At 38.4% G+C, this 268,421-nt stretch overlaps 10 protein-coding genes and 1 long non-coding RNA gene across 17 annotated transcripts; 8 read left to right on the top strand and 3 right to left on the bottom strand.

Moving 5' to 3' along the window:
• The first annotated feature begins 8,863 nt into the window (after positions 1-8,863).
• On the top strand, positions 8,864-51,164 carry ssh1a (slingshot protein phosphatase 1a). Of its 3 annotated transcripts, none has more exons than XM_067439277.1 (15): positions 8,864-9,210; positions 13,669-13,706; positions 29,753-29,853; positions 39,472-39,536; positions 40,631-40,752; positions 40,858-40,926; positions 41,167-41,232; positions 42,513-42,707; positions 43,207-43,300; positions 43,539-43,667; positions 43,970-44,016; positions 44,349-44,495; positions 44,602-44,802; positions 45,874-46,564; positions 46,665-51,164. In XM_067439277.1, the coding sequence occupies exons 1-15, from the start codon at positions 9,130-9,132 to the stop codon at positions 47,745-47,747; spliced, it is 3,129 nt and encodes a 1,042-aa protein (XP_067295378.1). In that variant the 5' UTR covers positions 8,864-9,129; the 3' UTR covers positions 47,748-51,164. The 3 variants fall into 3 exon arrangements, with proteins under 3 accessions (XP_067295378.1, XP_067295379.1, XP_067295380.1); XM_067439279.1 differs by lacking the exons at positions 8,864-9,210; positions 13,669-13,706 and adding exons at positions 23,886-24,032; positions 24,302-24,418; XM_067439278.1 differs by lacking the exons at positions 8,864-9,210; positions 13,669-13,706 and adding an exon at positions 23,796-24,032.
• Positions 51,165-61,849: 10,685 nt separating this feature from the next.
• On the top strand, positions 61,850-64,456 carry si:ch211-108c6.2 (uncharacterized protein LOC559375 homolog). The gene has a single exon (XM_067439833.1). It carries the CDS (start codon positions 61,850-61,852, stop codon positions 64,454-64,456), a length of 2,607 nt encoding a protein of 868 aa, XP_067295934.1.
• A 762-nt stretch (positions 64,457-65,218) lies between these two features.
• Positions 65,219-131,823, top strand: coro1ca (coronin, actin binding protein, 1Ca). Of its 3 annotated transcripts, XM_067439273.1 has the most exons (12): positions 65,244-65,354; positions 66,473-66,509; positions 98,230-98,429; positions 111,763-111,885; positions 115,020-115,149; positions 115,319-115,500; positions 115,717-115,836; positions 116,434-116,538; positions 117,031-117,176; positions 119,936-119,993; positions 125,008-125,250; positions 129,509-131,823. In XM_067439273.1, the coding sequence occupies exons 2-12, from the start codon at positions 66,473-66,475 to the stop codon at positions 129,626-129,628; spliced, it is 1,464 nt and encodes a 487-aa protein (XP_067295374.1). In that variant the 5' UTR covers positions 65,244-65,354; the 3' UTR covers positions 129,629-131,823. The 3 variants fall into 3 exon arrangements, with proteins under 3 accessions (XP_067295377.1, XP_067295374.1, XP_067295375.1); XM_067439276.1 differs by lacking the exon at positions 66,473-66,509 and having other exon boundaries at positions 65,219-65,354; XM_067439274.1 differs by lacking the exons at positions 65,244-65,354; positions 66,473-66,509 and adding an exon at positions 67,927-68,072.
• Positions 131,824-131,993: 170 nt separating this feature from the next.
• selplg (selectin P ligand) lies at positions 131,994-135,185 on the top strand. Its single transcript, XM_067440252.1, has 2 exons — positions 131,994-132,127; positions 132,696-135,185. Exons 1-2 carry the CDS (start codon positions 132,125-132,127, stop codon positions 133,566-133,568), a joined length of 876 nt encoding a protein of 291 aa, XP_067296353.1. The 5' UTR covers positions 131,994-132,124; the 3' UTR covers positions 133,569-135,185.
• Positions 135,186-135,466: 281 nt separating this feature from the next.
• tmem119a (transmembrane protein 119a) lies at positions 135,467-138,890 on the top strand. The gene is made up of 2 exons (XM_067440251.1): positions 135,467-135,749; positions 138,166-138,890. Exon 2 carries the CDS (start codon positions 138,181-138,183, stop codon positions 138,853-138,855), a length of 675 nt encoding a protein of 224 aa, XP_067296352.1. The 5' UTR covers positions 135,467-135,749; positions 138,166-138,180; the 3' UTR covers positions 138,856-138,890.
• Positions 138,891-144,027: 5,137 nt separating this feature from the next.
• iscua (iron-sulfur cluster assembly enzyme a) lies at positions 144,028-149,298 on the bottom strand. Its single transcript, XM_067440250.1, has 5 exons — positions 149,159-149,298; positions 148,476-148,589; positions 147,957-148,067; positions 147,765-147,843; positions 144,028-144,601 (listed from the first exon to the last, which is right to left on the bottom strand). The coding sequence occupies exons 1-5, from the start codon at positions 149,258-149,260 to the stop codon at positions 144,510-144,512; spliced, it is 498 nt and encodes a 165-aa protein (XP_067296351.1). The 5' UTR covers positions 149,261-149,298; the 3' UTR covers positions 144,028-144,509.
• Positions 149,299-153,399: 4,101 nt separating this feature from the next.
• On the top strand, positions 153,400-181,732 carry sart3 (spliceosome associated factor 3, U4/U6 recycling protein). Its single transcript, XM_067439280.1, has 19 exons — positions 153,400-153,665; positions 158,630-158,756; positions 159,255-159,359; positions 159,610-159,794; positions 159,931-160,036; positions 160,785-160,909; positions 161,932-162,087; positions 164,388-164,526; positions 174,072-174,179; positions 174,326-174,403; positions 174,479-174,537; positions 174,654-174,763; positions 175,552-175,664; positions 175,750-175,826; positions 176,039-176,207; positions 176,361-176,821; positions 176,941-177,093; positions 177,285-177,472; positions 178,952-181,732. The coding sequence occupies exons 1-19, from the start codon at positions 153,468-153,470 to the stop codon at positions 179,160-179,162; spliced, it is 2,868 nt and encodes a 955-aa protein (XP_067295381.1). The 5' UTR covers positions 153,400-153,467; the 3' UTR covers positions 179,163-181,732.
• A 139-nt stretch (positions 181,733-181,871) lies between these two features.
• Positions 181,872-186,873, bottom strand: ficd (FIC domain protein adenylyltransferase). Its single transcript, XM_067439285.1, has 3 exons — positions 186,734-186,873; positions 185,631-185,956; positions 181,872-183,944 (listed from the first exon to the last, which is right to left on the bottom strand). The coding sequence occupies exons 2-3, from the start codon at positions 185,899-185,901 to the stop codon at positions 182,866-182,868; spliced, it is 1,350 nt and encodes a 449-aa protein (XP_067295386.1). The 5' UTR covers positions 185,902-185,956; positions 186,734-186,873; the 3' UTR covers positions 181,872-182,865.
• A 10,365-nt stretch (positions 186,874-197,238) lies between these two features.
• On the top strand, positions 197,239-211,727 carry LOC137071361 (chemerin-like receptor 1). 3 transcript variants are annotated; one of them, XM_067439289.1, is made up of 2 exons: positions 197,239-197,639; positions 209,097-211,727. In XM_067439289.1, the coding sequence occupies exon 2, from the start codon at positions 209,107-209,109 to the stop codon at positions 210,067-210,069; it is 963 nt and encodes a 320-aa protein (XP_067295390.1). In that variant the 5' UTR covers positions 197,239-197,639; positions 209,097-209,106; the 3' UTR covers positions 210,070-211,727. The 3 variants fall into 3 exon arrangements, with proteins under 3 accessions (XP_067295390.1, XP_067295391.1, XP_067295389.1); XM_067439290.1 differs by lacking the exon at positions 197,239-197,639 and adding an exon at positions 202,938-203,029; XM_067439288.1 differs by lacking the exon at positions 197,239-197,639 and adding an exon at positions 205,079-205,150.
• Positions 199,259-243,322, bottom strand: LOC137071366 (uncharacterized). Its single transcript, XR_010904416.1, has 3 exons — positions 243,163-243,322; positions 205,092-205,181; positions 199,259-199,665 (listed from the first exon to the last, which is right to left on the bottom strand). It is a non-coding gene; the product is annotated as an uncharacterized lncRNA (long non-coding RNA).
• Positions 230,509-233,553, top strand: LOC137072017 (chemerin-like receptor 1). Its single transcript, XM_067440249.1, has 2 exons — positions 230,509-231,074; positions 231,592-233,553. The coding sequence occupies exons 1-2, from the start codon at positions 230,872-230,874 to the stop codon at positions 232,595-232,597; spliced, it is 1,209 nt and encodes a 402-aa protein (XP_067296350.1). The 5' UTR covers positions 230,509-230,871; the 3' UTR covers positions 232,598-233,553.
• Positions 243,323-268,421: the final 25,099 nt, after the last annotated feature.

The following is a 268,421-nucleotide window of genomic DNA, read 5'->3' as shown; positions in this document are numbered from 1 at the left end:
GGTTGCTAGGGAGTGGCTAGGAAATGTTGAAGGTGATTTATGATTGGCCGTTGATGCCCTGAGTCAATCAAACCCACCCCCATGTTTCTATGACACTCCTATCCAGATATATTCCTTTGATCTCTTTCAATGGAAGTCTAAGGGATCAGTTGCTAGGGAGCTCTAAACGGTTGCTAGGGCGTGGCTTAATAGCATCATCATGATCCTGAGATAGTGATTGGTTGTCTGAGTAGATTGGGCCCACCCCCTTGTCTCTGTGGGTCTGTGAAGCAGAGCTATGCTTCATACAAAATTCCTATGGGATTTACCATTGATGGTGCGGCAGGGCTTGGAAGGGTGCTGCGCCCTGGCCTGCCATCCTCTGGAGGAGGGCGGGCAGAGGTGCGCGGCGACAGCCTCTTCGAGGGGGGGAAGAGACTCGTAGCCTTTTTCCTTGGCGCCGTCGACGGTAGAGAGCGCTGAGGAAAAGGCGGATCTTGCGCGAGCAGAGTAGGGAGACTTCCAAGACTTAGTAAGCTCGTCGTGTACCTCAGGGAAGAAAGGCGCGGGCTTCTGAGGAGAAGAGAGGCGGCGGCTTTCTAGGTACCACTCGTCCAGTCTGCTGCGCGTTGGCTCTTCGGGCTGGGACCACTTGAGTCCGAGGTCTTCCACGGCCTTAGAGAGCACGCGGATAAGCTCCGCGTCAGCATTGGTTTTGGAGCTCGTGGCGGTCTGCGTCGAAGCGGGGGCCTCCGAGACAGAAACTGATCACTCGCTACCCGAAGCGGCAGTGGAGAGGCTGTCCTCGTCTTCCTCTGGCGACGGGCCACCGAAGAAAACCGAACAGGCTGCTACATGAGAGGGGCGCTGTTCCTCCTGAGTGAAGGTGACCGGCGAAGGCGTAGCTGGAACGGCAGAGAAGGCGGAGACTGGGGGAATCCGTCGTCCTCAGCTGCAGGTTCCGCTGGTGCTTGTTCGACGGCGGTGCTTCTTCCGGAGGTCAGCGAAGGTGTCGCTGAAGGAGATAAAATCTGACACCTATGGCGAATTAGGGTCTTATATAGTCTCCTGTATGCAAATATAAGCACCTTTTATGGCAGGCTTTCTGGAACGCCCCCCATTGGTTCGTTCCTCTCAGCCGCCTCACCATAGGTTTCTGCAGTTGCCGCGGCCCGGCCAATCAGAGCGCTCCTCGCGCTGGGCTATGGCCGTACAGCGGTACTACGCTTTACATGGATACCTTTATTAATAAAGTTTTGCTTCATATTCTCGAGAAAAGGAGTTTTTCCCCATACGTAATACGAGGAACCTCTCTCGAAAGGGAACTGCATTGCGAATCTGGAGACAGTTTAGGCTGTATTATGGATTAAAAACATTTTCTATGTCTGCCCCTATAGCGTCAAACTTTGCTTTCTCACCATCAATGATGGACAAGACTTTTTCCCAGTGGGCAACATATGGTCTATCAATGTACTCTGACATTGATCCTATCTGTGACCGTTGTTGTCAGGCTCCTGCAACCCTGGCACATATGTTTTGGTTCTGCCAAACCCTATTTGGATATTGGACCAATATATTTGAGACAATGTCAGATGTAGTTTAGACAACTATTGAACCTGTGGCTATAACCGCACTGTTTGGTAGACTCCCTTTGTCAGTTCACTGTTCAGGGTACAAGGCGAATTTTGTGGCCTTTGTGTCCCTCCTGGCCAGACGTCAGATTTTACTGCATTGGAAATCACCTGCTCCACCTACTCACTCCATGTGGATTAAAGACTTTTTCACTTTATTAAATTGGAAAAAATCAGACATTCACTAAGGGGCTCTTCCAAGAACTTTTATAAAATGTGGGGTTCTCTTCTTGCGTATATGGAAACATATACTCCTTGCATACTAGAAAATAGTTAGTAATTGTATTCTCTAATAGGATGTCACCGTTCCTGTAATAACACTTATAATTGATTAATGTGTTTGAACCTTTACTTTGGTTGGCACGTGTTGTTTCTTTTTCTTTTCTTTTTATTTATGTATTTCTTTTTATTTATTTATTTATTTATTTATTTATTTGTTTGTTTATTTATTTATTTATTTATTTATTTATTTATTTATTTATTTATTTATTTATTTATTTATTTATTTATTTATTTATTTATTTATTTATTTATTTATTTTGGGGGGGGTAGTTTTTATTGTTTATATTACAGTCATATTTGGTACTTTATTGGGTATGGCTGTAGGCTATGTTCCTATTTGGGGTCAATAATTGTTCCCTTTATATTGAGTGTGCCCTGGCTCCCTACTTCGGAGATGACCCGTTTTTTTATTTTTTTACACATGTTCAATTGTACAACTGTGTTCTGGAATATTTTGTAATATGTGGAGAAACCTATAAATAAAGTGAGGAAAAAAAAAAAATAAATAATGCAAATTGCCCAATCAAACTTAAACATGGAACTACGGCTGGGCTATGGCCGTACAGCGGCACTACGCTTTACATGGATACCTTTATTAATAAAGTTTTGCTTCATATTCTCGAGAAAAGGAGTTTTCCCCATACGTAATACTCGTTCCTCTCTCTCAGGGAACCGAGGTTACGAAAGTAACCGAGTACGTTCTCAATAATGAAGGGCCAGCCAATATCATAAAAAAACAAAATAATGCCCATCCATGTTGCTCAGAACGTGATCCTCAGCACCGCAGGGAAAAGCAAGCTAAACTTGACTCCAGGACATGAATGGAGAATGTGTTTAACATCTCTGAATGAAGCCCGCTTCTTAGCCACGGCAGTTGTAGCATTGTAATGGAGAGGGGAGAGATCCGCAGCCCTTTGAAGAATCTCGGTGCGTACATTAAAGTAGTGCACTCTGATGACAAGAGGACGAGGAGGTTCTCACGGAGTTTTTCACGGAGTGTACGGTGTGTGCGATCCAGCAAGGGTTTATCCTGAAGCTGCAAAATCTCCTGCAAAAGTTGGGCCATATATTCAGAAGTGCGCGAGCCCTCGCAGCCATTGGGAAGACCCACCAGAAGAAAAAATTGTTTCTCCTAGAACGTCCCTCCAAATCTTCACACTTAGCATCAAGATGAGTCACCCGAGGCTCGTGAGGCGATCGCTATGATCAGACGAAGATCGCTCCAGTTCTTTTATGGTGCTAGTGTTGGCTTCAACCATCTGTTGCAAAGGTTCCAACCACCCTTTAACATCTGATCGCACTTTAGTAATCTCAGAACGTAAGTCGGTAGATAATGCAATTTTCTGAATACATCATTCTTGACAGAGTCCAACATTGTCTGAAGACAGTTGATAGTCTCAGGTGAATCATCCGCAGGGCACACACTCACCGCGGTCCCGTTAGCGTCTCCTGAACAGAGCGGGGCTTTGTTGCGGCCTCCTTTACCCGCGTCGCCTTTTGACCGAGACGACGACGACATATTTACACTTATAATCGATTTAGGAATAGTATCAGTTTTTATATAGCTAGTTTTGAGTCACACAACAACAAAGAAAGTGATTGTGCTGTTAAGTTTTAGTAAATCTGAAACCTTCTCCAGGAGCGATCGAAAACGCGTCTTACATTCTCAACGCACGACAGCGCCCCCCAATTTGCATTATTATATAGGGTTTCAAATGCTGCACAAAAAACCCACCAAATCCAAAAGCCTAAGAAAAATATAAAACTATTTGAATTAACTAAATGTAAGTTATCTAATATATCTAATCTTATACACTGTAAAAAATTATTGTTGTTTTTTGTTGGTTTAACTTAAAAAAGTAAGTAACCTGGTTGCCTTAAAATTTTGAGTCTATTGAAATAAAAAATTGAGTTGATACAATGAAGGAAATTTGTTTAATAAATAGAAACTCAAAATATTTTTGTATCTGAACCACATAAAAAATTGATAAATCATGAAAATAGCACTATTTGGCATGTTTCACTGCGTCATCAGAAATAAAACACACACAATTCCCCAATATGCTTACAAAATCTTTTAATCATATTTTAATAAAGGTTGTCAAATTTTAAGGCAACCAGGTAACTTTTTTCTAAATAATTTTTTATAGTGTATTATTTAAATTGTATATTTTTCATAAATCCAGACTGAGTTTTCTATAATAGAGTCTAGAACATTTTTTTTTTTTTTTTTTTTTTTTTTTTTTTTTGCAATTATAGAGGCAATTAATTTATAATCATTAAAGACTAATTGGCTGCCAGTTATCAAAATATTTAGTATTACAACTAAAACTATACAACAAATAAAAAGCAGTTAATAACTGGGAATAATTCGTTGTTAATAAAATATGGACAAATGTGGTATTGGAGGTTGAAGCTTACAATATAAATAGTTATCTCTAATGTTCAAGAATCCCGACTAAATGCAGCGCTGCAGTCATCATTAATTGATGAAGCTTAGAAGTGACGTTAAGGGAGCAAGGATATTTTCCCTGCGTCTCAATCAGCTCCCTAGTTCACTAGTCAGGGCACTGATCAGGACATAAGTCAGTGGGCTGACTCCCTGATCAGTGCCCTGACTACTGAGGGAGCCGATTTAGATGCACCCTTCATTTCACATGATTTAATTCCTCCGTCCTCGCATCTTTTCCTTGCGTCCTTCCCTCGCATACTGAAGGGGTGGAGCAAAGGAGTGAGGAAAGGAAGCTAGGAAAGCAAACGAGGATGCACAAATAAGAATTGGAAAGCACCCTACGTACCGCCTACCAGAACATATAGTCACAATCATTTTTCCAACTCTGAGTTGTAGGCTAGAGTGAGGAGTTGTTCCAAAAGTCTGGAGGTAGCTATGTTGGTGAACAAAAATAAATAATAAATAATTCTATAGTCGCATTACCAACGGCAAAAAAAAAAAAAAAAAAAAAATTACTTAAAGGTGACCAATAAGGAAGATATATATATAATGCAAACTGTTTTCCTTATTGGTCATATAACTGTTTTCCTTATTGGTCGTAACTGCATTTGGTCACCTTTATGTAAGATTTTTATTGAGAATGCTAAATTGCATGAAATATAAAGCTGGAAAGAATCTATACCACAGAAACATTTCACTCAGCTGAATTAAGTTGCTTAAAAGTTTCCCCCCAAAAAACTATTAGGAAAAGTCTCATATTAACTTCTTTTATGTTTAAAATATTTACAAAAAAATTCCATTAGCTTTATTTGGTTTATCAAATTTGTCAAATACCAAACATACAGAATAACCTTAACAATTAAAGTTACTTTCCTCCCCATACCACCAGGATGTTTGGCTTGAGTGGATTTTATGCGTATTAAGTATTTTGATTAAGTTCAGACTTAAAAGGCTCAAATATTTCTCAACTTCAAATATCTTCATTCATCAAAATGATTAGTTCGGATGCCCAGTGGTCTGGGATGTTATATCAGTATATGGTGGTGACAAGTTGGCATCATCCGAAATAGCATACTTTCTTGAGTAGCTACTTATTTTATAAGTACGCTATGACAGCTAAAAAAGTATGTTCTTAATAGTAGGCTAGAGTGTGTATTATGAATTATCCGGACATACTTTTTGCCATGTTGTCATTATCATGTGACCTTCCAGCATCAGTTATGTTGCTTCACTGCCATTTACACATTTTCTTTCCAGTGGCCTCATGGGATAGTAAAGCATCCATCATGCATACTTCTGACTCTCACTGGAAATAGCCTAGTAGGTCATCCGGGTACTTTTTGCAGACTCTTTTATGAGTACTGTGAATTCGAACATACTTCTTTTGTCACATACTGTTTTTGGCTACTATATAGAGAAGTATGCGATTTCAGATACAGTCAGTCAACCAACTCCCTAGTTCAGTAATCAGGACACTGATCAGGAAGTCAACTAGCCTTGAAATCTAGACACACCCTAGCGGCAGCAAATCTAATCTGTCCGCGAGTGTTGTCTAGCAATTATCAATACTCTTCTGAGCTGTAAACGCCAAACTCTGGTCGGGCCAATCACATTGTGCATAGAGTCGGTGGGCGGGGCTTAACATAATGACAATGGCCGAGTTGCTTGCATGCTACTAGTAAACACAGAAACTGGCGAACAGCGGTCTTTCGAATCAGCTTTGACCGCGACTCTGGAAGACTTGGAGTTAAGCTTTTCTCTGAGAAAAGAACAAAGAACGGCACTAAAGTCATTCTTAAAAAAGGAATATGTGTTCAGAGTTTTGCCGACCGGACATGGCGAATGTTTAATCTATCAACAAGCTCCGTTTCACCTTCGTTGCTCTGGTTGGTTGTAGCGCTATCCTATCGCGTGCAGAGGGAGTTTAAAAGACAACCGTTTATCCCGCCCCTCGGATTGAGCCCTGTCAATGGTGAGTTTTTAGACAAAACATCTTGATGTGGGTCTGTCTTGTCCAAGCCTGCAGTCTCCCTCTCATTTACTGAAGCTTTCGCGCCTCGATCGCCCCCCGGTCCCAGTATAGCCGCCCCTCTGTGTTTTCTAATGGACGCGAGGCAAACTAAATAATAAAATTACACTTTAAAAAATGTTCCCCAAAGTTAGTTTATGTCACTGAAGGCAGTTATCATCACGATGATTTCATTTCAGGTGTTCGTTTTAAAAATAAGTTTAGTTTGAGTTAGTTATTTGATGCTATAAAAACGGCTGTGTGACGTCATGATTGACAGCTGAGACTGACGGCTTCTCTGAGGGAAGTTGTCACTGAGGCACTAACGGACTTTTTTCGAAATTTTTGGGAGCAGATTAGAGCTTTAGCTTTAATTTCTACATTTCCATAACTGTTTATTTCACACCAACATAATTAATTGTTCTGCATCTGCGAGAGTGTGGGCGGGCTTTTGATATCGCGACTGTACTTCCTGCTCTACTTCCTGCGCTCTACTGCGCAACTCCGGTCCCGAAATCGCTACTGCGCAGACTCGGTCCCAAGATGTCAGCGCCGTGCAAGGCCGCCTGAAAGCTTCAAATATGGCAAGCGGAAACGGATTATGTCGAGTCGTCCATATTTTTTTACGGTCTATGGTCTTGTCAGGCTAGAAGTCGAACAGATGACCACATTAATGTATTTATTTATGACCTAGGAAGCTATAATTTTAGCTCCTTAAGGAGCTGATTTGTGCTGTGTTCCACTCCACTATTGCACGCACTTGCGAACTTCCCTAAGCACTTCCCCTCGGGGGAATCCCCGCTGCCATTTTGAAGTGCATTCCACTTCGTGAAGTGGACATGGGAAGTTTATATGGACAGACCCTTGCTCCCTCGATTTTGACCGAGGGAGCGAGTCTACTTCATATGTACACTTCAGGCAGCTTCATATACCACAATGCAACGCGACTGTGACGTCACCGCATATCACGTTTAAAGGTGCACTATGCAGCTTTCCGTCCACTGGAGGGCGCCTATTCAAAATAAATGCGTAGTTTGATGACGCAAAGTGTGAGCGCAGCATCTTGGGAGATGTGGTCTTCTCATCACAGCCGGTGGAAAATAGGACTCGGGCAGAAATCACGTTCATGCATGCGGTTATTAACGTTACTGTAGTCTAAAGCAGAGCAGGACCGAGTGTTGTGGACCTGATCACAGCTGCTGGAGCGATTGTTAAACAAATACCCGCCTTGTGAATACCGGGACTTTTATTATGACGGGACGGGACACATTCGCCGGGCGCCTGCACAGATCCGCACTTCCGGTTATGATTTTGAGGTAATGTAGCTCTGTTTATCATATTACATTTAAGTGTGTTCAAAACGATGTTATGACTTTACTCCGTGCGTTCACTTGTTCACACTGCTAAGAGTAAAGTGCTCCTGCGAAATAAAAGCCGAAACCGAGGGTAACGCAGATATGATGCAATTGACAGGCGACTCCCTCAAATGCAATGCTGAAACGTCCCTGTACTTAGTTAAAATAGCAATTTTCTCACAATTTACAAATTGTTGGAAACTTCTGGGATATTGTAGGTACTCAACTGAACAAAATATATAACACTGGCCTAGTGGTTTTTGGATATTTTACTGCAAAAATACTACATAGTTCACCTTTAATTTACCCCACCACAAACAACTCTATGATATTTAAATTATTTTTAAAAAACATTTAAAACAACCCAAACACACCTATATACATATATCATGCTGCATTAATCAATTTCTTAAAAAATAAAAATAATAAAAAAAATAAAAAAAAATAATAAAATACACTTCATAGTGGATTCCAAGTGATCAAGGGCTTAGGGTGTTCCAGTTCAGCTCATTGCGAAAGTTCCGCCAGTACTGTGCACTCATGCAACATAGCCAACGACGCACATCTGAGTGAACAAGACTGAGGGAAGTTAGCAAGTGAAGGGCATAATAAAAACAAACTGGAACACAGCATAAGATCCCAGTGTCTTTTTGTGCACTGCTGAATCTCTGAAGTAATTGAATCATCCATTCAACCGATTTGTTATTCAGCTGAGTGATTTACAACATTCATGAAAGAGTCTGCATATTATTTTCCACAATTGAGAACAGATATTACCATTGTACATATATTTAGTCAATGGCATGGCTTTTATCAAGCTATAAAAACAAAGATTATCTAAATAAACTGAGTTTCAGTAACCTCCTTACATTCACAGAAACGAGAGGTACCATACACCCACCACAGTTAATTCAATATATCCAACGAGATTCAGATTCAAAACACTGACTCGTTCAGTAAAGGGCGTGTTCGTTCAGTATGTCCAACCAATGATATGCGCCCACAGAGCCCATACTCGAAGTCTATTGGTCCATGCTATTGACAGTCTTGGAAGTCACTCGCTTCGAAAGAGGCAGAGTCGGTAAACGAAAAATATGAAACGATTCGTTCGCATAAATGATTCATTCAAAAGCGCCGAATCGCAAACACCACTAGGTTCTATGAGCTGAAGGCAGCAGCAGTAGTAGTAGTCTGTGTTTCAGCCACATGCGGCAGAGAGAGAGAGAGAGGCACCAAAACATCACCAGCTCATGTCAAAGCGGATTCAGAGACACAAACAGCGGCTCAGCCATATGGCCTTATAACAGTGGCTCCATCGAGCGCGTGGAGTTGCAGTGTCTGGTGCTGCTGCTAGGGGAAAATCCGCTAGTCGGTTTAGCTTGTGACAGATAGACTGGCCGTAGTGCCGGGAGATTTCCATCCATGGCTCTGGTCACCCTGCAGCGCTCGCCCACTCCCAGCGCGGCGTCCACTTCCAGCACCGCCACCACTAACGCGGGGGAGGTAAGCGGAAATAAACACGCTGAGATAAGATGATGTAATGCTTAATAAAATGCCTAAGGGGAATCATATATGTGAGTCACGTAGGCCCAATGCTAATACAGCTCAGGCTGTAGAGCTAATAGCGGGATGCCATCAGGGCTGATGGAGGATTGAACGCTGTGTCAAGACACGATTGGCCTTTGGGCTTTTTTATCCACTATAGCTTACATGTGTACACTCACACATACATAAATATAATTCATGGCTTAAGTTGTTGAGTTTTACTTGATCATTCAATGGTAGATACAATTGTTATGGTAGTAGTTATGTGATGCTCTTGAGTTGAATCCTGATAAATTCTGTCAAAAGGATGTTGTTCTGATGTTGACAGGGCGGTTTTACCTTCTTGAGCTAACGTTAATAGCTTGCTTCCAGGCGGTCCTGTGATTTGTGACAACAATCGTCAAACATACATAATTTTATGTAAACAAACCTAAAAACACTTTTTTGTTTGGTACAGACTGGTTTAACTAAGGATTAATCATGGATACCATGTCCAGTCTTAAAGGTACAATGATTTACCGGGTCTTTATACAAATTAATGCCACTTTCACTTTCATTAAAAAATTCTTAAAATATTTATATCCACAAAAGATGAAGACCAGACCGTCTAGAAAAAGCTGTTTTATTTAACATGAGCGGGTAGTCACTTCATGGGTGTCGCTGTTGACATCACGTGACTGGCCGTCATTCAAGTGTGCAAGGTGTTTTGCGATGCATAATGTAATAGAAGATATGTTCTTTTATGATACTTAGTAATTAGGGCTATGGTGAGATTTCATTTACTGTGAATATTGCAGATAGTATTGTAACTGTTTGTGCATAAACATCTTAACAAAACATTTTGTATATTATATAGGACACACACACACACACACACACACACACACACACACACACACACACACACACACACACACACACACACACGTCATGACAGTTGGTATTAATAGATGAAATGGGGACCAGTTAAAACTAAACAAACTTACTCAGTGGTCTTACTTACCCTTAAATGGAAAGATGTGTATACAAAAATAAGCTCGCAGAATGTTATTGGTTATATTTATTTTTATTAAAAATATAATTTACATTTTTGCTCCTGTCATTGTTTGTAGAAGTACTAGTAAATGCAAGAGTTAGTTTTATCTAATGGTATTGTGCTGGACTGTGTGCTTCCATTCATTTGGTCAAGCCATTTTAAAAGGGGAACTATCAAAGGGGGGGAGGGGTGGGGTCTTTTTGGTCATGGTCTCTCCTGTATACAATGAAACTGTCCAACAACAGAAATACTAAAAACTGCCTTCCCCATTCCCCATGGTTCCTAATTTGTGCTTCGACAAATTAGTGTTGTAATTTGCTACTGTATCTATATGGTGCAGATCTGCAGGTGGTCAATTTTTGTTACACTAACCCTTCATGAGCTGCCGTTCTTTGTGTGAAAGTTAAAGGTCTGCCCCCCTGAGGACTGCATTTCTTCTCAACAGAAATTTAAATCTAAGTCATTGTGCCCTGGCACAGCTAAGCTCCTCTCATGCAATGAAAGGCCTCCTGTTTTTACCTTTTCATCAGGATCTAGACCCTTTAGCCAGTCTCACTAGGAGAGCTGTATGGCCTTTATTTGTTAGTGATTCTCAGGAGGAGGTTCTGAAAGGTGTCAGGAAAATCCTGCTTTTTCAAAAATTGTCTTGCAGGTTTTAAATTGTCTTCCCTCTATAAAAGCGCCCTACCTTCATATTAATAGTTTGTCTGTATCACCGTTGTCTTAGAAAACCATTGTACTACTTACACCCAGTAGGAGGCGCTAGCTCTTCACATTTCAATGGCAGAGCACAAAGCACATGATCTGATGGATACTGTATTATAAGAGTAACGCTTGCATTATGAATTATAGATATTTGTGTACTATTTTTATTATATACACACAATTCAGGCCAGGGAGTAAATCACACTTTTAAGTCGGTTTCTGACGCAGTACCACGATCAGATTAACAACATTCTTGAACCTCTTAGGAAATGTTTTTTTGCTTCTTAGTTGGACTAGACCTTTTTATTCCAGATTGTTCAGATATTTAATGTTTAGATTTATATAGTACTTGTATCTAAGAATGATTGCGTAACGCACTGCGCTAGTGAGGACACGCACTATTTAGAATTCACAGCACGACCTCAAACATGAGGACTGGGAACATGCAGCTGCAGTGATGTCATCTCATGCAGAGGCTGCGAGAGAGGGATAGATAGGCTGATAGAAAGAAGCGGTAGAGAACTCATTAAAGAGGAATAATTACAGTGTTGTTGGTTTTATTTGGTTTTAAGGTTCCAAGGGTAAGAAATCCAAGGGTACAAAAGGAATGTTATTCAGGTTAAATAAAAAAATCTAAACTGACCCTGTTTATTTTAAAGGATTAGAACTATAGAATTCCTATAGAATTTAGGGGGGAAACACAATACAATGGACGGGGGTTCAAAAGTTGATGACAAGAAATTCATAATTTTTTTTATTAAATCATTAAAAATCAAACAGATAGGCTAAATAATATTAAAATAAATAAAACTTAATAAAACGTTAAACGTTTGCTTGTACATTCAGTAAACAACATTAAGTTAACTTTATCATTCAACTGAACTGTGCTTTGTTTCAAACACTTACCGGACTCTGTTCATAAACCAAATGCACACCCATGAAAGAGCGCGGTTTTCTTACGCATTTACTTTGACTTCAATGTATGACTAATGTATGACCCATTTCATATGCGGCCAACAGCAGGGGTTATATTAATACATTATAATTGTTTGATCAAAATTATTACTAACAATTCAGGAGACGTTGGATATTGGTATGTCCCTGCTAAATACTACGGCACATTTGTATTTACTCACAAATGCAAGAATAATAAATAATGAAAAGAATACTACATGAACATTTATTTGAACTCTCCAAACGTTGTGAATTCTCTATCCCATTTTAAGATTTGGCATGTGTGTGCACCAAAAAATACAGAATTTTTTTTTACAATAAAGAAATCTTAAAAATAAAAGCGGGGTTTCACAGAGAGGGCTTGGTTTAAGCCAGGATTAGGCTTTAGTTCAATTAGGACATTTTAAGTAGCCTTTTGTAAATGTGCCTTAGAAAACTGGTGTGAATCTTAAGACATTGGCACTGATATATTTTAAGATTTGTCATTGCAAGTTGCTTTCTGTTAAGACGGCTCTCAAACATGCATTTTAGTCTGTGAAACTGGGGGAAAGTTGCTAAAACTCATCAGATATTTCAGCTCAGTGACAATCCAGATGTGACGTGTGTCACTTTATTTGCATCTTAAACATTTATATAGATTTTTTTTAAACGCTGTATCAATACATCACATCAAGTCATATGATCGATGCATCAATCTTTATCAATGTATTGTTACACCCCTACATTTTATGGGTCTTTCACTCACTCTGTCACATTACAGAATTAAAATAGGTTTGCAAATACTTAGGAGCACCATATTGATTTCTACCTTCTTATTTTTCACCATTCACCCAATGCTGTCTGTTCATCCACTTAGAACATAATAAATCACAGTATAGCCTCACGCCTCCAAAAAGTCTGTTTCTGTTCACAAACCTCATTGTTTCCACTCACTCCTCTCTGCCCTCCTTATAAAGTTTTATAAGCTCAGCTTCTGCATGAAGAGACAGATTTTGGGACATGACAGAAACCCTGGCACAACCAATTCCCCTGACACGGTTTCTTCCCCTTTAGGCATCTGTCACATCTGACCATGGCACACTGCCCTGCCTCCATTCAGTGCTACATACCACTATCAGTAACCTAATAACCAGGGCCGTCACTTTCACATACAGTGAGGAACTATTTTAAAAACACTCTTTGTTATGACGAAACATTATCTCAAGGAGAGGCCCCATTGTTCACGTGTCAGCTTTGAGAGAACATTTCTTCGTTGTCATATTGCGCATTGTGAGTAGTGAAATATCAAAGCTTTCTTTGTTATTTAGGACATATTGTGCTTAAATGTTACAGAGTTAGCAGAGAGAGCGAGAGATCACGTGTGTGTGTGTGCGTGCGTGCGTGTGTGGGGGGGCATGTTTAGGCCAACGTTGCACTGGGTTTGAGTCGGGTGAGGTTGTGGAATTTGGAAAAGTTCCGAGGCCTTAGGGATTCTGGCCTCTCCAGTATTTATTCCGGAATTGTGCTGACATTTTCAAAACAGATGCTGAATTTATAACTTGTAATTTGGTTTCGGTAGAAGATGTGTGAAGACGTAAATAGATTCATTACATCACAAAAGATGCATCCTACTCTGTTGCTCAAAGCAGTAAAATTTTAAATAGAATAGTGTGGACATGTCTTAGTGCTCTGTTGTTTCAGATAACTAACTTCTGTTTCCCTCATTCTTTTTTTCCCCTCAGGACTTTGGAAGTGACGATGAGCGCCGGCTAAATCAGAGGTAACAACTGTCTTTTAAATATAAGGTTTTGTATATTTTTGGTGTGTTCTCAAGCTCTGATCTGTCAGAAGCATGCAGACGATGAAGAGTCTGTCCATTCCATAATGAGAGGAGTCTTCATCGCACCCTGTATTTTGAGAGATGGTTCTGCTCGACTGTTCTAACACATATAATCAAGGATATCTGAGCCCAGGCGTCTGATCACTGTTTTCACAGCAGCTCTAACACCAGAGTGGGTTTTTATTACAGTTGTAGTTTCTCCTCGACTGAAGTGAGGTCAAGTGGATTTCATTTGAAGCAAACATCTTGCTGGCTTTCCCCTTTTGGTCACTGTATCGCTCCTAATGAATAGTCTTATTAGTGTTATCTGGTTCCTTGTAATTCAATGCCAAGACAGATGAATGAAGTCGTGTTTAGTAGAGCTACCTTATGTACCTCTACCTACATATTTGTAAAACCTACCTATACACACACGATGCACTGTAATTTCCAACTGAAATGAACACTAGTGGCAGTAAAACACCAACAACTTTTATTCCCTTTCACAGATTATTGATTAATAAAGACTTATAGTCACCTTGCACAATACTATGCGGTGACCTCAATATACTTTTACCTAAGTGCACATAAGTGTAAAGTAAAACACTTTGACTTTAACAGAGCTCAGAGACTTGAATGTAAGCTAAAATGGCATATTTGCATCATCAAATGCTTTGTCCTCTCACTTTGTTTTTGTTAACACTTTCGGTTAGGTTTAGGGTAGGGGTTAGTTCAGATGGTACATTATTTCTGTCAGGGCTAGTATCATCAAATATGATTGATTGCATATAAGATGCATAGCAATATAATTTTGCAGTAATGTCACCACAGGCACAATTGTCCAATGAACTTGGGTTGCTTTTTTAGTTGTGAAATTGCAAGCAAGCATGTGGATGCTTTGTAAATCTTTTTGACTGACTCATTGGAAACAACCGGTTCATTTGTTTGTGAATCCTGCCTGTCACCAATGCCATTTGCAACCATTTTACTCGCAATAGGAATCCCTGTTATGAATCATGTTGATTTAACACTTTGTGATGCATCAGGAGATCATAATTGGATAATGATTCAAACTGCAGCAAACGCATATAAGAGAGGAAAACTGCACAATAGTTTTCAGTCTTTCTCCTGCAAGTCTCTTACATTTTATATGTTGGTGGTGGAGAAATGACTTACTTCAGCTATAACAGTTTTATAAGATATGATTCAATGGCTGCATAAATTTAAATGTTCATATTAATGTAAGTATTTCAATGCGCTATGAATATATATATATATATATATATATATATATATATATATATATATATATATATATATATATATATATATATATATATATATATATATATATATATATATAGTCTTATAATTTTACTGTCGCAGCCTTAGTGTTTACGTGTAAGGTCAAATGCTTTTCAAGTAGAGAGGACATTTGTCCAGACTGTTTTTAGATTTAGCATTTTAGAGGATGTACGGTATTAAACTAGGGCTTGTGTCTGCTGGGATTGTCCTTTCAAACTTTGCATTCAGGTCACAAGTAAGAGCAGAAGGAAAGTTCTTCAGAGACAAGTTGTTTGCTGATGTGCAGTACTTTGTAAAACTCTTACTCTGTATTTCAGTGTTGCCCTCTCTAATAAATGGCCAAACATGGTCGAATAACAACTCGCGAGGAAAGTCGGAAATCTTATGTACAGTACAGATTGAGGCGCTAAAGGAAGAGGATGTGTACAGAGGAAGATTTGTCATCCCAGAGGTCACATGACATCCTCAGAGGTCACATTTCTCAGGAAGTAGTGCTTGTGTTGACAATAAACTCAACACAAGTTGAAATAATATCCATATCTGTCTTAATTTAGCATTTTTCTGCATAAATGACAGTAGAGGTGCTATAATGTGTTTGTTTTGTGGTTTTGGTAAAAGTATCTCTAAATGAATGGCTTCCTATAAGCACATTCAAACCAACTAATCCTTAGAACACAGCGATAATAAGTACTTTGTTAAAGAGTATAGGAAATGGATTGTTTTTTTTTTCTTGATCAAGCTTAGAAAATGGTGTGGAAGAACTACTGTTCCAGTTACCTGAATGAACCCACTAATGCCGTCTGTCCGTTTTCTGCTGGATGTGAGCACATGTGGCGTGTGTGACCTACATAAGGTCATCTGATAAGGGAAAGAGCAGTTGTTCCCTCAGCACATTTAAAGTGCTTTTAGTACTTTCTGTCCATCTCCGTCTCGTTCTCGCTCTGTTTGCCCTGTGATGTTTCAGAAGGTAGTGTTCAGTGTTTCTGTAAAAACAGGATATGAGAAAACGAGTCTGAGATTCCAGCTTTAGCGATTGCAAACACAATGGAGGCTGTGTCTGATTTTTGTATCTTCCTGTGACTCATAGATAAGACTCTTGTCCCTCAGCACCAAACAGTTTCCTTCAAATACCAATTAGAAAGAACGTACAGTGGCCAAAAGAAGTATTTGTGCACTTAAGCCACACTTAAAAATCACTTAAAAATCACTTGGAAATCAGTTGGTTAGAAGTCATTGTAAAAGTTGCGAAGAAAAGGGAAGTTTGTTCTAAAAAAAAAAAACATAATTTATTTGCAGATGCCACTTAGTTTGATAATTTTATGTAATGAACTTCAGTGGGTTCTAATAATTAATTAAATGAAAATAAAACACTTAGTAAAAAAGATTAAACATTTTATTGGTTTACCTGCAAGTCATGTGACCATAACCAACATGTGTAATATTATATGTCAAATGGGTTCAGCTGACAAAAAAAAGTTTAGGAATCCCTTATACAATGCAATGACTTTCAAACATTTTACAATGTAGTTTAATTACCCAAATACTTCTTAAGGCTAAGTCAGTAGAGCAATTTCAATGTAATGTACATGCATGTATATGTTATGTTCGAGCCTTATTTTTAAAATATTCATTGGAACTATCCAGAGCCCAGAAAACGGACAGAAAATTTGTGTGTGTTGGGAACAGGATGTCCTAGAGGCTCATGTGAAACAAATCCCCTTTTAATGAGGAAAAACAAGGTTAGGATAAAGTCACTAGAGCAATAGATGCATGGAGCTAAAACAATGTAAGAACAGCAGCATCAGCAAAACAGAATACTTCTTCCTCACAAACAGCCATTTTAGATGAGGATGAAACTGAGAATGAACCAAAACACTTGTAATTTTGGAATAGGTAAGTTAAAGGGATAGTTCACCCAAAAATGTAATCGTCATTATTTGCTCACCTTAAGTTGTTCCAGACCTGTATGAATTTCTTTCTTCTGCTGAACACAAAGGAAGATATTTGGAACAATTTTTGCTTTCACACAGCAATACCGGTAAATTACCATAAGATTACCAGAATGACTTTCCTGGTAAATACACAATATGCTGTTCACACAAGCAGCGCCATTCTGGATTTTTACAGCAAAATCCCGGGTCATTTCTGTGGTCAGTCATCTTTTAATGCTGCGCCATTGTCTTCATCTGCCCACATGAGGAGTTTCACAGTCTTTTCATTTGATTTGACAACATATTTTTGACGTCTGAGTGACAGGCATAATGGATGATCAAACAGAATGTGTGTTTGTCGGGCATAATAGTATCAAACTGCAGAGCCACAGCGCTGATCTGCTGAGCAGAAATGTCTCGAGTGCTACACGTGAAAAAAAACTGCAACGTGTCACGGCGGTCAAAGATGATAATTTAGCATATATTTAAATAGAAAAACTATTAAAAACCTTACAATAAACAAAGCAGAGTAATCACGATATCTTCATAACTCTTAATGATTACCGGTAATCTTAATTCCGCGTTCACACAGCGCATAGTAGCAGTGATTTAAACTTTTATTTTTTTACAACTTCCATTACTGGTAACTTGCCAGCACCTGTTCACACATTTAATTTAACAGTAAAGACTGTATGTGTGAGGCTGCCGAGATCTCCTTGGTTACAAATATTCTTCCAAATATCTTCCTTTGTGTTCAGCAGAAGAAAGAAATTCATACAGGTTTGAAACAACTTTTTTTGGGTGAAAGAGTTTTTTGGGTGAACTATCCCTTTACGAGTGTAAGCTAGTGACTCTTTTAAAGATATAAACCACTAGTTGCTCCTGAACTGAGCATTCCAGCTCCAGAGCTTAGTCAGTCGTTGTGCAATTATCAGACTGTGACACGTCATGGTCAGAGTCCCAGTATTTGATGTAATTTTTTTATACACACTTGTAAAGACCTGTACTTTTGCCTAAGCTTATTGATTTCTGAAGTAACACCCGTTGCTAGTAAGAAACTGTTTGAACCTGACAGATTCCTTTTCTCCTACCTAAGGCTGACTTATCTTGTATTTTCCTGAATCATGTTGAAATATGTGCCGTTGCAAAATCTGCAGTACTGTTACGTGCAGTTTGTGGTTTAGTGTGGAAAGGGAAAGGAAATGCCATAGTTTTTAATGTTTTATAGCATGTTCATACCAAAGAGAGTACAATTCTAAATACACTTTTATATTTATACTGTTAGCCAGGCATGTTTAACTTAAATAGCCCAGCATTGCAGATAAATATAGTAAACAAAAGGACAAAAATGACATTATTTCCATGTTTTTGCAACACAATTCCATTTTATCATGTACAGACAGCATCACTTTTTCCCACTGTCTCTCACACATATACTGTACGGGCACGCACTCGCACAGAAACGTGTTGTCAGTGCTGCACTGATGGTTTTATAAGTAAAATAGCTCCTTAAAACCTATATGGCATTTCTCACTAGCGATGTAATAACGGCGCTGTCCTTGACGCAGATAAACTTACAGTTTCTCTATTAGTAGAGATGCAGCTGCTGAACACTGAGACACATTACTATCAGTGGCTCAAGCCTCTGTTACCATCTCTAAAATTGCATTTTTGAATTAGCAACAGAGGCTTGGGTTCAGATGTGTGAGAAATTAGTCCTACACGTCGTTTTAAGGACAAAAAAAATTTGACGTGGTAAAAGTAGTACATGTGTAATAATTGACTCCGGGCCGTTAAATTATTGAAAAACAACGCACATCTGATGTGCAACAGCCACTCCACTTTGCGTCAAGTCCGCATTGCCACCTCAGGTGTTCATTACTTTTGGCGTTTTGAAACTGGCATAGCTGCATTAGAATGGCTTTTCTGCAATCTTTATGAATAAACATGTTAATTACAGGAGTTTTAATTGAGCCTTATCGTAGACAGGACCTGACCCCTCTAATAACTGTAACCCTTATCTTAGCCTTTGTGAGATGCACTCAGGAATGCCTGCTGAACTGCCAAAATCTATTCCCGTGGAAGTGGTACAGCAGTGAGTCAGTTAGTGATTTCACCAAACAGACACTGAGGCAGGAGCAGCCAAGCACAGCAATCTGTGTTTGTGTTAGGGTGTAGTTGTAGTGCATATCAGGGTTTGAATATTTGGGTGTGTGTGAACGTCTCCGATCTATTAGACAACATCCGAGTAAAAATGTACAGTTGATATTTGTTCTTAATAGTTTTGAACATCAATTTTAAAGGGTTAGATCACCCAAAAATTAAATTGATGTCATTAATGACTTACCCTATAATGTTGTTCCACACCTGTAAGACCTCCGTTCATACACAGTTTAAGATATTTTAGTCCGACAGCATATCTAGGCACAGTATACAGTCCATGTCCAGAAAGGTAATAAAAACATCATCAAAGTAGTCCATATGTGACATCAGTTGGTTAATTAGAATCTCTTGAAGCATCGGAAATACATTTTGGTCCAAAAATAATAAAAACTACGACTTTATTTAGCATTGTCTTCTCTTCTGCATTTGTTTTCAAACTTCAAATAAAGATTCAAACGGTCATGAATCAGCGGATTGATTCATGATTCGGATCGCCAATGTCACGGGATTTCAGCAGTTCGGGAGTTTGACACGGTTTCCGAATCACGAATCATGAAGACGGAGGTCTTACGGGTGTGAAACGACATTAATTACATAATTTTCATTTTTGGGTGAACTAACCCTTTAAGTTAAAGGGATAGAGCACCTAAAACTCAAATAAGCCCTTGGCTACAATCCATGTATTCCATGTTTGTTCATTAACATGCACTGTCCCAATCAAATAAATACATTTTCACCAAAAAAAAATATTTTTATATATGTAAAATATCTTAAAGTGTACTTTCAGCCAATGATAAAGTGTGTATCTTGCCAGCCTAAGCTGGTTTGCAGGTCTTTCAGCCTGGTCAGGCTCAGGCTCTGCTCCAACTTTGACAAGTAAGATTAAGTGACATTCATGGTGGGCTATAGAGTTTTTTTTCCCCCCGTAACAGATTTTTAACTTTCTTTTATAATAAAAGGGACAGGTCTTTAAAGGACTCTATATACAAGCACACGTGTTTACTGGTTCCGAGTTGATTATTCAACTCTGGACAGCAAACCAGCTTAAGCTGTTTTTTAGCAGTTCTTTAGCAATTTGATTGTACATCATAGTATTTTTCTAGTTGCACCTGCAAATTGAACAAAGATAAAATGATAATGTGTCATTGTCAAATCATCCGTGTTAAATCAATCGAAATTTGGAAACTTTCCTGGTTCAAATTTTATTTATTTTATTAATAATTTATTCTGAAAAAAGACTAATATTAATAGTTATGAAAGCCAAAATATCAAATGCCATTGATGCATATTTACTGAGTAATTCACTATTTTGTGGAGGGGTATTGAGAAAAAAAAACTGCGATCTGAGAATTGGAGCCGAGTTACAGGTTGGTGAATATGACTTTAGAAAGATTGCAGCATGAGCTGACATGGAATTACATTTATATACGCAGAAATTAAATAATGCTGAGTTGAAGTTATACTGCTTTGCTTATGTGCATCCAATTAAAATATGGACTGTCTGTCAGACAGAAATGGCTGAGGTTAGACATGTCCTACCTGCATGTGCACACAATGGCCTTTTGTACAATACATGAGGAATAAAATTTAGTGGCATGACATTCATTTCACCTGTTACAAAACAACCATTCTCAAGTCTTTTGCTCTCTGTATTAGTTTAAATAACAATAACACTGCTCTTTGCTTAGAATACGTGCTATTACAAGAGCACAAGATGCAAGAACATGCATGTATCCTTGAGAGTGCGTTCAACATCATTTAGACCAAGGCCAGTTCATGTGGCAATTCGTATGATTTAATAGGGAGGCGGAGCAAATACAGGCATCTGGCCAATAGATTGAAGAACACTGATGTAATATGTGATTCATCATTTTTGCTTTGACACCTGAGAAAAGATTGGTGTGCGCTGTTTTCCCCCTCCCTACTTTTGTCCCTCGTTTTTCCTTCGTTGCTCAGCAAAGATAGAATGGAAATGTTACGTAACATTTGCTCTCAGAAAAGAAGCTTTTAATCTTTGTGCCTGTGTGCAGAAAAGCCACCATAGCACTTTTGTGTATCAATGCAGTCTCAGCACACAAGAATAATCCAGTGAACACGCACCTTACGATACACACACACACACACACACACGCACACACACACGCCTGATCTGCTTAGAGCTTCACATGCAGGTGTCCTGAATCGGGACACCTGTCCGGTGTACTGGAGGTTGTCTAGTGTTACCATAGTTATGCTGAGTCACATGGGAAGCTGTAGTCATGTGTGCCATGACTTGGGATGTCAAAGCGTGAGCAAGTAAGGCTAATCTGCCTAGGATATACATCATGAACGTTCACACACCTGCCATGGATACATTGCAGTAGCACATATATGCCCAAGAGAGGTACTGGTTGAGTACCACAGGCCCATTTGTTGTAATCTACAACAGGATTTTGTAAAGAAGTAGGGGATATTTTAGCTCAACAGAACTGCTGCTAAAATGTGTATTTTTTATCTGAAACATTTTGTAAGTCATTACCTTACTATTCGTTTATTAACTTAATGTTTTTATGGTAAATGCTCCAGATTAAGAAATATTTTATGTTCATGTCTGTGAGAATGATTTAAACTCTTCCCTCAGTCTGTAAGAACAAACCAATTAAACCCTAAAAGTTCCCATAGGAGTTCTGTTGGTCATGCATGACTATACCGCAAAAAATATTTCCCTAATCAGTATTTCTTTTTTTGCTGTTTTATTAGCTTACATAGCAAAACGGTTACTTGGGACATGTTTTCAAAGAATACTACAGGCTACACTGCCATTCAAGTTTGGGGTCGGTAAGATATTTAAGAATGCTTTTAAAAAAAAGTGTCTTATGTTCACCAAAGCTGCATTTTTTTGATCAAAAATGCAGTACTTTATTTTAAGATTGTGGAATATTATTACAATTTGAAATAACTATTAATATATAGTCTAGCAGTCTTAACTGTCACTTGATCAATATAATGCATTCTCGCTAAATAAAAGTATTAATTTATTTATTTTAAATCTGTCACCCCAAAATTTTGAATGGCAGTGTATATCTTCAGTTAAGTGTTTATCGCCCCATTGTATTTTTTCTCTAGTTTTAAACCTAAACCAAAATTTTATGTGATTTATGTTTCTAAAAAATAAAATATTTATAATAAAAATAAATAAAACAATAAAATAAAATTCAAGTCCCAAACTATTTAAAGATTATTATTATTATTATTATTATTGTTATTATTATTATTTTACTAATCCTGTTTTACTGGAAACCCAGATACATGTTTTTTAAGACATATTTTCTTTTTATGGAAGTTTATCCAAACATATGATTTCCACTATAGCTCAGGTTTATAATAATAATCAAATATATTCTTCTGTTCTCATTTTTGTTGAAACCCTCTGCAGTTCCTTGTCCCGTATATAGGCTACCATATTAAGTTACTGTATTATTATTGTACACATGGTTTCTGCTTATATTTTTATAAACTGAGGGAAAAGTCAAAGTTATTTTTAGTGGTAATTGACAGCATTCCACTTGTATTGAACCCAGAACATTCCTTTAAAGAGTGTAACCTGGCAGCATTTTGTTTGTTTTCTTTGCTTGTTTTAAGTCCTATTCACTTGGCTTCTTTAGTTATTTTAGACAGCTCTCTTCATCTCCCTTTCTGTTCTTCCTTCCTTCTTAAATATTTCCCCTCCCCCTGTGTGTATTCCCCCCAGCTATTTCTGTTCCTTGGTGTCTCAGTTTACTCTTTGTCCTGTTTTATCTGCGTTTAGAGAGAAAGAGTCAACTTTCATCATCTGAATACTGCTTCTTCATTTGTCCCTGCCTGTGTGTGTGTCTGAGAGAGAACCAGTACTCTGTCCTTCTCAGTCAAGCCGCAGTGTTGACAGACAAGATAGTGAAGTACAGATGGTCATCCAGTCTTTCCACTTACTGCATTCTACTCAAGGGCTGAGCTCATCCCCCATCTCATAATGAGATTTTGAAGAAGCTTCCCTGGTTTGTCTGACAGCAGCAGGCACAGCCGCCCATGATTGGCCCATGTGAGGATGGCGCACAGAGGATTCTGGGACAGATCATTTTAGAGCTTGGCGAGCATTCGAGAGACCTAACTAAGAAGATCAACACATTTGTTCCAGCTGTTAGTAGCCAGCCGTTCTTGTTCCTCTCTTTTGTCAAACTGAAAGCCTTTAGGAACAAGATTCTCTTTTTACTGCTGGAATCTTTTCTATTTTTTCTGTCAGATTTGCTGGAGTAAAGAGGTTTTATTTCTCAAAGAGAGACACCAGGATCTCTGCAGCCGGCCGGCTTTTTTACAGCGTCAGAGCTGTTTGGAGTGCTCTACATTGAAAAAAATTGGTATAGTTTTTACTCAGGAATTGCAAATTTCACAAGCAAATGCAAAGAAACAGCAAGTAACAGTAGTAGAAAAACTGATATTATATTTTCTTGTAAAACACTCATATAGTCTTCATTTAACACATTAAAATTCTCTTCATGCACATACACAAAGTGCCTCATCCCTTCCTGTAACTGAAAGAGAAGAGAACAGGTTTTTCCTCCTCTCTATTTACAGAGAGAGAGAGAGAGAGAGAGAGAGAGAGAGAAACTCGCTCACACTCTCAGACAGCGTCAGACCGAGGTAGGGGCTGCAGATGCACTCCTCCTCTCCTCTGCATGCTGTTTTTCTCCCTCTGTCGTAAGCAACTGGAGATCTGACCGAAGCGTGCTGCTGCAGACCGGGCCGAGGGAGAGCTCCCTGCAGCCAGCAGCAGGATGCATCTGGTTGTGGACTCCTGTCAGGAAGTTGTGCTGAAGATGCTACCGTACTTTGTGGATAATGCATTCGTCACGCAGAGCCAGATCTACCACATGTGAGTGAACCAATGAATTGGTGCAGGAGTCTTAAGTGAAATCAGCACTTATGTGGATTGCAGTGGCGTTTGATTGATTGTGATGCATGGCATGTACAGTAAGATCCAGACGTCTGAAAATCACAGATTCCGATTCTCATTTTCAATCTGGAAATGAACAGATGTTTTAGGATGTGAAGTAAATATGAAATATTTAATGTTCTGAAGTGTTTATAGTCACTCATTAAATAAGTTTAATTTGTAACTTTGATCATCAATTCTTTGTACAGACGGTCACATGGATCGTTCTGATCTGGAGAACATGATCATCAGGCTTTACACAACTTATGGAATTCATGAATCTTGAGTGTTGCTGTCATTAAAGTAAAAAGGAGACAACCCAACTAGTAAGACATTGTTAATTAATCATCTGAAAATTGTTAATTTTACAAGTTTAACTTTTCACTCAAATTGTTAAGAATGTCAATTAGTATAGTATGGTTTTTGTCCCTCAAGCTCACCGAGGCTGCATTTATTTGATCAAAAATGCACTATAAACAATCATATCTGTTTTAATTATTATTATTTTAATGTATTTTAAAATGTGATGTATTTATGTGATGGCAAAGCTGAATGTTTAACATCATTACTCATTCAGTTTCACCTGATGATTTAAGAAATCATAATAATTGCTCTAATATGCTATAGTAATATAACATATTAATGCCTTATTGCATGACCATATTCTACATCCCTTAATCCTACCCTCATAGTTAATAGTTAGTAAATAGTGAGAATTTGACCCTAAGTGTGATCAAAAGTTTGAAATAGAATTATTGTAATTAATATAGAAGTATTAATTTCTTTCGAAAAAATGCCTTTGACCAACACCAAACTTTGAAATGGTAGTGTAATTAATAATAAAGGTATTTTAATAGGTATTTTATTTGAAAAAATGGTAACTAAAATTGTTTTTACTAGTGATCTCAGGCATTTGGATCCCACTGTAACTTCTGGACATTATGGTGAGTGAGAAGTGTAGTACAGAGGTAGAAACCTCAACCTGTACTACAGGTGTTGCTGGACTCATGTTTATCTGAGGCCTGAAGATGAGTACAGTTTTGAACGTACATAGATTTGCGTTGACCTGTAAAATCTGGTCTTGCCACATCAGAAACGTTTTCTTTTTATTTGCTCTCATGTAAGAGTGTTTTGTGTTACCTGAGAGTTAGTGATGTTTGCATATTCGAATGAAAGGCATGCGGTTGGCGAATTGAGTTTAGTATTTGCTCTAGGTTGTGTGCATTATATAAGAGTGGAAACACCACTCCTGCAGATGATCATTATCAAAAATCTGATGGAGATTATGTTGACCTTCAGATTAATTTACTAACTGTTAAGTGGAGTAACAACTTGGATGTGTGCTTGGTACTGTGCTTTTCTGTGATATGGAAAGTATTTTTTGCTTATGCATGTAGAAAACAAGTAAGAGTTTATTCAAAGGTGGGCTCTCTATAGGGTGGGCATATCCTCAATATCATAAAAATGCTGATTTTTATGCAGATGTCCCCCAGCTCTAGCCCATATATGCATTCAGTTGTTGTTTATTCAGTCTTTGCCATATTAAGTGTGTTAGCTGCTCTCTTTATGTGTAATGCAATAAAAAATAATGCAGTGAAACTGTTCGTTGCAGATGACAAAATAAAAAGAAACAAAATTTAAATATAATATAAATAAAATAATAATAAATATATTAATGTGTCATGCTGGAAATTCTGGGAATGTCCTTTCGCTGTTTTTCATTGTAAATTAATAAATAATTTAAATAATGCCATAATAAACCATATACAGTTTTACATGGTACATGGTAGGGTAACTTTTAAAGTTAACCAACTTTTCTTCTTTTCTTTTTTACTGTAGCCTGTTTACAGTCTTTTCTGTAATTTCTACTAAATGGCTATTGATCCTACACCAGGTACCAAGTATCCATCTAGGACAGGCTCTAAACATACAATTGAAATGTGGACAGAGACGTTTTAGAGCGGTTTCTTCTCAAAACTTTTACTTGCATCATAATTACACCCTTGGAGATGAGCGTATTCTGCTCAGGGCTTGTGTATCGTCTTTTTCAGCTGTCTGTCTCATAGTCATGACTCAATCCATCAGCACAACGGTACTGAGCTGCTATCAGCCTTCACATAAATCGCTCAGAGGGGTGGACAGAGAGAGAACGCAGCAGGGAGAGGTGAAACAAAAGAGAGGAGGATGGAAACAAAAGCTGCTGTGATCCGCTGACACCCTCGAGGCCTTTGGAGGGAGGGTGAGAAAGTTGAAGAGGGGAATTAGAGAAAGGGAGGAGGAGGAAGTAGGAGAGTAATAAAGAGAAGGGTTGGGTGGGGGCACAATGCGAGTTTTGTTGCCGGTTGCTGATCATGTGATGCTTGTTCATCTGAATGCTGAGACACTGGAAGTCCAGTCAGAAAAATGAGAGGGATGAGTCAGCACAGGGTCACAGCCACAGCAGGGCAAGCATACAATGTGACCCCGGAATATTTTGCCTGCCTAGAACATGATGGTTTTGAGTAGCCACTCCTAAATAGCCTCTCAGTGATCTTTCTTAATGTACACATCTATTATCTAACTTTACTTTTTGACACTCTAAATTTCATACTTTGTTGCATGCGTGTTTGAAAAAGGATCATTGAAATTAAATGAGATTACAGATTAGTATAGGAATGTGAAAAACTACATGCAACGTCTACCTTTAGTTTACATGCAAATTAACTTTAGTGACTTCCCATTCTTAATGCGTAGGTTTTAATATGGAGTTGGCCCACCCTTTGCAGCTATAACAGCTTCAACAACAGCTTCCCACAAGGTTTAGAAGTGTGTTTATGGGAATTTTTGACCATTCTTCTTGAAGCGCATTTATGAGGTCAGGCCAAAAAGGCCCCAAAGGTGTTCTATCAGGTTGCAGGCCAGTCAAGTTCCTCCACGCCAGACTCACTTATCCATGTCTTTATGGACCTTTCTTTGTGTACTGGTTCACAGTTATGTTGGAACAGGAAGAGGCCATGTCCAAACTGTTCCCACAAAATTGGGAGCATGAAATTGTCCAAAATGTCTTGGTATGCTGAAGCATTAAGAGTTCCTTTCACTGGAACTAAGGGGCCAAACCCTAAAAAAACAATCCCACAACATAATCCCCTCTCCACCAAACTCTCCACTTGGTACAATACAGTCAAGCAAATACCGTCCTCCTAGCAACCGTAAAACCCAGACTCCTCTGTCGGATTGCCAGACAGAAGTGTGATTCGTCACTCCAGAGAACACGTCTCCACTGCTGTGGAGTGCTGTACACTGTCCAGTGGTGGCGTACTTTACACCACTGCATCCAACACTTTGCATCGCACTTGGATGATGTGAGGCTTGGATGCGACTGCTTGGCCATGGAAACACATTCCATGAAGCCTCTATGCACTGTTCTTGAGGTAATCCTGAAGGCCACACAAAGTTTGGAGGTCTGTAGGTATTGACTTGGCGACTTCTACGCACTGTGCACTTCAGCATGCTTAGCTTACCACTTCGTGGCTGAGTTGCTGTTGGCTTCTACTTTGTAATAATGCCATTAACAGTTGAACGTGGAATATTTAGTAGTGAGGAAATTTCAAAAATTGACTTATTGCACAAGTGGCAACCTATCACGGTTCCACGCTTTAATTCAATGAACTCCTGAGAGAGGCCCATTCTTTCTCAAATGTTTGTAGAAGCAAGTATTGGGTCCCAATACTTTTGGCAATATAGTGCATTTTCAAAATGGTTGACCTCTTGGGTTGTCTGAATTAGTTAACTAGTTAGTCTTAAGGAAGCTCAGTATAATTATGGTCTATTACTGATTAAGTGTCATATATACAGAATACAGTTGGTACAGTCTGTTACAGTTCTGTTCACAAACAGTTCACTTATAAAAGATGCTGACAACCTCATTCTGTGAATGCTTTACATTTTCAAATGAGTGAGAGTGATTTATAGAGCACGTTTAGATGCTGTCTGCTGCATGAATAGAGCCACAGTCAACAACTAGTTGCCTGACAAGTCATTGACATACAGTATGTATGACATGTTTGTGTTCTTTGTAGGTTGTTTTGTGCTTGTCAAGCACTAATTGTATGCGTGTCATTAATCAGGTTGTGACAGAAATTAGGAATGGAATGGAATGGAATTTGAAAAGAAAAAAAAAAAACAAATCTGCAAGGGCACTTTATATTGATCCGAAATTTAGCATAAAGGCATTTAGAATGGAACTTTTCAACTGATGTAATCGGTTTAAAAATAAATGTTTCTTGATCCCTGAATCAGCATATTAGAATGATTTTTGAAGGATCACGACTAAAGACTGAAAATTAAGCTTTTGCAATCATATTTAAAAAAAAATATTAAAGTAGAAAACAGTTTTTTTTTATTGGAATAATATTTCACAATATTATTGTTTTACTGTATTTTTTATCAAATATATGCAACCTTGGTGATTTACATAAACTTTGGTTCTATGGGCTAATCCTTTTGGTTAATAGTGTGGCTAGTAGTAGTTTCTATAACTACTTTCAATACACACACACACACACAAACATTTCATCAAACTGTCAACCAAAGTCCGGTAGAACTCCACCATGTTCAGACTAATTAATGTAAACCATCCCTGCCCTGTTATGACAGTAGGATAACAGACAAGGGTATTTTCATTACAGCTCAGTAGCTTCTCTGCAAGATATTGAGCCCATTTCTCACCTTACCAGCTGTAGTCCTGTTTTTCCCATCACTGAGTTTCCATTAAGACTTACTTGTGCCACAGTGCATTAGAATAATAGTAAGCCTCAGGTGGTTCACATTTCTATAAGTGTGTTAAACTGCGTGTGAGGCTAATTATTGCCCCACCTGAAATCACAAACCTAAAGCACATGCCGTGAGCATACCGGGTGAGTGGTGGTGAGATGGGTTGTATAACATGCAAAAACCAACCCCAGTGGATTCAATATGCACAGTCATAGGTCATTCACAAAGTGTTTTGTTTTCATAGAGAAAGAATGGACACACAGCCATATGCATTTATCATAAACCCTCTCTTTTTATTGTCACTGATTATTAGTCAGTAGATTTAGATCACTGACATCAATTTTTATTTTAATAGTGCTTTTCATCCTAAATTTAAGCACACATGATGAAATAGATGTATATTTGTAGATCACCGTTAAAACTTCAGGGTAAGTGAGATTTATTTAAAATAAATACTTTTATTTAGCAATGATGCATTCAGTTGATCAATAGTGACAATAAAGTTGTAAAAATATTGTTGTAATAATGTTACAAAATATTTATATTTTTAGAATATTTCATACATTCTTTTCAACTTTCTCTTCAGCAGAGCACATTTTTTTTTCCAGTTTTTGGTGTACATTTTCTGAATGATGAGTCTGATAAATGAACCAGTAAACAGTTTTTTTTTTGTTTAAAAAAAAAAAAAAAGTAGAATATATGAGCGGAGGAAGAGAACCCCACATGCTTTCGCGAAATCCAAATCCACAAATTTTAGTTCTTGTGGGTTTGTTGTATTTGCAGCAAAACCCACAATTGTATTGTAATTGCATTGTCTAAACTGTCAAGCAAGCATGTTTTGTTCAATTGTTGCAGTCGTTTCTCACATTGTCTCCTCTCTACCCTTTCTTTCCCTCCATCTTTTACAGTCTAAGTGAGAGCTTCTTCATGGTCAAGGGGGCCGCTCTGTTTTTGCAGCAGGGCAGTTGTCCACAGGGTCAGAGAGGTCATCCTCACCACAAGCATGCAGGTCAGTCCATGCATGCACTTGAATGAGATTGAGGGGTTTCTATAAAATCCGTCTTCTCCCTTGCATCACACGTCAGTGTGTTACTGAATTTATATAAGCAGTCACATATACAGGTGATGCTTCACATGCAGAATGCTCACTTTTATTTGAGTCAACCTCGATGCTGTATTAACTCTACTTCAGGGCCTGTATTACCATGGTCATTTCACTTAGGAATAATAACTTTTTAAAATCAATTAAGAAAATTAAGTCAAGACTTAAGATGATAGGAAGTTTCTGTAAAACAGCCACAGATGTGTTGCTACAATTTTATATTATGGACAGGTGAATAATGGTTACTGTGATGATTTTTGTATGGGTGAATTGATCAATCTTCGGTTAACTTGCCGTTTTAAATAACGACTGTATCGATTACATTTCTATGCCACTATGTGGCATCAAGTGATTTGTTATTTGTCATTGAATAATTAATTCATGGGAGTTTTTCCGATAAGCTGATTTCTCCAGTAATGAAACAAGTGAAGTTTTTATGGCTGCATTTTAAAACTACATACTTCTCTACTATACTAGTAAGCGAAAAACAGTATGTGACAAAAGAAGTATGTCTGAATTCACAGTACTCATAAAAGAGCGGGCAAATGTACCCGGATGGCCTATTTCTTCCGTTGAGATTCTGCAGCATGCACATTCATACTATGTAGAACATACTTTTTTTTAGATGTCATGAAGTAATGAGTACTTACTCAAGAGAGTATGCGATTTCGGACGCAGCCTATGAGTGAGTCATTCATTCAAGAGATTTTTTCAAAAACGCTGATTCATCCAGTAATGAAAAGTGAAATCTTAAAGGAAATCTTAAAAGAATTCATTCTAATTAAATAAACATTTTAAATAGACAGCAACAATTCATATTTTGTCAGAACCTGTAGTAAATTACGTTATTCGCTCTAGTGACTGTTTACTATCTGCTACGTCTGTCCTGAGAGAGAAATTCTGCAGCAGATGCTGTCCGGCTGATGGACAGACTCAGTGCTGGCTAAGCGTGTCCCAGACAAGTGTGTGTGTGTGTGTGTTTGTATGTGGATTAGCCAGATTAGCAGTTTAGCTCAGCACATTTGGGACTGTGAGAACATCACTTCTTAGACGGGCGCACAGAGTGGGACATCTCTGTTTTATGTGGTTTATGATGCACATACATATATGCAGAGATAAGTAGGGAACATATAAAAATACACTATAAACTTTTTTATTATATTAATATAATATTTAGGTTTTAAAATAGAATTAATTGCACAGAAAGGAACGCATAGGTAGAGAAGCTGTCTGTATAGACACATACTTTACATATATTTTAGATATGCATACCACCAATATAGTGGAGCTTCTTTTTTCATTATACAGTATGTGGTAAGTTGTCACAGTCTGCCTGTTAAACATTCTATTGTATAGGTAAATGTAAACAAACAGTAATACAGTTATGACAAAACAATTAATGAAACAGCTGTTAAAAGATATTCAAAAATATACCTTTGTTTTGGCCAATAGAAATTGTACTTTACATGTACACCTTACTGTAACGTGACGTGATTAAAATCTACATGGAGTATAGAGATAAGAGATTGTTGTAACTTAACTGTAACACAGTTGATGAGCAGCTTCAGAATAAACTAGTCATACAAAGGTTTATGAATTAATATGCAGATAAAATTAACTTTTAGTAACAACAGTAAAAAACACATTTTTATAGGGAACATTTAAATATTCTGCTCTCATTATATGTAGCCTGACAAGCCAGACCCACATCAAGATGTTTGGTCTGGAAACTCACCATTGACAGGGCTCAATCCGAGGGGCGGGATAAACGGTTTCGCCGTATCTGGTCGGCAAAACTGCGAACACATCTTTCCTTTTTAAGAATGACTTCAGTGCCGTTCTTTGTTCTTTTCTCAGAGAAAAGGTTAACTCCAATTCTTCCAGTCGTGGTCAAAGCTGATTCGAAAGACCGCCATTCGCCAGCTTCTGTGTTTACTAGTAGCACGCAACTCTGCAGTCATTATGTTAAGCCCCACCCACCGACTCCATACACGATGTGATTGGCCCAACCAGAGTTTGGCTTTTACAGCTCAGAAGTGTATTGAGAGTTGCTAGACGACATTCGTGGCAGATTAGATTTGCTGCCACTAAGGTGCGTCTAGATTTCTAGGCTAATGTAAGGCTCCCATTGTTCTTCTATAGTATCACACTTAGTGCTCTTTACTTTTTTCTGGGTAATTCAGTCACAATTTGAAGAAAAGTTTTTGTTTTTCATGAGAAACATATTTTTAACATATTTAAGGAGTAGAAATGGCTAAGTGCTGCCATCTACTCTATATATTGGTAATTTCATGTCTTTTTTTAAATAAAAGTGATTTTGTTACAGTGTTGCCTATACTTTAAAAATTTTTAAGTGCTTGAAAAAGTGTGAAGCCCTTGAAAAGCACTCTAATTCCACTCTCAAAAGGTTGTAGTGAATAATTACAACATAAAAAAACATTAAACTATTTCTGCCACAATGCCATGTGGTGTTACTACATTAAATCCATGGAAGCAATGAAGCAATGGTTTCTCCTGGTTTCCACGTCAGTTCTGTTTGATCTGATATCTATGATTTATAACAGAGAATTCTGCTCTGAATGCGTCCCATTAGATCTTGCAGTGACGTTATTAATTCTCACTGATCTGTCAGCGGTAAATCATGCAAAATTACACGCAACTAACCTTTAACCAAGCCCTAATCCTACCCTAACCCTATATAGTAAGTCTATGTAGTTAATTAATAGTACTTAGTACTTAAATATATTTCACTGTATATATTATAATTAATATAAATTACACTGTAACAATAGTAGCTTAAAATAAAGTATAACCCACTTTATAATACTGTCTTATTAGTTAACATTGGTAAATGTATTAGCTATCTAACAATGACCAATATAATTTTAAAGCATTTATTAAACTTTAGAGATAGTAAAATTGGCCTCCCATGCCGGAGACACCGGTTCCAATCCTGCTCAGAGCGGGTCAAGTAAGACCAGTTACATTGGTTTTTTTATGGTGCATTAACTACTGTCCACAAATACAGCATTTGATTTTAAAAACGTATTAGTATCTTGAAATTAAAATTGACTAATTCATGCTATAAAAGTATTGTTCATTCTTAGATCATGTTAACTAAAGAAGTCAACTAATGTTATCAAATGAAACCTATTGTAAAGTGTTACAAAGATTATATATAGCAGTTTGGTTTTATTACGTTCACTTGTTTACCCAACAAATATTACCAATGTGATATTGGGATTTTAGCTTTGAAGACCGGTCTCACAAACAGTTTTTACCTACAATAGTTTAAAACTAAAATATGAAACCACTGCTAGAAAAACAAGCATTTGTGCAATTTATCGGACACATTCAATCAAAGACTGTATGTCCACAGCAACAACACTAGAATGCACGACAACAGATGTCTTAGCCACCATCCGTCCAGCTTCTAAAACGTGTGGCACCTTGAATTTAGTAAACATGCTCATTTAAAGGACATGATTACTGCTAAACAGAAAGGTTTACATTTGCTCCGGGGCAAATGGAATCTGTTATGAGAGAAACGAAACGCCATGCAGACACAACAAACCCTCAGGCTTCATCCGCATACTTTCAGACAGCTTTTCATACCACAGCAGGTTTATACTTTTGTTTTTTCTGACCCCTCATATATCTGATATGATTAGGCATCTGTTTTATCAGTTGCCTAATATTATGCTGTGGTCTTGTTGGGTTTCGATTTGATGTGTCAGGTATTGTGCTGATCGGATGAGTTAACACCGGTTTGACAAGTGGTTTTGTTTTTGCATTGTCTCAGGGCACGTAGGGTTTGAGCTTTGCTTGAGTCATGAGCTTTTTGTGAAATGTACGAATAATAACGCAACTGTCCATCAATCACAAGACGAACAAGACAAACACTTCCTATAAAGTGACTTATGCAGACAGTCTAGAATATCTGGAATTAGATTACAAGAATTAGATCATTTAAAGAAACACAATTGCATCACAGCATTCAAAGGTGAAGTCAGCTGTCGCCATTGAGAAACAGCGGATGTCTGTGTTAGACCAGACGATGCAAGCTTTCTGTTCCTCTGTAGCAGTCTAGGTACAAAATGTTCTCTGACAGTAAGAATAGCTCATTTCAAGAGCTCAAGGTTTAACATTTATTCATGAGGCAAATCCTCTGTAGTCATTCATAATGGAAATCAAGCTCTAAAATGTCTTCTTTTTAAACCTCTTTGCTTTTAGATGTTAGTGACATAGATTTGCATTTATTTTGGTCCTGTCAGTTTTTTTTTTATTATTAACGTCATCATCAGTCACCTCTATTTGCATTCTCATGGTGCCAGGAGCCAGACTGTCTAATATAGTTTCTGTTGTAAAGTATTAAACACTCTCCAACTTCCTTAAAGGGGGGGTGAAACACAGAGTTTTAGTCAGTGACATCTCATGTCAATCTTAAGAACCTATAGAGTAGTATTGCATCCTTCATATCTCTGAAAATTCTTTAGTTTTATTATATTTATAAAAGAAAGATAGGCTGTACCGAGTCTTTCCAGAAAAAAACGAGCGGCTGGAGGCGTATCTAAAGAATGACGAGTGCACACAAAGCGGTGACGTCCTCAAGTGTGGAGAAGAAAACGCTACCCTAAATCAGATTCAACTAATACATATATGATCCAGAATCAGATCCGGAGGCTGAAATAAATTGAACAGGAGAAACAGCAACAGCAGGACGTCCGTCTCTGTGGTATGTACTGTATTTAGTGGCCTGTCAACATTTGTGTGTGTTTACTCGCCGTTTATGAGGACATGATTTGGTTTATGGACTATTGTATTCGACTAAACCTTAGCAGTAGCAAGCAAAACGGTTTTGCACGTCAGACTAGTGTAACGTTATACATAGAACAACAATGGAGTAACCGTTAGCGCATTTGAATGACGAAGCACGCTTTGGGGTGGTTTTACAATAAACAAACTATATCTTTACTATAGACACCTATAGTGGTCAGCTAAACAAATGTATTTAAACACACCATAGAACGCATCCATTGATAAATTAACTAACGTTATACACGATCATGTTGTTTACTGATGTTTACTTACGCGACGATAGCCAACAACATAGACATTTGAAGCAGTTTTACTCACCGCCTGCTTCCAAAGTAGGACCGTGAACCTTAATCGTCACCGCTCCATCAAAAACACACTTCTTTGGTAACTGTTGATTTCCTGAAATCCTGTGACAGCAGTGAACGTGGAGATCCCCTTTTGCGATGCGACTGAAGCAATGTTTTGAAGCTTCCCGTCATCAAACGTCCAACATTAGTTTTTGAAACTTTGTCTATGTTTAGGATGGCAATCCAAGTCTTTAACAGTGTAAAAAGCTCAGTATGCATGAAACAGCATTTCACCCCCCCCCCCCCCTTTAAGGAAGATACACCATAAATATTTGCACTTTTTAAATAATGAAGGAAAGGTTCGTTATAGGTCCAAGTAAAACACAAAGGCAATTAAAGGGGTCATATTATGAAGAATTACATTTTAATGTGCTCAAGAAAACAAACTACTGTTCAAAAGTTTGGAGAAGGTAGATTTTTAAAAAATGTTTTAGAAAGAAGACAAACAACTTGGTTACACTTTATTTATAAGTGATGCAGTTACTTGTTCAAATAATTACTGAGCAATAATAATTAATATGTACAAAATACTGTTAAAAAAACTTTTAATAGTATAACTGAAAAAACTGTCAAAAAACTGTAAATAGTATAATATAGTAAGTACATGTAGTAACGTGTAACTACGTCACCCTGAAAAAAAAGTTGAATTGTCAGCATCATTACTCGTCTTCAGTGTCTCATGATCCTTCAGAAATCATTCTAATTTGCTTATTTGTTGTGCAAGAAAAATATATTTTTATTATTATCAGTGTTAGTTATGCTGCTAAAATGTTTAAGCAAACCATTATATATTATTTGGTAAATAGAAAGCTCAAATGAACAGCGTTCATTTTGTATCAAAGCCCTTGTTGAAAAAAGGTATTAATTTCTTTAAAAAGATCTTTATAACTAAATAAAATTGTAATGGTAGTGTATACCATAAATTTCAAGAGCTTATACTTTTTAGTATAAGCTGACTTATTAAACAAGATAAAAGTGTTTTGTATGTTTGATCTCTTATTTAAATCATAGCGGTAAGCAGATTTGTTTAATTAATAAGGTCTTGGCTACTTAAATTTTAAACACATCATATTTCCGTTTCAGTCATATTGACGCTTCATGACATAAAATGTGAAATTCAACGTTGAATCACTGCCAATCTCATAACTGTTGCAGAAGGCTGTGTGTCAAACTGTGTTCAATCAGTCAGAATAATAATTTAACTGATAGCTCATGCAGAAATGCAAATGCGGCCCTGATTTATTTACCCTCATGTTGCTCCAAACCTGTCAAATCACCTTCATTTATATAGTGCTTTTCACAATATAGATTGTTTCAAAGCAGCTTTACAGTGATAGTAGGAAATTAATAGAAGAGAGAATGTTTTGGATGTACATCAGCTCTAGGAAAAAAGTTATTGTCCAGCTAAAGTATTTTATTTTTTTTATTTACGATGTAAATAATCATTAATTATTTAATTTGGGGACACTTGCACAACACCATTTTCTAACCGAAATAGAAAACTCTCAATGTGCTCCGTCCACTCATCTGCACGGCAACAGCACCCGGCAGCAAGAGAACGTAAAACAGGTTTTGAAATAGTTTTCAAGCCATAACGTTATCATCTTCGTGTAAACAAAAACAAACAAACAAAAAACAAAAAAAAATGAAACCGAGAACTGTGACGGCATGCGCTTAAACTTTACGTTTTTGAATACGTATGTGTGCAGACACACAGTTTTTCTGTACAAAATGACTGCCAAATTACTTGTCTGCATTGCATATAATAATAATTATAATAGATTTTATTTATAATGCACTTTTCATTCCAAAGAATCTCACATAATCAACACATAAAAGCCTTGTTCTGAAAAAGTTCTTCTTTAAACTGGTCCAGGCTCTGTACTGCTCTCAGCTCACTGGGCAGTTGGTTCCAAAACCACGGTGCAGCCGAGTAAAAAGCTCGATCTCCTATGTTATGAAGCCTGGTGTTGGGTATTTGAAGAAACAGGTGGTCTGATGATCTGAAGGTGCAGGATTTCAGAGTGATGAATTCTTGTAGATATGGTTGTGCATGCCGGTGATGCATTTATGTGTGAGCAGGAGGATTTTGTAGTCGATTCGGGATGAAACGGGGAGCCAGTGCAGTGAGTGTAGGATGGGAGTTGTGTGATCATATTTACGGACTCTCATAAGGACTCTGGCACCGCTTTTTTAGATGTATTGAAGCATCTGGATATTTCTGCCAGAAATCCCACTGAAGAGTTTGTTGTAGTAGTCCAGCCTGGTGGAGACAAAGGCATGGACAAGTTTCTCTGCATATGGAAAGGTTAGAAGGGGATGGACTTTGGAGATATTTTGAAGGTGGTGAAAGGAGGTTTTGCTGATGTGTTTAATATGGTCATTGAAGGTCAGCTGGGGGTTAAACTGAACCCCTAGGTGTGTCACCTGGCCGTCAAAGATGAGCTGGGATAAGGGAGAAGAGTGGATCTGATGAGGGGTGCCAACCAGTGCCAACTTGGGGCAGTTTGATATTGTTGTGTCTCATCAGCATAACAATGAAAGGACAGACCATGTCTGCTGATGACAGGACTGAGGGGAAGCATGTGAGGATAAATAAGATTGGGCCGAGAACCGACCCCTGCGGAACACCACATATATCACAGAGCAGCCTGGACTCGCATTCTCCCGATATAACATGCTCAGTCTTGCCAGAAAGGTAGGACTGAAACCACTGCAGTGTGCTGCTCCAGATAGTCCAACTATGTAATATAATATTTAGTACATTTTATAGAGTACTGGTCGCTCTTTTCCATGCACAGTGAATTGGGACTGGACTTTTAAGCTTGAAAAATAATGCAACAAAAATGATCCGTATGACTTGTAAGAGTAATTGCAATGTCAACCATTTTTGTATGAATCAATAATTGAATGAATCAAACTTGAGGTGCTTCACAAAAGCAGTCTGTTTGTTCATGAGTTGATCAAGGATTTCGGTGATTTGATCACAGAGATTCTTCAGTTAACAGTGTGCTGGTGGGGAAGATTATCAGTGAATAATGACTTAAATATCTGTTGCTGCGTATGATTTCATAAGACTTGCATTATAACACATCCTGTATGGATCATTTTTATTCAGCTTTTATGGTACTTTTGCTTCTGTTTTGAAGCTTGAAACTTCAATCCCTATTCAATGTAATTGCATGGAGGGGGAAAAGATCTGGATATTCTGCAAAATATCTTGTTTCGTGTTTCATGGAACTCATGGAATGTGAATGTGAGTGAGAGATAATGTTTTTGTGTAAACTTTCATGATGATTCTCAAAATCTTGTATGCTTCGAATCAAAGCTGGGCTCTGTGCTGCCTTAGTGATTCCTTTACATATCAGTTTTTATCAGATAAGCTTGTAAAGTTATGTAAATTCTTGTCACGGAGACCCAGAACACCAAGAGGCTTGGTCTGTTAAAGGAGAAAACATACCCCTTCTTTTCATACATGTCCCAAATCCAAAGCAGCCAATAAACCAAAGAGAACATCCCTGCTTTTTCTCATCATCTCTGTTTTGTTGAGTGTAGATGACAAGATTTGGCTCTTAATCTGAGTTTATTTGGTTTTTACGTTTCTGGCTTTGTTCTTAACCTCCTCGTACACTTTGATTGGCCTCCCACATGTCCCACGGCAGTTACATCATAGCTTCAATGATTCTGCCAAAGCCTACAAGAGTAGGAGGAGGTTTGTTTGGGTAGGAACACACCACATTCGGAGGTCAGAGGAGTTAGTCTGTCTGTGTTAAGGAAAATAATGAAATGTAAACAGATTTTGTGCATTCATGACTTGGTATCTATTATTGACTTGCATCAAAAGGGGTGTGGCTGCAATAAGATGCCTGGCAGGTTGTCAGATTTATAATTATTGATACCTTTGGCACAAAGGGTAGATCTTATTTGCACATACCTGATCACAATGCAGCCGAAAGTCACCTATTCATGTCAAACTTTATCATTTAATTACATAAGATTATCTGAGACATGTAAACACAAGAAACAACTAATTTTTCATATTACAACACACATTTTCTCCGCATTACCTTTGGACACTTGTACTCTGGAATCTCGTAAAATCAGCTGCGCTATAAGAACGTTAATCAAAAACATACCATTGTCTTCCCACCCAACACTTAAAGAACGATTCACACTCAGCTGGCGTTCTTCTGGGCTCGCTTGCTCTTTCCTGACATCATTTTAAAGTCAGCTTGTTTACTGTTGTGGTTGTTTTCTTCCATATATTTTTCGATATGTGTTTGAGACGCCACTGGTGTCAATGTAAACAAACTAGTCATCATGGTTTTGTTTGGATTGTAACGAGGGTTTCACTCAACAGGTGACTTACCTCAGCATCTACAGGTGATGATCAACATTCTTCGGTCTGAGGACCGCATCAAACTGGTGAGAGAACACGCTTTCAATGACTAACATCTTGGCAGTAAGTTAAGTACAGTCAGGATGAATGGGTTTTATTGTCACAGTGTTGCCTGAAGCTTGTTTTCTTTTGCTTTATAAAGGCACGTTTAAAAGTGTCACTAGCTGTTACTGACTGCTGTTGCCTTAAATGAAAGTTCTGTCATTTATTAACTAACCCTCATGACATTTCAAACACAACAGGACAATTTTGAAATATCTGTGATCAGTGGTGGCACCACCGTAAAAGTGGTTCAAGAAGTTTTCTGAAACCATATATTAGCTTTGTGACAAAGAGAGAGATTTTATGTCATTATTCTAAATTGAAAATGGTCCCTTATAGTAGGAGTGGGCGATATGGCCAAAATCACGATTTTGTTTTTTTGATAACAGTAAATTTTATCATATAGTTATATTTGCTTACATTTATTCTTATTGAAGTTACAAAAGTGAGTGTAAGTTTTGCAGTCTATATGTCTTTTAAAGCCCATTTGAGAGCCACAGTGGATCATCAGTGATAAATGTAAAATTTCTGTTTGTTCCTCCCACAAAGCACTAAAACTGAATGGCTTAAAAACTGTGGTTCTCAACCAGAGGTCCCAAAGTCATACAATTATTTAAATGAAGTTATATTAACACAATCTTAATTAACATCCTAAAAAACACAACAAATAAAGATGCACAACATGAAACCAACATTTTTTGAGTTTATTCGTTTTTATTACATGTCGGCTTAGATAGGATTGCCTTCAAATATTGTCTTGACAAATGGGGTGCCTTGGAGTCAAAATGGTTATAACCACTGCTTTAGAAGACCTCGTAGAAGTCTTGGTGAGCTCATCAAACGTATAGAAAAAGCTGCATAAAGATTCTTCACAAGGCTCCTGTTGTGTTACTCAGAAAAAAAAACATACTATAATATGGCATGTTTTTGTGATGAGGGTGAGTGAATAATGACTGAAATTTCATTTTGATCTATTTTGTAAGACAATTCAGTACGTTAATATGTTTAATATATTTTAAGATATTGTGAGTGCTGTTTTTGCACTAAACAAAACTTGTGTGTCAACTGTAATGTGCAGGCCGTGCGGTTAGAGAGCGCGTGGTCAGACCGCGTGCGGTACATGGTGGTAGTCTACACAAATGGCCGTCAAGACACTGAGGAAAACATCTTGCTGGGGATGGACTTCAGCAACAAAGACAGGTGACTTCAGTCAAACCAAATACAGTTTAACATAAGCCTTTATCATCAAACCACCTGCAGGGAGATTACAGGACATAAAATAAGGGTGTTTTCTTTCATTCACAGTAAGAACTGCTCTGTTGGGATGGTCCTACCACTGTGGAGTGACACCAAGATTCATTTAGATGGTGATGGGTGAGTACTGCCCCCTCTGGGGATGGAGAGGAAATGCTGCTGATGGTCACTTCAGCATTTGAAGCATCGATCTAGATGGCATTAATTAACAAATATTTTGATTTGATTTGCCCCCTGAAAATGAAGGCAATGAGAATATGAACAAGCATTCATTATTTGTTGGTATTGTTATCTAGAGAGGTTGTAGTTCTTTTACTGAGGTGTGATGGCCTTAGTTTACCTCTCTTCTCATGTCTCCAGAGGCTTCAGTGTGACTACCGCCGGCCGCACACATGTCTTCAAGCCGGTGTCAGTCCAGGCAATGTGGTGAGAAACTAGTCAATAACTAATGTATTAGAGCAATTTAAAGTCCCATTTAAGAAATTTCAGTCTGTAATGTATGCTAATCTATAGAATAAGTTTGTGGTCTCTCTTGTGTGTAGATCTCTTTTGGTCAATTTTTACCAGTTTTACTGTGTAAGAGGACATTTTAGTGCTTTTGTCAATCTAAAGCTCTCAAACTAAATCATTAAGAACTTTTATTTTCAATTTTCATGTTATTATTTATCTTATAATCAACTCTCTTTAAAAAGTGACAAGTTCATTCTAAAATTGTTTAGTCTTTTCCCCCACAAGGAGCAGCTTTGTTTGGCTGGGTGAATTTATGCTCTCAGGCTTGTTTGTTACTGGGGTAGAAATAAACAGCTCCTCAGGGGGTGGAAGATGACATGAGTGGACTGTTTTTCAAATGTTCACAGGTGCTTAGGGAGTTTGACAGCCTTAAATATATTAGAGCGCCACACTGCCATCTGGTGACACTTTCAAGAAAAGTACAGTAGTTCCATGTTAAAGTGAATATCAGATCATCAGATAAGCCATGTTTAATTGACACTTTGATATACCAATAAATTAAACAATGCCATATTTATACTAAACTATTGCCATATCCATATTATAGGATTTACATGGATCTCCAACATACTGTATAAAAAAATCAAGTAATACAATGGCACTTTTTGGTACTTACCGGTATTGGTTTTGTGAACAGAAGTAATGACTACTGATTTCTTTTTTACCATTTTAGAGCACAAATACATTTATCATGGCAGAAATGCTTCTTTACAATAAAACAAAAATATATTGTGTAATATGTCAATCCAATCATCAACTTTAGGTGGTTCTGGTTTTTGTAATTACTTTTTTATGATTACTGATTTCAATGCAGTTTTATAGTGTTTACACTTGTAGATCTTTAGCTTGTTTCGAAGCAGGTAATACAATGTTGCATTTCCTTTGTGGTTTTGGTTCATTTATCAATGAATCAATTATCATGCTTACTGGATCATCGCAAACTAAATCAAAGGGAGAAAACTTGCGAGGTCCCGAAACAAATTGTGAAAACACCTTTTATCGACTGAGATTAGTGTTTTGTTTCACCAGTGTCACTTTTTAACTCAGTTTGAGTTTTTTAAGATGTTTTTAAGATGTTACTCTCTTTTATTAAGTCATAGCATATTGAACCCAAAAAAAGAGATTGCATCGCGACCCTTTACAATGATGGCACACGTCTCTCCATCTTGCTCACCGTTAACCTGCTCTTCCTTCAGGTCTGCATTGCAAATTTTACACAAGGCATGTGAGGTGTCACGAAGGTACAACTATTTCCCCGGTGGCATGGCGCTCACGTGGATGGGGTACTATGAGAGCTGTATCGGCTCTGAACAGAGCTGCATCAACGAGTGGAATGCCATGCAGGACCTGGAAACACTGCGACCAGACTCTCCTGCAGTCTTTGTTGACAAGTGAGTGCCAACCCTGAAAGTCTTAGAGTCCTTGGCATTTGTGAAAACCACAGGCAGATTCAATTCTACATTTTGATTTGGTTTTGGAAGTGATGTTTTTGTTGTTGTTGTTGTTGTTGTTTTTTGCTGCATTCCCCTTTTGTAACCAGTTGAGACCATAAGCAAAAGCCAGACAAATTTGTTTAGTGTTGTCACAATTTAATGAACCTCCAAGAACTGAGGAGATGCACTAGTCAAGTTTTAAAAGAGAAGTGTGCAATCCAATTGGTTGAGCTAGTCGTGATGGTCAAACAAACGTGAACACCAAAAAAAAGTACTCTTAATTCTGTTTTCTTTGTAAAATGAATACTATATTGTGTTTTTCTTTTGTGTGTAGTTTTTTTTGTATGTTTTCTGAATGTATAATGCTTTTTATATATTTAGCTTTGAAGCCTATACCTGGAAATGATGCTCATTCTTGAACCCTCTATCTAGATTGTGTTCTGTTTCTGTTTCTCAGGCCGACAGAGAGGGAGAGAACAGAATGTCTAATCAAATCCAGACTCAGGAGTATCATGATGTACCAGGACCTTGAAAATGTCACATCCAAAGAGGTCAGCGGAAAATACAGAGAGTGCAAAAAATGCAGTTACTGAGTGATATATGTCACGACAGACTCATAAATGTTCACAGGAGAAACATTTTAGACGCATCGCTACCAGGATCCAGCAATGTGTCTCGGCTGACCTCTTGTGATCAGATTTCAGGAGACTAATAGCAGGCTTGAATAGGGTCTATAACAAAGCAATTGTTGAATCTGTAAGTCAATAATGATGTGTGTTTTTCCCTTAGATTCGAAGTGAGCTGGAACGACAGATGAACCGCAACCTGAAAGAGTACAAAGAGTTCATAGACAATGAGATGCTGCTTATTCTCGGGCAGATGGACAAAGCCACTCTCATCTTTGACCACCTTTATCTGGTTAGTGCTACTTTTATCAGACATCCCACCATTTTCTTTTTATTGATCTTATTATATAATGATGCCCAAATCACCTTTACCACAGTTCACACTACCCCAAAATGTAAAATAAATTAAGTAATAAACCTGAGGGAATCCAGAAGCTCTTGTTTGATAAGAAGCTTGACAAGGAAATTCGTTTTAGTTTATTAATGTGAAGCTTGTTGGCTCTGTAGAAGAAGAGCAGATGGTATTTGTCATGTATGGGGTACCAGATGCCAATTTCCCTAAAAAGGCAGTGATTTGCATCGTTCATTTTTCAGGGTTCTGAATGGAATGCTTCTAACCTAGAAGAACTTCAGGAAACTGGGTGAGTCTGACTTTTTATTGGCATCCACAGTTTGTTTTTCTCCCATACTCTCGATTTTCTCAAGATACTGCTTTTGTAAATGAGTTAATGTTAGGTAAATGTGAAGTTTAAGGTTAATATGTATCATATCACCTCTTAAAGGGCAACATTTTCTCCTGTTTCAGCTAAAGTTCAGAGTAAAGCCATTAAAGCTGTTTCTTTTACAGCAAGAAGTAGGGTGTATTTTTAGTAGGTTATGTAAGGAACAAGAATAAACTTGCATGCATATGGAATTCTATTGTTATCCAGATGTAATTTATGTGATCTCTTTATTTAAACTCATGCTATTTTAGGGTGGGCTACATCTTAAATGTTACAAGGGAAATAGATAACTTTTTCCCAGGAACGTTCTGCTACCACAACATCCGAGTGTACGATGACGAGGCCACAGACTTATTGGCTCACTGGAACGAGACCTACAACTTTATTGTCAAAGCAAAGTAAGGCACTATTTTATTTTTTTCTCAAAAAATAAGCAACAAACATTTATTTTTATGACTTATGACTTTTCATACCCTCTGTGCTGTTTTGTTTTGTCCTCTGCAGAAAGAATCAATCCAAATGCTTGGTTCATTGTAAGATGGGCGTAAGCCGCTCGGCTTCTACTGTAATAGCATATGCAATGAAAGAAAACGGCTGGTCTCTGGAGAAAGCATATAACTTCGTCAAACAGAGGCGCAGTATCACACGCCCCAATGCCAGCTTCATGAGACAGCTGGCGGAGTATGAGGGCATACTAGATGCCAGGTACAAAAGAAATTTCCTTTTGTATTGTAATCTGATATGTGTACTTCTAGTTAAAGGTTCACCCCCAAAAATAAAAGTTCTGTCATCATTTATTTGTTCACATTTCTTTCTTCTCTCTACCACAAAATATGTTTTAAAAGATGTCTCTCTGTTTTAGTTAGGATTCAGGATTGCTTTTGGACAACATTGACTTTTATTGTATAGACAAGAAACATTCTTCCATTGTTATATTTAGAAATAAGTAATTATAAATTAAAAAAATTTTTTATCTAAAATAAGTTATCCAAAATATGACAAATTAAATCGATTAAAGGGTTAGTTCACCCAAAAATTCCACACCCGTAAGACCTCCGTTCATCTTCAGAACACAGTTTAAGATTATTTTTATATTTAGCTTTTCGGTTCCTTCATGAAAGTGTATGCACACTATACAGTCCATGTCCAGAAAGGTAATAAAAACATCATCAATGTTAATTAGAATCTCTTGACACAAGAATCTCTTGTTTGTTTTCAATCCTCAAATAAAGATTCAAACGGTTATGAATCAGTGAATCGATCAATGATTCGGATCACCAATGTCACGTGATTTCAGCAGTTTGACACGCGATCCGAATCACGAATCAATATTTGAGGATTGAAAACCAAACAGGGAAGAGAAGACAATGCTGAATAAAGCCATATTTTTTGTTATTTTTGAACCAAAATGTTTTTTCGATGCTTCAAGAGATTCTAATTAACCAACTGATGTCACATTTGGACTACACTGATGATGTTTTTATTACCTTTGTGGACATGGACAGTATAGTGTGCATTCACTTTCATGAAGGAACAGAAAAGCTCTCGGACTAAATATAAAATATCTTAAACTGTGTTTTGAAGATGAAACGGAGGTCTTACGGGTTTGGAACGACATTAGGGTGAGTCATTAATGACATAAATTTCATTTTTGGGTGAACTAACCCTTTAATCAAACAAAACATTCTATCTTAAATCTATCTTTTGCGTCTTGGAGAAGATAGTCACAGGTTTGGATCAACAGGTTTTAATGCTTTTTGTCTTTTTTCCTTTCAGTAAGCAGCGTCATAACCGCCTATGGCGTCCTGATTCAGATTGCGATCACCCTGACTGCCAACAAGCGGCTGGCCCTTGCTGTTTGAATGCAGAGACTGTGGATTCCTTAACCCCTGACCCCACAAACCCCAGGGTCACCGTATGCTGTGAACCCACTGCCCACTCCTCTCCATTTAGCCTAGAGCTGGACCCCAGCCACCCGCAAAACTACCACTACTATTTCCGCCGCCTGTCTGACTCGGCACTTGACAGCAACCCTTCCACGCCTGTCCATGCACCGCCTCTGGTGGATGTAGATCGTGTCTACATTGAGGTTGCCGATGTGGAGCAAGATGCACTTCTTGACGATGAAACCTTCGAGGGGCGCGACAGCCTTCATTTACCCCATTTCGGTGTCTCAGAAGATGGTACAACAGCTCAGACCTGTTCTCGAGGGGCAGAGTCTCTGGAGGAGCTACGTCTACGTTTAGAGTTCAGCACGGTGGAGGAGGAGGATGAAGAGGAGGCTCAGAAAGAGCAAGCAGAAATGGAGGCGTTAGCAGAGGGAGCGAAGAGAGGAGATGGGAATGAGGGAGGAACGAAGAATAATGAGTTGTCAAATGAAAAGGGGATTGATCTTGCAAGCCTGAATCATCTGTGCAACGAGAACTCCAACAACAATAACCACCTCAGAACGCAACAAAATCTCACTGTGAGTTTCTTGGATTGTCGCACAAAGTATTAGCACCTAGCATAATTTGCATCACGTATTATTTACATTACATATTTTTTTCTTGTCTTTTCTTGTTCAGGAAAGTGCCCATCTGAAGCAGCATGCTAAGCTGAGGCTTGCTCCTGGTGTGTTGTTCGCTTCCAAGCCCACCCAGGGTGCTCTGTTGGAGGCTAACAGACAAGGCCTTGCCCCTTTACACCTCAACAGTGTGCCCAATATCTCTATTCAGACGCCACCCTGTGCCAACTTGCCCATGACAGCCAATTGTGGCAAGCTTGCCTCAGATCCGTGCCTTGATGCCAATGCAATGCCCTTGGGGCATAAAGATAAGCCAGAAAGCAAATCTCTTGAAAAAGAAACTGATACCCAGACTCCAATGCTTGAGGCCAAAGGGGAAGGAGATTTCAGACAGAAAGAGACTGCTGCACAAGGTTCCTCTACTTTACCCAGGAATGAGAGAGAGATAAAGGGCTTGGAGAAGGCGGAGGCATCTTGTTCTCCACAACAGCAAGAGGCCCTGATGCAGCTGCAAAGATCCGGCCTTGTTCGTCGCCGAAAAGAGCGATTGGAAAAACTCTCTGGTCTCTTCCAGGAGCGTGCACGTGCAAACGAACAAAGGGGAGCAGGTTCAAGCAAACCTGAGGATGCAACAAGCAATTCCAGTGATCCCACAGACCCTTTCCACAGGCCCTTTGGAACACGGGCAGATTTTGCTGCCGAAGCGGAAGTGCCACTGACGAATGAAGCCTTGTTGGCGGTCCTCGGTTCAGGTGGCCTGACGCCAGTCTCGTCCCCACACGGTTCCACGCTCACCCGCAGCTCCAGCAGCGACAGCCTCCGCAGCGTCCGTGGCAAACCAGGCCTTGTGCGTCAACGTACGCAAGAAATCGAAGCCCGAATGCGGCTGGCAGGACTTACTGTACCTTCTCGACTTAAGCGTTCCAACTCTCTCGCCAAACTAGGCAGCCTCACCTTTTCATCTGAGGACTTGTGCTCGGCGTGCTCCTCTGATGCAGGAACCCTTCTCATGCTCTCATTGTCCCCAGAACCTGAGCACTCAATCAGCCCAGAATGGGCCAGACCGTGGCCCTCTTCCTCGACCTCCACTGACATGGAGGTCTTAAACCAAGGTGAAGCTTTACCTGAAGAGTCTAAGAGCTGACAGCGGGAGGTATTAGAGCAAAAGTACCTTTGGTTTCAGCTTCAGCTGAAGTTCTGCAGCAATGTTACTGAGATATTTATATATTTTTTAAACATTTCAGCCCCTCGGGAACATTAGCCGTTCGTGGAATTTCTTGCGGTGAACAAGCTCTTCAAGGTCTTCTAAAAAATTATTGCTTTCTCTTATGAATATGAACATAATATTCAATGAATCCAAAATCTTCTAGGCAGGCTTAATGGATATGTATTGCACTGAGTGACGAACAGTTCATGAGCTTTTCACTGCTCTTCCTCTCTGCTGTTCTGAAGCAAAATAAGCACTCGCCATCCCAGAGGCCATTACTTGAAAGCATCAAAATAGACTATTGTGTAATGTTTCCATCAGGCCACCCATTTATCTCACCATAAATCACTTAATTGTTGCCCGGCGGTGTATGAGTCACAGATTCCTTCGGACATGGTCACACATTTGAAAAGGGTTTTAAAATCATACACCCTTGCTGTGTTCATGCTTCCTGACTGGATGGTAAAAGGAAATGGACTCTTTGCTGTGGTTAGGAATGTTCTTTGTATGCTGATGGACTTTTATCATTCACAGAGCACTGATGATTCTCTCACAGATTTCAAACTAGTACCTCATATCAGTACATTACTGTTCGTAAGCCAGACTGACAACTAAACAGGATGACTGGCAGCACTTCAGTGTTCACCATCATACACAAAGCAGTGTGTGTGGAGGCTCATTGCGAAAGCTGGTGGAGGACCACCAAAAGGAGATTTGTTTGGGATTCTTCCATCTTTTTAATACTTGATTGTGTTGAAAGACAATCATTTCGAAGGATAAAGAAAATTGGAGGCGACTTCAAGCTGCTGTTTTCAATCCACTGAAACGCTCATAGATGCAGTTTCTGTTCTTACGAATGTGACTGTCCATGTTGCTGTCAAAATAGCGGTAGGGTTTTGGGGAAATGTTTGGGTCACTATTACTGTTACAGTCTCAACTAACACATACGTGTTCTTGTAGAGGTTTTATATCATCGGAAACTCCTCCATTGTAGTTTCTCTAGCAGAAGAGCTGCTCCATGTTTCCAAATGTGATACAAATAAGTCTTTTACCCAGGTATAGAGTGACTGTTATTTTTAAGGACTTGCTTGTTCCTGAGGCAGTTGCTTATTTATGCCAACCTGAACTAAAGCTTTTGCAGTTTGCTGATGATTCCCAACATGTTATGGCTCTACTGTTCTAACTCTTTTTCCTGTTTGTACTCGCTGTCAGTTTTCCATAATGAAATCAAAGTCAGGTAGATTTGCCTTTTGAACCAAATCTCTAGAGTCTAGAGGTAGAGCTGAAGATGATCGCTTTGAAAACAATTACAAGGCAAAGATGTGGCGTGGTATCAATAACTGTTAAACTGTAAGTGTGTGTGTGTATGTATGGGTGAATCGCTCAAAAGCATGTCCAGGTCACATTTGTCACCAGAAAAAAAAAAGAATTTGTGAACTAAACCCCATTTTTAAGAAACATACAAACTACTTGTAGTTTTTATTCTTATTGCTCTCAATAGTCATTCCCCTTAAATTATCTTTAATGCAGTGCAATACAAATCTAATATAATAATGTAAGTATTTGAATTGGCATAAAATAAAGTTGTTTTACAACAAATTTGACCATGAATTATAAATACTTAACAATCTAAATAATAAATCATGTTGTTTTACAATTAACGAAACATACATTTCTTTTTAAGCATTACAGTAATGGGAATTTAATTTTTTTGTACATTTATTTTAAGCATTTAAACAATATAATTTCTTGGTTTTGATTTTTATAGATTTTATGCGATACTTTGAGTGAAAAAATGTCCCAGACATGTTTTTGACAGTGATTTTCACCTCTGTGTCTGAGGACACTTGCCATACCAGTTGATGTGAGCACAAAAGCTTTGATGATAAACTCACCAATGCATCAATCATTTGTTCATATCCTGGTGTCAACAGCCCTTTATTTACCAATCATTTGGCCGATTACAGCTTGAGTTAAAGTACTTGAGGTTCATTATTATGCAGCATACTTTTGCAATATTTTTTTAACTGATTTTATACATGCATCTATGCTACCACATTGAGTCTGAGCAACAGAAATGTGAAGTTTGCGAGTGTGTGCGAGTGAGCGGTGCCTTGCACAGCGGCTACACCGTTACTGTGAACTATTTATAAACACAAAACCTTTGTCTGTGCGCTTTAATGTTAAAAAACATGAGCTGGCTCAAAGTATACTCACGTTCTCCGCTTCCTCACATGTACACACAGCAGTACACTGTACGGTGGCCATATAACAGAATTGCTGGGAGTTCATGGTACTTGCATCTGAAAGTCAACTTGAATCAGTTCCTCTATCCTGTAGATGGTTGCCTGAATGATTTTTGGTTGATTGGACAAGTATCAACACAATATAATAATCCTTCTGGGGCCTGAATATAAAATCTAAGAGGATAAATAAGCCAGAAAGCTGTTTCGTGTCATGAAAATGTACTTGCATCCTTCTTAAACGTTCCCCAAACTCTCCTCCTCTCGCGGAAGTCTTTGCCATTTTGTCTGATGCCATATTGAGGTCAAATCTGCGTCAGAGATTACAGATTAAATGTTATTGGTTGCCTGCATTGTCTTGTGTCATCAACATCAAGTGCCTTACCCAGAAGCACTAGAGGCATTGTTCTGTGTCGACTCCCATTTGATAATGTTGCCAGTTAAGGCAAAGGCCAATAGGTTACATGGGCACATTTTTAAATGGCATACATTTTCCTGCTGTACACTCCTAAATGTTATTGTTGTACAAGAGAACATAGAAACAGATCATTGACATTATCTCCTCTTAATTAAAGAGGAAGACACTGCAAACTCATGAAAGCTGTTAGTTGTCACGTCCCCCCCAGTTGTCGGGGGGTGGGGGGGGACTTTCCAAAGGAGCAATGATTTTATGCTTTTCAAGTCTGAAGTGATAACCAAAGTTTCGTGTTGAGGGTCAATATTAAATGCCACATTTGTTGATGCTGTTGCTTACAGAACCCCCATAAATTCAAGCTCTTTGTTTGGGAGAGATGGCAACAGTGGCTTTTTCCCCCAGAAAGTTACACTGGTTGTGTTTCCAAAATCACTGTTCCCAAAGCATCCATAGAAGTTCCTCTATTTGGAATATTGAGCATCATTGTGTGAATTAGCAATGCTGTTTAATTGCGATGCACACAAAATTTGAGCGCTCGCTTGCCCTCACCCGGTCACCATTGTTATCATTATGCAGTAATATTTTTTTCCCCCCTTTGTACTGCAGATTTGCTGTAGTTTCAATGCATATTGCACTTTGTACATTTTGTTGATGTACTGTATGTGTTTATTATGGAAATAAACTTTTTTCATTGAATCTTATGTTTTTCTTGTCACGTCTGCTACATTTACCAATAGGGTCTGGCTGCAGACATGCACAAGATGCACTGTCAGCACTAGATAAAGATTCAATGTCAGACACGCATTTACACTTCCACTCAAAAGTTGGTGATCAGTAAGAATTTAGTTTATTTGATTTCAAATGTGTATGCTTAAGGCACCGTAAATAGAAAGTATTGCAATTCAAAATAAGTCTTGTATTGTAATATATCTTAAATATGTATTCTGTAAAAAATAAGAACGAACTGAATTTATTCAGTATTAAATTGTTTAGAAAAAAAAAACATTTACGAGCACATTTTACCAAATGAATTTTTCAACAAAAAAAATTATACCAAACCATTGAAGTGTATTTAAAAGTATACATTTTGAATTGCAATATTTCACTATTTTATTTCACATTTTTATGTATTTTTTGATCAAATAAATACAGCCTTCATGATCGTAAGAAACTTTAAAAACATTAACAAAAGTTTATAGCTGCTCAAGTTCATTGTTATAGAGAGATCAGAGAGTGCAAAAACAATCAAAGAAAATTGAGAAAATCACCCTTGAAGATGTCCAAATGACCTTTATAATGAATGAAGTCATAGCTTAACAAGTCAGTCACATTGATAACGCTACTGTCACATTAACAGCAGTTGGTGGTTAAGTTTTGTAAATGATTATACATTGTAATATATATATATATATATATATATATATATATATATATATATATATATATATATATATATATATATATATATATATAGGCCCTATATACGCGCACAGTAGAATGAAAAAAATCAATAAACGGACAATGTGTTTAATTTTTTTTATTTTGTGTGCGACAAAAGACTGGATGTTCACCACATTTTCTTCCAATATATGCAAGTCCTGCATAAATGTAAAAACACACATCGGTGACTACAAGATCGTCCTCAATACGGTCTGCACTGCAGTACTGTTCCAAGGCCTCAGTGGCTTCCTCATCCTTCATGCACAGTATACGAGGAAGCTGAATTAAGCCAAGAAGATCACCAGAGTTTTCACCGGGACTCCAACGTTTGATTTTAATTTGCCAACCATTTTTGATCATTTTCACAATTCTATCTGAACATGCAATATATCAAAAGAAAGAACAGACTCTCTGCTTTTAAACAAGAACAACAAAAAAGTTCGGATTTTTGTCAAAGACTTTATCTGGATGGGATTCAGAAGGATGATCACAACGAAGATGGAGTAGATCGAGTCCATCAGCACCCCAAAGCTTCACAGTCATTTCCTCTTCCTGGGTCGACATTTCACTCGGTAATGTTAGGCAGTTTTGAGTTATTTGTTTAAGGTTGATTATTGTGTTATTTTACATAGTGCTATGGCTTATCGGCCTGTTTTAACTGTTTTGATCCACATTGAGATTTTGTACTCTCTCAGATGATGCTTTGTCTAATACCGCCCTTACCGTAGGCCTATACCTGTGAAAACACGGAAATGAAAAATGGAAATGTTTCGCCTTATGAAGATTTTAAGTAAGGCTATCTATAATTTCCCCATTCCGTTTAAAGAGTTTAAACAAGTTCTAAAAGCTATTCCAAATGGGTTGAAACATTTAATGAAGTCACCTTTTGGAAGTATCGAATGGTAACTGAGTTAGTTAGTATTTTCCTATTTCTGTAATATCAAGATTAATTTTTCAAACCAATCATAAAATCTCTCCTAGAGATTGCTATCCATTAAAGAGGCATAGGATAAATCAATATTTTGTTTGGTGAATAAAGTTAAAGAGTTACATTTTAAAATAGGCCTAAAATACAAAATCTACCCATGTAAAGCTTTGTTTACAAAATTCATGGACATTGACAACAAATGCTCTTTTTGTACACAAGGAAGACTTGGCTCATTTGTTTTACAATTGTGAATCAACCTTAAAATTTTGAACTTTTTTAAGTTTTTTTTTTTTGGCCCCAAGAAATGTGAATGATAAATTATCTTTAAAATATATTATGTTATTTCACACTCAGAAGTAAAATGTTTGAATGTGTGGTAAACTATATTTTGCATGTATTACATCCATAATACAATGTAAGTTATTCTTAAAAGAGATGGAATCGCTGAAGCAGTCAAGTAAATAAAATAAAAAGTGACATTTCTTTATGGAGGAATTCTTTATATTGTAATGTCCCCACTGTGTTACTGTTTACTAAACTCTATCAATCTTTAATATGTCAATAGAAAAAAAGGATGAGATTAGCTTGTAGCTTTATTTATATATATATATATATATATATATATATATATATATCTTGTTGTTGTAATTTTTTGGACTTGCTAATTTGTTTGAGAGTAAATGTGTCCTGTGAAGCATTCCTGTTGTATGCTGAAATCAGTGATTTATATAAATAATAATAATAAAAAACAAACAAAAAAACATGCAGATAGAGACTTTTGAAGACAATAAACACATTATCGTGATGGAAAAACAAAACAAAAAAACAAACAAAAATATGTATTTGGAGAATTCTGCCTGGGAAATAGTTAGAAAGTGTTGTTTCATTTGATATAGGTATATGTGTGCCACTAACATTTAAGGACACAGAAAGTATATGGACACCTGGACTCAGTTGTTTAAAAATAGAATGAAAGGAAAAGTTCAAATAAATTTGTAGTTTTTAGGATTTTTTTAAACCAAACTTTGTTTAAAGATTATTCTTAACTATGTTATGAAAGATAATGGAATGAACTGATATACCATTTTACTTGCAACATGCAATAATGGCCATACATGGGTTTTCCCATTCAATGCAATGTATCTTTACACGGGATCTAATTTGCATATGTGTTCTTGAAGCAACATGTAAATGAAAAATTAAGTGTAATAATAGGAGTAATATTTAATATTTTCATATTAATTTTTAAAAATGTTATATATTGATATGTAATTTATTTCCCTATTCACGTGTTGTGTCTCCCAAAATGCCTGATAAACATGCTTTAAGTCCCGGTGTTCTCTACTGAGAATATGTATATCAATGCCCTGTTTTGTAACAGAAAGTCATTTGGAACCCCATTACATTTTCCTGAGATGTTGATTTATAACAACCACTTTAAAAAGTATTTAAATTATCATTACAAAATATTACAAAGTATTATCATATTTCAATAAGAGTGCTAAATTTGATCATTCAATCATTTTTAAAGACCGAGTTGTTGTTGTCCTGGTAAATTATAAGCTGTGTTTCTCGTTTCATGAGTCACAGTAATGATCACTCTACAGATTATTTATTGCTGTTATACACATCCTGGAGGTTTGTCTTTTCAGAGTTTTTCAGTATAAAAGTAAATCGTGTTTAAATGTCAGGACTTCCTGTCGGGACGAAAGTAACACTTGTTACTTTTGTCCCACTTTTATATATATAATGCATATTATGCTAATTTAATTTTCATATTGTTCATATTGTTGAAGAAAAAAATGATCAAATAGATTGACATTGCACAAAAAAATATTCTAAACCTACAAGTTTGTATTGTCAGGTTATATTTGAAACATTTGATTAAACTTAAAATTGAAAATGAAAATTTCATTTAATTTTTTTTTTTTTTTGCAAAGATAAAGTAGTTACAAAATATGTTTGCAGTTGCATATTAACAAGGTCATAGTCAGGTATATTTAATAAAAACAAGTGTAACACAAAACAATCTAGCTTATATTGTTGTGTTACTTTTGACCCACCTGTGTGTTACTTTCGTCCCAACTGATGGGGTCAAAAGTAACAATCTGCATCTGTTCAATGTAAAATTATACTGTAGTCGTTCTGAATTTGTACAAAATACCACCTGCTATTGATAGACCACACTTGTGAGTTATTGACCAGAGCAAATATATATCTCTGTCTAAAAAAATATCTTTTAAAATTATGTTTTTCTGAAAAATGGTACTTTTGCCCCTGCTCTCCCCTAGCCTACATATTTTTAGGGTTCTAAATAAATAGAACATCTAAAAACGATCTATTTTAATTGCCACTTGGTTCAATATTTTATTTTATAATGCTTTGACATTTATACATTTTTAAGTGTGGCTTAAATGCCCATACTTTACAATACTTTTTGGAGCCTGTAAAACAATAAGTCCTCCTGATGGTCTTTTCGAAGGAGTCAGGTTCTTCCACAGCAGCCTGCAATTCCACTTCTGTGTGGCCTGTTTTCTCTCTTCAATCTCAGTGTCTGGTGAACTGTATGCTGAAGTCATTTCTCCTTTATTATCTAAGAGAAAGCGAGAGCATCCTGTTATGATCATTTCCATAGTGACCAGTCGCATAACAGGAAGATTTATAAGCCTTTGTTCCCCCGTATTTGCAGCTTCTTTTCGTACAAACGTTAGACGGTATCTCTCTATGCAATCACAGACTCTACTCCACTTCAAAGCTTGTGAATTATAGCAGGAAACATTCACTAAACTTTGGCCATGGAGCCTGGTACACGGACGGCTGTAATTCTGATACCAGTACCACACTGGTACAGCACTGATACCACGCTCTCCTCACGTCCTGTGTTTCTGTTACCATGACTACCAGCGTTTACAGTTGTCTTTACGGTTACTGCTATTTTGGGAAAAGCACAGAGCCGCGAGACTTTACTTTGTATCATTGCACCCTTGGTGGAATGTTGTGTAGGTTTTGTTCAAAGGATTGAAACTTTAAAAAGTTCCCTGAACAATTTCCTCTGTAAATACAAAGAACTGAATTAAACCCAGAGGGAGCGATTCTTAAAGACAGAAACGGAGACTCCCTTTTAAGTTGACATGCACATTAACTGTAAGAGGATATTAACCTTACAAACCTGCTGTGGGATAAAAGAGGAGAATGGTGATGTCATTTTTCTGTGCCTTTGCTTTGAGAAATAATCAACTGAAGGCCTTAGGACTGTGACAGATCTGTTTTTAATAATAATAGTAAGTCAGACATTTCATTAAAGGCATAGTTCACCCAAAAATGACAATTCTGTCATTATTTACTCACCCTGTCTTTCTTTCTTTTTCGTAGAATAAAAAATTAGCTGCTAGGTAGGATTTTCACATTGTTCTTTTCCATAGCTGTCAAACTTCAAAAATTATCTAAGACATTTTTACATATTCTCATTCATGTCATTTGAATATGCCCATTTTCAAATTTGCATTGACATAATTTGATGACATCAAACCTACACCAAAAGAATGCATTGAAAAAATACAATGTAGAATCAATTCTCACTTAGAAATTGCTAGGAAGTTTCACAATTACAAAGAAACAGATTTTTTTTTAGAAATACTATTTGTTTTGTTGACATTTTTGAAAAAGATTTTCATACAGAGTAGGAACAAAGACGTCCAATTTCCAAGTCATATTTTTATGGTGCTTTTTCTAATTTTTCGCCTCCCTGGTCTCCATTCACTTTCATGGTATGGATAGCAGTGTGGACATTCTGCTAAATGTCTCCTTTTGTGTTGCACGGTTGAAAGCAAGCAGATCATACCAGGTGAATAAATGCGGACAAAAATATAATTTTTCGGTGTACTGTTCTTTAAATATCTTACTGAATCTGAAAGTTGTTGTGCTTCTACACTGGGACAGGACTAACTTACTGCATTAGGCAAATGTGTCTGTGACATCACGAGAGTAATAAAAGCCCATTTTCCAGCAGAACTCAGCCAGAACATCCATCCATTCAACAAAGAGTGGTCTTGTCCTGGAGTTACGGTGCAGTCACGGGAGTATCGGTGAGTATCCACTTCTTTACTTGAGACCACTTGTTACCATAGAAGTTGATTCCGTGGTGTGCCATCCATTGAGCTGGACAATCTGCTCGGATTTTGATTTAAACACTTGTTGATTGAGACAATACACTTTCTGAGACAGTGAAGATATGTTTCATATAGTTGTTGTTCAGTCCTTTTCGATTCTGCATACATGGGAGAGGCAGCGAGCCACAAGGAAATCAAGTGACTTGCCTTAAGTGTCAGGGTGACGGATGCAGCACAATGGAGCAGTTGTGGACGTTTAAGATGAGGTGGCCTTGTAGGGAATCCTTTCGGTGTCCGTGAGCGCTTTACAGAGAAGTAAATGAGGAAAATGGACTGGGAAAAGTTTGATAAATGATGAACTCTACCATAACTATCTGATTGAAAAACAAAAGATCTTAGAAAGATAAAAAAAAATGAGGGGAAGTTAAAAAAGAGCTTTTAATATTGAGTAACGATAAAATGCAATGCAATGGCTTTGTGAGCAAATCAATTGTCTATTCTAGTCTGTCCCAGGACAAAATTGAAAACATCACTGTGTAGCCACGTTTCAACTTTGCTGAACTATGTCATATGACAAGGACGCCTTCAGTTCTGCATGTGAATTCCTGGTAATGTGTTTGTGAGGGCTGTCAAGAACTACAGAGTGAAGCAGATGAACACGAAAGACACTCCTTTAGCTGCACTTAAAATCTAAGTAGATCATTCTGAAAGAATAGTTTCATTTGTGTGCCGTGTGTGTCCTCATAAATATTAAATGGATACTTAAAGGCACAATATGTGATATTTTTGGATTAAAATATCCAAAAACCATAGAAGAGTGTTATATGTTCTGTTGACTTGTGCATTTACATTATCCCATATGTTTCAAAGAATGTTTAAATCGAGAGAAATAAGCAATTTTAAGCAGGACACGGACCATGTTTGTTATACCTGCCTGACCCTCGATTTTACTTTGTAGAAACCATAGAAACACCAAAGATGCTTTAATATTATATTATGTTTTATTAGAAAGTGAACTACTGTTTGGATACAATTATAGACAGAAAACTAATTATTGTAGAGTAATACAACAATTTCTCCATACAATATATATTTTTTATGAATTGCATGCCATTTAAAAAACAGAATTTAATATGATATTATAATATCAAACTAGCTTCCAAAGTGTCTCATAGCAGCTTTGGAGTGAACGCACACAGTAACATTATAACAATTTTCAACACCCTAAAATTGATGCTAGAGTATTGCATTACCACATATACTTGACTGGAAGAAGCGGAAGTAGTGACTGTGGCATAATAAAAGCTCCGCTGCTGTCAATCCATGTGCCGCACTCGTCTCTCATTAGCAACCGCTCCTGCGGCCTTGTTCAGCTCCCACAGCGCTCGGCCCTGCTCTGCTTCATACTACAGTAATGTTAATAATCTTATCCATGAACATGATTTCTGCCAGAGTCCCGTCCAGATTGTTTACCCCGGCTTTGAAGTAAAGACGACAACACCCAAGATTCCACGCTCAGCCCCTGCTTCATCAAGCTACACTTTTGTTTTGAATAGGCGACCTCTAGCGGTGAAAAACTACATATTGTGCCTTTAAGTTAGTCACATTATTTATTAGAATTTACTCTCACATATGAAATGCAAGACCAATTTTTAAAATAAAACCTTTACTGAACTTCAGCCCTAAAACACACACTACTGTTCAAAAGTTTAGGGTTAGTAAGATTTTTTTAAATGTTTTTTAAAGAAGTCTCTCATGCTCACCAAGACTGCATTTCATTGATAAAAAGAAATACAGTAAAATAGCAGTACTTGAAAATATTATTTTAAAAATGTAAAAAGTTGTGTTGCATAAATTTTGTGTAAACAATACATTTTTCATGATTCATTGAGGAACAGAAAGTTAAAAAGAAAATCATTTGATAAAATAAAAAGTAATTTGTTACGTTCATGTCTTTATTGTCATTTTTGATCAATTTAAAGTATCCTTGCTGGGGGAAAAATTACAGTTCTTTTCTTTTATGTTCATGCTGCTTTTGGGCCAGGGAGCGAGGAGACACTGCCAGATGAGAAGAGGAATCAGAGATTTTTTTTGGAGATGTGCATACAGGAAATAGGAAGTGTGACCCAAAGTAAGATTTCATCAGTGGCTTTCATGAGCCTGTAAGCCCTTTAAATGATGTGTGACAGAGTGCAGGATTATGAACCAATGTGCGTCTCGGGATTGAATTGCCTGATGCACTCATCTTCCACAACATCGCTGTCAGCAGCGAGAAGCCAAATGCCACTCTTTTTCTGGAAATATTCAGATCCGTTTTAACACTAAAATGTACTGCTTTAAATGTTTATACTGGACAAAGCATTATCGGACGGACGGACGGACGGACGGACGGACGGACGGACGGACGGACGGACCGACAGACAGACAGACAGACAGACAGACAGACAGACAGACAGACAGACAGACAGACAGATAGATAGATAGATAGATAGATAGATAGATAGATAGATAGATAGATAGATAGATAGATAGATAGATAGATAGATAGATAGATAGATAGATAGATAGATAGATAGATAGATAGATAGATTTTACTGTGTTTTACTGAAGAGCTCTCACAAAATCTTGTGACTCTAATTCCTAGGGGTCTTGCTGACAGTACAGTTCATGTAATGGGACAAGCATGAACAGTCATTGGCTGCTTAGATATGCTGTAGTCACAAGACACTGAGGAAAGAAACACTGTTCCCACCAAAGTCAGGGTTAAGATACAAGGTTTAAATGCATTTGGTTAGTTTTTCACAATGGTGAATAATAATGATTTTACTCTATTTATTCAAGTATTTAATTTTTTTTATATATATGTTTGGACACTTTTATTTTGAATTTAAAAAGTTAAAAGAAAAAAACAACTGAAAAGAAAAAACTGTGTAGAGAGATACATGATATTGTAAATAAATCATTCTTTTAAGGCGAGCCACTTCTTTTCAATGCGATTTCAATGCGAATCCACTGTCCACCGTTGTGAATTAAATTGTCGACTGACCCAACCCGCTCAGAGTGGGCTTCGAAGCAGGACTCGAACCGGCATCTCTGGCATGGGAGTCACCCACTAACAAGGGCATTAAAGACCTTAACCTCTAGTATCAGTCACCAGCACAGCTCTTGGTGGCAAGAACATGTTACACTCAGCTGCCCAAACCTCATTTGTTCACAGCACCTAATGTAACCGGTCCTACTCTACCCAATCCGAGCGTGAATCGAATCGAGGTCTCTGGCAAGTTAGGTGGGCGTTAACAAGGACACTGCTGCTAATGTGTCTTTTGAAGCCAGGAGAGTGAGGTTTACAAGCACAGCTCTTACTGGCCTGCGTTACACTCAGCCCACTAAACCTCAGTCTCAATCGGGTCATGGCACCAAATGTAACCTGTCCTACTCGATCCACTCTGGGCAGGACTCGAACCGGGTTCTCTAGCGTGGAGGCGGCTAACGCACCTTTTGAGATCAGGGGAGTGAGGTTTACATGCACAGCTCTTACTGGACTGCGCTACACTCAGCCCACTAAACCTCAGTCCCATTCGGGTCATGGCACCAAATGTAACCTGTCCTACTCGATCCACTCTGGCCAGGACTCAAACCGGGGTCTCTAGCGTGGAGGCAGCTAACGCACCTTTTGAGATCAGGGGAGTGGGGTTTACATGCACAGCTCTTACTGGCTTACATTAGACTCCATTAGACCCCTTAAACCTCAGTACTCTCCAGGACAAGGCAAAAAAAAGCAGAGCAGGACTCTAATAGGGTCTCTGGCATGGAGGGTGAGTACGTTAACAAAGACGCTAAAGACTGCAGCTGCTGGCATGCCTTTTGAGATCAGGGGAGTGAGGTTTACACACACAGCTCTTACTGGCCTATGTTACACACAGCCCCCGAAAACCTCAGTCCCATCCAGGTCACGGCACCAAATGTAACCGGTCCTGCTCTACCTGCTTGGAGCAGGACTCAAACTGGGGTCTCTGGCGAAGAGGGCGGGCACACTAACAAAGATGCTAAAGACTGCAGCTGCTAAAGGGCCTTTTGAGATCAGGGGAATGAGGTTTACACGCACAGCTCTTACTGTCCTATGTTACACACAGCCCCCTAAAACCATAGTCCCATTCAGGTCACGGCACCAAATGTAACAGTTACTCTACCTGCTCGGAGCAGGACTCAAACCGGGGTCTCTGTCATGGGGAATGCGCAGGCTAACAAGGACGCTAAAGAATGCAGTCTCTAGTTGGAGTCACCAGTGTGCCTCTTGAGGTCAGTGGAGTAGGGTTTACATGCACTTACTTTACATATGTTGGCAATTATGATTCAGTGATTTAATAATTTTTCTTTACATATCAGAGATGGGCTTCCATAGTATAGGAAGTAGTTGGAAAACCTAAGTATTCAAAAAGTAAAGCATTGCCTAAGTATTCAAAAGTAAAAAGTTTGCACATTTATTCTGCTGTTATTTCCACTGGCAATATTTCAGCAGGACATCAGTATTTTCATTTAAGTACAATATGTGTGTACTTCATCTACCACTTTAAACCAATGAGCTTTCATTTATACCAGAGACAAAGAGCCTTTCAATTCATTGTCATAAAAAGATGACAAGCAAAAATGTGTTTAAAAAACAGAACAAGTCAAGTTTGACTTTGGGATTTACGGGAACGAGCTCATCTGAAATGACAAGTAGAGACAGAAAGGTGAAAGAGACAGTTAGTGAGCATAAAACTATGTATAGGGGAGTGAAAGTGTGGGAGAATTTTAGATAAACACTGGCATAACCTGCATGCCAGAGTCATGCCATCATCAACATCTTGTGGTCCACCACAATACACTGCTAATAACATCTCTCTCTCCTTTTTTTCCACAGAATGGGACAAAACCAGGGCAAGGAGGGGGAGCCAGTGCAGGACAACAGCTCTGCAGGACCAGAGGAAAAGGGACCAAGCCCAGACCCTGGGGGGGCAACAGAGGAAGGAAATCCAACCATTGAGACTGATGTCGGGACAGATGAGGAGAAAGCAGCCGGTGGAAGGTTGGATGGAGGCCCAGGCAGGGAGTCACCATCACCTACACCAGAGCACAGTTTGGATTCTCATGATAAGGTGTGTGCTCCCACGGATGCAGGGGTTGTGGAGGGAGGGGATGGCGAGAAAGTGGGAGGAAAAAAGAATAGTGAGGAAGGCAGGGCTGAATCTCTGGCTCCACAGCAGCTGAATGGAATCACACAGTCTGACAGCGGCCTGCAAGGCACATGGAAGGCTGGTGAACCTGACCACGAGAGAAAAGACTTGGAGAATATGCTAGAAGACTATCTAGAACATCAGGAAAACCTCGGATGTAACTTTCCTGGTAAAGACAAAGTTGGAAGTGCTCACAGAGGAGAAAACAGCAGTAAGAAGTGTGCTTCATATGTAAAGGACAAAATGGAATCTGTTTGTGGAGATGACGACAAGCTTAAGTGCCAGGAAGAGGAAGGAAAACTAGATTTTGATGCTGCCTGTGATATTGGCCTAACAAATACATGGCCTACTTCGGAGATTATAGAAAGGAAGGGCATTTCAAAACCATGTGGTGGGGACGCCAACATCAATGTTCACTTTATGGTTCAAGACAAAGCTTTGATCATTACCGAAAACTTAGAGTTGGATACCAGCATGATTGAACCACAAAACAAGAGGCTGTTAAACAAGCCCGGCACATCAAACCCCGTGATCAACTCACAAATGGAGACATCAAAGGACATTACTGAGGCAATTCAGCAAGTCAAAGAAGGAATACGGGAGAAGCCGCCAGAGAATCTAGATAAGGTTGTAACAGAAAACCCAAACGCTGAACATTCTTCTCAGAAGAACGTTGAAACCCAGGGGCGGTCAATGAAAAATGTCTTCGGAGCTGGAGAAAATGTTACACGGTGTCGGCCAACAGATGATGTCATAAAGACAAGATTTACTAGTTCATCGCTGGCAGGTGCGGATTTAAAAAACAGAACTGTCAGCCTAGAGCGAGCGCAGAGCCCAAAGGACCTCAGCGCCTTAGAAGTGGCATCCAAGTCACCTCGGGGTCACGCTGAGAGCCATCGAAAAATATCTGCAGGCGAATTCACACAGGATGAGCTTCAAAAAGAAAGGCAATTTAATGTGTCAGACTTGGAGAGTCTTAGGACAAAGGAACCTTCACTGAAGAGATCACCCGCTGGAGGTCATAAAAATAAAGATGGCATAAGAGAGACTAAAGAAAGAGAAAATCTGGAATCTGCTTCAAAGGGTCTCTATCGTTCCCATGCAAAGAAAACCGAGATAAAAGATTGTTCTCTGCGTGGAACAGAAACGGAAGAGGGTTGTTTTGTGACATCTAATATTGCCAGTGCAAGTATGCTGGGTGAAAACAAACCCTTGCTACAAAGCTATGAAGATGAGAAATGTATTACATTGTGTGATTCATACCCCCCTTCTAAATCTGATGTTCAAGTTATGCAAAAAGATGAAAACGAGGATTCCCCTCTTTCAGCAAAGGCCAAAGTACACACAGAGATAAGTCTAGAGTGGTTTCTTGCTGAAATGAGTCCACATGCACTGATACAAACCCTTCCAGAGACGGTGAAGGATACTACACATAGGATGGATCCAGAAAGTAACTCTTCTTTAAGTGCAGTGATTAATGTAGAAGATGCTACTAAAGAGCAGCAATTAGCACCGGGCAACATGACATCATCAGAGAGAGACAAGGTCAGCAAGTCTAATCAGAATACCATCAGCTCAAAAACAGACGTGCGTAAGGAAACATCTGCAAATAGTTCCATCTCTGAGCTCATTGCTGGTCCTGAGACAGCTTCAAGTCCCATAGATGACAGGCTAGGCATGGACAAGAAAACAGGAGTCACTCTGTCTGGTTCTTCTCCACTCCAAGAGCAATGTTTTTTAAATATTTTAACAAATGCATCAACCCATTCCATTGCAAGCCAGGCATACGTTTGCGATCAGGTCCAGGATGGTTGCATTGCAGGAACTGCGTTAGCAGACAGCACAGCAACTACATCTGCTCCACAAGATGTGCAACATTCCTCCTCCATGTGCAACCTAATAAGTATGCAAGCTAACGAGAAACAAGATAAAGAGCAGAACAAGCTGTCGACACAAGCAAATTTTCACATGTTAGAGGAGAAACATTTAAGCCAGCTTGACCAGAAGCACGCAATAAAAAGCGACCTGAACACCATCATGGAACCAAATCAGGGTGCACAGAAAAGACATGTTTCAGATATGATAAAGGAAACCATTGAGTTGCAGAAGAAGATGAAGGAGTGGACCAAGCCAACTGATGCCCGATCTGATCTGACCTTAGATCCAACACAGTCTGTGAAAGTATCACAGATGAAAGCAGCATTTGATACACCAAAGAAATCACCTGACAAGGCATTAGAGCGAAAACCTTCACTGAGAAAAGGTAGGAACATGTCTGAAAAGTTGTTTATTTAATGCAGAGAACCCTTGCTTGGTGGATAGAGAGATGGTGAAGAAACCTCCTGCATTGCATTGTTTCTCATATTTAACCAGACATACCATATGATATGCTGGCAGTACCATATTATTTACATACTTTGTCTTTCTGTCTATCTATCTATCTATCTATCTATCTATCTATCTATCTATCTATCTATCTATCTATCTATCTATCTATCTATCTATCTGTCTGTCTGTCTGTCTGTCTGTCTGTCTGTCTGTCTGTCTGTCTGTCTATCTATCTATCTATCTATCTATCTATCTATCTATCTATCTATCTATCTGTCTATCTGTCTGTCTGTCTGTCTGTCTGCAGCAATAATGTGTATTCCAGCATAATGGTGCCATCTTGTGGCAATTTCAATATAGGAAAATCAACCTCAACATACAGGTTGCATCACGATTAGGAAAAAAAGCCAAGTGACTATCCAACATTCATTGTGTTTAGAGCTCATTGTGTTTCACCACCATACTATCAACTTGCTAATCAACGTAACTTAATGTTCACTGACTAACCTAATGGCACTAGATGTATGACGTGATCAACGCTAAACTGGTTCTTCTAGTAGCCTTATCGCAGTCACGTCGTCCACTGAAGTTCATACCTGTTTACGCTGTGAATGGGCAGGGCTAAGATTAATATGTTGTGTGATTGGTGATCTTTGATGTCACTCATTGGCCGTTTATCTAATCACGTTTTTTGTGGGGCGGAGTAAGAAAAACCAGGCGTGGCTTCCGGCGAGTCTCGGACAAGTTGAGTGAGGCAAGGCATAGGGAACATTCGCGCGATCAGGGAGTGCTGCTGTAGAAAGCTGTCTAGAGAACAAAATTAAAGTCGGGCTTGGATATATTTTTTTCTACGACAGCTGAGAAGGTAAGAATAGGCGCAAACTCAATTTGTCACGTAATTTTTATAACACGAGGCAAAGATTGTATTGGTGTGCGTAAGTTTAAGAATGTCCATGCGAAGGGATCATGGCAGCGTGGATCAGGCCAGATGGGCTGATCTGCAGTGCTCAAACCGGGGGATTGCTTTAACAAATTCATGTTTCATATCTGAACTGACACGCTTTCAGGTTGGAATATGGAATGCTTTGATTTGTATGGCTGGATTAAGTAACCCTTTTGGCTCTGTGTTTACGTTAAACCGTGTGGGAAGCTAAAGTTGCGGCATTTGGCTCTTTTTAAATGTTAGAATATGTGAATTAATAATAATATAGAATGTTGGACTCGTAGATTTTTTTTTCTATTTTAAATTTGTTACTATAGAAAGTTAGAATTTGCAATTACTAGTGTGAAATGTTCGAATATTTGTTTGCTGATCACATCAGAGGAACAGAGAGTGTGTTCACTAAACAAATAAAGCTAAAGTTTAACCACTTTAATTTGCCACACAAGCCAATGTGATCTATCTTTTTTTTTTTTTTGGCAACTCCTATCTTGGTTTTACTAAAGTAAGTTGTTGGAACTGTCAGTCTGTTCTGATTTGTCCTGTAGTCACTCCTCAGAGCAGAAGATGTAGCCTAAGTTTATATCCGTATCAGATAAGTGTCAAGCCTATAGGCCGGGACAAGTGATCTTCAGCAGATATGCAGAATCATCAAACTCTTTGAATAAATCAGTGAGAGTATGCAAAGGTATAACGTAGCGAAATATATAGAGTAATTTATATCAGTGGCCAAGACTTGTTAAAATCAGTTGGTTGTTCTTCCTGTAGGTTTGGATAATTTTTGTCATATACAAGAGGGTGGATGCATTGTAAACTATCTTTGAAACTTAAAGGGATAGTTCACCCCAAAATAAAATGTTCATCAAAAAAAGCAATTTAGCCTCTTTAGAAAGTTTGGTCTTAACCGCTCAATTCATATGGATTAGTTTTATGATCTCTTTATGAACTTTGTAAAGCGTCAAAGTGGTAGTTGCGTAGGCTGTCAACGGAGGGACAGAAAGCTCTCAGATTTCATCAAAAAGATCTTCGTTTTTTTTCTGAAGATGACCGAAAGTCTTACGGGTTCCGAACGGCAGGAGGGTGAGTAAATGATGACAGAATTTTCATTTCTGGGTGAACTAACCCTTTAATGCAATGTATTGTCTTTGTGGAGGGTTTCTTAAAGGTGCACTCAGTAATTTACTTCTTAAAGTTTTACACAAAGAAATGAAGAGAACTTTTAAGAAATATAATTGATATTATGATACACTTGGTATGTAGACTCGTTAGTTTTCTAGAAAAAGCTACCCTACATGCAGTAGGCCTCCCCTTTATGGGTGCTGCCATATTTAAATCACGATTGGTCTTGTCAGTTGACAAAGTCTCTACTAATACCGGTAATGATGATATTAATGTGTTTAACGTAAAACAGAGTTGAGATTGAGAATAAAAGTGAGGCATTTTTTAAAATCTAAATAAGACAAGATACATATGAACAAATTTGCTGAGTGTGCCTTTTTAATGCAGTGTGTTTTCAAGTTAAAGTGTTTTTTTTCCCACAAAATTTTGTAGCCTTCCCTTTTCTTTAGAAGCACATTTTTATGATTGTAAAAATGTTGCAATGCCAAAACGTTTCTGTATTTTCAGCTTGAAATATAATAGCCTTTGGTTGTTTGGTTAACGTCGCTCCATTCAGCATGACTTACTGTCTGTCCCTGTAATAAGTGTAGTGTACTTCTTACTTCTTGAATTAACCTTCAGTTGTGTCAGAGGTGGAGAACAAGTGTTTGGGCTGCTACACCCGGCTAGCGTTTTAGTGAATATTATGTAGCTTGCAGGGTTTTCTGTGGTTACCCATGTGTCGACCACACTGTAATATTGTCTGGCTTGTTTCAGTTTGACTCACTAACTTGCCTGGCAGCAGGAAAGAACACAAAAGTAATGAAACCTTAAATACTGAGACATATTTAAAGAAATAAAAAGTTTGTTTAGAAAACTAAGAAATACCAGATATATTTGGATTGATTCTCTCTGTTTGCAGTATTTATATACTGGTTTGTTTTGACTGCGTTTACAGTTCCGTTTCAGCAAAAAAAAAATAATTATAGAACGAGAAGGGTAAAACAACTCGTGCATGGATAGAAGTACATTGTTTTAGTTGTAGCCCTTTTTTATTTGCTTTTTTCAAGTCTTTGTCCTTGTTTAGTCATTGCTGGTGCATGATATAGCTTGAGGCCACGCTGAAATCTTGACATGGCAATGTTTGGGCTAGCCGTCAGAGTGCATCAGGCTGTTTATGCGCATGGATGTCATTGCATCGGCTACTCTGTGCCTGTTTCCTTGTGCTCCTTGGGAAATGGGTCAGGATGCTGGGTAAAATTAGTCAGGAGATGCAGGAAGTCGCCGCAAGGCTGGAGAGGATGCAGCTTCGGGAGCGTGCGTGTGCGTACGTGTGTGTGAGAGAGATAGAAAGGAACAACTGGACATATATAGGCAGAGGAAATCTGTTAAGAGTTTTAAGGAACTCTTGTTTCCTCTAAATGCCAGACAGTTTCAAGTTACAGTTCACATTTACCAGATAACGTTCTTGTGTTCGGTGCACGTCCTTTAGGCTTCGTGCGTCAGAGAGTTGAGCTTTTGCGATGGATATCTCATCATCTGCAGGTATGCAGGGTTAAATGCAACCCTTTTTCAACACCTGCAGCTGTCGTTATACAGCATTTTCATTGCTTAAACTGTCGTTACTCATTTGAGTACTATTTTTAACTTCGATGATGAGGATGATTTGCCCTATGTGACATTATGATTACATCAGAGTTGCTGCAGAGGTTTTGACACCTCTACCGTTTCTTTTTTTACATTTTTTTATTCATTTCTCTTCAATGTCTATCTGCATTGCATTAAGCTGCATAGTCAAAAGTCACCTTGTACAAGCCGTGCAACCACGTTCAAAGGTGACTGTGTCAAAAAGACGGGCTTTTATTTGTTCATTTATAGGGCTGGGCGATATGGCCAAACAAATATCACAATAAAAATGTTTATATCGTAATTAAATGCATAAACTAAATTAAACAGAGGTCCCTTAAAGATTTTCTAATTTCATTAAAGATTTTTATTTAATTTCATGAATATTTTTATCTCTGTAAAAAAAAGGGTGACGCCCCTTCCATTTTTTCTGTTGAGGAAAAGCGAAGTTGCCGATGTCCTAATATGGCGCTGACATTGTGCTGATTTGGGACCTGCAGTCTGCGCTGTAGCGACCTCTTGAGTCTGCGCAGTAGAGAGAGCTTGAAGTAAAGCTGCTATATCAAAACTACCTGCTCTCCTGCAGTATCTGTTAGTACAGTTTTCTGCAGAACATCTCATTGGTGTCGGTGTGAAATAAACCGTTATAGCTACCTATAATGACAGAAACCATCTTTGGAAAAAAATAGTTTGAAATGTAATTTGATTGTTTAGTTTGGCTTGCTCACCATTGTTACATGGAGAGGGTGGGATTTATGAACTATACTGGGACCAACCACCTGGGGGGTTTGGTTTCACTTTTCAGAGCAAGCGGGGCACACTTTGTTCAGATGTACCTGCTTGGCCAGAATCGACTCAAGTCGTGTGTCTTCAGAAGCAGAACCGCACGCAAAGTTACCCAAAAAATGGCATGCAAGTGAAATGGGGTCTCGGCACTCAACGAGCATGATCGCCCACACCACGATGACGTCTTTTTTTGCCACGCACACCTTTTGCTCAAACGTTTTGGTCTAATTTTGCCCTTCATGACAACTGTGAGGGGGTGATTTTTAAATAAAAAAAATTATAACTCATTCGTTTACTTTATATAAAGCCTTAAAGTTCTGCATAATTAAGGGCGTGGTTACTTTGACTCGCAGGTGGATAGCCATTTATCCTATCTAGTCACTGAGTTATAGTCACTGGAAATGGACAAACCCAGAAATTGGGTGGTTTGAAATTGGGCTTAAACAACCCAATTTCTGGGTTTGTCCATTTTCAACCCAACTTGGGTTGTTTTTAACCCAGCATTTTTAGAGTGTAGCTGATATCAGTGGCAGAGATTCTCATAGCTTAAGCTTGCGAAAGGCAGCATTACCTTACCTGAAATTCTACAACAATTGCCCCGGAGCAGGAAGAGGATTTAGGTGTCGTCCCCCTTCTGAATTCCCAATGGCTAATGGCAGTATCATTCGTTCAGACTGGCCCGTGACTCATCAGGCTGTTAGAATGCATTCATTTACTTGCTTTCATGTTAACCAAACCAGTTGACTCGTTCTGCCACTAAACACACATTTTTGAAATGTGCACTGAAACTCTGAGATTCTCACTGAAAGTCTCCAAAAAGATACACGACACCATGAAAGTATCACACAAGTGGCCCAAATTCTATATTCTCACTACAAGTCCACTTTTATTATATTTTAATTGTGCTTCCTTCTGTGTCCTTTTTCAAAGCTTCTGTCCCTGTTCATTTGTACTGCCTAATTTGCATGGCTGATGCATTGTCTTCTGTTTGCATATCTGAACCACTGATTGGCTGATGCAAATATTGAAAAACTATGATTTAAATGAGTTGTCAGAAGGTGTGGAGTTTATATTACAGGCATGGCTTCCCAAAGCATTCCATTCCTCAAGAAGACTAAATCAACTCTTGCCTAAGGGAACAGAAACTTGCTGTCACCAGTTGTACCATGCGATGAACCACACCCTGTCTGACCAGGAACGAAGCAGCGTTATCTGTCAAGTCAACATAAGATGGTTCAGTACAAGCTAATAAACCTTAGACAAGTTGACTGTGACTTAAACTTAAGCTTGGACAAGTTTTGTGAAAAGCTAAACTTTAGCCAGGAGAATAAGTTCGTCATTTTTGTAAAGACTTATAGGAGTGAGAATGTCCAATTCATTATCAGAGCATGAAAGAGCTTTTAATAACATGGATATGTTACCAATCAAAAGTTTTTTTAAGATCTCTTTTGGTCACAGAGGCTGCATTTATTGAGATCAGAAACAGAAAACATTGTCAAATATTATTTAAATGTAAAATAACCATTTTTTATTAATATATTTCAAAATGTCATTTATTGCTGTAATGACAGCTACATTCCCAGCATCATAACTCCCAGTCATTGTTGTCATATGATCACTGATCTATATAGAGAACCATTATTAGAGTCATTTAGGGATGTGCCGATACCTGTACTCCGGTGTCGGTCCGATACTGTGCTCAAGTAGCCTACTCGTAAAACTACTCCGATACAACCACACCCGATAACACTTTAAAGGGTTAGGTCACCCAAAAATGAAAATTCTGTCATCATTTACTCTCCCTCAAGTTGTTCCAAACCTGCATGAATTTCTTTCTTCTGCTGAACACAAAGGAAGATATTTGGTTTGTATATAAGCAGATTTTGGGCCCCATTGACTACCATAGTAGGGAAAAAAAATACTATGGTAGTCAATGGGGCTTAAAATCTGCTTATATAAAAACATTCTTCCAAATATCTTTGTGTTCAGCAGAAGAAGGAAAATCATGCAGGTTTGGAACAACTTGAGGGAGAGTAAATGATGACAGAATTTTCATTTTTGGGTGAACCAAGCCTTTAACGCACCAAGAGCCGCGCGTAGAGTTACATTCGACGTACACTGCACACCTCCAAGTGTAAAAGGGTCTCATGCTTTTAACGCGCACGACTGCGATGACTTCATTTTTGCCGCGCGCACCTTCTCACTTAGTGGGTACTGTAGAGGTGCGGACGCGGCGAGCAGGCTATAAACCAAGCTGAACCTCTCGTCATGCAGATACCTCTCAGTGTTGAAAGTGAAAGTCTGTTTAGTAAGCATGTGCAATCCATTTGAAAGAACACTATGAATAGTCAATTGCCATCCTGAATGCCGCTAAAAATAGATTCATTGCATGCGAATGCTCGCCTTGCATTACTATATTAAAGGGGGGGTGAAATGCTGTTTCATGCATACTGAGCTTTTTACACTGTTAAAGACTTGGATTCCCATCCTAAACATAGACAAAGTTTCAAAAACTAAGTTGGACGTTGTCACGTTTGATGGATGGAGTGTGTCAAAAATACTCCTTCCGGTTTCTCACAAGTTTCGGAGAGTTTTTTTCGAGTATGGGTCCACTTGACATCAACAGGGCGGAATGTCCTTGTATGGGCCGTACGGGCTCTTCTCCCCGAAGGGTTCGCGTTGCGAGCGACCAGAGCTAGAAAACAAAAAAACACTGCTCTCAAGGTGCAGATCCACTTATCCGTGCAACACTTCTGTCGCGCCGCGCTCCACTTTATTCCTATGGGTGACGTCAAGCGACTTTAACGCGCCCGCATAGCATTCCGTGAAGGCAGCGCTGCATTTGAATCGATTTCAACGCACAAATGACTGGAAGCGTCACAATATTATGCTTCAGTCGTGTGCATAAGTGGATCTTCACGGTCACTGCTGTCACAGGACTTCAGGAAATCAACAGTTACCAAAGAAGTGTGTTTTTGACTGAACGGTCCCAGCGATAAAGGTTCACGGTCATGCTTTGAAAGCAGGCGGTGAGTAAAACTGCTTCAAATGTCTATGTTGTTGGCTATCATCGCTTAAGTAAACATCAGTAAACAACATGATCGTGTATAACGTTAGTTAACATTACCTAACATTATATATATAAATAAATAAATAATGTTAGGTATGGTATGTATGTATTGTATATGTGTATATGTATGGTATTATTAAATACTTGTATCGGTACTCTGTATCGGCAAGTACTCAAATGTAAGTACTTGGTCTAAAAAAAAGTGGTGCGTCCCTAGAGTCATTATATAGATCAGTGCATATGATCCTCTCTGAGATATTTTAATATGCTGATTTATAGCTAAAAAAAAAAAAACTCCTACATTTATGTATAGACCCTGACAGGGCTGGATGATATAGCGGAGTAATCACATTTTACTGAAATAAATTCAAGCAATGTTAAGAATATTTGAGTTTTGAAAGCATAATCAAAATAGCCAAAATATTTTATAGTCACATTAGGGTAAGGGAGATGTCAAATTTTATGAATGATGTGCTTTCCATATCTGGAAAGTTCAGTGAGTGCACACATTCTGTGTGGGCCTGCAGATAAATCATCTCAATGTATTCAAATGCCTTTCCAGTTCGAGCGCATTGATCTGTATTGGCAACATATAAATCTCTGCTGTGATGACATCAGGACCGTTTGGATTGGTGCAACCTAATACTTAAGGTGGATCTTGATATTGTAAACCTTCCCTCTGGGTTTAGCCTTCATTCTGGAGACAAACAGAATATGGCAAGAACAGTGAACGTCCTTGACAACATTCTCATATCTTTGTATATATCAGGGGGCCAGGGTGCCATAATGAACCCAGTAGTGTCAAACGAATTCTAGTTATACAGGCTTTGGCTGGCAGGAGTGAAGGTTGTGCTTGTGTTGCGAATCTTTAAATGAAATTTTGAAGCAAAACCATGTATGGTGTTTTAACTGGGTGTAAAATGGAAACATGACTACATGCAAAAACACTCCCTATCTTGTACTTTCTTGTATATCCCATTTTCTGCGGCAGTGTCATCTGTCATAGTGCAGCTATTGTGCCTGGATTATGTAGCTATAAAAACACAGGTACATTTGCTGTAGGCATGGGTCTACTATTATAATAAGTGAGTATATGTATGTAATGGGATTATGTTCATTTATTAATTTTGTGTCAATTTTGCTCTTTTTATATAAAATATATATACCAGGAGTGGCAAATTCCGGTACTGGAACGCCACATTCCTGCAGAGCTTTGCTTCAACCCTAATCAAACACCTGAACAAGTTAATGAAGGTCTGAAGGGTTAATAGAAAGCTACAGGCAGGTGAGTTTTATCAGGGCTGGAGCTGAACTCTGCAGGACTGAGGCTCTCCAGGACCGGAGTTCGCCACCCCTGATATATATGATTGATAATGGATAATATTTATCAATATATTATTTATATTTCCTCATATACATGTATTTTTTATATTTTTGAAATTACTCTAAGGCTGCAATGATATGATCACAAAGCAGCTCAAATATTTATATTATTGTTAGTGCATAAAATGCATCAGCCATGCAAATTAGGCAGTAAAAATTAATAGGGACAGACAGAAGCTTTCAGGCTTTGAAAAAGGAAGCACAAATAAAATGTATAATATTGTTACAGTTGAAAGTAACTATATATAATAGCAAATAAAATTGTAATATTTAAACTAAAATTGTAAACAAATCAAAGTGCTCTCCAGCTGTAAATCAGTGTCCGATTGGTCTCTACACATCGCCCCTGCCCATTATACCCACCCACCACACCCAAGATCGTTTTTTATTGGTTGAACTTTCAAAGGATGTTGAAGAACACTGCATCATGATCGCAACGTGATCGGGTCCCAGAAATCCTATAGATTTAGCCAAGCAGCATGACGTCACTCTGTGGTTCTTCTCAAATAGAAGGCTACATAACTCTGCTGCCACGTCATCAAGCACTGCTGAAGTCCGTCTCAATTTGAAGGATCCTTGTAATAATACATCATTAGTCTAATGGGGATTTATCTCACAGATCACATTTTCATGTAAAGCAGTCATTTTTCACGCTATGAAAATAGAACCTTTATAATGTTAGCCAATTAAAAAGCGCTTAAGGGATGGTCATATTCTTTTGTCTGGCTATCACCAGACCAAGCTCAATTTAAAATTGAGCATTGGTCTGGGGAGTCTGCTCTGTATTTTCCACTGCACAAGAGGCATGATCAACAGGCAATGACACATCTCTTTTTTTTTTTTAAATCTGTCATCGTGTTAAACCTGCCAGTAGCGCACCAGGTGGATAAGCCAGTCTGTGATTGGTTCCTGCAAAAGTGTAACAAAGCAGTAGAAATGAAGGTTTCCAGATGGAGTTGTAGGGCAAAATCAAATCGCCGGCAGATCAGGCTGGGTTTACCAGTCAACATATTCCCTATATTCAGTGTAAAGCCAAGCTATGAAACCTATTTTGTGTTGGTTAAGCAAGTGTTTGTCAAAGGGATTGTTCACCCAAAAAATAATATACTCATCCTCAAGATGTTTCAAACTTGCATAAACTTTCTTCTGATGAGCAAAAGTAGATGGTTTGAAGTATGTGCGTAATCAAACAGTTGACATAGTTCCAAAATACTATGGAAGTCAGTGGGGTCCATCAACTGTTTGATTACTCACATTCTTCATAATATAATCTTTTGTGTTCAGCAGAAGAAAGAAATTAATACAGGTTCAAGGGTGAGAAATGAAATATCCCACCACAATAGTCCTCTCTTGTTCCAAGCATGCTTAACTTAATTCACTCATCATTTCAGCTGTAAAAGTCCACTTTATGTCACGGTGACCGATTTATGCGTCTTTGCAGATTTGCATTTCAACTCTAGTTAACTTGCATATAATAACTTTGACTGTTTGCCCTTTTGAACTAATAACGATTGCTCATTCAGTGCCATGGCCACTGATGTTAGCATTATTTACTTGCCCTAATCTCTGTGAGCCGAGTATGACTACCAAAACTTTAAAATCTTATTTTTAGTCACAGCAGAAGTTTGGGTTGCCATATAAACGCGCTTCAGACTGCACTTGCGCGGTATCTGGAGCAACCTGAAATATTAACTTTTTTACGCAATTTGATTGTCACAGAAAACATTTATGTGACAGTTCACCTGAGGTCTTGTTGCTGATTTGAAATATATTGTTGAGTACATTATTCCTGTGCGCATGCATTAAATCAGCCCGCTTTCTAACCTGTTGAGAGAGCGCAAGAGAAAGAGAGCTTGTGGTATTTTTTTTATATTTCTAAACCTTATCTCCCGGCTCATACATTCTTATCCTAATTAAGCTATTTGCAAGTTACACAAAACACACAAGCAATGCTGACTATCACGGCCAGGTGTTCTCCGAGTCCTTATCAACGTATTACATAGGCTACAACGTTAAACAGACCCAGGATCCGAAGTTATAGATTAGGACCTGACCTGAACCCGGCTGACCATTTAAATTATAGACCTGAACCGTACGGGTGCCCCGTGAAGACCTTTACCCTAAGGTACAAAAGTGAAAAGGTACATCTTTGTACCTTCATCAACCCTAAATGGTACATATTAGTACCTTAAAAGTTACATATCAGTACTTTAAGAGTGGGAATTAGTACCTTAATGGTATATATTATACCTTTTCGGTTTTGAACCTTAGGGTACCGCCCCAGTGACAGCAATGTACCTTTTTTCTGACAGTGTACGATCAAGATCACACTTTACTTTGAAAAAGGAAAAGCACACATGTTCTCTGATCAGCGTTTGGATAAGGCTTCCCCAGCCTTCACTCTCTGTTTCACTATGAATCCGGCAGACCAGTGATGCCACAGTACTGCGTTACAAGGCTTCCTTTGTGCACTGCCGAGTTCAGGAAGTGAAGGAATCGCCTCAGATGGCTGTGGAGGCGGTATCACTCTGATTCATTGCTCAGAACTCTTTTGTCAAGTGAGAGTCGGCCTCTTCCTCTCTTGATGGTTAAATGATCAAGATCATCTTTAGGTGATATACTAACAGCATAACAGCGAATAGTTTTCATTCAAGCATCTCAGCATCTTTTCGAACATCTGTTCGCAGGGAGACGGTAGCTGGACTAAGTTTGCGGTCAGGGATCTATGCATCATTTAGTGTCTTGCTCCTGGTAGTTAGTTGGTTTCCAGCTCAGGATTTTCAAAAGTAATTATTTTGTCACACTCCTGACTTCCCATAAGCAGGCGTCCCACCGCCAATGTTCTACTTTTGAAACTTGACTTTATCCAACAGGAAATGATTGGATCATAGGAATTGGCTTGCAGTCTCTATAGTTCTTGTCAGGCCTTTCCATCTCTTATTAGTGCACGCGTTAAAAAACAAACCTGACATGCAATTATCTTTTTTCACCCTCCTCTCTCTCTCTTAGTCAAGCATGCTTATTTGACTGCCTGCATGTCTGTATGGCATATTCGACTGGCACCTCCTACTTTCTTAAAAGAATAATTTAATTTCTTTTCACTTTGACTTCAATAAGATATTAAAAAAGTCACTTTGTTTAATACGGAAAATCATACAAGTTTGGAACAACATGAAGGTGAGTAAATTATAAATATAAAATTTTTGGTGAACTGTTCTTTATTATGATTAATTCGAGTTTGTAGTTTCATGTCGATTTTTGTGAATGAAAATCTTTTTTTTTCTTTAAAATCCGCTGACGCTCCCTCTGGGCTCCAGTAATGGCTCAGCCCTCCCCTGCGCGTTTGCCAGTGCCACAGAGATACACAAACAACAAGGATAGCGTCTAACAACAACATCCAGTGTCATTGGTTCAGTTTTTCACAGAACTATTAACAATACCCCGCTGCAAAGTGTGTTTGAAGTCTGAACGGAACTGCGCTCATTTGAGCTGCTCGGACAACGAATTCAGCGCGAGCTCATACACAGGCCGATCTCGTGACAGACGCGATACACAGCGCTGGAGATCCAGTGAGAGAGCGTTTCAATTCACCACATTAATAGTTAATAACATCGTTAATAACATTAACGATGTTAATGAGTTAATAACATCGCTACAGTGATCTAGTGGAAGCGTTTGGCGCAGAATTCTGTTATGAACCACAGATATCAGATCAAACAGAGCTGACGTGGAGACTACATGAGCGAAGGTCAGGGGTTTCAGTCACAAATCACTAACATTCACCATGATTTACTGTAGTAAAACCACATGGATTTAATGTTGTTGTCATTATTTATCTTAGGATTCGTACAACCTTTTGAGATTGAAATTCAAGCACTTTCCAATGGTTTCGTAGGCTACACTTATTTGTACACGTACTGCACTTATTTCCAGCACTTCAAAGCTCTAAATATCCAAAATATGCTATTTTTAATGTGATGGTTTGTAATACTAAAAGTTTAAAGGGGTCTTGTGAAAGAAATAGTATTTTAGTTCTTTTTTTTTTAAATGTTTAATCCATTTTGTGGCAAACAAGCATTTTTTATTAAAAAAAGATATGCAGTGCCCACCACTATAACCAGCAGAAGAGCACGTATTGATTTATTAGCCATTTCCACTCCCTAATATATGGAGAAAAGTATGCTCATGAAAAACTAAATTACACAGAAAGCAAGTAAAGAGCTCATTTTATAATAACTGAAGCTGTCGCTCAGTTCAGTGTGAGAATATTGAAGAACAATGGTAATCTATATTTAATAATAACATTAGCATATTATTAAATAGCATAACATTTAAATTTTCCCTATACTTTTTTGCACATTACTGTTGTTAATGAAAGTTCATTTGATCTGCATATCAATTAATAAACCTTTGATATGTATACTGTATATTAGAAAAAATATGGTCCCCATTTATACTGTGGAATGGTCTGGGTTATTCACATGCTGAAAGTTTTGCACCCCAGGTAGGCACTCTACCAAGCCGCAAATATTTTACCTAAACAAAATAAAGTTAAAACTTGTTTTGAACAATTTCTTTGTCATGCAGATTGATTTTAAGTAGGAGGGGAAAAATTTATCGATTTTTAAATCGATATCGTAAATCGATTTTTTTTTTTTTTTTTTTTTTTTTTTTTTTTTTTTTTTTTTTTTTTTGGCCAAAAATCTGGGATTTTTTTTTTGTGGCCATATCGCCCAGCCCTACTCTATATGTTACCTTTTGAAAAGTTTGGGTCAGTGAATAATCTTTTTTAAATGTATACTTCTATTCAGCAGACTGCATTAAACCGATCACAAGTGACAGTAAAGATGTTTAATAATCAAACATTTCTATCATAAACAAATGCTGTTTAAAAAAATACAGAATAAATAAATAAAACTGTAGTGTGGGCCAACAGCCAATTACTGTCTTCAGACACAAGAGAGGAAACCATGTAGCCTAGTTTTGACCCGTAGCCCACCTTGCAAACCTGTATTCATCTTGTAGGAGATTATGGTCAAATATCTTAGTCTGACCCTTGTTTTCTTAATACTGTGTGGCTGAGAATCCTAGACCAACAAACTTGTTTTTACCACAGCTTGTTTTGGATGACAACACTTCTGGCCATCTGTAACCACTTTTGTTCATGTAGGCAGCCTACTAACATGGCTGGTGTGACCGTGTAAATTCCATCCTCGGTTCTTTGTGGTATTATTTTGTGTCGATTTTAATGGGTGAGGAATGTGATAGCATGCCTTCCTACCTCATTGTTCTCATTGCAACATTCCTTGGAAAACTGTCCACCATCTTTCTGGACATTGTCTGGAGTTTAATGCATTAGTGCCCAGGGTACAATTTCTAACCTTAAACTGTATAGGCCAAGAGACAAGCATGGCAAAGTAATGTAGTTTTGCATTATTTTACTCTACGTGTTATCCACATTTTGTTTTCTCGTTGCAATAAATTCTCAAAGTCTTTGCCAGGGTTGCTTGGCTACTTCTGGTAGATTATTTTTTTTGCATTCCTGTGCTAATGATGACCCATACAAGGACGGAGTTGTACACTATTGAAGAAAAGCATTGTTGGATGCACCTGGAGTGTACATAAACACAGATCAGTTTATGGTCTGGATTCATTTGGCTGTAGGTTTGCTTGTAAATTTGAAAATAATAAGTAATAATTACATTTGCTGAGTCTAATCGCTTAAAGTAATAGTACACCTCTTCACAATAAATTATACCTCAAATCATGTGTCTTATATACATAGCACAGATGGTGCAGAATGTGTTATCCATTTATATTTTTCTTTTGGTTATAGGTTTGTTCTACTGTAAAAATTGCTGTTATATTTACAGCAAAAAAGGGCAAATCTGGTTGCTCAAAATGTACTGTAAACAATAAACCAGCAATGTGTCAAGAATTACAGGATGCCTTATTGGTGCCTATATATTTTGTAACTTAGAATTGTATATTTCATTCAACGGTCACTTGCACTACCAAAATCTGTGTTTTACTTTAAATTCTAATGATATTCACCAAAACTAAATGTAACACAAAGAAAAATCATATTTACAATACAGATAAAATTAAGAGAATCTGCCATGTCCTTTTCCGAGAGAAGATAATGTACTATTTTTTTTTTTGCCATAAATTATATGGACATTTAAAGTTTGTACTTCCAAAGCCAACATTTTACTTGCTTTTGTTTTTTCACCATAAATGACAAGGTTATGGTTGCAAAGTTTCCAGAAACTTAGGAGTTTTGGAAAATTTCCAGGATTTTTTTTTTGGAAGTATTTGGAAAGTTTCAGGAAATTTGCTGTAAATGTTCTGCCCCTTTGCAACCCTACAGTTTTCATGTTGTAATGTTGAGTAATTGTGTATACTCTTCAGGTCTACAATAGCCATAAATAAAGTAAGGTATTGTAAGGCAAATGTGTATAATGTCAATCTTTGTCATCTGATTTTTTTTATTTATTTTTATTATCATTATCATTTTTATTTTTTTTGTTTTAAAGAAAGTTTTGTAGAAACGTCTTGTAACTTCTGTTCTTATTTTGCTGACAAAAGCACAAAGTGAGGTAAAACATTTTCTAGTGTAGTTCAAAGAAATCCCAGCTGCGCCTTGGTTTGTTTGTTGTAGGAATTGTGCTGTATTGTGACGGTGCGTTTCACGGACAGCATCAATGTCAGTTCCCTTAGCAAATCCATTGTGGTTTGTGCAGGGGAAGCTGGAGAGGTTTAACAAGGCTGATTCTTTGACATCAAACCAAATTAAATTGGTAAATGACACTTCTTTTGTAGTTAAAGAGACCATTATGACACTTTCCTTGAACTGTGCTTGACCTGTTGCAGAGATTTGTCATGGTTTCCATCCTTACTGTTGTGTCCTGCAATAAGAGTGTCATTATGAAATGTTTCAAATGTTACTTTTTTGTGTGAAAAATTATGCATTGAACTAAATAAAGGTGCACTTTGCAAAAACGGTCACGGTTTACTCATGCTGTATGTTTGAAACATTTTGCTATTTGTTTTCCCAACAAATCCATGTTCCGGTCGGCAGTCGAAGATTTGTTTTGATACTAATTATTTTATCCCTCACTTTGTGCTGTGGAACATTTCTCATGCATTATATTTTGTAATTCAATTCAGAATGCAGCTCTATCATCCTGCTGTGAGTTATGCTGTTTGGCAATGAATTCACACAATTAGACTTTCCTATTCTCCGGCGGTCTTAGACTCCCATTGTTGCCTTTTTTAGGGGACATTTTCATTCCAGTCAGTGTCTTTCTGAATAAGATTTTTCAGCATATATGCGCTGACAACAATGTTGAGCCTTTCTGCTGTCGATTATGGCCAGATTATGTGGTGAAATATGCAGGGGACACTTATTTTTATAAATGGATGTTTTATGGCATTATGTAACCGTCTTAACAGTCAGTTGGATAGTCTAGGTCGATTTTTATGACTCATGTAAGTGTGAAGACGGCTATTGTGTGCTGGAGTGATGCAACATGTCATGTTTTGTGTTAGTCAGAAAGTGGGATGTTGAGTGTAGTTATTGTTATCTTTTCCTTTGTGAAACTGATTGCATCTTTGGGGATTTGGAGTTAATATAGGCGTACGTCTTGCCAAGCATACACTGAGTAATTAATGCAGACAGAGCTTTAGTGTTTCAGTTTTTTGTTGTCTGTCAAGTTGCACTTTGATTAGTCACAACCATTCAATGTAGTTACAATTGTGAATTTCCTAATATGTCAACAACCAACATGTTAGTATAAGTATAATGTGCATGCTGCAAACTCTGTTTGCTTAAAGGGTTAGTTCACCCAAAAATTTAAATTAGCCCATGATTTACTCACCCTCAAGTCATCCTAGGTGTATATGACATTCTTCTTTCAGATTAATAAATGTCGAGTTCTATTAAAAAGTCCCTGGCTATTTCAAGCTTTATAATGGCAGGAATTGTTGCTCTTTTTTTGAAGTCCATAAAAATGCATATCTGTCTGTCTGTCTGTCTGTCTGTCTGTCTGTCTGTCTGTCTGTCTGTCAAATAACGTCCTCCACACTGCTCTGGGAGGTTAATAAAGACCTTCTGAAGCAAACTTTGTGAATTAAAGTTCAGGCCGATAGCCTGTTGAAAGTGCCTTCTCAGAGTTCAAGATAAGTATGCAACGTCTGACGAGCGTACCTGGTAGTGTAAGCCTACTCACACCTGAAAGTCCACACCAAGGTCCGAACCAAAGTTTGTGTTTTGATACATTGTATGCATTTGGTTAGTTTTGGTTTGCTTTCACATTGCAGTTTTGCCAGCGCACTAAAGAACTTTACATGACGCACTGGCGTCCTGTCGTCATCATCTATGTGGGCTGCATCTTAACATGAGTTGGTTTGTTAGCGGACGTGCGTCTGACGTCAGTGTGTTGTCAATTCAGTGGGTAACTTTGACAAAAATGAATGAACAGATGCATATCGTTGCCAATACTGTTAATATTATGGCATTACTATCTGCAGCACCAACTATACTCGAGGCAACTTCCCCAAATGAACGTCCTCGCTGTGCAAATATTTTATCGACGCTGACAGGAAAGGAGCAGAAGACTAGGCTACTTTTTTAGCCAAACAATTTATTTTTTTATAGTTATGCTTAAATATTATAATGTTATTTTTAAATTTCATCTAGGCTATATTGATTATGAAACGTGCACAGATGTGCAATATGTGTCAAAGACATCTGGTCGGAAATGATTTTGACCACTTCATTAATTTTGTTTTGTAGAAAGCTTTGTATAAATTGTATCTTAATTTTAATAAATGTTTCATCATTTGCCTGAATTTAATAAATAAGCTTTAATAAATAATATAGCAGACAAACCGTGACGGAGTGATCATTTGTGTTGCACATGAACTGGAGCGGTCTCATAAATAAACCAAAACTCAGCATAGGCTACTTCTCACAGACATGAGAAATATATATCGAAAAATATAAATAAGCTCGAAAATAAATAGTCAAGCAAAGCACACTGTTCACGAGAGCTGACTGAGCGGTTGTGTTTAAAATGCTGCGCGCTCCATCACTGCATGTGCTGTGAGTGTAATCTGTGTTCCCTTTCGAGAGAGGTTCCTCGTATTACGTATGGGAAAAACTCCTTTTCTCGAGAATGTGAAGCAAAACTTTTAATAAAGGTATCTATGTAAAGCGCAGTGAGCTGCACGGTCATAGCCCAGCGCGAGGAGCGCTCTAATTGGCCGGGCTGCGGCAACTGCAGGAACCTATGGTGAGGCGGCTGAGAGGAACGAACCAATGGGGGGCGTTCCAGAAGCCCGCCGAAAAAGGTGCTTATATTTGCATACAGGAGGCTATATAAGACCCTAATTCGCCATAGGTGTCAGATTTTATCTCCTTCAGCGATACCTTCGCTGGTCTCCGGAAGAAGCACCGCCGTTGAAAAGGCACCAGCGGAACCTGCAGCTGAGGACGACGGACTCCCTCTCCGCCTTCTCTGCCGTTCCAGCTACGCCATCCGGCGTTATATATCCTTTAAACTGTGTCTATGTTGAGTGTTATATGTGTTTGTGTGTGTGTTGCCGCTGCAACGCCACTTCTAGAGCTTACAGGCTTGTTCTACTCGAGGACTCTCTCGTTCCGCCGCGTCGTTAAGCGCCGCGGAAAGACGGAGCTCTTCTCACTCTCCCTCTGCTCTCGTCCCGTCGCGCTGAATAGCGCCGCGGAAAGAGAGAATGTTAGAGGACATGAGCACACTCAAGCCGAAGCTCTCTTCACTCTGCCGCCGCCGCGGCTCTTCTTCCGCCGCTGCCACAGAGTTGTTCCCACTCTTCTCTCATTCCGTCGCGCTACAGCCGCGGACAGAGAATACTTGAGTGAATAGGCGAACTCGAGCCGAAGCTCTCGTCACTATACCGTCGCGCTGAGGAGGCGCCGCGGACAGACAGAGTTTTACCTCACGCTTCCAATTCTCTCGTCCTGTCGCTCTATCGCCGCGGACAGAGAATACTAGAGTGAATAAACAAACTCGAGCCGAAGCTCTCGCCGTGCTAGAAGCGCCGCGGACAGAGTTTTACCTCACGCTTCCAATTCTCTCGTCCTGTCGCTCTATCGCCGCGGACAGAGAATACTAGAGTGAATTAACTAACTCGAGCCGAAGCTCTCGCCGTGCTAGAAGCGCCGCGGACAGAGTTTTACCTCACGCTTCCAATTCTCTCGTCCTGTCGCTCTATCGCCGCGGACAGAGAATACTAGAGTGAATAAACAAACTCGAGCCGAAGCTCTCGCCGTGCTAGAAGCGCCGCGGACAGAGTTTTACCTCACGCTTCCAATTCTCTCGTCCTGTCGCTCTATCGCCGCGGACAGAGAATACTAGAGTGAATAAACAAACTCGAGCCGAAGCTCTCGCCGTGCTAGAAGCGCCGCGGACAGAGTTTTACCTCACGCTTCCAATTCTCTCGTCCTGTCGCTCTATCGCCGCGGACAGAGAATACTAGAGTGAATAAACAAACTCGAGCCGAAGCTCTCGCCGTGCTAGAAGCGCCGCGGACAGAGTTTTACCTCACGCTTCCAATTCTCTCGTCCTGTCGCTCTATCGCCGCGGACAGAGAATACTAGAGTTAATTAACTAACTCGAGCCGAAGCTCTCGCCGTGCTAGAAGCGCCGCGGACAGAGTTTTACCTCACGCTTCCAATTCTCTCGTCCTGTCGCTCTATCGCCGCGGACAGAGAATACTAGAGTGAATAAACAAACTCGAGCCGAAGCTCTCGCCGTGCTAGAAGCGCCGCGGACAGAGTTTTACCTCACGCTTCCAATTCTCTCGTCCTGTCGCTCTATCGCCGCGGACAGAGAATACTAGAGTGAATAAACAAACTCGAGCCGAAGCTCTCGCCGTGCTAGAAGCGCCGCGGACAGAGTTTTACCTCACGCTTCCAATTCTCTCGTCCTGTCGCTCTATCGCCGCGGACAGAGAATACTAGAGTTAATTAACTAACTCGAGCCGAAGCTCTCGCCGTGCTAGAAGCGCCGCGGACAGAGTTTTACCTCACGCTTCCAATTCTCTCGTCCTGTCGCTCTATCGCCGCGGACAGAGAATACTAGAGTGAATAAACAAACTCGAGCCGAAGCTCTCGCCGTGCTAGAAGCGCCGCGGACAGAGAATACTAGAGTGAATAAACAAACTCGAGCCGAAGCTCTCGCCGTGCTCATTCTACCGCCGCCGTGCTGAAGCGCTGCGGACAGAGAATACTAGAGTAAGTTAGACGAGCGAGCTCGGGCTGTTGGGTATGTCAAGAACAATGTCGCTGCAGCGCGCGCTTACTGCCAAGGAAGTTGTAATGGCTGCCTTGTCATGATAGCGCGCGCCCCTTCCACAGCGCGTTGCTGACTAGAGCGCGGCTTACGTCATAGCACGCGCTCACTGTCAGAGCATAAGGGCGTCGGAAAATGGCTGCCAAGCTAAGCCCTTTTTTTTTTTCACTCTATCACTTCCAGTCCCCTTTATTCAGGCGGCTGGAAAGGTTTTTACACTGTAGACAAAGTGTCCACTACACAGTGTGCACCCCTACATAAGCACTGTTAATTCAGCCTCACAAAATCACAAATAAATCCCGCCGCGGCCGGATTACACCATATAAAGTCAACTAGCCTTATTGCAGTCAACTAGCCTGTGGTCAAACACGCTTGTCTGCATGCGCGCTTTCAGTCTAGACTAGAGCATAACGGCATTGTGGAATGGCTCAGATACCACCCGCACTTCCTTACATTCTCCCAGTTCCCTTAAGTTAAGTGACTGGAGATGAAATATTGCAGTCAACTAGCCTGTGTTAAACACGCTCGTCTGCACACTATGCTGTGTGCGTTTACCCCTGTGGATTTGCTCACTGGTTTGCACCGTGGGTATTCTACGTAGGTTGTGCGCCACTGCACATTGTTTACACTACACACAAAAGAGCTTTCTATGTAGGAAATGTGCCCACTTTACAGTCTGCACTCCTGCACCCAAGCACTTTTCACAAAGTTCACTCTCGCACACACAATATAAATGTGAGGCGTGCGCCCACTGCAAAGCCTGCACCGCCAAAACTAACACTATCCCCACAGTGTTACAAGCAGTGTTACAGCACAAGCAACCCGGCTAACAGGCCCCTATTACTAAGCGGCCAGCCCCCGAATCTAATTCAACCCCTGGCTTTACGAGCCCAGGCCTGGCAGGCCATTCCTGGTATATAATATTGGGTGTTGAACATATAAAACGAGGTTCTCGCTACAGTTTTGCTCGCAGACCCCGCGATTCAAGCCGTGGTCGAGCCCTCTGTAAGAAGCAGTGTCAGTCACGTGCTTCTCGCTGAGGCATTGAGACTGTTAAAGGAGAGAGCGGCGAAAACAGTACACCCGACGCTAGCGAGTCAGGTTTTTACTGTCGCTAATTCCTCATGCCGAAAATGGGTGGCGGTCTCAGGCCCATTTTCCAGGCATCTGAACAAAGCACTTATGACACGCTCGTTTCAAGGTGCTGACGGTGAAACAAATCCTCGCGCACATTCGCCCCGGGGATTGGGTTTTCTCAATAGATCTGAAAAACGCATACTTCACGTTACGATAACCCCCCACCCCCACTACAGGCCATTCTTGAGATTCGCCTTCGAGGGGCAGGCTTATCAGTACAGTCATTGTCATAGACTCAAGACTTACGGCATAAGAACCGTGCATGGCTAGCATCTCCTTTTATGGGCAGAGCACAATCTGAGCTCCCTAAGGGCGGCTTACGTGCCAGGTATTCTGAATCAGGGTCCGGACATGTTATCCAGAGGACCCATGTCCCCAGGGGGATGGTCCCTTTACCCGCAAACAATTCAGCTCGCACAGCACACGCTGCCCAATATTTTTTCTGCAAACGCAGGGATGCCCTGGCCCATGTTGGCCCAGACTCCCTCTATATGTTCCCTCCGATCGCGATCCAGCTGCAGCCTGTGCTTTTTAATAGCCCCACTTTGGAAGAACCGCACATGGTTCTCCATACTGTTTCAGCTGTCAGACACAGCCCCATGCCTATTCTGCCAATGAAAGGGAAGGTCTGGCATCCCAATCCCGAGCTGTGGGCCCTCCACGTATGGCCCATCAATGGTATCCGGGAACCTCTCTGACAAGTTATGAACACTATTTCGGAAGCTAGAGCCCCTGCTATCTGGCAGTTCTGCTTTGAAGTGGTCAGTGGTTTTCTAACCAATGTGCTACGCGAAACATCGACGCACACTCATGCGAACTGGCGGAACCGCTCGCTTTCTCCAAGAGCTAATGGATGCGGGTCGTCCCCCCTCCATACTCGGGGTGTGTGTCTCCGCCATAGCAGCTAGCCACGCTCCGATCGCGGCACATTCACTAGGGAAAAGTGATCTTATTGTGTGTTTTCTTAAAGGGGCCAGGAGATTCAGCCCTCCTTGCCCCTACCTCGGTCCCTATTTGGGACCTCGCCATGGTTTTGGAGGCCGTGAAGGGTTCCCCCTCCTAACCACTTCAGAACACGAGCTTGAAGCACATATCACTCAAAACCGTTTTTCTGCTGGCTGTGGCCTCGGTTAACCGAGTGGGTGGCTTACCTGCACTCTCCGTGAGCCCTTCCTGTCTTGAGTTTGGGTCCAGCAACTTCAAGGTTGTGCTCAAACCGAGGCATGGTTTTATGCTGAAAGTGCTATCAACCCCTTCAGTATGCAGGTCTTTGCACTGCTTAACCCGCGTCTCAGAGAGAATAAGACGCAAACCTATTCTGCCCAGTCAGAGCATTGAGATTGTATCTAGAGCGCTCCGCCCCCTTCAGGCAGTCGGATCAGCTCTTCATTGCTTCGGTGGCCGCACTAAAGTTTGTGCTGTCATGAAACAGTCTCTCACACTGGATAGTGGATGCAGTCCCACTAGCATATAGGTCCAGGACCTAACCTGTCCTACAGGCATTTAAGCCCACTCCTCTAGAGGCATGGCCTCATCTTGGGCTTGGTCGTGTGACATTTCTTTGGAAGATATCTGTGCGGCGGCAGGCTGGGCCTCTCCGTCCACTTTTATCAGATTCTACAAGTTGGAGGTTCCAGCTCTACAAGCAGGGCTTCTCTCCATCTAGGCTCTATCTTGACCCTGGCAAACAGATTGCCTTACATTTTGGCCTGTACACATTAGTCCTTAAGCACTATTCATTCATCAAAAGATCCGACTATGTCCGATCAGCTGTTCAAACGAACCGACTCTTCCGGTTCTTCATTCCCCTTATAAGCCGCCTCTGTCGGTGTCTCGGGGGTTTATAACATGTGCTTTGGGTATACTGGGTCAGTCAGCACACACGGCGCTTTACATTGTGTTCCCATACGTAATACGAGGAACCTCTCTCGAAAGGGAACGTACTCGGTTACTTTCGTAACCTCGGTTCCCTGAGAGAGAGGAACGAGTATTACGTTCCGTGCCGTGTTTATGCTTCTCAGGTATCGCTTCAGTCGATCTTAAAACCTGACACCTATGGCGAATTAGGGTCTTATATAGCCTCCTGTATGCAAATATAAGCACCTTTTTCGGCGGGCTTCTGGAACGCCCCCCATTGGTTCGTTCCTCTCAGCCGCCTCACCATAGGTTCCTGCAGTTGCCGCAGCCCGGCCAATTAGAGCGCTCCTCGCGCTGGGCTATGACCGTGCAGCTCACTGCGCTTTACATAGATACCTTTATTAAAAGTTTTGCTTCACATTCTCGAGAAAAGGAGTTTTTCCCATACGTAATACTCGTTCCTCTCTCTCAGGGAACCGAGGTTACGAAAGTAACCGAGTACGTTTTTTCACTAATCCTACACCAGAGCTTCCTGTTAATGGTCTGAAAGTCTGAACTATACAGAACATGCTTTCAAACAAGAAACGAACCGAACCTTTGTTCAGTTAGGTCCGGACTGAGACTAGCTCTTTTCGTCAGACCAAATTTAACAAAACCAGTCTGTTTGGTCCGGACCGTGGTCTGAGGGAAGTTTCACACCTGTAATTTTGGTTCGTACCAAACTAAGGGTGCGTTCACACTTGTCATGTTTGGTTCGATTAAAACGAACCCTGGTGCGATTGCTCGGTTAGTGCGGTTCATTTGAACATATGTGAACGCTGCCATCCGAACCCTGGTGCGCACCAAACAAGCGGACCGAGACCGCTAAAAAGATGGGTCTCGGTCCGCTTCCAAACGAACTCTGGTGCGGTTCGATTGATATATGAACGCAACACGGACCAAAGACATGTAAACGGACCAAAAACCGGACAAGATGTCACAAGATGTCACAAGATGCGACGCATAATGCAGCTGATTTGACGACGCGGAAAGACTGGTGTATCCAAAATGAGTACTTTAATGTTAGAGGGCAAACGTGGAGCAAGGAGGAAGTGCCTAATCAATATTTGGTCAGACGAGCATGTTTCGAAAATGCTAGAAAAAACACACAAAAAGCATACCTGGCTCTTCTCATCAAAGTTCCTGTGTTGCCCATTATTAGCAGGGACAGACGACAGAACGGCCGTCTCTTTTGCATAAAAGTCGCCCGTCTCTTTTCTGCACAACGGAGGAAATCCTGCTGCTGTTTTGAAGGTTTTGAACATTTTATGAGCTCTTCATGAGTTCTCAGCGGGTAAAAAATAATGCCACATGTACACGCATAAAATGATCGCGTTTAATCCAGCACACAGCGTTGTTTTGAACATTTCATGAGCTCTTCATGAGTTCTCTGGTAAAAAATAATGCCATATGTGTTACACGCATTTCGCGTTTAATCCAGCACACAGCGTTGTTTTGAACATTTCATGAGCTCTTCATGAGTTCTCTGGTAAAAAATAATGCCATATGTGTTACACGCATAAAATGATCGCGTTTAATCCAGCACACAGCGTTGTTTTGAATGTTGTGAACATTTCATGAGCTCTTCATGAGTTCTCTGGTAAAAAATAATGCCATATGTACACGCATAAAATGCCCGCGCATGTAATCCGCACACAGCACTGTTTTGAATGTTCGGTAAACGAGCTCCTATGTCATATAAGCCGACCAATCAGGTTGTGACCGTCTCCCTGTGCCTTTGGTTCAGTAACTTTAGGTTCGCTGTTAAAAATGCCCGTGTGAACGCTAAGCGGACCAGGACTATTATGTTTGTTTTTGTTTTTTGGTCCGGACCAAACTAACCAAATGAACCGAACTACAAGTGTGAACGCACCCTAAAAAGTCCGAAAATCCGGACCAAACCAGGTGAAAGCACCCATAGTCCGAATTATCCATGACTATTTTTGTCTAGTTTCAGTTGAAGAAAACGGATGACATTTTAGTCAATGAAAATTGTATTTTAGTTTAATTTTTAGTAATGCAATTATTTAAGCCAGTCAATATACTATGAGTACCTAGTAGTATAGACAAAATGAAACAAATCTTTTTGCCAAACCCAATCCAAACAAGGATATCTTATTATATTTGTGATACCTGTATAGGCTTAAGAATACATCCATTCCAGACACAGAAGATTTGATTTGATTTGATTCTGATTTGAATTTACAACATATTTATTTTAATTCAGCCGATTTTTACACAGGTGGTGGGAGAAAATCACGGGTATTCTGGATTAAGACTACAATAAAATCCCTGTCTAGCCCCTGTCAATTATGAAAACACCTTACGCCCTCAGGACAAACAATAACTGTCCGAATAGGGCTCACAAACCCTGACTGGCCGGCCATCGGTCTCTTTCTCTTCGTCAGACTTAACTTTGTTTGTTGTCGTGACGTTAACTCACCGTATCTACTAAATAATGCCGAGAGTGGGGTTTGAAGAGAGAGACGTCTCCTGCGTCGGCGCATTGCGGATGCAGCCCCTGAATGTGACCCAACAAAATACTGCAAACTATTAATAATAACACAACAAAATAACGTTATAACATTTCGTCTCGTCTCATTTTCGTCAACAAAAATGAAGACATTTTAGCATAGTTTGTATTTTTTGACCCACATTTAGTCTCGTTTTTATTCGTCGCCATAACATGACCAGCATTTATGTGTGTCTCTCTTCGTGATAAAGGTTCGCTGACGACGATAGTCATACTTTTCGTTGACGAAAGCAACACTAGTTGAACTATACCGTTAATACATCTATGTGTGGTGAGTGTTTGGTTAAAGTAAACTAAAACCCTCCAATTGTTCAAAGAAATCATTTGGCAGGACTTACTCTATGGATTGGACTGATATTGGTCAGCCTGTCTGCTAAAATAAATCCTGTATTGTAGCCTTTTTTGGATGAAAATTATCTCAATGAGATTCTGTTACACAGCGGAGAGCTCTACTTTGAGAGTCTCAGCGTCAACCGAGTATGTTTTGTACTTAAAAGGCCAAATTTACTTCTCTACTTGGTTCTACCTCTTTTTCCCCCCATTCTTTCCTGCTGTGGTATTTTGCTGGTGTTGCTAGGCGATTCATGAGTGTTGGTAAATACAGGCTGGATTTCACCATGTGTTACTTGGCAGTAAGTCCTTGCTCTACTTTGACAACAGCAAGACTCTGCCTTCAGACAACCAACCGCAGTTCGACTACATGAACCTGCTGATTCAAATCTACGCAAAGTGCAACGCCCCTCCCTCTTTTTTCCTCATGCTACTAATCTCTTTCTTTTGCTCCACCTGGCCTGCAGCATGACTGTCAAGAGAGCTACACATGTGACCCCATGCTAACCTCTCTCTCAGCAGATGCAAATGCAAGGCAGTGTATCTGTGTGTTGCATTCACAGAAGAGTTGTCTTGTGCCATTCCGTTTTGCCAGTGTGGTATAGAGACTAAATACCAGCCACAGGATATTGGTGAGCAGATTGAGCACAAGGTCAGTGCACTTCATCTGGATTCGCAGCCACATGCCACGTTGGGTCCTCGGAGCGGTGCAGATGTCAAATCAAGTGCAGCTCTTCTAATTTATGAAGCAAATTCTGTCTTCACATTGTCATAAATTATCCACCATAGTCTTCCAGACCCGTAAGTCTTTCGTTTATCTTTAAAACCCAAATTAAGATATTTTATGAAATCAGAAAGATATCTGTCCCTCCATTGATGATCCACGCAACTACCACCTTGTCGCTTCAAAAAGTTCAAAAAGGCTTTTATTCACATAAACGTTGATCAGCAACAAACAGAAGCTTAACTGTACTTCAACAAACCTCACTGGTTCTTGCGTAATCTCAAATGTGCTGCGTAACACAGGAAAGAAACTCATGGGTTCTCACGTCAAGCAAGCATGCTTGAGCTTTCATTTACCACGACTGTGTACATTGATGAATGCATATTTGAATGTAATTTTAGACACTGGCCGGTTACCAGCCACAACAAAGATAATCTTGCTTGTATCGACCAGAATTTTAATAACAGTTGATCTCCATCTTTAACTGTTTCTGGTTTCTCCCTAGTATTACATACTGCTTGTTTGCATAGCCTAGTACTTTACCCGGTGAATCGGTTAAAGTCGGCGTTAAGCCAGGCTACATTGTCCAGTTAGATTGGATTTATTTGTTTTAACACCTTGCTGTTCTAACTAAGAGAATCATTCTCTAAGAGTTAACCGTGCTAAACATGATTGCTTTGGGTCACTGTAAATAGCCTAAAGGCATTTAACAAAGGTTCATTTCAAGTTCACTCTGGTCTTTACTGTGTTTTATTGTGTGAGAACCATTCTAGACACGATCTTTTTCAGAGCTGTTTGTTCTCCTTTTGCAGTAAGACCATCTGATTATCACTTTATGGGCCATTGTTCACATAGGAAATGACTACTACAAGCACTTCTCTCCTTACACATGATCTACACTATAAGCCTTAGCGCTGTTGGTTTCTTGCAGTGGCAGCGATTGTAGTTTTTGCCACTTGCTTCGGGTGTAGATTAAGTGGAAAACTGTGATTCACTTTTGCATAAGCTTTGATTTGATCTTGATTTTGAGGTGTGGTGAATGATGAATTTCACAATGGTGAGGTATTGCATTGCATATGCTCTGAATTATACCTTACTGTTTGGAATGTATATTGGGCTTGTTTTATATCGTAGAGATGATGTAGTGATTGATAAAAACAGACAAGAGAATGCAAGCAGTGCCTCTGAATGTTCATGCAAGCATGATGTTTGACAGAAACTTTGCAGAGGCTTGAAAATGAAAAGTGTACTGAGCCAGTTGAGGCATGCATGACCCTTTTTTCTTCTTTTTTCCCCCTTTAAATTCCTACTCTTCTTGTCCACAGCCTCTGTGCTTTGTTTTTTAATTATTCCTCCACACTTTTTGTTTTCCGTTTTATTTATTTTCAATTTTGTTCAATTCTTCCCCCCCCTCAATTTAATAAATTCATATTTTCTCTTATTTACCACTTTAATTAGATGTTTTTCTCCAGTTTTTTATTCTATCTCAGTTTAGATTACTAAGTACTCTTTTGAGGTTTCTGTTTTGTTCCATTTAAGTTATGTGTCACTCGTATTGTAGTAATGGATATTATATGGAGTCACTGACGTTAATGTAACAAGATTATATAAAAACTGAAACTAATTTGTTGACATTGTAATGGATTTTTCAGAAATAAATGAATATGCTGACTTGTACAATAAAACCATAGCACACTATAACTAAAGCAAAGTAGTTGATTAAATGCCTGTTTTCTCACCCTATACCTCAGTGCTAACAACGGTGTCAAATTTTTGGCTTAATATTTCATTTGTGTGCTGCATTAATGATGACTGCATTTGTGTGCTGCATTTTTTGTTATCAACAATAATCATGTTTGTTAACGCTTTATTTTAGGGTTCAATTCTTACTATTGACTAGTTGCTTAGTAGCATGCATATTACTAGGATATTGGCTGTTTATTAGTACTTATAAAGCACATATTAATGTCTTACTCTGCATGACTGTATACATCACTTAATCCTACCCAATATCTAAACTTAACAACTACCTTACTAACTATTAATAAGCAGTAAATTAGCAATTTAAGTGCAAAAGTCATAGAAACTGTAATAGTGAATATGTTCCCTATACTAAAGTGTTACCAAATGTTGTGTTATTGTACTATGGAAACAAGACATACAGGTCCTTCTCAAAAAATTTGCATATGTGATAAAAGTTCATTATTTTCCATAATGTAATGATACAAATTAAACTTTCCTATATTTTAGATTAATTGCACACCAATTGAAATATTTCAGGTTTTTTTTTTTTTGTTTTACTGATTATTTTGGCATACAGCTCATGAAACCCCAAAAATCTCCACAAAAAAAAAAAAATAGCATATGTAATCCGACCAATAAAAGAAAAGTGTTTTTAATAAAATAAAAAAAAGTCAACCTTTAAATAATGTTCAGTTATGCTCTCAATACTTGGTCGGGAATCCTTTTGCAGAAATGACTGCTTCAATGCGGCGTGGCATGGAGGCGATCAGCCTGTGGCACTGCTGAGGTGTTATGGAGGTCCAGGATGCTTCGATAGCGGCCTTAAGCTCATCCAGAGTGTTGGGCCTTGAATCTCTCAACTTTCTCTTCACAATATCCCACAGATTCTCTATAGGGTTCAGGTCAGGAGAGTTGGCAGGCCAATTGAGCACAGTAATACCATGGTCAGTAAGCCATTTACCAGTGGTTTTGGCACTGTGAGCAGGTGCCAGATCGTGCTGAAAAACGAAATCTTCATCTCCATAAAGCTTTTCAGGAGATGAAAGCATGAAGTGCTCCAAAATCTCCTGATAGCTAGCTGCATTGACCCTGCCCTTGATAAAACACAGTGGACCAACACCAGCAGCTGACATGGCACCCCAGACCATCACTGACTGTGGGTACTTGACACTGGACTTCAGGCATTTTGGCATTTCCTTCTCCCCAGTCTTCCTCCAGACTCTGGCACCTTGATTTCCGAATGACATGCAAAATTTGCTTTCATCCGAAAAAAAAATCACTTTGGACCACCGAGCAACAGTCCAGTGCTGCTTCTCTGTAGCCCAAAAGTGACTTGACCTGGGGAATGCGGCACCTGTAGCCCATTTCCTGCACACGCCTGTGCACGGTGGCTCTGGATGTTTCTACTCCAGACTCAGTCCACTGCTTCCGCAGGTCCTTTTCATGATATGCTAATTTTTGAGATAGGAATGTTGGGTTTTCATGAGCTGTATGCCAAATTCATCAGTATTAAAACAATAAAAGACCTGAAATATTTCAGTTGGTGTGCAATGAATCTAAAATATATGAAAGTTTAATTTTTATCATGTCGTTATGAAATTAAGGAAGGCATCAGCCATCGGCGATATCTCTGATTATTGTCCATACATAATACTATAGTTTATAGGCACAACCCTACAATACAAGTTACAAGATTAAGCTTGTTCTTGGAGAGATTTTTTTTGTTTGTCTTGTCTTCTTGTCGCTCCCTGGTGATTCATTTCATTAGCTGCTTTAATCAACTTAGCATTAACCAAGAAGAGAAGTGGTTAAATCGTAACCTTCTGTGCCTCAGACAGTTTTTCTGTACATCCTTATTTGCACAAAATACAATTTGTTTAACCTAAACTACCTAAAGAAAATTGCTGAGAAGTGCCATCTCTACTGCCCAAACAAACCTTTTCAGTTCCACTTTTGCTCTCTGAGAAATTGCAGTCGCTTCTGAACTTATGTTACCAGATCTTATGTCAGACGGTCGACCTTGGCAACTTATGGGAAATGAGACAATGAAAGGGGTGGGAATGAGGAAATGGGAGAAGTTAAGTTTGTTTGAAGTAAGTGTGGTATTTAGAGCCCTTCAGCTGCACGAACCTGCTACAGTACAGTAGTGCCCTGTGCGAGGCCTTCTGTGGTACTGAGGGAAGTGTGAGATGTAGCATCATGATGACTGATATAAGCTGACTGACTTGTGTAGTTTGTGTGTTCTTTTTAAAGGGGTTGAGGAAATGGTTATTGCAAGCATAAATACTGGTCACCCGAGTTCGAGCTCGTCTCGTGTCATTTCCTGATCCCAATCACCTCGTCTCCTTATCATTTCCTGTCTCATCTCTCACTGTCCCAGCGTGTTAAAAGAAAAAAATTAAACATTTGTAGCATGTGATTTAGTGTAAAACCGCTTATGCTTTACATTTTATTGCCATGAAACAAAGTTCATATTTCTTTCTTAGTCAAACAGCCACACCCACCAACAGCATTGCTTCCTGACCTCTTTCCACCCTGCTGTTACACCAGCCTCAAGGCACCTCGTCCTTTACACTTCACTGTTGATTGCAACTGGAGCTACACTTATGATTCTATGCATAACACTTGGATTGTGAGACGTGGCCATGGAACTCAAAAATGGAGGCAGATGAACGTCAGCTTGCTGGGGCGGGGTTTAAGGGGACTAAATGATTTGGAAAATACCTCTGTTAGTCAATACTGTTAGTCAGCCAAGTAGTCTAATTAGTCTACATGTTCATGCAAATAATCTCATGACCGAACATTGGTCTGCCATGTAAGATGCTACTAGAATCAAGCACAGTCTTACCTCCTGCCAAGATTATGAAGCGATTTAATTCATGTAGGTCTATATCTGCTTGGGTGTGAACTACAGATTTAAGCACGTTGTTATTGATCCCAGAGCAATGAGGATTGTATTTTGCTTTATTTTTTCTCCTTACCTTTTTCATTGACAGTTTGTCTCAATCTAGCCCTGGTGTTTCTACTGTTTTAGTTGGGCCTCAGTTGTTTTCGTTGGAAAATGGCACAAAGACAGAATGTTCTCGTTATTCAGGTTTGTTTTAGAATTAAAGCAGGACAGGCTGAAACAGATAGCTTAGAAACCAGTGTGATGTGTTGACGCTTTATATGGAGTTTTTAGTTTGAAATAGGGTGAGTAATGCACTAGGGCTGCACGATATTGGAAAAAAATGTATTGCGCTATATTTTGTTTTTCTGTGATATACACTGCGTCATAAAAACAGCTCTATTTAGAAAGACTTAATCATTTTAGAATTATTGGTAATTTTGCAGGGGAGTGAATCTGCATAGAAAATAAGAAACAAATTACAAGCACAGTTGCATACAACAGAACAAGGATACCAATGAAATAAACAGTGCTTTGTTTTTCGCAGTATTCAGGTACAGACATTGAATAATAAAACCTAAGATACCACTGCATAGTCTTCGCAAATGAAATATAATTAATCTTTGTTAAAGCTACAAAAGTGGTTTTCTCTGTATTTTCTTTGATTAATATGACAGAACGAAGTGAGAATTTTAGGCTGCTGTCACTAAGGCTGCTTTTACACTGCAGGTCTTGATGCACAATTCCGATTTGGTCACTACATCAGAATTGTTTTTTTGTTGTTGTTTTTTTTATGACCTGCTTACATCATTACATCATTTTAAAATGACCTGTATCCAATATTTGCATTTACACTATACACTGGTGAAACAGTCCAAGACTTTCTGACCCAGAAAAGGAAGTAAACCGATGTGTAATGCAATGGATGCAGACAAAATTAAATCGATGTTTTGTCTTTAAAGGTCAGCAAAAAATTGCTCTCGTCTTCCATCATGCCACTTGTGTCATGTGATCACATTTTGTGTCCATCTGAGTTGACGTCATTCGCCTCCATCCCTTTTTTTAATGATGTACGACTCAAATCCAATTTGGAAATCCAATTTGACCGCTTGCATGGCAGACGCAAATTCACGTATCCGAATCATATCAGATTTATTACAACATATGAGAGGCATCAGATTTTTTTTTCTTTCTTACACGTTCATGTAAAATCCGATCTGTGCCACATGAAAGGGAAAAAGCGAAATTGGGTCACTTGAACCTTGCAGTGTAAATGGGGCCTAAGACTGAATTCACAAATCCGATATAATGATACACACCCGTTTTCTTTCACAATTGTTTACGTTCAATTTAGCCATAAGCGACTGTTCACAAGGATACTCACCGAGGCTGGTGTTTTGACACAATTTTGCGTGTCCGTTCAAGCACAAATAGACAGAAGAGAATGGAATTCTCTGTTTGCCTGCTGTCTGTGCTGCTCTGTGTCTGAACGCGGGTTCAGCAATTGCGCTAGAAGGGTTTAAAATTGTTAACTGACAGGACCTAAAAACATGCAAATGATGAGCTTCACTCTGATGATTAAACTGCAATCAATCCGAGAATTGTGCATTTTGAAACGTGGCGCATGGTCTGTACGGCTCAACTACGATGCCTATACTTGATATCGCACATCACGATGGGACTATTGCGGATGTGCATCGCAATACCGATGCTAAAATGGTCTCTGATTGAGGATTTATTATTCATTTGGGATAGTGAACCCATCTGGTACGTGTGCGGTCTAATAGAGCTTGTCCCTATTTGAACCTGCTTTGAATTTTCAGTAGCGCTATTTGAAATGGATTCCATCATTATTCTACATTCCAAACACTTTGAAATCATTTGAGATTTAACTGTCATTTTGAAGTGCCACTGTTCTTCTCATTATTGACTTTAAGTGCAAACGCTGCAGCACTTGTCATGTTTTAGGATTATATTTAAACTAACCAGTGGATTAAGACACTGTTTAAACACTGTAAGACTGCCCTTTACTCTGAGATGCGTGTCATAACATCACTGGATTACAGATTGCAGTGCACTGTGATGGAATGCATAAATGGAAATGTTGATTTTTGCAGATCTAGTAGTCATTAACAAATGCTACTATAAATGGCATCTCTGTACGTGGCTCATATCTGTTCAGTGAAAGCACTCAAGCGTTCAGGTCATGTGACCGCTTCATTCATCATTCTCGTCCTGTTCTTCTCTGCAGATATGTTCAGACGGGTTGTACGACAGAGCAAGTTCCGGCATGTGTTCGGTCAGGCGGTGAAGAATGACCAGTGCTACGATGACATCAGGGTGTCCCGGGTCACGTGGGACAGCGCCTTCTGCGCGGTTAACCCCAAATTTGTTGCCATAATTGTGGAAGCCAGCGGAGGAGGTGCTTTTATGGTTTTGCCGCTTCATAAGGTGAGGAATCTGTAAAACTACACTGTACTTAAAATTAATTATTAGTTTCCTATTCATTGCTTTTTATATTTATAAAACACTTAAGATGGCTAGTCATTCTAGTTTGGAATTAGTTTTTTTTTTAAACCCTGTTGTTAATCAAGCTATAAGGTAAGAGAAACAGGTGATGGGATGTTTTTTGTCATAATACTGTGTTCTTGCTAGACTTTTATGTCCTGTCAAGACGTGTTGATGTACACAACCGTTCAAAAAGTTTGGGGTCTGTAAGACTTACAATTACAATTTATTTTTATTATTTAAATATATTTTTAAAAATAATTTATTCCTGTGATGGTAAAGCTGAATTTTCAGTCAGTCTAATCTAGTCTTCAGTGAAACATGATCAAAGTAACTTCAACTTGAAATTCAACTTCTGATCAAAGTAATAATTTCATGTGAAACATCTTATTGATACAACTTATTAATGGTAGTGTACGTTTTCAAATTTGACACAAGTACTGTCATTTCTCACTCCACATAGCTGTATTTTAATCGTCAAATATTTTCTGTATTTTTCTTTTCTTCTGTGATGTTTTTAGTAGTTAGCATTTAGCGACGACGCACTTTCTTGACATATTGTGTGTATGGGGGATCGAGCCTTCTGCTCAGCCGCACCGCGTCTTTGGAATTCACTTCCAGAAAACCTAAGGGCTCCTCAAGCCATAGACTCTTTTAAGAAATAACTAAAAACCTTTCTTTTTAAACAAGCATTTTTTACTTTTTGCTAATTCATTTTTTTTTTTTTTTTTTTAAATGTGTAGCACTTTGGGATTGTTTTTAACTATGAAAAGGGCTTTACAAATAAAATTTATTATTATTATTATTATTATTATTGTTGTTTTTAGGAAAAATTGGTTATTGGAAGTGTCCAGGGGAAGGATGTTTAGTTTCAATGTTTAATGATCAATAAGTGATTCATAAGTTTTAAAGGAACTTCGCATTTCTCTGGTCCATATAATGACAGTTCATAATGATCAAGAAGCTTAAAAACTTAAAAAGAAAAAGGTAAAAACTGTAGAATCGGATTGTGATATTTTTTGGAATATATAATTTTCAGTGAACCATTTGATTCAGTCTAAAGGTTTTAATTAGTTCACAAATCTGACTTATTCGGTTCTTACTAGAATAATGGCATGAATAATGTGAATAATGACTTTTCAGTCTGTTTCTCACAGAACGATTGACTTGGTTCTTTTATTCTCCCTTTTGAGGCTTGACAAGACTTGGTAACTTTGAACCGTTTTATGGAAAAAATAAATGAGGAGATTCAATTTTTTCTTTTATTCTGGATTAAAACAGCATCCAGATTTAAAAACTACATGAAGGCTATTAATATTTTAGGTGCAGTTTTTATTTTAAGTTTGAGAATAGTGTTGTTTCAGTAGAGATGTCTTACACCTACAAGAACCTGAGGAGATTGTCCTAACTCTGTAAAGAAGCAAAGTGACAAAATGATTTTGTTTGCTGAAAATTTGCTAGATACTGATTTTCAGTTCATTGTTGTGACACGCTCCACAGACAAGTTAATTGAAAGGAGACAGAGGCAGTAGAAATTGACATCCTGTTTTCTTTATTTTAAAAGAGCACAGTGTTTTGTTTTTATTGTGCATGTACTTAAATAAAAGTACTTTACAGTTTTATCAGTATGGCCAAAAATTAAATATTTTAAGTTGTTTCCGCTGTTAAGGAAACTATATGAATTATAAGGAATAAATTCAAGTGATCACACAGATCGCCTCGAGCACACTTGCATATCAGTTATAGCATTGCTAACTTGACATCATAGCCTGTTATTTATCAAAATAAAATACCGAACATACCAATCATAAAACAAGCTTAACTGCTCAACAGAAGTAGTCAGTTATGCAAAGCACATTTTTGCGATGATATTTATTTAGATGATAGTTAACGTGGATATTGGAACATGAGTGAAGCACAAAGCCTAGTTTGTATAATAAATAATATTTGGCATCAAAATACATCACGAATATGGAAACATTTGTATCCATGTCGATTGAGTGAGGTTGTCTATGTGAGCCCAACACCGGTTTCTGTTTCAGTTTTGGGGTAAATTAATGAATTTTGACTTGATGTTTATATAGCAATTTTTCATTCTTGTTCTGTTCTGAATACTGTTAAATTTGAAAGGATTTGTTGTGGAGTGAGATTTATACTAAGGTTTATATTATTTAGAATGTTTGTAAAGCATTTTGCTTTGTTTACTGGTATTTTACAGTAATGCAATAATACAATGCAACTTATAAGCAGATTATCCTTTTAATTTTTCTCTCTCAAAAACTACATTTTATGAATTGTGTAATTTTATGTATTTTTTTAAACCATTCAAGGGAAAAATGACTTTTTAAACTGTTCAACCAATAGTATTAATCGGTCAAAATGGTTCATTGAGTTTCCCTACTTTGAGATGTTATTCTGAGCATACTTGTTTACTCCATTGTGACAACACTTTAGATGTTTAAAATCACAAATTATCTAGACCACGTACAGCTCTACCCCCACTTTATTGTGCTAACATACATTTTTATAAATCATTTTTATCGTTCAAAAAGAGTCATCATTGCTGCAAAAGTACTGACAGTTGTGCCTAAGGTATTTGTTACACAGTGATGTTAATATATTATGTTTCCTAAAGGCTTTCTGAGTTCAAATGTGTTGATAAAAAAAGTCACATTTGTGAGCTGGATCTACAGCTAAGATCATAGGCCTGTAGGGATTTTGTTACTTCGGATCTTAATGCACTACCCTTCTTTAACCTTCTGTCACTGACTACCACCGTCTGCTTGTGTTACAAAGCCAGAGATTTGGATCTGAATGAAGTGTGTTTTACCTAGTCTGTTATGTTCTTGGTTTAGCATTTGCGGTTTTAGTCTGTCTGCATGTTTGTGCATGTCGAAGCATGTGGTTCATTCTCAGTTAGTTTAAAGGAGTGGCCTTCAATTTCTTTCTTTTTGTACTGGTTTTCAGTTCTATGTAGAGAAAGACAGACAATTGGTTTGACTGAAATACTTTTGAAATGCTTATACTTTTAACTTATAACTTCTTTATCAGATCTACTAATATTAAACTAATTCAGTTTTATTCAACATATCCATTCATTTACAAGTGAGAAATGTAAAGCTACATTTATACAGCCCAAACCAAAGATACATTTGATAGCCATTGTGAAAACAAGGAGCAAAAAATATAATTGCATTTTTTTATCGTACAACAATGTTGTTGTTTTTCTACAATCATTTAGTTAGAGTTTCTCGTTGTTAACAGAAACTTTAGCATTATCTTAACATGCGAGTACTCATTGTCTGGGAACATAACATTTCATAAGAATCACAATACTTCAAGTTTGAAGTGCTGGTTCACTCAAAAATAAACATCATTTATTAACCCTAATGAGTAAAGAAAGAAGATATTTCACAAAAGCACAGCTTGCAACTAAATAGTTTTGGTTACTACAAAAAAAAAAAACATGTTTCTCAAAATATTTTTGTGTTTCACATAAGTAGATGAGTATTTTATTTATTTTATTTTTTAAGATTTAATTGTAAGTTTAGCATTTTGTTGGTAGCCATCTGTAGAAAGTGTTATATTTGTATATCTGATAGTGTCATTTGGCACATCTCCGATTACTGTGGTAATGCTGGCGAGATTAGCACGACAACCCAGAGCAGTGGTGTTGACAAGCGGAACAGCGCTCTGTAATTTGAGAGCGCTCTGACACGACTGTGACATCCAAACCTCTTCGGGCTCTCGTCTGGTTCCCGAAGCCTGTCATCAGCGTCACACACGAACACGCGCGCCCGCTCGTAAATGATGTCACACTCAAGCGCTCGGCTGCCTGGCCAGACCAGCTCAGTTACAACCGACTCTTATATTTATCTTGTGTTATTTACGTTATTAGTTTCACTGTCGGTTTCTGCAAGCTGCTTTCCTGAAGCATTTATAAAGCTCAGGTTTCAGGTCAGCTCAAAGAGTCATGGATCACACAATTATAAATCCTTTGTCGTTCCGACCATGATGTTTAAAAGGAAAATCCAAGTGTGAGGGGAAATGTATTAATCTGTGAAAATAAATCATGTTTGTCCTCATATTCTCACTGTTGTGTGTTTTTCTCTGAGCAGATTGCTTGATCCATCTGTCCATTTCTTTGACGTAGGACTGAAATGTGCTGGGATTAAACACTTTTGCCAAAACTTCATAGTTTTTGTTAATGCCAGTGCTTTTGTAGTCTACATGTCTACAAACTTTTCCTTAGATATTGTCAGCAAAGTATTTTTAGACTATCATCAGTGGGTTTTGTGAGTGGGTGTAGCTTGTCATAGCTTTGTAAAGTTTTTTTTTTTTTTTTACATTTTAGCCTCAAAACAATAACTCGCTTCACTTCAGTTTATGGCCACACTTTTTTTCTGCTTTGTGTCTGTGTTGTGTCCTGCCTGCTGTCCTTCTGCTTCATCTTTTGCACCCCTCCTGAAGTACCAATTCGATTCAGTGTAGCACTGTATCTGTCTATGGTCTGTCTTCCCAGGCTACCCCATTCCCAGCACCCCCCTGCAATCAGACAGCTGGCCCTGGGGGAGCTATTGTTCGTGTGTATGCCAGGTCCTGCACAGCTCTTTGTTTCCCCCAAAAAAAATCTGTATGGGAACTCCTCACCCACACTTGATTCCCCAAAATCTTCAGACCCATTCTTCTTTTTCCCAGCAAGGCATGAAGTGTAAGTGGCAAGGCTGATGGTGTTTCACTATGCTTATCAAAATTAATAATTTACTCAGCCTCATGTTGTTACAAATCTGTATGAATTTCTGTCTTCCTCCTTCTGCGGAACATAAAATATATTTTAAGAAATGTCTCAGTGTTTTGAAGTAATACAGGTTTGGGATGACATGAGGGTGAGTGAGAAGGTTAGTAAGAGACTTGTATATCAGCAGACCCCCGTGACTAAATGAGGATGGGTTGGCAGTGTATAGACTAGGATTACAAAGTTTTCTGAAACTTTCCAGGGTTTTGGGAAATTTTACAATATTTTTTTCTTTTTTTTGTGGGAATTTTTTTGGAAATTTACCGGAAGTTTTCAGCCCCTTTACAACCGTAGTAAAGACTCAGTGAGTTGGCCTGCTTTCGTCACAGAACTTCGGACAGCATTCTTTTGGTCTTCCTCATTTTAAGATTTTTTTTCCCCAAAAAAATAATATTGTTAATTTTTTTTGTATATGTTCATGGGGCTTTTTAAAAAAATTACCTTTGTCATCATTTAACACTTAAATGTAACCTTCCAAATACTAACGATTTCATAACACTGTTAAACATTTAGCAAATCAAAATAATGTTCCTTATAATAAGTCATTAATTTTAATAAGTCATTAAAATTATTAATTTTTCATTTATTTAAATATTATATTATTTTAAATTTAAGAATTTAAATACTGGCCATTTATTATTTTCTGACCAGGAAGAAAATGTATTTGTTTATTTATAATTTTGAATTGTGGATTTTTGCATTTATTTGCAAATAATTTACTATTAAGTACATTTTTATATTAGGTGGCCTTAAGTACTATATTTTAATATGTAAGTAAAATGTACTTATTGTGTTCGTATTGTATTGCAAAGCACTTTTGCAGATATCGAGGCGAGGTGGTATACGGGTAACGTTATGGACAGGTGTGGTGGTATGGGTAAGTTTAAGGGTAGGGTTAGGTGTAAGGGAAGTGTCAACAGTTTAATTATAAATATAAATACAGAAATCAATTACAGATTATTTTAATTACATTCATTGTAATGAATGTTCATTTTTTTAAATGTAAGTACGATGTAAAAGCATGCCTGTACACAATGAGTGCATTGTATCAAATTATTACTTTAAAGGTTAGTATATAGTAGTTAAGGCCACCTAATATAAAGTGGGTCCATTTTAATGAAGTGTTCATTTAATCTTCGATACTACTTGCCTCCGCTGTTCTCAGTCTTACTCTTTGATAGACTGAGCTGCCTTCTGTCTTTACCTGAACGTGGCATGGCGTGTCATGACAAGATGCCCTGCTCCTAAGTGAAGGCATTTGTACGTTTTTCCGTAAGGAGTAATGATGTTTTGTAGTGATGTCTTTTGAGTCTGGGGGAAGTTTCAGATAAGGTTGTGGTTGGATTCTTTGTGTGGGAGGCAGAGCAGCGTGACTCAGAATCTTATTGTCTTTCCCTTCAAGAGACCATCAGGTGTCTAACTAATCACATGTTGCCTGTCTTTCTCTCAACACCCTCCCCCTTCTCTCAGCTGTATACTTTCATTAACATACGAAGGAAGTGGTTGGAAACGGATGGCTGTTACAGCCTTCCGCAGGCCTTGAATTCCTACTTTCCATTCACACCGACCTGAGTGACTAATTTTCATCCCTTCTGCCTGACCAATTCTAATGTTTAGTTTATAGCACGAAATATGAACCATCTTGCAGGAAACTGCCATTTATCCTTATGCTGCCTGCCTCTGTTATGATATTAGCAACAATTTCCTTTTAGAGCTCAAATCCTGTCGTAATAAGGAAGCAGACTTTCATAGTGTGTATTTAGTGACAAGTTTTCAGTTGGAAAATTAATACCTGGACATTGGATTCAGTCTACTGCTGTTTCGTCTTATAGGAATGTTTTGTTCAGCGTTTGTGGGGTAATGTTGACAATGACACATGATCATTTTTTCATTTAGTAAAATGAACAGTGGGTGATAAGACTAATGCCATGTTCAGACTATACGATGTCAGTCCAGATTTAGCCAAAATCTGTTTGATGTAGGGTGTTCGTAGTGTAGTGATTCGTAAACTAGAATGGCCATCGGGATGCAAGAATCAAACATTTTATCTTTTATATAGTGTCATTGTGGATGAGAACTGATGCAGTGTCTGTAATGCTAAAGACTAGCATGTTTAATTTTTCACACAAAAGCTCTTCCGTACAGAGCTTTTCAAATGGCTTAATGAAAGAGACGCGATGGTAGTCTGTTTCTTGTCCACAACACTTTAGGAGTCAATTTAGGAGTCAAAATGGCATTAGCTGACACTGTGGCCAATAACACATATTTAAAATGAATTATTATAATAATTATAACAACAAATCAAAATAATTTTTTTTGTTTCTAAAGGATCTTGTCAGTTGTGGCACTGGAATAGAAATGCTGAAACTTCAGCTTTGCCATCACAGGAATATTTACATTCTTACATTTAAATATTAAATATATTAAATAGAAGAAAAGGTTTAAATGTTAAAAAAAGAGTTTGATCAACAGAACAAACCATTGTCATGTATGACTTTTGGAAGGACCAGATTGTTGTATATGCATATGGAAAAAGTTGAAACTGGATGGGTTATACATAGTTTATATTAATGAAAAATAAATCTATACTGCCATAATTTCATGTCATCAGTCACCCGAGTCTGTTTATTTGTTGCTTTAGTTATTGATTTAGTATAATGTTGAAGCCAAAATATTTCATATTGATCCAACCATATGTTGGACATATTTGTTGGGAGTCCTGTCTCTGAACAGGATGCGCATGCGTCACTTCACAGAAAAGAGGAAAAGCAGGAGAATGAGAGCACCAAAGATGAGGGACAGGAAAAAAGGGGCACACACAAAGGAAGTGAGAGTTCATTGGCTTTACTTCAAAGTCCACCTCCATATATTCTGTGCAGCCACATGGACAGATGTAACTTGAATTGTGTGTGGCCATGGATTTGTCATTCCGATTCCCAGTCTGTATTCCAGGAGCCCCCTACTGTTCCTGCTGCACTGACTGAGCTCTGGCGGCTGCTGTCTGCAGATTTTACCTTATATGGTCATCCTCAGCTCCCCGCCTGTCAACCTTCCAGACCCATTTCCTCTTTCCTCTCCATTGGCTGAAGCACAGCGCTTGTGTCCAATAGATTCTTTGATAGAAACATAGAAGAAAAGGGGACAGTGTGTAGGGAATTTTTGGTTAATGTGTAAAGTCTGCTGTGGTCATTTATTAGGTTTCTTTTAATTGTTATTATTTGTAATAATTTGTAAATAAATAAATCGACAATTTTTTTTAATTGGTTTACAGAATTTGACAATGAGAGAACTGTTTCATTTTGTAATTTATCTATAAATGAAATCCAAACGGGATGTCACTACTGTACAAATGTCCCTGTCTCAAAGATTTTGAAGATTTTTTTATTTCCTTTTTCTTTTTATATTTTTATATTATAATAAATTCAATCATAGTAAATATTGTAAATATACTTTATACATATGTAAAAAAAAAAAAAAATTATATATGTGTATGTGTATATATATATATATATATATATATATATATATATATATATATATATATATATATATATATATATATATATATATATATATATATATATATATATATATATACACTTATTTAATTGTACTTAATTTTATTAATAGGTTCAACCAGAATAAACCGAATGTTTATATTTAGAATAATAAATGTGTTTTTTAAAAATGTTTGTGTATCAAACCTCAGGATCTCTCTTATCTCGTTATCTTTCTACCTCATTTCTTTACCCCATTCTTCCCTCCTCTTCCTCCTCCTCCTCCTCTTATAGGTCGCATGCATTAGCCAACTGCTCACACCTGCTGGCCCTGAGCTGCTTTCTCATTCTGACTCGCGCTTGGCACCGCCCCCTCTGCCCTGATTCGCCGTTTACGTGGATCATGTAAAATGACGTGAATTCTAGTTGGACAGCAGCTGGGGTACTTAAGTCAGGTCAGCTGTAGTCTGCTGCCTCTGGTTCCTTGTGAACTCGCAGAGGAAATGGAAATTTCCATGCTGACTAGATAAGACAGACATGCTTCAGCTACTGCAGAAAGCATCTGTGGCTCTGTAATACTTTCTGTTGCCCACCTCCATAGTGTCTCCAGGCTTTCTGTCTCTCGTTTCCATAGTTCCATGGTTTTCATGTCTCTTCACTGGCATCTCTCTTGCTCTCTGGCTTGGTTTTATTGAGGCAAAAGAGATCTTTATTTAAATGTGGTTTATTATCGATTGAATGGGTTGAGACCTGTGTTAGCTGAGGTGAGGGATCTGCAGTAATGCTGCTACTGTTGCTATGCAACAAGTTAGACTCGCTGCATTGCACGGATGGTTTTGGACGGCTCCGGTTCTAATTAATTACATAAATATTCATGATGTGAGTTTAGCAGAGCTTTCCTGTAAGTTTTATTTGCCACAATGAATGCTACAATTTCTAATTCATGTTGTAAGGTGAACTAACACCTCACAGTTAGCCATTATAATATTGCCATATAAGAATTTGTCTGTCGGGGGTCTGCAAGATTTCTTTTTTAATGCTTTTTTATAACATTGCATTTCTAATGAGCAGACATTCTAAAAATGTCTTGGGTGAAAATGCACACATGCAGGTTATTTAGACATCTTGGCGACATTCTTTACATTATTCCGGATGATTTGAAAGGCTGGTAATCAGTTTATATCACCATTTTTGTTTCTTTAAAAAAAAAAATCTTTTACTTTTATAATTTGTTTATTGATTTGAAAATATGTTATGATCACAAGCTTGCATACAAGTACCTAGTTAAGTTATAAAGCAAACCAGTCTAGAATCCAAAGTCAGATGATCACTGCTAATCTTCTGCTCCAATGTCAGTGATCCATAAAAACCACCTGGCAATAAATTCAGTAAATAAATAGAGCGGCTAATGCTTGTGCATCATCCTGATCCTCCTCGTGTAGAGGCTTTGAGGTATGGGTTTTTACTGGAATGATCTTTTGAGAACTGGTGCCCTTTGATCACCTTCCACCTCTTTTCCGCCATCACTTTCTTCCACATATCTATGACTAAAGCACAAATGATCATAGGATAATGCAGTTATTTTTTTGATGTAACAAATAACCTTCCTTTTTAGAGTTACTCATTAATATTTGAGTTACTTTTAAAGAAATGTAATGCACATTACTTTTCAGATGAATAAATTCACTTTTTTTTTTTAAACTACTGAATTAATATTCTCTCTCCTCCATAAAACGTGCACTCATGCATGCATGGGAACAGACATAAAGTACTAAAGTGGCAAAACATATTACTTTCAATAAGAAGTTTTATAGGACAGAAGGTAAAATAACTCGTAATCGTTTTTAAAAGATATGTAGTATAGGTAAATGTAATGTAATATATAATGTTGTTGAATGCCTACTGATGAACTCTGTATTTAAGGAATGTTCTGGGTTCAGTACAAGTTAAACTGCAATAATCACTGAAAATCATTTCTGACTCGACTGAGATAATTTTCATTCACACGCATACACTATATTGCCAAAAGATTTAGGATGTCTGCCTTTATATGAACTTTAATGACTACCCATTCTTAATCCATATGGTTTAACATGAAGTTGGCTATAACAGCTTCAACTCTTCTGGGAAGGCTTTCCACAAGGTTTAGGAGTGTGTTTATGAGAGATTTTGACCATTCTTCTAGAAGCGCTTTAGTGAGATTAGGCGCTGATGTTGGATGAGAAGGCCTGGCTCGCAGTCTGCGCTCTAATTAATTCCAAAGGTGTTCTATCGGGTTGAGGTCAGGACTCTGTGCAGGCCAGTCAAGTTCCTCCACACCAATCTTGCTCATGTCTTTATGGACCTTGCTTTGTGCACTGGTGCGCAGCCATGTTGGAACAGGAAGGACATCCCCAAATTGTTTCCCACTTGTCCAAAAAAATTGTCCAAAATGTATTGGTATGCTGAAACATTAAGAGTTCATTTCACTGGAACTAAGGGGCCAAGGCCAACCACTACAAAACAACTCCACACAATAGTCACCCGTCCACCAAACTCTTCACTTGGCACAATGTAGTCCGACAAGTACCGTTCTCCTGGCAACCGTCAAACCCAGACTCGTCCATGGGATTGCTAGACAGAAGTGTGATTCGTCACTCCTGAGAACATGTTTCCACTACACTAGGGTCTAGTGGTGGTGTGCTTTACACCACTGCGTACGACACTTTGCATTGCACTTGATGATGTAAGGCTTGGATGCAGCTGCTAGGCAATGGAAACCCATTCCATGAATCTTTCTTGATGCACTCTTGGGATAATCTGAAGGCCACACAAAGTTGGGAGGTCTGTTGCTTCCACTTTGTTATAATACCACTAACAGTACTGTCGAATATTTATTATTAGAGGATTTCACGAATGGACTTATTGCACAGGTGGCAACCTGTCAGGCTTGACATCACTGAACTCCTGAGAGCGAACCATTTATAGACAGGAATGTTTTTGTTTTTTTAAACGCATGAATACTTCAGTAAAACACAGTTTTTAAATGTGTTAATACTTTAATAGGTCTATGATCTTCTGGTTAGGTGACGTTTGTTTAGGTGAAGTTCCATGTCAACAGGGATTTACGTCATCACTTTCTGCATGAATTGTTTTTACCAACATTACAGAGACATCATAACTCTACACAGACTATCAGTAAGTGATTTTATCACACGAGTCTCATGTCAGAACGTATCTTGGCTTGTTGTCTTTTGGTGCATGTGATGGTTGACAGGCTGCTGCCCACAGCTGGACTTTGAATTAGGAATTCTGTTTTTATTGGAGCAGCTGTATCTGTGTAAGGACCAGACTGTCTGTATATTTGTTTTAGCTGTTCATGGACTGATTGATAATCAGTGTTCCTGATAATAGGACGGCATTTCTTTGTGTTCTGTGTGAGTCTCTGATTATTTTCTGTTTCGCAAACATCGTTTCATCTCCCTTTCTTTCCAGGTACCTTATAACATTTCTAGTTAAATCCTGTATTGTCGTCTTGACATTTTTCACTTCTCTTATTCGAAACTATCCACATGCGCACACACACACAAAAACACGAGGGGCGGTTAGCTAACAAATAGCTGCAAAAGGTATAGTTTCTCTTTCATAAGGCCGTGTTATAACCATGCCCAGACTTGAGAAGGAATGTGTACATGGAGTGATTTTTGCACAGGTGGGTAGTGTCTTTTTGTACAGGCCGGGCTTGAGAATAGCCCAAGCTGTTGTGCTTTATCGGGCTGGGCTTTCTGCTGTGATGTCATCACACCATAGGCAAAGCAGCAGCAGCATGAACAAAAGAGTGGGTGTGGACCTCTCTCTACACGCTGACTGAACAATGTGATCAGATGACACCTGAGCACACAGCCCTGTGCAGAGATTGTGGTCTCGCAAGAGATCAAGGGTCATGACCTTTGAGCAGAGGGCACTGATGTCATCAGGAAGTCATCTGACTGGGCATGGGACCGCAGCCGTGCCTTTATTTGGCTTCTTTGTTTGTCTGTGTACAAGGGAGAGGAGGGAAAACTTCTGTTGTATTCCCCTAGTCTCCTGGTCTGTGCATTGTATAATGATATTACATAAGGTGCTCAGAATGAATAATACTGTTTTTCTTATACAAGCATGCGTGCAAACAATCGCATTGGATGTGATGGAATCTGCCTACTTTTGCAGTACTGTACATTGTCTTTAAATACAAAATCGTATCATCTTAAGGAAATGTTTAGAAGTAAAATATACTGAAAATCTATTCAAAATGAGGCTTTTCATACAATGAGTTCTTATTTATATGAACTAATATAAAGTAATATGCAGCATTATTTACTTCATTTTAATAATAATAATACAAAATTATATATATATATATATATATATATATATATATATATATTAATATAATATATATTAATACATAATATATATAAATTAATTTTAATGGATAATTGATAGGATTACATTTTATGTGCATAACTTTTTAAAATAAAATGCATTAATTGGTCTATTCCTAATATTGTTTAAATGTATATTTTCAGCACAATATAAGTAGGTAGTATTTTTATTTATTTTTTTATGTGGCAAAAACGTCTACTATTAGCTTTCTCACAGTGCCCAAACCTCCGTGTGACCTTTCACTCCGAGTGAAAGGGTCAATGGCCTGTTGCACACTTATTTCTCTGCATTTGGAAACAGAGCTGCAAGAACAAAAGCCTCGCAATCTGTTTTTATAACATATCAGCTGTCGTGTGTAAATGTTTCTGCCGTTCGCTTGAATGACCGGATAAGCTATTGTTTGACAGTTTGGAGAAGAATCCCCCACCCCCCATTTCATGAATGCAGGCCAGGCCTTAAGTGTTTGTTTTGGTGTTACGTAGAGCTTGGCTGGCACTGTCAGAGCACGTTTCATTTACCCAATGTGTCAAATGCATTCATAATGTAAGTTTTGTCTTTTGTCTCTGTTTTCTCTCTGCAGTCGGGCCGTATAGATAAGGCCTACCCTACAGTATGTGGCCACACTGGCCCTGTCCTGGACATTGATTGGTGCCCTCACAATGACCAGGTCATCGCTAGTGGATCTGAAGACTGCACCGTCATGGTATGTCCCCCTTTATCTCTTCACTTCCATGCATCCACTCTCATCATTTAAACTGATGTCATTTAACATTGAGATTAATGTGCAAACAGAAGCTCAGGTAGGTCAAAAACACAGGATAATACAATACGGCAATCACAGGCATTCGCATTTGTACGGGATTAGATTTCTCAGTTTGCCGAAAAACTCTAGGAAATTTGCCCTGGAATTTTTTTTTTTACTGAGGTTGTGTGAGAAACACAGATTTGGACAGGATTAAAACCATAAAGGATGTCTGTGAAACAAATTTCTCTAACGACCTCCTGGAAATCTAGTCCCATCCGAATAGGATATTACTAAATTGATGGATGATTACTAAATACAAATATAATTTCTAAGAAGGAAAAAAAACTGACCACAAACTTTTGAATTGGGATGTATGTATACATTTAAATCATTTAATTCTGTAATCATTGCATTGAGATGTATCATCAATTAACAAATCACATTGCATTGATTACAGAATATAACTCTAGCTTAACCGCTGCAGTCATTTTAGAGTTGTTTATTGATGGGTGGATATGACCATTTCTTGATAAGTTTCTTTGAATAGCCAGCATCACATCTCTACCCACCCATTGAGTCCACATGGAGCTGGCAAAGTCTGCCCCATGACTCATGGGAACGGCAGAAGATCGGATCACAGCATAACTGAAGGCTTGCTCTTCTGGACTGTTTTAGATTAGTTTAAGCCCAGGCTGAAGTCATTGAATCAGCAGTTACTATTTTATAGTTCTGAGGTCAGTCTGGCTGGCTCTAGGTCTATTTATCTCGCACTACTAGCCCTTATTTGGCCAGTGTGAAGAAAAAACAGCAACTCCAGTGTTTGTGTGTGTACATGTAATGAGTGTGCAAGTATTGCATTTAATAGGACACTGTCTCTTGTCTGCTCTCTTGGGGAATACAGAGGTCAGGGAAGTTGATGATTCCTGCTTTTTCACTCTGTCCTATCTTCTTCAGATATAACATCTGAAATATATTGAGTTGGGCTGAGCATTGACACAAAATTCCACAATTCGATTTTGATTCAATGGCAAAAAAGGGGGGAAAAAATCTCTCTCAATGTTGTGAACTACACAGGGAACCTCAGTTGGTACATCACTGTAATATTAAAGGTTAAAATGACCTTTTTAGCCAAATTGTTTTGTAGGCTACTTTGTGTATTTTTTTTTTAAATTACACTGTGTAAATGTAAAACAACAAAAACAAACATTTAATTTATGGCTGTCATAAAAACATTAAGGATTTATTCAAACACATTAAATATGAACATGTTAGTAAAAAGTACAAGTAAAAATACAATAAATATGCAATAATGCATATATTTAGCAAAATATTTAGCCCCTCTATAAGTTTTTTATTTATTCATTTTTTATCTTGCTGATGAGTTTTTGGACATTGAATGGCTTTTCTGAGGTAAATGTAACGTGACATTGTTTACAAGCTTGTTTTATTGACGTCTTTCCCCGGTTGAAACACGAGATATGATAATTTCCTTTTAGCATACCTGTTTGATGTTCATTTATGTTTATTCCGTCCATTCTGTAACCAATATCAGAAGAGCTTGTGGATTTACGCGTGCTCTGCTGCTTCGGTGGCAGCAGTAGTGATTTGTCACGCCACATTAAAGCCAAACGGTGTTCATTGCTGACACTTTGTTTCATATCAGAAGTAACAAAGTACACATTTATTGAGATTTATTGGATGGGAGGCGCATCTTCAGATTTTTGTTCATTCACAACTGAAAACAGCGTAGAACTAAAGATCGATTCTTGGGATTTAAGAGTTGATATCGGTTCTTCAAAATGAGAATTGATTAAAATCGAAAAATCAAGTTTTCTTTTTACCCAGCCTAATATTGAGGTATAGACATGCTGGAGGGTAATTTCAGTAGTGACCTTTAATGTTTTTTGATGATGATGATAATGACATTGAACAGGTCGGTGTCTATGTAAAGGAATAATGTACACTCATCTTACATAGTTAAGAGGTCAGTATACAGAACATTTTTAAATGTAAAATGTTGCGTTTTTCTAATCAGAATAAAATGTTTTGGTTGGCCATTTAATAAATGCTGAGAGTAAACAATATATGTAGAGGGAGATGAAAGGACGTTAAAGAGAGGCTTTTAAAATCACTGATATTACTATCTCTGTCATATAAAGTTAAAAGATCAGGTATACTTTTAATCCTTGTTTAAAATGATAAAACTCTGTTGGACTCTTTTGTTTGCCCTCTGCTGCCACCTTCAGATAAAGTCATGCAAGTGTAGATACAAAAGGGCTTAAAGGGTTAGTTCACCCAAAAATGAAAATTATCTCATTAATTAATTACCCTCATGTCGTTTGACACCCGTAAGGCCTCCGTTCATCCTTCGGAACACAAATTAATATTTTTGTTGAAATCCGATGGCTCAGAAAGGCCTTTATTGACACCATTGTCATTTTCTCTCTCAAGACCCATAAAGGCACTAAAGACGTCGTTACAAAATTCATCTCACTACAGTGTGTCTATAATAATTTTATGCAGTGACGAGAATAGATTTAGTGCGCAAAAAAACTAAATAACTTGTATAATGATGGGCTGATTTCAAAACAAAGTTTTGAATGGTTATGAATCAGCGCATCGATTCATGATTCAGATTGCATGTCAAACTGCTGAAATTTATAGAGTGTTATTTAGCTGTGCTTTGTCATTTTTTATTAGTTTTATTTATTTATATATATATATATATATATATATATATATATATATATATATATATATATATATATATATATATATATATATATATATTATATATATAGAGAGAGAGAGAGAGAGAGAGAGAGAGAAATTATATTTTAGAGTTAATATTTCTGTTTAGCTTTTTGTTTTTAGTCATTTAGTACTTTAACCTTTTATTTTATTTCAGTTAGTTACCAAGTAGCATTTATAATTTATTTAAAATCATCTAATATTTATATGAATATATTTTTTTAAATTTCAGCTTTAAAAGTGATTTTGTAATAGTTTTAGTTAATGATAACTGATTTGGATTACTTCACTGTCATGTATCTCTGCACTTATTAGATTTTAAAATCTTTCAATGTTCTCAGGTGTGGCAGATCCCAGAGAATGGTTTGGTGACCTCCATGGCCGAGCCAGTGGTGGTGCTGGAGGGTCACTCTAAAAGGGTGGGAATCATTTCCTGGCATCCAACCGCCCGCAACATCCTCCTCAGCGCAGGTGAGAAGCATCACCTGATCCTGCAAAGAAAAGGAAACCATAATCGAGCAGACATGAAATAATGGGGAAAAAGAGAGAGGAATGGTTCAGGAAGTTATGTGCCTCAGTCTCTGACATGTTTATCTTATGAATGTTCTGTACATGTGTTTCCCCCCGGTGGTGTCTGCAGGCTGTGATAACGTGATTTTTGTCTGGAATGTGGGCACGGGAGAGTCCATTATCACCCTGGAGGATATGCACCCTGACATCATCTTCAGCGCCTGCTGGAACCGCAATGGCAGTCTCATCTGCACTGCCTGCAAGGACAAGAAAATCCGTGTCATCGACCCGCGTAAGGAGGAGATCATTGCGGTAAGTGCTTGCTTTTCTGAAGTGAATAGGCAGATAATAGATTTTATTTGAAATCTAAAAGTGTCTGAATTAAACAGACTGAATTGTTTCTCTGGCTTTAGTTTTTCTCAGCTGAGCTGATGTATATTGATGCGTTTGCTTGATCTGAAAAGTATTTGGCTTTTTGAACGTATGTGAGAAGTGTTGTAATTTAGTTTTATGGTGTCTCGCTGACAGGAGAAGGACAAGGCCCATGAGGGTGCCAGACCCATGAGAGCCATTTTCCTGTCTGACGGCAAAGTGTTCACCACTGGATTTAGCCGCATGAGCGAGAGACAGCTCGCCCTCTGGGATCCGGTAAGTTGCCATGAAAACCACTGAAAATTTCATTCTAATGCCTGCTCATCAGTACAAAAAAAATGCACTTCAGACTTGACTAAAGGAGAACTAAAGGAACTATACACTACACAACTTTTAACATCTGAACAGGCATCATACACTTGCCGACTCTGTAAATGGTTAGAGAAAAGTGCAGCATTGTAGATTAAGAGACTGAGGATCATACACTACCTGACTTTCAAGTCATTATGAACACAAAATCATGCAGAAATGCATGCCGTTTTGCTAGGAGTCACGTGACAAATATACGTTCTAAAATCAGCTCAATATATGAAATGTTTTAATGTCCTCAGACTGGATGGAATCAAACTTTGTTGCTAAAAAAACTTTTTTTTTCTGTGAAATCTGTCAACTCAAATCTGCAGACTGTCTATGACTTTCGGCAAGTAACGTCAGCTTGTCCGCACGGTCAATCTGGGCAAAAGTCATGTAGTGGATTCTGGCCTTAACTTAGCCTGATTATGCTTTCCAAACAAAGAAAATAACTATTAATGTCAGTTCCTGAAATAAGTGACATTTGATGGTCATAAACATTTTTTTCTATATGTCTTTCAGGAAAATATGGAGGAGCCGATCTCTGTCCATGAGATGGACACCAGTAACGGAGTCCTCCTGCCCTTCTATGATCCCGATACTAATGTGGTTTACCTGTGTGGAAAGGTAAAGTACCGTTTAAAATTTGGGGTTTAAGATTAAATTTTTTTTAAAGGTTTGAATACTTTTGTTCAGCAAGGATGCATTACATTAATTAAAAGTGAGAAACAAGACATTTATAATGTTACAAGGGATTTCTGTTTCAAATAAATGCTGTAATTTTGAACTTTCTATTCATCAAAGAATCCTGGGTGGGGGAATCATAGTTACAAGAAAAATATTAACTGTTTTATAACAGAATATATAAAGTAGAATAATATATTGATATTAGTATTATTTAAATTGTCTGTCCAGTTTTGGTGTGTTTGGAGTCTAATATTAATACAATTATCAAAAAACTATATTTTAAATTATAAATTCATATTTATTTTAAAAGGAATTTTCAGCTTTGGTGTTTGGCCCAAGTACATCCAGAATTTTTGGTTTGGGCCCAGAATTTCCATTTCGGTGCATCCCTAGTTTTTAGACTCTGTCTGACTGAGGTTTTGTTTCTAATAGGGTGACAGCAGCATCCGTTACTTTGAGATCACGGATGAAGCTCCCTTTGTCCATTACCTCAGCACCTTTACCACTAAGGAACCTCAGAGGGGCATGGGATACATGCCTAAGAGAGGGCTGGATGTTAACAAGTGTGAGATTGCAAGGTATAGCAACAATAATTATTATTCAAGCTAACAGAAGTATGTGGGGAACTGTAATGAAGTGCGTGTGTGTGCGTGCGTGTGTGCGTGCGTGTGTGCATGTTAAATTTACGTTCTTCATTTTTTGACCTTATAAGATTTTCACATCGCATTTGTTTTACTGATATGATGCTGTAAATAAATAAAAAAAAGAACTGAAGTGCCCCTATTATGCTTTTTTCGAATATTACTATATATACACAGTAGGTATATCTGTTTGTGAATGTAAAAGTTTTGCTAAGTTTTGAAGCTCAAAATGTATGACAAAAAAAGTTATTGTCTCCTAAAACAAAGAACTGGTTCTGAACTGCTGAAATGAGTTGATGGTAATTACCTGTCCCACTGGGGCAAAAAAGTATTTAGTCAGCCACCAATTGTGCAAGTTCTCCCACTTAAAAAGAGGAGAGGGGCCTGTGATTTTCATCATAGGTATACTTCAACTAGGTACACTTCAACTATGAGAGACAGAATGAGAGAACTAAAATCTAGAAAATAACATTGTCTGATTTTTAATGAGTTTATTTGCAAATTATCATGGAAAATAAATAGTTTGTCAATAACAAAAGTTCATCTAAATACTTTGTCATTACCAAAAAAGGTATATAACAGAGATCAAACGCTTTCTGTAACTCGGCACAAGGTTTTTACACACTGTTGCTGGTAGTTTGGCTCATTACTCAATGCAGATCTCCTCTAGTCTAGAGCAGGGATGTTTCGGGGCTATCGCTGGGCAACATAGATTTTCAAATCCCTCCAAAGATTCTCTATGGGCTTGAGATCTGAGAGACTCCAGGATCATTGTCATGCTGAAAGAACCAGCTATGTTTCATCTTCAATGCCCTTGCTGATGGAAGGAGGTTTTTACTCAAATCTCACAATACATAGACCCCATTCATTCTTTCCTTTACAAGGATCAGTCGTCCTCATCCCTTTGCAGAAAAACAGCCCCTAAGCATGATGTTTCCACCCCCATGCTTCACATTTGGTATGGTGCAACTGAGCATTCTTTCTCCTCCAAACATGAGGAGGTGAGGTGAGTTTTTACCAAAAAGTTCTATTTTGGTTTCATCTGACCATAAGACCTTCTTTAAGTCCTCTTCTGGATCATCCAAATGTCTCTAGCAAACTTCAGACGGGCCCGGACATGTACTGGCTTAAGCAGGGGGACACGTCTGGCACTGCAGGATTTGAGTCCCTGGTGGCGTAGTGTTACTGATGGTAGCCTTTGTTACTTGGACCCTTCAGGTCATTTACTAGGTTCCCCTGTGTAGTTCTGGGATTTTTGCTCATCGTTCTTGTGATCATTTTGACCCCACGGGGTGAAATCTTGCGTGGAGCCCCAGATGAAGGGAGATTATCAGTGGTCTTGTATGTCTTCCATTTTTTAATAATTGATCCCAATGTTGATTTCTTCACACCAAGCTGCTTACCTATTGCAGATTCAGTCTCCCCTGCCTGCTGTAGGTCTACAATTTTGTTTCTGGTGTCCTTTGACAGCTATTTGGTCTTGGCCATAGTGGAGTTTGGAGTCTGACTGTTTGAGGTTGTAGACAGGTGTCTCTTATACTAATTCAGAAGTTCCAAAAGGTGACATTAATATAGGTAAGAAAAGGACAGATAATGCTCTTAAAGAAGTTACAGGTCTGTGAGAGCCAGAAATCTTACTTTTTTGTAGGTGACCTAATACTTATTTTCCACCATAATTTGCAAATAAAATCTTTAAAAACCAGACAATGTGATTTTTCTGTTTTTTTTCCCTCATTCTTTCTCTCATAGTTGAAGTGTACCTATGATGAAATTTACAGGTCTCTCTGATCTTTTTAAGTGGGAGAACTTGCACAATTGGTGGCTGACTAAATACTTTTTTGCCCCAGTGTATGTAACAGTGTAAACCATGGACCCACCCATTGTAGTTGTAGCTGAAAGAGCTTTGTTTGTGTTATCGACATGTCAAGCAGACGATGGAGGTTATTTTTGTTTTTAGCAAATGACACGCGCTGTACTTGATATGGCAGTGCGCTGGAATATCAGTCGTTTAAGTGCAATGTGTATTATGAGAAAATGTAAAAGGTTTATTGAAATGAGCATTTTACAATGGCATAAAAGGGGCACTTAATGATTGAGAAATTGAAAGAAAAATCTTCTTAAATGTCATGATGTCTCAATGTAATGCAAAATGAACAGAACAAGTATGTATTTCTATGCATTCTCTTTTTATTTTAGTGTGTAATATGACCTGAATGCTTTTTTGTAAGTTTTTTTTATTCGATTTTTATTATTTTTGAATTTTAGGTTTACTAGTAAATTAGGTTTTACTAGTTTTTTAATTTTTTATTAAATGCTGATATTTTTTATGTAAAGTTTGTACTACTGCTGGTGTTTATCAACACAAATGCATGTGCTGGGAGAAGATGGATTGGGAGAAGATGGAATACTCCCAATCCACCCAAAAGAGGGCAGCACCAAACCTGGTTAACAAACGGCTGCCGGATCCTTCAGACTAAGATTTATAAGATTTAGGGGGAGTGATTTAATGAATAGAGGTTCAGGTTTTGATGGTTTCTAGTGCTTCTAATTGCATGGTGTGTTATTTTTGGGGTTTTCCCTATTGTCTTGCAAACAGTTCCGTTATGTTTTGACTTGCCAAATGAGTCATGCACTAACCTCTACTACACTTTTAAACAAGTTTTAATAGACTTGTGTGCTTGTGTGTGTGTTCTCAGGTTTTACAAACTGCATGAGAGAAAGTGTGAGCCTATCATCATGACCGTGCCAAGAAAAGTGAGCTTTTTGATTTTGTTTTACTAAAAGTGGAACACACCACTTTTTTCGAAAATAGGCTAATTTTCCATGTCCCTTAGAGTTAAACAGTTGAGTTTTACCCTTTTTGAATCCATTCAGCCGATCGCTCTGTATCTGGTGCTAGCACTTTTAGCATATCTTAGCATACATCATTGAATCATATTAGTCCATTAGCATCACTCTCAAAAATGACTTGATTTTTTCAAAGATAATATTTTTAAAACTTGACTATTCTGTAGTTACATAGTGTACTAAGACCAACGGAAAATTAAAACTTTAGATTTTTTTTATACCGATATAGATGGGAACTATTTTCTGATTCCTGCGTAGTAATCATGGAACTTTGTGGTCGTACCATGGGTTGAGCGGTGCGATAATATTACGCAGTGCCTGAAAGTAGTTCTCAGATAGGTAACTTCCAATGCGACCAGCACTAAGTTTGTGTCGTTGTAGATAATGCAGAGTTACAGCCTGCAAATTATGTAGTGGATTTACTGTTCGATTAGCCATGGTTCTGTGTGTAGTAAAGAGCTGTGATAGTGAGTCGAAGGTGTATTCTACCATCATGTTTCACAGAATACCAATGAAAATAAAGTAATGAAAGAATCAGTGGTTGACTGCTCAAAAAAACAGATACCAAAACACTGGTTGATTCAAACAAGAAACTGCGTGTTTGCTCAAAGCATTCGGGACCAGATGACGATTAGGAAAACATGGATAATGTTACCATGGTGTGGCATCTAAAGGATATGGCCAGACAGGGCGAAAGTGTATCATCCCCCATGGCTGTAAGTAGTTACCTGTGAATGCAATCACTAAGCGTGAGTTGAACGGCCATTTGGTTTATACCATATATAACGTTAGTAGTTTACATTTACATTTATGCATTTGGCAGACGCTTTTATCCAAAGCGACTTACATTGCATTCAAGGTACACATTTTACATTATTATCAGTTCTTGCTTTCCCTGGGAATCGAACCCATGACCTTGGCGTTGCTAGCGCCACGCTCTACTGGTTGAGATAGTAGTTTTGTTGTAGAGTTCTGGTGAAGTGTATAGTTCCAGTATTGTGTATCTACACAGTTTGTATTGTACAAAATAATACGTTAGTGATGTTCTGTTCATTGCCGAGGCTTCAGAGCGTGTCTCCTGTATTGAAAATTATTTTGCAGCCGGCAAAAAAAAATTGTCCCGCCAAAGCCTTATTTGATCAGTTTTTTGTGATTTATGAGTGATAGATGACAGGGCGCATCTTAACTGAGTGACAGAGAGAAACAACCGAGCGCATCTCTCTGTCTTCATAATAAGCAGCACCTTCTGAGCATATTTCATTCACCTATTACATTAGTCAAAATCAAAAGGTCGGAAGACCAAATCCATGTTGGACCATTTTTCCTTGAATTTTGACTCATCTCTGACTCACCAATTTGAATCTGCTCTCCTCGTCCCTTCTGCCCCAGTCTGTTCAGCCACACTTTTTCTTTCACATTTTAAAAGCTTATCTTTAGCGTAACTGTTATTCCGGTTCAAATAGATACGGTTCGGGATCTGCACCAAAGTAAATATCTTCTGAATTGTCTCTCACAAACGTCTCCATGGTTACATGGCATGCTCTCTGTGCAAGCAGATTTTCATGCTGGTTATATTGACGGAAGTTTGCCTATTTTCAGGCGCTGTGTAATATTGTGCTGCTGCACCCATGACGGCCGCAAGTTCCAACGCAGGAATGAGAAAGTAGTTTCTAGCTATAACGGTCTAAAAAAATAGCAACATTTCATTTTTCGGTGGTGTTAGTACACAATGTAACCTATAGAGGGGTCAAGTTTTAAATAGGAAAAATATTGAAAGTATTTGGTCATTTTTTTGAGCACTGATGCTGATAGTCTAATATGATTCAATGATGTATGCTAAGCTATGCTAAGAGTGCTACCACCAGATACAGAGATCGGCTGAATGGATTCAAAAATGGTAAAACTCAATTGTTTAAAGGGTTAGTTCCCCCAAAAATGAAATTGATGTCATTAATGACTCACCCTAATGTTGTTCCACACCTGTAAGACCTCCGTTCATCTTCAGAACACAGTTTAAGATATTTTATATTTAGTCCAAGAGCATATGCAGTCTATGCACACTATACTGTCCATGTTCAGAAAGGAAATAAAAACATCATCAAAGTAGCCGAATTTGTGACATCAGTTAGTTGATTAGAATCTCTTGAAGCATCGAAAATACATTTTGGTCCAAAAATAACAAAAACTACGACTTTATTCAGCATTGTCTTCTCTTCCGCTTGCGTCATGAATCAGCGTATGGATTCATGATTCAGACTGCATGTCAAACTGCTGAAATCCCGTGACATTGGCGATCCGAATCATGAATCAATCCGCTAATTCATGACCGTTTGAATCTTTATTTGAGGTTTGAAAACAAACGCAGAAGAGAAGACAATGCTGAATAAAGTCGTAGTTTTTGTTATTTTTGGACCAAAATGTATTTTCGATGCTTCAAGAGATTCTAATTAACTAACTGATGTCACATATGGACTACTCTGATGATGTTTTTATTCCTTTTCTGGACATGGACAGTATAGTGTGCGTACACTTGCATATGATCTTGGACTAAATATAAAATATCTTAAACTGTGTTCTGAAGATGAACAGAGGTCTTACGAGTGTGGGATGACATCAGGGTGAGTCATTAATGACATCAATTTCATTTTTGGGTGAACTAACCCTTTAACTCTAAGGGACTTGGAAAATAAGCCTATTTTCAAAAAAGGGGGAGTGTTCCTTTAAGAGTTCAGCAACACCGAATATCCTGAGCCACAACTTCCTCCTGCTTTGGCTTTTGTGTTCTGGCATTGTCAAAGAGCAGTTCTATTAGTTGACTAGACCTTGTTGTTTTCAGAACTTGTTTTTTTACACTGGGTTTGATTATTTAGTACCACTTTTCACCGCAGGTCTCTCGTCACGTGTTTTTGCTTTAAACCTCAGTATGTTTGCACCATCAACATATACCCGTGTCCAAAATGTCTGCCCCCATACAATTAAATTGGAATCTATTTGAGGGGACATCCATTTTTAGTGGTGTAAGAAACCGTAGTTGACATTGAGTGCACTTATTCTATCCGATAATGCATCGCAATATCAAGTGTACTTAACTCTTTCCCCGCCAGCGTTTAAAAAAAAAAAGTTGCCAGCCACCGCCAGGGTTTTTGACAATTTTCACCAAAATTTAATAGCCCATAGAATATTTTGTTAAATGAATATCTGAGCATCAAAATAAAGAGCTGACCCTCTTCTTTTAAACAAAAAAAATAATTTTATTCTAGCTTCATGCATTCCTTTTTTATCAACACTTGAATATGGGTAGGTTTCATAAAAAAGCAACATTTTGAAAAAAAAGCTGAGAAAATCAAATTTTTGTGAAAGACTGTTTCCAGATCAGATTCAGATCGATGATCAAACACAGATGGAGTAGATCGAGTCCATCAACACCCCTAATGCTTACACAGTCCTGTGGCTCGTCCTGGGTCCACATTTCATTCAGTAACATTAGGCAGTTTTGATTCATATGCTGTTTAATGAGGATGATCACGTTATTTTTAATATGCATATGATTACATGCGATCGCTCGTTTCACTGCGTCTTCCTCACGTGTGTTTTGATCAGGAGATTCAGTACTCATTCAGAAGATGCGCAATAGCGCCCCCTAGCGCCCGACAGTGAAAATACGGAAACCCGGAAAATTCCGTTATTGGCCTGGAAGCGTTTTCTCACAAATAATGGAAATTTCCGTGTTTGGCGGGGAAAGAGTTAATATACACTCAATGGCTAGAGAATACCCATAATGCACTTTGAGGGTCGTGCTGGATGAATTCCCACGTCTTGCCAGATGGCAGCCGCGGCATCATCCATCCACCTGTTTTCCAAACCACTGGTCAACCATGCAAGTGGCTACTGCATAATGTTAGTTATACATTTATAAATTCCTTTTGAATTGATTTATAAATAGTTTAATTAAGGTTTATAAATTCAAGTTTCCAGGACCGAGCTCAAGATCAATCTTTTCAATACTGGCTTCAACTGATTATTAAACGTCAAGCACAAACTGCAAAAGAGGCAGACCTTTCGGCGCGCATGTCCAAATTCACTCACTCGTTTTCATTCACTCCTTTAACTGAATATATTAGTGAAGCAATGTAGGAAAATGTGAATGGGTGTATAGGGGGCGATATCAAACACAACTCATAAGTTAGGATGACAGCTGTTTTTCACTGCACCTAGGTAACAATGCTGGAGGAGTCGGCATCAAAAATAGAAAGCGTTGTTCATTTCGACTTTGTTGTTGTTTGAGACGCTTTGCTTTTAATGTGGATTGAAAAATAAGAAAGACCCGCTGTGCCAGTATAAGAGTTTCGGGCCAGTGTTTGTCAAAGATGTATTTATTTTTTTAGCGTTTTAATGTATTTTAATACTCACTGAAAATTATATTTGAATTTAACACATTGTGTTAAAGTATATATGCTCTTTGACAATGCCATGTATAGAAATAATTTAATATGCTAATATTGTGTTATTTTTAATATATATATATATATATATATATATATATATATATATATATATATATAAAAAGTTCAAACCAACAGCATTTATTTGCTCCATAAGAGCATTACATTACCACAGAAAAATAATTCTTACTGACCCGAAACCTTTGTTTCGGGTCAGTAAACCTTTATTTGTAAAAAAACAAAACAATTAACATTAAAATATATATAAATATTGTTTCAAAAACATATAAAAATACATAGCCAGCATTTTCACTGCCTTCAACACAAAAGATTCATCAAGAGCCTTAAATTCAGAAAACCGCTTTCACACCAACCAAGCAACTGAACTCTGCATTTGCATCCTTGTTGTTTATATTCAAACGGTTTGCTTGATCCATATCCTGCATATCCCAACTAATAACACCTCTCCCTTCCATCAGTCGGACTTGTTCCAGGATGACCTTTACCCTGACACGGCAGGTCCAGAGGCCCCCTTGGAGGCAGAGGACTGGATTGATGGGAAGAATGGAGACCCTATCCTGATATCCCTGAAACATGGATACGTGCCAGGCAAGAACCGCGATCTCACCAAAGTGGTCAAGAAGAACATCCTAGACAAGATGAGCAAGAATACAGAGAATACCGCCCCTGCCATCAAGACTGCCACCTCCACGCCATCTATCGTAAGTTGGACTCATTTACTAATTTACTTATTCTTGTTCAGTTTATCATCCACCAGCTTATCACTTTTTACTGTGTAATTCCCTCATATATTTTAATTAATAAAATATTCCTTGAATAAATTTAAATTCCTTGATTAAATTTATAACACATTTTCTTTATTCATTCTGTAATTTGCACTGTGCTCTAGTTGTGACCTACATGCAGCTAAATGATTGTATAGTTCAGGGCTAACTTCTCCTTTTGGCTTACATATAATGTTTTTATAGCTTTAAGGATGTTCTACAGCAGAACCAACCCCCAACCACATGCCTGTTTAACCACATGACAGCAGCACCACATGTGTGTCCTGCCCTGTAAACCAAGCTCTCTCCGCTCAGGGCTGTAATCATAGGAGCCAGTGCTCTGCCCTACAAACACACCAATGTTAACTGCTATTCATCACACCTAAAAAATTTCTTTTAATACAAATGTGTCTTGATTATTTGCTTATGGCAGCATTGGTTTTGTTAACTATTAAAAATAGTTTCCGTTAATTGAAATTAAGCTAAAATAAAAAACATTCGATAACTTGTTAATCGTAAAAATGAACATTAGACATGTTACCTAGAAGCACTAAAATATTTAAAACTGAATTTTTTCTTAAATAAATAGAAATATTATAACTAATAAACATGACAAAATTGCATAACACAGTTACTTAAATTACAATTCAAATGAGGAAAATATAAAAAATGAAAGGGGTCATATGATGCCTTATAATGTTTTCCTTTAGTGTGTAATATATCTGCCGATCATATACAAGCACAAACAAAGTTAGAAAATTTAGAAAGTTAGAAATACTATATATCTAGCAGAGAACACTCCAGACCTGCTTAAAATGCCTCGGACGATCGAGGAGTAATGTCTGGACTTTGCTCATGTCAATTTCACAATGTGTAATATTAGCATAATACTCATCTAAAGACATCTGCATATAGTGTGGGAATTAATAGAGTATTGGATTTATATCTGTTTTGCAGAGACACATTTGTGACCTAATGTAATCATTTTGATAAATCAGATATCTGATCAGTAAAAATGCATGAAGTGACCAAGTGTAAATAGGCCCAGAGTTTCAGAAGGGTCTATTGTATTAAAATTGGTCTAAGAAATGTCTGACACATTATTAAAAACTTGAAGGATAGCTGTGAACCATCACGTCGGGAAAAACGGCACAAGCTAGCGGCAACCCTGCCAAACTAAAACAATGCATGCACTGAGACAAAAATGCATTTGCCCACATATCTAAATATAGGAAAGATGTTGAATAAGCCCTACTTCTAAAAACAGTGGAGTGTTCCTTTAAGTTTTTTTTTCTAAAATAAACTTATATATATATATATATATATATATATATATATATATATATATATATATATATATATATATATATATATATATATATATATATAATGTAATGATAAAAATTAAACTTTCATATATTTTAGATTCATTGCACACCAACTGAAATGTTTCAGGTCTTTTATTGTTTTAATACTGATGAATTTGGCATACAGCTCATGAAAACCCCAAATTCCTATCTCAAAAAATTAGCATATCATGAAAAGGTTCTCTAAACGAGCTATTAACCTAATCATCTGAATCAACTAATTAACTCTAAACACCTGCAAAAGATTCCTGAGGCGTTTAAAGGGGTACTTCAGCGCTGGGAAGATGAATCTGTATTTAAACTGGGTCATCAATGCAGTAGAAATGTGAAATTATTTTTGAATTTGGTGTCTTCTAGACTGAGAAAAGACAGAAAATGTATTTTTGTCCCATGGGGATGAAAGACTACAATTCCCAGAATGCTTCGCTGCCCTGTGAGGCCATTCCCAACACCACCAACTTCATTACTGTGACTGAGTTAGAGAAGACACTACAATTAAAAACTGAACGTGTCTGTTCAATATAATGAGTGAGTCACCGCGCAAGTGTCACAGCACTGAGCACTAACTGCACGAGTGATGAGAGCTGAGGGAATCGCGACTACATTCGCGGCATACATTCACACAGGAGTTCAGTCTGGCACGCGTTTCAGTTCATGCCTTTGCAAGCTTAACTTTCATAGAAATGAATTTGAGAAGTTAAAAGACTTACATTGCTCACCATAGCTCCGTTTAAATGATCCTGTCTGCAAGCTGAGCTCTCCCTGCCAGCTGAGTGTAATCTCCCATCCCCCATGCGCAGATTCAAAACATGCGGAAATAGCTCCCTCTGCTGGCTGTAGTCTTTAGCCTCTGGGCAAACATTCCTCCTATGATGCAAAAATCGTCATTTTGCATCATAGGAGGAATTTTTCCAGAAATAAAATGCATAAATCTCTCGTCTCAGGGAGATATGAGGGGGGAAAGCACAATAATTTGAATATTCTCCAGGGTTTCTACTGATACAAAGCCATATGCTAATCGCTGAAGTAACCCTTTAAAAACTCCCAGCCTGGTTCATTAGTCAAAACCGCAATCATGGGTAAGACTGCCAACCCGACCCTGTCCAGAAGGCCACCATTGACACCCTCAAGCGAGAGGGTAAGACACGGAAAGAAATTTCTGAACGAATAGGCTGTTCCCAGAGTGCTGTATCAAGGCACCTCAGTGGGAAGTCTGTGGGAAGGAAAAGTGTGGCAAAAAACGCTGCACAATGAGAAGAGGTGACCGGACCCTGAGGAAGATTGTGGAGAAGGACCGATTCCAGACCTTGGGGGACCTGCGGAAGCAGTGGACTGAGTCTGGAGTAGAAACATCCAGAGCCACCGTGCACAGGCGTGTGCAGGAAATGGGCTACAGGTGCCGCATTCCCCAGGTCAAGCCACTTTTGGGCTACAGAGAAGCAGCACTGGACTGTTGCTCAGTGGTCCAAAGTACTTTTTTCATATGAAAGCTAATTTTGTATGTCATTCGGAAATCAAGATGCCAGAGTCTGGAGGAAGACTGGGGAGAAGGAAATGCCAAAATGCCTGAAGTCCAGTGTCAAGTACCCACAGTCAGTGATGGTCTGGGGTGCCATGTCAGCTGCTGGTGTTGGTCCACTGTGTTTTATCAAGGGCAGGGTCAATGCAGCTAGCTATCAGGAGATTTTGGAGCACTTCATGCTTTCATCTCCTGAAAAGCTTTATGGAGATGAAGATTTTGTTTTTCAGCACGACCTGGCACCTGCTCACAGTGCCAAAACCACTGGTAAATGGTTTACTGACCATGGTATTACTGTGCTCAATTGGCCTGCCAACTCTCCTGACCTGAACCCAAAGAGAATCTGTGGGATATTGTGAAGAGAAAGTTGAGAGACGCAAGACCCAACACTCTGGATGAGCTTAAGGCCGCTATCGAAGCATCCTGGGCCTCCATAACACCTCAGCAGTGCCACAGGCTGATCGCCTCCATGCCACGCTGCATTGAAGCAGTCATTTCTGCAAAAGGACTCCCGACCAAGTATTGAGAGCATAACTGAACATAATTATTAACAGTTTTCTTTTATTTGGTTGGATGAAATATGCTAATTTTTTGAGGAATTTTGGGTTTTCATGAGCTGTATGCCAAATTCATCAGTATTAAAACAATAAAAGACCTGAAATATTTCAGTAGGTGTGCTACGAATCTAAAATATATGAAAGTTTAATTTGTATCATTACATTATGGAAAATAATGAACTTGATCACAATATGCTATCTTTTTGAGGTGTGTGTGTGTGTGTGTGTGTGTGTGTGTGTGTGTATATATATATACACATATACATACAAGAACAAGTGGGCTCGGCAAGCACTTCTGGAAATCAGGTGGCCAATATGGAAACCAAAATTTGTGCATTAGGGTAAGAAGAGAGGCAGATGAAGTGAGGCACTTATCATTCATACTCTCTACTGTACAAGTTTGCGGAGGTAGTGTTATGATCTGGGGTTGCTTCACTCAGTCAGGCCTAGGTTAAGCAACATTGTGTGGCTCTAAAATACGGTCAACTGAATATAATGAAGGACCAGGCTTTCTTCCCCCCCCCCCCCCCCCCCAACTCTAGAATGAAACAATAGTTGAGAGAGACATTGCAAAATTTAATCGAAATAATAATGCCACAGCAAATGTATGCTGTATAAATAGTTAAAGGTGTTGTTTTTGTGTGGCAGGTCTGTGAATATGGGCACAAAACAAAGTTTGTTTGTTGTTGGGGGGGTTTCTGCTGAGAGAATTGTTCCTAACATTTTTGTTTGCTTTTTTTCTTCCTTAACAGAAAAGTGAAGCTAAGCTGGACGAGGTTTTGAAAGAAATGAAATCTCTCAGAGAGCTGGTCAGCAGTCAGGAAAAAAGAATTGCCAATCTTGAGGAGCAGTTGTCTAAAATGGACATCTAAAGGGACCCTGTAATCTCCTCCCCTTCTATTCAGGACATCCCATTGGCCAGGTGGGCGGGACCCGTCACTGCCAATCATCATGACAGCGTTCCGTCTGAAGCCTGCCTCGCAAAGACTCCAACCAACATTCCAAGATTATCAATTATTCCTTTTGCAATCCCCAAAACCTGTTTACACCTCTCAGCCATTTGGAAAACTACAAATGCTTTCAGTTTAGTTCAAAATTTGACCCGTTTAGCTTCTACTCCAAATCTCACTCCAAATCTTTCTGCAATGGCTGTTTTATCTGGTGTTCTTGAATGGTCTTCATTTTTGTTTGTTTTTTTGTTTTTCTTATTAACAATTGTGACCCAGATGATTGCATTTTGACACAGTTCCACACACTTGATGAGCTCAAAGTAGCCATCAGTATTGGAGTTCCTCTTTCGCCCTTCTGAGTTGCCAAATTTATAGAGGAGTTATTCACCTCCCTGAAAGTATTTGACTAGCTTTTCATTTTGTACTTATAAGGGACAAAGCAATATGCTAGTAATGCAAGGAGGGGAAATCATTGGAACCATTTGTCAATGTTATAGGTGTCTTTCTAAAGAATAAAAAATAAAGATTTTAATCAACCTGGCAAACATGTATAGTTGAAAAAAAGTTTACAAAACATTACTGGAAAACAATACAGGTGCTCTAAAAAATTCCACTAAAGATGTTTTTATTCAGGTACCCATGTATGTATTAAGATAGTAATTAGCAAAATAATCAAAATAATTCTGGTTCCGGCAGTTGCCACGACCAGTTAATGTGTAGTCTTCTCACCACTCCAAACACCTTTTTTTTTTTTTTTTTTTTTTTTTTTTTCTTTTTTTTTTTGATGGCAACAGTTGCTACAATGCAAGCCAAACATGAGGATATAAGCTCAGTACAAAACGCCCATAGATGTTCATTAGCTTTAGCAGCAAAACTTGTTCATTGCTTTACCGGCTTGATAGCTTTTACTCTGACTTTGTTCTAGTCAGACATCGTTCAGGACTAAGAAACGCCGTTAGGCTTGCTTTTCTTTCATTATTTCCTTCAATTCTCATCTTGAGTTGTGCCGTCCATACCATCTCAGAAACCAAGCATTCAATTGAATCTTTGTCTGTACATACATCTGCAGTGCATTGAAGACCATGACTACCAGCAAAATGAGCTTGACTTCCTTTTCCTAATGTCATTTTTGCGGCATTCTGTCTATGCTCTCCTAGCCAAGCAGAACCAATTCTCTCATGGGGCGGTTCACGTCTAGATAAAACTTTTTACGGTTGTATTATGTGTGCCACAAGATTGAGGTGATGACAACTGGAGTTTTTTTAAAGTTTGGCTGTGTATTTTTTTCATGCCAAGAAGAGAGGAAACTGTGATTCTGTTGATCAGATTGCTTTGGCTACATCCTTCATCAGAATGCTCTCTTGTGGTTTTCATTTCGACACTTCTACAAATCTAATTTCTGTTTGCATCACTGTCTAGTGCCTCTTTTGGTTCTGAAAAGCACCTTCCCTCCTCCACATGCTTTTTAGTCCAAAATAGCCTCCACCTTCAAGTACCTGCAAGTACTTCATTTCAAACAAGTTTTCAGTTCTCACTCCAACAACTCAATACCTCTGTCATTTGCTCTCTTTTGCTCTCTTTTTGGGTGTTGTTTTAAAGTGAAGGGTTTGAAAACGTAGGGACCGTGTTTTGGGGTACAGATGTGCCAAGCTTGATCAACTTCAGGATGTGTGATGGATTTATATTGAGTGTTTAAGAGGCCTCGGGAGGCATCTGTGATGCAGCTTGAGTGTGTGGTTTCAAAGGTGAATGAATGAAGTGATAAGGGATTTAGATAGGTTGAAAAGATAATGCAGGAAGAAGGCTGGATGGAAGTGATTTATTTGGATGCTTTGTAAATATGTTTTTTAGTTTTCCTTTTCCTTTTTTCTTTGACTGTAGGAAAGTATTATCCATCATTTGGAGTTTGATTTTAAGGAACCCCCCTCCCCCACCACCACACCATTATGCACACTGTGAGCCTTTTATGTGTCCGATGATTAAAATCGAAAGGAAAGATATCTAGAAATTAAATTCTGTGCATAACTGTTCCATTTTTGTTCATTCGTCTGCTTTAAGTATAAAGAGTCTTACTGATTACTGGGAAAATAAAAAAAAAATAAACAGAAATTTTGGCATTTGTCTCTATCTTTTCTTTTTTTCTCTAATTATAAAACCTCTTTGGGGAAGCGAGGTTGGTTAGTTTAAAGTTCTAGCTTACTGTTTTAGAGGAACTAAGATGTGATATTTAAGTGTCTCTCTTGCTCATTCGGGTTTGCGTCAGAGTTTGTGAACCTCTGCTTTAGTCTGACGCTTCATGAGGTTTGACTTCCTGTATTTGTGCAATGAGTAGTTTTGAAACATTGCGTCGCGGGTGTGTGAAGGGACCTGACTTTTCAATCGAACTCCAGATCAAGAACCTGTTGGCAGTAGAAACCGATGGTATGTAGTTTTGTTTTAAATTTTAAATTTTGCCTTTAAATTCAATGTCTAAAATTGCAATGTTTATATGGTGTGGTGACTTTTTTATTTTATTCTTCAACTGTGGAGAGTAAATGGTTAAATATCTCCAAGGAAATGATTAAAGATTGTTAAAGAGAAAGAGATTGATAAAGAGAAATTTCATAATTGTTACCATGACGGTAACCATAATATATTTCAAATTAAGATTTGAAGAGATTGAGATTGAGGTGTTAATAACAGTATAACTGACAAAAGGATGCAGTTCACCCAAATGGTCCTACCACATGCTATAGTCAAACCTCCACCTGCCTCATGAGCTTGCCGAAGTAACGAGCAACTCATTTAAATGTTACGACGTTTTTTTGTTCCATTATTATGATTTGGTCTCATTGTATTAAAGGTTCCTCTCAACTGAACATGCTTCATATCTAAAGGGGAATAACCAGACAGCATATGCTTATAAATGGTTGTTTTACTGGTGAAGACAGTATTTGTGCATCTAAAGGATTATTGCAACACTGTCTCTTTTTTTTGTGTGTGTGTGCAGATGGCGGTGGTGACCAACAGACTTGGGTGTTTACCAGTTCTTGTTTTGCTGCTGACTTTCAGTTGTTTGGTCAAGTCAAGATATCTTAGGATGAAAAGAGAAATAAACACAACATCGACAAACAGCAGTGAAATACACAGTACAACAGGTGTAACTAAAGCTGAGAATATAAGTAGCACCACTTTGGAAACCGTAAAGGCTTTGATTACGTTAAATGTCTCTGCAACTACAGGTTCTCCAGATTTGAGCCACACCCAACAGAAGTACTCAGCAGGAACCAAGAACCTGACAGTCCATCAGCCAACAGAGAGTAATTTGAGCACCCAACTTCCCACAATAAGTCATAGTAATGGTACTGGACACATTTCACAAGCAGGAAGTTCTACCCCCACATTTCCTGCACCGTTGGAGCCTGGTAACGTAACAGAAAAACAAATGACAGCAACAACTGCAAAAATGTCTACAGATGCAAGATCGCATACCACTTCAGTTATCTCAACGGCCACTAAAACATCAACCACGTTAACAACCCACTTGTGTCCCACTAACTCTTCTAAAGATGACACACTTGTGAGTCGCTGCCTCATCGCAATCGCCTCGATGGCTGCGTTGACGACCATCTTTATCATTAGCACCATCTGCCTGGCTACAAAACTTTCAGGATACAGATACAGGCACAAAGCGCATCTTCTCCAGGAGACTGAGATGGTCTGCATTTCTGCCCTTATGAATGATACCGACCACCCTGTTCCAAAGCCGAGACGACACCCTAAAAGTAATGGAGCACTGATCCCGAATACTGAGGATGGAGATCCTGACGGAGATAATCTTACTTTAAACAGCTTTCTTCCTGATACAGAGGGCCCTCTTTAGAAACTTAGACCTTTCACCTGCTGTGTACACTGCATGTATGGAAATGTTTACTCTGACACGTGTTATTTTAAATCAGTGCTCAGGTTTGACAGAAACCCAACTTTAGAATAGTTTGCACTGCCCGAAAAGCAAAAAGGTACAATTCACTGAATATAAATTAATATACGGATTATCAATGTCCCACTCAATGATGTTCAATTGTATGATACCTGGCTTAGAAGGGTTTTTTTTATGTTGCTAGACCAGATCTAGCATGTTATTGATCTATAGATTGGTTTGTTGCTGTTCTTTTTTTCACTGGGATTAACTATAGCTGCTTTTCATTCTGTATGTATCTATGGATTAATTTATTTTAAATTCTAATGGTACGTTTACATATACACTGAAATAAGTAAAATGTATTTCTTTTTTTCATTTGCAAGTTTGTGCAAATTTTACAAATGTAAATTTTGCATATTGAATTAGGTAAAATCTACTTTAGAGAAACTTTAAATTAGAGAAAATAAGTAGCTCTAACTTAGTTGAAATTTTCTTTGCAATACCTTGGTGCACAATAATGGTAACATTCGTTGGATAATTTTTAAGTATGAATCTTTCATTTTGAGTAGAAAATGAACTCCAGATGTCACAAAACGGCTACTAAACCAACAAAAGCAATGATAAAACCATGCGAATGCAGTTGGAAAACAGTGAAAAATGCATTATTATTAATTATTCATGCCCCATGGGAACACAAGTATCAGAAAGTTGAGTACACTGTAAAAATGATGATCAGTAAATTATGACAACATGTTTTTACATTGCTTTAACTCACCAAAATAAGCAATTTTCAACTTTTTAAAAATAAGTTATACACGATCCAACTCATTGTTTAAAGTTAGCTGAATGTAATTTAAGTTTAAATTACTTAAACATCCAAATTGATTGTACTTAAATTTAAGGCATACATTTTTTTACAGTGTAGTTTTTACTAGAATTTTTTTTCTTTCTTGCCTGAACCAAATTATTCAGCTAGAAATAGCTTTATTCTGTAGTATTTATTTTAACCGCAGAATCATTTGATCATTTTATATTTTAATTATGTTTTTGCATGTGTGAATCTTTTTATGTAATCATTCCAGTGTTGAAACTTTCTCCAAAGAGCTCAGGCATTAGTAAGGTTTGGCAGAATATGTTTCTGCATATGTTCTATTCCTGCCTGTGGTTCAACCAGCGCTGTATAATTTACTCTAACAGAGTGATGTTGGAGATTATCACAGTCTGAATATAACATGTTATCATGGCAAATTTACATAAAATATATGCTTTCACAAGTTCCCAAAAATGATTTTGCTTTCGTGCCGAAGTTGCACACTTTCCATTGTGTGAATTAAAAAAGGGCCAGTCAACAAGATTAACACTGAGAAAATAATGTTTTTCACATTTAGTTTCTTTTGTTTTTTATTTTGTGTTAGTTTTGTATATATTTTTATTTTATGCTGTATAATATTCCCTTTTGTAATATAGCCTGTGTAGTCGACTCTGTGTTTAAGTTCTTGATGGATGAATGGCGTGCAAAATGACACAAGTCATTGTGCAGTTAACCCAGCTATTCCCAAATAATTTAATAAATATTAAACACATTTTCAAGTTGATGTGAATTGCTGTATCCAACCCATGTTATGTCCATAATGCGATCTATAGTCATTTCTTGATTTTATCCATTGGGAATACACTGTAGTGCAAGTTGTCAAATAGAAAGTCAAAGTTTTTTTTTTTTTTTTTTTTTTTAACCTTTTGACCAATCAATGGCTGTGGTAAATGCAGGGTAAAAAACAAAACTGTGACATAATACAGTGATAGACTGTAGAGATTTATACAGCCTAATATATTATTTTGTAGCCTCTTACTGCTTTCTTGTTTGGTAAATGTAGTTGGATTGTCCTTGTCCTGCATCCATGAGAAAAAGAGAAGGACAGAAAAAGGGTGGAGATGGAGAGAGAGAGAGGAGGGAAATGTCCTTGTGTAATTATCCAGATTTTTTAGGAAAACCCACATGGCCAGAAGCTTCCATAAGGCTTTGAGGACAACATAGAGGCAGCTATTTTGCTTTACAACTGTTGCTCTTTATTTATTTTGCCTACCTGTAGCTTGAAGTGTCAGTAAAAAAAAGTGCATCAGAGAACGGAAGTAACACGAGCAGTGAGTATTTTTATATTTCCTTCATTGAGAGGGTAAAATGTCATGTTTCACTTGCACATTATGAATAATTCATGTGTTGGCACACTATATACAACATTTACATTTCAGGTTTTTTTTTAATCACTCAAACAATGCATTTTAATTTAATATTTTCCTGATATCGTAGCATTAAAAAAGTGTTTAAGAATGTGTAAATGTTTTAAATATAAAATCTGCAAGCAAATGATGCTTGACCTTTTATTAGAACCCGCTTTTCCTAGTGGTGTTTAACCAACTTACTAAATCACATGAACTATATGTACTGTTCATTTTAAAACCCACAGATTTTATACTGTGATATAAATTTTAAATGTGGCTTAAGTGTTTAATTTTGTACCTTTTCAATATACCTTGGTTTACCCTTTATGTAAAATAAAGTTTCTTATATTGTTGCTTTAGCAAATGCCAAACTATATGGACAAACCGAGTTTCAGGATAGTTGTACGCCTGAAAATCAATACAGTATTTCTCAGTCTAAAACCATTTTTTTTTTTTTTTTGCTCTTTTATTTTTGCTGTGGTCTACGCAGATGAGTCCATGTATTCTATTTAGATACTTATTCTTTCTTAGCTCAACATTCTTGTTACACATTGCTGAGATTACCTTATCTTGTAGATTAGTAATACAAAAAGTAAAAGGGGAATTCTTCAAAATTTGGTCTTCCTATTTGCCTTATGAAGAATGTGGTGAGACAGTTAGTCGGTGTGATCGGCACTGAGGTGGAAATGTTTTATTTTTAAGATTTAAAGAAGTAAAAATATCTGAAGGGATTATTTTAATGGATGGTACTCAAAATGTTGCTCTTTCATGGCCATTTCTGGTTGATGTTCACTTGAGAATCTTGCTATTCCCTATTTTACATATAAAATGTTTTATGTCTAGCATGAAATTCATTTAAAAAAAGTAAATCTGCCCATAATGCAGTCTTGATGCATGTATGAACATCATAAGTTGTTCTTGCGCAGTGCAGAAATAGTCTCACTGGTCTCTGGCCCGTCTCATTGCAGCTGGGCTGTAAATACAGGCCTGTGAGCTGCGGCTCTCCCACGCCTTGCTGCGCCCTCACAAATATATATCTGGCCTTGCTTTTGCTTTTCTGTGGTGAGTGGGTGGCATCAGCCAGGCAGGGAAATTACAAACCAGGCATGGACTCCCTCTGCCTCCACCCCAAATAAGTAATGACTGGATGTAACAGGAATAGCTCCTCTCCTGCAAGGCAACAGAAACACGAAAATGTGCCCAGTGTAGTGATTCTACGGCAACGTGTTGAGTCACAGGAAGGAAGCTACTCGTATCAAAGAAAACCTAGTGTATAGATATACCGATAATAGCTACAAAGGTTTGGCAGCTGGCCATCTAAATGTCTCCAACATTATTCAGTAAAAGTAAAATTTCACTCTTTTAAAAAAGGCTCTGAAAGGGAGTGTTTGCAGCGGTCATCGAAGAACCATTTTTGGCTCCACAAAGCATCTTTCAATGAATATTTTTAAAATGACTGTTTCTTCTTCTTCTTCTTCAAATCTTAAAGAACCCTTTACCGCTATGAAAATAACCTGTTGTTGAATAGATGTTAAAGGTTCTTCACGGAACCATTATGTGCCAATGTAGAACTGTTATTTTTATGAATGCAGATTGTTGGCTATATAAAAATGTGACACAAATACACCATCATCCTTTGTTGTAATTAAATAACAAATATATGTTTCCACAGTACTGAATTGTAGTAATATTTACATGATACAATAGATACTTCATGGTAATACCATAGTGCTTTTTCACTACACTGTAAACAAATTTGGTTGTTTTTTGTTGGTTTAACTTAAAAAAGTAGGTAACCTTAAAATTTCTAGTTTATTGAAATTAAAAATTTGAGTTGATACAATGAAGGAAATTTGTTTAATAAATAGAAACTCAAAATATGATTGTATATGAACCACATAAAAAATTTGATAAATCATGAAAATAGCACTATTTGGCATGTTTCACTGCATCATCAGAAATAAAACATACACAATTACCCAATATGCTTACAAAATCTTTTAATAATATTTTAGTAAAGGTTGTTGAAGCTCAAAATATGTTCATTATATTAACTCAATTTTAATTTCAATGAACTCAATTTTAAGGCAACCAGGTAACTTTTTTTCTAATTAATTTTTGTACAGTGTACGTGCTTTTATTATTTATGTGGCCCTCTGTTCGTTAAAAGAAATGGTTGGTCAATAGTAAATATTTTAGTTTTTACTAAAATTATTTTCACACAGTATAGGCTAACTTTTAAAAAAAGAACCTGCCTTGATGAAATCTAAAAATGCTCATTTCCTGTTTCTATGGGGAATGATTAGTAAAGGTCACATTTGTGTCCATTTTCTTACAGGTCTTTAGAGGAAGCATGTCACTCTCTTTGCGCGTTGTCTGTCTGCTCCTCACTGCTCTCTGGGGCAGCGTTTGCTTCGCCAAGCCTGCCCCGTTCAACATTTCCATGGAGGGCAGCGGGGACGAACCCGAACTCATCTTCCCCATTGCCCGTACCACGCACATTCCCCCATCCCCCTCGCCATCTCCCAACATAACGGCCACTTTCATTCGCATCAAAGACTTCATCTTCAACCAGGTGGTGGACTTCCTGAAGGAGAACTTGCTTCTCATCATTGTCGTGACCTCTCTGTTGGTAGTTATCATTTTCATCGTCTGCTGTGCTTCCGCGATGAGCCACAAGCGCAAGCTCGAGGCCTACTATCCTCCAAAGACCTACGCACCCAGGAAATACATGAGCCAATCTAATAAAGCTATGGAGAAACCTCATAACCAGATCCAGGATGGAAAGACGACCGCTGCAAAGACCCTACGAGAACCTACTAAAGCATTGGTTGGGGAGAAGGAAGGAAAGGAACCCAGGCCCAAGCCGAAAGAGGTCCAGAAGGTGGAGGATGTTGAAGAAGTGGAGATGCAGAAAGATGAGCCTAAGAAGAAAGAGGAGCCTCAGCCAACCTCCTCAAACGCCCCCGCCAGTCAGCCACTGGTCTGTACGTGCCACCTCAGAAAGGCCAATCACACCACAGCGTGAGAGCTCTTTCTTTAATGAGCAGGGATTACCTAGATTTCAACCCTTTTTTTTTTCTTTTTTTTTTTTTTTTTTACTGTTATGTATCTTTTGGTAGATATGATGGCTTCATTCTTGTTGGTTTGCAACCTGTGTATGTTCCATCAGAGAAAGAGTGGAGAAAATAGTTTATTCAACTTGTATTTTTTCTTTAAAAAATATTTTGTTTAAACAACTAATTGACAGTTTTGCTATTCATGTGAAAAATACAATGGTGTACACAACAAACTTGAAATTATTTTGTGAATCACTTTCTAGTTTTGAGGAGACTTGAGAAAATGTATTTTCACACTTTTTTCTTTTTTCATTTTATATTTTACAAATGAAATGTCTATATGCATGGTAAACCATAATTTATGCTGTATTTTCTGAAGGTTTTGTACATGACTCTTATTATTTTATCTTAACTTCATGACTTTCCTCAGTATTGAATTTTAAGTAGTTTGTTTTTTTGTCTGGTGTGTTTGTCATAAGGAAAATAAACTCTCCAAACAGTTACTCTCCTGCCCTGCTACAAATAAATATATTGTTTCATATACAATATCTTTTACATGTTTGGGGCCAGTAAGATTTTTAAATATTGTTTAAAAGGCTGTTATGCTCACCAAAGCTGCATTTGTTTGAGCAAAAATACGGTAAAAACAAGAATATTGTGACCGTAATATTGTAAACAACTGTTTTCTATTTAATTAAAAAACAATTGTGATGGCATTTTCAGCATCAGTCTTCAGTTTCATGATCCTTCAGAAATTATTCTAATGTGCTGATTTGGTGCTAAAGAAATATTTGTTGTTATCAACAGCTGTGCTGCTTAATAGTTTGTGGAAACGGTGATACATTTTTAAAGAGCAACACTTTTGTAACATAAATGTCTTTACTGTGACTTTTGATCAATTTAATATGTCCTTTCTGAATAAAATAATTAATTTCTGTAACACTTTATTTTAAGGTGACAGTTACACATTACTACGTGTACTTAGTATAGTAATAACAGTAAATTACTGGTATGCATAATTACAAGTAACTAACCCTAAACCAAACCCTAACTTTAACTGTACATGTAATTAATTATTACTCAGTACTTATTTGAGGAATTACAATGTAACTGTAACCTTAAAATAAAGCGAACCTTAAATTCTTTGAAAACAAACAAGCAAACTAAATTATAACCTATACCGTTATAAAATGTAAGTTTGATAGAGTCCAGATCATCTATTAACATAAAAGTTTATTTAATTTGATTAAACTAATATATATATATATATATATATATATATATATATATATATATATATATATATATATATATATATATATATATATATTAGTTTAATCAAATTAAATAAACTTTTATGTTAATAGATGATTAGATGAAACAAACTGATTTCTTGTGTTCTGTCTGTTTTTCAAAAGAATTGTGTTGGTTTGGCTGGAGAATATGAAACTCAAGAACCCCACCAACAGAGCCCAGCAGAGCATAACGGCGGCATCTACAGAGCTTTTGTCACATCCATACAACGTCCAATCAATATTTCAGAAGCTTATTCCAATAGGCTTTTCAGACAGATCTAGAAATATCTGGCCTTGATGGAAATATACTGGCTGTGGCAGAAGCGGACAATCATTTTTACATTATGCCAGTATTAAACTTTTTGTGGATAACAACTGCCTGGTTTCAAAAACAGGGTTTAGATTAGGCCAGGATAAGGCCTTAGTTCAATTAGGAGATTTAAGTAGCTTTTATAAACTCAGATTACTGGTGTGAATCTTGAGACAAAACAGTGACACTGTTTTCAATGAAAGTTGCTTTCAGTTAAAACAGCTCAAACATGCAGTTTAGTCTGGGACTAGGCTTAAAAGATTAGTTCACTTTAAAATGAAAATTTACTCACCCTCAAGCCATCCTTGGTGTAAATGACTTTCTTCTTTCTGATGACCACAATTTCAGTTATAGTAGTCAAGTAAACTTTTTATATAGCACTTTTTACAATGCCGATTGTTTCAAAGCAGCTTCACATTGTTAACAGGAAAATATTGCAACAGATTTTGATTCAGCTGTACAGTTGATACGGCATACTCCATACGGCTCCGGGGAGTTAATAAAGACCTTCTGAAGCAAAAATGATCAAGACGTGTAAGAAAAATATCTATTTTTAGAATTTTATAAACTAAAATATATAGCTTCCATCAGATCACCTTCCGTATTCAAGTTACAAAAAAAGTGTTACGATCAACTATGTATGACATCGGAGGTAGCATATGCGTTTTAAACTGCGAGAGGCGTTACATTTTCTTTGTAAATTGAATACAGAAGGCGGTCTGGTGGAAGCTAGATATTTTACTTTACAAAGTTTTAAATATGGATATGTTTCGTACACAAATGCATTACTTCGCTTCAAAAGGTCTTTATTGACCCCCCAGAAACTGCGTGGAGTACGCTTATGAGGGATGGATGTGCTTTTTTGAGCTTCAAACTCAGTGGACTCCATCACTGCCATTAAAAAGCATGGAAGCATCAGGATATGTATTAATATAACTCTGTGTTCATCAGAAAGAAGAAAGTTATATACACATAGGATGGCTTGAAGGGTGAGGGTGAATCATAATTTTAATTTTAAAGAGAACTAATCCTTTAAACCTTGTCTGTGAAACTGGGATCTTAATTTTAAATTCCAAGATTTAAGTTGAATCAGATATGAATTCCTCCATGCAATATTTATTTTTTAACAAAAACAGTGCTCACACTTCTTAAACAATATGCAGATTTTGTTACAATGATGTTATCAGCCTATCATTGATTAATAGCCAGCTAAATGCAAATTAGCCTCATTACTGAAATGAAAACCCCAATGCCATGGCACAAGGCCAAGTGTTAGTAGCGTGTCGTCACCAAAGAGTAAACATCAAAGATATTCAGTGAAGCCTCAATGAGCCAGAAACCTGAGCCACGAAAAAGAACCGTAGCTCAAGGTCAGTTTCTCTCCCTTTTTTATCCACGAGGTGTCAAATACACTGCTCTCACTTCTTTGGGAAAAAGTGACATGTGCTCTTGCCACTCCTGAATGATTTGATTTAGGCTTAAAAATGATTTTGGTCAGACATGGTTAACATAACTATGCAGTAATAAAAAAAAAAATCTTCAGATGACCAAATTGCGTATTACTTACATGGGATGGTTATTAAATGTATTTCCTAACAGAAACCTACTAACCCAGTGCAGCTGTGTCATGGGAAAAGCAACTGAAGTGCCAATTTAATTTACATTGTGAAGAAGATACAAAACCGGTAACCCAAAACCTTAAGGCTGCCATTAAAGTTTGATGGGCTGCTACCCAGAATTTCCAGGGTGAGTACGGACCGTTCTCTGGAAGGGGCAAGAGGAAAGAGCGAAGATGATTAGGACGTGAAGCAGATAAAGTGAAAGTGAGGGGTCAGCTGAAACAGGGAAATGATGGTGAGTACCACATCCCTATGTCTAAGTCAAAAATGTGATAATGCGTTTGGTGTCAAGCTCAAGACGCACATGAAAGGAAACACAACCTGGAGGAGCTGCGGAGTCCATCATGGTAATTAAGTTTGTTCAACAGATTAATTTGCGGTTAAAAAAAAAAGCATTTACTAACGTCTCTTTTCTCTTTTCTTTATCCATCCCTCTTAATCTTCTTCCCTCAAGTAAGCCATGTGTCCTAGTCTTCTCTACTATCTCTTGTTGTATCTCTGTTCGTCTCTCCTTGCCAACCTGGTTGTGTCACTCTGTCCCAACGGCTGCTGCTGTCCCCCTTCTGGTGCTCTGGTTCTTTGCGAGTCTCTTGGTCTACAAACTCTGCCTCGCTCTGTCCCCCTAAGCACCGCCGTCCTCTCCGTAGCCCGAAATCAGCTCTGCAATGTGGATAACGTGTTCCAGCCGTACTCGGGCCTACAGGAACTGAGCCTGAGCCACAACCAATTGGCTCGTTTCCCTCGGGGACTGCCGTCAAGCTTAGAGACCCTTCAGCTTCAAGAGAATCAGATCACCTACATCACTGCTGGATCTCTAAGGCATCTTGGAAACCTCACACGCCTGGACCTAGAGGATAACCGGATACGAGCGATTCAGCCAGGGGCACTGCTTGGCCTGACCAAACTGAGGACATTGACTCTTAAGGGGAACAGATTGTCCCGTCTGCCACCTAACTTACCTTCTTCACTGACACACCTTGACGTGTCGGCGAACTGCATTTCTGCCCTAGATCTGTCCTCGTTGGGTGCATTGGTGAACTTACAAGTGTTAAAGATTAACAGTAACTGTTTACGCTCTATACCCGAGCAGGCTTTTGATGGATTGTCCCATCTCCGGTCAGTGGAACTAGCCAATAACCTCTGGGTTTGTGAGTGTGACATCATGTATCTTTATAGGTGGCTTCTGACAGACAGGTTACGGATGGCAACGGATCTAGTATGTAAAGCTCCTTTGCACCTTGCACAGAAATTGCTATTAACTCTGTCGGTCATGGCCATCTGTCCAAAACTTTTTAAGCCAGTTGAGAGAATGTCATCTGTTAATACAACTGCAGTATCTGGAAAAGTGGTTGAAAGTCAAATAGAACAGACTACAAGTACAGTGATGTTGGTTAGATCTGATATTGCATGCAATTCAAGTTCATTCAGATGTCAAAAATCTTTAAAACTACCTGAGAGCACAATATCAAGGTCCTTCTTTGGGTCAGACCAGCCCACTTTAGAGAGACTGAGCTACGACGACTGCCTCTTGCTAAATTTTACATATTTGATACCCCAGCCCACCCAAGTGCCCAACAGTCCAGCCACAGAGGAGGAACCTGGTTGTGTGGAGAATTCAACAGGTCAGCAACCAGGAGCATCAGCTACTACTGGTTCAATGACCACAACTAGAGACATCGAATTCACTCCTCAGACATTACTACAGTCCAGTGACCCAGCGCTTATTGCAGTCCTGGCTGTTCTTTGTGTATTTACAGGACTGCTGATGCTCACAGTGCTTTTGGTCCTGAAGAACATCCTGCTCCGAAACTTGCGAGTTGCACCGTTTCCACAGGTTCAAGAAGAAATTAGCACACATTCATAACCCATATTACAGACAACTTTTTTTGTGCAGACAAATATGTAGAGAACAATGGATAATGCAACATCAACATCTAGAGTTTTATTAAGTTTTTACAAGAAATAATACAAGTATCTTTTGGTTTTTTGGTGTCACTTTTTTTGCTTACAAAAAACTGCCAAAACTATAATGACCCTCCTGCAAATCTTAAGAAATGTCAATCTTTTTAAGTCCCATACTTTCCTTTTTATAAAGTGTATGAGAATACATTTACAAGCATTTTAGTAGTATGCCTTTAATATTGAGGGCATTTCATGCTAGAATATGACATTTTAAGGAATTAAAGTTTATTTTAATGTGCGTGATTTAGAGAGATACAGAAAAAAAACTTTAATCCAAAAAGTCTGTCAACGCAAAACACTTCAAACCAGAAATTCTAAGGCAGTGCGCATATAGTAGTAATGATAGACACTGGTTATTATGTTTAACCTCAGCAAGTAAACTACACCATTTTTCAGGACAAGAGTGGGTTACAGTGACTCATTGGTGAATTAAGACATTAGTTTCGAGCTTCTGCTAACGTCTCCTTGTTGTCCTTCTGTTTGAGCCTGTAGTCTGCTAATGCAGCCTTAATTGCATCTTCTGCAAGCACTGCCAACAAAAAAAAAACATTAATGAAATTATAAAAACAGAGCATTTGAGTGCATGTCTTTTTTGATACCATCGCTGTTACAGTTTTTTTTATTCACTTTGGTACTATTTTCACAATCAAGGTGTGCATTTTTTAAAACTCATAGTACAAATATCACAGCAGATCATAAAAAGTTTACTTTTTTCAAACATTTCAGCATATTTTCAATTGTACAATAGTACGAAGTATCCTTTTCACTACACAAAACAAGAGTTTCATCTACATAAATGTTTCATTCACAGTAACCACCTTTCATAAATCTCTTACTATCAAACTTTTGATTTGCATCTCTTCTCATTCAGTTTAATCCATTTGTCTATTACTGAATCCAACTGATTTTAATGGTTAATCAATTAATCATTTGGTACACAGATTTCTTTAGATATTATAAGCCATTTATTTTAGATTATAAGCACTATTTTCAAAGTGTGTGTGTGGGCTGGTAAACTCTACATAACGGGGTCAAAATGTCCCTATAAAGATGGGAATATCCTAAATCCTTGAACTTGCGGGGACATTTTATGCTCCTCATGAGGAAACAAGCTTAAGTGTTTTTTTTTGTGTGTATTTTTTTGAAAATGTAAAAATTCAGATTCAGAAGTTTTGTGTGATGAGTACACTGTAAAACAAGAAATTCAGGTCTCCAATTGAAAATTTTCAAAGGGCTGATCACATCTAAATTGTTCAGTTGGCTGAATTGAAATTTTGTGAATTGATACATTTCTCGGTTGGCCAAACTGAATTTCTGTGAAATTTAATTTGGCAAACTGAAATATTTAGATGTGATCAGTCACTAGAAAATTTTCATTTGGAGACATTATTCTTTTTTTTACAGTGTAGGTATAGTGTAAGGGGACAGAATATACTGTTTGTACAGTATAAAAATCATTATGCCTATGTATACCCAGAAAGATGTAAGTGTGTGTGTATGTACGTGTGTGTGTGAACATTGAGCAGAATAGAGTATAAGGGATAGATGAGAAGGATGGAATCAAATACAGCATTTTACATTACAGTATATGCCATATGTGATACTGTAAACAGATTACCATGGTAGAGGCTGCCACATTACTGTAACTCACCCTTATAAAGCTCAGCTACAGTATAGATTCAGTTATATGGCACAGTGAGAACATTTACTCTATTGGCAGCAAACTCGGATATAGCCCAGAGCCTCATGGCTGTGTCATAACTTCATCATATCTTTTGATAACACACTGAATATATACCATTACAAACATTATGGATTCAATCACATAAGTTAGGTAATGTAAGCATATTTTCATGTGACATCTGTAGCCCAAGTTACTGTAATTAATTCAGCAACCAGGGTGATTTGAAACATGTATCTTGCATTTTTTGCTGTTGGATGAACTGATTGTTAAAAGTACTAAATTGAAAGAAGATCATACAGTTCTGTTTCAGTGATTAAACCAAAATTTCTCATTACATATTACAATAATCTGGTGTTTGAAACAATGATAATGTGGAATGAAAATATGTGCAACTGAATGAAAGCATGAGATCAGGTTTTGATAGAATGACTAGCTGTTACAAGTGTGATCAGTTTGGATTAGGGTTGGGCATCGAGAACCGGTTCCAACTTGGAACCGTTTAAAAAATAACGATTCCATTGGAATCGTTTAGAAAATTTGTTTTCGGTTCCGATCATCGGTTCCAAACGCGCAAGTTTTGGTTTCCATGGCCACCTGATTTCCGGTGCTTGCGCGCCCGCTTGTTCTTTTAGCCATGGAAGCCCGGTAAATGGCGCTCTGAAGTGTGGATTTATTTCACTTTTAAAAAGCCTGGGTTGGCACAGTGCAACTAGTGTTGTCAAAAATATAGATACTGAAATATCTGAAAAGATATGATAGCCTGCTCAGTTTCTACAGTATCGATCTGCGCCCTCCTCTTCTCTCCTCTCCTCTCCTTCTCTGACCGACAGCGAGTGGACACGCAGCTGCATATTCTCACTCAGCCCGGTTACACGGCGAACGCGCATTCTGCTGGACTTTTCCTTGCGACAGCGTGTTAGTGTGTGTGATCGGTCTGAATTTCGCGCGGGATTGCACATAATTCTACGAATCCCTCAGATTTCAGGCTCACATCTGAAGCGCGCACACACATACCGTAATAAAGCCCCCTCTGACATACAAGTGCAAATATTTGCTTCTTTTTCCAGCTTATTATTGGTCAAATACAATCAACCAAATTGTCAGTGCACATTTTGAAGAGTATTAATGTAAACACAGTCGTAAACAATTCAGGAAGAAATGAAGAATGAGTAACAGGAACAGTTTTCAGGATGCATGAGTTCTTAAAGGGACAGCAGTCATTTGTTATTCAAAGTCAAACTACAAAAAGACAAACGATAACACTGCTCTTGACTGATCAACTTGTGTAACTTTAATGGTTTTATATGAAACTATTTAATTTTTTGCAAAAAACATCATCCAATGTTATTTTATATTTAATTAGCCACTTTGCATTTTTTAATTCAGTTTCTTACCTGAATGTTAGACCTACCTGAAAAAATAAAGCAGTCTATTTCATTTATATATTTTATTCTATTTTATTTATTTGTGCTATTTTTTGTAATATGTTTATTTGTTCTTATTTAATTACTGTTTAGTCGTCTTTTTAAATTCAATTTACCATTCGAAATCAAGCTTACTTGTGCTGTGTGTAAGCTATTGCAACACAATTACACCGTTGTAAAAAATACATTTAGTTAGCAAATATTCGTGAGAGAATTTTAATAGTAATTGATCAATGTTTATATAGGAGACTTTCAAAAGACAAACAAACAAAAAAAAATTATATAAAAAATATCTAATTGACACTATATGCAGCGTTTTTCCCCCGTGGTATTGAAAATAGCATTGAATATCGATGTGACATGTTTTGACTCCACCCCTCAAAGAATCGGAATCGAGAATCGAAAAGAACCGGAATCGAAAGTAAGAATCGGAATCGGAATCGTTCAAATCAAAACGATGCCCAACCCTAGTTTGGATTTTTGTACTAAGAGTTTTGAAAATGTACATCTTATTTGTGAAAATAGTACCAGAACAAATTCAAAAAACTGTAATTTATCCAAAACATCCATTTTGATACACTTACTGGAGCAATGTAGTTTGACTGGTGGTAGACAAAGTTCTTTGGCAATCTCTGTGTTCTTGATTTTCAGGGCTTCATCAATCTGTATAAGGAAAAGAGGATATTACAAATGTATGAACGTTTGAGAAAACAAATACGCAGCACAATGAGATAACCTGATCCCACTTCGAATGTGTCTGAGTCACAATGACTCACCGATTTCCCCTTCATCCACTCTGTGGCCAGTGAGCTGGAAGCAATGGCTGATCCACAGCCAAATGTTTTGAATCTGGCATCTATTATCTTTCCATTCTCATCCACCTGAATCTGTAAAACAAAAGAGTCACGTCAATGATGTAAAAGGTATATATAACAGCTGTCAAATCAATTAATTGCATTTGAGACAAAAGTTTGTTTTCATGTATGCGTGTGTGTGTATATATGATTATATTTATATATTATATTTATTTATGACTTTGTGTATATATATATTGGATATATATGAGTGTGTATACACAGACATACACACACTATAAATAAATATACTAATATAGATATGTAAACAAACTTTTATGTTAAATGCAATTAATCATGATTACTCAATCTGATTAAAAAAGACTTATACATAGTATAGATAATATGATATATATATATATATATATATATATATATATATATATATATATATATATATATATATATATATATTAATAACTAAAAATAAAAAGGTCTTACCTGTAGTTTCATTACATCGCCACATGCAGGTGCACCTACCAAACCAGTGCCCACGTTCTTGGCATTCTTGTCCAGAGAACCAACATTTCTAGGGTTTTCATAGTGGTCCACCACCTTCAGAAAAAGAAATAACCACTTCCTGATCATATTTAACAATCACAGAAAATTAATCTGAGGACTGGTGAGAATAAAAATATGCACCAAATTAAAAAGTGCCCTTGATAGTTAATGACAATGACCTTCATAACACAAGAGATAATGTATATTTATTGTTAATTATTTTGTGCACTCATAATATATATGTATATATATAAAGAACAGGCTTATTAGCATGTGGCCACAGTTACGATACTGAAAGACATCACTGATGAGTTTGTATGACAGTTACACTGGATTATGAAACTAACTGTAAATAAATATGGATAAAGCCAGGTCGTTATATCTCAGTCAAAAATACATAACCAGCAGCTGGTGCCATTACTTTTATATTTCAGCAGACTGCTGAAGACTTAACTTGCAATGTTATACTGGTTTGTTTACATGCGCAGTTATCTAACGTTAGCCTAGCTTAGCAACCACGCAGAAACAAAGTTGTTCTCCTAAAACATTAGGAGCTGCAACCGAATAAACCCTTGTTAAATTGTCGTTGGATGGTCAGCCGTAAAACAAGAAGTGTTACTTACCTTTTTGTGATAAAAGTAGAGGGATTTGAACTCTGGTAATGACAATGATCTAGTGAAAAGTGCAGAGGATGCAGAGCGCTTGGCTGCTGCTGCTAACGCCATGATGACTGACCGAGGAGTATGCCTTCAACTTGCAGGGGGCGCGCTTTCACCGAACAACTCATTATACAAACAAGGCATTTTACATAAGTTATTTTTTTTTTAAACTGTAGATATTATACATTTCGCCTAATATAATATTGCATATATAATTGCTGCCTTAAAATTATTATCAGTGCTGTATTGCACAAAACAGTAGCACAAATGAAACTGACAGCGAGTTTATGCCATTCAACCAGCAAGGGAGAGCTTTCACTGCACTATTTATAATAGTCATCTTTTATTTTAATTATATACATTTCCACCTTTATATTATATATATGTAGTTATCTGTTTTTACATTTCAGATTTGATAGCTTACGAAAACAGAGAGGCTGGACGTCCAGCTCCTCCTCTCTGGATGTAATTTGACCATAATGGGTGGAGTTAGAATGAAAACAAAAGTGAATTCGGAATAGAGAGAGCTGGGGCCTGTACCATGAAGCTGGTTTAGCTGGCTAGCCTGATTTGTTTAAGCTTAGTTTGTGCCAATCCTGGGTTTTAGGTACCATTAAAGTGGTTTGGCTTTTAGCTGTGTTCATCACCATAGTAACTTATGCTCCACGGCTAACCTGCTCCAGGGCAGGTTATGTTCTGGATTAAAGATCTCAAACTGAAATTGGGCCAATCAGCTGTGAGTAAAGTGACACACCTCTGATGCAGTAAAGCCACTCCCCCTGTTTCTGCTCCAAATTAAAGGTCATTACATAGCAAATGGTTTTTAAAGACTAAAGCGTCTTGCTTTTAACAATGCTTATTTATAATAATATTAATTTTGAATGATTTAGTTATAATTTATGTAATTATTATACCTTAAATCAATTACACATTTATCATTTTAGTTAATCAATCATTAATAGGCACTTTGTTAAAATTAATACATAAGTCATATAAATAACATCACCTGCATAAAGTCATATGGACAAAGTTTTAAAATCAATAAATAAAAATAGCCTATAAAAAAAAAGATGCTTACTGAGCTTAAATGTTTAATTTTCTCTATATCAACTAAACTAACTTCATAACTTTTACTTGCATTGACGTATACAATTTTTTCTTAAAGTTGTCCTCTTTCATAGACAGCTTTTCTTCTTGCTGTGTATTTTTTTTTTTTTTATTCTTAATATTTTTCAATCATGCAATATTCTGCAGAAGAGAGAAATTAATCTCACTGATTGTCTCGCGAGAAGTGAATCTCAGTTCCACAGCGTGTGATTGGCTGTTCACTGCTGATGTCACAGCTAAACTCCTGAAGTCAGGATCAAAGCCTGAGTTGACAAAGAAAGCTGATGATCAGCATCATGGGACCAACAAAGCCTTAATACAATGGTTTGGTTTTGTCAACTCGAAACTAATCCTTTAACCCTGAGTTTGTTAAACTGCCATCATGGTACAGGCCCCTGGTTGATGTCAGTTGGCTCTGCATTGAGAGCCACTTGTATGGCAAGCTGTTTATAGCTCTCTGTAAAACAACCCAAAAATGGAAGATGAGCAAGACAAAACGAGTGAAAGACTTCTTCAGTTCACTTTAACTTTATTGTCATTTCTACTATATACAAGACATACAGATGATTGAAATTCTGTTTCCCTCAGACCCACTGTGTAAAACAACGCCAACAACATAAAAGACAATTGTTTAAAAATAATAATAAATAGGCTTCAATATATACGTTAAAAAACATCCAAAACATCAGAAAGCATGAAAGTTAAAGAAATATCATCAATATTTTCAATATTATTATTATCAAGTGCCAACAAGTTAGCAGCAGTTGCAGGGGCGTAGCCATCTTTTCAGAAGTGAGGGGGACAGAAATGTTGTAATACCATTTATTTATTTTTGGACCAATATAATTTATGGCATCTCTTGCTTTTAATTGGGCAAGATATCAAATACACTGCTGAACAATAACCACTAATTAATATCTATATTATTATTCTCCTATTTTTGTGCCAATTTTATGATTGGGTTATATACTGCAAAAACTTCTGCATTAAGACTCCATAGATTTTATGCAATGTAAAAAATATATATATATTTTGATGTAAACCATGCTGTTCTCTATGTGAATATATAGTAAAGTGTGATTTATTCCTTTGATCAAAGCTGAATTTATCATCATTACTCCAGTCTTCAGTGTCACATGATCCTTCACTAATCAATCTCATATGAGGATCTGATGATCAACACACATTTATGATTATTATCAGTTGTGCTGCTCATAGTGCTGCTTAATTTTTGTGGAAACCATCTAAACATTTGTGGTAAAATTAAAAAAGAGAGAAATTATTACTTTTGTTGATCAGACATGCATTAAATTGATCACAAGTGATATTTTTAATATTACAAAAGTTAATAATTTATTAAATAAATGCTGTCCATTGAACTTTCTATTCATTAAAGAATTCTGAAAAATAACAGGCTATCATGGTTTCCACAACATTTTAAGCTTCACAACTGTTTTCAACACAGATAATAATCATAAATGTTTCTTGATTATGAAATCCTCATATGAGAATGATTAGTGAAGGATCATGTGACACTGAAGACTGTAAGGATAAATTAGCTTTGATCACAGGAGTAAATTACTATATATTCACATAGGAAAAAAGCTGTTTTAATTTGTAATAATATTTCACAATATTACTGTTTTAACTATATTTGATTACATAAATGCAGCCTTGGTGAGCAGAAGATACTAAACATTAAAAGCTGCATTATTCATATGATAGCCCACTTTGTCAATAAATAGCCTACATTGAGATGACTTGAAAAACACACATAAAGCATTTTTTTCGCAATCGTCTGATTGTCGTCGTCACGTTTCATCATCATGATTGTTTTCCTTCAGCTGCAGCTCCAGCGTGACTGGATATTACCTCTACGAATCCACTTTTGGACTTTCTGTGAGAGAGCCCTCCTCATATTTAGATTCGAATAAAATGACATGTCATGCATAGATTATTTTTTGTCACTGAATTGAAATCTTGATGTATTCACATTGGTTTCTATGTAAATACAGTTGCCCGTGACCTCAAGAAGCGCGCTATCAACCGAGATTAAAGAAAGCTGTTTTTAGCGTCCCTGTTAACTTGCCCGCCCCCGCGCAGGGTAGCGCCGGTTCGAATCCCGCTCGGAGCGGGTCGACTTGGATCGGTGAGACCCAATAAAAGTGCGGGGGACGAAAACACATTTTATTAAAAGTGAGGGGGACACGTCCCCCGCGTCCCCCGCGTAATCTACGCCCATGAGCAGTTGTAGTGCGTCATGCATTAAAGTATCAATGTGTTTACTCATGTGTGTGCATTTGCGTGTGTATTAGAACGGTGCAAACTAAAATGAAAATGTAAATTCAGTAATATAGCGCTTTTGTTAACCCTATAAACCCAACAGACTATTTAATCTGTTTGAAACATTAATTTACATGTATTCTTCTAAATAGGCTACTGTTATGTTTAAGGTCCTCTTAGTAAAATTATATTTAAATGTTTAGTTTTATAATAGAATCTCTATAATTGTTATTGTATGTGTGTGTGTGTGTGGGGGGGGGGACACAATACAATATAAAAGTATGAAAGAAGAAACGGTCCTCAAAAGCATGTTGTATCATATTTTATACATAGGGGAGATTGCATTATGCTTTTATAGTTTCACACAATCCTGTGGGGAAACTGCAATAAAACGTTTTATTTTGTTATTATTAGGCCTATTTTCTTTATTTATTTTAAAGGGTTACATTAAAAAATATTAAATTATATTTGTAAGTTATTATCAGTGTTCTTCTTTTAGAAATTACAGAGCCCACTGGTTCTTGAGGTCAGAGTTAATTTCACTAAAAAAAACTACACAAGGTATGCCGCAAATATTGCCGCTCACTACATAATCAGTTATTTTAGGTCGTAAGAATTAGAACAAAAGTCCTTTGATCTGGCGGGACTGAATTACAATTACAGAGCTCTCTTATTAAGTTATTACTAGTAACAATTATGATAGAAATAAAACCAAATAATAAATCCTTGGTTGGCCAATACCTGTAGTTGGAACGCGCCCCCTGTTTTTCCCTGGAGCCACGCCTTCTGGTCGAACGAGCCCCTTGTTTTTTGCGCGAGCTCTTGTGTTGTGTGCGCGAGCCCTGCCCCTGTTTCCAGGCAGATAACGTTAGTAGTACTCAACATGGCGGCGACGGGTAACGAAGAACAGACGTTGTTGCCAGATATCGAAGAGGAGGCTGAGGGCATGGAGCGAGAGATGGAGTCTGAGGAGGATGAAGAAGAAGGGATGGGAGTTGAGCATTCCGAGGAGGAGGATGAAGAGGACACATCTGAGGACGAGCGGGAAAATGAAGCAGAGATCCAGCGGCTGGAGGAGCAGGTGAGAGGAATGAATGAGGCTAACGGCTCTCCTCAAATACGCAGCTCTCAAAACACCGAACGAACGACTATGCTGGAGAGTTTCTGTACACATATTTGCCAGAGCCCGTTTATTTTAGAGGTCACGCATGCCTAACATACCAAATATATGGCCAGGAGTATTAAAAATACAGAAATGCTTAACTGTGTTCCGGAGGAATGTGGCTAGCAAAGGCTTAAGTGAGCTAGCGAACACTTCTGTAATGGTATATAAACCCTCCAAACTGCCCTTTCATTTCGCCCTTTTACTTGTTTTCCACAAATGCTCAGTCCCAAGTGTGTCTATGGAGCTTTGTGACTTTGCATGTCTAAAGACTTCGAGTGAAATGTATAAGAATAAAGTTTACTGTTGGAGTGTTTTGATGAGCGCGCTGTGCGCACGGTGTTCAAATACGCGCCATTGAGCTCATATAGAGGGGGCTGTAATGCACCAGAGTTGTCAAGAGAGAGACGCATATTAGATGCTGTGGTGATTTCAGACTTGCATCATAATTATTACACATTAGTTTTGTTTCAGACCACATGCAGTAGCGTAGGAGGCTTTCAGGTGGCGGTGATATTGTTGCGCAGTAGTCATGTCCACGTGCTTGGTTTGGGATTCCATGTGTTACATCTTGGGGTTTTGGAAGGGATGCTATTTATGATTTGACAAATTGTGTAGAGCAGATGAAAACACCAGTGTGGCACAATAGGGGGCACTTTTGTTGCCAGTACGGCATGCTTATTTTAAAAACATTGCTGGTTTAAGATGGTCAAGCTAGGAACACCATGGTCATGGGTTTATTTCCAGGGAAAGCATGAACTGAAAAAGATGTCTTATTATTAAAACATCTTCCAAATGCATAAAACTTGTATAAACTGGTCTTCATCTGGTTTCCCAGTCAGACCAGCTAAAAAGTACCCAAATGCCCTATAAAACATTGACTGACCAAGCTAGAAAATCAGAAAACTAGCTTAGACTGGTTTAAAGGTGTCATGAACTGGCATTAAAAAAAAAGTATACTGTTGTCTGAGGTCAACTAATGACGTTTATGTGGTTTTTACATTCAAAAACATCATAACTAATAAGTAATAGGCTATTTTCTACACTGGTTTTGAGGCTCTCTCCAAAACGCTGGGTTCTGATGGGCGTGCACCACTGGAGACTTGGAAGTAAACGCCCACGGCTAGGCTAGGATTGGATAAGATTTGCATATTTAATGAGCTTCAGCTGCCCTGTCAGTTCAGGGAGAGGAGAGAATGAGGGAGAAGCAAACAGAATGATTATCTTGATCACAGTAAACGTCTTTATAAAACAAACACAATGTTTTATTTTTCGTCCACCCGCGATTGATTGGACTATTATTTTTATATTACACATAGCCCGCAAGATCGGATGATATAAGCGTGATGATATAACGGATGGTGTGCGTGCCGCCCTTTAGATGTCAACGAGAGAGAGAGTGACAGAGAGAGAGAGAGAGACAGAGAGAGAATAACAGAACAAGAACGGAGTATAATGAGATTCATCGACCTGCCGAGCCCTGGCCTATACGTTTCTGAGTCCAGCGTGTTAAAGGTATGTTCTGTTAGACACGTACACATAAGAAAAACGATCTATAACAATGCAATACTATCACATATAAAAACACGTTTTACTCACATAAGTGTGTTGCACCATTCCTGTTGGATCCAAATCCAGCATCGACCGGAGATTTGTTTACAAACGATTCCGCAGTAAACTGAAGTGAATGTCTTCCCCATGTGAGCTGGAACTTCATTAAAAATAAAGTTCAACCACACATTCCTAATATTAGGATCCAAAGAAAGCTATGCAGCGACTGTGTTCTTCCACAACCAGGAATGGCGCAATATCTTAATCTTCCTCGGCATGTTTATTGTTGTTGGCTAGCCAGCACTAGCCGATCAGCTCCATGAGTCAGTGGGAGGGGCTACTGGATTAGACGCGCTATAGAGGCGGTGTTTCATCGTGCACTGACGTCAGTACGAAGCACAGGACCGTTTGCTGGGCCTGGTGTCTATAAAAGCTTTTCTTTGACTAACAAGGAAGTTTTTTAGCTCTGAAACTTAGAGGATATTCTTATATTACCATGACCTTTTATATACCAAAAGCTCAAGGAAAAGTTGTTTCCTCAATTCATCACCCCTTTAAGATTTTTTTTTTCTTTCCAGCATGATTGGCAGCTTACTGTGATTCTGTGAAAATACAAGCTTTTTTTCCATGATCAATGCACAGGTTTGGTTTAGTCTATGTGGCCTTGCATTGAATTGTTTCATTTTGAATTAATTTCCATCAAAAATGGATTAAAGATATTGAATTGCATGGAACGGTAGTCAAGTCCCTGTTCAACAACAGTCTTGCAACAGCTGTAATGCCAAATTAGCCAAGTGTGACTGATCTTTACAACATCTGCCAGTTTCTGTTTTGTAGCAATACATAAGAAAGCAGAGATCGAAGTTTAGCATGTTCCCTGCAAATAAAGTGGATCAAAAACAAGTCACTGTCTGATTTGTTTTTAAGTCCTACAGAGATTCGGTCTCTGTGGGAAGTGGAACTGTTCCAGTGTCTCCCACTCTTGTGTGCTAGACTACAGTGAATGCCGGCCTTGTCCAGATGAATCTTTAGCCATCTACCCAACCAAATGTATTGGTTGTTAAATGTTTGGAAAAAATCCAGAAAGATTCTATGCCGATGGTGTAATGCAGTTTAGAAGACGTTATTTAGTTCAAACTCTGCACACTCTCTTAAAGGGTTAGTTTTATTACTTAATACGTTCCAAACCCGTAAGACCTTCGTTCATCTTCTGAGCACAAATTAAGATTTTTTTGATATTGATAAAAATACAGACTACGTTCAACAATCTCTTCTCTTCTGTGCCAGTCTCCTATGTCATTCATTCCGTCTTCAGCCGTTGCAACGGCATTCTAGTGTGTGAATAATGGTTGGTGCTCTACATATATAAAGTGACATGAACGTAAATTCCACTGAATCTTTCTTTTATAGACCGTTGAATTTTCACCTTCTGAAAAAGCCAGACATTGAAGTTCCTTGTTATAGAAAAGCACCTCTTCAGAGGATGGCATCACAAGCTGCTATTGTGAATATGCTGCTCTGCTGCTGTGTTTCCGCAAAAAGACTTGTATGCACCTGAGCTTGTGCCCAATCAAAAGAGAAAAAACATTGATGTACACTGTGTTTTCACAGCTTTTTAAAAATGCACAGTGACTGTTTTTCATATGACGTGTTCGGCCAATCAGTATACTCTACTATAAAATAGGGGCTAATTCAGTCCTCCCAAAAGGTTTTTCTATAGCTAAAACCTAGGGCTGTAACGATATGCAATATGAAATCGAAATCGCAATACGCAGGTCCACGAACCTGTATCGCGATGTGAGAAGGCAGAATCGCGACACACCCCTTCCAACTGCCAGAATTATCCTTCCTGTCCAGGTCCAACTTTTAAGTCAGCAGTATGGCAACATTTCAGCTACCCGGTGGAGAACAAGGATGGCAATCGTGTAGTTGACAAGACCCACACAATTTGCCGTAAGTGTTTCAAGAAGCTTCCCCAACCGGCTGGCAACGTGGTGTGAGCGTGGCGTTTCTGTTGCGTGTCATCCGCGGGGCGGCTGCGTGGCGTTTTCTCTTTCTTTGCACACCAGAAGCGTGTCTGACGCGGCGCTTCTGTTGGTATTGATGTACAGGAGGCCCTATACTTCATGTTAAAGGGGTACTTCAGCGCTGAGAAGATGAATCTGTATTTAAACTGGGTCATCAATGCAGTAGAAATGTGAAATTATTTTTGAATTTGGTGTCTTCTAGACTGAGAAAAGACAGAAAATGTATTTTTGTCCCATGGAGATGAAAGACTACAATTCCCAGAATGCTTCGCTGCCCTGTGAGGCCATTACCAACGCCACCAACTTCATTACTGTGACTAGAGTTAGAGAAGACACTACAATTAAAAACTGAACGTGTCTGTTCAATATAATGAGTGAGTCACCGCGCGAGTATCACAGCACTGAGCACTAACCGCACGAGTGATGAGAGGTGAGGTAATCGCGACTACACTCGCGGCATACATTCACAACGCGAGTTCAGTCTGGCGCGCTTCAGTTCATGCCTTTGCAAGCTTAACTTTCATAGAAATGAATCTGAGAAGTTAAAAGACTTACATTGCTCACCATAGCTCCGTTTAAATGATCCTGTAGCTGCAAGCTGAGCTGTCCCTGCAAGCTGAGTGTTATCTCCCATCCCCCAATGCCGGATTCAAAACATGCGGAAATGGCTCCCTCTGCTGGCTGTAGTCTTTAGCCTCTGGGCAAACATTCCTCCTATGATGCAAAAATCGTCAATTTGCATCATAGGAGGAATTTTTCCAGAAATAAAATGCATAAATCTCTCGTCTCAGGGAGATACGAGGGGGGAAAGCACAATAATTTGAATATACTCCAGGGTTTCTACTGATACAAAGCCATATGCTAATCGCTGAAGTAACCCTTTAAATATATATTGCCTATTGGTACCGCAAAGAAAACGTCGGCAGTAGCCTATTGACCATAAAGATATATGGTATTGACGGCAAAATAGGCTACAGAATACTGTACAGAATAAAAATGTTTTGTCCCCCCCATATCGAGGTTTGTATCGTACCGTGGGTCAAAAATCGTGATACGAACCGAATCGTGGGTTTGGTGTATCGTTACAGCCCTACTAAAACCATTCCCAGTTCCCGTGGTGTGAACATGCTGAAAAGCTGGTGCTTCTGCCAATAGTTATAAGAACAATGCGAATGTTCCCCTGGTGTTAAAGTCCCTTTTATGAATCAAGATTTTTGTTGTATAATAATAGTTGTGTAGTATTTTGTGAATACCATGTGAATGTCATAAAGCAAAAGTCAACACCCTATGTCCTTATTTTTACAGCTGTCAATCAATGCATTTGATTACAACTGCCATGTGGACCTGATCAAACTCCTGCGGCAAGAAGGAAAGCTTCACAGACTGCGCAAGGCCAGGCAGAAGATGAGCGAACTCTTTCCTCTCACAGAAGGTGGGACATCCTTATTTTGTTTTTCTCCTGTTTTTTGTTCTCTTTGTGTGCCTTGTGCGGTAGCCAGACTTTTGATTCTGTAACAGAGAGATTGGTGCACAATCTTTTATAAAGTAAAAGGACAACTAGTGCTTTTAGATTCCTGGCAATTTTGTGAATTCATTCTTGAGGTTTGAATACATATCACTCTCCAGGAAAGTTGATCTCTAGGAACAGGACTGAGCATCCTTGCTGATTCATATTAATTTACTGTACATGATAATGTGAGTTTGTTATTACCGCTGAGCTGCGAAAGGGGAGTAAAATTAGAAAATGAGGGAGTGCAATTAGAAAACCTTTGAAAGTGCATTTAGAAAATGAGTTTGTGTATGAGGAATATTTAAACAAAAATATGACTTTGAACATGTGTATGTATTTACAATCTTTAAAAAAAAAAAAAGATTTTATGATGTGATATGAATTGCATATTGTGTTTGACTGATTTGTTTGGTGGAACAGAGATTTGGCTGGATTGGTTGAAGGATGAAATTCGCCTAACAGAAGATGAATCGGACCGTGAGAAAGTGTACGATCTGTTTGAGAGGGCTGTCAAGGATTATGTGTGTAAGTGTCTTAATTATATTCATAATATTCAATCCTTAGAAACAATTTTCATTTGGTCAATTCTGTTTTGTGTTTTCTAAGTGTAAATGTTTTGTTTGAGTGCTTAAACTAACTGTGAAACATTCATTCTGTTACTACCATTAATCTGATAAAGGACATGTAATTTCTTCTTAATTGTAAAATGGATTGATTTGAGAGGAATCTGTGCTTTGGGATAAAAAAAAACCCCTGCTGTTGAACCTATCCACAGGTCCAGAGATCTGGTTGGAATATGTACAGTACTCCATCGGGGGAATGGGAGCCCAGGGAGGTATTGAGCGTGTTCGGTCCATCTTTGAGAGGGCTCTGACTGCGGTTGGTTTACACGTGACTAAAGGAGCTTCAATCTGGGAGGCCTACAGGGAGTTTGAGATTGTTATTCTCTCAACAGTACAGGTGTGTACTCTGGGTTCCTATTTAGATTTATTACAGAATATCAGAATGTTTTAAAATGTCAAATGAATAGTAATAGTTATGTATTTGAATATGTTTTGTCATGTATGGGTGTTTTAACCCCCTCTTTCTTGCTCAGCCTCCTCCTGGCAGCGTTCCATCACAGGAGCAGCAGGAGCTGTTAAATGCCCAGCTCGACCGCATACACACACTTTTCAGGCGGCAGCTAGCTGTACCTCTGATGGGTGAGAGCCTCTCTGTTTCTCTCCTTTCACTCCTTCAGTCCTCCACTTTCCCATTATTTCTGGTCTCTTTCCAGTGTTGGAATGAATAATCTGAAAAACGTATCGACAGATCGAAAGGTTCAGAGAACGGATGCTGAAAGAATTTAGACTACGAGTATAAAATTGCGCAATTTGGCAAAAAACTGAGAACAACATGTCTAGACTTAAGTGAAATCTGGTCAGATGGGATTGATTAAGTTTTTATTACAAATAATATTGATTGTTGCATGTGGGTTCCTTAAATGTAAGTTTCTGAAATCCAAGTAGTCTAGGTTCTGTCAGGTAGACACCAGCGCTGCCAGGCAATGTAACACAGGCTGGGGACAGGAGAGCCAGGAGCAGCCTGCAGATAGCCAGATGGTCTGGTTTTGTGAGCAGCCACCCCTCCCCCTGCTGCTTTTGGCACCGGAGATGCGGAGGAGAAAGCTCTGATCACATCCCACTGAGCTGAGAGAGCCAGATCACAGACTAGGCTTTCGTTCAGCTCGGCTCATGTCCCTATAGCCCCTTTTCTATGTCATAAAATGACCTTGTAGTGATGACATAGGTGAGAAATTTAGTAGTAACATAAAGTGTTTCAAAGTGTCTTTGGAACAGAACAGACTGTGTGTTCCAGCAGTAGTGAAACTTTTTTTAAAGATTTTAGTTTTTAAAAGATCAAATATTTCTATGCCCCCCCATCTTTATTTGTTAATATTGTATTGTGTAGATATGGAGGGAACATACGCGGAGTACTCGGACTGGGCAGATAATGGTGTACCTGAGACAGTCACACATCAGTACAGACGTGCCCTGCAACAGATGGAGAAATGCAAACCTTATGAGGAGGCTTTGGTAACTATGCCTTCCTCACTGCTGTAGAGATTCTTTGGTTTTCTGATTCTACATGATAATTTAATGCTAAATGTTGTCTCTGGTAGCAGATGTGACAGTAAAGGTGATTCTGATTTTAAAATCTTTTATAGCAGTATCCTGCTTACTGCCAAAATCAGTCTTTACAAGTGTCATTTAGAGAATCTGAATGAATAAAACATCTGTGGTAATGAAAGCTCTTTGTCCACAAACATATGCTCATCAATGCTATACTTTCACCCATTCAGGAGAAGTCAATGTGAAATCTCATTTTTTACTTCCTTATTACACATTACTGGTCTTTTTTGTTTTCTAATTTCTTGTTTTCTTCTTAGTCTTTCATCAAACATTAAAGGCTTAAATCATCTCTGAAACAACTTTCTTTTTGGCTGACATCACTAAGGCTGCTTAACCAAATTGGTGTTGGTGGCAGTCTTCCACAATTGACTGCAAAACCTGAACACTTTTTACTATTTAAATTGATTCCCAATAGACAAAATCAAGTCTTGCTTTACCTTTTTTCCTACTTTGAAAATCCTGTTTTTCTGTTTGGCACATTATAGAAACAAAATGGCTACGTGTAGCTAATGTTGTCTTTTAAAGCTTGTAGTCAAGCTTGTAGACCTCAACCTGTATAGCAGTGAAGCATTAACATGTGGATGCTGTTATTTATATGGTGTATAAAAAATAATTCACTTAAGTCACAAGAAAAATGTATCCGAAAACAAATTAAACCTAACTAGTGTCGTTGCCATAGATAGTGGAGAATGTGCCACGCTCCCAGAAGTAGAAGCGATTTTTAATTGTGAACTGAATTACACTGCACTTATTTTAAATTAAAGTACCCAGTCATTAATTATAATCTACAATAATCAGTTAAGTGCTCTTGCACTCTTTTCATTGAAACACATATAATTTCGCTGTATAGCTGTTTTTGTTTGTTGTTAAATTCAAAAAATGTTGTTTCTCTTTTGTGCTTTCTAATGCTGTTCTTTTTGTTCTAGCTGGTCTCTGAAACTCCAAAGCTGGCAGAGTATCAGTCGTACATAGATTTTGAGATGAAGGAAGGGGATCCGGCCCGTGTCCAGATTATATTTGAGCGAGCGCTGGCGGAGAACTGCCTTGTGCCAGACCTGTGGATCAAATACACCACATATCTGGTAAGTGACTCTCTTTTATAGGGCTGGGCGATATGGAGCAAAAAATATATCTCGATATATTTTGCTATATCTCGATATACGATATATATCTCGATATCTTTACAGGAAAAATAACCCCCTAAAAACTACAGCAAAAACAAATATGCCAAATACCACAAATTCTTTTTTTTATTATTGAAGTGCAAAGAGGTAGTCAGTTCATGTAGGAACAAATTGCTTTTGCAACATTAAAAAAAACTCCCTGATTACATAAATAATAATAATTTAACTGTAAAAGAAAATAAATAATATTTCCTTTTCATTTATTTCATGCTTTCAAAAGATGAATCAAAGACTCCCTTTTTTACACTTAAAGTAAACAGTAAGCATTTTGCAGAAAGATGGGGGCATGACTGAGATATAAACAAACTGATTTTGTATCAAAGTTCAAACAGTGATGTTTGTCATGAGTTTGACAAAATTCAAACTCATCATGCAGGCTACACATGAGCTGAATTTCACTTCTTTTCCAGTTACAGAAGGAAATATGAATGTCAGAAGGTAGGCTATATGATAATATGATAATATGATAACGAACAACGCGCGCGCTTGTCAACATGATAACTAATCCTCACCTGGTTGTGGAAGCAGCCGTGTTCAATGAGACGACACGCGAGGGGAGGGGGAACAAAAGCAAGAGGCGGGAGGCGCGCGAGCGGGAGCGAGCACAGCACAGAGAAGGCAAACAAGCAGAGTGGCGGAATCAGAATTAAAAATAAACAATATATCGATATATACGATATGTCCAAATCCATATCGAGTTGAAAAAATATCTCGATATATTTTAAATATCGAGATATCGCCCACCCCTACTCTTTTACCCAGCAGCCACGGCTCACAAAATGAATGTGCATCTGCACATGTGCTAGGCCCACACCTCCCTCTGTTTATTCAGGAACATATTAATTGCTTTAATGGGATGGTAATGAGATGCACAAGCTAGAAATGCGCAACAGTGTAGCTGCAGCTGAGAACACATTAGAGAGCCAGCACCTCCCCAGATGGAGGGAGGGAGGGAGGATAGGTTTTTGATTCAGCGACTTAACTTCATGAACTTCTGCGTTAAAGGTCTACAGGCTGGAGTGTGTCAGTAGAACCCGTTCAGGCGGTTGAATTCTTGGCAGCTATAGATGTGTGAAGTAATTAAATCAAGCCTCCACACTTGTACTCTCTTAGGTGATTAAATTGAGATGTTATTTAACTAAATTATATGCACCTCACACTGTGAGTCACAGAGCTGCTTTGCCTAATGGATATAGGGGGTTATTACTTGGTTTGCTAAGTACTGTATTGTATTTATAGCGTCCTGCATAACCAATGGCGTGCACCACTGAACGAGTGTTAGATCCGTTTCCATAGTTTCTTTCTTACTAATATCCATGCACCACCTATTCAGCTATAGTTTTGTCTGTGGAGAAGTATTATGTGCTTCAAAGAACGTTGCTGTCTTCATATATCCTCATTCAGTCCTTGATGAAACAAATGTTTAAAAGAGCAGTGAGCAGATGTTGAGTTGGCGTAGTGGGCGCAAAGCTGGGATTTTATTCATCTCTCCCGTTTGTAAAGCCATTATTGCATTTTACTGAATGATTACTGATTTAAGGCAATTTCCCACAGATTTATCTTGGATGTAGATTAAACTCTTTTACAATGGAGGAGTGATTCCCTGCTGAACATCTCATTTAGCTTTATGCACATAATCTTTGAGCAGCAGAGGTGGTTGTTAATGGGTTGGCAGGAGAACAGCAGCGTTGGGTTGGATAGGGAATCATGATCATTACAGACACTCATCACACACACCACCTGCTCTTCCAGAAGCATATTCAGTGGCTTTGGTTTGGTGGTAAAAAGGCTGGAGACCTTTTCTGTACATTTTACAAGCAATGCTTTATTCATATCTTGGTTTTATATTGTTCCATTAAGCTGAATTTTGGTAGTATTATGACAATTCTTTATAGGTGGAAAAATCAGGCATGCAACCTGTAGGTACAGTCATGTGTCTAGAACAAGTGTATAGTTTTTCTGATTTCCTCTGCATTTGTTTTGAAAAACAAGGCTTATTTCTGATGTTTTTACCCATTTAATCCATCTAATCTGTTATTAAAGGAAGTGTATGTAAGATTGAAATATTCGAGTCAAATAGCTGCTCTTGGTGGATATTGGCTTGGTCACACACCTGCTTGCTACGCTTACTACAAAAAAACAAAAAAAATATGTTTTATGGCTGCTCGTAATTGTTGTTTTTTTCTGTTCTACCTTAGGATCGTCAGCTGAAAATAAAAGATCTAGTGTTATCTGTTCACGAGAGAGCCGTCAGGAACTGTCCCTGGACCATGGGCCTGTGGAAGAGCTATCTTTTGGCTCTAGAGCGGCATGGGACAGAGCATCAGACAGTGACGGGTACTTTCAATCAATTCTGTGTCATCAAATGTGACAGGAAGTGCATTTAATTTTTTTTTATACTTGAAGGAAAAAGCTCACTTTCAGCAGTTATTGTCTATGGTTTGTAAGTTAACATTTCATATTTCTGTTGTTTTTTCATCATTTCATATTTGTTGTACATCAGATACAGATAAATTAGCACAGTAGGCCTATATTTACATTTATTTGAATTCATTAATGAGTGTGTGTGAATTAGTTATACCATCTCTGTAATGGGGCTCTACTGGTTATGGAAATTTGTCACCAATATGGGGTGTCTAGTCAGGACACGGAAGGCAGGGATATTCATTGAAGGGTTTAATATATATAATTTATGTACAGATGCACAGGCACTATTCTCTTTGGTGCTTTACAGTGTAAGTATGGTTCTAAAGGAAAGGAATAAACATAGATATTTACTATCATAAGCACAATTGAGGCTAATAACTCTCCCTAGCTACTTAAATCAACAGTGCTAAACATATCCTGAAATGAAAACTACAATACAAAATAGCATACAAGCTACACATACAGTACAACAGAGATAAAGGCTGTCACTGACTGTAAAACTCAACCATAAATTACTTATATTAACTTATCTATATATGTGATATAATTATAACTTACTTGTTGTCACTGACGCACACGAACACAACCTGAAGCTTAACTTATAAAGTGAAACTAAACTGACACGTTCTCTGCAAGCCAGGACATGTTACAACATGTTTGAAAAGGGGCGTGGTCTGAGCGAACACTCGCTGTACATGCTCTGGCCCGATCCACATCACTTGAGCCTTTTGCACAGCCGCCCCATAATTCACGATGTGAATTATCTTCTAGAAAGGCTCAACTCTCCACCGGAACTGTTGTCGAGACATCATCCGGGATGGCCGGCAGCTCAATGAGCTTGGCCACTGGTCTGGTGTAGGTCCTCTTGTCCACCTGCACCTCAGCAGTCCTAACTTTACCATCAACACTCCTAATGGTCTTGGTGACTCTTCCCACAGGCCACAACGCACGAGGTAACCTTTGGTCAATTACCATCACCACTGTACCAACAGTGAGGTTCTCTGTATCCTTTACCCATTTCTGCCTTGACTGCAAGAAAGGTAAGTAGTTCCGTATGAAATGGGTCCAAAACTGGTCAGCTAACACCTGACTGTGCCGCCATCTTCTCCGACTGAGAATCTCAGACTCAGGGTACACCACTTGAGGAAGTGAAGAGTCAGGCCGCCCCATGAGGAGGTAGTTAGGGGTTACGGGATCCACATCGGCTACATCTGTCGACACATAGCCCAGCGGCTTGGAGTTGAGGATTCCCTCTACCTCAATCAGAACTGTCTGCAAGACTTCTTCGGTCACTGTCTGTGCTCCAAGAGTAACGTAGAGCGCAGCCTTAATGGATCTAACTTCCCGCTCCCAGGCTCCACCAAAGTGAGGTGCATTTGGGGGGTTAAACTGGAAACGGATCTGGTGCTTAGACAACTTGGTCTGCAGCTCTTTGCACATGACCTCAAAACTTGCTCTGAGCTCACACTCCCCTCCACGGAAGTTGGTCCCACAGTCAGAGAGAAGCTCGAAGGGAGTTCCCCGTCTAGCGATGAACCTTCTGAGTGACATAAGGAACGAGTCGGTATCCATGTTGGGCAGCACCTCCAAGTGAATACACCTGGTGGTCATACACTTAAAAACTATTCCCCATCTCTTTTCGGTACTCCGACCTCGCTTGACCTGGAACGGACCAAAGCAATCTACTCCTGTTGAATAAAATGGAGGCTTCAGGAGGCGGAGACGACAAGGGGGCAAATCTGCCATCTTGGGAATAACTGGCTTTGCTCTCCATTTCTGGCACTCCGGGCAGGATCTCTGATGACGACGCACAGCTTCGCGGCCTTGGAGGATCCAAAACTTGCGTCGGAGCTCTGCAAAGACCCTCTCAGATCCAGAATGGAGTAACTTGTTGTCATACTGTCGTATGATAAGTTTGGTAATATGGTGCTTAGGTTCTAGCACAATTGGGTGTACGACATCTTCTTCCAGACTGGTAGAACGGCGCAATCTACCACCTACTCGTATAAGGCCCCTAGAGACGTCGTACTCTGGAGCAAGTGACAAGAGCCGACTGCTGGATGGAAGTGCTTTCCCTGTTTTTAAGCACTTGACTTCGTCTGGAAAGCTATCATACTGTGCTCTCTGAAGGATTCTGAGTTCTGCTTCTGCATAGTCATCTGCACTGAGGGCGCTTGACTGGGAGGCCGCCCCATGCAGTGACCTAGTCGTTGCCTCAAGGAGATCTTCAAAGGTAGAGTGGTCTTCCGCGGCTGGGATCTCTGAAGCAGTAATGACTGACATAATGCCACAGAACGCAGACTTCTTCATTTCTGTCTCATCTTGGACCTCCACGAAAAAAGTTGTGGCTGGCCAACTCTCACGTGGTAGCTGAAGGAAGGCAGGACCTTGGCTGAATTGATTTGGCTTGGCTAGGTTGGAGAGTGTCATCCCTCTGGTGATAGCGTCGGCAGGGTTATTCTGTGTGTCCACATACCTCCATGACCGGTGATCCGTCAGCTCCTGAATCTCAGATACACGAGTCCCTACAAACACCTTGTATCTGCAGGACTCTGACTGTATCCAGGTAAGTACTGTGGTGGAGTCAGACCACAACACTGTGTCTCTCAACTGAAGGGTGAGCTCTCTCTGGATCATCTGGGCAAGCTGAGCTCCGGTAAGGGCGGCACAGAGCTCAAGGCGTGGCATTGACTGTTGTTTCTTCGGTGCCACTCTTGAGCGTGCCAGCACAAAAGCTACTTGGACTTGGCCATGAGGATCCTCACCTCGTAGGTAAGCAACTGACCCATAAGCAGACTCTGACGCATCACAAAAGACGTGAAGTTCGAGGGTGATGGCACTTACATCCACAGCCAGAGGGAAGTAACTCCGGGAGAGACTGACCATCGGGAGCTGAGGGAGCTCTTCTTCCCATGTAGTCCAAGCTTGCAGGAGGTCGACCGGTAAGTTTGGGTCATCCCAGTCACGGTCTTTGGTCCACAGTCTCTGGACCAAAACTTTGGCCCTTGTGGTGAAGGGCAGGATATGACCTAGGGGATCATACTGGCTCGCTAATATCTTATAGATATTTCGCATGGTCGTCTTGCTTGGGGCAACTGGGTGATGCCTGTAATGGAGTGTGTCCTGCATGAAGTGCCAACTGAGTCCTAGAGTCATCTCTTGAGCTTCACCATGCGTCTGAGAAACCCATCTTTCGCTGCTGTCAGACTTGGCCTCCTTAGGAAGGTTGCGAATCACCTCTGGCTGGTTACTGGCCCACTGACGAATATCGAAGCCACCTGCAGCTAGAAGGGTCCTAAGTCTCGTCACAAGGTTCCTGGCTTCTACTACGGTGGGTAGACTCTGCAGGCAATTATCGACATAGAAACACTGTTCTACACTGTGGTGGACATTTTCCCCTGGTTGACTTGTCTCAGTGACGTGTTTCTGAAAAGCGAAGATCGCGCAGCAGGGACTGCACGTCGTCCCGAATGGCAGGACCTCCCACTGGTAAACTGATGGTTGTTTGTCAGTCTTTAGATCTCTCCAAAGGAACCTCAACAAGGGCTTGTCTCTATCCAGCAGGCGGACCTGGTGAAACATCCCTTTAATGTCTCCACTTACTGCGACTCGATGCTCTCTGAAGCGCAGGAGGACTCCAAGGAGTGAGGGACCTAAGGCTGGACCAGGAAGTAAGTAATCATTCAGACTTTGTCTGCCAAGCTGGAAGCTGCAGTTGAAGACAATCCGTTCCTTTCCATTATGTCTGACCATGTGGTGAGGCAGAAACCACGACTCCTCTGATGAGTCCGCCTCGCAGGAGTCAATCTTGGTGACGTACCCAGCAATCTCCAGTTTCTTGATCTCTTCCTGATAGGTAGATGCACGCAGTGGGTCTTGTACTAACCTCTTCTCTGTGTTTCGCAGGTTCTTCATCACAACTTCCTTTGAAACTTGCAGCTTGGGCATGTTTGGGACTCGTAGAAGGGGTGTAGCGTACCGATGCACTCCATTTACCTCTACACGAATGGTCTCAGACTCTAAAAGGTCCACTGAGTACTTGTCCTGCCTCGATCTAGTCACCAATCTCTCACTTTTGAAAGGCAGTGTATCTAACTGCCACAACCGTTCAACTTGACTGAACAGCTCAACAGAAGGGGAGGAAACTGTGGTGAACAAGCACCGTGTGGAGGGAAGCTGTTGCTGTAAGTATTTTGCTGGACCCTGAAGTGTCCATCCGAGCTTAGTCTTGACTGCTGCAGGACCACCAGGGGGACCGAGCTGCACTGGCTCAATCGGAACGATCAGATCAGCATTATCCGATCCAATCAGGAGGGTTGGTTGTGCTCCATCGATAGCTGGGATTGCCAGACCTCGTAGATGTCGATATCTTCTCTGGAGCTGGGTAACCGGGTAGCTGTACTGTGAGAGGCCTAGGTGTTCACCTGTGAATGCGCCTTGAATGGAGAACCTCTTTGTTGGTTGGGAAGCTGGAGTGATCGTAAAAGACACACGTGAGCCTGACAGTATCTTGATGTCTTGTCGGATAGTACGGAGTGTGAGGTCTTCTGCTTGACCCTGTACTCCCAGACGGCGTGCTGCAGACGAAAGCAGGATGGTTCTCTCAGAGCCATCATCCAGAACTGCATACGTGTCCAGCACTTTATCCTGGTATCGCAAATTGACTCTGACAATCTTTAATAGCACATGGCTATATCTATTTGGCTGATCCAGGTAGTGAGTCTCTGCTGTCGATGTGATGGTAGGCTCATTCTCACTCCTCTGGTTGACCTCGTGAAGAATGGAAAGGTGTTTCGACTTACAAAAGCGACACGGCTTCTTGAGGTCACAGGCAGAAGCTAGGTGAGATCGTCCGCATCTCCAGCACCTTCTCTTGACTTTAATCCAGTCCACCATCTCTGCTTTAGTAAGCTTAGCGAAACTCTCACATTGGCTGAGGTAGTGTTCTGCCTCGCAGTAAGGGCAGTATATCTTACCCTTTCCTTGGATCCGGTTAGAATGAGCTGCTTGGGAGGGTGTGTCGAATGGATGGTTACTGGAATTACCTGTCCCATGCATAACAGTAGTAATCTTAACCTTGGATTTCTGCTGCTTGAATTCTCTCTTATCCTTCTCACTGTGAGTTTGAAGTGAAGGCTCAATGTCCAGGCATCTGACCTCTGCCTTCAGCCACTCTGAAAAGTCAGTGAGCGTTAGCTTCAGCTTATCCGGGTCCTTCCTATACTGTTGACGACGAAATCTGTCTTGCTGGTGCTTGGGCAGCCTGCTTAGAAGGCGCTTCACATTGGATCCGCAGTGGAGTTCCTCATGGCCTTCGTCTCTGAGAGCTTTCAGCATCCCAACAAGCGACTGCACTCTGATGGAGAACTCATCAAGAGCTCTATCATCACGGATGGGGGGTAGGCGTTCCATGTCCTCTATCTCCTTCAGCACAAACTGATATGGTCGTCCGTAGCGTTCATCCAGTGATTTCAGAGCTTCAGAGTAGGGCATATTAGATTCTGCATGAGCTAGCACAAGGCGATGTGCAGGTGGCACCTTGACATGCTTCAGCAAGATTGCATACTTGTAGTGCTCGGACTGAGAAGGATGAAGGAGTGTGCTAAGGGAAAGGCGTAGCTCCACATATTGAGCTCTATCCTCCTTGGTGAAGTCAGGAAATGTTGGGCCTTCTATATTGGGGGGTGCATACTGATACCCATAGGAGGGATAATGGGCCAACATGGCTGGGTTACCTTGGTAGAAGGATTGGGGTACATAAGGAGGCTGATGTATCGACTGGTGCACAGGTGAAGGCCTAATCTGTTCGAGAGCTGGATTCACATGCAGCGATCTGGGAGGGGCAACATGTGGAAGATAGATTTGAGGCTCAGGTGGCACCAGATGTGGATTTCCCAACTGAGATTCCCTAACTTTCTCATGTTGGCTGCCGAGTGTGGCTGCGTTGGGCTTACAATTACCTGATATGGGGTAGGATGAGAGTGAGCCATGTGATGAGGCACCTGCTGACTGCTGTAGGCCCTGGGATGGCCTTTTGGGTGGTTCATGTTCAGTTTCTTGCTTGATAGCTTGAACATCATAGCGTGGATCGAGCGTGGGCGGAGGGGGCTGAATGACTCGGCTGAGAGGTGGAGGAAGTGTCACTTGTTCTAGCTGGTGGGTTAACTCTGCAGCTACACTTGGGTGATCCTCAGTTCTATGGTGGTGAGGAGGAGTAAGGACTGGGAAAGGCTGTGGCTCACCTCCTCTGTCTGTATGGAGTTGCCGTACTGGGGTCTGATGCCGTGATGACCTCCTTGACCACTGAGCTGAGGTCTGAGGGGAATGGTGCTGCAGGAGAAGCTCCAAAAGCTCTGTTTGTTTCTTGGCCGTTTCACTCTGTTGCCGCGCTGTCTCCAAAACCTGATGAACAATGGCTTCATTTGCATTCTGCATTGGTGGCATTGAAGATATGCTTTTAACAGGACTGAGTAGCTCCCTCTCCTCTTCGTGCCTGTGCATCTGTGCTAAGCTATTCTGATCTGTATATTCAACTAAAAAATCATCCAGATATCTTGGGCGTTGCACTGAGCGTTTGGGGCGCACAGGTGAAACAGGTAGGCTGATTCCTTCTTTTCTGGTTGCCATATCATTGACTCTATCCGGCTCGAAGGACCATAAATTGTAATGGGGCTCTACTGGTTATGGAAATTTGTCACCAATATGGGGTGTCTAGTCAGGACACGGAAGGCAGGGATATTCATTGAAGGGTTTAATATATATAATTTATGTACAGATGCACAGGCACTATTCTCTTTGGTGCTTTACAGTGTAAGTATGGTTCTAAAGGAAAGGAATAAACATAGATATTTACTATCATAAGCACAATTGAGGCTAATAACTCTCCCTAGCTACTTAAATCAACAGTGCTAAACATATCCTGAAATGAAAACTACAATACAAAATAGCATACAAGCTACACATACAGTACAACAGAGATAAAGGCTGTCACTGACTGTAAAACTCAACCATAAATTACTTATATTAACTTATCTATATATGTGATATAATTATAACTTACTTGTTGTCACTGACGCACACGAACACAACCTGAAGCTTAACTTATAAAGTGAAACTAAACTGACACGTTCTCTGCAAGCCAGGACATGTTACAACATGTTTGAAAAGGGGCGTGGTCTGAGCGAACACTCGCTGTACATGCTCTGGCCCGATCCACATCACTTGAGCCTTTTGCACAATCTCTATTAATTGTGTAGCTGTACATTGTAGTTACTTTAAAAGTAGACATGTATGCTATAATGGTTGAATTTCTAAGCTACTTTAGTGGTAAAACTGAGTAAAAGTACAGAGAACCTTGCTAAATTTTACTCGAGTACAAGTAAATATACAGCAGTTAGATGTCTACTTAAGTAAAAGTACTGAAGTACATGTTTTTAAAAGTACCTGAGTACAAGAGTACATTTCCTTAATATTGTATTACTACTGCCACAGTGCTTACATTTATGTACAGAAACGTCCTACATGGAATTATGAAAAATGTTTATGTTAATAACTTGGAGAATGGTTTTATTTATTAAGGCTGATGAATGTTAAACTATATAAAAATAGCACCTACGCCACATTACAGCCTAAACACAAATAGCAAGAGTAATTGCATTTAACATTAGTGCACAAACTATTAATTGAGAAATTGCTAGTGTTTATTTTAATTTTTTTTTGTAATATTTCAAATAATATTAATAAATTAGTACCATTAATAAAACCGGAACACTCATTTTGGCGTGGGGTTTAGACACAAGATACACTCATCGTGCAGCTCTTCTGTCAGAAGTCGATTCAAATTTGAGCTCGCGCGTATATAATGTTCACGTCTGCCTAAAGTGAGATAACGTTACCTGAGACACGGCGGTGAGCTTCAGTCCGGTGTGCGTCCCCCTTCAGGCACAATCGGCTTAAGAACGTGCATATAAACGCACTCAAAGTGTTCTTTTCCTCTCTAGGCAGGTATTTTTTTAGGCTTATTTATCAAAATGTTCTTTTATATATTTGTGTGATGTTCTGTGTTTCGATCGCGGCTTTTAAATGTTATGAGAGAATGGTTAATTTACGAATGTAGTGTAGTTTTGATCACTTTATTAAAAGTGGTGTCTGTGTGCCGTGTGTAAAGTAAAATAAAAATAGTCTTAGCCTCCTACTGACTAGTGTCCTGCCTTTCCCAACCCGTTTATACCGTTTTTTTTTTTTTTTTTTTTCAGTCTATGGTTTACACACACAGATGATTCGACATTTGATCGACCATAGAGAGATTAGAAAATTGATTTGAATGTGTAAATCCTTAGTCGGGGACACCCCTAGAAACAACTAATGGAGGGTTTTCGAGAAATTGCTGTTTTCCTTTTTTTTTTTTTTTTTTTTTAAATGTTTTTTTTTTTTAGAAGTAACGAGTACTTACTTTTATGGATAGAAATGTATTGGAGTAAAGAGTACAATATTTGGCTCTCAAATGTACTTGAGTAAAGTCATGAGTACTCCCCAAAAATTATACTCGAGTAAAGTACAGATCCCTCAAAATTGTTCTTCAGTACTGTACTCAAGTAAATGTACTCCATTACTGTCTGGCTCTGCTAACTAAACATGGGAAAGAATTAACAGGATTAAAAAAAAACAAAAAAATTACCGACATGGGAAAATTGTCCCTTAGAGGTTCTGAATTTCGGTTCCTAGCAGGGCTCGAGACTGCCACCAAATGGTAGCATTTTGCTATCAAAATTATGGTGTGCAACCAAATTTTACATCCAGTTGCACATGTTCGACCAGTAAATTTGACAGCCCTGACAGTAATCATTTAACCATCAGCTTGTGTTATTACACTGTTTTCATTACAATGGGAAAGTGTACATTTATTGCTGCAAATATGCCAGACTACACAAGCCGAGCTCTACCTGTTCGCTATCAGTATCGTTCAACAACTGGTTTATTATGTTAACTTCACGAACGACATGTACAATTTAATTTAATTAGCTCATGAAATAGATCTCTTGTTCAGACTCAAAAGTATCTCAGTCAGTAAAGGGCGTATTTGTTCACGGAATTCAACAAATCACATGCTCCGTCACATCTCGTACTCGAAACACTATTGGCTCGAGATTTTATCATTCTTTGAGTATTTATTAGTAATACAGAAATTAGCAAGTTCATGTATGGTGTGCGCCCCTAAAATTTTAATTTCTGGGCCACTGTGCTCCTAGCGAAAAATCTTAGTCTGTACCCCTGCCTACTGAATATAACTTTTTCAGATTATGCTCAGCTCTAAATATAAAATAATATATGTTTGTGTGCCATCTCAATGAAATCAAGAGTAATGGGAATTCATTGGACATAAAGTGTGGGAACACTGTAATGTTGAATTGATTCATGAATGACAAAATTGACAGTTACATGCATTATGTCCTTAGATGTGTTTGAAAAGGCCCTAAATGCAGGATTCATCCAGGCAACTGATTATGTAGAAATCTGGCAATCTTATCTGGACTACTTGAGGAGACGTGTTGATTTCAGCAAAGGCAAGTGCATATACTTTTCTTTTCTGCCATATTACTGATTTATTTTTACATTCTCAAGTTTTTGTCCACAGTCACAGCTGATATCAGATGAGTGAATCTGGTGAATTTTGATTTTATTTTATTGATGGGTTTGTTGATCGTTGCAGAGTGGAGCAGGGAGTTGGATGAGCTGCGGGCAGCTTTTGCACGCTCCCTTGATTACCTGAAACAGGATGTAGAAGAGAGTAAGTATCTTGTTTGATTGTATGGGGTATGAGAGCAGACTTTTAGGCATTTTTAACTACTGTCTCACTTCTCAGGGTTCAGTGAAAGTGGAGATCTGTCCTGCACAATAATGCAGATATGGGCAAAGGTAGAGGTGAGGAAAAACTACAATGTTGCATCAATACATCCTCCATTAACTAATGTAATTCTGCTGACTACAATCTATCTGCAATTGTTACAGTGCTGCTTATGTGTGTTTGCTCCAAACAGGCCTTGCACTGTAAGAATATGCAGAAGGCCCGTGAATTGTGGGACAGCATAATGACAAAAGGGAATGCAAAATATGCCAACATGTGGCTGGAATATTACAACCTGGAAAGGTCAGTCATTTTAATCAGTTTGTGCAAAATGTCATGATTTTGCTTCTGTTGAAGCATAAGGTCGTTTTTGAAACATTCTCAAGTCATGCTGGATTACATGATCAGCAGATTTTACAAAATCTTGTGGAATTCATGCAGTGTGCTGTGCTGTGATTAAAGCAAAGGAGGGACAACCAAAATACAAACATATTTTGAGGGGGGAAAATGTGTAAAGTCTTAGACTTTTGGACACCACACTATTTATGTAATCTGTCAAAGCAGTGGTTTTCACCCAGGGTCTCAGCTAACTTGGGTGGGTCACAGGATGACTAAAAAGTATTTAAAATGATGTATCAATTACTATATGAATATTCCTAGTTTAAAAATAGTTTAAATCCTAGTTTAGAATTGTGTTCGACAAAGGGCGGGGGCTTTGAGTGTTTTACAGATATCATGAAGCTGCATTCACAACCCATTTGACTTCAGTTGTGTATTATATTTCTAAGTGAAACAGAGTATTCAGGAATAATGTGGAGATAACGTTTATCTATCAGGATTTGACTGAATCGGAAGGGCTGGTTGTGTGCAATAATATTATTGGTTAATATCCTTTTTCCCTGGCTGTGCGACCTTGGTTACATCAGCAGATAAATCAATTCAATTTTACAGATTGAGCAAGTTATTACATTTGAATGTAATTTTATGAAGGCAAACATTTGTTGTCTTCAGAATAATGTGTACTAAAACCTGAAGCCACAGACAGAAGGCAGACAGACTGTTCTTACTCTGTATGTATCCTTGTTGATCAGGTCATATGGAGATGCTGCTCACTGCAGGAAGGCTCTCCACAGAGCTGTACAGTGTACATCAGACTACCCTGAGCATGTGTGTGATGTCCTGCTCAACTTTGAAAGAGTGGAGGGTGAGTTTAATTCATGCACGTATATACACTGCTGTTTATGTGGGTGTCCTGCATTGGGTGTTTATGTGGGTGTTGTCTCTCACAGGCTCTCTGGAAGACTGGGATGTTGCAGTCCAAAAAACTGAGACCAAACTCAACAGAGTCAATGAGCAGAGAGCAAGAGTCAGTCCTAAAACTAGCCTTTTTGGAATTTTCTCCAAATTTGTCATACATTTAATTTATGCCCTTTTCCTATTAAAAATATTTCCTATTAAAAAAAACACAAATATTTAAGCGAACAGATATATGTACATATGTATCATGTTTGAGGCATCTGGCGGGAAGCTTACCTTGTGGAAAGTGGTTTTTGAGCCATCTGTATGCTGTTTCTGCAGGTGGCTGAAAAAGAGGCTCTCCTAGCCAGACAAGAGGAGGAAAAAGCAGAGCAAAGGAGGAAAGCCAAGGCAGATAAAAAAGGCCAAAAGAAGAGCCAGAAAGCAAACAGAACGGGGGATAAACGGAAAGCTGAAGACGAGTGCGAGGAGGAATGGGGAGATGATGCAGGTATGGATGGAGAGCTTTTTAAGATTTATAGTACCGTTAAGTGTAAAAAAAGCACACAAAAAAATCTGTTTTCATAAACAAAATGTCACGTTTTAAAGCTAACAGTGTGGTTTAGGTTGTTTTAGGTTGTACTGACGTATTAAATGTGTGCAGAGCTGCCGTCAAAGAGGCTCCGAGGGGAGGGGGACTTTGGCAGCACGGCCACTGAGGAGCTCATGGAGACAGAAAGCGGGCTGTTTGGCCGTCGAGCTCCACTATCACGTAAAACTGAGCCTCCTGGTTTCCGTAAGAACCAACAGAGAGCGCCTGAAGCAGATCCCCAGGATGTGTCAAAGGAGCAGCGCAAAGATGAAAATAGTGTGTTTGTCAGTAACTTGGCCTTTAATCTGGAAGACCCTGAAGGCAAGCTGCGAACATTGTTTCAGGGTTGTGGGACTGTACAACAGGTTCGGCTCGTGTATACACCAAAAGGTGTGTTTAGAGGCTATTGCTACGTGCAGTTTGAGGACCGGCTAGCTGTACCTGAAGCACTGAAACTAGACCGGCAGGAGGTGGAAGGGCGGCCCATGTATGTGTCTCCTTGCGTGGACAAGAATAAGAATCCGGATTTCAAGGTATCTAGACTATATTACTGAATTTTTGACCTGTTGTTTGGTGTTTACACGTCGAAGTGAACAATTAGTATTACCTTTGGTGAGCACTGGTTGGAATTACAATAATGTCTTCCTGGCAGGTTTTTAAGTATAAAACATCACTGGAGAAGCACAAGATCTTTATCTCGGGCCTGCCGTACACCTGCACTAAAGAGACACTGGAGGGCCTCTTTAAAGAACACGGCACAATCAAAGCCATCAGGCTGGTCACCAACCGTGCAGGCAAACCCAAGGTGTGTAGGTCTCGGTCACCAACATTAATACATAGGAAGACTCTTCCAGTATACCTGAAAGTAGTCATCTTGAAGCTGTTGTTGCCAGAATATATTACTCCTAGTCCTGTAGACACTTTACATCTCCAAAAGTACAAAACCCACGGGAATAGGTTGTTTTCTCTCCATAGTAATTTATGTGTGCTCCGTAGGGTTTGGCGTATGTGGAATATGAGAATGAGGCACAGGCCTCACAGGCAGTGCTAAAGATGGATGGCACCATGTTGGAGAACTTCACTCTCTCTGTTGCTATTAGCAACCCCCCAGGCAGGAAGATGGAAGATAAGGCGGCACCTAGTCGAATCCTGGGAGCGACAATGCAAAGGCAACCTCAGGGAGCGTGAGTACTTGATACTTGATTACTGCTTGTAGTCAAGACCACCGTTTTCTCAACATAAATACTAACATTCACAAAGCCCCATGTCTCCAGAGGAAAACTTTTCTGTTGTTGTTTATTTTTGTAATATTCAATCTGAGTAAGGAAAAAAGTTTCAGCTGCCTGTTTATCTATAAAAATATAACTTGTCTTGTAGAGTTGAATAATTAATTGCATTAAAATGAAAATTCTGATATGGCTTTGTGTGATTATCAAATTACAACGGATGCAATTTAATTAAATAAATGTGTGCGCTGCGTGTTTCAGAGTGAAGTAGCATTTTCATTTTCTCACAGCTCTTGCAGAGATGAGTTTTTGTGGAGCAGCATTTACTGCAAACTGAGCTGCTGTGTTTAGGATGCTGATAATATGCGTTTGGGAACACTGGCCAACCATTTTACCAGTTTTGTAATGAGAAGCACTTATAAACCTGTTGCTGTAAGCTCTCCCTAAAATAAATAGTTTCTTAAAGTAGTATTTCACATTAAAATGAAAATGACACCCTCAACCCTTAAAGTTATATTAATACATATCCTGATGCTTTCAAGCTTTATAATGCCAATGAACAAGGCTCAAGAGATTGATGCAGAGAAAAGTCCATCCATCCATCCATCCATTCATCATAAACGTACTCCAGACGGCTCCGGGGGGTTAATAAAGGCCTTTATAATGCTTTGACGGGCACACAAGTTTGAAGCTAATAAAAGCCCTCTGAAGCAAATCAGTGGGTTTTTGTTAGTAAAATATCCATGTTTAACTTTATGAATTAAAATATCTAGCCTCCACCAGACCACATTCTGCATTCAACTTGCGAAAAAAGTGTAACGCCTCTCACAGTTCAAAACCCTTGTGCTACGTCCTACAGCATACAACGCATCAGTTACACTTTTTTTCCATAAGCTGAATAGGGAAGGTGTTCTGGCTGAAGTTTAAATATGGATATTTTTCTAACAAAAAACAATCGATTCACTTCAGAAGGCCTTAAGCTTTAAACATGTGAGCCCTGTCACTGTCATTATAAAGCTTAGAAACATCAGGATATTTATTAATATAACTCTGATTGTGTTCATCAGAAAGAATGCAGTTATGCACCTAGGATTTGAAGTGCTTTAGGGAGTAAATCATGGGATAATTTTAATTTTAAACTGAACTACTCCTTTAAATATTCTGTTACAGTCAAATATTATTACAATATTATTATTTAAAATATGATTTAAAATATTTTTGTTTCAGTTATTTAATATTAATAATAATATTCTTATATATATATATAAAAAAGGGGACAAATTGTTGTTTTTAAACCTTTTTTTTTTAATTTACTTCCTTTCCTTTTCTGACAAAGCCTCTGTGGTTAATGTCCTACAGTTTACCAATTTAGCTTTTACAATCCTGATTTACTTAACCATCAGTTCTTTCTCTTTAAACACGACTCTTTATTTTCAGAAGGGGAAAAGGACGCACTCAGATCTCTCTGCTGCCACGCTCTCTGTACCGTCAGAGTGCTCCAGATGCCAAAGCGGAGAATGGGACCGTTTCTGCACCACATGCCACAGTGACAGATGGAGTGCATGGAGGACCTGGAACTGCAAGCCTGGACACGCAAACCAAGTCACTGTCCAATGAGGACTTTGCCAGGATGCTTCTCAAAAAGTGAAATCGTATGCAGATAACACAAGAATACCTGCCTTCTGACAGAAAGCCATGCTGTGTCCTTACAAAGTCCGGTGGAGAAACAGCGTTTTAATTTAGCCTACTTTCTGTAAATATGAGACAACCCCAGATATAGTTAAACTATTTTAACACCTCATCCACAGAGATGTGAGCTGTTTTGTTTTCTTTTAATTCTTAGTAATAAAGAAAGGGATTTTGGGGATAGATTTCAGATTTTGTCAGCAAGTATTTTTTTAACAGGATGTTAAAACATGACGTGAACCATTGTTTTAAAAGGTATATATGCAAGAACATTTAATATGAAGATACATGTATCATAAGTTTCAACGCAGCTTCATTTCGCAATAGGTCCCTTTTGGGGCAGCTGATCTGTAGATGCGTCCTGCACCTCTGCCTTGTTAAAGGCAAACAAAAAAATAAAGATCTACCTTTATTTGACATATTATCTGAACTGCATGTTGTATAAATAATTTATTTGCAGTACCACGATCATCTGAAATTCAACCATTTTGCTTTTGTAGATTTACAGCATACTTCTGTAATGTCTTCATAAAAGCTCTAAATGAAGACTTAATGGGGTAATAGATGATATCTTCAGCAAATAAAACCCAGCACCCTGCCAACAACACATTTATCATTAAGAGGTTCAACTTAAGTGTTTATTAGACTGCAGCGCTTGAATTAAAAGCTGTGCACTGTCCTGTCCTGGAAATTAATAGATTCTATTTGCAGAGTTTTATCACACATTTTTGTATTTCCTCCAAGCGCTGCCCTAGAATCATGTTTAACTGCTGACACAGCTTATAAACCTGCCTTACCTTGTTTATTCCATAATGGTCTGAAGGTTAAAGCTTGCACTCCACAGCCAGATTCAGTTCAACATTCAGTATAGAACCTGAGTTCACATGCGAACATGGTCATATTCAAAGCACTGGCTGAGGAGCGTGATAGTTTTACTACCTGTTTGGACCTTTCCTGAAGTTGAATCTATGCAGCTGTATATCGCTAGAACCTTCCACTATGAGTTCACCTGATTGTGAACCCATCATATACTGTATTGTATATACACAGAACATATCATCTAAAATGTCCTGGATATTAGTATTATTTACTGGTTTTGATGGCAATGATGGACTTGTGTATTTCATCCACTATTAAACGTTAAGCTGATATATTTTTTAACTGCAGTGTTCTACACTAGACAGTTCCCTCCTGCATTGTTCTTTTGAATGTGTTTGATTCTTGTTCACACCCCTCAGTGGTTGGCCATAGTTTTGTAAAACATTTGTATATTTTGAATGAAGTTAAAAATAAATAAAAAAAAGAAGAAAAAAAGTAGCTCTATATATTTACGTTTGATCACCACAGTGGCCTAAAGTAGTGATTGAGGGAAAAAAAAGTGCTGTTGCAATGTCTTGTTCAACATTAAAAACAAAAACAAAAAAACAAGATACATGTGAAGAAATGTGCACTTTCTTGATTTGGTTAACTATCAATTTGATTAAAGATTGGTCAATTTTACTTACCACATCAGTGTCATCTTAGGCACTCACAATAATTTATAATAATGTTCCTGTTGTAGATCCTGTGTTGCTCAAAATGTACGTACATATATGGTTTTATTTTTCCTTTTTGTTTTAAGGCCTAAATTGTTTAATGAAGCAATTAAATGTATGTGGTTGTCAACCAAATGACTTGTGTGATATTTGTGTTCTCATTGATTAAATTTGATAAACATATAAAGAACATTTCAAGAACAATACAAAGTAAACATAATTGTTTTAGATTAATTAGAAATTACATTCCAAACCAGGCAGCGCTGTTGTACATGCACACTATGGTATTTTCTCATATTTCATATTGCGTAACAGCCATGAGCACAGGCTGCTCCTACTGTAATTAGAAGTATAAGTTCATAATATAATAGTGCAATTAAAATCATGGACAAAGAACTGATTCGATATCATCACTGCTATTCTTAAGAAATATAATTTAATGAGTTTTGATAGATTTGTTTAGTTTTTTTAAATTATTGTATAACTGTATTAATCATTTAACGCCTGAACCGCTAAGTAAATTTGTGGAGAAACTGAACAGCAGTAAAGATAAGCAATACATACCATGATTGTAAAATTCCATACTGCAGGACTAGTTTTGGTCAGACAGCTTTTTCTGTTAGAAGCTCTAAGCGCTGGAATTTATTGCCACCTGCTATAAAAACTATTCCTGACTTTAAAATATTTTCTTCCAGACTTAAGACATGACTAAAGATAAATCAGAATTGTACTCACTTATAATATTGTGATTGTATTGTGTGTTTGGAAGTTATAGAGTATTATTGTTTGAGTTTTATTAATGTATGAATCGGTTTTTAGATACTCTTTTGTATTTATTGTTTGTGATTGATAAAGGCCCTTCTAGAGAAAAGTGTTGCAAATTAGCCTTTGGCTATATACACTGTGATACAGACATGAGATTGTTTAGTTTAAATGATCTATGTTGGTGGTATCTGTCCCTATCAAATACATTATTAAATAAAAACAATAAAATACATTTTGAGCTTTGTTTAAAAGTGGACTGGTTTGATCTTTAGTACTGCCATTTTTCTGTTTATCAGCAGGTCATTTCACAACAGCAGATACTATTAACCTGCATATGAAAAGAAAGTCAATTAAGGCATAAATACACTAAATAAGAAGTTGCACAATAATTTATTACAGATGATAAAAATAGCTTTTTAGAAGTAGTAAAATAAATTAAAACTACCTTTAAATAGATCAAACTAAAGTGCTTGAAAATAGTGGCACACCCAAAACTAAAAGATGTTGATAAAAAAAAAAATCCTTAACACTGTAAAATAAAACATTTCAACACTCTTCTGAAATAACATTTTGAACAGCTGTGGACAATTATATTTTTGGCATTATACATGACTGATTAATCATACCACAAAAGAAGAAAATGTAATTCAGTTACATTTCAAATGGAATGACCTTTTAAAATAAACCTTAAAAGAAAGTTGTGAAAGTAAAAAAAAAAACCTGGGATTATGCTCTTGGTAATGGCAAAGTTTAACTATTACTCAAACAGAGTTTGACAGAAAATCATTTTTGAACATATTTCTTTACTGTAGCCTGCCAGCTAGCCTTATGCAAAGAGAGATGTGTCCAACAAACTGTAGAGTTCGCAATAAATGTACTTTAGCTGGTAGTGCCTGAAAATCAAAACTAACGCAAAATTAAATGGAACTGCCATTTTTCAGTATTTCATAGACCTGTTCTTTTTAAATGTGGATTGAGACTATAGAAAAAAATCTAATTATACAGATAAATACCAAAAGTATGATTATGAATATTGTTCCCATACAGACAGCAGAGCTCATGTATGCTGCATTATCATTAACTCACTATTAAGTCAATATAAAGGAAACCTTTTCAAATTTAAAACTGGGTAAAACATGGACATTTTAAAAGGTCAAAAAACAAACATAGGATTTATAATGATTCTAACGACACTAAACACGCGCACACACAAAACACCTTAATATGGATCCACAATTTGTCTATGTACTGTAGGTCCCAAGCTAGCAGTATAAGGTTGGACAGTGATTTATTTCAGAGGCTGATATGGACCATATGGCACTTCAATTTACATGCATGTGCAATTATTTTCCATCAACATGCATTTCAGCCACGCACAGGTATGGTGTGTTTACAGTCAGGGCAGGCATGATTACTAGACCCGGGCAGCCCAACTGCATGCTCAGTTGTGGCGATCAGTAGTGTATCAAGTGTAATTTCGGTGCATTTCGCAATGAATCGAATAAAGGGCCTAACGTCGCCCTCATTGGCTGTATCCAGGGCGGTATAATACTCCGCCCTCTGTTCTTTCCGAATGGTGATTGGTGGATAACTGGCTTGCATTAGAATTAAATTCATGAGCAGTCGGGAAGTCCGTCCGTTCCCGTCCACAAACGGATGCACATAAACCAGTTTATAGTGCGCTAAAGCGGCAAACTCCACCGGGTGTAGATGCAGCGCTTCCTCAGAGTTCAGCCACTGCACCAGCTCCTGCATGTGCCTGTCTAAGTCCTGCGGGTGCGGTGGGATGTGATGTCCAACGAACACCTGGCTAGCACGGAAACGCCCGGCTTCGACGGGATCGGCGTAGCCTAGAACGCGCCGATGAATCTCTAGGATGTCATTAACAGTGATGTCCCCAGCACGGGACAACAGGGTGGTGTTGATGTACTTCATAGCTACATCTACGCCAATTGCCTCGTTCTGTTCTTGAAGACTCTTACCTGGTACAGCATATCTGGTCTCAATAATATGGCGAATCTCCGAAAGAGTGAGGGTGTTGCCTTCGATAGCAACGGTGTGGTAAATATGATGGTAGTAGGTCTCCTCCATGACCCGACGCAAGGCAGAGTTGCCCTTGGGGATGGACATGAGACGTCGCACCTTTCCATCGATGATTCCAAAGTGGCGTTGATCTATTTCCTCTACTAAAGGGAGTGTGCGATCCCTGCTCACCAGAGCCTTCTCGTTGCAAGGCGAGAGGGTGAGGGCCTTGGTGTAGAGGTGGTCAGCTTGAACAACATCTTTTTCCTCCTCCAGAATGGTTCCCAGTTCAGTGAGCGCCTCCACAAACTCAGGGTTCATGTTGAGCGCATGGACGAGCAGCTTGTGAGCTTTCTCTTTCTTTCCATTTTTCTTCATCTCCAAAGCCTGCTGGAGAGCCGCCTTTGCCTCCAACTTAGTCTCTGTAAATAAACAGATGGTCAGCGTTACACAATATGACATTCCGGCTGGGAGATGCATAATCAATAGGCACTATCACTTGTCTTAAAAGTAAGTTTCCTTTTTTTCAGTCATATTTAATCTGAATTTAAGACAGTGAATTGCTTTTAAATCTGATTGCGATGATCTAATGAGTTTGTGTCTGAGAAACATTCAAAAAGCTAGATGAGATGGAAGCACATTACAATAACAAATTCAAAAAATAAATGCTGTTTGGAAACTTGCACTTTTTTTTTTACTTGCACTATTTTAAACGCATCTACAGAACAGGAAATTCAATAAGAACAATAAAATAAACATAAATTAAAGCTAAATGTTTTTAGAAAAAAAAACTTAACCCCCCCCCCCCCCCCCCACATATACACAACATACATACATACACATATACATATACATATATATATATATATATATATATATATATATATAGCATTCTAGTGCCATGTGTTCCCCAGGTAAGTGACACGTACCCAGCCATGCAAGTTATGTAAAAGAAAATGTGATTAATCAGACAAGGCCAACTTCTTCTATTGTTCCGTGGTCCAGTTCTGATGTTCACTGTTTCACTGCTTTCGGTGGTGAAGAGGGGTCAGCATGGGCACCCTGACAGTTCTGCAGCTATGCAGCCCAATACACAACAAATTGTGATGCACTGTGTATTCTGACACCTTTCTATCAGAACCAGCATTAGCTTCTTGAGGAAACTGAGCTACAGTAACTCATCTGTTTGATCGGACCTCAGGGGCCAGCCTTTGCTTCCCACATTAATCAATGAGCAACAATGAGCCATTACCCTGTCACGGTTCACCACTCTTCCCACTAAGTGCCATGAAGAAATAATCAGTGTTATTCAATTCACCTGTCATAATGTTATGCCTAATTGTTGTAAATCTGACAAACATATATATATATTTTTTTTAGACTTGAAAAATACACTCACCTAAATGATTATTAGAAACACCATACTAATACTGTGTTTGACCCCTTTTGCCTTCAGAACTGCCTTAATTCTACGTGCCTATAAAGGCATTGATTAGCATTGATTAGTTGTTTCAGGCGTGTTTGATTGGGGTTGGAGCTAAAATCTGCAGGACAGTGGCCCTCCAGGAACTAGATTGAGGACCCCTACTCTATTGGGTTGAGATCTGGTGACTGTGGGGCCATTTTAGTACAGTGAACTCATTATCATGTTCAAGAAACCAATTTGAAATTATTTGAGTTTTGTGGCATGGTGCATTATTCTGCTGGAAGTAGCAATCAGAGGATGGGTATATGGTGGTCATAAAGTGATGGACATGGTCAGAAACAATTCTCAGGTAGGCCGTGGCATTTAAACAATGCCCAATTAGCACTAAGGGGCCTAAAATGTGCCAAGAAAACATCCCCCACACCATTACACCAGCCAGTGGTAAACATGGCCTTGTCTCAACTTTTTTGAGGTGTTAATGCCAGGAAATGAACTTATTTTTCCCTTAAAATTATAAATTCTATCAGTTTAAATATTTGATATGTCATCCGTGTTGTATTATGAATAAAATATTAAATTGCATTCTGTTTTTATTCACAATTTGTACAGTGTCCCAAGTCATGTTGCCACAACGGCATTCAGGCACCCAATCAAAAAAAGTTAGCAGCATCTTCAACTGTACCTTTACTGGGCTTGACTTTTTGTGGCAGGAGGTCTAGCGCTGTGAAGGGGACAGTCAGGCTGGTTGTGTGCACTACAGGCCGCTGGATACCCCCCCACAGCTGGCAGCGCAGAAGAGCAATACCCTTCAGCGTGGAACAGCATTGCTCCTCTACGCCCACTAAAGGCAGCAACAGAAGAAATACAGATCCCAAGAGGGCAAAAAGAATGGGTCCCCAACTCCAGAGCAGAGGACTGCTGCTGGCATGACGTAATACTGCTAGGGCTGCCATCAATCAAGGAATCCGGATTTCTCAGGCCACATGTCTGACATTCTAGTCTGAAAAGCTGTGAGAAAAAAAGGGGAGAGAAGGTTAAGACATTAGCCCCTGGTTTACAGACAAGACTTAAACCCAGAATAAAGTGCATGAAAGCAACTTGCACTGACATATCTTAAAACATGTCAGTGCGATCGTTTCATCTCAAGTTTTCTAAGGCACGTCTATAAAAGCTGCTTAAATGTCCTAATTAAACTAAGGCCTAATCATGGCTTATTCTAAGCCCTGTCTGTAAAACTGGTCCAAAATGTTAAATCAATACAATTTTATTTATTTCTCCTTAGAGGGAAATGTGAGTCAACTGGATCTTGTGATTCGGATAGTTTATTAAATAGTCTGAATGTTTCCTTCTTATGTCCAGTGATTTGTACCCACAACATAAATTATTGTAAATATTTGGTAATCTGATGACAAGAGTAACATGTACTTATGGTGAGCAGAGGCCACAAATATGATAATTTTTTTAAGCAAATAACCAGTTTTTGAAATGTATAACGTTACTTGTCTTATATGGCGTTTTGAACACACTGACATTTTATTTATTTTATAACACAATAAGTCAATACTAATAATATTGTAGAACTAGATATTTTTACACCTGCCAACTAAAAGATCTCCCAATTGTAGATAAAATAAGATAAACAGTTATACAACAGTTTAAGACAAGCCTTACATCATTCATACATTTCTACATAAAGACTTTCGCCAAACCCTAAAACCGGCGGCTAGTTACATCCTTTATAATATGTAAAACAAGACAAAAATGTTCAGACATAACGTTACATACCTTATGGGCTATTGACGTGTTATTCTCAATATAAATTATGTATATGATCAGAAATGCTTGCCCGGGTGTTTAGCAACGTCAACTTCCGCGAAAAGAGTGTAGCCTATTCGTAAGGTTAAAGTTGATTGGTTGATTCTAACTTAGTATGTGCTCATTGATTGGTCAGATTTTTGCCACACACCCTCGTGCAGCAACACAATTTTCAGATCGTGAAACTACATGATTGGACAAGACGGGTCCGTTGGTAATTTTTTTTTTTTTTACAGTCTTTATGTATACTACCTTCACGTGCTATCGGAATGATCGTAAATACGAGTTTCCTAAGCAAAAAATGCACATGAACGCCATCTGATGTCGTATTACCACTGGGAAGTTCGGAAATAATCATTTTAATACACAAATTCCAGAGATGGGTGTGCCATAAACTTTAAACATTGTAACGAGAACTGCAGCGGCAGGTGTGATTTTATTAGTGTTTTATTAGAATTTTCGAAAGCACGTGAAGGCAGCATTACTGACAGTTATGCCACCTTCACGTGATGTGTCCCAACCATAGACTGTAAAAAAACGTACATCCCATTTCTGAAGTCGTTATTACGAGCTCATCACATTGAAATTTTGACTTGAGAGGGCGATAATGTCCAATTTCTTTAACTGGGAAACTATTTAAGATGATTCCGATATCATGCTAATGCAACATTAATCTAAGCATTTTTTTTTTTTTTTGCCGGTTACAATATTATTTTGTTATTATTTTATATTAAATACAGAGATATTTATTAACTGAATTATTAGTGTGTTTTTGTTGTTGTTGTTGTTGTTGTTGAGGAAAGCTGATTCTTGCCTGGCAATTGTAAACTCTAGGCGTCATGATTGCCTCAGTAATAAAATTAATTACAGCTCTTTTTAAATCATTGTTTTTGTTCTCGGTTACAATATTATATTTTATTATTATTTTATATTATATACGGAGATATTTATTAAATAAATTATTAATGTTTTTTTTGTTTGTTGAGGAAAGCTGATTCTTGCCTGGCAATTGTAAACACTAGGGGTCATGATTGCCTCAGTAATAAAATAAATGACAGCTCTTTTTTAATTCCTTGTTTTTTGTTCTTTCACGTCTGAGACATCAGTTTCGATGTGATTGTGCTGCACTGAAGAAGGCTGGCTTTTATCTCACAAATAAGTTTTGCATTTCAGAAATCCTTAATACAAGACAACCCCATAGTAATCCATATACATAGTCCTATAACATCCTTTTGAATTGTTGTCTGAAATTGTTATGTTTGGCACCTGTACATGTATCAGTTTCTCCTTTCACTATGAAATTAATTCAGTGCACATGACATGTATACATGCATACAAAAACTTCAAAATGTTTCATTCTGGTCTAATTTATTCTGCCCTATCAATACACCTAAAAAAGTTATTATAGGTTATAATTCTTCTTCTTATAGATATGTTTCACTTGCTTACATTTCTTAAACTTTATTGACAACTTCAGTCTTTTCTAGTCCAAGACAGACAACTGTTTAAATAAGATGGCCTCCACCCAAACAAACTTGGTGCAAGAGTGCCAAAGAACAATATTTACTTTGCACCAAACCCATCTGGTAGATTTGCTGCCAAAAAGCTATTTTATAGTTTCATCTGACCACAGAAGCAGGTCCCTTTTGACTTTCCAGTCGTGTTTGACCACTAAACATGCTGGAGTTTGTTTCTGGATGAGCGAGGAGGATTTTTCTTGAATCCCTTCCCAACAACATGTGGTGATGTAGGGGTTGTTTGAATTTTTTTTTTAGGCTTTCTGACCCCAAGACTCAACTAATCTCTGCGATTCTCCATCTGTGATCCTTGGAGAGTCTTTGTGCACTCAAACGTTCCTCCACGTCTTGCATTAGGACAATATACACACACGTCCTCTTTCAGGCAGATTTGTAACACCTTTAGTTAAATGGAGCTTCTTAGTTATTGCCCTGATGGTGGAAATGGGGATTGTCAATGCTTTAGCTATTTTCCCACAGCCGCTTTCTATTTTGTGAAGCTCAACAATCTTTTGCTGCACATCAGAACTATATTCTTTGGTTTCACTCATTCTGATAAATGATTGAAATGAAGGTAATTTGGCTTTTATGCCTCCTTATATTTATACTCCTGTGAAACAAGAGATCATAGCTGGACAATTTCATGTTCCTTGTCACCCTAGTGTGCTAAAAAAATATATTAATGTAAATATACTTCAGAGATATTTTAAAATTCCAGGGGTACCAACAATTGTGGCCAATTTAGAGAAAAGCATTTATTTCACAATGTGATTTACCCCACATTTTCAATTATTTTACTTAAATGAAAGGTTGGCTTTTTGTGATTTTTTTTAAATAAAAGATGAAAAGGATAAACAATGCAGATTATTTTTTTACAGCCATATTTGATCATATTTACCAGGGGTACCAACAATTTTGACCACGACTGTATAACTCCGCAATAACTCTGACCTTTCAAGTATTCTTACTCTTATCGACGTGCCATCCTAAATGAACCTGTCTCTTGCGTGATACCCAAATGTTGAATATTCCTATCTAATATGATTAATGACCTGTAAGGTTGCCAGAATAATAATCATACACTGTTTAATAATAGGCCAGAAGAGAATTGGCACCCTAACTGAGCCTGGTTTCTCCCAAGTTTTTTTTCCTTCTCCATCATGCCCTGATGCTGTTTTGGTTCCTTGCCGCTGTCGCCTTTGGCTTGGCTTGCTCAGTTGGGGACACTAAAATCATGATCCAAGTTATTCAACTAAATATACAAATAAAATTTATGAATTAGTTCATATTTAATTCTATACAGTTTTCAAGGTCTATCCACATCATTCTGATTGGCGCAGATAAAATGCAATGTAGCAACTTTCCACACAGAGACAGATAGAAGCACATACCAAACTAGATAGACAAGTCGTCGCCCGATAACCAGAATTACATCACAGTGACCTCATAGGCCACCGAAAAGCATCTTCAAGTCTGGCGTTTTCTGCAGATATGTCCATCTCCAACATTAGGCCTGCACAGATCTGGTACGCACACACACAAACTCCTGAAAATACTGGTTTCCTCCAAGGTTGAGAACATCTTAATTATAAACAAAACATTTCTCCAAAGCATGCTGATAGCATGTGCTTTCTCTCAGTGAGAGGTACAGACAATAGTACTCATCTTGAGTCTTTAGTGTTTCAGTAAAATGAAATATAAAAGGAATAAAACATAATAAATTAAATGAAAGACATCCATATTTCATCTCTGGAAGCCGGGCTAAGTGAGCAAACCCCGTTACTGCACTCCTGACATGTTAGGGGTGTGTGATGCCTCAAAAATCCAAACACACGACCTTGTTGCAAGTGTTTAGTGACGCATCACACATCTCTAGGCCAGACCCTCAGTCACTCCTTAGAGACCAAATACACACTTAAGAAAACAAGACACTAAAGCAAAATCATAAATGGAAAGAATTATTATATATATATATATATATATATATATATATATATATATATATATATATATATATATATATATATATATATATATATATATATATATATATATATATATATATATATATATATATATACAGGAAGATAAATATTGATTAAGGCTTTGATTATGAAGTTAATTAGGATATATGTACTATATACAGGTATATTGAAACAGCAGTGGATTTCAGAATTACCCTTTCAGTATAAAGCAAAAAAATTGTTTTTTCAGCCCCTTGAGGTCTCAGTTCTCGCCGATATTTACTCGCATTTGATTTCTTTGTTTATCCAAAAACTTTTTGTCCATTGCCTTTTCTTGTACTGTCTTCCTTTTTTTGCATTGTTTGCCTTTGCTGATTGTAAAACCCGTCACTGTTCATTTTGAATGTTGTTCCTAGATTTAGTGCTGCGCGCATGTGGGCAGATCCTGTAGCAAAAGGGGTGGTAGCCTGGTAGCGAGAGAGAGTGACAGTCGCCCAAGCCAATTACGTGTTTCGTCCCGAACGAAAATAATGAGCGGTGTTTATTGCAGATTAAAAAGTCTAGAGTCACTCGACTTTTATACTCTCTTTTTCAGGGTACTTACATTTTAATTATTTATTGACATATAAAGAAAGTTTAAACAAATTTGGACTAAAGGGTTTTAGATCATTCTTACCTAGCCTACCTTTAAATCGAAAAACGAATGGACGTAAAAGTACACGGACCCTATCCAAAGTGCTGTACAGAGTAAAGAAAAAATACAGACTAAAACAATAAAGATAGAATAAAATAAATAAATAAAAACAACATGAAAAACAATAAATAAACAAACCAAAAAAACTGTCAGAAAGAAATATAATACTATTAAAATGCTAGGGAAAAAAGATACGTTTTCAATTTTGCTTAAAAGTAGTAGCCTTTGGAAGGTGCAAGGCGGATGGGGGCAATTGATTCCAGAGACGGCCGGGGGCAGCAACAGAAAAAGCTCTGTCTCCCTTAGTTTTTAAACGAGAGCGTGGGATGGATAAAAGAGCATTGTCTGAAGATCTTAGAGATCTTGATGATGACTGTGTAAGAAAATATTTAAAATAGCATATGGAGCTCGATCATTAACAACTTTAAAACAAACAACAGGAGTTTAAATTGAATTCTAAACCAGATCGGCAGCCAATGTAGTGAAGCCAAAATTAGGATCAAATGTTCATACTTCTTTGTCCCGGTCAGCAGCCTTGCAGCTACATTCTGCACCATCTGGAGTCGTGTGACGACTGAGGAAGACCCAGATACAAAGAATTACAGTAATCCAAACATGAATTGATAAATGCATGAACTCCACTAACAATAGGGGCAGAAGATGAAGAAAATACCTATAACTCTAAAGAGAAAGACCTCTTTAAGGTATGAACTAAACCACCGTAAGTCTGTCCCCTTGATACAAAATAAATGTTCTAAATGCCAGATAAGAACGTCATGGATAACAAGGTGACATAGGCAGCTCTAAGATCAAGTATAAGATCAATATAGCATTTTTACCGACATCAGCTGCAAGTAAAATGACATTAAAAATGACTTTTATCAAGGCTGACAGATTGAAAAGGTTCTAATAACTTAGTTGCATCAATTGAGACTTTTAAAAAAAAATGTTGCTAAAAATTATAGCTTAGAGATAGGCCGATAGTTACTACAACCCCATTATCATCCAGTCTCTGTTTTTTTTTAAGCAAAGTCTGAACAGCCGCATGCTTAGAACTCTTTGGGACCACCCCAGTGTGACTACAAACTCATCTTTCTTCTCATACTTCAAGTTCACTTCAAGAATGTTGCCTCCAGACAAACAGATAATGGATAACACTGTTATCCGCCCATTTGTCTACAGTGAACATTAAAGATTAGAGATTGTTTTATTCCCCATTATAATTTATCGTTATGCGTTTGCACTTTTTTCTATCTGGACACGGAGCTTAATAAACATAATAAACTTGTTCATTATCGTTACCTGTGAAGTGTGAAACTGTTGATTTCTACATTGCAGTTAAATATTGTCTTTTGGTATTGACTGGTTTGAGTTCTTTTATTGGTATAGGCAACATGGCCTCAAAGCACCATAATGCAGGAAATCACATCTACGAAATAAAAAAAATCTGGGGGAGAACCCTCCGACCCCAGGTAAAAAAACAGCCCAACCTACAATATTTTTCAACAGATTCAACTGTTCAGATCCATGTGTGAGATGACAATAAAATAAATATATTTGAATTGCATTAACATGTAAACTTATTTTTATTTATTTTTTATTGAAATTCTTTAAAATTAATATATAACCTTGTATGTTATATAACTGAAACAAATTTGGTTATATTAATAAATATATGAATTATATAAAACACATTTAAATACCTCTTAAGCAAACTAACCCTGAAACATAACCCGCTCTCATGTTCAGAGAGTGAGCTGCCATTCATACCCTGAAAGCTTTTTGAAACCGAAAGTTGAAGTTATCCACTAACTTACTCTTAAACATACCCGGATATGTCACATAACCTTTCTGGAATACCCCCTGGTCTTATTCTCTGTTTTTATTGTCATTCTTATTTCCTATAGGCTGTGCATCCTTTTTATAGCCTGACAAGCCAGACCCACATCAAGATGTTTGGTCTGGAAACTCACCATAGACAGGGCTCAATCCGAGGGGCGGATAAACGGTTGTCTTTCAAACTCCCTCTGCACGCGATAGGATAGCGCTACACCAACCAGAGCAACGAAGGTGAAGCAGAGCTCGCTGACTGATTAAACTTTCGCCGTATCCGGTCAGCTAAACTCCGAACACATCTTCCCTTTTTAAGAATGACTTCAGTGCCGCTCTTTGTTCTTTTCTCAGAGAAAAGCTTCCAGAGTCGCGGTCAGAGCTGATTCGAAAGACCGCCGCCGTTCGCCAGTTTCTGTGTTTACTAGAAGCACGCAAACGCAACTCGGTCGTCGTCATTATGGCCCCGCCCGCCGATTCTATACATGATGTGATTGGGCCGTCCAGATTTTGAGGAACACAGCTCAGAATGGTATTGAGAGTTCCTAGGGTGCGTCTAGATTTCTAGGCTATCCTTTTTATGTAAAGCACTTTGAATCACTAATCATCATGAAAAAGTTATATCAATTCTCTCTCTCTCTCTCTCTCTCTCTCTCTCTCTCTCTCTCTCTCTCTCTCTCTCTCTCTCTCTCTGTGTGTGCTTGTATACAACCAAGTTTGACCTTTTTGGTCCTCATTAAACAAGCTGAAAGTAGACAAATTATATTCTTTAAAAATCTAAAAGAACAGTGTTTTCTGAGAGGGGAAGGTTCAGGTGTAGGGTTAGTGTACTAAGTAGAGGAATATAATAATAGCCTACATTTTCCATCCAAAAGGATGCCAATACCAGACATTATTAAACTTATGGTAAAATTATTTGGTCTTAATGAGGAAAACAGCTTATAAAATGTAAAAATGCATAAAGTTTTATTAGAGGTAAGTTTAGGGGATAAACTAGTTTTAAAATAGCTGAATTAAAATAGTATTAAAACAAATCTCTATCAGTAGCGAATCCTGGGTTGTAGCACTACTTTATGATAAACATTTTTGATAAACTATTCTAATCACTGCACACTTTGCAGATGTGTAATGTCCTTGTATTGTTCAGCCTGATGATGGTGCTCTAATGTTGATTGACTAGCTTAAAATACACAAGACATTAGTATTGCCTGTAGTATTTATTGCCTCTGAATGTTGTTTTTGTTGTGCATTTACATTGGAGAATTGTGAGTCGCTGTAGGATAGTAATAGGAGTTACCAGATCAGTGGGCGAGGCCATAAAGAGAGGAGTTTTCCACTGTGCCCACGTCACAGTGTGGGTGACGTGGATGTGGATGTAGGTTTAGGGGTGGGGTCAGATCAGTTTGAAAACACCCACAAATTTAGAAACGCCCACTTTTGTATCGCAGTGACCCCATATTTGCAATTAAAGGAAGTGTATGTAAGATTGTGGCCAAAACTGGTATTGCAATCCCTTTCAAATGACTGTAGAGTGGTGTATCCCCTCTCCCCCTCCCCCTCTGACTCGAGGTTGCCAGATAAGCGGCAGGATCCAGCAGGAATGTTTGTAGCAGCAGCTGTGGTAACTAGAGCAGAGCTGGCAACCCAGATACCTAAACACTACTGACTACCTAAACACTCCGCCCTCCACCTATGATTGGTCGATAGGTGGAGGATGGAGCTTCAGCATGTCAATATCAACATCAGCTGAGGGCTGCAACAACAACTTTTAAATGACAATATCCTGGCCAGACTACTGTTCAGTGATATAAGAATTTGAAATTAACATGATTTAATGTCTAGTGACATATCAGGGCCATTTTATAGTAATTGAAATACATTTCTTATATACAGTTCCTTTATGGTAGGGCTCAGGCCAAAGGGCTCACCCTTTGCCCTGCTTAGAGAGAGAGAGAGAGAGAGAGAGAGAGAGAGAGAGAGAGAGAGAGAGAGAGAGAGAGGGAGAGAGAGAGAGAGAGAGAGAGAGAGTCCATATGTAGAGCCTATTAATTATCACCATATGAACAAGAGCGCTCCCGAAAAAGAGCTTATCTCACCAGAACCTTCACCGAGTCACAACACCCATTAAATGTGTCCTTTATAGACTTTGATGCATATCTGCATTATAAAAAAAAATAAAAATAAAAAACCAGCAGAGAGGCATCTAGAGACTCTATTATGATGTTTCCATTAAAATTGCATTTGGAATATAATCTCAAGCATGATTTCACACCATTGGTTCATGAGTTACTGGGGCAGCCCACCTGCAGAAATAAAGCATGAATCACAGCATATGATGAGAGCAGTGTGCCTCATTCCTCTATAAAGCAATAAACCGAGGCAGCAATGGGATATCTCTAATACATGTTGTTGTTATTTCTAATCTTTCGTTCTTCCTGTTTCAGGCTCTGTAAGATGGTTTCATACATTACTGCTCATGTTACATTGCACATTATGGATTCAACAAATCAACATTGTGAACTCTCATTCCTAATGCAATAAACCAGGGCAGCCATATCTCTACTACATGTTGTTGTTATTTCTAAGCTTTCATTCTTTTTTCTTTTTTTTTTGTATTCCACAATAACATTTCTGCTTCAGGCTCTGTAGGAGGGTTTGATACATTACTGCTCATGTTACATTGCACATTATGGATCCAACAAATCAACATTGTGAACTTTCATTGATAATATTAAAAACCTTCCCTATGCCTCTCCCTGTTTCTCACATTTATAATTTTATATATATAAAATTTAATTTTAGTGACAGATGAGGCAAGGGATTACCATGGAAATACAAATACGCACTGGAGACTTGGAAGTAAACGCCCACGGCTAGGATTGGATAAGATTTGCATATTTAATGAGTTTAAGCTCCCCTGTAAGTTCAGGGAGAGGAGAGAATGAGGGAGAAGTGGCAACCGGAATGATTTTCTTAATCACAGGGCTTATAAAGGTCTTTATCAAACAAACACAATGTTTTATTTCTCATCCACCTGCGACTGATTGAACTATTATTTTTATATTACCCATAGCCCACACGATTGGTCGATATACGTGTGAACCACGCGCACACACGTGCATGCGCGCCATCCTTAAATGTCAAGTCGAGAGAGACAACAGCACAGATCAATATGAGATTCATCGGCCTTCCGGGCTTTGCGACTGTCTGTGTCTGACTGTCTGTGACGTGTCTGAGTCCAGCGTGTTAAAGGTATGTTCTGTTAGACACGTACACATAACCAAAACGATCTATAACAATGCAATACTATTACATATAAACAGACATTTTACTCACATAAGTGTGTTGCACCATTCCTGTTGGATCCGAATCCAGCATCGACTGGAGATTTGTTTACAAACGATTCGTCAGACTTAATGTCTCCACGTCCCCCCGACTGTCTCATAGACAGTAAAAGATTGCCTGCGAGCGTCTCCTCAGGTCTATACGGTAATTTCTCAACTGTGCGACAGAGTCGCGTTGGTTATGACGCAATCGTTAGCCTACTTTTACAAAAACAGCTTCTGCGGGACGATAGTGTAAGATACAAGGTAACGGAGCCTTTTATGCATTGTCGTGTTTCTTTAGAAATAAACAATGGGTCTTTAAACGTGTCTTTAAACGTCTCAGATGTAAAGTTATTCACTGTCAAAGTGACTCAAAAATGAATGGGAGTCAATGGGATGCTAACAGCAGGTGATGGCTTGGTTAGCAATGGCAGCCCCTAGGGGTGGAACGCTTTCCGAGCGCTAGATTACCCCCTTGGCAGAACCGATCACTGGTGATCAACGCGAGATGCATGCCAGTTAGAAATGTGTCCAAGGGCGGTCCGCCTTGCTCTGATGTCATGCCGACGTATGTCAAAAATCTCTCGCGATGGCAAGGCGGACGTGTCGGATTCTGCAGTCGAGCGCAGTTGCTCTTCACCGACTGCGCTGAACAAAAGCATGATGGGAAACGACTTGCTGACGACACAGCTTAATGTTCATTGGTTTAAATAACCGTGATGTAAGGCTGCTTTCTAAAATATTTGATTTTAAAACTCTGATATCATGTTTTAATGTGTATAAATTATGTGTGAATATTCCCAAACTCTCGGACAGTGCGATCTCTCTGTGGGTTATGTGATTGTTGTCATATTAATAAAAATATATAAAAACATGTGTGTAATTAAAATAAAAATGCTTGATAAACAGGCCTTTCGAAAGGAAATAAATAACAAAAACTTTGGGTGTCTTGTTCATAATATTTATTTTCATATAAAAGCAACAGAACTTAAATTATATCCAGTTTATCAGCAACAGAGCGCACGAGTGATATCTGCAACTGATCTCGCAGGTGTCTGATCCACTACGAGAGGAGAGAACTGTCCGGCTTGCCTGCTCTTTTTTCACTCCTCCCCTCACTGCAGCCGCCTAGTCTCGCCTTTTTTTCAGGCAAGGCAAGGCGCATCTCAAACAAGCATATTCATATTCGCAGAGGCAAAGCGCCCATCGGAGAATTATTACTGCGCGTCACTGATTGGTTGAATTGATCATAGTGACGTTTTATAGCATATCAGCGCTCCATTGGTTAGATAGTGTGGGCGCCGAGCATAAAACTACACATAAAACACGTTACGTTTTTTTCAAATGTAATTTTTTATTTTTATTTTAATTCTTTACTTGGTAGGAGGGGCGGCGCCCCAGCGCCCATAGATCAGCCGCCCCTGCTTAAACATATCTTGTTTTTTTTTCTTTCTTTGAGTGGGCGGGTTTTGGCGTTGATGTGCTTGAAATCGTGTGGACTGCAGAGCTTGCACAAACTCTCATCATCAAACCAAGCGTAGACACGTAAGTAGTCTAAGCTATTTATTGTCCATTGTTGGCAGTTTCATTGATGCTAATAGCCGTTGTGAGATGTGACAAAGCGACAGCATTTTAGTGATTGTAAAGGGAGCGTTCTTGGCTCGCCTTGGAGGCTATTAATGATGGAATGTCTACATATAAAGGCGAGCCAAAATTCGCTCCCTTTACAATCATGTCACATCTCACATGTCACATCTCACATCTCACGGCCCATTAGCATCAATGAGTTATATAGAGATCTGTTAAAACGCATTAAAGCAATATAAAGGCAGACTGTTATTAATCTGAATTATTTATTAATAATTATTAATAAAAAATGACTTTAATTAAATAATCTTAAACGTCTCACTGTACCATCCTTTGTAATTTGATTCTGAAACCGGTCCTGCATCCTTGCACGCATTTATCTCGTTGTGTTAGGCTTATGGATAGGCTAATTCCATTCTTGTGCAGTTTGCACAAAACGTGAACTGCAAGATTTAGTTTTTGTAAATAGGCTAGATCTTTCCTTCCCTCATGCAACATAGCCAGCCTGTTCTCACATGTTGCACGTGTCGCTAGACCCCTTTTAAACCCCCATTAATAAATCTACATGCCCGCGCAAGCAGCATCAGCGCACACAGAAGCCCATTGTCCGAGAGAACCCTACTCAGTTGTTATTTATTTTATTATAATAATGTCAGATTTGTATGGAGGACCAAACCTGCATAAATTAAAAATAATTAAACGAATGAATGAATAATTAAATAAATAAACATAAAATATGTAATTAAGACAAATACTGCAAGGCAAGGCATATGACAATAGGACATAACAGAATAAACAACTTTTAAATAAAACTAAATGAATGATTAATTTTTAATCAAATAAAATGTATTATTTTTCCCTTCATTTAGTATTTTCAGCTTTTATACATTTAAAAAGATTTTCATTGTAACATTTCTTTCCATGTATTTCTTTTTACATTTCTTTATTCCCCACATGCAATTGTTTATTTATTTATTGGTTCATTTAATTGTATGTGCATCATGAGGAGGGTGGCCCTTGTGTAGCTTCAGCGCATCATTGGTTGCTTACGCATAGAATCAATCGATAGAGCGATAGAGCAGAGTTCTAGTTGACAAGTCCGCCTATAACACGCGCCTTTGGGCTTCTTTTTTGGCAAGTCGAGTTAAAAAATCTCAGGTCGCGGATTTTGAAAAAATGTGGTTGCTTGATGGTAAAATATGACAAGCTTCGTTTCTTTACATTTATGGTCGCTGTTTTGTCCAATACATTGCACTTAATGGTAGACGAATCATTTTTTTTATTTTTATTTTTTACAAACAATGCAGCAGAAATGTACAGAGATGGAGAAGAAACAGCGAGGAGAGGCACCTAATGTAATTAAAAAAATATTTTTATAATGTATTTATTATTACTGGCTATTATAAAAAACAAAAAAACAAAAAACAAGTATATAGGCTACTAATAATAACAGTAGGTTGAATGAACTATTTAAACCATTTGCCATTGCCATGCAGTTACACCTGACACCTTAGTGCACCCAATACAATCCTACCTCCTTTGAACAAAACAGTCAAAGAATGAGGTTCAAACAAACAATATTTATTAAAGAGTATTTTCTATATCTTAAGATAGTACTTGGTAAAGAAGACGGCTTTACTGTTGGTGAATCAGGCTGTACTGGGTCTGTGCTAGTACTGGCTGAGGCTGGATGTGGATCATCTGGGTCTGTGCTTGTACTGGCTGAGGCTGGATGTGGATCATCTGGGTCTGTGCTTGTACTGGCTGAGGCTGGATGTGGATCATCTGGGTCTGTGCTTGTACTGGCTGAGGCTGGATGTGGATCATCTGGGTCTGTGCTTGTACTGGCTGAGGCTGGATGTGGATCATCTGGGTCTGTGCTTGTACTGGCTGAGGCTGGATGTGGATCATCTGGGTCTGTGGTCTGTGCTTGTACTGGCAGATGATCCAGCATCGTCTCTACTTACAAACTTAAGCATAGCACCTGCAAATTATAGATAAAACAATTTATAAGCAGCATCAGACCCATTAAAACTGGCTCCCCCAGATTTCCTTTTATACATTTTCAAATATAAAATACTATTTATACTATGGCTTGGCTCTTGTAATGTTTAACAAGTGAACTAGTGATTTAGATATCAAGAATCTCTGTGAGTGATGACATCATTGTTGATATCAAGAATTCACTTTTGTACAAGTGTACATATAATCCCTGATATCAAAAAGACATTGTTACTAGTAAAAATCCCATACCTTGTATCAATAATTCACAATGTAAACAGTGAACATTTATTTATTGACATTAAAAATGCATAAATTGTGAATAAATAAAAGCTAAAATGGCTTGCCATAGGATGCTGTGTTTTATATTATGCATGTTAAAGCATAATATAAAACTTTGATTTATTTGATTTATTGTTATTATTTACTGAGGGATGTGCATCCATATTGACCAGTATGTCCAGCTAATTAATATCAACATTTTAAAATTAATATAGCCTGTAAATCAATAGTCAATGTCAAATTGTCAATACATTGCTTTCCATCTTGCATAATTTGTGCAGTAGTTTAGAGTTGTAACTAAACATTGACTTAGACTAGATATCATTGTCTAGTTATGTAGCCTATGTGCACTTATGATGAGGAGGAGGACCATCACGGTCTGGTATCCACACAGATATTTCTGCTGGAAAATACACGTTTCGTTTCGTGCACGCGCATATGAACGCATGTTCATGCGCGACGCGGATCCTTTCCGAGCTGCAGTAAACAAACACCGTTGCCGTTTATCAAAAAAAAAAAAAAAAAAAAAAAAAAACTTAAATAGTTTTACAGTCCTGAAAGTGGCTGGCATTAGCTAGCTAGACAGACCAAGAGATGCATAGCCTGCCTGTCCAGCTTAGCAAGACAACAGAAGAGATGCACATCAACTTAACTTTAGGGTAGGCCTACTGTTATTTGCTGTCATCAAACTTGGAGAGGAGAGAACACAAGTTTACCTGATTGCTGTTCCTGCAATTCACTCTCATGGTGGTTTCCCCCTCTTTTCATGGCCAGAAGGATAATTCCGCTTAATTTTATCATCAATGTTTAACACGGATTGACGCGCTTTGACACGAGGGGGAGGCGGGGCCTTGAGTAAATTGCTGGGCCCTATGCAGCTTGCGTAGTGAACGTATAGGGCTGTTCGGCTCTGGTTTCAATTTAAATGTTGCAGGCTCATTTATTGATAAATGATTGATCATAAATTATATTGATGGTAATAAATAATCTAGGGCTTGTTTTTGAAGCTGTGGTTGCTTATTTGTCTCCCGAGAGTAGGCAACACTGGCAGAGTTTCAAAGTAAATTGCAGCCGGATAGTTCTTTCACAGACATGAAACAACCTATCAGTGTTTTCAGCAGTTTGACCCATGGAGAGATAAGTTTCAATGGTACTTATCAGAAGCAAGTATGACGGACATCACGTCCCGTTTAACCTTAGTGCCTTCTGATTCGCGCAGTTTTTGAACTCAACAGTTTGTAGCTTTTGCATGTATAGGCTACTATGGCAGATGTTTCACAAATACCGGTAGCGTAGCGTATCTAACGTATACGTTAGAGAGTTGCGCAACTTGGCGAGTGAAGTCGAAAACAACCCATCAAATGACTGTTTAAGCTGCGTTTCCACCGCAGGAACTTTACCCAGGAACCAGGAACTTTGGGTGGTACTCGGTGTGTTTTGACTGCAGGAACCGGGTCTAAACGAAGTTCCGGGTAAATATTTCCCCCTCCAAACGGCCCTGTTTGCGAGGTAGTACTTTTTCAAAGTTCAGGAACTTTCGAGGGTGGGACTTGGGCGCTGAACATGCTGATTGGTTGAGTTCACGCAGCATTTTATTTCAACCGGCATTTTTAAAAGTCTTTTGCGAGGTTCGGTCTACGTTCAGTAAATATCAGTCTTGCACTCTGTCTGATGGCGCGCGTTCGTCTCAGCCATCTCACGTGCAATGTCCGTAATAGCTGATAATAACATACATTGTCATTTTAAATCTACATTTACAATGCTGCATTCTGCTGAATCTCCATAGTACTCTTTTCTGTCGTTGTTAATTACCTCTTTATTAAACCTATACATAACCAGCAAAAGCAGCACAGCTTGAATCTCTTCCATACTCGTTATTCATTTTTTACAGTCTATTTTTCACCATGTAAACGACCTGACCGATTACTATAAGTGTGCGTCCTTACATGATGTGACAGCGCGCGCAGCACTCATGTTGACGAGAGGAAAGCTAATTTTTCTGAGGCGTAAACTTTTTATTTCGTAAGTTATGAAGATAATGACAGCTCATATTGCCCCAGGCAGTTTTTACTTTAACTGCGCCTGACAGAAGATTTTTTTTTTCTGAGATGATTATTACACTTTAAAACAAATAAATAGCTTCTATAATACTGTATTAGTCCTGGTGGCCGTTAAGAGTTGCTATGGCTAAAGTTAACACATTCCAGCTGGTGCAGAAAACAGCGTTGACATTTTGTCATCATTTTTTGTTCATTTTTGCGGTCGCGCAAAAATGATTACTGTCCGTCACTGACTTGAGGAGCAGTTGCGTGCAGTCCTACATCACCGGACACTCTTCACGGAACTTTAGATCACAGTGGAAATGCAGACAGTTGCAGGTTTGGGGGGAAGAAAAGTTCCTGTAAAAAACATCCTGGTACAAATTGTTCCAGGTAATTTTGGTGGAAACGGGGGTATAGATTAGATGTACTAATCTATGTTTTAGGGGGGCTATATTCCAATAAGAATGTGGTAGTACAGAATGAAATGTAAGGCACTCTGCAAAATATCTCCCAGCACATTCAAAATCTTCGAGTTAGATGGCAAGGTGGGACCAAGGTCCATCGTACTTTGGCTACTTCCGATAAGTACCAATGAAACAGCTCTCAATGGGTCAAACTGTTGGAAACATTGCTAAAGATTTTTTTTGACATCTTATACGATTTTCAAAATGTGACCACTAGCCTACACAAGGACAAATAATCATATTTAACCATTTATTCCTATAGTGTGAGGTGTGCCATGATGTGACAAAGACAGCACACCACACACAAACAGATTTTCAACCCGACTATAGAGACTATATAGTCGGGTTTAGAGTCCCGACTATAAACACAGGAAATCTCGCAAAATCCCACTTAAGAATAAGCATGGCGGATGATATGCAGGAATAAATTGCGATAATAGTGTTTGGAATGATTTTCACCGAAAATTCACACACAAAAGAAAAAGAAAAGGGTTTGGGTGACGTCGTGGAGACGGCTGGAACATGGTCTGTACATGTTAGGCTACAGAGTGAGCTAGAGGTGAGTAATGGTAAAAAAAAAAAAAAAAAATCACAATGCTATGTTTTTTTTAAATAATTATTGTTCTCAAGTGTCTCTTGGAAATAGATATTTTTCTCTTTGAAATTGAGAAAAACGTATTAAATAAACTTTAAATAATTGTTTTTATAGTCTGAGTTTCTTACAGTTCATGACTATTTGATGTTCTCCGTATTCTGTGCTTTCTGATTGGATATTATTTCATTTCACGTGAGTGTGCGCGCATTTACCTTTGCCTTTCCTCCCACACCACACATCAGGATTTCTAATTCGCGATCGGGATAATTAACCAACATAATGATTTTTTCTGCATCTGTGACAGTGTGGGCGGGCTTTTGATATTACGGCTGTACTTCCTGCTCTCTTCTGCGCAGACTCCGGTCCCAAGATGAGCGTCTGAAACATAGACCGTAAAAAAATATGGACGCGACATCATCCGTTTCCACTTGGCAGTTTTGAAACTTTCAGGCGGCCTGCACGGCGCTGACATCTTGGGACCAAGTTTGCACAGTAGTGATTTCGGGACCGGAGTTGCGCAGTAGAGAGCAGGAAGTAGAGCAGGAAGTACAGCTGCGATATCGAAAGCCTGCCCACACTCTCACAGATGCAGAACAAGTAATTATGTTGGTGTGAAATAAACAGTTATGGAAATGTAGAAACTAAAGCTAAAGCTCCAATCTACTCCCAAAAATCCTGAAAAAAGTCTGTTAGTGCCTCAGTGCCTGAGTACTTCACTCAGAGAAGATGTCAATCTCAGCTGTCAATCATGACGTCACAACCCCTGTTTTTATAGCATCAAATAACTAACTAAAACTAAACTTATTTTAAAAACAAACACTTGAAATTAAATCATGCCTTTAATGATAATGCCTTTAATGATGATAACTGCCTTCAATGACATAAACAATCTTGGGGGGAAAATATTTGAAGTGTAATTTTATTGTTTAGTTTGCCTCGCATCTATTAGAAAACACAGAGGGGCAACTATACTGGGACCGGTCACCGGGGGACGATCGAGGCGCGAAAGCTTCAGTTTCTGAGAAGGGTGCTGCCATAGACAGTAAAATAAATGGACACAGTGACCCCATAGACTTCAACAGCAAATTGTGAAGTCAATTAGACTTAATAATAATAATAATAATAATAGATTTTATTTATAATGCACTTTTCATTCCGAAGAATCTCAAAGTGCAACAAGGGGGGGGGGGGGGGGATAACAACAAAAAATGAATAACAAGTAAAAATATAGAATACTACAAACAATCAACCAACACAGAAAACAGAACAGAAACAGAGCTGATGGTGAACAGAAACAGAGCTGATGGTGAACAGAAAACAGCTGATGGTGGAAGTCTCTGTTAGCTCCGCAGCACACTGTGGTCCACTCCATGTTTCAGATTTCTCCCAGCGGCAGTGTCCCGATGACATCGCCGAGGCAGGACAGCTGAAGACCAGATGATGGGTCTTCATGACGATTCAAACGATGGGGATCGCCGCAGCACCATGCAGGAGGCAGAACATTTTTTCGGGCACTTCTGTGGACACACCGGGGTCGGCGCAGAAGTCCAAGCTGCTCCACGGCCGCAATTCAGGACGGAACAGCGGCGCAGCCGAGAAGCGGAACATCCCAACATCATGCCGGACGCCGATTACGATGGCCCAGAAGACGCTAGCCCGGTGCAAACTTCAGCCACCATGCAGCTTAAGCCTAAGGGAGACCACCAGTGAGCAGTCGCGACGAGAAACATCAAATGTCCACCAAACCAGAACCAACCAACCGCAGCAATTCAAACGTAAACATTAGAAGCGGTGGAAAACGGCGAAACGAGGAACAACGTCCTCTCAGTGGCTGCCAGCAATCAGCAACAGCCCCAATTGTAGCTCTGACTGTTAGACTAGTCACAAACATAAGGAAATAAAATAAAATCTAAATCTAATAGTACATTAACATGATCATTTGTGGGTGGAGAAGCGGCGAACAGACGACGCCAGCGTCCTCTCCCCCACGTTGCCTAGCAACTCCAAAGACTTCTCTCAAACTCACTTCCTGATGGCTGAGCGAACTGCGCAGGCTCAGACTGAGCTTGACGACGAAGATGTGACGTAAGCAACCTGTCTGGCAGTTGTAAGTCTTCTAGAATAGAATAGAAATTTTATTGTCATTACAAATGTACAAGTACACAGCAACGAAATATCGTTTGGAGCAAGCCTCCGGGCTGCAGCTAATTACAGCGCTGCCACAAGCTAAAAAAAAATGCAGATTTTGCAAAGCATAGCATACGTACATACAAGAAAACACAACATAACATAACACAGCACACGTGGTCACGTGATGGAGTTTTTTGTTTGGATTGAGTAAGGGAGGAAGGGAGGGAAGGAGGAGGCAGGCGGATGGAGGGGGGGATGGGATCGGGGTAGGAGTGTATGATGCGAGTAAGAGTCTGAGTTTGTGTTGTGACAATGTCAGCCATAACTTAAGATGTTTACAGTTCAGTTTTGTGGCTTGTCCTTGAAGGGAGATAAGGCAGTGCACAGGGAACAGTAGCAGACCCAGCTGTCAAGCTGACCTCCCAACCGAGAGAAAGGGAGAAGTTGGGGGGTGAAGGGTGAAATAAAGCAATTTTAATCCATTTAGTTGATCTTCCGTAATTTGTCCGGATCATAATCAATCAATCAGTCACTGATCCTCAGTGTTCCTGGCGCACCGGTTTATGGAGTGACTTGGACATTTCATCCAATTTCATACCCAGACTGGTCATAATCCTTAGAAGTTCACCAGTCTGTCCCCCGATGGTGTCCACTTTTCTGTGCCTCCACAGCTGAGATGTGTCACTCTCTGATCTAATACCTTCCGTTGGTCACTCACAAACCTGAAGCACCCTATAATTTCCACAGACAGCGGCTAGGTGAATTTGCTGGCAGCTGTCTTGCATATCTTCCGATATGTCAGAGCAATCCCAAGGCCGAGAAATAGGAACCCCGCTATCAAAAATACAAATATGAATATGCCCTGTGCATCCTCCAGGGACAGGACTTGCCAGTTGTTCGAGGCGTCCCGCATGTAGCCCGCAGCAAAGGTCCTGTCCGGGCAGACTGGAGCAACCTTCCTTTGTGGGAAAATGTCAATTTCGCTGAGTGACCAAGTTAATCAATTCCATTTTCAGTATTTTCAGGAGTCCAGCAAGCAGGGGGTCAGAGAAAAAAAAAGTTTACAAGGAAAAAAAAAAGAGCAAATGCTAGAGTGGAGCGGGAGCAGTGAGAAAACACGTCTGCTCTGTATGAGATCAGAAAGTGGAATCAGATACTAGGAATCAGTTTTCTAGTAGTTGTGGAAAGTGAAATTTGAATCACATTGTTTAAATGTTTTGTCCCGTTGCTTTTCGCTCACTATCGGCTTCTCCCCATTCTTCTCCCTTGACTTTATCAGACTTTATGTCTCTACGTCCCCCGACTGCCTCATAGACAGTAAAAGATTGCCTGCGAGCGTCTCCTCCTGTCTATACAGGAGACTGGCAGCTTCCAGCTTCCAAATCCTCAGTGCTCATCCTGCTGGATATGTCTGCTGCTTTTGACACAGTTAACCACCAGATCCTCCTGTCAACACTTAAGAAGACAGGGATCTCAGGAACTGCTCTCCAGTGGTTCAGGTCTTACCTCTCAGGTAGGTCCTACAATGTGTCATGGAGAGGTGAAGTGTCTAAGTCACATCCTCTGACAGACATTTCTGACTGGATGAAGGAGCATCACCTTCAACTCAATCTTGCAAAGACAGAATTACTTGTTGTCTCAACCAACCCAGCACTTCATCAAAATTTCTCCATTCAGCTTGGTTCATCAACCATAACTCCATCCAGGAGAGCCAGGAACCTTGGAGTTGTGATTGATGACCAGTTAAACTTCACTGACCACATTACTGCAACAGCCCGGTCCTGCAGATTTGCCTTATACAACATTAGAAAGATTAGACCCTTCCTATCAGAACAGGCTGCACAACTCCTAGTTCAAGCTCTTGTTCTCTCCAGACTGGACTATTGTAATGCTCTTCTGGCTGGGCTTCCAGCATGCACTATCAAACCCTTGCAGCTGATCCAGAATGCAGCGGCGAGAGTGGTCTTTAATGAGCCGAAGACAGCGCATGTCACGCCTCTCTTCATCAGACTGCACTGGTTGCCAATGGCTGCTTTCATCAAATTCAAGGCACTGGTTCTCGTCTACAAAACACTCACTGGCTCTGCACCAATATAAACTCGCTTGCTCAGACTTACACACCCTCCAGAAGCTTGCGTTCCTTGAGTGAGCGACGCCTCGTGGTTCCATCCCAAAGAGGCATGAAATCGCTCTCACAGAATTTTTCCTGGACCATTCCCACCTGGTGGAATGACCTGCCGATCTCAATTCGTGCTGCCGAGTCTGTAGCCATTTTTAAAAAAACATCTTAAGACACATGCACATGACCAATAAAGAATAGCACTTAACTATCCATTTAAATTTTGTTTGTTTGTCCAAAAAACAACATAACATTTGTTTGTGTAGTGTGCTTAACTGAGACTTCTTACAGGTTGTTTGCCTTGTTTGTTTCGTTGCTTCTATTACTCTTTGTATAAAAGCGTCTGCTAAATGATTAAATGTAAATGTATACGGTAATTTCTCTACTGTGCGACAGAGTCGTGTTGGTAATGATGCAATTGTTAGCCTATTTTTTACAAAAACAGCTTCTACTGTGCGATAGTATAAGATACAAGGTAATGGAGCCTTTTATTCATTGTCGTGTTTCTTTAGAAATCAAATGGACAAATGGAGACTTTAAACGCCTCAGATGTAAAGTTATTCACTGTCAAAGTGACGCAAAAATGGATGGGAGTCAATGGGATGCTAACAGCAGGTAATGGCATGGTTAGCAATGGCCGTCCCTATGGGTTGGAATGCTTTCTGAGTGCTAGATTACCCCCTTGGGTGCTGCAGGCTTGGTCTGAAAGCTTCAACTCTGGTCAGCGGAAACGGATGAAGTCACGTCGTGCATATTTTTTTTTATGGTCTATGGTTCGGACACTCTTAACACACTTCTCACCACAGGAAAACAGTATTGTCGGAAGGGCGGAAATCGGCCCAAAATCAGCCGATTTTCTTTTGGTGTTTACCCATCATAAGTTGTTTGGTGTCGATGTAAGAACCGTAAGAACTATCTGGCCGCCATTAACTTTGAAAATTCTCCTCTATCGCTTAGCTGATCTGACGATTCTATGCGTGAGCTCTCAACCAATAGACCGCCCTCCTAGTAAAAATGAATCTGTCAATAAATAAATGTTAAAATAAATAAATGCATAAATATAAAATATAAATTTTAATTAATATTAAAATTAATTAACAAATAAATCAAAGTTGAAATATTTTAAAAAATATATAAATATTTTAACTTTGATTTATTTGTTATAATGTTATAGTTTCTCAATATTTTATAATAGCAAAATAAAATAAATAAATGACTTGATAAAATATGATTATTTTAATTAAATCATTTTTTATGATCTTACCCTTAATTTATTATTTGATTAAAAATGAATCATATTTATTTTATCAATTTTATTTTATAAAATGTATTTGTTCTATGTATCTGCTTATTAAGTATACATTTTTTTACTTATTCATTAATTAATTAATCTATTTTTAATGTATGCAGGTTTGGTCCTCCATAATTTTGTGAATAGTTTTTAAAAGAAAACTCTTACCTAAGAACTTTTACTGCTGTTCAGCTGAACTCTTAGTGGTAAGAGCAAATGTTTTGTGAAAATGTCCATGCTTTCATTCCATGCGCATTGGTGCATCATTTGGAAAAATAAACATGTTTTACTCGTCCTTAACGGAACAGTTCACTCAAAAAAAAAATAATATTTTCATGTCCAACATTACAGAAACATTAACGTGATGTAACATCATAAAATCACCACACAGCTAATTTCCATAAAAACACAATAAAACAAAACATGATCAGAACCTGTTCCTTCCAGGGCAGTGTATTCCCAGATAAATAATCAATTTTTTTCTTTTACAGGATTTACAAGATGTCTGCAGATCACAATAATGGGACCACTGCAGACTATGATTATATCATTTTAGAACGACAAAATGTAGACAATACAAGCATTGAGCAGTACCAATATGAGATCAGGATGACATACTTAATTTCATATTGTGTTATTCTCATCCTTGGCGTCACACTCAACTTCATCGTGATTGTCATCATCAGCTGCCGGAAATTCAAGAGTTTTCAGGCGGTTGCCATTTGGATTATGGCGTTGGCTGTAACACATTTAGTCTCCTGTACATCAGTTGTGTTTCAGCTTCTGTATGCTTACAATGACTTTAAATGGAATTACGGATTTGCAAGCTGCAAGCTGTCATCCTATATCACCTACGGCAGTATGTTCTTCACGGCAACCATGCTGAGTCTCTGGAGCATTCAACCTATTCTTGCGAAACTTTTGTGCATGTGTAAAAAGGAGAGCAATAATTGTAGCATCATACTGATTTCACTCTCTTTCACCATAGCAGCAGTCTTGGCATGTCCTTCGCTATTTTCCAGAGAGGTCCGATATCTTCAGTGCATTGATGACTATGACTTTGATGATTTCAGAACAACTCAAGATGGCATTACAAGGCTGAAGGCTGTCGTTGTCATGCGATTTCTCCTCGGGCTAGTAGTGCCAGCTTTGGTAATGTTTCTTAGCTGCTGTGTGACATCATCTCACAGAATTTGTAAATTATGTAGGAAGCAGGCCCAGATCATCTGTGCTCTAAAGATTGCCTACTTTGTTTGCTGGGGCCCTCAAATTGTCTTAACTATGCTTCAAGCAACTGTAAGCAACAGCCTGGATAGAAATATGTCAGAATATGGACTTCCAGCAGCTACTGTCCTGGCCACAACCCACCTCTTTACCTGCCCACTCATCTATATGTTACTGGGACGCAGTTTTAAAATGAATTGGATAGAGCATGACCCAGATCACAATGATAATAGGTCATGAATCACAGTTCACAGGGAAGGTGGACAAAAAAAAAAAAATGTAGCAGAAAATTACCAGGACATTATCCATTTATTACAGACATTTCCGTTAACCCTAAAAAAAAAAAAAAAAAAAAAAACGAAATGAAGTTCATGATTCAAAATACAGAAAAAATACCTGTAAAAAATAATTTTTTTTTTTTATAGTGTAAACATTTAAAAATAGGTTTCAAAGTGTAGGTTTTTGAAAATGATACCATTATTGTCTTCATGTATACAACAAAAATGCAAATTTGTGAATATTATGTTCAGTCTATAGGCGTGTAGTGTTTCTTAACCCCTTAAATGTAACTTTTTTTGATGGCCTTTTTTTATCCTATATTTTAGTAATCATCAAAAATCATGTATCATTCGAAAGCTTACAAACTCAAAATTCATTCTTTGAAAACCGTTTTGAAATCTGACGTTGCATTACATGGAAACAGTATTCAAATTTCTTCTAGCAGCTCCTCCCCTAGTGGGCGGTGTCATGTTTCATATTACAACATTTATTTTAAATACTTTATAATCAAAACATTTTCTAATCTTGACAAAACCCATCGTAGGAAAGGTCAGTCTCAAGGTTCCATATTTGGTGACTGTTTTGTGAAGGAAGTGATATTTGGACAGAAATGTATAGGAAAATACGTCGAAAAAAAAACAATCAATGGATTATGGATGACACCCGGTGGCTGTTTTTGGTACAGCGCCTAAACGAGATCTCACGGGAACTTCAATTTTTGTGATATCATCTTCAAATTTGGAACACAACTTGGTTCGACATATGGCTTTGATTTTATAGTAATTTTATAGTAATTGTTTTGTGAAATATATATTTTATATAAAATAAAAAAGATTTAGTACAGTATTTTTCATTTACAGTTAATTTAAACTTCCATAACTTTTTCATACTTTCATATATTGAATTGCCTGCCTTGGCAGGAGCTGCAAGCATCCGCTACTTTCCGGATTCGGACTATGGACAAAAGAATGACAAAAGAATTACGTCAAAGAACTTTAACATTTCATCGAGTCATTACTCATTGTTTACAAACTGTAAATAAATTTTATGTTATTCTCGTCTCCCGAGTCTTTGTATAGAACTAAACTTGTGCATTTTTTGGCTGTTTATTTACACAACAGTGGTGTTTTCGGGGGCCTGAATACGCAAGCTTTTGTAACAAGTGCAAGTTATTATTATTTTTGTGTGAAAACTATATGGTTATCATCCCCATGTAACCAATGAAACATGAATTTGGGAAATGATGACTTCATGAGTACTATTACATGTATGTTCAGTCCATATGCATGTAGTGTTTCTTTACAAAGTGAAAAAAGACAATTTAAATTTTTTTTTTAAAATTTTGTGTGTCTGAGCGGAGCTTACATGATTATGCACAAGTTTCCTGTTTTGTGCTAAAGTGCCTCTGAAAATTAGTGCATGCTCCATGGCTTACATAATTAGCCAATGTCCTTGTTTGTTAGCCTATAAATGTTTTTTTTTAAAGGCATGAAAACATGTAAATGTACTTACCAGAAAATGTTAAACATTTATTAATGAATATCTTACACAGGATCCCAAGACCCTGAGTAGCTAAAGTGTGTTAATGTGTGTTTAAATAAAACTGATGTAATAACTTCTCATTTCTGAATAATCTTTTTTATTCAAAATGAAACTACTCTCATGATTTACTTTTATATTTTATATTTTTGATATAAACCGTTTCCATTAACTGATGTTATGCGACTAAAACTTGTTTTTTTTCCTCTTGTGGTAGTCATTCCAATAAATGATGCCACATATGTTGGTTTATGTATATCACAGCCACCGCATTAGCCATTATTTTTAATGGAAGGAGACATATGCATGTTATTCAAGCATTAATTAAAATTAAAAGTGCGAAATGTTTGAATTTGCATGGTGGTAAAGTTTTTACCATTTCCTTATTTTGGCTTAGATTTTTTTTGTAAGAAATATGAACTGAACTTAGAAATGCTTTTTAAATTACAAACTTTGTGTTTAATAAACAAAATACATTTTTGAAATGAAGACAGCGTTTGGTGTGGAGTGCATACTAAATCCGTTTCCTAAATTAATGACTGTTCTTGTTATTTCGAGTGTACACAAATAAAAGTAGACAGTTTATAGTTTAATAATTATGTCTTCTTATCTGTATGGCTAAAGATTATGGAGTATTGTGAGTTATATCTGCTGCTGTCATAAAGGAAAAATCCATCAGAATCACTGGCGCCTTTGTAGGCCATGGGTTAAAGAATATAGCCAATTTATTTTCATAATTATGCTATGTTTAAATATTAGCCTATATATATATATATATTAAATTTCATATGTTGATTATGAAAAGTGAGCAGAACAAGTAAGATGGGCTACATCATATATGCACATACAGGTCCTTCTCAAAACATTAGCATATTGTGATAAAGTTCATTATTTTCCATAATGTAATGCTAAAAATTAAACTTTCATATATTTTAAATTCATTGCACACCAACTGAAATATTCCAGGTCTTTTATTGTTTTAATACTGATGATTTTGGCATACAGCTCATGAAAACCCCAAATTCCTGCATATCATTATCCATGGATCACTGAATCTTTGGTAATTTGTAAGGATCGTTTGCTCTACTTGTGTTTTCCTCCACTAACTCCAGTCACGCAGCAGCTCTTCCGCCACTCAACCCCGGCTGAGGGGGCGTGTTACGGCGGGAAAGTGACGATGCATTCCCTCAAAAGCGTCACATAAGCTGACATCATACATTTATGTTGATTTCCTCAAATTTCTCACCATTATGGTGATCAGTGTTCCCTTTGGTTGGGCACTTGGAACTTAATTTATATTACTATAAATCTCTTCCTATTGATGCAGCAATGCAACATGAAATCAGTTATCTGATTTCAAAGGAAGGGAAGTAATAAGTGTGTATATATACACACACACACACACACACACACACACACACACACACACACACACACACACACACACACACACACACGCTTATATAAATACATCTACACACACAAATATATATTTAAATGTAATGCCAATTAATGACCTTTTAACATATCATTGCTAACACTTATGACAAATTTTTAATTGTGTTGATTTAATGCCTCTATATTTGTGATAATATCCAACAATTGATCATGCTTAAGTCACATACAGTCTTCAACATTCAGCATGCAAAACACAACAATGGTAACATTATTTTTTTACACTTAATAAGACCATTACAAGCTCATTTGCTGTCATTATTGGGGTTATACTGACAAAAGACAGCAAATAAAATGGTAAAATAAAGCCAAAAGTAATAAAACGGCGTATTGATTGCCCTGTGATTAATTTATTCATGCTGCAATGCATTCTGGGAGTACACTTCCTTAGCTCACAGATAAATTATGTCGACACAACTTGAATGGTTTAAGTAAGAAAAACTTGATGCAGGTAAGCTTAATTAATTGAGTGTTAAGTTCAGCTTACTTGAGAATTTTAAGGCAATTGGTTTCCTAATATTTTCCTAGTAATGTGAGCACTAATAACAAGTTAACACAACTAATAATTTTGAGTTAAGTATACTTAATTAACACGTTTTCTTTACAAACTTTGTTAAGTTTTGCCAACTAAAAAATAATACGCTACTTTACTTGAAAATTTTAAGGCAATCGGTTTACTCACTTTTTCTAAGTAAAGTCAACTTATTACATTTTACAGTGCACCCATACGAACCTTGTTGTCAAAATGACACAAATAACAAAACAGTGTCTGCTTTAACTAAAACCACCAAACATGTATGGGTTTTCATATCAAACAATGACAGAAGGGGGAGGAAAAAGTAATTGAACCTTCTGCCTAAGGAGAGTTGAGCAATTAATACCAATTTTTACCCAACAATTTAAGTCAGGGGTGTGACCCAATCACTGAGGAGTGGCTTAAAGCTTCCCTGCTCATCATAAAACAGACACCTGATAAGAATTGTGTCTTGATGAGAAGCATTGTCTGATGTGCACCATGGCTCGCTCAAAAGAGCTCTCTAAAGCCCTGCAATCAAGATTTGTTGATTTTTATAAAGCCGGGAAATGTTACAAAACCATCTTGAAAAGTCAGGATGTTCATCAATCCACAGTTAGAGAAATTGTCTACCAATAGAGAGGAGTTTGGCACTGTTGCTTCTCTCCCAAAGGAGTGCTGGTCCACCAAAAATGACAACACGTGTTCAGTGCAGAATACTCGGAGGTAAAAAAGAACCCTAGAGTATCTGCCAAAGACTTACAGAAATCATTGGCACAGTCCTATATCTCTGTGCATACATCAACTATATGTAAAACACTGGCCAAGAATGGTGTTCATGGGAGGACTCCACGGAGGAAGCCACTGCTGTCTAAAAAAAACATTGCTGCTCGTTTAATTTTTGCAAAAAGGCACTTAGACAGTCCACAGAACTTCTGGCAAAATATTATGTGGGCTGATGAAACAAAAGTTGAACTGTTTCGAAAGAACAAACGTCATGTGTGGAGGAAAAATGGAACAGCTCACCAACATCAATCCCTCATCCCCACCGTGAAGCATGGTGGAGGGAGCATCATGGTTTGGGGCTGTTTTGCTGCCTCATGGGCTGGACAACTTGCAATCATTGATGGAAAAATGATTTCAAAAGTTTATCAGGATGTTTCTATATTTTTTACCCAGCACTAGTAAATATCAATTATTTTGTGCTAGCTATGAGAGGGAGCAATTCACCTCTAAGGCCGGAGACACACTGCAAGTGTGGCGTGAGCGTGGCGTTTCTGTTGCATGTCAGCCACGGGGCGGCTACATGGCGTGTTCTCTGTCTTTGCACACCAGAAGCGTGTCTGACGCGGCGCTGCTGCTGCTATTGATGTACAGGAAAGCCCTATACTTCATGTTAAATATAAATATATAGCCCACTGATACAGCAAAGACAATGTCGGTAGAAGCCTATTGACCATACATATCGATGGCCAATAGGCTACAGAATATTTCATTCTGTGTTGACAGGTGTAATATTTCAAAATTGATAATTATGTTGTTTTTTATTATTACAATTAGGCCTATATATCTGCATTTATGTTAACCTAGAGACTTTCACACATGAAAATGTAATTTATTAATATGTATTTGTGTCAAAATGACATACAAACATTCTTTTCCAATTCTATCACGGGTCGCGGATCGCGTGAAAAATAGGCGTCTCTTCTATTTCAAGCATACATGCGTTGTCACGCAGGCTCGAACCGGTTAACATGGGAGCCAAAATAAAAACGGTCACGCCACGCAGCCGAGACGCTCACGACACGCTTGCAGTGTGTCCCCGGCCTAATACAAATTAAAGGTTCTCACACAATGCTGATGTTGTTAACATTAACAATTTGAAAACAAAGCATAATTTAGATTTTTTGACATGATAAGTGATCGTTAGATTTAATCAACACGATTTATTGCAATGCTTTTTTACCTTAGTTGGTCAGAACAAAAGTGGATGTTAACTACTTATTTGTCAGAGGTGGAAAGAGTAACAAAATATTCTACTCAAGTAAAAGTACTATTACTTCAATTCAATTTTACTCAAGTAAAATTACTGGTCTAAAAACATACTCAAGTAAAAGTAAAAAGGAGTTAATTTACAATGTACTTGAGTTTTTATTAACAGCGGGCATGGGGGACTCTCTCGTGTAGGGTTGTGATAGAATGAGATTTTCACAATATGATAACCATCTCAGAAAACATCTTACTTTCACAATATTAAATCAGCACCAGGTAACTTTTCAACCATCATAATATATTTTCAAGACTCTTGTGATGATACATCGACTTACAATAGGTTGAATGACACGTCTGCCATAGCTTGATGGGGTCCGTATCGTTTTTAATCATACTTTTAAACTTCGGGTTTCGGGTAGTAACCCGAGAATAAAAAGAACTACAAAATTCAACTGCTTTACGGCATATACGTCACTTCCACCAACACCAACACTTCCTTAAATTCAGACGTGCGAGCCCAACTTTGTTCGTCGGATAATATAGTCATGTCCGAAGCAGCACAGACAAATAAGAAAGAAAAGGTTTTGTTGGAGGAAAGCAATAAGAGGAAACGAAAAAGTGATGGGATTAAAGGCAGGACGAGGATCAACATTGGACCAGCGTTTGCTCGTTGGCGTGAGCTGAAGAAGGCGTGCCCGACCGATGCTGTCATGCTTGTTACGGTGAGCTACCACTCAAACATTGAATTGAAGTATCATATATATTCTGTAACAATAGACTACTATAATGACGCTGGCTTGTAAACGTGAGCATCGCGATTATTTGGCGTTTGAAAAAAATAAAACCCATGAAGTTATATTCATATGACATGCTGAAACATATGCCACTGACTGTACCTGGGATGAAGAGATTTCACACGCGACCGCCAGAAGAACACCTGCATGTAAACTCCTCCTGCAGTGTTCAGGGGAACTGTTAGTGCTGCACCAACCCGCTGGGCCGCTTTTATGAAGTTATTTGGCCCACACCGCACCACTGTATATATTTTTACAACCCACCCCTCACCCGAGACCATTAAATAGACATACATGGGTTATGAGACGACCCGCGCATCACTAGTTCAGGGCTATCAGGGTTGTCATGTCAACAAATGCACGTGCGATGGCATCCCCTGTTGTAGGATGACAGATCTTACGACAGTAGTTGAGGACATTATTTTTTTCCCAACTGTAGGGGGACCCCGAGAGCAAAAGTTACCCAGTGTTGCTTTAAACAATTATTGAATAAATAGGGCTGTCAATCGATTCAAATATTTAATCATGATTAATCGCATAGTCATTAGTTAACTTGTGATTAATGGACAAATATGCATGCTTTATCTAAATGTACATTTATTAATAGTGAAACCATACTCAGAGCATGAAGACTAGACATGTATCAAAGGTAACAGATGTTTTTTAAAGAACTTGTTTATGTCTCTTAAGCCTAAGCTTAAAAATTCAGAATAAGCAGTGATTTCTCTCATTTTAAGAATATAAATAAAGGGAGTTTTACACTGCCAGTTTAATTCAGAACAGGGCACAGTTCGTATGAAAAATCGGTAATGTGAAAGCTGTCATTTTTTTTTACAAAATCACACTCAAAACAGCTGCATAAAGTTTAAGGTAAAAATAACTGGAGTTAATTAGTGAACAATATATATATATTTCAAATGAATAAAGCCGGAAAAAAACACTCATTTTGCCAGCCCAGGCATTTGCCTATCTCGCCTATGTAAATAAAAGTAAAATTACATATTTTTTAAAACTACTTAAAAAAGTAGAAGTACACAGGCTTAAAGAAGTAAACTAGCTACTTAATTACAGTCATGCGAGTAAATGTCATTTGTTACTTTCCACCTATACTTGTGTACTTGTTCAGATTACATTCTTATTTAGACAAAAGTGGTATGGGGTCCTGTCATCTTTGTCAAGATGTGTTTCTTTCTTAAAAGGTTACTTTAGCAATTTAGCATTAGCATTAGTTTTGTATCAGTAGAAATCCGGTAGTATATTCCAATGATCGTGCTTCAACCCCTCATTTCCCTGAGATGAGAGATTTATGTATTTTATTTCTGAAAGTCCTCGGATGACACAAATATTGTCATTTTGCGTCATCAGAGGATTTTTTGGCCAGAGGCTAAAGACTACAGCCAGTAGAAGGAGCTATTTCCGCATGGGGTGGGATCTGCAAGTATTCATGTAAACAGAGTGGTGCAGAGAAAAGTGAGTGTATCAACTTTTCAAATTAATTCCTATGAAAGGTAAGCTTCCAAAGGCATGAACTGAAAACGCCCCAGACTGAACACGCGCTGTGAATGTATGCTGCGCCCGCATTTACCTCAGCTCTTCGCTTTTGAACATAATCTGACACCCAGTGTTGGGGAAGCTACTCTGAAACTGTAGCTTTACAAGCTACTTGTAAGTTAAAGTAGTTAAGTTAGACTACATCCTTCACTACATCCATAGACCTCCTCTTTGGTCTTCTTCTTGACCTCCTGTCTGGCAGCTCTAACCTCCGTATAACTTTACCGATGTATTCACTCTCCCTCCTCTGAACATGTCCAAACCATCTCAACCTGGCCTCTCTAACTTTGTCTCCAAAACATCTCACATGTGATGTCCCTCTGATGTACTCATTCCTGATCCTATCCATCCTCATCACTCCCAAAGAGAACCTCAACATCTTCAGCTCTGCTACCTCTAGCTCTTCCTCCTGTCTTTTCCTCATTGCAACTGTCTCCAAACAATACAACATCTCACTACTGTCCTGTACACCTTTCCTTTCATTCTTGCTGGTACTCTTTTATCACACAACAGACCTGGCACTTTTCTCCACCCATTCCAACCTGCCTGCTTCACCTCTTTTCCACACTCCCCATTGCTCTGGACTGTTAACCCTAAGTACTTAAAATCCTGCACCTTCTTTACCTCTTTTCCCTGTAACCTCACAGTTCCACTTGGTTCTCTTTCATTCACACACACATGTATTCTGTCTTGCTGTGACTAACCTTCATTCCTCTTCTCTCCAGAGCAAACCTCCACCTCTCTAGACTTTCCTCCACCTGCTCCCTGCTCTCACTACAGATCACAATGTCATCCGCAAACGTCATAGTCCATGGAGATTCCTGTCTGACCTCATCTGTCAGCCTGTCCATCACCACTGCAAACAAGAAGGGGCTCAGAGCCGATCCTTGATGCAGTCCCACCTTCACCTTGAAGTCCTCTGTCTCACCTACGGCACACCTTACCACTGTCCTACTGCTCTCATACATATCCTGGACCACTCTAACATACTTCTCTGCCACTCCAGACCTTTTCATACAATACCACAGCCCCTCTCTTGGCTACAAAGACACAATGCCTTGGCTTCTAAATCTACAAAGAAACAATGTCGCTCTTTCTGACCCTCTCTGTACTTCTCCATTAACATTCTCAAAGCAAACAATGCATCTGTAGTGCTCTTTCTTGGCATGAAACCATACTGCTGCTCACAAATGTCCACTTCTCCCCTCAGCCTTGCTTCCACTACTATTTGTTAAAAGCTGAACTGAAACCTAACCTAACCTCTCATTTGTCATAAATCCAAATATTTCCATATGCACGATGTATCTGGATGCTCAACTATATTTATTATTTACAAGTGTTTTGTACTCCGTGTTCTCGTAGGTGACCCATTTGTCATTAATGCGTGAAGGGCTGCTGTGGCCTGTGTGCGTGAAAGTCTGCAGAGTCAGAGTGAATTTCCTCCACTTTACAGTTCTGTCTGCATGGGTTCGAATCAATCCAAATTAGCGCATACTCAAAACTCACACTATCGTCTCAAAAATATTGCAAGATGGTTTGTTTTTATTATCACCAGCAGGGTGGGCTATTGTAATGGACAACTCACCAGCCTTCCCAAAAATACCAGAGAGCTAGCTCATACAGAACACTGTTGCCAGGATTCTGAGCTGAACAGAAAATATGAACATCTTACACCAGTAATAAGTTCTTTACACTGGCTTACAATTACCTTTAAGATTAATTTTAAAGTACTGTAAGTTTTTATGTATAAACCACTCAATGGCCTAGGTCGGACCTCAATACATTGCAGGCATGTCTATATAAAAATCTAGCAGATTACTCAGATCATTAGGATCACATCATACCCCAAGCCCCAAGGGTTCACTCAAGGCATGGTGAGTATGCTTTTATGCCACCCACCCGTAGCTAGAACCAGCTTCCAAACGTGATCAGATCTGCTCCAACAGCCACATTCAAATCCAGAATCAAAATGCACATTTTTTGGAGTGCATTTACTAAATGTGTACTAATTGTCCGAGACTAATTTTGATTTTTGCATCCTCCTTTTTATTTTAAACTTTTAATATATTTTCACAAGTATTTATTCACAAGTTTTATTGTTATTTTTATTTCTTTAGATTTTTATAATTCATTCAACATAAAGCACTTTGATCTAAGATAAAGAACTAAGATTCCATTACCATTGTTTATGAAACTTGCTATAAATAAACTTTCTTGGCCTTGCCCGACTTCCCCCCTTTGTTACAACCACAGTCTTCAAGAGTATGAAAGACTGCAAAATGCCTTTGCTTTTGGATTGCAGTGCGAGTGAGTAGTGTAATGAAAGTAAGCTGTGCAAATTGTGGGTTATGCACCGAAAACAATTTGGAGTGACATTTAATTTAAAAAAGCTAGGCAACTTTTTCCACACATAAAGTGCTTGTAATCTTTACTCTGGCTATTCTAAGTAATATTTACTTACTAGAACCACTTATTTTTTTAATGTAAAATACACAAGTAAATTGCACTGGCAATACTCATCTATAGATTGTAACTTTCACTCAGATTACCATTGCATCCAATTACAAAACCCAAGTGAACATTGCTGATATTTCTGACTTTTGCATGATGCACCCAGAACGCATTGTGGCATTAAGCATGTCACCATTGTTGAGATTCATAGGCTGTGCGGTAGGGGTAGGTGTTAAAGCACCACTCGCCACAGGGATGAGTGCGCCTGAGCCACGAACTAAGAAAAAAGTTAGTTAAGAAAAAAACTATCGATACAAAGTTAAGGTTCAAGAGCCCAGCTGAAGCAAACACTGATCACCATAATGGTAACGTCAGAAGAAACAGTAAAACATCATCTGTTAATTCTCAATAAGAGCTTCTGTAGACGTCTGACAGAAATCTGGTTAGTAATGTGTGAAGCTGGTAATGCTGTTTGTGGAGTTGTTTAATCCTCTGATGAGATCTTCATAGATTTAATATCTTCTTTTATCTTCAGTTGATGAAATCAACTTTTTATGGTTCATGTTTCTCTTTCATTCAGTGATAACAGCAGGTGTTCATTAGTGTCTGAATTCACTCACTTCTTTCCTCTCTCTCTGTCGAGTGGTCTATATTGTGGACTAGTGGACTACTGAACTAGTGTAGCGAATAGTGAATAAGGGGATAGAGAGTGATTTTGAACACAGCCTCTGAGTGTCGACTTTAAGCGTGTTAATTCACAGTATATTACTGTTGGCTATTTTCTCGAAAATGACAAAAATGACCCAGAATGCATTGTTTTCTACGGTATATTACTGTTTTAATGGAAAACAGCATGTTACTGTCAAAATGTGGCCTTTTTTTACAGCATTTGTTTACAGTGTACTGCCCACCTGTGGTGTAATTTTAGTGAGTCGAAAATGAAAAAAACTTCAAGTGGCTAATGATGCAATTGAGCGTAAGCGTCAGTTCTGGCAGGCTAGGTAGTCAAGACGCTGCTAACGATATTTGGTCTCATCAGCTCTGCTCAGCTGAGATGCATCAGTGCATCAGCTGTTCACACTCCCCTCGCTGCTAATGGCTTGATATAAACAGCCGCATCTTCAAACAGATTCAGTTCGCTCCTAAACTGCTGTTGCTAGCTCTTTGCTGCCCACCACCTCCCCAGCTCCTCCATGTCGTGTATAATGTGGCATTTTACTTTGTCATCGTTGCTGCTCTTTTCAAAGGGGGAATAGTTCAGCTCTCACAGCCCTAAACTGTGCGAGCGTTCCCTAATGCTGCTGCTGTCTCTGACTCTCTGCTATTTCATGGTGCTCATGAAAGGTCAGAGGACTCCCTGAACAGAGCCATACCGCCAAAACATTCATTCAGAATTATCAACTTGAATTGAAATTTATTCAAAAATTCCTAAATCCTTTTATTTGTTCTTGACTTAAGAGACCTGACAGAACTAAGAATTGTGCTTAAAATTCCTAAGAGTAGTGCCAGTGTAATGTTTGTGTCTAACAATGTGCCCACTTATAATGCTGTTTTAAGAAATGTAATGTATAGCTTTATGTGCAGACTGACAGAGTCTAAGAATTTGATCATTGTGTCCATAGTTGATGTTTCTAAGAGTGATACAAGGTACACATCTTGCTTTTGGAAATATTGGACCCGAAGCCTGTATATGTTTTATAAATGACTCCTGATGTGCTCATTTTTAATGTTTTGTTTTTGTATTATTATTTGTATTGTGTTGTCTCTATGGACCTATGTGTCTTGAATAAAAATTTGATTATTGTTAAACATCGCTTAACATCACTCTGTGGCCCATTATAATTATTCATAAATTGGTTTATTTTTTTGTATGTTTTCTTTCACTATCTTACTCACTCTGTACCATCAGCTCTCTGTCTGTGCCCCTGGATCCATCGGCTTCACCTCCATCAGTCATCCCTTGATGTTGACAGTCCCGTCAACACCTTGGCTCCTCCTCGATTGAGTCCAATGTGCTCCCCTGTGATCCCCAGATTAGACTGGCTAGGACCCTGGGATGATAGACCCTAAAAATACCTATGATGTATGGAACTATGCCTGCTAGAGAAAACTAGAAATTGCTCAAATAAAAAGCCAGTCTCCATCATCTAAAGCCTCCACTGTCCCGCCCAATACTATGTTTCTATATTACGGCACAAGGCAGCACCTTCTGGCATTGGGTGTAGTCACAACTATTTTAAATTAGTTTAGTTTTCATGGACTTTTAATTTATTTTCAGTCACTTGACCCTTTATTTTCCCGTCACTCTTTAGTTGTCATAGAGATTAATTTTATGTGCACAGGTGTTAAACATCATTAGCATCATCAATCATTACATTTGCTTTGTATTTATGCTGTGTTCCAGGCTGGTGTTTGAGCCCATAAGTTACAACTTATAACCATGACTCACGACTTTGTAGCGTTCCAGGCAAAGTCACGCCAAACTGACTGAGCGCAGGAATTGTGGTTGCTAGATGTAAAAAAAAAGCATGGTTGTCCATATAGGACTTGTGCTAATCTACAATCATTTCTATCACCTCCGTGCTTATGTGAAGGAAACGGATTAAAAATAAGGCAAGAGAAGCAGTTATACCTTTTTATTTTACGTTATTTGTAAAACACGGGTTGCTTGGAATGTGGCATTAGTTCCAGACTTTTCAGTTCCCAGTTGTCCAGTCATGTCTATGTCAGAGGTTGTGTTTGGTTTGCCTGCCTGTTTGGATCACCTTTTGAGTTGATTATTAAAGAACTTTGAGATTGCTTATCTTCCTGGTCCTCCTTCAACCTTGTGTGACACACCATTTTGGAACCTTTTTTTTAAAAAGTGTGTTCTTCAGAACCAGATACACAATATTTGTATTTGGAAATAAATTCCATTGAAATAGAAGCTTGTTTTGTAATCTGTCTTTTTGCTTTATTTGTGTAATCAGTGGTTTTTATTTGCTATCCGGGATTATTTGATTTTGTCAGTTAAAGAACTGTCTGGCGCCCGAAGGTTGACTTTATTTTTGGAAAAATAATTAATTTAATTTAAGGGCAGCCACCACCACTACACCCCGTATGTATTTTCAATGGCATATTATAAACTTACGAGAATACTTTATTACTTGAAAGAAGTAAATATACATTAATGAGCACATATATTTTTGAAAGAACTAAGTGTTTTAGCTAAGAATAAACTAAACAAGTTACACAGTGTAGCTTTAAATAGAGAGGTCTGCTCTTTGCTCATTGCCTGAGGGAAAATCAGTATGGATGAATCCAGTCTCACCATTTGCTTCACATTAACAATGTACATGAAATTGTATTTAGACTTCATTAAAATTCAGTTAATTTGTAAAGATTTGTCAGGATGAACAAAACATTTTTTTCATCATTTTTCTAAAAGTCAATGTAAAAATGTTATTGGGTTTCTGTTGAGGGAACCAGTGTAATGCTGACTTCCCTGATACAACAATGTCATCACTGCCCTTCAACAGATCTTGGAACCAATAAGAACAAGTATTCCAGAGAGCTGTGTAATGACTAATGAATGCATGCTCTTTCGAAAGAAAAAGAAAAAAAGAATGAAAAAAATGAAACAATTACATTTATAAATGTAATGCAAATAAAATACGTCTCACCACTGCCATCAAACATTTGGAAACAAGCTATGTTCTTTAATGACTTTTATATGTGCTACTCAATTGCAAAGTATTTTCAAGATCCACACAACTGTTTATTGGCATCCACAGATATGTGTTGGCAATGAAATGAGAATGAAACCGGTTTAGAGAGGTAAGAACTGCAAATTCAATACTTTGGGACATAAGTGAGACTATTTCCTGATTGACTATTCATGGCTGGAAATGTTCAAACATGTTCATGAAACTCATTTTTACCTTTCACTCAGATGTTTGGCATGTGACTAGGGAAAGGCCTCATGCATAACCAACCATTACAAGATTCCTCACTATACAATTAGAAATTTGGAGTTATTCAAAAACCATGAGCGTAACACTTTAGAATAATGGTCATTAGTTAACATTAGTTAACTACATTAGTTAACATGAACTAATACTGTCTCAACTGTCTTTATTTATCTTTGTTAATGTTAATTTCATCATTTACTAATACTTTATTAAAATCTTGTTAACATTAGTTAATGCGCTGTGAACGAACATGAACAAACCATGAACAGTTGGATTTTTATTAACTACGTTAGCAAAGATGAACAAATACACTGTTCACTGTTCATACAATGAACCGCTCATGGTTAGTTAATGTTAGTTAATACATTCACTAATAATGACTAATAATGACATTACTTTTTTATTTTATATTCTGTGGCAGAAAAAAGCTTCCATAGATGTCACGAGATGTCACGCCGATCACAAGTTCAGTATAGAGTACCGCAAGGCTCAGTGCTCAGTTGCTTTTCACCCTGTACATGCTACACTTGGGTATATCATTATGAAGCATGGCATCAGTTTTCATTGTTATGCTGATGATACTCAACTCTATATTTCTGCACGCCCTGCAGAAATGTAACAATTCACAAGATTAAAAGAATGCATAGCTGATATAAAAATTTGGACTAGTAATTCTCTTCTTCTTAATTCTGATAAAAAGGTGTTTCTAATTATTGGACCAAAAAACAATTATTGGACAGAAAAGTTTAACTTACAATACTGTCTCACACTTGAATATCTACTTTGTCAAGTCCTCGCTGTCAGTTAGGAATCTGGGTGTGCTCTTTGATACCAATCTCTCATTTCAAAGCCACATGTCTAGCATCTGCATTCTACCATTTTAAAAATATATCTAAATTAGGGCTGTACGATATTGGAAAAAAATTACATTGCGATATTTTTCCCCCCAACGATATATATTGCGATATTGAGAGCCATCAATCCAGGCTAAAGTCAATAATTACCATTCCATGATATTAAAAATTTCACTAATAAGCAAGCTTCATTACAAGTGACAAAAAGAAATGTTGGATAGTATGTGCAAACATGAAACTAAACCTCCAGTAGGTGGCAGCAGGTAACCGTCTTCGTTCATTCAAACGATTCATTCAAACGCTGAATCGTTCAGTAACACATTTGTTGCTTTGAGTAAGACGCGTTACGGGTCTGCTGTGAACGATTTTCACTGCTGAAATAGAACAAAAACACTAAATATTGCATCTAAAATGTAAGCGACTTTAAGTGAATGTTAATTAGTTGTTTATGGAACTGTCATATGAAATCAGTGTCATTTTCAGTCGTGATGGTATTCAGAAAAACGCTCTAGTGTTGTAATTTCTCCTCGAGAGGCTGCATGAGCGTCAACAGCGCGACCTTATTATCGTCAGTTACCAGATCGCCACTTACACTAAATGAATGCATAAACATTCTTGCATTTTGGTGATTAGCTAGTTATTTTTGTTTTAATCAGGTTGTCCCTCAGGCAAGTAAAATTCTCTTTCACTTGTCCCTTCAAAAAATCCACTTGTCCCAGACAAGCGTTAATGTCGAGCCTGCTTTGTATTCGTCATAAAGAGCTTTGTGGTGCCGTTTTAGGTGATCAGATAAATTGGTGTTTTCTTGTTTTGTGGCCACAACTTTCTGACTCTCCATGCAAAGTTCCTCCTTTTGGTCAACATCCTCCTTTTTGTAGCCGAAATAGTCCCAAAAAGATGATTTCTGGTACGAAACCTTTTTTTTTTTTTTTGGCGGATCCTCTTCGTCGTGCATTTTAGCAGTGAATGTTTGGCCGTGAGGGTTGATCAGCGGCACAGCGAACCAGTCACTGTGCAGGCACGTGGAAAGTGCATGTCAATCCAGCAACAAACTCGTGTTTACTGTGTGCTACCGTTCTCTTAATACACCATGGTCTACTACCCTTAACATCGCATGTTCCGGCGATGTGAAGGGTAGTAGACCACGCACATCGCGACGTCGATGTTAAAACAGAATATCGTTCAGCCCTAATCTAAATTACAGCACATGCATTCAATGCAAAATGCTGAATAGTTCGTTCATGTGTTCATGACCTTAAGGCTAGATTATTGTAATGCTTTAGTGGATGATTACCCTGCTCGCTTAATAAATAAACTGTAGCTGGTCCAAAACGCAGTAGCTCGAGTTCTAGAACCAGGAAGTATGACCATATTAGCCATCTTCTGTCAACAATGCACTGGCTCCCTATTAAACATCGTATACATTTTAAAATCTTGCTAATAACGGTCTTTCTAGCATTGTTTGGAAAGCAGACAGACTCTCAGTTTAAATCTAGATTTAAAACACATCTCTATACTATGGCATACAAATAGAACATTATTCATGTCTTTTATTCAAATCAGTTAAATGATTGTTAGGCTGCATTAATTAGGTCAGCCGGAACCGAGAACAATTCCCATAACACCTGATTTACTCGTTACATCAAAAGAAAAATGACATCTATGCTAATGTTAGGCTCTCTGTTTATCCTGAGGATTACTGCAGTCAGCCTGATCCGGGCTGTATTCAGATCAGATGGTGGACTTGACCAACGCATCCCTGAAGTGTCTGCAGAGAGCATGTCAATTAAACATGACATCCTCATTAAATCTGTCTCTGGCGTGACAACTCTAATCTTTCAAATAATCTTACGAATATCTGTTGATCCAATATGACTTCTTACCTGTAATGTTGGCAGAATCATAATCATACACTATTTGTTCATCGGCCAGAGGAGAACTGTAATTTTCAACTATATTACTGATCTGCTATATACATAAAGGTGATTTGACTATTGATTGTATGTACATATTATTTATACCTTAATGATTCTATATAAATTCTATATAGAGTCTATGCAAAAGCAGCTTCCAAATCCTCATTACTCAACTTGCTGGATCTGTCTGCTGCTTTCCTGAGATACCCATTTAAGATGGGTATCTCAGGTACTGCTCTCCAGTGGTCCAGGTATTACCTCTCAGGTAGGACTTACAGGGTGTCATGGAGAGGTGAAGTATCTTAGTTAAATCATTTAGCTACTGGGGTTCCCCAGGGCTCAGTGCTTGGACCACTTCTCTTCTCCATCTACATGTCATCATTAGGCTGTCATTCAGAAACATGGCTTCTCCCATCACTGCTATGCTGATGACACTCTACTCTTCTCATTTTAACCAGATGATCCTACAGTCAGTGTTTGTATCACTGCCTGCCTGACTGATATTTCTGACTGGGTGAAGGAGCATTACCTTCAACTCAGTCTAGCAAAGACAGAACTACTTGTTGTCTCAACCAACCCAGCACTTCAGCAGAATTTCTCCATTCAGCTTGGTTCATCAACCATAACTCCATCCAGGAGAGCCAGGAACCTTGGAGTTGTGATTGATGACCTGTTAAACTTCACTGACCACATAACTGCAACAGCCCGGTCCTGCAGATTTGCTTTATACAACATTAGAAAGATTAGACCCTTCCTATCAGAACAGGCTGCACAACTGGTCCAAGCTCTTGTTCTCTCCAGACTGGACTATTGTAATGCTCTTCTGGCTAGGCTTCCAGCATGCACTTTCAAACCCTTGCAGCTGATCCAGAATGCAGTGGCGAGAGTGGTCTTTAATGAGCCGAAGAGATCGCATGTCACGCCTCTCTTCATCAGGCTGCACTGGCTGCCAATGGCCCCTCTCATCAAATTCAAGGCACTGGTTCTTGGCTACAAAGCAACCACTGGCTCTGCACCAATAGACCTAGACTCGCTTGTTCAGACTTACATACCCTCCAGAAGTGTGTGTTCTGCGAGTGAGCGACGCCTCATGGCCATCCCAAAGAGGCATGAAATCACTCTCACGGACCTTTTCCATGTGCGTGCATCACACACATGAGCATGCAAAACCAAGCCTCACTGCAGAGTCAGATAAATCAGCATGTTCAAAAACTTCTGTGATTGTATTTTTCCTTCAAATATCAAGTCAAGAGATTGAACAACACACATCAAGAAATTAATGTTATTTCACTATTTAAAAAAGCCTGTCAGCAGGAAGGGATTACGTTTTGGTAGCCCATCTGGAAAACACATAGCCCTGGCATGTTGGGCTTTGCGAGCACTGGCCCATATACGTCCGAGCCTGATTCCAAATCACAATGAACCAACAACACCACAAACAAAGGATTCTTCAGCTTTTGAAAGTATGTTAAGTTAAGTTAGACACGTACACATAATTAATAGATATCAAACGATCTGTAACAATGCAATACTATCACATATAAAATATACTCCCATTAGTGTTGCTTCATTCATTCATTCATTCATGTAATCTCATCGTGTCTGCAAATCCAGTCTTTTTTACAAACAAATCTGGGGCGAAATGAAAGAACAAACGTGCAATGTCTTCCCCATATGATCATTAAAAATAAAGTTTATCCATGCATTCATAATATTGGAATCCAAATTAAGCTTACATGGTGTGTTTTTTGTTTAGAAGTTTGATTCAGTTTAGCTCTACGTAGGCCTATGTCACGCCAAGCACAAGTCACGAGAAGCAAGCATTGTTCATCTTATGTTGAAGCGGTGTTTCACCACACAATGATGTCACGGTCTGGCATATTCTGAGACTGCTTGTTTGCTGGGCCTGGTGTCAATAAAAGCTTTATTTATTTATTTTTTGACTAACAAGGAAGTTTTCAGCTCTGAAACTGAATGAGAAAAAATTCATTTAGCAAATGGCGGCAATATAACAGAGTGAAAAATTTAAGGGGGTCTGAATACTTTCCGTACCCACTGTAGGTGCATCATCAAACTCCTCATAAAACTTTTCAAGACTCAGAATGACTCAAAAAAAATGTAAGGCTACAATATTTGGCCTGAGATGAACAAAGTACACAACTTCATTACTTGAGTAAAAGTAAAATTACTACTAGTCAAATATTACTCCATTACAAGTGAAAGTTAAAAGTACTGAAGTTTGTATTCAAAAGTAAATTTTATTTTTTAATGTGAACGCATAATTTTACTATTGTTGTATAAATGTACACTATACCATCATGTTTTAGTTAGTGATGCACTATCCGACATACTAGCATAGACTAACTTAAACTAATTTAAATACTTTACAATTTAATTTAAATACTTTAAAGCCCTTTACAAAGCTGCTGTCACTTTAAGGCTCAATGCACGGATCCTATACACTGATACACATCTGATATTCTCCCAACTGTTCACGTTCACTTAAGACATAATCAACTTTGTTTATGTGAATACTCAACAAAATTAGCATTTTGACCTCCCTAATCTTCCATTTCGCTATAAACTATAAATCAGTGTTCAAAAAATACTTGGAAATCATTGAACTTCACGTGACCTTCAAGAGTAATTACTGATAGACTGTATGCAAAAACCCAAACACCTTTTAACCCCTTACCTGTCATCTTCCGATTTGGCAAATGGAGCATTTAGACATATTCATAGTATAAAGACAGCTGCTCGTACAGTATTCTGAATATACACATAACCAATGTATATTTAGAAAGCCAACACCTGAGAGTTTACAGCTGAATACTCAGAATTACTAAGACAGTTATTAATATAGAGATACATAGGCTGAAACATAAAAATAAAAAATTATTTAGATATTCAAATAAATATTTTCTTCATGTATAAAAATATGTGAATGTAGTATAACTAATAAAAAACTCATCCACTGACTTTCAAAGCTGCAACAGAAATGACTTTCGACTTTGAGGACCTTGATAGAAATGTAGTGGAGTAAAAAGTATGATATTTGTCTTTCTAATGAAGTTAAAGTAAAAATGTAATATAATACTCAAGTAAAGTAGATACCCAAAAAGTGTACTCAAGTAAATGTACTTAGTTACTGTCCACCTCTGCTTTAAGATATTATTAAGAATTGTTTTCAAGAATTGAAGAAACTTAAAAGTCTGGTTTACTGCACCTTCTTCTAGTGTAGCCTTAATTACAGTAGGAGCAAAGTTTTGCAATAACTATCAAATGTATGAAACATTTAAGTGCTGATAAAAATGCATGAAGCTAGAATAAAATAAAATAAATCATTTTTTATTGTATTTTAAAGAAGATGCATGTCCTTTCTTTTGATAGGCATATATCCAATGTTCAAATATTCATGCAATAAAACATTCCAGGACCCATGAAAGGTTTGTGAAAATAAACAAAAAATTAAATTGATGGTGGTAAAACAAAAAGTTAGGTTGCTTTTAATTCTTTTTTTTTTTCTTTTGAGAATCTTAAAAAAAAAATAACTATAGTGAAGCTCCTAAGGTTTAATAAAAGGATTTTTTCAACTTGTAACCTGGTGAAACTATTGCTGCTATAACAACATGTAGCAACTTGTTATGCAACTGCAAGTCTATCTTTTAACCTTAGATCCACAAACTTGCATGTCTATATATAACATTAATACGTTTACATTTAGAAGGATAAAACTCCTTTTTTCACATGCGATTGTGTAACAACATTCCTGTGTTGGATTTGGATCTTGTCCAAAACCATGATTTCCTGAAGCTCAAATTGCAGCGTGTCCTGCAGCCGTCGGAAAGAAACTTAAATATTCAGTGCATGGTTTTTACTTTCATATTCAGAGTTCTCTCAGATGGACACAGTCTTCTGATTTTCTTCATTCTGCACTGTTGCTGTCAAAGGTAAGAGTATTTTGCAGGAAATATGCAGAAATCAAAATGCAAGAATTTGTTTTGAAGCAGACAAATGCAGAGTTTTTTTTGCATATATTGCTCTTGTATTCTAATGACAGTAATTAGCTCTGTTTGTTATGCTTTTTATTTCTTCTTATATTTGATTTACTAGATTTTGTTGTTGACTTCCTATGACTAAGATATATCTATACGATGATATTTTTTCCTTGAAGATAGTTTAGAACAGGACAATATTCCCTGCTTTCACTAATGTCATTCGGAAAGAGAAACGTTTTTTCCTTAAAGGAACAGTTCACTCAAAAATAAAAGTTGTTATTGCCCGGCCATGAACCTGTATGATGTTAATATTTCAGCTGAGCATTAAAATAAAAATCATCACACAGCTCTTTTCCAAACATTTGTTCTTCCATAGTGACACCTTCTGTAAAGCTTTTTGCCTGCACTACAATACAAAACACTTCCAGTGCAGTGTTTTCAGTGAAATAATCAATTTCATTTGTTTCAGGATTTACAAGATGTCTGCAGATCACAGTAACAGGACCAGTGAAGAGTCAGACTATGATTCTATCATTTCAATACTTGAAAGTGTAGACAATACAAGCATTAAGCAGTACCAATATGAGATCAGGATGACATACTTCATTTCATATTGTGTTATTCTCATCCTTGGCGTCACCCTTAATTTCATCGTGATTGTCATCATCATCTTCCGGAAATTCAAGAGTTTTCAGGCGGTTGCCATTTGGATTATGGCGTTGGCTGTAACACATTTAGTCTCCTGTACATCAGTTGTGTTTCAGCTTCTGTATGCTTACAATGACTTTAAATGGAATTACGGAATTGCAAGCTGCAAGCTGTCATCCTTTATCACCTACGGCAGTATGTTCTTCACGGCAACCATGCTGAGTCTCTGGAGCATTCAACCTATTCTTGCAAAACTTTTGTGCATGTGTAAAAAGGAGAGCAATAATTGTAGCATCATTCTGATTTCACTGTCTTGGACCATAGCAGCAGTCTTGGCATGTCCTTCGCTATTTTCCAGAGAGGTCCGATATCTTCAGTGCATTGATGACTATGACTTTGATGATTCCAGAACAACTCCAGAAGGCGTCACAAGGCTGAAGGCTGTTGTTGTCATGCGATTTCTCCTCGGGCTAGTAGTGCCAGCTTTGGTAATGTTTCTTAGCTGCTGTGTGACATCATCTCACAACAATTTTTTTGTGTGCAAAAAGCAGGCCCAGATCATCTGTGCTCTAAAGATTGCCTACTTTGTTTTCTGGGGCCCTCAAATTGTCTTAACTATGCTTCAAGCAACTGTAAGCAACAGCCTGAGTACAAGTATGCCAGAATATGGACTTCCAGCAGCTACTGTCCTGGCCACAACCCACCTCTTTACCTGCCCACTCATCTATATGTTACTGGGACGCAGTTTTAAAATGAATTGGATAGAGCATGACCCAGATCACAATGATAATAGGGTGTGTCATGAGAGGGAAATGGGGATCTTATAGGCATCTTGAAACAGTAGAAAAGTAAAGTTGTAGCAACTCCAAAATACACAAGCAAAAAAATGCAAATATGGTCTACAAATATCAGGGTCTCATTCATTATTATCAATCAAGTTATAGAATAAGCATTGCTACGGAACACTATTAACCCAGTATATATCCCATTGTACGTATTTATCAACGTTATATAGCAACCTTTTTTGCCATTTTTTTTGTGTGGAGTATATTAATGGTGTATCATAAAATTGTCATAATATTTTCTTTCTTTTATTATGTTGTAGTGATATGGTGTATGATACAAATGGTTATATTCTTATGTTATGTTGTTTTTGAGAGAGAGAATATACAGTTATCCATAATACTGAGAATATACATGATAATGAGAAAATACCTGTGTATTGGGACTCATTTAAAAAACATTAGCATATTTGTACAAGAGTAGATTTAAATCTGATTACGTCATTCTGCATGCGCTACATGAATGAAGCCCATGATATAAGAAGCAGACACAGAGCAACTGTAGCTCTAAATGTGCATGGAATAAAGTGTTTTAAAGCATTCAATATACACTCTAAAAACTAATACTATGATTTACTCAATTTTTTTGGTGAAACATTTTTACACTAAAAAAATTGAGTAAATTTTAAAGCAGTGAAATCAATTAAAGACACCATAAGAACTGAGTAAATGTAAGTAAAAAAATTAAGTAGATCTGAGTAACTGCATTTGTTACATTAACAAATTCAATTGAGTAGAAAAAATTGGGTAAAAAGCATTTTAAAAACCAATATTTATGACTAATATGAACTGTTTTTATTTATGAGTATTACTAACTTGTATAGTATAACTTTAATTTCCTCTAAACCTTTCTAAAATACTCCACAGTCCACACAAACACACTTCACTACACTCTAAAAAATAATTCAGTGGCTTAGTAAATATCACAGTAATAATTAACTTTATTAACTTAATAAAATCTCACAATATCATTTACTTGATGGTTTTAGTTAAACATACCAAAATAATTGACTAAAAATCCAACAGTTAATTTTGTCTAAAATTTATAGTTATATTTAAGTTTTTTTCACTAAAATAATTTAGTATTCAAATAACCAATTCTTTATTTTGAATATACTTAATACATTTGCGAAATTTATTTCAAAATATTTGAGAATGGAGAATTAAACCGATCTGTTTCAAGAACCATAAATATTACTTAATTAAAATCAAGATTATTAATATTTAACACACACTGAAGAAATTGAGTAAGTTTACTCGATTAAAACAATGCGCCCCTCCCCCACCCCCTGACCTCGACGGTTGAGTGAGTGCGGATATTTGAATTCTCCTCAGTCACCAGAGCAGTTTCTTCTTCTCAGCCTAGCAGAATTGGGGCATTTCTTCTGTGAAATTCAGGTTTGTATGTTTTTTTTTAAATCTATATAATCATTACTGTGCTAAAAGGCATTTTATTTAATTCAAAACAACATACAGGGACAGTGTGTTAAGTTAACGTGTGGCGTTGGTCTTTGAAACGCCTGTTGTGTTGCTCAAAATACACAACTTTAATTCGTAAAGATAATGAATTTGGATGATAAAATCTTATTAAAACTGGGCACTGTTTGTTTATTGTCAGGTTATGGAGTCTGGTGCCTCGCAGCATCTTTCAGCTACAAATGAAACGCAGGACAGCGGTCTCAAGTTCAAAGTCCACCCGCAGACCGCTAACGTTATGTTAGTCCATCTCAGGCTCGAGAAACAGCGCTGATACGGTGGAAATGGGATAACAGACCGGTTGATTACACTTGAATTACTTTTAAATGTTTAATTTTTACTTCTAAAATGTTTGTTACATGAGTTTAAATGTTGTAAAATAACTGTTATTCTTTACATGTCAAAACAGTAGCCTAATATATGCTGTTATTGCTGTAACGTTACTCGTCGACAATAAAGGTGTCATGTATAAGCAGGGGCGTAGGAGCGACTTTGACATTGGGGGGGGGGGACATTTTCGCCGCTATGAATCAACGTCCATCCCACCAACATAATAGTAACAGTATAGCCTATAGTGACGTGGTACAAAATGTATAGAATCACAAACAGCAAATAAATAAACAAAATCATCAGTTTATCATCTGTTTAAATAATCTGTTTATTATTACACAAATATTGAAGTTGGGAAACATAAAAGTGTACAAACCCCTCCTGTAATTGCAGGCAGAAAGGAAAGTAGCACTTTAAAAGGCAAATATTTGATTCGTAACCCCCCAAAAATACAAAAATACAACAGTAGAAATATCCTTTAAAAATTTTGTTGTTGTTATTATAAATAATCTCCCATTCAGTGGCGTAACTAATGATGGGCCCCAGTACAGGCTATGCAGTAGGTCCCCCCTAACCTAGCATGTAACACTTTAGGTTTAGGTTTCATTTCTATATCAGGATATCGGTTGTTTATTATTATTTACAAATCAAATATTAATGGCTTATTCTGTGTCACCGTAGGGCCTACATCCCTTAATCGTAAAAAAGACACTTTTATAATCAGTAAGATTCCAAATGTGAGTTATTTAGGGGGGTTCGGGGGCTCCTCCCCGAGAAAATTTAGATTTCTAGGATCTACATATGTGCATTTTAAGATGTTCTTAAGACCAAAAAAGTAGATAACAATATTACTAGAGACTCATCAAGATGGACATGTGGACATAGGCTACTTTTTTTGTGCGTTTGTCCGTTCAAACGCAAAACTTGAAAGAGGACTCTATATTTGCGCGCTGTGAGACTGCGCACTTTCGGATGAGTGCACAGAGACAGATGTTCTCATTCGCGTCTTCTGGCACTACACGTGGGTGATGATGGTGAAAATGACTGTCCATATTCGAACCTAAGGCAGCACTCGCATGCATTGAACAAAGTTTATAAAGAGAGACCGTTTTGCCCACGTTTTTCTTTTATAATCGCTGGTGTTAGTGTATCACTGAGGAGCCAGTGCGTGTCCATCCAGAGAAACATAAACAAAGTATTATTTTCAAGTTACAACCCATAGATGCGTCATCAGATGTGAGATGAACCACATCTTTAGACCAGCACGCAGGTCGCGGTTTCTGTTTGTGTCACTGTCATCACATTTCGGACGTATATTGTTTCGGTGATGAAAGTCTTTCGGCCAAGAATGCACCGAGAATGCACATGGTCCATTTTCGGCCGAATATTTGATGCATCCCTAATTAAAATAATTAATAATAATAATAATAATAATAATAATAATAAATTACATTATGGGCTATTATTTAAACATAAATATGAAACTAAATAGGCTATTTCTTTCCCTCTGGCTGAAGAACGCACCGGCGAGTTCTGATGTTTTTTTCCCCCTCACGAGTCATGACGGGGGATAGCCTATAACTCGCAATACTCCGTACTTTTTGGCCATACAGATAAATGTGAGACATAATTATAAACTATTAATTGTCTACTTTGATTTGTGTACACTCACATAACAACAAAACTTTGTGCTTTAGTAAAATAAATAAAAAAGGTGCGCTTTCTATCTGCGAGAATCTGAAACTCGGTGAATACATGACATAAACATGAAACATACGCCTAAAGAAAACTTAAAATCGCTAGATTTAAATCAAATAATTCACATTTTATAGTGAATTGTGGAGCTCACTGGGATAGAGCGGAATATCTAGCGGAGCGTCACGCAACTGTGCTCCGCTCACATGCTCTGATGAAAAAGGGGGTCATAGCCTATCCTAAGCGTGACGGTAGAGCGCGACAGCCGTGTGAAATCTGAAACCAGTGCTTTTCATTTGAAATGTGAGTGTCACAATAATCTGCGGAGTCACTTTGTCGCCTGGGGCACGTTTGCAATGTGGGCATGGGCCCGTGTGCGCTGCTGTCCTGCTCCCATTTCTGTCTTCAATATAGAGTGGGGAAACGTCTTCCTTAAAATGTAGTTCACCCAAAACTGAAAATCCTGTCATTATCTCACCCTCGATCATGTCGATCCAAACCTGTAAATATCTTAAAATTGTGTCCGAAGATGACCGAGGGTCTTAAGGGTTTGGAACGACATGAGGGTGAGTAATAATGACCGAATTCAAATTTTTGTGTGAACTAACCCTTTGGCTTTGTAATGCCGTTTTCATGTACAGTATAGCCAAATGCGAGCGTACTCGCCTTTCAATTATACAATGCATTGGAATAACACGTTTCTTTGTTTCATATAAGATTGAAGTTGGGAAACTTAAACTTGTAGATTAAGTACCCTATTTGAGATTGATTGTATATGAATGCTAATGCATCACAAAAATCCCGTGCTCTATGCACTGCCATTAATTTTTGCGGTAAACAAAAATCCGATCAGTTACTCCAGATGGCTTCCACTTGACGTGAACAAATGTAAAGTGATCTTCTTGATCGCATCACGGTGATCGCATAATGCCAAGTGTAAACGCAGCCACAATAAGTTACCTCTACAGTAGATTATTTCTGATTACAAGCAAATAAATAACAAGTAAATCACATTAGACATACAGCTATTACAGTAGACGCCAATGTCAAATGCAGCCAGACTGGATATTTATGAAGCGTTCAAGGCTTGGTCAGTCGCACACTCTTTTTTTTTTTTTTTTTGCGCCGTCATGTGCTCTCTGCTTGATTGTTAATATATCATGTTATCCAAGAACAGTATGTCAAAAATGTGTTTTTTCTACTGATTAGCGCTCCATACTATCTACAGCCAGACCGATAAACAAACACTGGAAGTTAACTTCGGGACAGGCGCGTAACCGTAGCAACGCGCGTGCGTTATGAAGCTGGTGATTTGCGAATGGTGATTATTCAAACATAGCATGAAATCACTCTGAGTTTGACTGGCAAAACCGAATATCTTCTTTGTTGCGCTTTCAAAATAAAAGTTCCAAATGTTACAGTTTTTGTCCCTGCTTATAGGCTAATTTTTGGGTGGGACACATGCAGCATTTTCCAATATTGAGGGGGACACGTCCCCCCCGTTTCCTACGCCAGTGGTAGTGACAATTCACCTGGTAATCATGAGAGCACTTCATAGCTTCTTTAAAATACATATATTTATTAAATATCTGTATGTAAAATTTACATTATAGCTAGCTAGGATTAAATAAAATCCCATGTGCTGAATAATTACATTAGTAATTGAAAAAAGTGGGTTATAACACCTGGTCAGGGATGATACGGAGAAATTGAGTGAGGACTCAAGTGCAAGAAAAAGGCTTTATTAAATAAAAAACAAACAAACAAACCAAAAACTAATGAGGTTACGTTCTGTGCCGACTCCAAGGCTTCGGAGTGCGTGTCGAGAAATCCTGAAAGCTTTCAGTGAAGAGTGTATCAAGGTTTTTTTTACGGATCGAGGCTTGTATCATAGACCAACCAATGACGTCTTGATGACGTCCGAAGCCTCGCTTCAACCTGACTGGTACAGAAAGCAGGTTGGATCAAACCCTGCCAATTTCCAGTTTTGTAGTAATAATAATTTTGCCCCTCCTGCCTATGTCCAAATAATTGATAGCCCCATTTGTTTCAAGCCAATAAGTTTATTACAGTTGTTATTCAATCATTATATACCACAATAAAATACACATTATATTCATATAAATAAATTAGTTACATTAAATAGATTGTTTTTCTTCACTGTTATATCTCAGCCTTAACTAACACAAAATACAGTGTATTACAGATCACATGAGGTCATCTGTAATGTATCTGCTTGTTTTACACTCTTTGATCACCAGGTGGTATTGTGAACAAATGAAGCCTCAAGAAATGAACCCTTTTCTGAACCGTTTGGGATTTGATTGAACACTTTCTGTTTTCCGTTTGGCATTTGGTTTGAACTCATTCATTAACATTATATTAGGCATGTGCCGATGTCAATTTTTCATGTTGCGATTAATTGCTGAAGCTTTTATCATGGTATACGATATCACGATATTGAAATAAGTTGCAAAAAAAGTTTTTTTTTATCATAGCATAACAGCTTTTTTAAGAACTATTTTTGTAATAACAAAATAACTGAATGTTTAAATACAATAATACAATGCACCAAAAATATATAGAGCTCTGGAAAAAATTGAGACCACTCAACATTGAGAAATCAATGTTAAGGGGTCTCTTAATTCTTTTCAGAGCTGTTAAAGTACAATTCTCAAACAGATTAAAGTGCAAAAGAATTAATCTATAAAGAACAACAGGTAACAAATTACAATAAGGTCTCATTATTTAATGCTTTAACAAAAAAATGAGCAATAGCTACATTTGTTACAGAAAGTATTATGTTTTTGGTAATGTTAGTTAAGAAATACTGATCATTGTTAGTTTTATTTTAGGTCCATTAAAAAAAAAGTTATTTTGATTTAGATTTTAATGCTATTAAATTAACATTACTTAGAATAATTAATTCTTTATAAGTATTTTTCATTGTCAGTTTGGTAATAATGAATTAACATGTTAACTAATGAAGATGTATGTCAAAGTTTTACTGAACAATAACAAATAATCAAATTAGGGCATGTTGTAGTCCAGATTAAAACATAAAAATGTTTAAGTTTGAAAATAAATAGCCAATTAAGTCTTTAAGTACCGGTATTAAGTATTTGGTGCCATGATGAACAACACTTGAGATTACAAAAAACGAATGGATGTTTTAAAAACTTCACTAGGGCGGTTGTTTTTGTTTGCGGGGTTTCCAGGGTAATCGCATCATTCTGCAGTTCATCAGCGCCCTCTGCTATCATTGAGCGGCACTTCATTAGCGCGTCTCTTTCACTTGTTCATGTGCTTCTCATTGATATCTGAGCGCACGTCCCTTTGACGCAGAATACAGCGGTGTTGAGCATTTATACGGTTGATGGGCAAAGTATTCTTGAGTGCATTATAACTTTTTAATAATTGTTAATAAATTATTATTTACGATATTTTTAAGTGCCTACGATAACAATATTGTGCATATTCATTATTGGGATATATCGCATTATCGAAAATCGGGACACGTCTACATTATATAAAGCCTTAAAAGTTCTGCATAATTAAGGGCGTGGTCCCTTGGAGTGACAGGTGGATAGCCATTTATCCACTGACTTCTAGTCATTGTGTCAACTAAGCTCCTCCCACATCCGACCTGACATAAGATAATGTGCTGGCAAGATGGCAACAGTCAGCACATCTGTACTTTACGTTTAGTAAGTGTTTAAAAAAAATTAAACACACTTTCAAATACTTAGATTTATTTGGCCCAAACCCAGAGAACTCCCAGGAAAAAATGTTATTTTGAGTCAATGTCTCATTTATAAAGCCTAGGATAAATCAATCGTTGCGAATACAGTTTTTAAATGAATGACAACTCTTTTTTTATACAGTCACTTGTCACACCTCCTGGTGTAATGATAAGCAATATAATACATACAAGCACGAAGACTGCAGCTAAGGTTTTAAACACGGACCCTTGTTCTACAAAAACATGCCAAAATTCCCACCTAGAAGGGCGATCTGTACAAAGCATCACTTGTACTCCTTACTCACAATTTACACAGCCGTCTCGGTGCAGCAGTCTGCCGTGTCCAGAAGACCAATTCCTGCCAACAAAATCATATAAATAGCCCTGTCTCAGTGCAGCAGTCTGTAGTGTACAGAGGACAAACTACCCCTGCTCAGATTATATAAACATCTCCGTCTTAGTGCAGTCACGTCAGGCACAGAGGACAAATTTCTGGCATTCACACAACACAAACTTTCCGTCTCAGCACAGCGGTCTGTCGTGTACAGAAGACAATTTCCCACTAAATGGCAAGAGAATACATAGCCCTTTTGTCATTATTTAGCCGTATAAGAAATGAATGTCCTTCCAACATTTTATGTCCTGCAGACAGTCAAACAGAGAAGACAGAGCAGTTGTTCTTTTAAATAGGAAGATAAACCTGAGTGTCATCGGCATAACAGTGGTAAGCTAACTTGTGTTTTTTGTTTTTCAAATATGACCAAGTGGAAGCATATATAAAGCAAATAAAAGAGGTCCCAGACAGTATGGAACCCTGGGGTACACCATAAGAAATTTGGAGCCCGAGATGAAAAGCTTCTTTCCAACTTTCACTGAAAACATTCTCACTTTGAGGTAAGAGGAAAAACCACTTCGAGTCTGTAAAAGGATATTGTGATCAACAGTGCCAAAAGCTGCACTTAAATCCAGTAAAACTAAAATACAGCCAGAACCTGCATCCAGGGTGAGTAAGATGTCAATAAAACCTTCAACAAAGCAGACTCTGTACTATGTAGCTTCCTAAAACCTGACTGAAATGTGTCAAAAATATTAAAAGCACTCAGATACAAGGAAATCTGAGAGTAGAACACTTTTTACAAAAACTTGGAAATAATTTAGAACAATTTAGAAATGGGTCTGTAGTTATTCATGTCATGCTGATCTAAACATTTTTTTATTATTATTATTATTATTTTTTAATAGCAGCGGTAACAACTGGACTGAAAGCTGGAAAAACCTATTTAAAAATGTGTGATGGCAAAACATCGGAAGGACTAACAGAACATTTCATCCCAAACACAATATCGAAAAGCTGTGAGGGTGATACTGGCTGGAAAAGCAAAAGAGTAATCGCAAAGGGGCATCTCTTGACATGAGGAATTCTGTGATTAAATATTAGAGCGAATACCCTCAATTTTATTAATAAAATGTGCTAAAAAAAACCAAAAAAAAAACGATCACAGGTCAGTAGAAGCCTCAGATGGAGCACTAGAGGAGGGATTAAGAAGTATCAATTAGCATTAATTGTGCTAACGAGAACCTTTGGCCTGTAGGAATTCTTTTGCAGTTAAAAGATGCCTCCTTAACAGATTTCTGATACAGTCTAAGACACTCTTGAAGATATTTTATAAGAAATGTGATGTTTTTTCTTCCTCCATATGCATTCAGCATGCCTAAACTCTTGTCTAAGGGTACAGGTAGAACCATTTAACCAGGGTTAAATGGTTCTACCTATAAACTCAGACAAGAGGGTCTGACTTCACCATCATGGATTTTTGAACTTCAGAGGAGCAATTGAGTCTAATGTAATAGTAAAAGTACTGTCAAAAAGGTCAACCAGATCATCAGCATGATTGAAGGAGGAAAGCGCTTCATCAACATTAGGAGTTTGAGTAAATAAATACACATCGTTAAAGGACCTGGTAGTAGAGGTATCAAAACATCTAGAAAAGCATGGGGAATTATATGATTTTGAGTGAGTACCAGCTAACAAAGAATCAAAAACCACTGGAAAATAATCAGAGATGACAGTATCATGAATGACAAGGTTTATCACAGAAAAACCAAATGAGCACAGCAAGTCCAGGGATTGACCCTTTTAGTGTATACAGGATACAGACTGTTCAAAATTAAGAGGGTCCATGAGACAAAGAAACTCTTTAACTAAAGGTTGGGATTGGCAGCAGACATGAATATTGAAATCACAGAGAGTAAGAAAACTGTCATAATTAGGGGTGCTCCGATTGATCGGCAACCGATCTCAATTGGCCAATAATCGCTTTGGGATGATTGATCAGTGGTCTCTAAAAAGGCAGATCTCATAAACCGACCTCATGCTGAAACAACACAAAAATGCACACCTGCTGTGAGAGTGAGGGCATGACAAGCAGCGGCACATTTCTCTTTCCAGCATGGGTAAATTGAAAACATTCTGTGAAACGTAAGTTCACAAACAGTTCACAAACAGTTCTGTCTGTCCCTCTCCTAGTATTATATTTATTTGTTCTATTTCAGTCATGGCTGTAAAGTTATTCATTAATGTATTAAATTTATTAAAGTAGAGGTCTCTTATAGAGATGTATTTGTGGCAGTGAAGGAGGAAGTGCATCTCTGTCTCGATCTCTCCTGTCTTACAGTGAACACACACCCTTTGCTCTCTGGGTAACCAGCTCTTTCTGTGTCTGCCCGTCTCGATGGCCAGACTGTGCTCACTGAGCCTGTACTTGGTCAGGATCCGTCTCTGCTTTGTGTCTCTGACACTCTGGAGATATTTTTCCAATTCATAATTTGATTTTAGAGTTCGATAGAATTGTAATTTACTTTGTGTTTTAGTTTCCTGATCCCAATGTTCCAGATATGTATTCTTCAATTGTTTGGTAATTTGGTTTGTTCTGATGTTCGTGTGAGAAGCAGTGCTGGTCTGAGACTGGTGTGTGTTAGTAGAGTTAGTCTGGTTAGTAAGTCTCAGGACCAGCTGACTGAGGGGACTTTTTTCGGGGTTCAGTTCTTGGGTTTGTAACGCTTTAAAATGTAGCGATTCTGTGGGATTCTCTCTCTCTCTCTCTCTCCCCCCAAATCAGCAACTAAAATCAAGCTGCACAGTAGACACAGGATTTGCCACTTGCAAAATCGAGGCAGTGTCGCATCGTCACAGTGTTCACTCAGCACTCGCGCACTCTTCAAGAGACCATGATCTCACAGACACACACACCTGACACACACAGAGCCCATCTCACAAAAAGCTTGCGAGTAGCTAAAAATTGCTTACCGTCTTGACATAAACCCCGGACCGTCGTGACTCGCGAGTGAACGTTAACATTTGCGTAATTGCATGTGGCCTAACCGTATCCATCCCAGCCGGCACATGACCGACCTTCAACGTTGAAATTTGGTTGAAATTAGGTCAGTTGTTGTTTCAACAGTGAAACAATGTTGATACAATGTTGAATGTTAAACGGTTGAAGCCCTGTCAACACAACTGAAATTCAACGTTAAAATATTGTGGTTGAAAAAGTTGAAAAAGGTTAAGAAAATTACTTAAATCAACACTGAAATGAGGTACCTTCAAAAACGAGTGTTTAACCATCGTAAATAATAATAATAATTATATACAATAAAAATAAATCACTTTAGGCCTATTTTGCTAGCCTAGAAATCTAGACGCACCCTAGAGGCAGCAAATCTAATCTGCAGCGAGTGTCGTCTAGCAACTCTCAATACATTGTAAAAGCCAAACTCTGGTCGGGCCAATCGCATCGTGTATCGAGTCGGTGGTCGGGCTTAACATAGGGCTGGACAATAATTCAATATCAATATATATCGCGATATAATTTTTTTCAATAACGGTGATATGATTTTTAAACACATTTCCGATATTTCGATAAATATATTACAGCATTCCTCACTGACTGACGTTCAGGGTGCAGCCGTCAGAAAGAGCAGAACATGATTGGCTACTTGCGCGATTACGTACACCACAGAAACGCAGTCAGTGCTCAGCAGTAGTAGGCTGATAGATCCAACGCAGCAAGTTTTAGCTACAAAAAGAGTTTCCCTGACCGCAACTCAAATGTGACTGGACAAACTTCCACAAGTAAGGAGAAAGAAATAGTTGATAAGAGAAGAAAGACTAACGTTAATTCAGTGGGGTGGAAGTGGTTCGGCGTGTCCCCCGCACTTTTAATAAAGTGTATTTTTATCCCCCGCACTTTTACTGGGTCTCACCGGTCCTAGTCGACCCGCTCCGAGCGGGATTCGAAACGGCATTACCTGGAGCAAGGGCAAGCGGGCAAGTTAACAGGGACGCTATAGACCGCTTTCTCTAACCTCGGTTGATTGCGCGATTCTTGAGGTCACGGGCAAGTGTACAGAAACCAACGTGAATACATCAAGATTTAATTTCAGAGACAAAAAATAATCAATGCTTGACCTGTCATTTTATTTTTATCTAAATATGAGGAGGACACTCTCTCACAGAAAGTCCAAAAGCCGATTCGTAGAACCGACGTTACTGTCACGCTGGAGCTGCAGCTGAAGGACAACGTTACATATACAAATCGTTATGAGCTGAAAGGTGACGATCGACAGTAAGACGATTGCGACAATATATGAAAGCAATGAAGGACCATCATGAGCAACAAATCTGTTTTCAACACTGATAATAATCATAAATGTTTGTTGAGCATCAAATCCTAATATGAGAATGATGAGTGACACTGAAGACTGGAGTAATGATGATAAATTCAGCTTTGATCACAGAAATAAATGACACTTTACTATATATTCCATAGTGAACAGATGATGTAGATCAGAATAATATTTCACTGTATTACGTTGTTTACTGCATTTTATTTAAATAAATGCAGCATTAAATATATGCTATAATTTTGCATAAATGGAAAATAGAGCGCTATGAATTGTTCTTCACTGAAATTTAAAACTTAAAAGAAAATGCTCAATAAACTGTGTCTGCGGCATAGGAGCACTGTACGCTGTGAAGCAGATCCACCACCTGAAGAAGATCCATCCGCTAATATATTCTGAGTCAGGCTGAATCCAGGCTGAAGCACTTTTGTTTAATCTATATTAAGAATAATATAATCAGCCTATGTTATAGTTTAAACTTAAATATATTAATATTAATAAAGTGAGAGTCTTTTGTTTATTTGATGTTGATTTCACATTTCTTTTTCATATAAAGGCTAAATACAAATAAAAGGTGAACATTAATTTATTTGTACTGGTTTTATTTCTAAAATATTATATAGTTTTATAAGAGGACTATTCATAGACTTGGCAAATACATTTTTCAGAAGTTTGTAGGTACAGACATCCTTTGTGGCAGTTCTTAGTAGTTTTTTCTAAAGCTTTTATATAATTCATATCGATATCGGAATTATATCGTATCGACCGAAATTAAGAAAAATATCGTGATATGAATTTTGGCCATATCGTCCAGCCCTAGCTTAACATAATGACGGCATTCTTAAAAAGGGAAGATGTGTTCAGAGTTTTGCCGATCGGATACAGCGAAAGTTTAATCTGTCAACTAGCTCACCTTCGTTGCTCTTGTTGGTTGTAGCGCTATCCAATTGCCTGCAGGGGCGTGGGACTGGGGGGATAAAGGGTACTGAGTAACCAGGGCCCGAGGCAGGGGGGGGCCTTAGAAGTCAGTTTTCTATACATACACATACATGGTACGGGGGCCCAGCAAGATGGTTTGTACCCAGGGCCCAAAATTTGGTGCTACGCCCCTGATTGCCTGCATGCCGTGCAGAGGGAGTTTGAAAGACAACCATTTATCCCGCCCCTCGGATTGAGCCCCGTCAATGGTGAGTTTCCAGACCAAACATCTTGATGTGGGTCTGGCTTGTCAGGCTACTATTTTGCCACTTCTGTATTAGTTTGTTGCTACGTTGATATTTCAGAAACGTTAAAGGAGTACTTCAGCGCTGGGAACACATATCATTACTCCAGTCTTCAGTGTCACTAATCATTCTCATATTAGGATTTGATGCTCAACAAACATTTATGATTATTATCAGCGTTGAAAAGTTTTGCTGCTCATGGTGCTGCTACATTTTTGTGGAAACATTTTTTGTGGCAAAATTAAAAAAAATAGAGAAATTAATACTTTTGTTGATCAGACATAGGCTACATTAAATTGATCACAAGTGATAGTTTTAATATTACAAAAGATAATTTATTTAATAAATGCTGTCTATTGAACTCTCATCAAAGAATCCTGAAAAATAAAATGTATCATGGTTTCCACAACATTTTTAAGCAGTACAACTGTTTTCAACACAGATAATAATCAAAAGTGTTTCTTGATTATGAAATCCTCATATAAGAATGATTAGTGAAGGATCATGTGACACTGAAGACTGGAGTAATGATGATAAATTCAGTTTTGATCACAGGAATAAATCACACTTTACTATATTCACATAGAAAAAGGCTGTTTTCATTTGTAAGGGTATTTCACAATACTGTTTTAACTGTATTTTTGATTAAATAAATGCAGCTTTGGTGAGCAGAAGATAAACATTTAAAAAGCTGTCAGTTAGCACTGCATTATTCATATGATATAGGCCTACTTTATTTTCAGTAAATAGCCTACATTGAAATGGATTGAAAAACACACATAAATCAAATTGTCGCAATAGTCTGATTGTCGTCGTCACGTTTCAGCCAGGGCCGTGCAGAGACGGTTGGAGGGGCAGGTGCTCAAAGTATAAAAGGGGCACATGGAACAATGCTTTTAATCGGGCTGTGCTCAAAATATCAATACAGCAATATATTGTGACACATTACAGTGTTTCGATACGGATGTTTCTGTATTGATATGGCAGAAAATTTTGTGATGCAGTTTTGAAAAGAAACCTTTAAAAAGGTCAAAAGTAAAAAAAAATCTTTTAAAAATTAAAAAAAAAAATCTTTCCACCAATTAATTAATAACTCTGGGATTAGAAACTGTTATACTTATGATTCTGTTATACAGAATAGTAAAGAACAGCTGTTATAGTAAACTGTAGGTAGGACATGGTCATTATTCCAAATCAACGTGGCCCGTTACGCACAGTACTGAATAGTTTTATTTAACGTCATGTCAGTATCTGTGGCTATTTTCATGGCAAAAACTGAATTACAAATATACAAGGGTTACATTTATGCAATAAAAAAAAAACAGCATTATAATACAAGATTTTTATTATTACCTTCTAAAACCTTTTCTGGTAAAATCTTTTAATCTTAAATTCCTAAATAAATCCTTTAGTGGGTTTGCTGCCTTTGCTGTTGTTGTTGCTGCTGATACTGCTGGAGTATTTCTGAAACTATAGACATTAAAACAAGCGGTAACACTTTACTTGAAGAGGTGTGCATAAGAACTGACATGACATTCATAATCATGACATGACACGTCATGAATATGAAGGAGTTTTTATGCATGTTAATGACAACTGTCATTAAGTGTCATTCGCCCAATTGTCATTTTTAATGCAAAGATGACATTATGTGAGATGTCTGTGTTAGTGATAGTGACAAACTTTAAAATTTAAAGTTGTCATAAAGACATCTCACAATGTCATCTTTGCATTAAAAATGACAATTGGGCGAATGACACTTAATGACAGTTGTCATAAACATGCATAAAAACTCCTTCATATTCATAACCTGGGTATTTTCATACCTTTTTCTGAAATCTACTAGGGCCATACAGTGCCTTGCGAAAGTATTCGGCCCCCTTGAACTTTGCGAACTTTGAGAGTTTGTTGCACTGAAAGTAAAGGGGCCGAATAATTTTGCACGCCCAATTTTTCATTTTTTTTTTTATTTGTTAAAAAAGTATGAAATATCCAATAAATTTCGTTCCACTTCATGATTGTGTCCCCTTCACTTGTTGTTGATTCTTCACAAAAAATTACAATATTATATCTTTATGTTTGAAGCCTTAAATGTGACAAAAGGTCGCAAAGTTCAAGGGGGCCGGATATTTTCACAAGGCACTGTATCTGCACTTTGATGTTAGGTCAGGTTCATTTTCAAGCAAGGTTCATTGGAAGTACGTTATTCTGCCTACATTTTTGCAACACCCTAATTATGTACCTCCAGGTACATTTACCTGCACTTTTTGGGTGAAGCGTCCACCGGAGGCGCTAAGTGGTAATATTTTTTCTCCATTCCCAGACTGATCTCATGAATTGGCGTACACGCCAATTCGTATGCCATTTTGGCGTGCTATCAAGACGCATAATCGCTTTTTAGCGTGTTTATCAACGCCATTTTGTTCTATCCCCCTACACTGCCTCTACCCCTAATATAAATTAATGAGACTAAATGACCGTACCAGTGCTTAGGTCGCTCTCTCTAATATTAAACTTGAATTTGAAATGAGCTGCTGAATAAAATGCTAGAATCTTTTGCTTTGATGTGAACTCCGTTAAATGAGCATATACCGCGGGAATTGAAGATCGGATTTATATTAATTTTGCTGAAGTGTAAGGTAGGCTATAAGACAACCTGCATGTACTTTTTTATTTTATTTTATTTTTTAGATCGTGTAGCCCGTTTCGTTTTTTTTTTGAGCACCGTTGCGAGCAGTATATAGCCTATTAGCCTGCCTCAGCTCGTCAGTCGTCTTTGTGGTGGTCTAATAACTAGCCTACATTGTTTTTAATGTCAAAGTAGTTATATTTCGTTTTGTTTCTTTATTAAGTTCATTTAGAAAAATGTTTAGAGCAATTTTTTGTTTGTTAAATTAAAGTTTAAATTTTTTTATGTGACGACCCAGTGAGTTAACCGCATGTTTAATAGCCTAGTCTCTCAAACCAACTCTTGAATTGTCTTGCCTATATAAACTTAAATTAAACAAACAAAAAATTGCTCTGAACATTTTTCTAAATTAGGTTAATAAAGAAACGAAACGAAAAATAACTACTTTGACATTAAAAACAAAACTGAACTATTTTAATGGCTGCAACAATGTAAAAAAAAAAAAAAAAAACGGGCTCCAGCCGGACTCGGGCTGAGAATTTTGATAAGCTGTTGGTTTTTACCATAAACCGTAAAAAAATATGGACGACTCGACATCATTCGTTTCCGCTTGGCAGATTTGAAGCTTTCAGGCGGCCTTGCACGGCGCGGACATCTTGGGACCGAGTCTGCGCAGTAGCGATTTCGGGACCGGAGTTGCGCAGTAGAGCGCAGGAAGTAGAGCAGGAAGGACAGCTGCGATATCAAAAGCCCGCCCACTCTCTCGCAGATGCAGAACAATTAATTATGTTGGTGTGAAATAAACAGTTATGGAAATGTAGAAATTAAAGCTAAAGCTCTAATCTGCTCCCAAAAATTTCGAAAAAAGTCCGTTAGTGCCTCAGTGACAACTTCACTCAGAGAAGCCGTCAGTCTCAGCTGTCAATCATGACGTCACACCCCCCGCTTTTATAGCATCAAATAACTAACTCAAACTAAACTTATTTTTAAAACGAACACCTGAAATGAAATCATCGTGATGATAACTGCCTTCAGTGACATAAACTAACTTTGGGGAAAACATTTTGAAGTGTAATTTTATTACTTAGTTTGCCTCGCGTCCATTAGAAATCACAGAGGGGCGGCTATACTGGGACCGGTCACCGGGGGGCGATCGAGGCGCGAAAGCTTCAGTAAATGAGAGGGAGACTGCAGGCTTGGTTTTTACTAAGGAAAATGACTAAAATAGTAACTCACAGTGACTTGGATAAGTAACTTTAATCTGATTACTGGTTTGGAAATAGAAACGCGTTAGATTACTCATTACTGGAAAAAAGTAGTCAGATTAGAGTAAAGCGTTACTATGTAACGCGTTACTGGCATCACTGACCACTTAGCACCTCCGGTGGACATTTTACCCCAAAAGTGCAGGTAAATGTACGTGGAGGTACATAATTAGGGTGTTGCAAAAATGTAGGCAGAGTAACGCATTTCCAATGAGCCTGGGTTGTTCATTTTATATTGACGTTGATATTTTTTCATTTTAAGTATTATTTCCAGAGATATATTATCGAGTTTACAGGCTATAGTGATTTTGCTGTTGTAAACACTACTGTTACAGAAAAACATTTTTTTTTATTTTAAAATTAGTGCTGGGAATTGATTTAAACAAATTAACTAATTAATCACATTTTTTCTGTAATTAATCAAGATAAATCACAATTTAAAAACACAGGCTTTTTAATATTTTGATATTGTAATAATTTCAGTTAATCTCCAAATTAATGTAGAAACAATTTAAAGACAACATATTGTAAATATGTGTTGTATTGGCATCTTTTTATGAATGAAGGTCAGTATCAATACAATGCCATTTGCTAATCACTGAAGTAACCCTTTAAGTGTTGCACACATTTCTTGTGGCACATTATTTCTGTCACACTGTGCAATATCTGCAAAATCAACAAAGACAACAATAAAACATTAACCACATGTTGATATGGCTGGCAGTGTGACTTCTTTATCATAAGTGGGAGACTGTTCAATCAACTCACATACACACTATGCTGGTATACATTACTCAGATATACACTGAGATATTATATACAGTATATAAAGAAATAACATTTGTATTCCACCAACTAGCTTATATTGATCTTTCAGTAGTTAAATACTAATGCTCAATTACACCAACGGTCTACAAGCACTTACATTACTTATATTCAATTATATGTGATTGTAAGCTCCGTTCTTTAAATAACATTAGGCCATAACTCTGGATCAATGACTACAAACTCTCTCAACAATATTTTTGCCCACAATGACTGAATGTAATGAAACAAACAAATAAATGGTCAATTGTTGCTTAACTATCTTTAAAAGACAACTATGAATTCGTTAAATTGTTAATTCATGCTGAAATCACGATCTACCGCGCGGCCGACTAGGCCACATTCCAGCCGATTTTTTTTCGTGCCGATTAACAAAACGAAAACACATAACAAACAAATCAACTAACATCTAAACATTATAATACAGTCGCGATGTTCCATCACTCATCTTACCTGCAAAATCAACAAAGACAACAATAAAATATTAACCACATGTTGATATGGCTGGCAGTGTGACTTCTTCTTAACATAAGTGAGAGTCCCTGAGCCTCAGCACTGCCTCCTAGCGTCACCCGCCAGTATATGCAGATATAAGTGATCATCAGTATACTTAATAAATTATAACCAATATTAAAGGTAGGGTAGGTAGGAATTGGTTAAAATTTTTCCAAATTTGTTTAAACTTGCTTTATATATCAATACATAATTAAAATGTAACGCCCGTTTCACACATACTCCGTCTGCAGTGCGTGTGCGGTGCGTATTTTTTTCAGTACCCATGTTAACGGATGACAGCTTTCACACTGCACGCGAATGCTGTCCGTCAGTCCGTTCCAGGTGCGTTGCGTCTGCAGCAGTGCACGGATCGTTTTCGTACCGAGTCTATTTTTTGCTGCGCTGCGTTGCTGCATTAAAGCGACAGAAGATTGTTCGCATTAAAATAAACATGTACTTATGCGAAACTCTAGTCATTTCACCACAGATGCATATAATTTAAAATATACTCTTGTTTCAAAGTCAACACATGGCATTTTTTCTCAAGTAAAGCAACAAAACGACACCTTACCTGGCATGTAGGTAAAAAAATGTGCCGTAATGGATAGCACTCATACTTTCTTGGAGGTGAAAAGCAAAGTTCTTTTTGACCTGCAGGATTTCTTTTAAAAGGGTGTAGAAACGAAAGAAAAGACGAGAGTCGTCTGTTTTTGAATAGACTACTGTAAGTTTCTAATCTAAAATGTGATTTAAGGCTATAACCTGTGTTTAAATGTTTTGCCACTTGTGTGAGCTAAAACTAAAGTATATAAATATAATAGATTTAATAATAATAAATGATGAATAAATGAATTTAATAAAATGTTGTTTAAATGTAGTAGGCTACGTAACCTGACTTCTATTAAAGAGTAAACAAAGAGAATTTGAATTCTGACGAGATGTTCAGTAAAAACTTTTGGATTTTAAATGAAAAAATTATGAATAAATGTTGTGTTTGTGGTATGCAACAGTGGATCAGTTGCGGACTGCAAACGCAGCATATGTGAAAGCAGTGGGGCTCCTGCAACGCACACGCAACGCAGCACGCACCGCACACGCACTGCAGACGGAGTATGTGTGAAACGGGCGTAAGTACTCAGAAAAGAAAGTATAAAAATTGAGTGTCTGTAGACCTCTCCCGACTGTTTTAGGGGGGGAGTTTCATGCACTGAGCTTTTTACACTGTTAAAGATTTGGATTCCCATCCTAAACATAGACAAAGTTTCAAAAACTAATGTTGGACGTTTGATGGAGTATTTCTGTGTCAAAAATATGCACCGCTTTGTGCGCACTCGTCATTCTTTAGCTCCGCCCACACAATACGCCTCCAGGCGCGGTTTTTTCCCCCCCGGAAAGACTCGGTACAGCCTATATTTCTTTTATAAATATAATAAAACTAAAGACTTTTCAGAGATATGAAGGATGCAATACTACTCTATAGGTACTCAAGATTGACATGAGATGTTTCACCCAGATTTATCATCTCTACTAATGGCTAAGTGTATAACATTGTAACTTTATGCTAAGTAATGTTATGTTAGATATATTAGGCAGCTTCATGTGCTCTTGATACATGCTTCATGAAAACATAAACCAAAAAAATGTATAATCAAAATGAAAGATTACCTGTCCAGCAGAAATACAGCCAGCAATGAGTCGTTTTTCAGGTTCCTCAGTTCTCACCATCGTTAAAAAAACCAAGCAGATATTTACTCGCGTTTGATTTTTTGTTTATCCAAAGACTTTCTGTGCATTGCCTTTTCTCATACTTCCTTTTTTGCATTGTTTGCCTTCGCTGACTGTAAAACCATGCACTGTGAATTTTGAATGCTCTTTCTCTGCCATTATTTCACGCATGTGGGCAGATCCTGTAGCGAAAGCGGTGGTTGCCATGGTAGCGAGAGAGAGTGACAGTCGCCCAAGCCAATCATTTGTTTCGTCCCGAACAAAAATAGTGAGCGGTGTTTATTGCAGATTAAAAAGTCTAGAGTCACTCGACTTTTATACTCTCCTTTTCAGAGTACTTACATTTTAATTATGTATTGACATATAAAGAAAGTTTAAACAAAAATTTGGACAAAAGTGTTTTAGATCAGTCCTACCTACCCTACCTTAAATAATACATACATACAACTATTTGAATTTATATAACCATTTAAATTATATATATATATATATATATATATATATATATATATATATATATATATATATATATATATAATTTTTATTTATATATATCATATTTATATAACCATATGACTACATAAGCCCACCCCTGAACACACACACACTTTTTCTTACATGTAATTTACACACTACTGCTGAATATTTACTTCAAAGAAAAGATTTAGTGTCTTTGAAAAAGTCCGTTAGCATCTCAGCCATTTTCAGAAGAGGATAGCTAACTAACATATTGATTGAGCTCGTTTAATGAAAGTTTGGTCTTTTAATCGCATCTTTATGTGTCGATAAGAGGTTTTGATAGTTTTGTCATGGCAATTTGTCAATGCATGTTGTGTCCATAGATCCTGCTGCAGAGCTGAGCGGACCTCCTGTCAAAGACTACGAACCACTATAGTAAACTAAACCTCAATCATACAGTACACTACTATTGGAAAGTTTGGGAACTGTACGATTTTTAAATGTTTTTGAAAGAAGTCTCACATTTTTAAATAATTAACCCCCAGTTTTGTTAGTGACATTGGCCCTCATTTATCAAAAGTATGTACACCAAATTTTTTGGGCGTACACCTTGCGTACACCCAAACCCACGATGACTTTGCGATTTAGCAATATGGACGTTGGCGTACTGCACGCTCAAATCCTACGCCAGCTCAGGAGGTGGTGTACGAACATTTGGAGTGCGAAAATGCACAGAAAAACTATTCCTAACACCACAAAACGCACTGACAAAGATATGCTATATTATGACCCACTGTAAAAAACAACAACAACGTAGTAATTATAAACTTCAGTGTTTATTTTTGTGCAACATGGACTTCAATGTTTAATTTGTGTGACTTTACCAAAGCATTTGATTTGTAGGCATGTATTCCTCCAGCCTGTGCACTTTACCTGACGGTTCAGGGTTAGGCCCAGCAGCTGCGCACAGACTGGGACTAAAAATAATTCAGACTGACAAAATAATAATGACACTCCTTCTTTTAAATAATAATAATAAAATAAATAATAACGACATTACATTCTTCTTCTAAGTAACAATAAGCATCATTAATAATAAAAATCATAATAATAATAATAATAATAAGAATCTTACAAATTGTCATGCAATTATTAATGTGAATGAATGGTACTCCCATAGACAGTAAAAGAAATGGACAGAGCTATCCCATTGACTTCAACGGCGGAAAATGAGGCCAATCAGAGGCACTCACTTCCTGATGGCTGAGCGAACTGCGCAGGCTCAGACTGAGCTTGACGACGTAGATGTGACGTCCTTGACGACCTCTCCGTTGCAAAACTACTGTCCTCACTCCAGTCACTATCCATCTTTGCGAGTCTGACTGCTGTCAAACAAGTTGTCACTACGGGTCTCAAGCGAACATTCACAGTGAACAGGGTCCATTTCAGTTCCAATGGGCTGACGGGCAAAATCACAGTGGCTGACAAAAAACGTCCGCACTCGATCGTTCTCTCTAGACTCAAGGAAAGTTCTAACAATAAGGTCTTTACAATAAGATCCTCTGATGAGGAGTGGAGATATTCACAAAAGCAAACAAGTATACGTCATTTATAATAGAAAGGATTCAATGACAAAATCTGGTTATGGTTACACTCAAATTAGTTAAAAAATAGATGTATGAGATGATAAAAACTTATACCATCTTATACCATGATTATACCACTTATAATCATACCCAGAATGTTACCTGAGGGACAGAAATAGAGAGAGGGGAAGTGTAGAGAGAAAGAGACCAAGAGAAGAAGAAGAGAGCAAAGAGAAGAAAGCAAAGAAGAGCCAAAGAGGAGACCCAGAGAAGAGAGAGCCAGAAAATCAAGAGCCAGATCAACTGCTATAATCTCCTTTTATCCTTTTCTTGACCATGTGACTAAACCCAAGCATGAAACCCAAAGTGTGGCAGTTTCTACAGGCCTTTAAAATTAACACACTATGTGTAAACATTCATGGGTTTTTGAACACGGCTATCTCTACATGACTTGAGCACACATGCTGAATGAATCTGGCTAATGGAGTGTATTATACTTGAGCTGAACGATATTCTGTTTTAACATCGACGTCGCGATGTGCGCGTGTGCGACAGTCAACTCGCCGGAACATGCAATGTGAAGGGTAGTTGCCGATGGTGTATTAAGAGAAGGGTAGTACACAGTAAAAAGAAGGGGGGGAGGGAGAGAAAACCGAGCAGTTATGGTCCATAGGCCTCAGTGAAGAGATGTGTTTTAAGCTGTTTTTTAAAGGTTGCTAGAGATGAAGCAGAGCGGATGGAATGAGGAAGCTTGTTCCAGAGTGAAGGAGCACCAACACAGAAAGCTCTATCACCAAACGTCCGTAGCCTGGACTTTGGGACAGCGAGCAAGTCCTTGTCTGAGGACCGCAGGGACCGGGCTTGGTTGTAAGGATGGAGTAGATCGGTCAGATACTGTGGTGCCAGTCCATTTAGAGATTTGTACGTCAGGAGGAGAAATTTATATTTGTAGTTATAACTTGTGATGTGTTGATCATGGTGAAACAGGAAAAGGAGTCCTCCGGCGAGAAGACAGTTGTGAAGTTTGTGTCAAGCAGCGGGAGGGATGTTGAATGTGAGGAGCTGGACTGCTGTAGCTGCTGGTGAATAGAATCCACCTTTTCCTGGAAGTAATCCTGAAAACTGGAACATAATCCAGGAACGTCAGATGGCAAAGGGTTGTCAAATGGGCGGAGTAGACGATTGATAGTGGAAAAGAGATGTTTAGGTTGATGCTGTAGGTTGCCAATGCATGTAGAGTAGTAATTATTTTTGGCCTTGGACAGAGCATCTTTGTAGGTCCTAACATGGTCATTATAGGCTTCCCGGTGGACAATAAGACCAGTTTTTTTGTAATACCTCTCCAACCTCCATCCATGAGGCAGAGTTCAGCAGTAAACCAGGGAGCAGGACAGGTGAAGGAGACAGATCGAGTAATGAGGGGGGCAACAGAGTCCAGACTACGTGACAAGGCCAGGTTATAGTCATTAACCAAGTCATCGACAGTACAGTTTGGAGAAAAGCTGATCAAATGGCCTTCAAGAGTGTTTGACAAGCTTTCTATGGATACTTGTTTAATGTTTCGATATACAATGGTCCTTTTCTTACACTTCCTGTGTGTGTTGTACACAGTAAGAGAGAACATGACTGCAAGGTGATCAGAAACGACCAGGTCAATAGTTTGTAGATGGTTGGGGTAATGCCTAAGGAGCATACCAGGTCCAGTGTATGACCTTCAGCATGTGTGGGGCCGCTGACATTTTGTGTAAAATTAAAGCAGTCCAATAATGACAAGAAATCTGTAGCGTGAACATTACTGGAGTCAACATGAATATTAAAGTCACCAAGTAGGATGGTAGCTGGAGATGTTGGGCAGATCAAAGCAAGAAGGTCAGAAAGCTCAGGCAGGAAGCTAGCAGATACCTTAGGCGGGCGATAAATAAGGACCACTTGTAGCTGCAGAGGCCCAGACAGAGCAAAGTGAATGCATTCAAATGAAATGGTATGTACTGGAATTTTTATTTTATTTTGAAATCAGCATTATGGATGACAGCCAGCCCTCCACCACGTCCAGAACTACGAGACCTATCTATAGCCTTGGGGGGTAGCTTGGTTAAGTGCAAGGAAATCCATTTGGTTCTGCCAGGTCTCAGTTAGACAGAGAAAATCCAGTTTCCTGTCAGTAATAATGTCATGGATAAGTGGGGCTTTATTATTTAGCGAGCGAGTGTTCTGGAGCATAAATGAAACAGACTTCAGAACAGGAATGTTGAAAGGAGGGATGACGTCATCAACAGCCCGTTCTATGGGCCGTAGGTTGAAAAGGTGTGGGTGCGTCTCGCACTGATGACGTCGTCGCTGAGTAGTGAGAGACGGAAGAACAGGAATAGCCTGGGATGTCTCCATGTAAACAAACTTGTGTCGAGCAGCCCTGTGCACATAGCAGGGGCGGCGTAAGAGATGAAGAGATTTAATCGCCTCAAAGCTAGTGGCACTCGGTACGATGTGAGCGTTGAGGTTCTTGAGTTCCACACCACAGCACAGTATCTGAGGAAAGCCATGATGCCCACGGAGACCGCTAGCTAGCCGCTAGCGTTAGTTTACAAGCCACAGACCATCCAACAGTAAAAACACGTCCGTTCCTCAACAGAGAACGAGAAACATGTCCGAGCCTCAACAGAGAACACTGTGGGGGATCAAGCCATAACCAGAGGTAAAACACTGCTATTGTCATAGATGTCTGCTGTTAGCAGTTTAGGAATCAACAGTGAGAAGTCCAAATTGATCGAGTAGCCATTCCAATTTAGAAGCAGCTTGAAGCAGCAGAAGTATAATCACAGGATAGCTGGAGTCTGTTTGTGAGCATGAGAAGCGGCGACATACACGCCAGTGTCCTCTCAGCTCAGAGTACTCTGAGCAAAAACTCTGTATACTCTGGTTCGCTGTGCCGCTGCTCACCGCTCACGGCCAAACATTCACTGCTAAAATGCACGACGAAGAGGATCCGCCGCAACAAAAAAAAAGGTTTGTACCAGAAATAATCTTTTTGGGACTATTTTGGCTGCAAGAAGGAGGTTGTTGACAAAAAAAGAGGCTTTGCATGGAGTGTCTTGTGGCCACAAAACAAGAAAACACCACCAATTTGTCTGATCACTTAAAACGGCACCACAAAGATCTTTACCACGAATACAAAGCAGGGCTCAACATTGTCCGGGACATGTGGATTTTTTGAAGGGACAAGTGAAAGAGAATTTTACTTGCCTGACGGACAAGAGCCTGATTAAAACAAAAAATAACTAGCGAATCACCAAAATGCAAGAATGTTTGTGCATTCATTTAGTGTAAGTGGCGATCGATAGTGGATAATATATAACGAACTGACGATAATAAGGTCGCGCTGTTGACGCTCATGCAGCCTCTTGAGGAGAAATTACAACACGAGCGTTTTCCTGAATACCATCACGACTGAAAATGACACTGATTTCATATGACAGTTCCATAAACAACTAATTAACATTCACTTAAAGTCACTTACATTTTAGATGCAATATTTAGTGTTTTTGTTCTATTTCAGCAGCGAAAATCGTTCACAGCAGACCCATAACGCGTTTCACTCAAAGAAACAAGCGATTCAGCGTTTGAATGAATGACTCACTCATTAAGTGACTCACTCATTAAGACGGTCACCTGCTGCCACCTACTGGAGGTTTAGTTTCATGTTTGCACATACTATCCAACATTTCTTTTCTTTTTTTTGGGGGGGGGGGGGGGGGTGGTATAATAACCTACAGGAATAGATAGGGTGGGCTTTAGGTCGTTTAAGGTCAACACAGTGGCTTCCTGAAGTAGCCTACAGACATGAAATATGAGTGTCAACTCAAATTCACGTTCCTCCCTTCCTGAACCTAACAGAGTAAAATGCCCCTATTCCAAGGCAAGTAAACAAAATTAAACCTTCCGTTTTTTTCTTTCCAAAGACCGCCGTTGGCCAGCTTCTATGTTTACTAATAGCACGCAAGCACAACTCGGGCATCATTATATTAAGCCCAGCCCACCGACTCTATACATGATGTGATTGGCCCGTCCAGAGTTTGTTTTTTGCAGCTCAGACGTGTATTTAGAGTTGCTAGACGATACTCGTGGCAGATTAGATTTGCTGCCGCTAGGGTGCGTCTAGATTAGGCTAGATTTTCTTGGTAAAGCCAAGAAAAACACTAACACCTCAGAAATGAATTTTGACTCAATTGACTAATTGAGTTCTCACACAGTTCAAGTTTAAAATTGAAACCCTTAAGTTAATTCAAACACTCAGTTCAGTTGTGTTTCGAACTGTTATACTAGTCTGTGGCAACGACAACTTTGATGCATGATGACTTGTAATGACAGAGACAGGACAGTGAGATGTCGTAAGGATGGCAGGGTGATAAACAGAAACATGAAAAGTTTTAGCACAGCCTAGAAAAACTTGGTAGGCTACGCCTGGGCTTAGAGGTCTGAATCCCTCAAAAAATGTCTATCAAAAACAAATCTTGTTTTTTTGTGATCATCAGTCTCTTCAAAAGTAACAAAACACTCAAATAAGTAAATCACTCCTCCAAAATCGTTCAGTTCACAGGCACATTCTCACGCACTAATAAGTGCACTTAAGAGATTTGCAGGAAGAAATCAATTTATCTCGCTCCAGCACAGTTCATGGACGACTTAGAAAGCAGTAGGACTCTCCGAAATATGCAGTCAGAACATAACGCCAAAACCAAGTGTTCTGAATGAAACTCACAGCTTCAGCAACTCTCTCTTGTGCTCTCAGCCAGTCTCCAATGCTGTTCACCATCCGATGAAGCAATCTAACTTCTGCTTTATATGCCTCGAGTTGATCGTGCACCACTGTCTTATATTAGCCTACATAAAAAGTCGACTTCTTGTGTAGAGCAATCATGGCGTGTCTGCCACGCAACACCTCTTGCTCTTTTTCCAGACGTCCTTGCAGCTCCCGTGGACACGGCGGAGGCAGAGAAAAGCCGTCAAAATAAAAGTCCCATAGCCAAAAAACCTTTGTTGCATCAGAAAGCACTGGTTGGACAACCGTCCATGTTAAGGTTTATGTAGGTTTATGTATATAGCCTACATTTTAAAATAATAGGCAAGGCAAGGCAAGTTTATTTATATAGCACATTTCATACACAATGGCAATTTAAAGTGCTTTACAAATAAAGGAATTAAAATAGGGATAAAAAATGCATAAGAAAAAGAATACAATGTAAAGATAATTAAAAATAATAAAATGATGATAACCAAAGAAAAGAACAAAGGTAAACTAAAACAGTTATAAAAAGAATTTAAAAAATGATGCATAGATAAGGTGCAATCAGTCACAGTGGCACAGTGCCCATTCAGTAAATGCACAGCTAAACAGATGTGTTTTGAGACTGGATCTTAATGTGGCTACTGTTGGAGCACATCTGATCTGTTCAGGAAGGCTTGTGGCTGGCATAATAGCTAAAGGCAGACTCTCCTTGCTTTGAGTGAACTCTTGGTATTTCTGACTGATTTGATCCTGCTGATCTGAGTGATCTGTTGGGTTTGTATTTAATCAGCATATCGGCAATGTATTTAGGTCCCAGGTCATTGAGTGATTTATAAACAAGTAGTAGTACTTTAAAATCGATCCTAGATGTACTGGAAGCCAGTGTAAAGACCTGAGGACTGGTGTGTTATGGTCATATTTTCTGGTTCTGCTCACAATCCTGGCAGCAGCGTTCTGTATGAGCTGCAGCTGTCTAATGGTCTTTTTGGGAAGGCCGGTGAGAAGGCCATTATAGTCCACCCTACTGGTGATGAAAGCATGAACAAGTTTCTCTAAGTCTTGCCTGGAAACAAAGCATCTAATTTTTGCAATATTTTTCAGATGATAGTAAGCTGATTTAGTTATTGCTTTGACATGACTACTGAAACTCAAGTCTGATTCCAGAATCACTCCAAGATTCCTGACTTGATTTTTGTTATCAGGCCTTAAGCCTCAAGATATGCGTTCACCTTGAGAATTTCATCTTTGTTTCCAAATGTAGTGATTTCAGTTTTGTCTTTGTTTAACTGAAGATAGTTTTGGCACATCCAGTTGTTAACTTCATCAATGCATTTGCACAGGGAGTCAATGGGGCTGTAGTCATTAGGTGATAGTGCAAAGTAGATCTGGGTGTCGTCAGCATAGCTGTGGTAAGCAATATTGTTATTTTTCATTATTTGGCTCAGTGGCAGCATATACAGGTTAAACAGGAGTGGTGCAAGAATTGACCCTTGTGGGACTCCGCATGTCATGGATGTCCACTCAGACTTACGGTCACATAATAACCTCTCCCTTCTAAGTATGATCTGAACCATTTGAGGACCATCCCAGAAAGCCCGACCCAGTTTTCCAGCCTGTCTAGAAGTATGTTGTGGTCAACAGTGTCGAATGCAACACTGAGGTCGAGTAGAACCAGAATTGATGTTTTGCCTTTATCAGTATTTAAGCAAATCTCATTTATAATCTTTATGAGCGCTGTCTCTGTGCTGTGATGCGGTCGGAAACCAGATTGAAAATTGTCAAAAGAATTTGTTAATAAACGCTAATAATAAACGCTCAAACATCCATTTCATAAGCATGCGTGTTTATTTTCCGTCAGTTAAACAACAGATAGGCTACAGCTTGTAAAACATTTCAATGATTATAAGTAAATAATGGTAATCTTACGAATATAAGGAAATTAAATATTTGTTTAAAAAAAAAAAATTCATAGCCAATATTGCCCCGCAAAGATGCGTCCTGCCGCTCGGCACTTTGAGATTAATGTGGGACGCGAGCTGGATAGACACCGTCTCGACTATCTTCGTCTTCATGTTTTCTCCTTATGTTGCAAAGCAACACTTGTTGTAAAACATCTGAAGAGTGAATTTGATTTTCCACAGGGTCAAGACATTTAGGCTATGTTTAATTATTCACTGCTAGAGAAAACGCTAGAGAGCATGTGAACTGCGCTGTTCAAATAAACTTGACGTGCCTAAAATCGAATAACAAGCACAAACTGTGTTAAATAATATTTCATCCTACAGTGTTTTTCTACTTTACCACAGTAAAGAACGGGTGTAATAGACAAAAACAAAAGCAAACGAAAGGAAGAAACGTTTATAATTCCCTGCAAAAATGAGTGTGCCGAGAGTGAAGATTTGGGAAAAGAACTGAGATGTCCCGTGGGATAAAATGGACTAACGTTAGGCCTATTGTTACCAGGGCGGGCAGGGAGGGACAGACCAGGGCGGGATGGGAGGAACAGACCAGGGCGGGACGGGAGGGACAGACCAGGGCGGGATGGGATGGACAGACCAGGGCGGGACTGGAGAGACAGACCGTGGCGGGACGGGAGGGACAGGGTGGGGCGGGACGGGACGGGAGGGACAGACCAGGGCGGGACGGGAGGGACAGACCAGGGCGGGACTGGAGGGACAGACCAGGGTGGGGCGGGACGGGAGGGACAGGGCGGGGCGGGACTGGAGGAACAGACCAGGACGGGACGGGAGGAACAGACCAGGACGGGACGGGAGGAACAGATTAGGGGGGCACGGGAAGAACAGGGGAAACTCGTTATGTTAACCATGCCGAGAGCAGCCTTTCCTCGGCCAGTCCTTTTGACGTCTGCCGCAGGCTCAGATGTCTCCTTCGATATGATTCGTATAGTGTAGATCTAACAGCTGATCTTTGGAGCAGCGTTCTTGGTAAACGGCTAGGCTCTTGTAAACTACAGATTTTACAGACACGGCACTTTAAAAACACGACATTGAGTGATTTACTCCCGTCAAGCCAGTCACAACGAAAATAGTCTGCACACATTATCTACGGTAATCTGCAGGAAGCGCAAAAAGACGGGCTTTGAGGTGTTTTTCATTCAGCGAGTCTTCAGCAGTAATCCTTTCAATAAAATAACACCATTTATTTTCTTCTTAAGTAAATTTTTTTGATGTTCTCAAGAAAATATTTGTACGGAGCCCCGCACATGACATGCAGTAAAAACAATTAGGCTAAATTGTGCGCACGATTTACTATTTCATCCCCTCAATTTAAAAATTGTGTGCACGCTTACTATTTCATGCCCTCAATTTATAAATAGTCTACCTTTTTTTTCTTGCATGTCATGTGCGGGGCTCCGTATATTTGAGAACTTCTTAAGATTTTTTCAAGAATTGTACTTAGGAATATTCTTACGAACTTCTTAGAATTTATCTTAAGAACTTATTTCTTAAGAAAATTTTCATGAATCTGGCCCCTGGTTACATGCCCAAATGTCTTTCTACTCCCTTTAAAGCACAGGTCATTTCCCTAACCGCTTTGTCTTCTGGGCCAGCAACCTCACATGATGCTAATGTTCAGAATGCTGTTTGCTCTGTCGATACTTTTTTGGGATATATAGACCGCTCAGCCAATTTGGCTCAGTCGGACCAGCTCTTTGTGTGCTATGGTGGCTGTATCAAGGGACACACAGTATCTAAGTGATTAGTTTTAGTGATTAGTTAAGCCTTTATTTGTCCCGCAATGAGGAAATTGCATGTTTGGAACAAGCCTCCGGCCGCAGCTATTTAAAGCACCGCCCCATGCATGCTTTCTAAGAAAAAAATGCATATTTGCAAAGCATATCCATGCCAAAACACAACATAACATAACACAGTACACATCCCAGATAGCAGACAAACAGTGAATAAGCGTGAATCAATGTTAATGCATCAACTAAAATATCACTGAATCAAAGTTGAGATTTAACATTGATTTTTCATCAGGTTTGCACCCTGAAATAATGTTATTTCAACAATGAAAAATAGATCAATCTTGCTTTATGTACAGCAGGATTCTATGCCAGTTAATTTGTCTCTTTATTTTATGCATTTTAATCAGAGACCATGTATGGCTGCAATCGATATGATGTTTCATCAAAAAGTCCCTCAAAGTAAACAAACCTCCTTCAGTTTACATTTACATAAAACAATTACATCTGAATTTATAACACAAATGAGAAGAGAAACCATGACAACTTGCATCTGCAAAATGGAAGTAAATACAAATGTAAACTTGCCAATAAATACAGAAATGAGACAGTACCTAACCCTCTACAAAGAAGGTAGAAGAAAGAATGAAATACTCCAAACTAAGGGGTTTCCACCATAAGCAATGTCCCCAAGCCTTTTAGGTTGTAATGGAGCCAGTTTTGCACCGTCCCAGCAAAGATAGACTCTGATGCCTCCTTTTTATCAGCATTCACGGCATCTAAAACAACAAGAAGTAAATATTTGGAAATGTGATTAATTCTACAGTACTAGTCATTGACCGATATTGATTTCTTATTACCGATACGATTATTTGTATGTTTATGTGCCGATAACCAATATATATATAGAACCGATATTTACTTATTGTGTTATTTCTGTTTTTTTACAATTACAGCAACAGCACTGAACTGAGCTTTTTAAACACTGTAATTTTTGTGTGTATAAACATATTCTAAATTCTTCATTAACCCTGTATTCTTTAGATAAATAATGAAATGCATGTACATTCTACATGATTTAAATAATAATAATAATAGCCTACATTTTTATTTATTTATTTAAAACAAAATTTATGGTAGGAGTTCTTTTTTATTATTTTTTTTTAATTATTATTATAATAACATGAAACAGAATGACAACATTACATGCCTGGAAGCAGGGAAATAATACCTTTTAAAAAAGATTCATAGTTTTTACAGCTTTCTTATTGGAAGGGACAGAAATCAAACACGCATACAATTTTAACTCTTCCAAAAAAAAAGTTTAAAGAAAGGCTTACAATTACAAAATTTACATTTATGTATTCTTTGTTAATCCACACACTTGTTGGTGTACTCATTGTATCCTTTGAGGATAATGAATGTGCTCACATTCACAGAAATGTACCCAATTGATTTGAACTTGCTTTAACATGTTGAATAATGGGACAGATAGATTGACCGTAAGCCTCACCGGTGGAGAAATAAGATGACCAAACATCAGCATTGATTCAATGTTTGTCTTTTAAACACTGAAAAGCATGGTATTATCAACATTGATCCAATATTATTTAGCAGTGAATTTTCAACATTGGTCCAATATTACTTAGCATTGAAATTTCAACCTCAACCAAAATAGTGATTCTGATGGAATTTCAACATTGACTCAATGTCCCAATGCTATCTGGGATGGTCATGTCATGGAATTTTTTTGTTTGGACTGAGTAAGGGAGATAAGAAAGGAGGAAGGGGAGAGGCAGACGGATGGATGGAGGCTGGGCTAGGGGTGGGGTCTGTGTGGTGCGAGTAAAATCTGAGATTGTGTTGTGTTACAGTATTAGCCATAACATAAGATGTTTTCGAGTTCAGTTCTGTGGCTTTTCCTTAAAGGGAGATATGGCAGTGCACAGGGAACAATAGCAATGCCCAGGTGTCAAGCTGACCTCCCAACTCAGAGAGAGGGAGAAGGATGGGGGGTGTGGGGGTCAATATTTTAAGGGGGTCTAAGAAGGCTTAGAGTGGCTGCTATCACTTTGGCTAATCCAAGTCAGGGACAGGAATGCCCCTGAACATCAGAGCTCACTTGACAAGGGTTATGGTCTCTTCATTTGCCTGGTCTAAAGGCACATCTATTTTAAAGAAATCCATTTCATGACCCCTTTAAGGTGATAGTTATGTCTTTATAAAAGTTAAGTAATATTGAATACAAGAAAAACATATAAAATAATTGCCTATTAAACAAACTCAAAAGAAAACAAGTCTGATAAAAAATGTAAAAAAGCAAACCAGCTGGAATTTTTCTATAGGGAAATGATTTTAAACGATCACTTAATTGTTTTATTGATATAAGAGAAAACTTCTATTAAGACAATGGAGGCATGACAATATACTCTTGGAGATAAGCAGGAGCTGAATTTACTGGTATAGAACTGACTATTGTAGCATGTATGTTCTGTTTTGGTTAAGTTTCATTGTGCTTAAAGGGGTACTTCAGCGCTGGAAAGATGAATCTGTATTTAAACTGGGTCATTAATGTAGTAGAAATGTGAAATTATTTCTGAATTTGGTGCCTTCTAGACTGAGAAAAGACAGAAAATGTATTTTCGTCTCATGGGGATGAAAGACTACATTTCCCAGAATGCTTCGCTGCCCTGTGAGGCCATTTCCAAAGCCACCGCTACTGGATTACAAACACTACTGTTCAATATAACGATCGAGTTGCCGCGTGAGTCTCACAGCACTAACTCAGATTAGGAGTCAGATTACATTTAACATCATACCTAAATGAGATGAATGAGTGATGAGAGCTGAGGTAATCGCGACCACACTCGCGGCATACATTCACAACGCGTGTTCAGTCTGGTGTGTTTTCAGTTCATGCCTTTGGAAGCTTAACTTTCATAGAATTAAATTTGAGAAGTTAAAACACTTACATTGCTTAGCATCCGTTTAAATGAATGCCTGTAACTGCTGTGAGTGTGATCTCCCATTCCCCCATGTGCGAATTGAAAACATGTGGAAATGGCTCCCTCTGCTGGCTGTAGTCTTTAGCCTCTGGCAAAACATTCCAAAGATGACGCAAATATCGTCAATTTACGTCACGGGAGGAATTTTTCCAGAAATAAAATGCATAAATCTCTCGTCTTAGGGGGATATGAGTGGGGGAAGCACAATCATTTGAATATACTCCAGGGTTTCTACTGATACAAAGCCATATGCTACTCGCTGAAGTAACCCTTTAAGTTCTGTTTGTTTGTGTGACCTAGTTTTCAGCCTAGAGCCCACCACAGATCATAAGCCAACCACAGACCATAAGCCCACCACAGACCAAAGCCTGCACAAGGGCAAAGAGGAGCTGTAAAGGGGCCCTACCCACACTTCCACAATTGAGCGTGAGCTGTCTCTCGTCAGCCCCGCATCACCTCCTTAACCTTCCCTCTGTGGTGTGGATCCACCTAGGGCCTTCCGGCATACAGCTTCTCCTGGATAGAGGTACCCCTGGCTCTGCCTCCAGCTGCTGATCCCGTCACTCAGGGGCGTGGGACTGGGGGGATAAAGGGTACTGAGTAACCAGGGCCCGAGGCGGGGGGGCTTAGAAGTCAGTTTTCTATACATACACATACATGGTACGGGGGCCCAGCAAGATGGTTTGTACCCAGGGCCCAAAATTTGGTGCTACGCCCCTGCCGTCACTCCTCCTCCACCTTAGGTCCTTCCTCCCTTGGTTCCCCTGATCATTGGAATTTTGGCTCCACTGGGCTCCCTCGATTCTCTGGCTCCACACTGGTCAGACATCACCTCACTTGCGACATGGATTTGACCTTAAACTCAACCCTCCAGTACCCTGGTTCCACCTCAAAGGGGTCTTCCCTACGGCTCCGTTGTGGCCACCAGGACCAGCAGTGTCACCTGGTTCCATCTGCTTGCCATCTTCGCCACTACCTTTGCCTTCATCTCCGTTTCCATGGTGTCATTGAGAGTGTCTCCATCATTTTGTGGACATGTTGCAGACCACCTTCCTGGCTGGAGTAGAGCCGTGTTTCCACCGCGGGAACTTACCCCAGGCACTAGGATCTTTGGGGTGGTACTCTGTGTGTTTCGACCGCAGGAACTGGGGTCTAAACGAATTTCTGGGTAAATATTTCCCCCTAAAATGGCCCTGCTTGCGAGGTAGTACTTTTTGTGAGCTACTTTAGCCCCGTTTCCACCAAAATTACCCGGAACAATTTGTACCAGGAACTTTTTTACAGGAACTTTTCTCCCCCCCAGACCTGCAGCTGTCTGCGTTTCGACCGCGATAAAGTTCCGAGAAGACTAGGCAAATGAGTCCGGTGATGTAGGACTGCGCACGACTGCTCCTCCAAATCCTCCAAAACGTTATCTAAACCGATCTGGTGTTTACATGTGATGACTTTCAATCGCAATCATTTTGTCACATGCAGTTTGTCTGTCGCATCAAAAATGTCGCCGCTGTTTTCTCTCCAGCAGCTGAATGTGTTAACTGTAGCCATAGCAACTCTTAACGGCCACCAGGACTATTACAGTATTATTTATAGCTATTTGTTGTAAAGTGTAATAATCATCTCAGAAAAAAAAATCTTCTGTCAGGCGCAGTTAAAGTAAAAACTGCCTGGGGCAATATACGCTGTGTCATTACTCCAACATTATCTTCATAACTCACGGAATAAAAAGTTTACCCCTCAGAAAAATTTACTTTCCTCTCTTGTCAACATGAGCGCGGCGCGCGCCGTCACGTCATGTAAGGACACACACTTAAAAGTAATCGGTCAGGTCGTTTACATGGTGAAAAAAAATGTATAACGAGTATTGAAGAGATTCAAGCTGTGCTGTTTTTGCTGGTTATGTATAGGTTTACGAGGTAATTAACAACGACATTAAAGAGCACTAATTTGCAGATTCAGCAGAATGCAGCATATTCAGAAAGTTTGTAAAGCTAGATTTAAAATGACAATGTATATTATTATCAGCTATTACGGACATTGAACGTGAGATGACTGAGACGACCGCGCGCCACCAGACAGAGAGCAAGACTGATATTTACTGAACGCAGAACGAACCTCGCAAAAGACTTTTAAAAATGCCCGTTGAACTAAAATGCTGCGTGAGCTAAACCAATAAGCATGTTCA

The sequence above is a fragment of the Pseudorasbora parva genome, chromosome 3 (genome assembly GCF_024679245.1).
Source record: "Pseudorasbora parva isolate DD20220531a chromosome 3, ASM2467924v1, whole genome shotgun sequence".
NCBI classification, from domain to species: Eukaryota; Metazoa; Chordata; class Actinopteri; order Cypriniformes; family Gobionidae; genus Pseudorasbora; species Pseudorasbora parva.
Note: the sequence above shows the minus strand (reverse complement) of the source record. Positions and strands in the feature narration are given on the sequence as shown.

Coding starts and splice junctions, on each gene's coding strand:
- ssh1a (XM_067439277.1), top strand. CDS start 9,130: ATGGCTCTGGTCACCCTGCAGCGCTCGCCCACTCCCAGCGCGGCGTCC. Junction 9,211..13,668: donor CCACCACTAACGCGGGGGAG/GTAAGCGGAAAT, acceptor TTTTCCCCTCAG/GACTTTGGAAGTGACGATGA. Junction 43,301..43,538: donor AAAATGTCACATCCAAAGAG/GTCAGCGGAAAA, acceptor TTTTTCCCTTAG/ATTCGAAGTGAGCTGGAACG.
- si:ch211-108c6.2 (XM_067439833.1), top strand. CDS start 61,850: ATGGGACAAAACCAGGGCAAGGAGGGGGAGCCAGTGCAGGACAACAGC.
- coro1ca (XM_067439273.1), top strand. CDS start 66,473: ATGACCGAAAGTCTTACGGGTTCCGAACGGCAGGAGG. Junction 116,539..117,030: donor TGGTTTACCTGTGTGGAAAG/GTAAAGTACCGT, acceptor TGTTTCTAATAG/GGTGACAGCAGCATCCGTTA. Junction 117,177..119,935: donor AACAAGTGTGAGATTGCAAG/GTATAGCAACAA, acceptor GTGTGTTCTCAG/GTTTTACAAACTGCATGAGA.
- tmem119a (XM_067440251.1), top strand. CDS start 138,181: ATGTCACTCTCTTTGCGCGTTGTCTGTCTGCTCCTCACTGCTCTCTGG.
- iscua (XM_067440250.1), bottom strand. CDS start 149,260: ATGGCGTTAGCAGCAGCAGCCAAGCGCTCTGCATCCTCTGCACTTTTC. Junction 148,068..148,475: donor GCGATGTAATGAAACTACAG/GTAAGACCTTTT, acceptor TTTGTTTTACAG/ATTCAGGTGGATGAGAATGG. Junction 144,602..147,764: donor AGTCAAACTACATTGCTCCA/GTAAGTGTATCA, acceptor TTTTGTTGGCAG/TGCTTGCAGAAGATGCAATT.
- sart3 (XM_067439280.1), top strand. CDS start 153,468: ATGGCGGCGACGGGTAACGAAGAACAGACGTTGTTGCCAGATATCGAA. Junction 174,538..174,653: donor AGATATGGGCAAAGGTAGAG/GTGAGGAAAAAC, acceptor TGCTCCAAACAG/GCCTTGCACTGTAAGAATAT. Junction 176,208..176,360: donor GGAATGGGGAGATGATGCAG/GTATGGATGGAG, acceptor AAATGTGTGCAG/AGCTGCCGTCAAAGAGGCTC.
- ficd (XM_067439285.1), bottom strand. CDS start 185,901: ATGGCAGCCCTAGCAGTATTACGTCATGCCAGCAGCAGTCCTCTGCTC. Junction 183,945..185,630: donor AAAAGTCAAGCCCAGTAAAG/GTACAGTTGAAG, acceptor GTTTATTTACAG/AGACTAAGTTGGAGGCAAAG.
- LOC137071361 (XM_067439288.1), top strand. CDS start 205,098: ATGGCTGAGCGAACTGCGCAGGCTCAGACTGAGCTTGACGACGAAGAT. Junction 205,151..209,096: donor CTTGACGACGAAGATGTGAC/GTAAGCAACCTG, acceptor TTTCTTTTACAG/GATTTACAAGATGTCTGCAG.
- LOC137072017 (XM_067440249.1), top strand. CDS start 230,872: ATGCGATTGTGTAACAACATTCCTGTGTTGGATTTGGATCTTGTCCAA. Junction 231,075..231,591: donor CTGCACTGTTGCTGTCAAAG/GTAAGAGTATTT, acceptor CATTTGTTTCAG/GATTTACAAGATGTCTGCAG.